This window comes from Ascaphus truei, chromosome 9 (genome assembly GCF_040206685.1).
Source record: "Ascaphus truei isolate aAscTru1 chromosome 9, aAscTru1.hap1, whole genome shotgun sequence".
NCBI lineage: Eukaryota > Metazoa > Chordata > Amphibia > Anura > Ascaphidae > Ascaphus > Ascaphus truei.
The window spans coordinates 4735054-5023411 of NC_134491.1; the positions used below are offsets into that span (position 1 = coordinate 4735054).

General features: G+C 44.4%; 1 protein-coding gene and 1 long non-coding RNA gene across 3 annotated transcripts; both read right to left on the reverse strand.

The window, feature by feature from the left end:
• Positions 1–55493: 55493 nt before the first annotated feature.
• LOC142502237 (uncharacterized) lies at positions 55494–199643 on the reverse strand. Of its 2 annotated transcripts, XR_012803687.1 has the most exons (4): positions 199587–199643; positions 133203–133306; positions 120705–120819; positions 55494–55837 (listed from the first exon to the last, which is right to left on the reverse strand). It is a non-coding gene; the product is annotated as an uncharacterized LOC142502237 (long non-coding RNA). The 2 variants fall into 2 exon arrangements; XR_012803688.1 differs by lacking the exons at positions 55494–55837; positions 120705–120819 and adding an exon at positions 82615–82752.
• LOC142502236 (uncharacterized) lies at positions 88085–92934 on the reverse strand. The gene is made up of 3 exons (XM_075613079.1): positions 92632–92934; positions 89396–89476; positions 88085–89022 (listed from the first exon to the last, which is right to left on the reverse strand). The coding sequence occupies exons 1-3, from the start codon at positions 92906–92908 to the stop codon at positions 88295–88297; spliced, it is 1086 nt and encodes a 361-aa protein (XP_075469194.1). The 5' UTR covers positions 92909–92934; the 3' UTR covers positions 88085–88294.
• Positions 199644–288358: the final 88715 nt, after the last annotated feature.

The window sequence follows — 288358 nt, forward strand, 5'->3', positions numbered from 1 at the left end:
ATGCTATTATTATTTATTATTATTAATTGACCCCCAGCTACACGATGGCGATCTTTTGATGGATAGAGCTCATAGAGCCTTGGATCCGAGATTTGATGACCCCAAAAGAAGTACAGATGTGGTCTTAAGACTCCACCAATATGCAACCAAGGAAAAGATTATAAAAGGCTGCAGAAACAGAGGCTCAATTGAATTTGAAAACAAATCCATTCAGATTTTTCAGGATCTGTCCAGGATGGCAATTGAGAGAAGAGAACTGCGACCAATGACGTTGGTACTCCAGGATAAGAATATTCGCTACCGGTGGGCTTTTCCATTCCGCCTTGTAGTCAACAATGAAGGCAGACAGATCTCGATTCCGTTACCCCAAAGTATCAACATCTTTTCTGTCGGCGTTGGCTCTGACCCCCAGGGATGGATCGGGTCAGCACCGAAGACCTCCGTACGACAACACAGATGAAGATTGATCGGCTGAGGGTGCGGTTGCTCGGAGATAAAAGGATTAAGATTGACTGTGTCTTTGAGGAATTCTTGTCAAGTCACCCTCCTGCGGTTTTCTAGAACCTTGGAAGATTTCATTGGAATCCACGACTGTTTTCTCTATTGGGCAATCCGTATACCTACGACAACCGCGAGAAGTCTCCACCGGATCTATAATTATGTTTCTAAGGGTAAAAGGGGGACGATAGACAGCACTCTGATGATGTTAAATTAATGCAATTGCAGGGTGCACGGAACCAAAGGGGACCCTTATTCCCCTGTATAATACTAACAAATCTACGTAAGTACCAGCACTCACTGTCTAATGGCTAAATGATGAAAACAGTTGTAATGCAGAATAAATATTTAATAATAAAACAAACCAAAAATAAATCAAATGTGTTTGCAGAAACCAGTATCACAAATGGGCATGTCACAAAGTGAGGGGTGGGGGGGGGAAGGAAAATGGGAAAAAACATGAAACACAAGGAATATACAAAAAAAATGGAGAACGGCAAGTATGCTAGGGGGGCAACGTTTCGAGGGACTACCTCTTCATCTGGCCCATTCCCCCTGGTCCAAAAGGTCCCAGAGGTACTTCCCTAAGCCTCCCTTCCCCTATAACTGGTCAAATCAGACACCCCTGAAAATAGATAGCAAACATACAGTGTAGGCTAAATACAGCTAAACAGCTAATAGCAGGGAAGCAAGAATCCACTACAGTCAATGTCAGTAGTCAGTAGACAGACTGTAGTGGATTCTTGCTTCCCTGCTATTAGCTGTTTAGCTGCATTTAGCCTACACTGTATGTTTGCTATCTATTTTCAGGGGTGTCTGATTTGACCAGTTATAGGGGAAGGGAGGCTTAGGGAAGTACCTCTGGGACCTTTTGGACCAGGGGGAATGGGCCAGATGAAGAGGTAGTCCCTCGAAACGTTGCCCCCTAGCATACTTGCCGTTTTCCATTTTTTGTGTATATTCCTTGTGTTTCATTTTTTTCCCCCTTTTCCTTTCCCCCCCCCCCACCCCTCACTTTGTGACATGCCCATTTGTGATACTGGTTTCTGCAAACACATTTGATTTATTTCTGGTTTGTTTTATTATTAAATGTTTATTCTGCATTACAACTGTTTTCATCATTTAGCCATTAGACAGTGAGTGCTGGTACTTACGTAGATTTGTTATAATTATGTTTCCTTCCCCTCCGCTTTCCCCCAACCCTTGTTTTCCCCTTTTTTATTCCTTATAACCTTTGTAGGGACTGTTTCATCAGCGACTTGGAATATCCTAGAAGCTGGTCTGCTGATCAGTGGATTAAAAACGACGGCCGTGCTGTTTACAGGCCCTGGCAATGGCTCGGATGCAGGTGCGATCAAGGGACTGAGAATAGAGGAAGGCGGGTGGGGTGAGTAGAAGCCTTGTATGCCCGACGTCAGGTCGCCCCCAGTACGGCCATATGCCCGCCAGACCGGGTAGGGTCTAGCCGCAAAATTGGGGTGAGTTGCTGGTTACATTCATCTTTCTTTATAGTTTAATTTTTGTTGTTGTTGGTATCCACATTTCTGGAGGGGAAAGTTCCCTTATTTTTTTTTCTACTCCCACCTGTTCACCACAACCATTAATGTTTTCTGCTCACAACTTTCACATGAGAGAGACACGACATTGGGAATGACAAGTCAAGCGCCATTGAAGTTAGTATCCATGAATGTTAAAGGCCTTAATAGCAATGGTAAGCGCAGATTGGCCCTAAAAGAATTTAGGAATTTGAAAGCAGATATCGTTTTTCTGCAAGAGACACATTTTGACACCCAGGATCCCCCAAATACTTTCAGCGGGATATACTCTATAGCATTTTACTCGTCTTTTACCAGCAAAAAAAGGGGGTTTGCGATACTGATAAAACAGGGTATTCCGTTCCAGGCACTGGAAATCAAGAGAGATAAAAGAGGGAGTTCCCTGGTGGTTCATGGGCTCCTCTCAGGCCAACGGATTACGTTAGTAAATATTTACGCACCCAACGAGCGTCAAATTGATTTTTTTAAGGGAAACATTGGAATCTATGGGAGATAGTAGAGATCTACTACTGATCATGGGAGGTGATTTTAATATGGTACAAGACCCAGATATGGACAAGTCCACTCACTCAGAACATCCACACTCTGCAATGACCTACAGTGTAGCAAAGAAATTTAGACTGTTACTTAAAGAATTTGGACTGACGTGGCACACAAAAATGACAGAGGGATTTTTTTTTTAACTCGCCCCCACACAACTCATACTCTAGAATCGATAATATATTTGTATCCCCAAGTATCTTGGAAGTATTGGTTCATTCAGATATAGGGCCTATAACGTGGTCAGACCATGCCCCCGTAGCGATTTTGTTCGATCCCCCATTTGTTAGGACTTGATCATTCTATTGGAGGATGAATGACTCACTATTGAATTACTCAGAGATTAGTACTCAAATTGGAGAGTCACTCAAAAATTATTTCCATTTTAATAACGGATCTGTAGAATCAACAGCAATACTATGGGAGGCACACAAGGCCACGATCAAAGGACAGCTCATTTCAAAAGCATCACATAGAAAGAAAATAAAAATAGAGAAACAAAATTTTTTATGGGGGAAAAATAGTACAGTTAGAACACTCACACCAAAAAAAACCCGTCAAGGAAAGTTTATAAAATGTTAAGTCAGGTAAGAGTAGAACTCAAGAGGTTGCAATTAGAAGTGGTAAAGGCCCTGAAGTTAACTAAATAGATGTATTATGATAAGGGAGACAAGGCGGACCATTTATTGGCAAATAAACTCAGAGGGATTAGGTCGAGAACTTTGGTTCCTGCTATTAGAATGAAAGGAGGAGAAGTGACATACAACCTCTCTAAGGCTGAGTCCATGCTCCCTGCTTGCTCGCTGAGGCGCGCTGAGGCTCAGGGAAAGCGGATGCTTTCCCTGGCCTTGAGGTTGCTTACCGCACGCGCCGTCAGCGGGCCTTCAGGGGGCGGTCCGGGGGCGGGCGCGTCACTGGCCGGGGGCGGGCCAGTGACGTCACGGAGCTGGTTCACCCTCATTGGGCGAACCACTCACGTGACCGGCCTGTCTCGCCGGCAAGCGGGGGAATTTTAAATTCCCCTAAGACCTGCGCTTACGCAAGCGCGCGGAAGCGCAGGTGAGCCCCTACTAAAGCCGCTCTAATTGCGGCTGTAGGGGCTCAGTGCTGAGCGGGAGCGCGCCTCAGCGCGCTCCCACCAGCAAGCACGTAACATGGCCGAGGCCTAAGATATCAGAGGAATTTGCTGCATTCTATACGGACCTCCATAATCTAGATAACTCAGCCCCAAATTCTAAAATCCCGGACCTATCCCAGATTGACGATTATTTTAGAGAGTGCAATCTTCCGAAACTGACAGAGGAAGATCGTAAAATTTTAAATGCAAAAATAACTCAAGAGCTAGTAAGGGCGGTTAGCTCATTGAAGCCATCAAAGGCACCTGGCCCAGATGGCTTTTCAAATGTGTACTATAAAAATCTTATAGGAATCCTTGGACGATGTCTATTAGATTTATTTAACATATTTTCTTAGCAGAAAATAAATCCCCTCACAGATGACGAAAGCTAATATAGTGGTGATCCCTAATGAGAGTAAGGATCCTCTTGTTGTGGTAGCTACAGAACAATTTCACTGCTTAACACAGATCTGAACATTTATAGTAAAATTCTGGCCAATACTTCCTAGATTAATCCATTATGACCAAGTAGAATCAAAAGTAAAGGCAGTGTTGTTGAGTCTGGATGCGGAGAAGGCGTTTGATAGGATAGGATGGGATTTTCTGGATAAATCGTTAGAGGCATTTGGATTTTGGGGGGTCTTTTTACAAGGGGTCCGTGCCCTTTATCAGACACTGACAGCCACTTTGAAGATTCCAGGAGAGGAGAGGAACCTAATAACAATTAAGAATTGAACTAGACAGGGTGCTCCCTTTCTCCTCTTCTTTTCGCCCTGACAATCGAGCCTCTTGCGGCTACAATCAGAACTTCCCCAAATATACAAGGGATTAAAACAAAAGTTGAGTGCTAAAAAATATCACTTTTTGTGGATACCATTCTTACCATATCTAACCCTCTGGTGTCCCTTCCGAATTTGCAATCCACCCTCCGTGGGTTCGGAGAACTATCAGGATGTAAAGTCAATGTAGGAAAGTCGGAAGCGTTAAATTTAACGTTAATGGAAAGGGGGGTTGAGGTTCTCAAAGGCCATTATGACTACAAGTGGGAAAAGACCCATTTTAAATACCTGGGGATTCACCTCACTAGATACTATAATTCACTATATAAATATAATTATCCTGAACTTTTCTCTAAGATAAGAAAAGACCTAAATCCTGGAATTCCCATTGTATCTCCTGGTTAGGGCGTATAACTGCGGTTAAGATGAATATCCTCCCCAGACTTCTGTACTATTTCCAAACATTACTAATATCTGTCCCGCATACAAATATAAAAGAAATTCTAAATCAAATTATGCAATTTTTTTGGAATTATAAACAACTAAGAGTAGCCAGATCAATTATGTTGGAGTCTACCGAAGGAGGTGTTTTGGCAGTAACAAATATTTAAAAATATTATATAGCCTTTCACTTGAGACAAATGGTGTACTGACACTCCCCGGGAGGGACTTATGCTTGATTGGATTTGGAGAGCTCACTAAAAAGCCCGGTCGGTTTGCCCTCGTTGCTATGGTCGAGCTCCAGGGTTGGTACAGTACTTGGAGACAGTCTGACCCAATGGTAATCGGCATCACCCTGAAAATCTGGCAGCTAGCAAAAAAAGAAATATAAAGTTATGTCAACTCCATCCAGACTTACGCCCCTGTTTGGTAACCCAGGGTTTCTGCCGGGATTCCACGGTCCGGGTTTTGAAACCTGGAGAGATAGCGTGATACTAAAGACAGAAGATCTATTAGAAAAAGACAAGCTGATGTCTTTTGAGGAATTGATGAGAAAATATGGTCTACCTCTAACTGAGATGTTCAAATATATATATAGGTCCGACATTCCCTAGATACACACAATTCGAAGATCTGTGCAAAACACAAAAATAGGGTCTGATTTCATCTCTCAATCAGGGTTTAATTCCTCAAAATGGTACCACGGACCATAAATATATGGAGCAGTGGGCTCTGGACTTCCAGACTGAAATAACAAGAGAGGACTGGGAAGATATTTGGGATAAAACAGGTAAAACCTCTACATGTACAGTAACGAAAGAGAATCTTTATAAAATTCTGTTACGCTGGTATTACACCCCCAAAAGGTTAAAGCAAATGTTTCCGGAGAGTACTGATAGATGCTGTAGGGGTTGTGGACAGATAGGGGATCTATAGCAGCGGTGCTTAAACAGGGGGCGCAAGATTTTTTTGGAGGGGAGCGCGGGCGGTTGCAGAGGTACCGCGCTCTCCCCCCAGGCATTTACATGAAATGCCGGTGGACCGCGCGAGGCCTCTGCAACCTCTACTTACCGGGATTATGCCTGCTTCAGCACGCGTGACCATGGCAACGTGGCATCAAATTATGCCACGGGGTCGTGAGACATCACGGTTGCTATGGTAACATGACGTGACATCACACGACCCCGCGGTGTCAAATGGTAAAAAGGGGGGTGGCCAACGGAGAAGGTAAGGCAGGGGGGGCGCTGCAAAAAAAGTTTGCGCGCCCCTGATCTAGAGTATTTTTGGTGGTTCTGTCCAGTTATGCAGATATATTGGAGGACAGTTCTGAAATTGATAGAAGAGGTGATCAAGATGCTGCTAGATCCAGTTTTAATTATTCTGGCTACGCCCATGGATGATGTGAACCACAATACAGTTAAATTGATTTTGCATATTCTAACGGCGGCTAGATGTGCTGTAGCAGCAGCGTGGAAGAAGACACTTCCGCCCTCCAGAAGAAAGAATATTAAAAGGGTTAATGATGTCCAACTAATGGAGAGACTCACCTAATTTCTGTAATGCTCGGCCTGCCCACAAGCCAGACGAGACCCCGGGACTGAGGTGGAAAGGGATCATACTACACACCTAACAGTAAACAGGGGCATGGCCGGAGTGTGGAAGTAGCGTAGATGGTCCGGGCAACAACAATAGAAAGAGTACAGTACTTGCCAACTCCAGCGGTGGTAGATATAGTCCGTAAGCCAATGGTCGTGGAATGGAGAGAGCAGAGTAGTAGCGTGTCCGTAAGCGTGGGTCGTGGAGTGGAGAGAGCAGCGAAGTAGATTGTCCGTAAGCCGTGTCCAAGAGATATAGAAGTCTGCAAGGTAAAGAGTCCAATGCCAAATCCTTGGGTACAGAGAGCAGCATAAACGAAGTCCAAAGCCAAAGGTCAATATCCAGGGAGGTCAGCAGAATATCCAGGGACAGGAACAGGGACTGAAAGACAAGAGAGGCCAGGCAACAGCAGACAGCACCAAGGTACAAAAGCTATGCAGAGCAAAGAGGAAATGGTGAGGGGAGACTAAATAGGGGGTTGGGACCTATCAGAGGAAGGGGAGGAACGGAGGAGTGGTCAGAGGAAAGACCTGATAGGAGGGAAGTGTTTGGAAAGCTGGGGCCTATCGGAGCAAGGGGATGAACGGAGGAGCGGCCCGAGGGAGGGCCAGATAGGGGAAAGGTGTCTGGGTAGCTGGGGCCTGTCACAGCAAGGGGAGGAGTGGAGGAGCGGCCCAGGGAAGAGCATGATGGGAGAGAAGGGTCTGGGGGGCGGACCTGATGGGGAAGAGGCAGGGAAGCGCGTGGAGAGTGTGCCGCGTCATCGGGGGCGGAGTCAGGCCCCCCGCGCCAGTAAATGGCAGCATGGGTCCGCGCGCGCCCGTAGGGGTGACGCGCACGACCCGGAAGTGTGGGGGCAGCGGGAAAGGGAGCCGCAAGGAGCGAGGTATGCCGCCGGGGAGCCTGGGCGGCATGTAACAGAGGTAAGGAGGCGCTGGAAGAGGGTATACCCGCAGTCCGGATCCTTACAATTTCTGAACCATACCACAAAAAAGTTTGATAAGAGTTTGGGAACCCTAGGACATGGGATAAGGATATGATTTTAATAGTAAAGAGGATCTGGGAGTAAGGAGAGTTTGATATGTTGTTTATAAAATGTCGTATACGATGTAATGCGACTGTTAATGACTGTAAGAATTTTGTTACAAAATGGTTGTTTCCCCCCCTTTCTTCTTTCTGTACCCCTCCCCTTCCCATTTATATTTGAAAAATCTTCATACAAATATAAGTAAAATAAATACAAAATAACACAGCAATCAAAAAATAGAACTTACAATAACTAAGGTGTGAGCAGATGGGGAGATGTGAGAAGGATTGCCAAAGAGTACCACCGCTGTAAACGCCCGGACCGCGATCTCCGTCAGCTGAATGGAACACCAACTCAAACTCTACTGGTCTGCGACACCAACCAATGAAAACGCGCTACGTGACCTCCACGCATTTTCACACTTGCATGCTTCACCACGGGGTGATTTACAGAGGTTGCTAACGCGTATTATATAGCCCCTTTAAACCAATCACAACGTATCACGGAAGCAAGTACTGTATAGACATTGGATTTAAAGTGATATATTGTGTGGTATATCAATTGGAAACGGATACCACTGGTGTAATACCTAATGTTAAAAAACAATGATAGATGACTTGCCCAACAAAATTATAATTAAATTCCAATAAGTGCAGTGGTAGATTACCCAAATTGGTTGAAGAACTCAATGTTAAGATGAAAAAATATGAAAATGGGATAATGTTGGTTAAAAATAAAAAGTTAGTACGGAATAAAATGGATTACACATAGAACAAACAGAAAAATTGGACCATAGGTGATAGAGATAATACAGTAGATCAAAAGAGAATAATTTTAATTCCCCCAAACCTACTTGGCTTAAAAAAGATGAATATAAAGAAAATCATGCCTTAGTAGGTCCCAGGGTGTCTTTTTCTAAATATTCTAACAATCAGAGCCCATATAGAGACAACTTTAATACTAGATTCAAATATAACCCCAGAAACACAAATACACAGTACTTTCAGAATAGTACTGTCAGGGGTAGGGTATTTGAAAATTCTAACACCAATAGAGGTCACAATGACCCCCATGACAAAAATTAGAGTACGGTCAGAAAAACTGGTTCTAGAAACAAGAAAAATATTATTAAAGAAAGAATGAATCATAATTTTAAGGGCTCTGCAAATGTATACAACAGATTCCAGGAACTTGAAGAGGTACAAAGTGATAGCGAAATTGATCATGTTGATTTTTTTCAAAGGAAGGAGAACAGGAGAAACATGAGACCAAATTGGGATCTAGACAATCCCAATCAGTAACTCTACCCAGACCTCCAACAAGAAAAAGATCCTTATCAGGAGAGGTAAGAGAGGTGGGAGAAACTCCCCATCAAAGAGGGGTATCCAGAACCAGAGGTACCGATATGAAATGGCATCTTTTTTAGCTACATTAAAGATTGATCAGTGTCTCTGTGATGTTGTAAGAAAAGGACTGTCCTACTAGTAGCCCTGGTGACTTCAACTTATACATTGACCTTCAAAAGTTCCAAAGGAAATTAACTTTACACAGACATTTTAAGGGATCACCTATGAATTTAGTAATTACTGAAACTCTGCCAGTGGCTGAACATGTTCTTTTCGATGATCCCTTAGACCAGGGCTGTCAAACATGAGGCCCTGGCCCAGGCCTCCTCTGCCGAGAGAGAGAAAGAGGGAGGGGATGAAGAGAGAGAGAAGGGATGGGGGAGAGTGAGAAGGGATGGGGGAGAGTGAGAATGAATGGAGGAGAGATGGGGAGAGAGAGAGAATGGATGGATGAGAGATAGAGAGAGAATGAATGGGGAAGAGAATGAATGAGGGAGAAAGAAAGAGTGGTGGGATGTGGAGAGACGTGGGATGGGGCAGAGGAGATAACGGTGGGATGGGGAGAGAGGAGACGGGGGGGGGGGGAGGGGTGTGAAATGGAGAGATATACCAGCGACGTTTACATATTTTTTATAAGGAAATCACAAGAAACATTGTGTACACATAGGTTATAGTGACTGTTTCTAAAAACAAATCTGGTGCAGCCCAAGTCTTGCAGTCGAACTTAAGACTCGTCCCCCAAGCTATTCTGAGTTTGATGAGCCTGCTTTAGACCAACAGGTATTTCAAGATCTCTAAGATTTACTTAAAGAGAGTGATCCAGATTTAGTTAGTAATACCAATTTTTGTACTAATAGGGTGGAAACCAAAATCTGTATTCTTCCTGTATCACATAAAGGGACAATTGTTTAATTGTTTGGAAATCTTGTAGAACAAGATTTGTAACATCTATGTACTCAGACATCAACCAATTCCAATTGCAATTTAAATTCAAAAGAAAAACAGGCTCTAAAAGGTTTATTTTCTAATACCGACAACGTTATACGGGAGTCTGACAAGGGAGATGAATTGGTATAACAAAATAGAAGGGACTATCGCCACAACGACGAAAGCATAGTGTCTCCTATTGTCAACTTAAATCAGATCCTACAGATCTGTTCAAAACACTTATCAAACAATTACTTGAAGAGGCATGAAACATTGGAATTGTAACCAGGTCTGAATATGACTTGTTTGTGTGTTTCCACTGCCACTGAACCTATCTTTAACCACATACAAAAATCCACAAATCCCTCATCGCCCTATTATTTCTGGTATTAATTCATTAACTTCTAAATTAACTCAATATTTCGTTATTACTTACAGCTTCTAATCTCAGTACTTACTTTGTATCTTAAGGATACTACAGCAGTGTCACGATAGCTTGTGCAGGGTTATAATATACACCAAAATAACTGGGTTTAATTGAATGCAACATGATATGATAAAGAAAGTTTATTCCTTCAGGGAAGGTGAACACACAATATGGTACAAATAACACACAGGATATATTGTATACACTTACTTAGGGAATGGGCAATGAAGTAATCTGGACCTGGATTAGCAATTCATCAAGGCATCAGGTATCAGTTAGAAGTAGTCACGAACAACACGAACAACATTGGGCATAGAGCTGACACTCAGTTATAAAGGATTTCGGCTCTATCCCTAACATTGGGTCTCAGATATTGGTTGACAATTATCTGCACCCAATTACTGTTTGTCAGCTAACGTGGGAAGCACTTTGGTACTTTCCCCCAGGTAGCTGGCACATGCACACATCCCTCTGGCCAGAGACCCATTTTCAGCACCCCACACTAATCTGATGGCGACTTAAAGTCTACCTTCTGGGGGTCTAGGCTGGGAAACTCTGTCCAGAGATGTGAAGTATGGCACTTAGTACAAGTACCCATGTCCTGCTCTTCTCCGCCCTTGCATACTTAATCAGGGTGGGAGAGCCTTTGATCAGGGGACTTGGTGTAGACATATGGTCGCCCCCTGATCATTAACATACCGCAGGGGCTAGTAGTTTAGCGGGCTTTTTACTAGGCACCAAATACAGTATTTTCACAATCATATATATATTAAAATAATCCGTTCGGCAGGGCCGAGCGGGCTACAAATTGCCAGATCCTCATGCCAGAGAGGATTCTACATGGTGGCCAATTTTCAGCTCGCTGGGACCCACCGAACCGGAGTTACAGAAATACATTTTAAACCAACGTGTTCGAAATTGCATTTCTCTGCCATTGAAGTCAATGGCAGAATCACATTTTAAACAGTTACCCATACTCAGTTCTGTTGATCAGAGAGGGTTGGAAATTGCCATGCAATCATGCCGGAGCAGTGACTACATGGTGGCCAAATTCCAGCCCTCTTGTCCTTACAGAACCGGAGATATGAGTTTACACTTTTTACACTTTCTTACTCAGTGTTTTAAAGCCACGCGGCTTTTCTCCGCCATTGCGGTCAATGGTGGGACCCTCATGGCCCGCGCGACCCTTTCTCACCGCCATTGACTGTCGGACACGGTTGGGGTCGAGTAAGGGGGTTCCTATGAGTTAGGAGCAAAAAGAATTTCATTGCTGGTTGCCCTAGAACAAAAGTTACACACGTTAATTGGTGGTGAACTTGGCCATAGCCTAGTTCCCACGCCAATTGAGAGATCAAGCTCTTTTCAATGAAACAGTAGCCATTTTCAGATGCTGCAGTTTGGCAGGCATCCAACTCGTTCTTGAAGAGCAGGCTTCGAGGAATCCCCATTGAAAAACATTACGCCATTCACTTTCAATGGAGAAGCTCCGCTCCTCCTCTCGGGCGCCACCTGCTGGTCTTCTCAGGTATCGGGCCCAAATCTGTGAAATCTCCATAGGGGTGCATGGAGCTCCAATGGCTACCTATGGACAGGCTGCAAATGGAGACTGAAAAGGTGGGAAGGGGGAATAAAGGGCCATAAACCTGTAAATACAATGAATCATTTCCCTCCCGACCTGATCCCAGTGTATGTGGTTGGTGCAAACACTGTAGGGGTACAAACACCGATAATTGAAACAATACATACAACCAGCAACGAGAACACATTTTGCCCTGAGGCAGGGGAATAAAAATACATGTAATCACTCTAATTGTGAGAACATGATAACCAAAGGGACATACATTTTGGTTGTGAAGCAGGGGACCATGTGTATTACAAGTACATTTCTGGTTAACCCCTCACTTCCCAGACGGTTGAAGGGGGTGCCTAATGGGGATGACCCCTTTATTACTGGCTTGGCACCCCATTACCGTCACAAGCAGTATTACAAATACTTGCCAACTTCAAATTGAAAACTGGATATAGAATAGCTACAAGTGTACACTAGCATTCCCCACAAAGAAGGCTGTCAGGCCATAGAATAATTCTTAAATTTAAATAATACATTACCTAGAACACAAATTGATTTAATTTTATATTATGTCACAACTATGTTATGTTTGCTTAATTATATTATTTAAAGATGCTTGGAACAGCAATGTGTCCTCCACATTTTTTGGAGGAGGTACATCAATGACATTCTCATTATATGGGAAGAAGACGAGAAATCATTTTTGGATTTTGTTTTGACTTTAATTGCAATGTGTACAATTTAAGATTTCGTGGAGAAAATTGTGACAAGAAGATTAATTTTCTAGACCTGGAAAGGATACCAACGTAAATTCCTTTTTACACACTTCCAGTTGCCATGATAAGAAATGGATTAGGAACATCACCTGTAATCAATTCTTCACACTCAAAAAAGGATTGTACAAGTGATGAACAATTCAATGAACAAGCATTGTTCCTTAGAAACAGATTCCTACAAAAGGATTACCAAGAAAACTTTATAAACATGTCACTGAATAGAGCTTAAAAGAGAAAACGTGTCCAATTGCTACAATATCAAAATAAACAGAAAAAAAACAGAAAACAATATAAAACAAAGTCTGTATACAGGCATACCTCGGTTTAAGGACACTCACTTTAAGTACACTCGCGAGTAAGTACATATCGCTCAATAGGAAAATGGCAGCTCACGCATGCGCTTGTCAGCACGTCCTGAACAGCAATACCAGCTTCCTACCTGTACCGAAGCTGTGCGCAAGCGGGGAGACTATAGAGCCTGTTACACATGCGTTATTTACATCAGTTATGCACGTATATGACGATTGCAGCACAGTACATGCATCAATAAGTGGGAAAAAGGTAGTGCTTCACTTTAAGTACATTTTCACTTTACATACATGCTCCGGTCCCATTGTGTACGTTAATGTGGGGTATGTCTGTATATAGTCTAACCATAAAAACAACGCCATTCATAAGAGACTATCATCTACCCCTCGTTTCCGCAGAGACCTGCGCTCTATTAACCTACTGTAAGGATTCCGCTCCTGGGTTTGGCTGGAACTCATCCTTACAGAGCTATTCAGTTTCAAGTCAAGCTCTCCCTACGTGGAGCTGACATCACGAATTTTCCTGATAAGGATTACCAGTGTTCTTCGCCATCTGCCGCAGTGTGGTAATCTGTTGTGTAATATACACTTAATGCACGCGTTCTTTCTACTCAATGTACGCTGAATACTCACCATTTTAATATATTAATATATTTTTGATATACTTCACCATGCGGTTTTGCGCTGTTTTTTGTTTCTTTTCTGTCAAGCTCTCCCTATACCTGCAATCAGGTATCACCTGCTTCTTGCTGCCTCCTGTGAAGCTCTGGCCTGATTGGCTTCCTGTGATATTTAGCTGCTGCCTTTCCTCCAGGAAGTGGCTGAGCATAAACCAAGTCTCCTTGGATGTAACGGTGTTTGCCACTAACACCTCTGTCTAAGCCTTACTGTTTTGTTCGTGCTGAAGCGCTGGAGTCCCCAGTACTAAGTTTCGTTGTTCCTGTTGCCTGTCTGCATATTCCTCGTGCAGAGGCCTGTACATTCTCCTTGCAGAGGCCGGCATCGTTGTTCCTGTTGTCTGTCTGCATTTTCCTCGTGCAGAGGCCTGTACATTCTCCTTGCAGAGGCCGGCATCGTTGTTCCTGTTGTCTGTCTGCATTTTCCTCGTACAGAGGCCTGCATCGTTGTTCCTGTTGCCTGTCTGCATATACCTCGTGCAGAGACCTGCATCGCTGTTCTTGAGGCCGGTCTGCATTTCTCCCTTGCAGAGGCCCCCGGGTGGTTCCCACGGGTGTCTGGGGCCCTCAGGTGGTCCCTGCAGATCCGCGGGCCCCCACAACCGTTGGGCCCCTGGTTATTCCCCGCAGGTGTCCCCCGTGGGTCCTCAGGTGTTACACGTGGGCATTCGGGGGTCCTCGGGTGGGTACCAATCCTGTATGTCAAAAAATAAAACATGGCCCACATTTAAATCAAACCCCACCCCCTCCACCAAACAAATACAGTACAGTAATGGGCAAAATAAGTATTATCCAGGTATGGATAATAGATAATATGCCCATTATTAATCACAACATTAGCAAGCATAGATAAAATAAATAAAACTGTTCTACTTACCCCTGGCATGTGAAGGGCGTCCTCGTCAGCTTACTGCAGGTTCCTGTCCTCCGATGCCAGCAAGAATACATACAGCCGTGGCCCCTTTTATTCTCCAACATCTCCGCATTTTTCCGGGGTTTTTTTTCCGAATGCCACGCATTTCACCGCGTTCATGCCGCATTCTGACCGCATTCATACCACATTCATGTTGCATTCACAGCCGCGGTTTATGCGCGGTTGATGTGTTTATTGATAATGGTTCGGATTTAATTAGTTGCAATTCTTCGCGTATCCGCCAGATGGCAGATATTCATGAATTGTAATGCGCATGCGCTTCAGTAATGTGTCGACTTGCAGGTGTTTCGTTTAAAAAGATACCACAGTGGTCTATTGTAAATTGGCCTTGAGACTGAAGGAAGAGGTTACAATAATGTATCAATTTAGGCTTTTCATATTAAAGAAAGACAAGCACCAGTTTCTGTTCTGGTTATTGTCCAGAGTCCCGCCATGAGTGCACAAGTGCAGTCCGTGTTCCAAAAACCCAACAGAACGTACGCTTATTTAATATGGGCCGCGATTAATGCAACAGATGATAAGATGGCAACAGTTGTTCAAATTTATCAGTATTTTATCGAAAACTATGACTTTTATAAATTTTCGCAAGATCCTCATGTGTGGAAGCGTGCAATAAGGAAAATGTTATGTAGTGATCCATGTTTTTTTTCGTATTGATCCCGATTTTATTGGAGGGTATTGGTGTGTATCACCGGCTTTTTCCTGTATCTATGATCATGCAGACGGCAAAAGGCGAAAGGTCATGTTAAAACTCACTAAGAAACGTCAGTCGCTGGCAAGCAATGCGCCAGCACCAGCACCGGCTTCCAATAACGGTCCGACCGTCACTGAGAACCCTTGCTGTCTGTCCCCGCACGGATACCTACAGCCTGAGCTGGATTTCGCGTACAGTTTTGAGCAAGCTTGCATGTACCTAAGTGATTTCCAGCCTCATCAGCTGACTACAGGTGTAGTAGTCCCGCTGTCACCTGTCAACGACGTGTATGATCAAGAATACTGGACTGGCAGTGGCTCGGCGCCAGCTGATTGGGAAATTCTATGGTGAGTAATGTTGCCGTATTTTATTCTGTTTTTTTTTATTTTGAAAATATCAATATCAGTGCGATTCAAAAGTCAAGCGATTCTCCTGTAAGCAATATCATTGGCTGAGCGGCTTCTACAGCAGATACTGCACAATTGGTGAAAAGCTAGGCGCATGCGCATTGGAACCTTCTTAAAACGCATATGCGTGTCATCACATCGACGGTAGGCGCATGCGCATGTGAACAGGAGACGCCCCCCCGAGAAAATTATTGGTGGGACTGACTGTGGGAACTTCTTTAGGTGACTGACCATTACAGTAAAACTTTTACTTTTGTTTTTCGTCAGAAAAGAAAACTTTGTCATCTCATGCGGAAAACGGCAAATGGAGGGATTTCGATGGATAATATCGCTTTGTGTAACAATGCCTGCACATTGCTAAATCGGATTTAAAAAACCACGTACCGGAGTCTACAGTTTAGTGGCCGTTGTTATTGATTAGGATATTATACCTGAAACAGTATGCTGATGTTTTCAGACCGTATACAATACTTTTTTATATATACTGTATAATAAACCCGAGAAAATAAAAAGTATGCATTTATTCTACATGTCTCCCAGTACATGTGTATTCTATACCTGTACAGCATGTATTATTTTAATTTATTCTGCATGTATTCCAGTACATATGTGTATTCTATACCTGTACAGCATGTATTTTTTTAATACTCTTGTGATGTACAGTACTGAGCATGCCTACAGTATACAGTACAGTATGCCTGGACAGTACTGTACATTCTAGAAACACTGTATTTTGTTACAGTATAAAAGGAGACAATGGAACAATTTAAAACAAATCAACATTTTCTTTTATTGGTGGAGAAAGTACAAAAACATTTATTTACAAATACTGTACAATGTAAAAACATTTTAAGTGTATACTGCAATTCAAAACATCAACAGGTGTATGGTTTACTGCTAGTGAAAACACTTATGTACAGAAAGTCAAAACATTTACAGTCAGTCAGTATGGTTTACAGTCACATGGTGATATTTTTTTTTTTTTAAATGCAACATCTCCTTTATTAAAGTACAGAAAGGCAAAACATTTACAGTAGGATGGTGTACAGAACAGTCAGTCAGGCCTGCACAACTCCAGTCCTCGAGGGCCGCAAACAGGCCCAGTTTTCAGGATATATTTGAAAACCGGGCCTGTTTGCGGCCCTCGGGGACTGAAATTGTGCAGCTTCTGTGTGTACTGTAAGTAAAAACATTTCTTTATTAATACAAGTTAAAACACGCAACATCTCCTTTATTAAAGTACAGAAAGTCAAAACATGTACAGTACAGTACAGGACATCAGTATGGTGTTATTAAAAAAAAATTCGTTATTCATAAAATTTAAAAAACTCCTTTATTAAAGTACAGAAAGTCAAAACATTTGCTAAAACATTTACAAAAAATAAACAACAGTTGAACAGTCACGCAAATGTGTAACCCACCAGATTGTCCTTCCAGGGCCGATGCCTTGTATGGCGCAAAATGCCATTAATGGAGTCTCAAACGTTTTTCATTAAAGGATCTGTAATTGAAAAATAGCACCGCAATTCCTCCACAATAGTCCTTCTTAAATTTTCAGGAAGCGCCCTTTTTCGCGATTTCCTTCATAGTTCACTTTGTAGGCCCACTCGCTGTACACCAAGTAGGGCACGTGGTGCTTAAAAATTAACATGGCATACTTGTGGGGTAAACCAGCACTCATCACCCTATACTTCTCCCTGAGTGGATTGGGCAGCCCACGCAGGATGATGTCGGGCACCGTATCGATGCAAGCGTATGTAGGTTGGGTTCTGGGAGCGGGTGTGCTTCTGGGAGCGGGTGTGCATGTGGTGGCAGGCGAGGGTAGGTTGTCTGGGAGGAAGCTTTCCTCCTGTCTTGGTCGCTGTGTTGTCTCCTGGCGTGGTCTTGACGGGCTTGTCATGTTATCCTCCTCCTCAACGGCATACATGTACACAAAATCTTCTGGTGGAGTGGGTGCGCTTGGTGTTGGAAGGTGGTCGAAGGTCCCATTCATCAAATCCATGCCACCCTCCTGCTCCGGCGTTGGGGATACAGGGGCATGAACAACGAGCAAATTATGAATCCCCGCTATGTCAGTCTCTATCTTCTTCATCCGTCGATCCATCTTCTGCATGGTCTCCAGAAGCAGATCTATCTTTGCCAGCACAGTAGAGTTCCCGGGGATATCCACACTTAACCCATTCAGCATGCGGCCTAACGAGATGGTTCTTGTGCATGGCGTGCTGTGGACATCTGGGTGTATGGGTGCTACGTTGGATGAGTTGGGGGTTCCATGGAGAGAAGCGGCAGCATCATCGAAGGATGGAGGAGGTGACCTGTGGATTTCCAGGAGAGGAGAAGCGGCAGCGTCGTCGAAGAGGGATGGAGAACGTGACCTATGGATTTCCGGGCGAGAAGCAGCAGAGTCGTCTGAGCGTAATGGAGAAAGTGACCCATGGATTTCAGGGGCACCAGCGGCAGCGTCGTCGGAGAGCAGTGGCGAAGATGGCCTGTGGGTTTCCGGGAGGGCGGCGGCAGCATCGTGGACGAGTAGTGGAGAAGATGGGCTGTAGATTTCCGGGAGAGCGGCGGCAGAGTCGTCAAAGTGTATTGGAGGAAGTGGTCTGCGGGTTCGATGGGTTGGCTGCCATTTGTTTTGCGTTGAGTGTACATCACCGTATTTCTTCTTGACATAATAAGGCGTACGTCTATGAAAACCCTTAGCCTTTGGGGTCAGCAGAAGGTTTTCTTTATTGGCCTTAGCCTGTCGCTTTGGCCTTGGCTTGGAAACGGCTCCTGCCTTTCGCTTTTTCTGCATGACAGGCACGGCAGAGGTGAGTGGGTTCCTGCGTCCGTAGAATCGGGGTTGATCCATGGAAGCAGATGGCACAATGCAGTATCTGGACATGGGCAAGTTCAGATAAAGATCATCGAGTGGTGGGCTGTGCAAAGTGTGTAACCTTTTATGCATGGCGACGAGGTAGAGGTGTTGAAAGTGGGCATACTCAAATGTGAGTCATTAACGTATAAATACACCATCCATTTTGTGGATTTACTGCACATTGAATACACATCGACTAAACATCGAATATACATTCTTGTGTTTGTATTTCTTTCTACTCGCAGCAATGCCTGTTAAAAAGATTTCAAAGGATCTCAGCATGAGAATTAAGGAGATGTACACGAGCGGACAACGAATTGCAGATATCCAACGCTGGTTAGCCGCTTCTGGCCTCGTTGTGCCATCAACCACCGTGTGCTATCATGCACACGGAAAAACCAAACAACGCACGAGGACACCAACGGTAACTAACGCGTAAGTATATTTATATAACTATATAATACAGTATAGCTATCATTGTTTATATTGCTGCATAGTACTGCTGCGGCAGCCCTTATTCTAACATTTGCCACTAATTGGCCGGGGATTTACTCCGGCTGGCGCCGTGACTAAACAGCGCGCCAGCCGCATCCCCTCCGTGCACCCCCTCCACTACGCGCGCATTTATGTTCCCCTTCCCGACCCCCTAGCTGCTCCTGCCTTTGCCCCTCTGCTTCCCCGCACCCCCGCTTACCTCACTTCAACTTCAGGGGTGTCGGGGAAGCCAGGCGCGCCACATGACTGTGACATCACAGTGACACGCCGACATGCCGCCGTCACCACGCGGCCCGCATGCATCCAGCCGTGCAACGTTAGAATAAAATGTGACGCCAGTGTAGTAGAACAATATATTGTGTAGATCTCTCAAATTTTATAGTTATTTCGGTATATTTATATAACAACAGTATATATATTGTTTATATTGCTGCATATTAATAGAACAATATATTGTGTAGATCTTTCAAATTTTATAGTTATTTCGGTATATTTATACAACTACAGGATATATATTGTTTATATTGCTGCATATTAATTGAACAATATATTGTGTAGATCTATCTAAGTTTATAGTTATTTCGGTATATTTATATAACAACAGTATATATATTTATTTATATTGCTGCATATTAATAGAACAATATATTGTGTAGATCTATCTAATTTTATAGTTATTTCGGTATATTTATATAACAACAGTATATATATTGTTTATATTGCTGCATATTAATAGAACAATATATTGTGTAGATCTATCTAATTGTATACTATTTTTACTGCAAATGATGTGCTGTGCTTGTGGCCTACTGCACTGTAATTTACCGGATTGTTGTTTTTCTGTGTATTGTAGGGAGACAACTCTTCTGGTCGACAAAATAAGCGAGGAGAATGATGAGAAGAGTACATTAAGGGTCAAATACACTCTGCAGCAAAATCACAATCTCACTGTATCCGAGACCAGCATAAAGAAGATGAGACGCAGAATTGGATGGAAATATGGACGTGTGAGGTTACTACTGGACAGTACAGGAGGTAAAAGTGTTGTCTAAGGAACTGTACTGTACCTCTAAAATTATTTATTCCTTGTCATTACAGAGCGTACCCTATGATAAGGGACGTTAACAAAATCAAGAGAGTGGTCCAGGCCCAGGCATGGATCGACAGTGGAGAAACTTTCCAGGATTGCATCTTCACTGACGAGTCTACTGTATCGCTGGAGAGATTTGCCACCTTTGCATTCCACAAAAAAGGTCGCATATCTATGAAGCCGCGTCCAAAACACCCAGTGAAGATGCATGTGTGGGGTGCCATCTCTAGGCGTGGACGACCAGGATGCATCGTCATCTTTGAAGGTACTGTAAAATGTATGTCACACGCTTTTGCCTTACGCACTGTACTATACTAGTGTGCAGTTTTTTGAGCACTTTTCTTTTCTTGTTATAGGAATCATGAATAAAGCTTTCTTCCAAGAGAAAATTGTGCCTGAGATTGTGGAATACATCACACGTGAGTTCCCGGATGGTCACCGTTTCTACCAGGACAACGATCTGAAGCACACCGCGTCAACAGCGCATATCCTTGAGCGCGGTATCAACTGGGTGTAGATGCCAGCGGAGTAAGTGCGGTAACCCTTTCTCATTTTTTCCCACTATTTTTACTGTGTACTGTATCTCTTAAACTAATTGTCCTTTTTTTCCCCCTCCAATGACAGATCGCCAGACTTCAATCCTATCGAAATGGTCTGGCATCAGCTGAAGGACCATATCCGAAAAGTCGTGAAACCCTCCAAAAAGGATGAGTTGGCGCAAGGCATACTGAGTTTTTGGAACGATGTACTAACCGTGGAACGATGCAATAAATATATTGACCATATTGCGACTGTATTGCCCATTGTGATTGCGCGTAATGGGCAAGCATCAGGAAGGTAGTATGGTATAGTACTGTACTGTAGTATTGTAAGTACAGTATGATACAGGTAAGTATGGCACAGATTTTTTCTTTCCTAGTAGTCAGAGTATACAGTAGTTCCAGTATAGACTAGTTTGACAGTACTAACTGCATACTGTAGTCCAATATGGAGTAGCTATACAGTACACAATGCCATAATACAGTATGCATCTACAGTAACTGCTCAATTTTTTTCTTTCCAGAGATAGCAGCACCAGCCATCTGGTTACAAAGTATTTAACAGTAGTCAGAGTATACAGTAGTTCCAGTATAGACTAGTTTGACAGTACTACACAGCACACAATGCCATAATACAGTATGCACATAACTGCACTAATTTTTTGTTTTCTTGTCTTTTCAGAAAAAAAGGATGGAGTGGGGGAGAGGGGGGGTATCGTGTACAGTCTGTGAACTGTTTGTACAGTTAAGTGTACAGTACCTAAACTGCAGTCATGATGTACACAAAACCTCTCCTCTCTCAATGAACTACTGTACTGTACACCGAATGAGGAAGAAGATAAAGACGGAAAAAATTATATTACTACAGTATATATATATATATATATTATATATTATATATTATTAATAAATATTATTATCAATGTGCATTATTCATGATTATCCACCGGCCCTCAATTTCCATCTGACAGAAGAACTTAATAAAGACTGCATTTTGTATTATTCATGATTATTTTTATATTTGTTTTTTTTGTTTCTGATAAAATAAAATAAATATTTATTTACATGCATGATAATCATAATCATTGACAACAACCCCCCCACACCTACACCAAAGAAAAAGAAAGAATGACAAAAAGTGGTAATTTACTGCATCAACAACATGAATCAGATAATGTTTTTTTAACTCTCAATTCTCACAGTGCTGTGCAAATCAGATTTACATATCAAATTCGAGAAGGGATTTTCAAAAGCTTTACCGTAAACAAAGCCTCAAAGGGTTAAGGGGGGGGGATCGAGTCATGCGCAGTAATCATCAGCTACCTGTAGCTCCCATCCCAAAGAGGATTACATGCAGGCGCATAGAGAGGTGATGCTCGGCTAGGAACGGATTAAAAACACAATGGCAAGCTTCAGAAACTGAATGTAGAGGTGTCTGTCGATAAGAGTTTCAAATCATTGAGCGGGCCTTGTGTGTGAACGTGGGGGTGGGGAGTACAGGGTACAGCTGCATGAAGGATTAGCTGTACTGCAGTTCAAAGAAATGGCATATTTTCAAAAGGCAGGTCATCCTAATAATTTGATCCCTACACCCCCAAATACAGTACATAAAAAGCACACAAATCAACCATGTGCAGTCAAACGCACAGGGTCGCAGTGAAAAGATACAGCACAGATTGAATATCGTAATATCAAGTTGGTCTAGGCAGGCTTGTGGAGAAAATAAAAATAAAAAATGAGGAGAAAAAAAAATATATATATTTTTTTTTTGGTCACTCACTCTTGAACTTCGCAAGTAGGCAGTGGTAAATTTACAGGCGCATGCGCAGTAATCATCAGCTAGCTCCCATCCCAAAGAGGATTACACGCAGGCGCATAGAGACGTGATGCTCGGCTAGGGACGGATTAAAAACACAATGGCAAGCGTTTTATATGTTTTTTTTGTTCCTGATAAAATAAAATAAATATTTATTTACATTCATGATAATTATAACCATTGACAACAACCCCCCCCCCCACACTTACACCAAAGAAAAAGAAAGAATGACAAAAAGTGGTAATTTACTGAATCAACAACATGAATCAGATAATGTTTTTTTTTACTCTCAATTCCCATCCCAAAGAGGATTACACACAGGCGCATAGAGAGGTGATGCTCGGCTAGGGACGGATTAAAAACACAAGGGCAAGCTTCAGAAAAAGAATGACTCTGTAGAGGTGTCTGTTGAAAAGAATTTCAAATCCTTGAGCGAGCCTTGTGTGTGTGCGTGGGGGAGGGGGGTACAGGGTACAGCTGTATGAAGGATTAGCTGTACTGCAGTTCAAAGAAATGACATATTTTCAAAAGGCAGGTCATCCTAATAATTTTATCCCTACACCCCCAAATACAGTACATAAAAAGCACACAAATCAACCACGTGAAGTCAAACGCACAGGGTCGCAGTCAGAAGCTACAGCACAGACTGAATATCGTAATATCAAGTTTGTCTAGGCAAGCAGTGGTGAACTTTCAGACGCATGCACAGTAATCATCAGCTATCAAGCAGGAATGTGATTGAAACCAGAAAGACACATTCAAAGGAATGGTGTGGGAGAAGTGTACTGTACTGTAGATAAGATAAGAAGTTGAAATACTGCAGTGCAGTAAATTATCCTGTGTGTGTGCGGGGGCGAGCGAGGGAAGAGCGTTGTACTGTATATGCCAAAATGTGACACTGTTACAGCAAACGCCTATGCGTTTCAACAATTTTCAAATGAGACATACAGCACTGCAAATGCATGTATAAATATGCAAATTTACAATTATTGCGCGCGCGCACGCAGACTGTGTACTGACGTAGGTTGAACTGCTAAAGAATTAGACTTCCAAGACAACAGCTCGCGAACGCCCCCCGAGTTTTTAGACTATTGCAGTATTGCAGACAGCGATAATAAAATGCTAATATTACGAGCGCTAAAATATCGCAATACACTCCGGCCAAAAAAAGAAATAAAACGCATCTGCCCACGGTTATCAGAGCGCCGCGGATCCGGCCGCATTAGGATAAAGGCGGCCGCCACTGTAATAAATACAATCTAATGTCCCCAAGCCCCGGTTAATAACCGCTATAGTAATTAAGGGGTTAACCCACCCTCCCCCGCTAACCACCCGGGAGACCTAACCACCCACCCCGGACCCACTATACCCACCCTTCACCCATTCATTGGTACATCATGCCAATATAATATGGGCATGATTGACCAATATACAAAGAATGGGGAAGGATTAAAAAATCAGGCCCAAATAAAACACATTACATAGCCAAAAATAAATCATAACATAACCAAATAAAAAAACATTACATTGCCAAATATAAATCATAACATAGCCAAATACAAAACATTACATAGCCACATAAAAAACATTAAACAGCAAAATCAAACACAGCACATAGCAAAAACACAGCACATAGCAAAATCAAACAGCACAAATAAAAAAAAAATACACCACGTAGCAAAATAAAACACATCACATAGCCAAGTAAATAGATAACAAATGCCAATAAAACAATTGAATGGCACAGTGGGTAAATGATGCCCTTATCATCTGTGCATCATTTAACACTATGGTAAAAACTAAAATAAATAATCACAAACAAAATCATATGCCATCCAAACAATCAGAAATTAAAAACAAATAAAGAAGTAAACAGAACTAAATTACCACCAATCAATTAATCCAATCCAAAATAAATTACACAATTCTCAATTAAAACATCAAAACAAAACCATTATGAAATAAATGAAAGCTCAAAGTAACCACCATCACACAAAATATAACTACAAAAAAGAAGCCACTATTAAAAAGCAAGCACCACCCCCAAAATAAACTATAAAAAACACAACTAAAAATGACATCTTACTAAAAAAATACAAATTAAATTGCCCAAACATTTAAACAAAAAAGCAAACTACATTTAAAATACATAAAAACAAGCATTTGCACAAACAACCATTGATTGTCCCTGTATGTATATCCATAGAGACATACATAAATACAGAGGCAATGAATGGGCATAAAAAAAAATTAAATCACAATAAAAATCAAAAACCTGTAAAAGAAAAATAACATACATTCCATATTTTTACTTATCTTTAGATGTCTTCACCCTCCGAATCCCCGGGACACCGTATGCTCTCGAACCAATCCACGAACAGGAACCACGTAAAAAAAAAAATTCAAAGTCTTTTTCTTCTTCTGTAATTTGTAATTCAATTTCGTCACTTTCTTTGGTTTTCTCGGGTCTTTGTATGTACACTGGCGACACACTTTATTCGAGCTCGGCTAGTCCCACGAATTCGGGTATACCCGGGTGTATTGAGGTTTGTGACTGTTTTCTGCCCGAGTGCATTGAGGTATTTTCCAGGCAGGGATTGAAGCATTTTATTCCCGCTGGCTGCAATACTGCACAGTATATATATATATACTGCATTACAATTCATCAATTTATGCCATCTGGTAGACACGCGAAGCATTGCAGCCTATTAAATCCTAATCATTATCATTTAACAGATCAGCCGCCCGTCAGCCAGGCATGAACCCAGGCTGGGAAGGCAAACACAACGGGGCTTGTCAGAGGTGAGGAGCGGCGCATTCCAGGTATCTGCCAGGTACATACTGGGTATTTGCTCGAATAAAGTGTGTCGGTGCAGTATCTTCTTCTAAATCTGTACCAGTGAAAACCATGTGCTTTTCCCTTTTTTAATTTTATTTGGTGACGTCATGTAAAGAAAATGAAGCCAGCCCATCAGAATGGCTGTGCTTCCTTTCCCTTTAACATGACGTCATCAAAAGCAAGATGGCCGTCGTCACATGGTACTTGAGCCAATCAGATCGTTGGAACTAAATCCCCAATCTGATTGGCTGTAGTAGACCATCTGGACAACAAGCATCATGACCCCCGAACCCCCATGGGTACCACCTGAGGACCCACGGGGGACAACTGCAGGGAAGAACCAGGGGCCCCACAGCTGTGGTGGCACAGCGGAGACCCCCAGACCTCTGTGGGAATCTCCCAAGGGCCCTCAGACCCCCATGGGAATCACCCAAGGGCCCCCAGACACCTGTGGGGACGACCCAGGGACCCCAAGAAACCCTCGGGGAGCACTTGGAGGACCACAGAGCCTAGCGGGGACCACCCGGAGGCCCCCAGACACCCGTGGGTACCCCCCGGGGTGCACTGTGGGGCCTGCGCACCCGTCGGGACATATAGACAGAGTACAGAAACAAACATGCATCAGAAGCAGCAATAATTAATCAAACTGCTTAATCATAAGGCAGATCACCTAGAGTACAGTGAATCATTTTGTGTTTGTCCTGATACAAAATCAAAATTGCACCAGATTCAGTAAATACTGCTTACCAATTATTAATTGTGTACATAGATATGCCTCTATATGAGTAGGGTAATTGTACCACTTGTTAATATGTTTCGCTGTGTAATTGTCAACGCTGGTATATCAACAAGCATGGGACTGAACCTATAGCACAATAGCATTAAAACAACTGCATAGATTATCAGTATAATACCTTGTTACAACTTGCAACACTTAGAGTAAATCCATGTGTGTCACAGGAAGCTTGAGAACTGTGTTGACTCCTTAAGTGTGTGCTAATTATGCTCGTCACAAACAATGTTGCCGGGAGAAACAAACAGGTCTAGGTGAAAACGCAATGACAGAAAAAAATCTGTCAAACTGCATATCTCAGTCGGAAAGTAACATATTGAAGCATCTGTCCATGTAAGTATCGCTAATGTTTCACTGCCAGTAATAAAAGCAGTCACTTAACTACATTGTAGCACATTATACAATCATCGCTATACTACCCGATTCCAGCAAATAGTTCAGCTGCCTCCGTATCAAATCTCAACCACCGACGTGACGTCACTAAAACCCGACGCACGTTTCACTTAATAGAATACGCTTCTTCAGGGGGGAGTAAAGACCTAACATAATGTCTCCTCTTAAATACTATTGACGGCGTGCTTAGAGTTTGTCCTAATGGCACTTCCTTCTCTATCACCATATAAACCCCATCTTTACCAGTTTCCTTAATGTAAATGGAACCTGATGAAAAAAAGGTCATGTTCGCCTAATTTAACTACACTACCGACACACTTTATTAAAGTGTGGCCGGTTCCGCAAGCCGGGAGATTTCCCGGCTTGCTAGTGGCCACCCCTCGGCCTGCCGCGCGTCACCGATGCGCGGTCACGCGTCATCGGGAGCCTGCGCCCCCTGCACGCGCGTCCAGGGCTCCCCGAGGGAGCCCTGGTGTCCCGCAATCGCGGGACGGCGGCAGGGGGTTCCGGGGGACCCGGCGGACCCGGCAGCGGTAGGGAGAGCGCCCTGATCGGAGGGCGCTCTTCCGCTGCTTCGGCGCGCGCCCGTCACCCTCCGGCGCACGCCAGGATACTGCTGGGGCCAAGAACGGGCAAATGCTCGAATAAACTTGGCCGCATCAGTATGGTTGTATTGAACAGATCATTCCTTGGAATATAGAGCAAGTCTGTACAGTTACCAACTAGCCACAGACTTGTAAAGCCAATGTATATCTGATTAAAAAATCGACAGTTCAATAACAGATAATGAACTAATCATAGACAAATAATAATTAATCACCAGAGTCTCAACTGCAAATTAGAGAACAGAAATAAAACTGATGGTAACAACACATAAACTTTGAACTTTTTACTAACCTTTTTTTTTCTTTACAGGTTTTATTATTTTAATTACAATGTATATTCTATTAGCTTTGTGTAAGTAGTGTACACACGAAGACGATAGGGTAGTAACAGGTATAGTTTGTTTAGTAATATTTCTATTATTTTTATTGTCCTGTGTATAGCATATATGCACACTATTTTGTCATATAATGGAATCCTGGTAAACAAAGACCAGGTCATGTTATTTGGGAAAAGTGGTTCCAGCGTTTAAAGGTAGAGATGAGGGTTGGGATCCATAAGGACTTGGTGGTTGGATTGTTTCGCTGGGAGCGAAGCTTGTGAATGCTCTGGTATGTGTGTTGGCAGTACTCATCGTTGATCAGTATGTATGTGTCATGCGCAGTGAAACTTTGATCCAGAAGTACGTTGCACCCCCACTCTTGCTCAGTGATGATAACGTCAGCAGTCCCCCGGAAATGAATTTTCAGCAGCAGAAGGAGAAATCAACCTAGCTAACATAATGGCCGGAAGGGACATATGATATCAAGTTATGCAGAATTGGACCCTGTGGTCATGCAAGGTTATGCAACTGCCTACGGTTATTTTTAAAAGACTGCTTTTGAGGACTGTGAGGAATGGACATAAAGGAAGTGGGAGGATCACCCAGGTGTGTGAGTCAGCCGTAAGGAAAGGATCACAAGTCAGTCATTTTTACCATGGCATCCATTTTGTCTGTTCCAATATTTTGAGTAAATGGAGTATGTAGTATGTAAGATGTATGGTATGTGTTGTGCAGTCGCTCCTAGGAGATATTAAACCCCCACCAACCCCCACTTATTCTCAGAAATAGAATTTGTCTGTTTTTCAAATAATGTCCACCCTACCTAAGGAAAGAATACGAAATCGAAGGGCATTAACCATTAAAAGTAGCGCAGCTAGGAGAGCTGCGGGAGGTCTAATACCCCTTTTAGGAAAATATGATTTATATGCAAAATTAGATCCTTTGGTGGTAGATATAGACGCCGCTTTTAACGATACTAAAGATGCTATTTTAAGGCTTAGCAGCGAACAGCAACAAATTAGAGCAACAGTATTGCAATATTGTATGGTATAATAGCAATTGTTGAATCCTACTGTTTTTTTATGCAATTTTCCAACTTGCCACATGTATAATCAGATCTATGTGTAACAGTGTATTCAAACCCGCTTCTACCTTCATATCCATGTATGTATCACCCCCCTCCTCTAACAAAAGTATGCTTGTCACTAATCAGAATAGTGCAGAAAAGAGTGAAAAAAACAGGCGCTACTTCGTGAATGAAATTAATGTGGAATGTAATAGAAAGGTGGTACAGATAGGATTAATAATCCAACCCCTTGCTCAAACCTCACTGGTGGGACCTGTGTCACGGGTTCCAAGGGTTAAGTATTGCTCAAAACATCCAGGGGGAGCATGTGGGGAGATAAGAGAACAATTTACAATTTAAGTGCAGACGTCTGGTGTTATATATAGATACTCCTGACGAAGCCGAGACACAGTTTGGTAACTGAGGCGAAACGCGTAGAGTTATACCAGTGGACCAATTTTGGTCTTGGAGACGATCCGTAGAAGCAGCTCTGAATGCAGTGACGTCACATCTTGCAGACGGGCGCGCAGAAGGAAGCTCCGGTCCAGGACGCAGAGCAGCAGAAGCCAGCAGACTGACCTGAAGGAGGCGGTGAGCTGTTTCGGGAGATCCTCCATTCACAATTTGTGATACATGCTTTTAACTTTTGTGCAAATTGTAAGTGCGCATTTTTATTGTGTTTTTCAAATATAAAATATCATATTGATCGCACTATGTAGTCTTTTCCCTCTATCTATGTATACTCTGCTGACGGAGAATCGTTAGGGGGGTACTATCCACAGACATCTTCAAGGGTGGCAACCCAATTTGCCAACTGCTCAATATATCACCTTGCTCCTGTGAGTAGATCAACCATAAGAGCCAAGACATAGCCTTTATAACCATATAACACCAGACGTCTGCACTTAAATTGTAAATTGTTCTCTTATCTCCCCACATGCTCCCCCTGGATGTTTTGAGCAGTGTCACTAATCAGAAGCCACACATTTATTCATCACTGATTAGCCATCATGATGACCAATAAGGGATTGGTCCTCATTACCCCCATGGTCCGGAGGTTTCTCTTTATGAGTTTTTCCTCTTCTGAGTGGGGTATGAGGGATAAAAGGGCCAGGCCTGAAGTGGTTGTTCTTTAGAGAACAAAAGGAGGGAATTGAAAGGGTTAAAATTACTAGTCTGTCCTCCATGTTGTCTTTCCTCCATTTTGTGAAGCTGTAAGTTCCAGTTCAATTTAGCTTTTTTTAGAAGATTGAACTCTGTACCTGTTTTGTAGTCAGCAAGAATATTTATCTTTTCTTGTAAGATGTTTGTTAAGTAAACAAGCCACAGCTGAAGGCCCCAGCTACAGTAGGTAAACATAAACAAGGTCTTCTTTAACAGATAACAAGCTAGAAGACACGTACACCTTAATTCTAGTTTTTACCAGTAATAATGCTGACAATTCTACTTTCTGTTGTGTACCAGAAACGCCTTTGTGAATGCCTATAAAAAGCTGCTTGTAAACCTTAATAAATTAGAAGTGAGGAAGCAGAACTGCCTTGTGTCTCTGATTTTTCATTTCTCTGAACGTTCGTGTGTCTATTTGCTGGGACCTCGTGAACTCAGGGCGATGGCCAAATTCTCCCCCGGGTTGAGTATATTCATGCAGTCCTGACCAAGAGAAAAATCTGTCTCCTTCAGTAATAATGAACACGAAAAACAGAAAAACATACATAAAAATAGACATGTGCAGGAATGGACTAGATCTATTTGGACCGAGTCAATACGGTCCCAGTTGGTATTTAATTCTATATACCTGGATCCCCAAAGAAATAAAAAAAACATTTGCATGTTATAATTTATAAAAATGTATATAAGCTGGAAAAGCTCAAAAATAAATGAATATGTGTGTTAAAAATCACAATACATACAATTCTGCTACAGGCGCTTCACACAAGCAAATATGAATATATAAATATCCCTGAATTGGCCCCTGAGGGGTTAAATACAACCTTTGAGTCCAATCTGTTGCCAGAAATAGTCCAAAGAATAAAAGTTCCAAGAAGGTGCCGCTTCCTCAGTTGGAAGTGCTAACCCAGCACTTCAGTAATACTAAATGGGATGAGAAGAACAGAAAGCGCACTTCCTGGGACAATAAAGTTTTTACTGAATTAAAGAGACAAACAAACAAACAATGGTAATACACTCACAAACATCCGAATATATCAAGCAATTAACTTTAGTCCACAGATCCGTGCTGGAGGTATGTTGAGCTGTCCTCACGTGGGGAAACTTCGCCTGTTACTGCAGTGCGTTCAAGATCATCCCTGCAACCGCCAGGGTTGCTGCGACGCCGTACGGAGGTCACGTGGTGACGCATTGGGAAGGCGTCACGAGAGGCAACAGGAACCTCCTATCACCAGAAGGGCGTAAGCAAGCAGCAGACGCACTGCAGTAACAGGCGGAGTATCCCCACGTGAGGACAGCTCAACATACCTCCAGCACGGATCTGTGGACTACAGTTAATGGCTTGGTATATTCGGATGTTTGTGAGTGTAGTACCATTGTTTGTTTGTTTGTCTCTTTAATTCAGTAAAAACTTTATTGCACCAGGAAGTGTGCGCTTTCTGTTCTTCTCATCCCATTTAGTGTTATAATTTATATTGGAATTATAAAATTATGTCATTAATTAAATAGATCCCTCAAAACTTCGGATGAATAGATAAACCCCTCATTGGGACCAGAAGGGGACAGTGTTTGCATTTCAAAAATCCTCTTGTATTCACATTGCAGGAGATGCCTGTCCCAATCTCCCTTTTGAGGTCCAAGAGGGACATGTTCAATGCCAGTAAAGTGCAAACCTCCTGCATCACCATTGTGTGCTTCTGTGGTGTCTCGCTACGGGTGTATCCAATGCATTTCTTACTGACCCTATGTGTTCGAGACCTCTGACTTTAAAGGCTCTATGTGTTTTACCAACATAGAGCTATCCACAGTCGCAGTTAACGACATAGATGACACCTGTTGTAAGGCAGTTTACGCACTCAGTGACGCCCCTCGCGCGAGCGCCACAGTAGTAGTCCTTCCGGCTCCGGACCTAGGCTCTGCCCCCGTGCCGTGTCCCGTGACGCAACAGAGGACACTCCTGTCTCCACTACACGTCGGCATTGCATGACTAGCAACACTCGAGGGGTTAATGCAAACAACATTAATTACTCCACAGCTGCGATACACTCTGACCCTGCCTATCAGTACACAGTCTATTAGTGATGACTCATTGCCTGCAGCCTTCCCATTGGCTCTCTGTTCTTTATATGCTCAGCCAGCCCTTAGACAAATTGGCTGAGCATAAACTACTGTTTATGTTTCTAGTGCTTGACTCAAGCATCCTGCTGCCCTGCTGTTGCTCTTGCGTTCTGCCTTCTTTTTCTTTACCTTTGACCTGAGCTTGTACACAGACCGCTGCCTTCTCTGATCCCTGACCTCGGCTTGTATTTGGACTCCAACCTTCTCTGACCCTTGGACCTCGGCTACGCACAATGACCATCCGACTTCTCCTATTCTAGACCACGGCGAGTATCACGACTATTCTAACCTCTCCTACGCTGACCCAGCTACATGACTACGACTCTGCAATCCAGACGCGGTCGCGCAGTTGTTGGTCGGTGTATTCAAACATCCCACCTCAGCCTTGCGGTCCCGTCCTGTTTGTGGTGAGCACTCGTTACAGTATGCTCAGCCCTACAAACATAGACTCTGCTGAGGTGGGTCGAGTTCTGCACATGCACTCTGTCATGTTTAACCAAAAAGAGAAACAGCTTGATCATAGTCGGCGTATGGAGCTACTCCAACAGGTAGTACAAGCTATGGCTGACCAGGCAAAACGAACCCCTATTGACCCTGTTCCCTCAGCGGTGTCTACTCTCACAACTGTTCCCATGAACGCAGCCTACGAACCCCGACTTCCTACACCCAACCGCTATGGCGGCGAACCACTTGGTTGTCGCGGGTTACTTAATCAGTGTAGTATATAGTTTGAATTGATGCCATCACGTTTTCGATCCCGCGGTCTAAGGTGGTCTATATCGTGTCCCTGCTAATCGACGATGCCCTGGCGTGGGCTTCGCCTTCTGGGAATAAAGGCTGGAACTCACGTGCGACATAGGCTGCTTCACCAAGGAGTTCCGCAAAGTATTTGACATGCCCGGACTCAAGGAAACCGCTGCCTATCTCTCTTCCATATTTCCCAAGGTAGTCGTCCCATGGCCCGGTACGCTGCGAATTTCGGACCATAGCCGCTGAAACCGACTGGAACGATGAGGCATTGGCGGCAGCATTCTGGCAAGGTCTGTCTGAGAGCCTTAAGGACGAACTTGCTGTGCAGGAACGCCCTACGGAACTGGAGCAGCTCATTAGCCTATGCATCGAAGTGGACATAAGATTACAGGAAAGAGGGGCAGAGAGAAATCAACGCAAGCAAGGTATGCAGTCCCTCTGCACAGAGGTACTTGACTCCCCTCTTCCGGATCTGGAACAACCTATGCAGCTCGGAGGCAATGAGCAATCGCTGTTGAGAAACAATGCAGACGTAATGCTGGACTCTGCCTATATTGCTGTAATTTTGGACACCAGGTAATAGCTTGCCCCCAGCAGTCGGGAAATGCCAAGTCCCCAGCGAGAGCCGGGAGGATCACACTGATAACATTATCTACTTCTCCTCCCAAGATGCCAACTAGGCTTTTGATACCTACCGGTGACACCTTCAAGACCACAACTCAGGCCTTTCTGGACTCTGGGTCAGGGGAAATTTCATGGACCAGAGGTTCGCAGGAAGAAACAAAATCCCTTTGACACGTAAAAGTCACCCGGTAGGGCTAGAGGCGATTGACGGTCGACCCTTACAACCCACCATTATTTGTCTTCAAACTACCCCTTTACAGTTGCAGACGAGAGATTCATACCGAAAGGATCCAATTTGATGTAATTCATTCTCCTACCGTCTACGTCATCCTGGGACTCCCTTGGCTTCAACTACATAACCCTCGGATCGACTGGACAGAAGAGCAGCCTTTTCAATGGAGTTCATACTGCCTACAGAACTGCTCTGTGCCATCCAAAGACCTATGTTTCAGTACCAGATCAGGTAACCTCTCATCTGCCTCAAATCTACTCCACATTTCAGGGCATATCCGGAAAGGCTCAATCAGAGGACCTTCCACCCCACCGGTCATTCGACTGCCCCATCGACCTTCTGCCCGGTTCAGTGCCTCTGCGGGGATGATCTTACCCACTGTCACATCCAGAGACCAAGGCCATGAAGGACTACATCCAAGAGAACCTGCAAAGGGGCTTCATCCGAAAGTCTTCGTCCCCTGCAGGTGTGGGGTTCTTCTTTGTAAAGAAAAGGAATGAATCTCTCAGACCATGTATTGATCATCGGGACTTTAAAAAAATCACAATCAAGAACTGCTACCCCTTACCTCTCATCACCGAACTCTTTAACAGACTACAGGGTTCCACCATTTTTACTAAACTGGACTTACAAGGAGCTTACACAGCGTTTAACACCCGGGACGGACCTAGTCATGCCTTTCGGTCTTTGTAATGCCCCTGCGGTATTCCAGGACTTTGTCAACAAGGTTTTCAGGGATCTCCTGGACGAATACGTCATTGTCTATCTAGATGACATTCTAATCCTCTCCAAAACCGCATGTGAACACCCGGGTCATGTCAAAAAGGCACTCCAACGACTACAGGAGAATCACTTATTCGCGAAATTTGAGAAGTGTCACTTTCATCAGACTACGTCGTCCTTTCTGGGTTCCATCATCGCCAATACTGGCCTTGCCATGGATCCAGCCAAAGTGAAAGCAGTTTTGGATTGGCCTCGTCCTACAACCCTGAAGGCCGTACAACGGTTCTTGGGCTTCGCAAACTACTACCAAAGGTTCATACAAAACTTTTCATCTGTTGTAGCACCCATTACGACGTTGACACAGAAAAGAGCTGACCCGGCATTTTGGTCTCCTGCAGCCCTTCAAGCATTCGAGAAGCTAAAAACAGGCTTTGTGTCAGCCCCCGTGCTAGTGCATCCTGATCCAGGATTACCCTTCACGCTTGAGGTGGACACTTCAGATGTTGGGGCCGGGGCAATCTTGTTTCAAAGGAAAACCCCACAAGCCAAGCTACACCCCTGTGCTTTCTTTTTAAAATAAATCTCGCGTGACGAACAGAATTATGACGTGGGCAATCGTGAACTGTTGGCCATCAAGATGGCCTTGATGGAATGGAAGCATTTTCTCGAGGGCACTGAAACCCCTGTAACTATACTGACGGATCATAAAAACCTCTTATACATCGAAGGCGCTCGTCGCTTGGGGTTGCGACATGCCCGATGGTCACTTTTTTTTTCTCGCTGTCACTTTTTTCTCTCACTTTAACTTTATAATGTCATACCTACCAGGTTCTAAAAACATAAAGGCAGACGCTCTCTCTTGTCAATTTCTCGTAGAAGACAGGGCTGAGGATCGACAGGAAACCATACTTCCCCCATCATGTATCCTCTCTGCTAACACTTTTGATGCTATGGAGGACATCGAGAGAGGTCAGTCTGATATTTCGAAGGGTCTCGAAGTTCCAGAGGGACGTTTCTTCAACTCACCAGCCTATCATCGAAAGGTATTGGAATGTGGTCATTCATCTAAAAGCTCCGGTCATCCAGGTACAAGGAGAACTATTGATCTTCTGGAAAGGACCTTTTGGTGGCCAGGGATGCGTAATGACAAAGGAATTCGTCTCCGCATGTACTACTTGTGCCAAGAACAAAACTCCCCGTAATAGACCTCCAGGGCTGCTACAACCCCTCCCGATTCTGGATCGTCCATGGACTCATCTTTCCATGGATTTCATCGTGGAACTACCTATATCCAAAGGTAGGAATACCATTTTGGTGGTGGTAGACTGATTCGCTAAGCAGGCCCACTTCATTCTCCTCAAGGGTCTACTCAATGCCCTCAAACTATCTGAAATCTTTATCAAGGTGTTCTGCCTTCATGGGGTCCCCCAAGTCATTGTGTCAGATCAAGGCTCACAATTTATCTCAATGTTCTCGCAGGCCTTCTGCAAACAACTAGGGATCTCCCTTCACTTTTCTTCCGGCTATCACCCTCAGACTAATGGTCAGATGGAGCGGACGAATCAATCACTGGAACAGATCATCCGCTACTTTATTTCCGATACCCAGGACAACTAGTTAGATTTCTTGGCGTGGGCTGAATTCTTTCACAACATTCTGCTTAAAAGGTCGACTCAGGACTCCCCATTCTTTTGTAACTTCGGCTTCCATCCCTCAGCTCTTCCTACTGCAGGACACTATTACCTTGGATCTTCCTACTGCAGGACCTGGATCTGAGGTACCAGCAGCGGATAATAGGATTCTGCATCTTCAAGAGTCATGGAGAAAGATTCAGGAGAATCTCAGAAAGGCAATCTCCATGCAGAAGAAGCAGGCCGCCCAGCATCGCCGTGAAGCACCTACCTACAACCAGGGCAAAAGGTATGGCTGTCCACCAAGAATATCCGGCTGAGGGTTCCTACAGCAAAATTGGCACATCGATATATATATTGGCCCATTCCCTGTCATTGAGAAGGTAAACCCGGTGGCCTACCGGCTACGGTTGCCAGCTTCCAGTAAAATTCCTTCAGTTTCCCAACTCAAGCCCTTCATCCAGGATTCCCAGTTCACTGCCTCGACGTCTCCTCCTGAGCCTCTCCAGGTTGAAGGCCATCAGGAATTAGAGGTTCAGACCATTCTTGATTCCAGGATTTCCAGAGGAAAGTAACAGTACCTGATCCATTGGAGGGGCTTCGGCCCCAAGGAGCGTTCGTGGATCTCCAGGGACAACTACATGCTCCTAGGCTCATTCGGGCAATTCAAAGGTTCCTCTCCAAACCATCCCTGGGACGCCCGGAGGTCGCCCCTGAAGGGGAATTTACTGTGAGGATTGAAACTTGGTCCCGCCCTGTGACCCAATCCGTGAAGCATTGTGTGACACCCCTCGCATGAGAACCGCAGTACTCCTGCCGGCACCAGACCTAGGCTCCGCCCCCATACCGCGTCCCATTACACAACAAAGGATGCCACTACACATCGGCGTCGCATGACCAGAAACACTCGAGGGGTTAGTGCTAACAACATTAAATACTCCACAGCTGTGATACACTCCACCCCTGCCTATCATCTATGTCTGATGACTCATTGCCTGCAGCCTTCCATTGGCTCTCTGTTCTTTTTATGCTCAGCCAGCCCTTAGGCAAATTGGCTGAGCATAAAGTACTGTTTATGTTTCTAGTGCTTGCCTCAAGCATCCTGCTGCCCTGCTTTTGCTCTTGCGTTCTGCCTTGTTTTTCAGAACATTTGATCTCACATTGTACCCTCACCGCTGCCTTCTCTGATCCCTGACCTCGGCTTGTATTTGGACTCCAACCTTCTCTGACCCTTGGACCTCGGCTATGCACAATGACCATCCGACTTCTCCTATCCTAGACCACGGCAAGCATCACGACTATTCTGACCTCTCCTACCATGACCCAGCTACACGACTACGGGCTCTATGCAGTAAGCGCTGAAAAAGTGCTCTCGCCAAGTGTTCCCTATCGGCATGATTTTGACAATTTGCCTCCACAGTATTCAGTAAGGGCCGAATCCCTGGCGAATAACTGCGAAAGCAAAACGCCGATGAGCCGGTGATAAAAGAGCCTGGCTCCCGATAACCTGGTGATACGCCGTTCCTGCCGATATGTGTTTTCAGCAGAGAGAGATCCGCCACTCTCTCTGCGCAAACATCGGCAAAATAAAAACATATCAAAACAACTTTTATTCATAGTGTACATGTGCAGGGGGTCTCCGGAGCAGAACCGCATTGGTTTCAGGTCCGGGGACCCCCTGCTTCCCGAGATACAGGCCCCTTTATGAGGTGCCGGTATCCCTCTGCATTTAAATGTCCCGATCACGTGACCGCGGAATGTAAACAAAGCAGAGGGATACCGGCACCCCTAAAGGGGCCTGTATCTCGGGAAGCAGGGGGTTCCCGGACCTAAAACCAAAGCGGTTCAGCTCCGGAGACCCTCTGCACATCTACACTATGAGTAAAACACACATATAAATAAACAATCATTCCTTACCTTAGCGGCTATCCGCTATGGTAATTAAGCAGCCTTAATGTATTTTTAATAATATTGTGCGGGAGCAGGGGGTCCTCTGATCTGAATCGCATTGATTTGTGGCTCAGGGAACCCCTGCTTCCCGAGTTACAGGCCCCGGTATGGGACATCGGGTGCCAGTGTCGCCGCCATCTTTATAGAGCCCACGTCACGTCTTGGACGCTATAAAGATGGTGGCGACATTGGCCTCCGATGCCCCATACCGGGGCCTGTAACTCGGGAAGCAGGGGGTCCCTGAGCCACAAATCAATGTGGTTCAGCTCAGGAGACCCCTGCTCCCGCACACTATTATTAAAATACATTAATGCAGCTTCATTACCATAGCGGCTATCCGCTAAGGCAATGAAGGGGTTAAGGCATAATAGCATGTTTATTGGGGACAATTGCCCCCAATAAACATTGCAATAAACAACATACACCCCCTGTGCCCCCAACAACCCCTATACCGGCGGCCTATAGTATAATTGCTGTGCATCCCAAAAATGTAATATATTTAATGGGGGATTACATATATTACATTTTTGGGATGCACAGCAATGATACTATAGGCCGGCGGTGGCCCTTGGGTGTTCCCCGCAGGCCTGCAGTACCAATTCAGTGCACCCCTAAAAAAATACAACAACACAAATACTTTACAATAAATACACCCCCCCTAACACATACAATACAGTAATGGGCAAAATTACTATTATCCACATATGGATAATTGTGAATGTGCCCATTTAAAATACATAAAGAACAATAAATACATTAAATACATATTGTACTCACCCTTGTCCGGCTGCCACGATGAAGGCCATCCTCATCTTCATCACCATTCATGCCCTCCTCCGATGCTGCAAAACAGAAACAAGAATAAAAACAGCCAATGTAATGTTCCCTAACCCCTTAATCACCAAAGCGGTTATTAACCGCAACAGTCATTAAGGGGTTAGGGGACATTATATTGGCTGTTTTTATTCTTGTTTCTGTTTTGCAGCATTGGAGGGGGCATGGACGGTGGTGAAGATGAGGATGGCCTTCATCGTGGAGGCCGGACAAGGGTGAGTGCAATATGTATTTCATGTATTTATTGTTCTTTATGTATTTTAAATGGGCACATTCACTATTATCCATTTGTGGATAATAGTAATTGTGCCCATTACTGTATTGTATGTGTTAGGGGGGGGGGGTATTTCTTTATAAGTATGTATGTGTTTTGACATTAATTGGGGGGGGGCACAGAATTGGTACTGCAGGCCTGAGGGTAACACCCGAGGGCCCCCGCTGGTCTATAGTATCATTGATGTGCATATATGTGTATGTTATGGGGGTATAGGGGTTGTTGGGGTAATATATATATATATATTTATATATATTTATTTATTTAGTGTGGGGCTATTGTGTGTGTATTTTTGTTATTGTGAGTAGCGGGGGTGGGTGAAGTGGGTATTAGCCCCAACGGTGGTTTGTTTAGGGCTTGCGGGTGGGTAGCGGGAGGGCTTAACCCCTTCATGACCATAGCGGTATTAACCGCTACGGTCGTGAAGGGGTTAAGAGCACCCGCAACCCCCCGCAAGCCCTAAACAAGCAACAAGGGCCAAATACCCCCTTCACCCACCCCCGCTACCCACAATAAACTTGGCACGACGGGTTAACCCCTTCATTGCCTTAGCGGTTAGCCGCTAAGGTAATGAAGTGGGCTTTAAATGCATTTTTCCTGCATCGGATGCATGCCGGGTATTAATGGGTATCAGCTCCGGAGACCCCCGGCATCAATCCCAGCCAGGAAAAAGGCCTGATTTTTTCTAAGTGTCGACCTTGCCGATGCTTCTCCTCCACCAACTTGCCAACTTTAGTTGACGGGACGGATTGGCATTAAATTCTCAATTCAGGAGTGCCGATCAGCAGCGAAAAGCTGATCGGGGCTACTTGGACTCAGCCGATTTCAAAAAGTGCCGATAAGTGGCTTATCGGCACCCAGCTGCCGATAAGTTTTTATCGGCAACCAAAATTGCCGATTTTTCCCACTTATCGGCGCTTACTGAATCGGGAAAGCAATTTGGCGAGAAAATGGCGATAAAAGCCTTTTCGGTGCTTACTGCATGATGCCCTACGACTAATCTGGACGCAATCTGGACGCGGTTGTTGGTCGGTGTATTCAAACATCCTCACCTCAGCCTTGCGGTCCTGTCCTGTTTGTGGTGAGCACTCGTTACAAAGTCCCAACAAATCTTATTATTTCTTGATCCTAGTTGGTTCTCTTTTTATTTGAAGTTAAAAGGCTTGATCTTGTGGCATTCAGTGCTTTTTTATATGCTTTATCAACAGAACCCTTACTGTGCCCTCGTTCATGAAACCGTTGGTTCATCTCCACTGCTTGGGTACTGGATTCTGCTACCGTCGAACATTTACGTCTAAGGTGTAGAAATTGCCCAGTTGGCATATTCATAATAAGGTTAGCAGGGTGGTGGCTATTTGCTCTTAATAAATTGTTCGTTGACGTGGGTTTCCTAAATATAGATGTCTCAAGATAACCATCACTCCTTTTCTTGATTGTTAAATCAAGAAAGTTCAACTGTTCAGATTCATTTTGAGAGGTAATTTTCAAATTATGTGAATTGACATTCAAAATGTTCACAAATTCCTGCAGTTCCCTTGTATTTCCCTTCCATAATATCATGATGTCATCAATATAACGGACCCATAGATATATCATGTCCGTATATTGACTGAGGGTATCACCGAAGACCACCGTCTCCTCCCACCGACCAGATAGAAATTAGCGTAGGTGGGAGCGCAGGTGGTCCCAATGGCGGTATCCTGAATCCAATGATAAATATTTATTATCAAAGAGGAAGCAATTCTTCATCAGGGTGAAATCCAGGCGTTTAAGAATGAAACTACTGTATTATGCACTTGAGCATGTGTATCACATGATTTGAGGAAATTAGAAATTGACTCCATACCAGTTTGATGAGGTATATTGGTATAGAGGCCTTCAACGTCCAAGCCTACCAATAGGGTATTTTTTAACAACCCTAACATCATCGAGTTTGAGTAATACATCTTTAGTATCGCGAAGATGAGAGGGTCGTGACCCAATGAAGAAGCGAAGAAACTTTTCTAAATAAATACTTGAATTTGAGGTCAAATTCTCAAAACCTGAGAGGATAGGTCTACCAGGCGGTTGGGAAACATCCTTATGTATTTTAGTCAGACAGTAAAAAGTTGCAATTCTTGGTGACTTAATGTAAATAAAGTCATGTTCAGTTTGAGTTACACTGGCGACACACTTTATTCGAGCTTGGCTAGTCCCACGAATTCGGGTATACCCGGGTGTATTGAGGTTTGTGACTGTTTTCTGCCCGAGTACATTGGGTTATTTTCTAGGCAGGGATTGAAGCATTTTATTCCCGCTGGCTGCAATACTGCACAGTATATATATATAAACTGCATTACAATTCATGAATTTATGCCATCTGGTAGACACGCGAAGCATTGCAGCCTATTAAATCCTAATCATTATCATTTAACAGATCAGCCGCCCATCAGCCAGGCATGAACCCAGGCTGGGAAGGCAAATGCAACGGGGCTTGTCAGAGGTTAGGAGTGGCGCATTCCAGGTATCTGCCAGGTACATACCGGGTATTTGCTTGAATAAAGTGTGTCGGTGCAGTATGACTTTGTGCAATAGGGCTTCTTTGACATTTTCTCTTAATTCTGTTTGGAATTTAGTTGTAGGGTCCATTTCTAAAATTCTATAGCAGTTTTTATCAGAAAGGAGGTGTCTGCATTCAGATGCCTAGGCCTCTTTATCCTGCATTACCGTGTTTCCTCCCTTATCGGAAGCTTTAATAACTATTGTTTCATCCTTTTCAAGATGGTATGCTGGTATAAACCTCAATTTATTTCTAACTTTAGTAAATGGACCCTGTCCTGGAGGTCTTTCACTCTCCTGTAGCAGGTCATTCAATAAACAGATATTAGTAATAGCCAAATGGTCAAAACCTTCAGATGCAGTATTCATATTGATAAAGTTCTGTTTCCTACTGAAAAATTTATGTAGGTTTTTGTCACGGTAGACCAGGTCTTACCAACAAATAATACCAGGATTCTGGACTGAGCAGTACAAGGCGGGTAAAATAAATTGTAATTTATTTCCTTTTAAGACAGACACACAATACTTCACAATTACAGTCAATATACTTTTACTGGGATGGGGAAACTAAATAAAATATCCACGGAACTAAACAAAGTCTCTGGGCACCCTTGCACGCATGCAAGTGGGTGCGCGATGTGAGCCGTGCGACAATCCTTGGCTAGGGGCGCAACTTGCCAGCCCTATATCTCCATCAAAAGGAAGTCCTTCGTAATGTCCTTACAGGATTCATTCGGGAATCCTTAGCTCAAACGAATTCTGGAAGAGGGGTGCAATTCTTCGTTACGGTGTAGTTAACCCCTCACACTCCAGAACCGCTGACGCTGTACTTGGATGCTTCTTGGTAAAATCTGAGATGAATCTTAGGTGAATCTGACTGGGACTAGGCTGCAGGCATTTTTATTGGGTTAAGGGTCCTATAAATATATAATCGCCGCGCTTCTCCATGTAAGGAGCATGCAGCTGGCGAAGAGATTGGCCATACAAATGTGAAAAACAGAAAGTGAATCCCTGCGCTTCTCCCTTTGGGATAGCAATAAATGGGGATATATATATATATATATATATATATATATATATAGTGTGAAAATCTATAAGATAAAGGAGACTTTGGTTTACATCCTTTGATCAAATAATGCCAAGCCTGCTAACCACGTCAAGGTAAGTCTCTATAGCAGGTGCCTATGCTAAATGCATACTAATGATATGTGAAAGGGTTAATATATCCAAGCATATGCTTATATAACATAGTGCAGTAAAAAAACGGTATATACCAGTACAGATACTCACATGTCTGCAAGTAAAGTGAATAGTGAAATACAGGGACCTTGCTAGGAGATTATATACCTAGAAGGAGGGACTGATTTTAATCATTAGCAGCACGCTCCTAGAGGGCAACACTAATATGGTGTAATTAATATATTTAGCCAATCACCTGCAACTGCTTATTGAGCAGTCTGTGGGAGGCCAGACCCTCCTTCTTCTAGGTATATAATCTCCTAGCAAGGCCCCTGTATTTCACTATTCACTTTACTTACTATATATATATCTCCATTTATTGCTATCCGAAAGGGAGAAGCGCAGGGATTCACTTTCTGTTAAGGGTCCTATACCTAACATACACACCCAATCCTCTCATGGGAATAACTTTCCTCACCTATCCCAGACTTGCCAGTTGCTCACAGAGAGGGCAGAAGTTGCTTCCCAGTTTGCACAGAGCATGTGCTAACTTGACACTTAAGCTGCTTAGCATACCGGGCCCAACCTCTTACCTGGCGACAGTAAGTCTGGGGTTTGGCTTTCAAGTGTGAAGTGCCCATACTTCGCACCGGTATCTCATACTTACAAATATCCTGGCCACCCTATCACCTAGGGTCTCTGAGGCTTTTCAACTCCGGACTTCCCTAGACACTGGGGCAAAACCTTAGTAGGGTGCCATTTGAAGTCAAGAGATGAAAAATCCCTCAGCTCATTCATCCATAACATATAGGAATGTTAATTGATTCATTGCCGGACCGGCAGGAAGGGTTTCCTGCCTTTGCATTTAAAACTCCATTGAAATACAGTATCTTTATAAATGTATGTTCTGCATATGTAACAAATATAAAACTCATATGTAGGTTCATGGTACATGTGTAACTAACTGCACGCCAAGAATTAGAGTGCTAGCTCTTTCCTAGCGCAAGTTATCCACTTAATTAAATGGGCTCTGGGATGTGGGCTGCGGTTTGACCTATAATTGGTCTGGGTTACAAGCCGGCATACAATGTATCCGTGCTGGCTTTTGATCGGTAACTGCAGACACACGCCAACAATTTATCTTAAGTGGATAACCAGACCGCTGGATACATTTTGACAAGACGGCACTTCAGCTAGACCGCAAACCACTTATCCAAATTACTTTGCGGATTAGAGGTCTACGGCTTAGGAAGTGATACCCATCTTAAAAGCAACCACTTATTCACAAGCACGCTTCTTCATTTAGCGCTTGGTTCAGGGCTAGAAACTCCCCTTGTGTCACAAATACGGTTAGCACATTTTCTTTCATTCAGTGTAACTGCAGCTAGCTTCTTAGCTGCAAAACAGGGAAAAAAAGATAGTGTAGGGGAAAACATGGTATTATGGGGACAATACATTTTAACCCCTTCACTCCCAACAGGGCTTAGGGTTAACCAGCCGGGCATATTATACAGTATACCTCATCAACTGGTATGGAGGCAATTTCTAATTTCCTCAAATCATGTGATACACATGCTCAATTGCATAATTCTTAAACTCCTGGATTTCACCCTGATGAAGAAATACTTCCTCTTTGATAATAAATATTATCATCAGATTCAAGGTACCACCATTGGGACGACCTGCACTCCCATCTACACTAATCTCTATCTGGGCTGGTGGGAGGAGATGGTGGTCTTCGGCGATGCCGAGTCAAAATACAGACATGACAGATCTATGGGTCCGTTATATTGATGACATCATGATATTATGGAAGGGAAATAAAAGGGAACTGCAGGAATTTGTGAACATTATCAATGTCAATTCACATCATTTGAAACGTATCTCTCAAATTGAATTTGAACAGTGGAACTTTCTTGATTTAACAATCAAGAAAAGGAGTGATAGTTATCTTGAGACATCTATATTTAGAAAACCCACGTCAATGAACAATTTATTAAGAGCAAATAGCCACCACCCTGCTCACCTTATTAGGAATATTCCAACTGGGAAATGTCTACGCCTTAGACGTAATTGTTAGACAGTAGCAGAATCCAATACCCAAGCAGCGGAGATGAACCAACAATTTCGTGAATGAGGACACAGAAAGGGTTCTGATGATAAAGCATATAAAAAAAACACTGAATGCCACAAGAGAACCGACCAGGATCAAGAAATAATAAGATTTGTGGGGACTTAGAATAATCAATGGAGAGACATACGAAGGATTCTCAGTAGATTTTGGCATTTACTGACTGAAGATCCAGATCTTTCACAGGTTCTATAGTCAGCATCAAGCATGACCAGTAGAAGGTAAAAAAATATTAAAGACAAGATAGTGACTCTGCACTATCAGGGTGTCCGTAAAAGAACATGGCATGGTAATAAACCAACAGGATCCTATTCGTGTGGAAGATGTAGATTGTGTACCCATATTGCCCCAACAAAATCATTCATGAACTCAAAACACACGAAAACATTACAAATGAAGGACTTCGTAAACTGCCTCACAAGAGGGGTCATCTATGTCGGTAACTGTGACTGTGGAAAGCTCTGTGTTGGTAAAACACAAAGCCTTTAAAGTCAGAGTTCTCGAACACATAGGGTCAGTAAGAAATGCATTGGATACACCCATAGCGAGACACCACAGAAGCACACAATGGTGATCCAGGAGTTTTGCACTTTACTGGCATTGAACATGTCCCTCTTGGACCTCGAAAGGGAGATTGGGACAAGCATCTCCTGCAACGCGAATGCAAGAGGATTTTTGAACTGCAAACACTGTCCCCTTCTGGTCTCAATGAGGGGTTTATCTATTCATCCGACCTTTAGAGGGATCTATTTAATTCATTACATCATTTTATAACTTCAATATAAATTATAACACGCAAATGTTTTTTTTGTTTCTTTGGGGATCCAGGAATATAGAATTAAATACCAACTGGGACCGTATTGACCCTAGAGGCGGTCCAAAAAGATCTAGTCCATTCCTACAAATGTCTATAAACAACGTTTGATTTTATTTTTATGTTTGTTTTTGTTTGTTTGTATCTCTTTCGTGCTCATTATTACCATCAGTTTTATTTCTGTTGCAGTTGAGACTCTGGTGATTAATTATTATTTGTCTATGATTAGTTCATCATCTGTTATGGAACTGTCAATTTTTTAATCAGATATACATTGGCATTACAATTCTGTGGCTAGTTGGTATCTGTACAGACATGCTCTATATTCTAAGGAATGATCTGTTCAATACAACCATAGTTAAATTAGGCGAACATGACCTTTTTTCCATCAGGTTCCATTCACATTCAGGAAACTGGTAAAGATGGGGTTAATATGGCGATAGAGAAGGAAGTCTAATTAGGACAAACTCTAAGCATGTCCCGTTAGGGCGATTTAAGTGGAGACATTATGTTAGCTCTTTACTCCCCCCTGAAGAAGAGTATTCTATTACGTGAAACGTGCATCGGATTTTAATGACGTCATGTCGGTGGTTGAGATCTTATACGGAGGCCGCTGAACTACATGCTGGAATCGGGTAGTATAGCGATGATTGTATAATGTGCTACAGTGTATCTAAGTGACTGCTTTTATTACTGGCAGTGAAACATTAGTGATACTTACATGGACGAATGCTTCAGTATGTTACTCTCTGACTGAAATATGCAGTTTGACAGATTTTTAGCTGTCATTGCGTTTTCACCTAGATCTGTTTGCTTCTCCCGGCAACATTGTTTGTGACGAGCATAATTAGCACACACTTAAGGAGTCAGCACAGTTCTCAAGGTTCCTCTGACACACATGGATTTACTCTAAGTGTTGCAAGTTGTAACAAGGCATTATACTGATAATCTATGCAGTTGTTTTAATGCTATTGTGCTATATGTTCAGTCCCATGCTTGTTGATATACCAGCGTTGACAATAACATGGGGAAACATATTAACAAGTGGTACAATTACCCTACTCATAAAGGGGCATATCTATGTACACAGTTGACCATTGGTAAGCAGTACTTACAGACCTGTTGCAATTTTGACTTTGTAGCAGGACAAACACACAACGATTCACTGTACTCTAGGTGATCTGCCTTATGATTAAGCAGTAGTGCAACACAGTCTCTATAGATGTATCTCCAAATTCAGTAGACTTCTATAAATTCAGAACTCACATTTTATCTGAAATCAACGAGCATGTAACCCAAACTCAAGTGGGTAATGAATGATGTAGAGTATTCGTGTAGATCCTCTCTCTCAGACCAGTGCACCTGGGATCCCCTTCATTCGGTGAACTTACCCGCGTCGCGATACCGGAAACGAAACGCCGGCAAACCGGAAGTGACGCGACGGGAGATTCGTGCAGAGGGGGTGAGAATTGGGAGGCAGAGTTAGCTTTTCTTATGTGCCCAGTTCATGTTTTATTGATGTAAGCATACACCTATATGGTTTTTTAGAGATTAAAATTGTCATTTTATACGGTACACACTATGTTTGGCTTTCCGTTTTCTCATATATATACGGCTGCCATCACATCATTCTGAGTGACATCCAGATATCCCTAAGAACCCTAAGATACAGAGAGTGAGAGTATCTACACGAATACACTACATCATTCATTACCCACTTGAGTTTGGGTTACATGCTTGTTGATTTCAGATAAAATGTGAGTTCTGAATTTATAGAAGTCTACTGAATTTGGAGATACATCTATAGAGACTGTGTTGCACTATTGTATTTATTTTTCATTCCACATATCCACCTCTGAATGAGTTGTGCTCCCCTTCAACTTCCACACGTTCCAGCAAGAGGGATTCCTGTTGACCATCCTTCCAAGGGTTCTGAGCAGCATTTTTTAATTTCACTTATTTGCACTTTATTTGCACAATATTGTATATATATTATTATTATTTTTCACAATCACTGTCTAAGTCACATTATACCCATCCCTGTTCTTATCTCCTTTTCAACTCAGGGTGAACTCAACTTTCGGCTGTTTGAGACATTATAGTAGTATTTAGTTAGGCATCAACTGATTGTTCTTTGTTGCTTACTGATCCTATAGCTGTAGTTCAATATCTCACCACATATGATTTTAGATTTCACTGTGTATATAGTTAACACATATCTAGTTTATTAATAAAGTTTTATTGTTTTTGCTACATTTGAGGATTTTGACCTGTCTCTTCGTATATTTATGTATTACTCTGCCCATGTGATTAATTTTACTACTCTCTGTAAGCTATTATCTCAATCTGCTGATTGAAATACACTTAATCATTTGTTAATTCAGGTAGAGTGCAAACATTGGGGACTTTTCTTTTGGTTTTTCTTTGACCAATTTCTTGCTCTATTCAATATTAATCCCCTATGCATCACCTTTTATTAGTACTATAACATTTATTTATTACAGTTGAGCGGTTAGTTATCTTGTTGTTGTATTTATACACCCAATAGCGCAAGCACACTGCCTAGGGGTCACACTCGACTCCTCTCTCACATTCTCCTCTCACATTCAAAACGTATCTAAAACCTGCTGCTTTTTCCTCCGCAATATTACAAAGATACGCCCTTTCCTCGGTTGCTCGACAGATAAAACTCTGACTCAGACCCTTATTCTCTCCTGCCTCGATTACTGTAATCTCCTCCTGTCCGGCCTTCCTGCCTCTCACCTATCCCCCCTACAATCTATCCTAAACGCTGCTGCCAGCATCACTCTACTCTTTCCTAAATCTGTCTCAGCGCCTACCCTGCTGAAATCACTCTCCTGGCTTCCTATAAATCCCGCCTCTCGCACTCAATTCTCCTCCTCACTTTTAAAGCATTAGGCTGAGGGCGCGCACGGCCCACCAGCCCCTTACCTCCTGCCTGTCTGTCCCTGCTGCCTCCTTCCGGCGAGGCTCACTACGCGCTGTGACGCATCAGCCGGCAGGGAATGCAAGAGAATTGCGATCCCGAGCGTTTACGCGTCACGTGGTGCGCTGGTGAGCCTATCAGCGCCGGGCCTGGAGTGTCATAGCTTCCCCCACCTCCAAAAGGTAGGGGAGTGAAGTGTGTGTGTGTGTGTATGTATGTGTATGTATATATTGTGTGTGGGGGGACGGGGACAGACCGGGACGGACCGACGGGAGGAGACGGACGAACGGACCGACCGGGAGGGGGGGTTACGGCATGGAGAGCGAGCAGCAGAGGGCATGTGTGGGGGCTCGCTGCACCCTCTTGCAGCCCGGTCGACCCCCGCTGCAGCTCTCCGCTCAAACCACGCTCCCTCCACCCCCCCCAGCTCCCTACAGACCGCAGGTAGTGGTCAACTGCCTCTCAACGCGCCGCCTGCATGAGGCAGCGGGACCTCGGCCTAACACTCTTCTGCCCCTCCTTACATCTCAGCCCTAATTTCTCGCTATGCACCGGCCCGACTCTTGCATTCCGCTCAAGGATGTCTTCTCTCTACCCCCTTTGTATCTAAAGCCCTCTCCCGCCTTAAACCTTTCTCACTCACTGCCCCGCACCTCTGGAATGCCCTCCCCCTCAACACCTGGCTGGCATCCTTTCTATCCACCTTTAAGACCCACCTTAAAACACCCCTGCTTAACGAAGCAGCATGAGTAGCTCCGCGGTTAATACTATACAATTGATACATAAAGCCTGGACCCTTGCAGACGCACTTACCAGAATGCCCTCCAACTGTCTCTGTACGTTCTTATTACCTACCAATTAGATTGTAAGCTCTTCGGAGCAGGGACTCCTCCTCATAAATGTTAATTTTTAAGTCTGAAGCACTTATTTCCATGATCTGTTATTTGTATTATTTGTTATTTATATGATTGTCACATGTATTACTACTGTGAAGCACTATGTACATTAATGGCGCTATATAAATAAAAACATACATACATACATCATCTAAGTCCAAAAGGCCTGAAATTGCCAAAAAGTGAAATGACACTAAATAGCACTACTGTGTATTCAGGGGTGCGCAAACTTTTCCCCGTGCGCACCCCTGCCTGCTCTCCTCAGCTCCTCGCGAACCCCTTCTCCCCTGCTCGACCCCGGCGTCAAATGACGTGCGGGGTTAAGTCACATGACCCGTGGCGTAATTTGGCGCATGGTTACCAGAACGACGTGTCACTGGAAGGGAAGGTAAGTGTATTATAGAAGCCTCGCACGTTCCCCCGGCATTTAATTTAAATGCCTGGGGGGAGAGTGCGGGACCTCTATAATTGTCGCAAAGCCTCCCTCCACCCCAGAAAATCTAGCGCACCCCCCAGTTTGTGCACCGCTGGTGTATATTACACAATACAACTCACCAGTCTCTCAAAAAGGTATTACAGAAGCATTGGAACATTCTGGGCCTTGACCCTGTTTTGGGCCCAACTTTAAAAACAAAACCTCCACTCCACTAAGATTCCAGAATAAAGAACCAAATACTCTTAGAAATCATTTGGAGCTAGCAGACAACTACAAGTGTAGCAAATGCAAAATATGTAAACACTTGTTAACAGATAAATATGTAACCTCCAATATTACTGGAAAAATGTACGAGATGCATTTTTTAAATCAATTGCATGACTACCTTTCTAGTCTATGTAATACAATGCGATTGTGGACTCTTCATACATTGGAAAAATCAAGAGGAACTTAAAACTCGGGCTACTTGAATACCTTAGAAATATTAAAAACATTCCTAAGTTTATAGAGAAAAAACCTCTTACGCCTTTATTGAGTCATTTTAGATCTGTCTATCGTGATTCCAGTAAGGTAAAATTAATGGATATTGAAACAATAGTATAATAGTAGTATTTCTAAAAGATTGAGTAATAGAGATCTGTGTCTATTTAAAAGAGAACAGTATTGGATTTACGTGTTACCCTGACGAAGCACGCAAGTGCAAAACGCGTAGGAGGTCACACGGGGTTGCTCGGCGAGTTTTCATTGGTTGGTGTCACAAACCGGTAGAGTTTGAGTTGATGTTCCATTCAGCTGACGGAGATCGTGGTCCAGACGTTTAGATCGGTGGTACTCTTTGGCATTCCTTCTCACATCTCCCCATTTGCCCACACCTTGCACTTAGTGTAAGTTCTATGTATTATTGCTGTGTAATTTTTAAAGTTGCGGTCCACCATTAGTGGACTTTTTATATAATACATTCTTTTCAAGCTGATCCTCAGTGAGCTGTCTGCTCTTTTCTTTTGTCTGTTTGTGAGACCTCCTTTAGGAGCTATCACTTAGGAGGTATTGGAGTACTCCTACTGACGGCTGCTAGGGGATTTCAGTAATTATTCGTTTATACTTGGGACAGCGTGAAAGCAGATTTCTCAAATCGAACAGACTGTTTCAGTAGAATACAAATGTTGCAAAGATTATTATTGTGTGAGGACTCGGGGCTCATGTTGGTCGCAGCGTGACCCCCCCCCCTCACCTCTATCCGCTCCCGCGGCTGTGCGGCTCCGTCCTCGCCGCTCCCACCTGGCCTCCGTGGTGGGGGCGCTTCCCCATCCTCCCCGTCAGGCTACCGCTGCCCCGCGTGGGGCTGGTGCTCGAGTGCCTGCCGTTGCTCCTGTGTGCCCATATCCTGCTGTTACGGAGCGCATACCAGCACCAGCTAATTTATTCACTGCTCTTGCAGTGAAGCCACGCCCCCCGCCCACACGCTGGTTACTAGTTAACCCTAAACCTTACCACCTGGCAGCCTATTATGGAGACCAATCCTGGACTGCTCCTAGGGCTCCTCCAGGCCTGCCTCCGTTACCCATTGGTCAACCACAGTACTTAGGGCCTGTTCTGTCTCTCTCACACCGCTAGACATAGTCTCTGCTACAGACGTCTATTCTGGCTCTCCCTTTGTCTTCGTGCATTCAGGTTGTGACCCGGCTTGGCGGACGTGCTTATCTGGCTCTGGATCCCGGCTCCCTCCTGACCCTGCAGCTTCTTCATCCCTCGACCTCAGCTTCGACCTCGACCTTCCGGATCTCTCTATCCCCGACCTTGGCTAACGGCAACAACTTCGCCTCTTCAGTACCGGTACCGGCAAGTATTGCTACACCTGTTCACACCTGGCCTGGCAACGCCAAAACACCACACTCCGGACACGCTCCTTCTGCTGCGCGTGCGTGCACATATACGTCCCCACCTCAGTATAAGGGACGAGTCTGGTCTGCGGGCAGCACCGGCGTAACATATTGTTGGCAATTCTTTTAGGGAAAGAGAACTACTTCAACCTATGGACAAATCTATGATTTGTTATTACGTACATTTATGTTTGGTAATACTCATTTTGCGGGATTCACAAAGGTGCGATCTGTGCTATCGGCTCCCAATCGGCGGAAACTGCCATTAAAGTCAATGGCAGATATTGCTGATTCAAGCGCGATACTGCAGATCATGCTGATGACTTGTGCCCATTGTCCACAGTATTTTTGTGCCACTTATTGACTATACTAACGTATGTATTACTGCACTCAAAATTCACCTTATAAAACTGGATAGCTTAATCTATTCCACTTTGGGGCCTATTCACTAAAATGTGGTTGCTATAATTGCTTTATAATGGTCATTCACTGAATGGCTATTAACAAGGGATAATGGCTCTCACAGTTCAGTGGCTAGAGCCATTTATCTTCCATCGTAACGCTTAGAGCAGCAGTACATTCAAAATCCTGTGGATTTTTTTTGTAAATAAAAAAAAGTTGTGTAGTATTAGATAATACTTACTGCATTTCTGTTATCTGGGAAGCAGGATCTTCACTGATCGATCACAGGAGAACGGATCGATCGGCAGCTTCGATAATTACATTTCCTTCAAGTTAAGCAACTGCTCAATCTACTAAAACAAAATGAAAAATACAAACAGTTTTGCCACTTTAAACATTAAAACTCTTCAGGGCATGGATTCTGTTTTCCCATTGTCCATTCCTACAGTACATCTATTGTCAAACGATTTTAGGAAAAGTCGTTAGGACAAGCACCAAGTACTACCTTGAACAAGTCACTTTATCACCCTGTGCCCCATGAATGAAAACCAAACAGTAAGCTCCAGAGAGATTACAATGTGCTTGTACTTGCATTCAGTGGGGTTCAAGTCTCCCAGCTGCCACACTGTCCAATCCAATGTAAAAGAATTGCACCAGATTTATAGAAGGAAAAATTACAACTGCAATCTACTGCATGGGATTTGTTTTCTATGGTATATCTACGGCTGTTTTTTAGGAATGGGTTTGCCCCAGTTTTTAGTAAATGCCCCTATTGTGTACACTATGCAATATTAACATCTAAAATACCAACTTGCAAACAATCTAATTTTCTGAGATACATGGCTGTAAAGGTGTTATAATAAGTATATTTCGTATAAAAACCCAAGCAATAATATTTGTGACATTATTTTTTTGCACAGTTCCTAGAAATAAATGTAAATATGATCGCACAGGACACATAGGGGTAAATTCTATACACTCCGTAGTGGCCGTTCAGGACGGTTACATCTGTAAATCTCCTCTGACATCAAAGGGGATTTTTGGTAACAAAAAAAAGCCCTAACGGCCGCTTCAAAGTATATATATAATTTACCCCATCGTACACCTTATAAAAATGTATCCCGTGTATTTATATTGGATCATGTCTAAGTGCACATACAGAATAGTTCACCTGCCAAAATATTAGTACATTGGCAAATTTTGTAGCTTAATTATTGAATTTAGAAAACTACACAATAGACACGTTTCACTCTATGATATAAAAGAGTACAATATATTGTGTTACCCTAATGTGATTTAATCACAGCAATTATAATATGTATTTTTAAAAGTGAAATAATAGCAGATTAAACGTAACATTGTGCTCTGCACAGGACAGGTTACAGGAATATTTAGCTATTTTCTTAATCTTCCTTGATTGCTGTAATTCCTAGTCATTGAGTTCCTGGAATGGGAGGATTTCAGGGGGGAAACTCCTGTTCCATGGGGTGATTAGTGAGATCCGGAGCCTTGCAGCTGTAATTGAAATGTCTTCTTTTTGCAGCATTTTCTCAGCTAACTCCTTTGTGATTCTGAATACATTGTCGAAACAGGTCAGTTGTAGAAATGCATCAATTTGCTTCTGCACAATGATGGTGGTAAATGAAGCAATATTTTCTAATGGGTCCCCTCTTAGCTCCATGAAGCAGATGCTGCAAAATTTGTCCCCCACCCCTTATTTCAGACAAATTTCTCTCTTACTCGTTAGGGTTATTAGAGCAAAACAGGGTCGTCTTTCCTTCCTGGTCAATAAATAAGGATAGGGGTATCTTCATTCAACCAGGCAATGACCTTAAAAATGTCAAATAAACCCAAGATCAGAAACAAATAATTTCTTACAGAGGAAGATCCCATGAAAGTCTACGGGGACAAATAATTGTTTTGTAGAGGGGCATCCCATTAAAGTCTGTGGGGAGAAATAATGTTCTATAGAGGAGGATCCACATATGAAGAACAGTAGCACTCCAAACACTTTCATTTAATGAAATAAAGCTGATACCGCTTGTCACCTGTTTGAACTGCTACTCCTCTTCTTATGTGGGTACTTTGGCATTTTTCCTATGCAGTTTAGCATCCGCAAGCATTCTTACTGCTTTGAGTGCAAATACATTGTCACTAACTATAGAGGAGGATCCCATAAGTCTATGGAGTTGTGTGAAACTTTCAGAGGGAGTTTCACTAAATAAAGGCATTCCCCACACACAGTTTTGGCCTATCAATATATACTATGGATTAAGCATGATGTTTGTTATCAGAGATTTATCAACTTCTATTAATCATGTTCACAACATTGTCTTTGGCTAAACAGCTTTACTACAGTATGAAGCCGTTTTTTTTGGCCAATAAATTATTACAGAAGGGAGACAAAGACATGTCACACACAGCACCATCCGCCACCAGTTACAGAACTGTGCATTCAGACCCACCAGCAGTTGGAAATCCTAGGTTTGTCTCTGTCCATCAGCATGGAAAGGGTTAAGACTAACTATTTTATAGAATGTAGTGACTATGGTCGCTGCACGATTTCAGCATTTGTCATCATGTAAACTTAACACCTAGAGAGAGCTTTGTCAGTTACAAAGGAGGGGAAATGAAGCAAGAGTAATCCTCATCTTCTTTTCCTTGTTTTATGCTCCGTTGGTGAGACACCATTTACAAGCTGAGAATAATTACTTGCAAAGCAACGCACCACCTTCCAAACCAAAATCATTTTCTGCTCCCATCTTTCTTTATTTTCTTATTTGTTTGATGGTGCACACACCATTTTCCTGTAGTTCTTAGGCTGTTCAGATCTTCTTGAACTTCTCTGTTCTTGGAAAATACATGACTCTTTTTCTAATGCAAGGTAAGTGCTCTCTCTTGAAGCTGAATACCCAAAGTGCTTCCAGGACAGGCTTGCAGGAAGACACAACAGGGAGCTAGTTGGTAAACAAATGCTGCACAAGTCAGGTGGAGAATACAGTGTTGGGAACAGTAACAGTGCTTCACGCTTACAAACATGAGTAAAATCACATGTACAGTACATGTTCCCCAAATTCCTCTGATGTAATGGGAGCTGTATCCTAGTGGTGTTGGTGCTACACTTGAAGGGAAACAACCAAATTCGAATTCCAGTGCCGGCTTCTTAAAAACTTGGAGAAATTCCTTGGATCACACTAAAATTGTAAGCTCTCAATGTCCGCTAAAAATGCAAAATAAAGCACTGCTATAAAAAAAAAATGATTTTATATGCAGCATCCCCTTTTTTCACGTTGTAATATTTTCTAATGTTATGATGTTTGAAAAAAACTTTCTATAAGGTATACTGTATGGGTCCAAACTGAATAACTAGCTCTTAATAGAGATGTAAAGAAAAATATTTCAACGGTCAAGCTACTGTATAAACTTCCACAGCAAATCAGAAGACTAAATCGAAAAGCTGCATTTCCATTTTTGGTATATTTCTTCTTTAATTAGGGTGACATAAACAGCATGAATATTTTTCTAGGCAGATTATTAAATTAAAAAGATAAATCGATAAACACCATCATACATCATAAAAAGTCAATAGAAATGATGATATTAAAAATATTCTTAAAGGGAGAAATTGTGAAAGTTCTCAAAGTCTTCAGGACACAATGCAGAAAAGAAACTCTGCACCCGTTGAGTGACGAAACGCGTCAGGGAGCGTCATCACGTCAGACGCAGGGACATTGACGTCATCACCGCGCGCTGGGACTGACTGACCCGCGCGATTGCTGCAGAGGCTTCCAAACTCGGAGCTGCTTTAGAGGACTCCAAAACAGGCAGAGAAGAGATCATCTACCCTGGACTCTGATCGGGACATCATCCTGGGACTGCAAAGACCAAGACACTGCAGTTTATGACCGGATGGTGGTGATTATATATCACAATATGCTTGTTATTATTGTACCTTTGTAAGTGCAATTCTTATCCCCCCTTTTCCCCTCCCCCTCATTAAATTGTACTATTTTACGCTATGGGCGTGCGCTCTCTCTTCCCCTTTTTCTTCTAGATTCCCTGTGGATTTGGTTTGTCCACTTTGAGAGCAGCCGGAGACCCTCTACACCAGAACTTACCATCTATTGGACTATTCTGAGGACTGGTTTTTACACTCTTTTTCCTATTTTGGACACATATATTCGCAGTATAATTGTTTATTATTTATATGGTTTACAGGTTTTATTGCTATGTTTGGTTTATTTCATATTTTTTATATTTTATTAATATTTACATTTTTATTTTTATGTTAGTTATCTCATATAATTAGCATTAACCCCTTATACATTGTTGAACTTATCCAGCTAGTTCCATTGTTTATTAACCAACCATCAGCAGACGCGCAGCTTTGTTCTCCCTTTTTTCCCCCCATATATATATATATATATATATATATATATATATATACAGCTCAACCCCCTTATAACGCTGTGGGTCCAAAGAATCACATCGCGCTATAAGCGGATCGCGTTAGAAATAATGTACAATTGTATGCGTTGTACAATAAAGTATTTAAGATACCAATAATTGTGTTGTAAAGTATTCATAAATACAAAAATTGGGAGCCACGCTGGAATCGCGTTATAAGCGGATTCGCGTTGTAACGGATCGTGTTATAACAGGGTTGAGCTGTATATATATATATATATATATATATATATATAAAAATTGAGGTACTGTATGAAAAAAGAAACCTGTGTTCTGAATAAAGGTTACTAAGCAATCCTTTGAAATCATCCGTGTCCACTTTATGCCTACTGTATAAAAACACCTAGTGTTGATTATTTACCACCCCAGTCCGATCACACCTGCTGATGACTGCTTTGCAATGACTTAAAGGTGCCTCCCGCAGGGTAATGAAAAGGTGCGCCTCTGATATGCCATAATTACAGATGGTCACTAAAATATGTAATGATAGGGGGCAATCTCACTACATTACATGTAGGGAACTTTAAGGAATACAGAAGCGCACACCTTGTAATTTCAGGATAGCCAAGCAGATACTTTGACACAGCATGGGGCCATTTGCAGCTTATAATCACTTGATGCAGCAATATAGGCAGGTGCCTTTATAATGTAATATATAAACAAAAACTTTGCCATGCAAAATAACATAACAACATATATACTGAAACATTTCCCGGCCTGGGAACATATTCTTATGAAATCTGAGAACAGCTGACATTCAGGAATCCAAAAGGCATGTAAACTGGATTTAGATATGAAGCAAAAAGCACACTGTCAACAGTGACACTTCACTCTTTTCACACTTGTAAAAGCTGCAGTTCAAACACACAATATCCTACATGTTTTAAAAAAAAAATCAGTTCTGTACTATGAGAAAATATTTGTAGCATTTAAAAAAAATGTAAGACATTTTTAATGTAACAAGCATTTTTGTTCATATAGCAACCATTTACAAAGTCACATCCACTTCCCTTTCTGAAACAGCATCACCTTTTTTGAGCCTTGCCCTCTCTAGCACTGAACCAATTGAATCTAGTGCCGGCCTGGTAACATGACCTTCCTCACAGAACTTTGCCTGTCAGTGCAGTGCAGCAGAAGGTACCCAGGATGCATTAAGTGAACCCGGAGCCAAATCTTCAGCGATCGATTGCAGGAGAACGGATTCATCAGCAACTTAGCTAATCACTTGTGAGTGTGTAGAATGTATGGATGCACATATTGAATGTTTTTTTTTTTAAATTACAGCTTGAACTTCAGCTTTAACACACATGAAATGCCCCACTGACCTCAGTGGGATCACCCTCTTTACAGTCACAAATCACCTTTAAGATAAGGACACATTTATCATGTAAAGAATACAAAAAATACACACCTAAAAAGAACAATTCAATACAAAGTGATTTATGTACTTGTATCTAGTGCTTTTTCTGGGACGATTATTGCACCAGTTTTGCAGCTGGTAGAACGTACATTCTGATTTTCATGTCACACACAGAATATGATGCGTGTTTTCTCTAAACTCAATATTCAAAAGGACAATTTGTAGCAGAATTCTGACTTTATGCAACTTAAACCAAGTGCTGGATTTGACATCCATTGAAGATACGAAAATATCTTGTAAGACTAGATAAATCTCCCAGAAATCTATCTCACAATGGAGGCAGGAATGAAACCCATAACCCTGGTACACACATTAACCACTACACCACATCATCTCCAAGGGCTATCAAAGATAGACAGTGATATTACACATAGAGAACAAAAGGACAGAGAAAGAGCATCATTGTGCAGTGAGGTGCAGGTGAAAAACTGCAGGACCACTATGTACAGTATTCCATATTCTTTGAATCAAATGAATGCACAGTTAACAATGTATTTAAATACGTGAATAGAAGTTACTCCCCCATTAACTGTGTGTTACCCAACTCCTCACTATATTGAATTGAGCGACATGAAGGAAGGGACATTTATATCTCCCATCTAATGAAGCCCACACCCCAGCTTCCGTAATACTGTACATCTCCTGTTTTAACTGACATTTCATTTCTCATGTATCTCCTTGTGTATACTGTAAACTTTCCGTAACTTTCTCATCTGAGGCTTAATTCACAGAATCACTGCTCTCCTCTTCTCTTCTGTCAGTGTTTCTGACACTTTTCAAAGTGATATTTTGCTGGTAATTGCACACCTCCGCTTCATATTATCTTTTCCCTCTCCCCCTCTCAGCTTCCCTGACAAAGGCTAGAGATGCTGTCACTCAGACTCGCCCTGATGCACATCCAGAGGCAGCCAGGGGGCCAGGTTCAGTCCTGTCACATGCTGCGGGCACCATATTAATATCATTGGAGATGCCAACCCTAAGACTTTGATGAGCATGTACTGTATGATTATAAGCAGTGGTAGAAGTGGGTGAAAATAAATAGTGGCACAGTTCTAAAACAAATGTATTAAATTACAATTTTTAACACTGGTGCAAAACTTTGGACTTTATTTTAGAAAAGTGGATACAATATTTACAATATGGAAATAGTGTCTTTGTATTTCTGAAATAAATACATTTTTCTTTAGAAAGTGGAACCGGTAGGTGTAAATAAAATAGCAGATGTACTATGGGTTTTGAAATTAAGAAGCAGCTGTACGCTAGAGCTCTTGTACTATGACGTTTCAAGCACTGAATACTAATTTACTTCTGCCTGTAAGAAAAGGCCCCCCTCCCTTCTATTTGAGTTTTGTACTGGTGTCCTCATACCTCTTTGTGTCTGCTCATGTTTGTTAGAATTATCAGAATGAATTGTGATAAAAACCTGTGTGTAAAGGTGTCTCTCCATCCCACCCCGCCTCCCCTCACATTTTATGGTGGCAGGATTCTCTGTGGGTTGCCAGATTCTGGTGATAGCACACTTTGCTGCCCTTTACAATGAATGTGAAACTTTGGTTAATATGGCCACTGCTGTGATTACCTGCCAGAGGGCCACTGACAATAGAGCCAATACACAACGTAAGTACCAAGCACTCCAATGTTATCCAGTTACCTCACTGCTTTATCTGCAAAGAAGCAACCATTTTAACATCCCAACGCTACACATGCTTTGCCGTGCACTGCAGCAACGAAGAGCTCACTACTGAGATTTTTTTTTCTCATTGATAAAGCTTTTTGGTCCAGCTGGCAGCCGATTTTGATAAATGACCCCCATAGCTAAGAAAAACCAAGCACAAACCACAACTTCTGTTATAATGCTAGGTTGGGGAGACCTATACAAATGGAGCACAATGTTGCAGTTCTCACTAGCACTAAATGAGTTAAAAAAGAGCCCCAAAGACACAGAGTGGAACTTAATTGCTTCAAGTTTAATGAACTTCATTTCAGGATCCAGACCAAAATGAAAGATGACCAAAATGGGAAGAAATGTAAAAAAAATAATCCAGCTTCCTAAAGCAGCTCATTCTTTTTTTCTTAATGACTAATCCCCTAGCCCGTTTTTCCTTAATGGCACAATAAGTAGTCTAGTTTAGGTTCCCCATTTCTTGCCATTAGTCCTCATGAGATTAACTGCTCTAATTGGACTTAAGCTTCTATAAAGAGCTAGTTAAAAAAAAAAAAAAAAAGACATTTCTTAAAATTCTTTTGGCCTTCCAGCCAGCTCCTACCGTCCAAGCTGAAACTGCCCTCATTGTCTTTGTGGGCGCATTAATTAGGCGGTAGACTAATTGTACCAAATGCTTTGCTGCCCTTTAGAAAGGCGATTTAAATGTGAAAACGTTCTAATAAAAATTATATATATAAAAAAAGGCGATTTCAAATGAAAAGTGAGGGATTTATACAAAAGCATACTGGTCTAGAGATTTCCCAGAATGCAGAATTCTTTCCAATTTATTGTCCCCTATTGTTTATACGTTTAGTACGCTGTGAAAGCCACAGCAATTATTCCTCAGTATACCACGCACACTGGCACTATTGTCAGTATGATCTCCCAAATACAAAAATAACTGGTTCCTAGACTATTTTTTGGGGCCCTGAACTGAGCCATTAAACAAAAGAAAGCTTGTATGCTTCACTTCGGGACATAAGTAATCTTAACTCTTTGCTGCCGGGGGTCTTGCAAAGCATTACTGGTAGAAATGATACGTTTGTGGCCCCTTGGGCAGTGATATGCTACAGACGTGTTACCGATGTGCTACAGACGTGTTACAGAATGCTGGCACTCATTTCTTTTTTCACTCTGTTTTCTTCTTTCTGTACACAAGTGCTGGGAATTTGGGGTCGGCAGTTACAATGATATATGTTTGTACGCTGGTTATCTTTCTTTACTCATCCCTTTGCAGAGATATTGGAAATGTCTTTGTTTTTTATAGCAAAATAGAAGAGGAAAAAAATTCTAATTGACAGCTTAATTGTACAGTTCAATTTAAGAACTTATAGCAGGACAGTGAGTTAGACCCCGAGCTCCATTTATTCAGAGAGACTAACACAGTGCAGGACTTGCATGAAAAGCCTTAATAATAAGAGACGCATTTCCTCAGGTGATGGAAAGAAATTAGAAAGTCCTTCTTCAATGAATGAGTGGTGGATGCACGGAGCAGCCTCCGAGCAGAAATAGTGAGGGCAACATAATAAAGGAATTCCATTTTGTGGGGAATAGACATAGATGATCTATATGGGCATAGTACAGAGCAAAATAAATCTGAACAATAGGATCTATGACTGATTAGGTGGTCTGAATGGCCTTTAGTGTATGTATTTCTATACTGTAGGGTGTCTGTAATGCATTTCATTGCACAGGGTGATGTTACAGGTCAGAATCATTTCATATGTGGTAAGTGGACTTTATTCTCTTCTTGATTTTCATAGGAGCCTCATTACACCCCTCCTACTCCTCATTGTGTGGATTAATTGAGTGTCAGGATGTGTCACTTTAATGGATATCTACTGTCCCCTGGAACAAGAATCGTGACAGTTATTATCATTTATCTTAGACTGTAATGGATACAAGTATTAATGAAGTTTCATGCCAAAAAAGAACATACATTTAATTAGCACTTATTAAGGAGCCACTAGGAGCTCTCTTGGGCCAGTTTTTCAACATTTGGCTGAGTGCTGACATTTTAATTATGTAGCATGGTAGAATTAGATCTTGCATTGTTCTCGGAATGAGTGGCTCTTAGACTAGGCATTCGAAGGGGCACAGAAACTTCAACCTTAAAGGTGCATTCTCTCTCTTTCATGCCAAAACATATCATTTAAAACAAATACACAAATCCCTACTCTTTTCAATAGTTATTGCATCAATGAAACCACTCAGGAGAACAAGGAAACAATACAAAATAATTTTGTCTGGGTTACATTTAATCAGAAGCACCCTTTAGCATCACTGGTCCAGATGCTGCATGCTTATATAAATTAATGATAACGTTTGAGGGGTGAAGTGAAGATGTGTAACATTTGGAATGAGAAAAGTGAAATGACTGCTTGTGCTTGTAAGAGCCATTCCATCACATGGAAAAAGCAAAACGTTCTGTACAACGTAAGCACTTAATATGTTATATTATGCAGGAGTCTGAGTCCAGGTGATGCAAACAAAGCTTGACACATTTTGAAAATAACTCAAAGAACAGTAACAATTAGCAGATCGTCTCATCCGGATGTGCATTTTAGGCTCACATACCACAAGCACATTATGACCCTGTCACTATTATGTTACAATTTAACATAGCTACCAAAGACCCTGCATTACCAGTACAGCCAAGGTTTTCTGTAGAAAAGGAAATGTTTAGTTAATGTTAAGTGCAGGCAGCACAATAAGCTTGTTAAATTCCAAAAAAAAAAGTATCACATATTACATTTTTACAGCAGTCTCCAACATATATTTTGGCTCGTGTAATAACAGAGTCCCTGTGGACATTTCCAGAGATTTGTTAAACGTACCACTACTGGGAGCGCACTCGTGAAGACACAGCGCATGCACGTCTGCTGAGACAGCTCCGTGCATACTGTTGCTTTAAATTTGCTAAAGCCGCCAATCAGCACCTCGTATTTGCCTAAAAACAGCAGCAGCAGCAGCAGCATGCGGGGGAAGCACTCGGCATGCCTGCCAAGAAGGATAGGAAGATTTCTGCTCCAGATTTATCCAGATTCGGCCACAAACAGCCAGCGATGTCGGAGATGAAGGAATAGAGCGGCGAGGCACGCAGGCGGGAGTGCACATCATCAGCATCAGAGCGGGAGGAAGAGAGAGACACAGCAATAACGAAGATAGACCTAAAGGGTATGTTTAAAGAGATGCTGGATGTATTTCAGCCAGCTTTAGACAAAGCAGTGCTGGAGTTTTTAAGTCAGAAATCTCTTCACTTGCTAAAAAGACCACAGATCTGGAAAACACAATGGATGCCACCTTACAAAATCAAGAAAATACAGACAATGAGGTCCTGCGGCTCAACAAGGAGGTAAGGACCATGAGAAACAGCATGGATGACCTGGAGAATAAGGAGCAAAGGCAGAACCTGCAAATTTGTCACATCCCAGACAGTAACCGCGGAGGCACTGCAGCCTTATCTTAAAAGACTGTTTCTTTCAATTGACCCCCAACTACAAGATTGTGAACTGTTGATGGACAGAGCTCACCGAGTGTTGGCTTCGAGATTTGATGACCCTAAGCGTAGCAGAGACGTAGTGCTGAGGCTCCATCAATACGCGTCTAAAGAAAGGATAATAAAAGGATGTAGAAACAGAAGCTCCATTGACGTCGAAAATTCCTCCATCCAGGTCTGTCTTGAATGACCATTAAAAGAAGAGGACTATGACCAGTGACAGTGATGCTCCAGAAAAAAGGGATACGTTAATGATGGTCCTTTCCATTTCACCTAATAGGTAACAATGGAGGGAAACAAGCCTCACCCCGCTACCCAGGGGAAATAGAACCCTTTCTCTCCGCGCTGGGTCTGGATTCCAAAAGCAGCAGAGATGGATTCTGGACGAAAGGCCAGAGGAAAAGAGATCATCTGATGGGGCGGCAGACAAAAAAAGGAAAAGACCAGGACCAGCCGAGTACGTGAGAGGACCCAGGGGAGATTTTTTACTGGTCAATGACCCTTGGAGAGAATCATCCGCGTCTATGGCAGAATCTTTGACCGGAGAGTCTACGCAATATGACTGTCAGAGCAGCTCATGTTGAGAGTGTTGCTTCATTCTTTTTCTTGTTTTTCTCTCTGTCCCCTATTTAAATTTCAGGTGTAGACCCGCTCTTTCCTTGAGGTCACCTACCCATTGACTGGGTGATGAAAAAAAACCCAGAGTAAGGGAGAAGCGCCATTGAAGCTTTGAAAGAGCAAAGGCCTGCATGGAGCATGGAAAAGATCAGACTGAGGGGCTGGGCGAGGGGTGAGTGAGCCTAGACCCAAAGGGTTTGAAGAGATGGGACTGATGTGGGTTAAACACCACTCCGAGACTCAGGAAATAGCCACAGAGGACCTAACGCCTTATTAAGAGGCAAGACTAGATCCTGCTCCAACGATTAGTTTTAGAATGTTTGTTGGGAAAAGATAAAGTTATATGGTTGTTTTCCCCCCAAGTTAGTTCCTTTACCCCACCTTTAAATATATGTGAATGGGATAAATGAGATGGAGGAAGAGGGGATGGAAGAGACAAATCCCAGAGAGGCATTCTTACAAAGATTGATATGTTTATATGTTTCAAAGTTCGAAAAGTTCGTTAAATGTTAGTTACTGGCATTTCAAGTGGGTCATACCAGAGATGGTGATGAGGTAGTGACGGGGTGTATGGCAGAGGAGGGAGACCAGCATGCCCGATGTTAGGGCGACCCCAGCAGGGCCATATGCACGTCAGGCAAAGCCAAGTAGGGACTGGCCACAAAACTGGGATGAGTGGCTGGGTACACTCATCTTACCCTACAACCCTATTTTTGTTTTCCCCTTACTCTCCAAACATGGGAGAGCTCCCCTTCCCAATTTTTACCCACTTTCTATCCACAACCATCAAAACCTAAAAATCACAACATTCACAAGAGAAATAGATACAAAAACTGGAATGACTAGCCAAATTCCATTAAAGGTAATGTCCCTAAATGTTAAGAGCCTGAATGCAAATAGCATGCGTAGGTTGGCCCTAAAAGAATTTAAGAAACTGAAAGCAGATATTGTTTTTTCTGCAAAAGACAAATTTTGACACACAGGACCCTCCAAACATCTTTAGGGGGACATATCCTGCAGCATTTAATTCATAATTCACTAGCAAAAAAAAGAGGGGCATCGATCCTAATAAAACATGGCATACCATTCTAGGCATTGGAGATTAAGAGACCAGTAAGGGAGATTCCTTGTGGTGCATGGCCTCATTTCAGGACTACACATCACACTAATGAATGTTTATGCCCCAAATGAGGGACAAGTATTTTTTTAAAGGCAACATTGGAGTCTGTGGGAGACAGCCGAGAACATTCAATGATTCTAGGAGGTGATTTTAATATGGTCCTGGATCCAGATGTAAACAAAACCACACATCCAGGGCAACCACACTCTGCAATTATATATAATACAGCAAAGAAATTTAGAGCTCTAATTAAAGAATTTGGCCTGTTGGACGCTGGCGCCACTCACATAAAGGACAAAGATGATTACTCTTTTTACTCACCCCCACACAATTCGTTTTCAAGAATGGATAATATATTTGTGACCCCCAATATCCTGGAAGTTTTGGTTCATTCAGATATAGGGCCTAATATATGGTCGGATCATGCTCCAGTTGCAATTATGTTTGACCCCCCATCTTCTAAGACAATCATTCCATTGGAGGATGAATGACTCGATACTAAACTACCCGATATTAGCTCACAAATTGGAGAATCACTAAAAACTATTTTCAGATCAATAATGGGTCAGTAGAGTCAACAGCAACCTTATGGGAGGCACATAAGGCCACGATTAGAGGACAGCTCATATCAATATCATACAGAAAAAGAAGGAAATTGGAAAAACAAAAAAGCTTAACAGATAAAATTATAACACTAGAAAGTAAGCATAAAGAAAATCCATCGAGGAAAATGTATAAGATTTTGAGTCAGGCGAGGGGGGACTCAGGGGGTTGCAGCTGGAGGATGTAGAGAAGGCCCTTAAATGTACTAAACAGACATACTATGATAAGGGGAGAAAAGCAGAATGTATTCTGGCAAACAAACTTAGGGAGATCAAACATCGGTCTCAGCTATTAAGACAAAAGGGGGAGAGATGAAATATAACCCTTCAAAGATAACAGAGGAATTTGCTACATTTTACACAAAGCTTAACGATCTGGATGAATCCACCCCGCCAACTAAAATCCCTGACGACTCAGATTGAGGAATATTTGAAGAAATGTAACCTCCCAAAATTGTCAGAGGTGGACCATAAGACTTTAAATGCGAAAATAACTCAGTTAGAACTAGGGGAGGCGATGAATCATTAAAGCCATCAAAGGCACCAGGTCCGGACGAATTTTCAAATTTATATAGTAAAAATGTTATAGGAATTATCGGGCCCTGCCTGCTGGAACTATTCAATGGATTTCTTAGCAGTAAACAAATCCCCCAACAAATGACAAAGGCCAATATAGTAGTGATCTTCACATAGGTGAAAGACCCTATGTACTGTGGCAGTTATAGGCCAATTTCGATTTTAAACATAGATCTGAAAATGTATAGTAAAATCCTAGCCAACAGATTGAATCCAATACTTCCCAGACTAATCCAGTATGATCAGGTGGGGTTTGTGAGTGAACGGCCGACTTCGGACAATATAAGAAAAATTATTAACATTATTGACCATGTAAACAAGGTTAAACCTAAAGCTATGGAATTGAGCCTGGATTCTTGAGAGTGTTTCTACAGGGGGTCCAGGCTCTCTATCAGACTATAACAGCCACATTGAAACTACCAGGCTGGGATAGGAACTAATTAACAATCAAGAATGGGACCAGACAGGGGTGCCCCCTTTCAACCCTACTACGCACTAACAATTGAACCTTTGTCGGCTACTATTAGAGGCTCCCTCAACATACAAGGGGTTAAAATAAAAGATGAGTCACAAAGTGTCACTATTTGCAGACATTATCCTTATTATAACTAACCCACTGACATCTCTCGGGAATTTGCAGTCTACACTTAGAAAATGTGGTGATTTATCTGGTTAACAAAGTAAATTTTACATACTTGAAAACGAGAGGTAACTCTCAATGTATTACTTCCTGGTAAAATATTTTATAAATAAATAAATAAATAATAAATAAATATGGGGAAGTCGGAAGCCTTAAATTTAACACTTTCTGACAAGGAGGTTGAGAGCCTTACATTACATTTTAACTATAAATGGAAAAAGACTAATTTGAAATATCTAGGGATACATCTTACCATAGACTATCATTTATTATACAAATATAACTACCCACAACTATTCTCTAAATTCAGAAAGACCTACAGTACAAGTCTCGAAATGCCACTATATCACTATATTTCGTGGGTTGGGTGTATAACAGCAGTCAAAATGAATATCCATCCTAGACTTTAGTATTATTTTCAGACACTACCGATATCTGTCCAGCATCAAAGTATAAAAGAAATCCAAAACCGGATTATGCAATTTATTTGGAAAAACAAACAACCTAGAATAGCCAGGTCAATCATGCTGGAGACTAGGGAGGGAGGCGGTCTGGTGGTCCCAAATATTCTAAAATGTTATATTGCTTTGCATATGAAGCAAATGATTTATTGGCACTCCCTGAGGGGGACATATGCCTGGATTGACCTGGAGAGTGCAGTCCAAAAAATGATAGGGCTACCCTCTCTGCTATGGCCGAGTACTGGACCCAGCCTGAGCCAGCGGTGATCGGGTTTACTCTGAAAATCTGGCAGCTGGCTAAAAGGAAATATAAGGTGGTGTCGGAGCCATCCAGACTCACCTCTTTGTTTGATAACCCAGGTTTCCTCCCATATGCAAGAACTGGGATATGATAGCTGCAGGCATAGGGGGATTATAGAGGTGGGAGATCTGTTGGTTAAGGATAAACTAATGTTGTTTGAGGAACTGAAGGAAGAGTACAATCTACCACAATCCGAGATATTTAAATATATGCAGGTCCGACACTTTGTAAGGCAGGGCTTCCAAGGAAAATAATTCCCCTGATCCACACTATTCGAAGATGTATGCAAAACAAGAAAATACCAAAAAGGGCTAATATCATCCATGTACCTAGATTAAATCCCAATAAAAAATACCCCTGCCCATCAATATATGAAACCGTGGGCTCTGGTCTTCCAGACAGAAATAACTTGAGAAGACTGGAAGGATATTTGGGAGAATACGGGTAAACCTTCTATTTGTACAGAAACAAAAGAAAGCATATATAAAATTATGTTAAGATGGTATTACACCCCCAAGAGGCTAAAGCAGAAGTTAGCAAAGGCATCAGATAGGTGCTGGAGGGGTTGCGGTTAGATAGGAGATCTGGACATAGCTGGTGGAAATGCAGACCTACTGGAGGAAACTATTTCTTAGGAATCGGCGTCCTCCGCGCTCCCCACACAGAGCACTCTCTCCCCTCAGGGAAGTCCCTGAACACACGAAACAATCCTGTCTTACCGGCCTCCACGGCTCCCCGCCCCTGCAGCCGTCGCGGGATCACTCCCCTCGGCGATTCCTCTGCTCAGCGCCGGGCGCGCCCACGCCCTCCCGCGCGCACACCTGCACCATCCACTGGCTCGGTCCACGCGCGTACACGCGTTACGGCGCGCGCTCATTCTGCACACTCTTCTTCCCGTCCCCCGGACCTCAGGCTCCGCCCCCGCACACCACACGAGCATACTCAGGTTACCAACAAGACTCACCTGGCCTGTTATGCCTGCACCAATCTGCAGTGTCTCCCTGTAGCTCTTCCTGTCCCGCCTCCGTACCTAATTGGACCTTCCTGCTTTATCTAGCTCCTCTCTGCTCTCAGTCTTTGCTCGACATAGTCTCTGTATGGAAGTACTTCTGGATTCTCTCAGTGTTTCACAGGTTCTGACGCGGCTAGTACGACTACCCCCTCTGGCTCTCGATCTCGGCACTCCTTGGACAACGCTCACTGTGGTATCCCCTTGAACACGGCTTGGACTACGACCTATCTCCGCTCTCCACTCCCTGACATCGGCAAGGCATTCTTCACTCTATCTCTACAACCGGTACCGGCAAGTATTGTCTACCTTACTACACCTGGCCTGGCAACACTTTATACCACACTCCGGACACGCTCCCTTTGCTGTGGGTGCGTGTATTACCACTTCCCCCTTCAGCTCAGGGGACGGGTCTGGTCTGCGGGCAGCACCGGCGTAACATTATGTCGAGCGCACAAGACGCAGACCAGACCGAACTTCAACAGTTTCTCCCCAATCTGCTTCAGCAAAACCAGGCCATGGCGGATCAAATTGTGGCACTTACACGCCAGGTCGCAGTACTTTCAGACCGAGTACTGACCGCAACCTCGCCAGATGTAAGCCCCCACTCCGCAAGCGCAGTTAGCAGCTCCAATGTAAGGATTCCTCCCCCCAAGCCTTATGCAGGTGAACCGCAAGAATGTAGGGGTTTCCTAAACCAGTGTGAGGTGCAGTTTGAAATGGCCCCCCATCTCTACAATACTGGTCGCAAGAAAGTAGCCTACATTTATAACCTCCTCACTGGCAGCGCCCTAGCTTGGGCTTCCCCGGTTTGGGAGCGACGTTCTGATCTTACCCAAGATTACCCGGCATTTAAAGCAGAGTTCCAACAAGTATTTGATTCCCCCGCTCGTCGGGAGATGGCATCTGTATCTCTTCTCCAGATCACTCAGGGACGGCGAATGGTGACACAGTATGCTGTGGAATTCCAGACGCTAGCAGCCAAGACTAACTGGGGACAAGAGGCTCTCGTCTCCGTATTCTAGCAAGGCCTGGCAGATCCCATCAAGGATGAACTCTCTCGCCAATCCAGGCCGGATTAATTGGAGGTCCTCATTGATTTGGCCGTCCGAGTGGATCAACGTATCCAGGTACGCTGCTCAGAGCGTCAGCGCACTCGCTTCCATAACTTTCAAGTTCCGTTCTCCAGTACTCCCAGCAGCACTCCTGCTCCCCCAAGTGCTACCACACCTCTTCGTCCTGCACTGGAGTTGCCAGAGCCAATGCAATTGGGGGTACAACGCATCCGCACACCGATACGGCAGTTCCGCCACGCCGGGGGATTGTGTTTCTACTGCGGATCCATTGAGCATCTGGTTCGGGAGTGTCCACTGTGTCCGGGAAACGGGAACACCCAGTGAGTACAGAGGGGCTCTCTCTGGGTGTAATGTCTCCACGTCCCCTTCATAAAGGTGAACTCCCTAAGAAACTTACATTTCCAGTCTCCCTTTCAGGCGATAAGTTCCAGACTTCTACCGCCGCTTTCATTGACTCAGGAGCTGGAGGAAACTTCGTGGACCTTGAATTCGCCAGGTTAAACCGCATACCTCTCGTGAGGAAGAAGGTTCCCATCGCACTTGTCGGTATTGATGGACGTCCTCTTACCCCGGCCCACATCTCCTTAGAGACGGCCCCCTTGCTTCTGTCCTCACATCTGCACAAGGAGATCTTAGTTCTCAATGCCATTCACGCTCCTGGGATACCCATCACCCTTGGTCTTCCTTGGCTACAGCTTAACAATCCTCTCATTGACTGGACTTCCTCCACTCCCATTTCCTGGAGGCCGAGGTCAGGCGAGACTCATCAACTGCTGGCCAATACCTCTGTTCCCGAAGTTATTCTACCTTCTGTTTATCACCAATTCCGGGATGTTTTCAATAAGGTACAGTCAGACCTTTTGCCGCCACACAGGACTTATGATTGTCCGATCGATCTGGTTCCAGGTTACTCCCTACCCAAGTCCAAGACCTACCCCTTGTCGTTACCAGAATCTCACGCTATGGATGAATATATCCAGGAGAATCTCAAGAAAGGCTTTATTCGTCACTCCAATTCCCCAGCAGGGGCTGGGTTTTTCTTCGTCAAGAAAAAGGACGGGTCGTTGAGGCCTTGCATCGATTACAGGGGTTTGAACCACATAACTATCAAAAATCGTTACCCCCTTCCCCTTATTACCAAACTGTTCGATAAATTACAGGGGGCCAAGATTTTTTCTAAGTTGGATCTACGTGGTGCCTATAACCTGGTGCGCATCAGGAAGGGGGATGAATGGAAAACGGCCTTCAACACGCGTAGTGGACACTACGAGTATCTTCTAATGCCTTTCGGCTTATGTAATGCTCCCGCTGTCTTCCAGGATTTCATCAACGACGTCTTTCGTAAGGTACTCAATATTTTTGTTATAGTATACTTGGATGATATCCTGATTTTTTCCAAAGATCTCCAGGACCATATACGCCACACCTCCTACGTCCTTTCCCGTCTCCGTGAACACCATTTGTACGCCAAACTGGAGAAGTGCACCTTTCATCAGACCTCTACTCCGTTCCTGGGGTACATCATTTCCGATGAGGGGTTTATGATGGACTCCGGTAAACTTCAAGCAGTCACTGAATGGCCAAGACCCAATTCTCTCAAGGCCATACAACGTTTTTTAATGTTCGCTAATTACTATCGTAAGTTTATACAGAGTTTTTCTACCATTGTGGCAGCCCTCACTGCGCTCACCAAAAAAAGAGCTGATACTTCTGCTTGGTCATCCGAGGCCATCTCCGCCTTCGAAACACTCAAGGAAGCTTTTATATCCGCACCTATTCTCCGTCATCCCAACATTGAACTTCCCTTCGTCCTGGAGGTCGACGCTTCTGATTGCGGCGCTGGAGCCGTTCTTTCTCAGAGACCCACGCCTCAAGATAAGTTACATCCCTGTGCATATTTTTCCAAGAAATTCTCATCCGCCGAGCGGAACTCGGAACCTAATAATCCTAGCCAAACCCATGGAAAAAGTGAACCACTGCATACTTAAATTAATTGAACATATATGAACGGCAGCTATGTGCACTGTGGCAGCGGCGTGAAAAAAAACCTGGGAGGTTGGACCGAGCGGAGGGATTTAAGAGATGGGAGGTCACCCAGAGGGGTAGGAAGGGAGATACAAGGGAAAGGCCCCATGAAGAGAGTAGGGTTCCTAAGAGTGAAATATTTTAGTGTTTCTTCCGAAGTATAAAATGTTGTACGGAAAACATTTGAACTCAGAATGATAAAACTCTTGGACACCAAAACAAGAGGACTTAATGCGGAAATGGGGTTTCTCACACACTATCACAATTGTTTGTAATTATCCTGCCTGCCTCTCTCCCAATGTCACGTGACCGCTCCTCCGCTTCCCCGAGCACCAAATATCAGTTTGGCACTCGGGGAAGAGTTTCTCCTCCTCAGCGCGCATCAGCGCGCATCAGCAGGGAGAAACTATAGCCGCGCTGATAGCAGATGCAGGGGCGTTCTGCATCTGTTCAGCGCGGCTCAGCACGCCTCAGCACGCCTCAGTGCTCTATGGCCCGGGCCTTAGGTGTACAAACGCTTCAGACAGATGAGGTCAGGGCTGCTTTCAGGAGGATGAACCACATCTGATGGATTTACCCAAGAAAAAAGAAGAAAAGAAAGTGCAAATTCCATAGCGTAAAAAAGTATAACATTTAATGGAAGGGGGGAAGGGAGGGAAACAAGTTCAATCACAAGGATAGATTTAAAAACCACATATGTGAAATATATCACCGCCAGCAGTGTTTCCGATCAGAAGTCCCAGTCCTAGTTTTTCACAGCATGAATGTTGACAATAAACAGCTGTGCATGCGAAACAAAAAGTTCCAGGTAGAGGAAACTGAGAGTCCGTCGGCAAATAGGTTTCCAGAAAACGCGGCCTTCAAGATGCTCCGAGCAGGATTCGGCCTCGTCGAGCTCTGCATGATGACGTAATGCCGTCGTCCTTGCACGTTTCATCACAAGATGGCAACTTCTTTAGAGATTATGGAAGGATCTAAAACAGTGTTTAAATGTCCAAATGTTGCCTGGCAACAAATTGCCAAACAAAATGGCATAGATTGACCCTTTATGTACTGGATTTTATCATGAATAGTGTTACATGTGTTCCAGGTTTAGAGTACTGTAATATCAATTTTTTTGCTAAGAATGACAGTAGATATAATTAATTACAAAATCCACATATACAGCAATGAAATATGTGAAACATTTTGAAAATACAAACACGTGTATATATTAAAACTTGATATATTTAGACAATCATACACTACACATATATTCAAATATTATATATTTAAAAATGCACAGGAAAGATGGACTGACAAATCAGTGTTTCCTTGCAATTTTAACCATATTGTAGAATATATATTAAAAAAAATAAAAAAAAATATATATATATATATATATACACAGCGCAACCCCGTTATAGCACGATCCGCTATAACGCGGGTCCGCTTATAACGCGGTTTGAGCGTGGATCCCGAATTTTAAAAAAAACATTTTTTTTTTGCACACACACTGCACACACACAGCACACTACATACATTCACAGTACACTGCATACACTCACAAGCACACACAGCACACTGCATACTCACAGAACAGACTCACAGCACACTGCATACACTCACAGCACACTGCACACAGCACACTCACAGCATACTCACAGCACACTGCATACACTCACAGCACACTGCACACACTCACAGCACACTGCACACACAGTCAAATACACACACACAGACACACTGTCTCTTTAAGGGAGCTTTCTCTCGCAAGACGGAAGCAGAAGCAGGAAGCAGAGACAGGGAGAAGAGCTGCCAGATGCCGGGTAAGTGCTGCGTGCTGTTGCCGCTGCCCCACCGGGTCTGGGAACATTGGGAGAGTTCTCAGCTTTCCCCCTCCAGCGGACGCGGTACCACCACAAAAAAAAAATGCTATGTCACTTGACCCTGCTGCATCATTTGACGCAGCGTTGCCATGGCGATGCATCTCCAGAAGCCATCTGAACCACGGTAAGTGAAGTTTACAGAAGCCTTGGCAGCTTCCCCTGCATTTATTTTAAGTGCCTTCAGTAAGATGTTACAAAACAATACATATGCAATCCAACCTAAGCTTCGTTTATAGTGCAGGTGCACGCAAGACGGAGCGCATTGAGTCGCGCTCGCCTGTCGCTCGAGCGATTCCTGCACTCTGATGGGAAGACGATGGGGAGGTGTGGCTGTGAGGTCACCAGGCTGCACAGCTGATGTGACACGGCCGTCGCGCAAAAAAAATTATTTGACGGCTCATAATTCTGCAGCTTGGTTGCTCTTCCTCGCTCGCGTAGTCGCGCGCATTATGGCCGGCCCAATAAAGCTACTGTATTTTGGCAAGCCAAGAGCTGAACACTTACAGCTACTAAGTGAGGAGACACCAATCTCACAAGTACAGTAAGTAACCTGGTGGTTCACAGTCAGGGGATCTCCCATCATGATCCCAATAAGATCACTCATATAATTGTTAAGGTCTGTTCCAGAAGCATGTGTATGGCTGTGGCACTAGCTCAACACAGATATCTAAAACCAGCCCTGTTTCCTGACTCTGTTGTGTAGTATGTGAATGGACTCATACGCATACATGTAACTGCTGGCATAGGCAGGTGCCATGTTTGACCCCATGGCCGTACCTGATGTCTGGAGGTAGAATTCTGACTAAAATTTTAAATTGTTTTTATGAAAAATTATATGGATCAGAAGTAGAAAAAGTCCACTGGATAGTGCTCATTTCCAGTAATGAAATCTTGAATAGCTTGCATGCCTTCATCATGCGGAAAACATGTATAAAGGCTGCATACATCCATTGTGACGAACCAGGCACCCTGGGGAACAGGACCAAAGTCATGGAGCTTATTAATAATAGCAGTAGTGTCCTGTAGATAACTAGGTAGTTGTGAGATGCTGGGTTGTAGAAAATTATCAACAAACTGTGAAATGGGTTGACACAGAGAGCCCCGGCAGAGATAATGGGTCTGTCAGGAGGGTTCTGTAATCGTTGGTGTGTTGTCAGTAAGGTATATTGAATTGGCCTAAGTGGAGGATCCTGGGTAAAAAAACAGTGTATGTGTGTTCCTCTAGCCATTTATTAGAAAACCCAAGTTGCAAAACCGCGTCTATTTCACCCCTGAATTGAATGGTGGGATCCCTCATAAGGCGTTTATACGACTTAACGTCACTGAGTTGGGCCAAAATGTAAGCTTTATACTGTAGTCTATGTAGTTACATAGTTACATTGTAGATGAGGTTGAAAAAAGGACATATATCGATCAAGTTCAACCTATGCTAAATTTAGACAACAGAAACGTCATCCAATATTTATACTTACAGTATATTGATCCAGAGGAAGGCCAACTAAAAACCCCAGTGAAATATCATCTAATGATATTTCATAAGGGGAAAAATAAATTCCTTCATGACTCCAAATATTGGTAAGCAGATTACTCCCTGGATCAACATCCTTCCCATGTTTACTTATTTGGTATATCCCTGTATAGCTGGTCCTCGCTTATCAGACGGAATGCATCCCGCAAACTGCCGGACCGTCAGATGGCGGGTCCCATGTTAATCGGTGGCAGTGCCTGTGGATAAGCGGGTCCAGCGTACAGCATTATGCGGCGTCGGATAAGGCATCCGTAGGAAACCGGAACATCGGTAAGCGAGGACCGCCTGTATAGCTTTCCTTTCTAAAAAGATGTCCAACCTTTTTTTGAAGATATCTATTGTATCTGCCATCACAGTCTCCATGGGTAATAAAATCCATTTTAACTGCCCTTACTGTAAAGAACCCTTTCCTTAGTTGCTGGTAAAATTCCCTTTCCTTCAACCTTAAGGGATGACCCTGTGTTGTTTTTTACTGCCCTTGGGATGAATAGTTCTTTTAAAAGCTCCTTGTATTGTCACGGAATATATTTGAATATAGTTCTCATATCCCCTCTTAGAGGCCCCTTTTCTAATGTAAACAAATCTAGTTTAGCTACAGTAGCCTCTCCTCATACATCAGATTATCCATCCCCTTAATTAATTTGGTGGCTCTTCTTTACACTTTCTCTAGTTCCATAATGTATTTTCTATGGAGAGGTGCCCAAAATTGTACTCCATATTCAAGGTGTGGTCTTCTTAATATAGTTGGCGTAGGTTCTCTTGGACGCAATATGATGTTCCAGAAGATATGTGGAAACAAGAAAAACAAAGATCATATAGTATAGTATGTCTGAGAAAAAACATAGCTTGCTGATACTCCTATAGAGATTCAACTCACACTTTGGTTGTCTTGAGTTTTACTAATGCTTTATAAAGGAACATAATTATGATTACTGCCCTTCCCATTCATTGCCCGTTTAATGCAAGATAAGATCTTGTTTTCCTTTGCCGCTACTGCATGACTTTGGGCACTATTGGGAAGCCTACTGTCTTCAAGCACTCCTACTGCTGCGGCCGAGTTTATTCGAGCATTTGCCCGTTCTCGGCCGCAGCAGTAACCTGGCGCGCGCCGGAGGGTGCCGGGCGCGCGCCAAAGCCTCGGAGGAGAGGCCCGCCGATCGGGGCTTCCCCCTCTCCTCACCGGGTCCGCCGGGTCCCCCGGAACGTCCCGCCGCCGTCCTCACATCCGCGCGACACTAGGGCTCCCCGAGCACGCGTACAGGCGGCACAGGCACCCGATGACGCGTGACCGCGCATCACCGCGCATCACCGCACGCTGAGGGAGTGCGGCTCGCAAGCCGGGACATATCCCGGCTTGCGGAATGAGCCGTACTCGAATAAAGTGTGCCACCTGTGTAAATTCACCTCCATCAAGGATTCTCCTAATTTATCCCCATTTAATTTGTAGGTTGCCTGTTTATTCTTGTTTCCCAAATGCATAACCTTACATTTATCTGTATAAAACCTCATCTACCATTTACCTTCCCATCCAGTCTATCCAAGTTCTTCTGGAGAGAAATTACATCCTGCTCTGATTCTACTACCTTACACAATTTAGTGTCATCAGCAAAGATGTAAACTTTGCTCTCTATGCCAACCTCATGGTCATTAATAAACAAGTTAAAAAGCAGGGGTCACAGTACCGATCCTTGAGGTACACAACTCACAACTTTAGCCCAAACTGAAAACGTTACTTTTATTACAACTCTCTGTTGTCTATCCTTCAACCAGTTTTCAATCCAGGTGCAAATATTTTTTACTGAGTCCAGTTTTATTTTGTACACTAACCTTGTGTGGAACTTTATCAAAAACCTTTGCAAAATCTGAGTAGACCACATCAACTGAATTATCCTGGTCTAAATTCCTGCTTACCTCCTCAAAGAAACTTATAAGGTCAGTTTGGCACGACCAATCCTTTATAAATCCATGCTGACTATTACTAATAATTTTGTTTTCCATTAGGTAACCCTTAATATTATCCAGTACTAAAACTTCAAGTAGCTTCCCCATTATTGATGTCAGGCTTACAGGTCTATAATTCCTCGTTTGTAATCTTCTGTAGCTACCTTTTAAATATAGGCACCACATATGCTTTACGCCAATCTTGTGGTACCGAGCCTGTGGATATGGAGTCCTTGAATAATAAATGTAATGGTTTGACCATTACTGAACTTGGGAACTCCTTAAGAACTCATTGATGTGTCCCATCGGGGCCAGGTGCCTTATTTACTTTGATTTTATAAAGCCGTCTATAAACTTCTTCTTCAGTTAACCAATTGCTCGTTAAAATAGAGCAGTGTTTCCCAACTCCAGTCCTCAGGGAACCCCAACAGGTCAGGTCTTAAGGATATCCCTGCTGCAGCAAAGGTGGGTCAGTCAGCGGCTCAGTCATTTTGACTGAGCCACCTGTGCTGGAGCAGGGATATCCTTAAGACCTGACCTGTTGGGGTTCCTTGAGGACTGGAGTTGGGAAACACTGATATAGAGTTGTGTCTTCCTCCTGCAGCACTACTATTGCAATTCATTCGTCCCTTGTAAATACAGAGGCAAAGAATTTGTTTAATACCTCTGCTTTTTCCTTATCTCCAATAATTTGCCTGTCCATATCACACTGAATGGGTCCTATATTTTGTTTTCTAATCTTTTTGTTATTAAGGCACTTAAATAACTAGTACAGTCCTTTTTTTAATTATCCAATTTTGCTAATTTGATTGCCCTTTTGCAACTTTTGTTACATTCCTTATAATTCTGATATGATGCCGCGGTCCCTTCTGAGTTCAATAATCTAAATGTCTGCTTCTTCTTTTCCATTTACTCCCCTACCTGTTTATTTAGCCACATTGGTTTAGACTTGTTTCTTTTATATATTGATTACTCAAGGGTATACACCGAAAAGTGTGCTTTTCTACCAGTGTTTTAAAGATTGCCCATTTATCTTGCACATTTTTCCTTGCAAAAATAACATACCAATATATTCCTTGTAGATTAGTCCTCAGTTTATTAAAATCTGCCTTTCTAAATTTTAAAGACTTTGTTGAACACAAGTAATATGGTTTTTGACCATTTATTTCAAATGAGACCATGTTATGATCCCTGTTACCCAAATGTTCCAGACTTGGAAATGTTATTACTTCTACATTGTTTGATATTACCAAATCCAGTATTGCCCCTCTCCTCATTGGTTCCTTAATAAATGGTGTCAAGTAATTGTCTTTAAGCACCCACAAAACCCTGTTTCCTTTTGTTGTAATGCTAATTTCATTGCCCCAGCCTATGTCTGGATAATTAAAATCACCCAATATGCAAACACGACCTAGGGCCTCATACAGTAAGCGCCGATAAGGCTTTTATCGGCATTTTCCCGCCAAAATTGGATTTGAGATTCAGTAAGCGCCGATAAGTGCTCAAAATCGGTAGTTTTTCTTGCCGATAAAAATTTATCGGGATGCGGCTGCCGATAACCTACTTATCGGCACTTTTTGAAATCGGCTGTATTCAAGTAGCCCCGATCAGCTTATCGGTGCTGATTGGCACTCAGAAATGGAGATTTCATCGGCAATTGTTCCCGCCAACTAAAGTTGGCAAGTTGGAGGGGAGAAGGACCGGCAAGGTTGCCGGGACGGCACTTAGAAAAAAAACCTCATCTCTACATCAATGGAGTCAATGGAGCGGGGACTTATAACATTATAGGACTATTTACATTCTATTGCTCATAATAAAAATGTGCTTGGCATTACGGTGTCGAGGTCATTCACTTCATCGTGTCAGCGCTTACGTTTATTATTGGCAGAACATTGTACTTTTATATGTTATGATGATTTGCGTGTCAAATTAGTCTTAATGTTATGATGTGTTAATGGAAAATCCTATACTCAACTCTTAAAGGAACAGGTCACATCATATCAAACATGTTACTTAAGTGTGCTTCAATTTATTATATGATGTAACACATTTCACACATCTAACAGATCCAGCGTATAGTAATGTTGCTATACATTATACAATGCTTGTAATGTGTAACGCATGATCAAACGTAAATGTAGCTGTTTGTTTTCATGTTTACATGTACTTTGTGACCTCCCTCTTTTGATGTCGTTCGCAATTGGACACTCAATAACATTGCATGTTTACATTGTACACGATGCATTAGAATCACTTCATGCTAACTTATACACACATCTATAATAGTTACTCATTTTTACACGACTGAAACTGAATCAATAGCAACTATCCTGATGGCATTAAATTATGCATATGCACTTTACAATTAGTTTATGTGAACAGGTGACAATAACATGCCAAATTACACATGTTGCAACGTAGTTTCTCAACGTCAATGTCATGGTTGTATCCTAATTAGATGACTGAGTGTTGCGTTCTGAAGTGGTACATGCATTACACATTCCACAAATACTTGCCAATAAATGGTTGTACAAAGCTTAACGTTACATCATTCTCAAATATCATGATTGCCTGATGAACACACATAATCCTTTTAGTTGCTACTGGATACACGTTGGGAGTGAACAACTTGGATATGTTAATGTAACACCTTGCACTTCAGCAAGTCACCTGACATCATCACATAGGTATTTAAAGGAGGGCAATTACCTGCGCATTCACAGCTACAGACCTGAAAATGATGCGAATGTTTATGAGACGGAGGAAGATTCTATTGGACGAGAGGCTTGCTGATGGAGAGGATGTCACAGGCCAAGGAAGGGACAGAGACAGGGACAGGGACGCGGAGAGGGAGAGGGCAAGGAGATGAGAGGAGGAGAGGAGAGAAGTTGTGCCTCGTCCTCGTTTGTACAGGGAGAGAACCCTGTTAGATGGGATGAGTGAGGAGGAGATTGTAAGTCGCTATCGTTTGAGTTCAGCAGCAATCTTAGCTCTTTATGAAGAGATACGGGGAGATTTAGATTTTGTGACAGCCAGAGGTCGTGCAGTCCCTGGGCTTGTTAAAATGCTGTGCTCATTACATTATCTTGCTTACGCGTCATTCCAGACAACTGTGGGCATAGTGGGCGGGGTCTCGCAATCTACATTCTCGCGGTCCTTTACCCAGTTTCTATGTGCACTGAATAGACGCGCTAGGAATTATATTCATTTTCCTACAGAGCACACAGAGTGGCTGGAAGTCAGGAATGGCTTTTATACCATAGCCGGGATACCATGTGTGATGGGTGCAATCGATTGCACCCATGTTGCTTTGATCCCGCCTAGTCAGAGTGAGCATGCTTACCGCAACCGTAAGCACTACCATTCCCTGAATGTACAGGTGGTATGCGATGCCACGATGAAGATTATGCATGTGGTAGCCAAATTCCCTGGTTCCAGTCATGATTCCTTTATCCTGAGAAACTCATCAGTCTTCCATGCTTTCGAAGAAGGCTATTTTGGACCTGGTTGGCTGGTGGGTGAGTACATATTATGATGTGTTAACAAACAACTCTTGGTTTTCTAGGAAATGTTGTATGTAATAATGTTAACCCAAATTGTTTCATATTTGTGCACGATGGATTATAGGTGACTCAGGATACGGAATTAGGCCGTGGCTGTTGACCCCGGTGCCAAACCCTCAAAGTGAAGCAGAGGAGAGATACAATGTTGCCCATATATCTACGTGATACGTTATAGAGAGGACATTTGGGCTTCTCAAGACAAGATTTAGGTGTCTCGATAGAACTGGTGGGGCACTTCAATATAAGCCTGATAAAGTGTCTGATATTATCATTGCATGTTGCATTTTGCACAATGTGGCACTCAGAAATAATGTACAAACAGACATACGTCAGGGTTTGGAGGAGGAGCATCCCGTCAATTTACCAGCTGACACTGAGCAAACAGCCAGTGGTGTTGAGACACGTCTGAATGTCATAACTACATTTTTTTCATGTAAGCAAATACATATATGTTCATAGTACTACATACATATATTCATTAATTTTTATGATAAATACATTTGTCCAAATACCATTCACTTAGGAAACAGATGTATATGGTTCGCACACCTTTCGCTTCTCTGCTGTGTGGACAATTGCATGTGGCACCGGTATGTCATTCATCAACAGGTTGTATTATACTTCTTACCACTAAAAGGTGTTGTGTGTACGTCAGGAAATAATGTGTACTAAATCTATATTTTCTGTACATGCTATTTTTGGTTAGGCATACACAATAAACCTACTATGTCGATAGCCAATAGCTAGTGCAGTATGGTTACATACAATTTTGCTTTTGGAGTGTGACATGTGAGTCACAATGATGTGTACACTATTGTGTATTTCAGATCATATTTGACGTATTATAGATGTTGTTCCATATCACATACAAAATTGTCAATTCTGTGTGTTGCTTACCTTAATGAACATGTCATGACAATGATTTATATTCATTCATGTTTTCTTTTTCAAGGTATATCACTTCAATGACTGCTCATGGTATGTATTTCAATTCACATCTGTCATAAGATGTGCAAACCTCGATACAGGTATAGTTACAGGATGTATAAACAGAACGTAATGAAAAAGATGTGACAATTGAAACATGTCGTTTCTGTATTGTGTCCGTGCGTTTATCTACACTTGGTGGTTATTGTGCAGTGTGTTTTAAAATCATTAGGGACATTACATAACATGTAATTTAGCAAACATAACAACATCCATTCATGGAATATAGGGGTGGGGGGAGAGAAGGGGATAAACCCTGCTCAGCTATTGATTATGGGAGGAGAACATCCATTGATGCACATGAGCGATGTTAACACTCAATGCATGTTTGTATGAAAAGACCCCAATGTTTTAAACTTCATTAACATTGCAATGTATGTGATTAGTTGTTGTATCACTTCATCTTCATGTTGATTACTACATTGTCACATGTGTATGTATAAGTGAAAGATGTGTGTTGATTTGACGTACATGTAACATGTGTCAAAATGTTAACACCATTCCAAAGTATAGTTCTTTGGATTCTCAACTTTTCCTAATTCATTCAACAAATGACAATGTAGTTAATATAATTTTTAATTCATTCACATTAGTTATTCATAATGATCATGATCCTTTATAACTAATGTCAACATATGAACATAAATGAAGTTGACATTTGCATTTGCACACATTTCAGCAAGTGTGTGTGTGTGTTGTAGTTTTTGTGTGATGCATGTATTTCTACCAGAAATAATATAAACCAACATAATAATGTTGCTTTTATCATCGGCCTCACTTAGCTATGTATGTGTTGAACGTTTACTAATAACACTAAGCTATAGCTAGTCGTGTGAATAAAATGTACACACAAATGTTCATGGTTTCATGATCTTTAACTAACATTCATTAGCTCATGCATGTTAGGTTACCACTACAACTTAGGTGAAAAAATATAAAATGCACACGACTAAACAGTTTCTATCACCTCACTATTGTTATTGTGTACGTTCAGATACAATGTCTACGAGTTGTTATGTAGCATTTACATTCTTTGAAAAGTCACACGTGAGATTATAATATACAGTAGATTAATGTGTTTGCTGAGTGATAATGTTGGTTGCATATATCACATGGCAATACATATAATGTTAGTAGAAAAGAACAAAAAAACAAAATAAGTTCGAACTTCAGTGCTTAGCAACATCATCATGTTAATTAAGTGCATAGTAAATTTTTGCATAATAGGATAACATTATGTAGTGATTGTTAATCTGTGCACCAATCATTGAAAGCATTGTTACATATTTATTATAATAGCTGTTCGCTAGTCGTCACAATCATCTAAAATAACGATAGGCTCATCTGAAATCGTACATTGGTCCCATGTATTCATCCGTGACATCTGTGAAATACAGCAAACACATGATGTTCAAAGATGGCACATTTATCTATGTTTCAGCATGACAACGCTTAACACATCTCTATATGATTGTGGATATTCACGCATAAGTAACGTATATGTTTAAACTGCAAGGATAAAACTACAGATACAGAACGGTCTCATTTTTCTAATGGCGTTGCTGGCATTACTACTGATATGTTTTTTCCGGTGCCTGTATACATAATAATGTGCGCGCACAACGTCTGTTGCGCGCGCATGTCACGAATGTGTGGACTAAGTCTTAGCGCATGCGCAAAACGATATGTACGCTGTGCGTTCAATACATGTCCCTCCATGGTGCTGCTAGCAGTACGCATATCATGGCTGGAAGTTATGATATGGAAGCGAAACAAATTCACTTCTACACACGTACATATGTAAACTTTGTAAACGGACGTGTGCCCACGGAAAAAACGGACGATCAGCCAATGAGTGAACAAAATACGTGCGACGTCATGTTAAGGCACCGTGAAATTCACGCAAACACCCCTCCCACTGAATGAACATTGGCCTCCAGCGCTGTGCACGCACCGCCCCACCGACGCGCGCGCATGACACACTGCACTGACCGTAACAATAAGCTACGGGCACAGCCAATACAGTTTCACACGCGCACGTCGGGTGGGGGTGGGGCTTGCATCGGTAAACCTTTTTAAGGACGCCTTGGGACATTACCACGGTCCCACAGGAACGGGCTCTACTGTGCATGTGTAGTGCTCAAGTTCTGGGTTGCCTCGCAATGACAGGCAACAGGAAGGAGGGAGGAATGAGCAGTGAAGGGAGGGGGGCGGGCCAGAGTGCTCCGTGACAGCAGCTACAGAGCACATGGAAGTAGAGGCTGCAGGCAGAAACACATGTATACAGTAAAAATGCCACAAACATCACTAAAGTGCATACATACCAGCTGGGCAAAGGGACAGCAGGGAGAAGGGGAAAGGGGGGGTGTGTGTAGGGAGGGGGGGAAGGGGTGGGGATGGCAACAGGGGGAAGGGGGGGAGAGAGGGTGGTTGGAAGCAGGGATAGGAAGACATGGTTAGAAATAAGTAACATGTCAGAGATGCATCTGGGTCCATAATGAGGACAGTGCCAAAAAGTCACTAGTCAGGGAAACTGAAATGAGCAAAAAGGCAGAAAGGAGGAGGGCTAATCATCCAGCATCATGATCATAACAGTGGGGGGAGGAGGGGGGGGGGGACACTGGAGATAGCATGTAGCAATAATGACATTATACAATACAGCCATTATTAAATAAAGCAATGAAAACATTATTAAATAAAGCATCCAAGTCTGAAGTCCTCGTTAAGACCAAACGGTGACATGGTTTTAAGGTCATGGATCGTCTTAGCCTCCAATTGCAGCAAAAGTTTATTGCGATCACCTCCTCGAGATGAAGTGTCGGCTTGTAAGATGGGCATACACCTTAATGTCGACAGACTGTGTTTTTCTTGTTTGAAATGTCTTGCGACCGGGAGCAGTTTGTAATCCTCCACTGTGCTCGAGTCCAACAGTGCTTTCCTGATAGTAGATCTATGAACAGCCATGCGTTCTTTCAACATACGGCTAGTCTTGCCTATGTAATAAAGCCCACACGGGCACCTGATGAAATACACGACGAACCTTGTCTCACAGTTCATGGGTGTTTTGATGTGTATTGTTTTACCAGTGTGTGGATGGGCATAAGATTGGCCAATCTGTAAAAAGCCACAGTTAATGCATCCATGACATTTATATACACCAGGTTTTTTATGTAGCCATGTTGTAGTAGGTGCATATTTGTTAAAAGGATCAGCCTCCACTAGATAGTCCCTCAGGTTTCTACCCCGACGATAGCACATCCTAGGTGCTCCCTGACAGAAATCGCCTATTTTGGGGTCAGTGCTCAGGATGTTCCAATTTCTTCTAATACTCCGTTTGATCACATTAGAAGCGGTGGTAAAAGTACTACTGATGTTAATGCGGCTGGTCTTAATTTCCGCAATGCATGGTGTGAGGAGAGAATTCCTATCCACGCCCCTAGCTTTAGTGAGGGCTATATCAATTTCAGATCTAGGATATCCCCTGTCAAGAAACCTATTGGCCATTTGGCATAAAGCACCCTCTACTAGATCTGGATCGCTAGTGATGCGCTTAACCCTCAGCAACTGTGAATACGGTAGTCCCCGTTTGAGAGGCTCAGGGTGATGGCTCGTAGCACAGAGCAGGGTGTTTTTATCTGTAGATTTCTGAAAGATTTTAGTTGCAGGTAATCCACCTTTTTTATAGACCACGGTATCCAGAAATGAAATACTGTCCAAACTATGGTTCACCGTGAAGCGTATGGTAGATGGGATCGTGTTCAAGTATGAAATAAATTGTGCTAGTTCATCCTCATTGCCTCCCCATATCAAAAAGATATCGTCAATGTAGCGGGTATAGTGGACAATGTTTACCGCAAACGGTGCATCATTTAGGATATGTAGTTGTTCATAACTGTCCATGAATAGGTTAGCATAAGCAGGTGCCATGTTGGAACCCATGGCTGTCCCTGTAAGTTGGAGGTAGAAGTCGCGTTCAAACCTAAAGAAGTTTTTATGAAGAATAACTTCAATCAACAGTAGGATGAATTCGGTAGGTGGACCATCATACTCCGAATAGTTGGAGAGATGTTCCCTGATTGCCTCCAGTCCCTCACCATGGGGAATATTGGTGTAAAGACTGGAGACATCCAGCGTAACCAAAAGCATGTTGGTAATATCAAAGGTGATGGTGCCCAGTTTGTTGATAAAGGCCGTTGTGTCCTTGACAAATGATGTCATATTGATGACCATTGGTTGTAACAAAAAATCAACAAATTGGGAGAGTGGGTGGCAAAGAGAACCTCTCGCAGCAATAATTGGTCTGCCTGGCGGATTAATAATGGACTTGTGCACTTTAGGTATCACATATATCACGGGAGTCAAGGGGTGGTCCTGGGTTAAAAAAGAGCCGGTCTCCTCAGAGATCCACAAGTTGTTAACACCAAGCCTGATGATGGAGTCTATTTCTGTCTTATAGCCTGGGGTGGGATCCTTCTGTAGTTTTTTGTAATAATTGGTGTCCATCAGTTGCCTCTCGATCTCTGCCCTGTAGCCACCATAATTCATGACCACAATGCCACCGCCCTTGTCGGCTGGTTTGATGATAATGTCTTTATTGGACTTCAAAGACTTGATGGCGTCTTTTTCTGCAACTGTCAGGTTAGAAAAGCTTTTCTTGTGAGTCTTGATTTGTCTCCTAGTGTCGTTACCCAAAAGCCCCATAAAGGTAGCAATGCTGTGATTAGCTACCGTTGGATCAAAGGTGCTCTTGGATTTGAATTTATTACCAGTGCACTGTGTCTGTTCAATACTCAGAACTTGAGCACTACACATGCACAGTAGAGCCCGTTCCTGTGGCTGAGGGGGGTCTCCCATAGTTTCCCTAATTACCCATGATGCTCCTTACTGCAGTGAGCACATGAGATAGACGCCAGGTGATGATGTCATCTGTTCCTCACCGGAGGAGGTTGCAGTTACACAGGTGTGTGCAATTTTGTCTTTAATTAAGGTAGTTAGTTATGGGTATATATTGGTGGTTAAGGTCTATCTGTGGTAAGCACTCCCTTGATAAAGGTCCTGTTTTTAGGACCGAAACGTTGGTGTTTTGTGCCTGCTTCACTAATACAATTCTTTTTGCTAACAAGTGTGCTGTCTCTTCCTTGCTGTGCCTGCTTTGGATTCCCTGGATTCTCTGGTCTGCCTGGTAAGGAGCCTTTGATTATATTCATTCATATGGGACTAAGCACCTGTCTTCATCTGTATTTGTGTGCCATCTGCTCTGTTACCTATATATATATATAGATATATATATATATATATATATATATATATATATATATATATAGATATATATAGATATATATATATATATCTATCTCTACATTGAAGGCCTTGTGTGCAAACAGGCCTTGCTGTAATTCTCTTAACACTTCATTACAGTTTATAACATTACTGGGTGAGTATGTTTGAGGGCCTATTTGAGTCAGCTGTGTAGAAGTTGTATTTAACAGCAAACAAGGCCTCTTTTGAGCCATGAAGTCCTGTACTGTTCATTCTGATTATATATATATGTATATATATATGTATATATATATATATATATATATATCTATATATATATATATATATATATTATATATAGAGTGCTAAACTAAAGCCATTGATGTGTGTAAGTAGGCCTTGTTGCAATCATATTGAAAGTTAAATACAGCTCATTGAATTAGGGGCTCAATCATAGTGATACCATAATTTTAGCAAGTGTCCTAACATTTATATCTCATTAACAGAAGGCCTGTTTGCTGACAACAGTGTCAGAGATATTTATATATATATATATATATATATATATATATATATATATATATATCAATTAATATATATACACACACACACACACACACACACACACTGTCTGTGTGTATACATATATCCATAGACAGTGGTTGACAAATCACCAAAAAATCTACTCGCCACACAAAAAAATCTACTCGCCACCTAGTACGAAACGTGTGCTGCTTGGGCCAATATTTACTCGCCCGGGAGTTAAATCCACTCGCCCGGGGCGAGCAAATGTATAGGTTTGTCGAACACATAGAGATACAGAGATAATTAAGATATATTCATACACACTTACAGATCTGTTATTGTAACCAAAAATCATACATGATCACATGCCAACATTATGAACTATGAAAGAAGATTAAGGTAAGTAATGTGTTAGAGTTAAGACACCAGTAAACACAACATCCAAATGTATGCTGTTATATGGGTAGTTACTTAAAGTTGTATGTCAATAATATTAGCATGAAATGACTATCTACATTACCAAACAAACCCACATACATCTCATCTTGAACAAGAGCTAAGTGAATGTCAGCTTCTATTAACATGGCAAGTGTGTAATAATGTTGTACCATTAATCAACTGATGATTAATAAATATTCATATGCTATTAAATATGCCTTAATTCAGTCAGTGAGCATTTCTAAACATTCATGTGTACAAGGACATACTTGAATGTTATCAAGCATCTGTACATGATCATACATACACTATGCATGAAATTGTCTGCAGTAAACACCACCAGGACACCAACACATTTAGTGAATGTGATTATTTATTTTTGTTTATTCTTTTGAGAGCGAGTCACAAGCCTGCTTGTTGGCTGTTGTGTTTGCTTTTTCCCTTTGCCAAGTACTTTGGCCTTAACTGTACGACTTGTACTGGCCCGTGGCAGTTCTGTGGCACTGTTTGTGGGCTGTTGCACTTCAGTGGCAGTAAGTGTGGGCTGTTGCACTTCAGGGGCACTGGGTGTGGGCTGTGACACTTCAATGGCAGTAGGTGTGGGCTGTTGCACTTCAGGGGCACTGGGTGTGGGCTGTGGCACTTCAGTTGCACTGGGTGTGGGCTATTGCACTTCAGGGGCACTGGGTGTGGGCTGTGGCACTTCAGTGGCACTGGGTGTGGGCTGATGCACTGGGTGTGGGCTGTTGCACTTCAGGGGCACTGGGTGTGGCCTGTAGCAGTTGTGAACCAGTTGCTAAACATTGCATGACTGATGGTGGAGCAGTTTCTTGTTTTGGTGTTTTAATCTTTTTCCAAAAGCTGGTTAGTAGTAATTGTTGCCCTAACTTTCTTTTTCGTGTCTCATTTGTAGGTGTCCGTTCCTGATTTTGAACAGATGTAAGCGGTTGGATGTTGAGAGGGACCTGCACAGAACTTGCACCTATTGTACCGGTATCATCCAGAACTGGGGAATGAAGAACTGATGACTCTGGAGAAAAAGTAGCAGCATGTAAAGATCCATCCTCAGATGGGGTAAAGTGGAATTGTTGTTCTCTTGCAGTAATTCGCACCTGATTTGCTTGGCTTAGATTCACAACTATTGCTTGTAATGTCCTGTTTACATTTTGGATTTCTTTAGGAACTTGGATGATGAGTCTTTCAATTTGTGACATTTGTGATATTGACCTTTCCTGCAGTGATATCATCCTTTCAAGCACTGACATCATTTCTGAATCGCGACGATTTTCTTCACCCAAGATTCTTTCTTCAGAAGTTGCAATAGCTGAGTAGGTGTCACGAGCAGGAGGACTTGAATGCTGGGTTAATCCAGGAGTGGGAACATCTTCATGGTCACTTGAATGAATTTGTCCTTGAGTGGCAACATCTGGTTCTACAAATAAAGAAAGACATTATGAACTGCCATGGAACTTTCACTTATTTTTCAATATAATGATAGTTGTTCTCATAGTGTAACACATAACATGTTTCCATAATTTTTAATTTGTGTCAAATTAAAAGTTTATGCTTGAAGTAACAATGATGTTTCGACTCAGTGTGAAAGAAGAATGAATGAAAGTTTGTTGTAACCTCACAACTCCTAGCTGATAGTTTACAACACACACAATACATGTTGTCAGGAAACACTACATCTTCTGTGACAATAACTGATGTGAAGTTAATTACATGTGAAAGGCATTTATTTAGCATGGCAAATTAACATCTACAAATGTACACATTAGATGTGCTGCACCTCATACACTCACCTTCCATGCTTGATGATGAGCTGGATGAGCCAGGGGATGAGACATGTTCAGTGTCAGGTGACACATGAGCTTCAGGAGCAACTATATAGAAGAATAACATAAGAATTTTATTGACATGTGTACATAATTAACATTAAGTTTGTGTAGTGGCAGTATTTATGGCTAAATATCAGCATCACATAACGAAATGACAATGATATGTTTCTGACAAGCTGTACATTATCCATCTTAACATCAATGTACATGTGAACCTAATTGGCACATTTATTGTAAATACCATACAACATACAATGTTCATGCAGGAATGCGTTGTAAAATTAAGTGTTCTGTTGTACATAAGCAAAGAAAAGAAAGAAAGCTCCCTAATAGCCGCACAAGAGAACACCTATACCTATATTAAAAATTACTATTTATTAATAAATGATTAAAATATATTTATTGCAGCAAAAAACTAACGTGAACCAAAGTGATTAAAATAAATTAAAAACGGAGGAGGTAACTGTATGCCTAGTTCAAACTAACAGTGTATGCTAGGAATAACTATTTTAGAATGTCCCACTGCTATATAATTATACTAACAGTGGTAGTTATACCAATACAGTTCTATATAGTTTGAGGACTACACCTAAATGGAGAGTATAGCTTAATATAGTGTGTTCACGTTAGTTTTTTGCTGCAATAAATATATTTTAATAATTTATTAATAAATAGTAATTTTTAATATAGGTATAGGTGTTCTCTTGTGCGGCTATTAGGGAGCTTTCTTTCTTTTCTTTGCTTATCATTAACCCCATCCCTGCCAGCACCACCTCCGCACTCTTATTGCAGTTTTTTGTTCCGTCACCACACATTCACAATTTATTGGTTCCCTATATCTCCATTGGTGTAGTGCAAGGTGCACAACTTGACCTTTTTAGGCCATTCTATCTTCTTCTGTTGTACATACACTGCATATGTTGTGTAGTAATCTAACAATAATAATGTACATCACTACCATGACAGCAAAGTTGACTCTGCTTATAATTCAGTACCTAATTGTGGAAATGTGAATGAATGTTTTTAGTGATCTGTCTGAACATTTAAGAGAAGCAGGTGTAGCGCTCAATGTGGCTGACACTCATCAACACATGCAGTGTGTAGCTCACAGATGGTACTGGTGTGATAATGTGGCGTATCTATAAGGTAAAAAGAAGATATGAGTGAACGAATGACTAACGTACGTTTTCATATATAGTGGCCTGGTGGGTGAAAGTCTTCAGAGAATTACCATTTCAAATGAATGTGATGAACTTCTGTTCACCTTGTCAGCTTCTAACAACTGTAGTCCCTCCCCCAAGACGTGACAGCACCCTGACCTTTTATTTGTTTCTACCACCTGTAAGCCGTCCCACAAGACTTGACCGTAACATGACCCTGTGATCTGGCTCGGTGCCCAACCCCACCCCTGTGTTCTCCTCTATGCTGTGATTACATATTAATTGCAGCTGGTTTCACACACCGGTACATGAGCAAAATAAAAATCTGAACTGAGCTACATATGAACACAATTAAATACTATATGGTACATGTTCCTATTTATGCTCTCAGTATACTACATAAAGCGAAAAAAGAGCTTTAATTAAACATAAAGAAATGGGTTTGTGCAAATTATGAATATTCGCCTTTGAATGCACAATCTTCCATGCAAGACTTGATGAGGCAGTAATGGCCTGTTTATAGGTGTAACATAGATTATCACTAATATATATATTATATGTATATATGTATATATGTATATATGTATATATGTATCGACACATACATGAAAAAGTGAATTAGGCATTTGTGTGCACAGACACAGTATAACAAAGTTATACATTACTGTGACAAACAATGAGTGCAGATGTGGTGCTTTGTGGTTATGCATGTTAACCCATTGTTTGTACAAAGATTCACACATACATTCTGCTTTCAACTATAGGGCAAACATGTTGAATGCTTTGTAAGGTAGAAGGTTGCAGTGTGTATTATTTGGAAGATCATTACGCATAATCCCTTCATGCAGGTCAAGTTGTGTATGTTTACTCATAATGATGTCATCCACGATAGCTGAGCCAATACATGTTTCCAAACACACACAGATATATATATATATATATATATATATATATATATATATATATATATATATATATATATATATATATATATATATATATATATATATATATCTGTGTGTGTTTGGAAACATGTATTGGCTCAGCTATCGTGGATGACATCATTATGAGTAAACATACACAACTTGACCTGCATGAAGGGATTATGCGTAATGATCTTCCAAATAATACACACTGCAACTGAAGAACTTTGCATGAACAACATGAACAATACAGCTATATTTGCATATATATATATATATATATATATATATATATATATATATATATGCAAATATAGCTGTATTGTTCATGTTGTTCATGCAAAGTTCTTCATGGTTCTTCATTGTTCTTCATTGTTCTTCATGCAAATGATCTTCATGCATGCATGTATCCTGCCTGTTTTGCTGTGATGTCAACTGAAATATGGGAGAAGTGGCCAGTCTGTAATTCTTGATGGCTTTCTTGCCATAATCTTTAAGTAAGTGTCTATATTTTGCCTGTTATTTGTACATATCTGTTGTGTTCACCTTTATCAAGGAATAAATTATATTTATCATATCTAAGTCTCGTCCCAGTTCAAACCCAGGTATATATATATTTATATATAGTTTTGGTGTAAATTACAACCTGTCACAAGCTACCGTGACAAGCTTGTAATTAACTTATATTTTTATATATATATATATATATATATATATATATATATATATATATATATATAAAGCAACTGTAAATATTACTGTATGCTCATTTGCATGTCTTAGACAGGTCTGCAACCCTGTCTTTCCCTATTATCGCCCAGCATACAGCGCTTCCACTGCAGCGAGGAATTCTGGGAAATGACATGCAAATGAGCACTCAGTGCCACCTTTTGCCACCATATATATTAATTTTTACTTTTTGTAGGACAACTAGATATAAATATATATAGATAGATAGATAGATAGATAGATAGATAGATAGATAGATATAGAGAGAGAGACATATATACAGATATATATGTAGGTATGCTTATATTGGGAAGAAAGTATAAGTTGCAGCGGAAATATAGATAAGAACTGTAACCTACGACACGCCTAGTACAGTAACATTTGTCACCTGGTGGAAATGGCGCAGAATATATTCCGATATCTCTGTCCCCGGCCAAACCCTCCACGACGACAGGAAGACATTTTTCCCGCATCTGCTCCTCCAATGGTGTTAAGATTAGAGATTGTGCTGGCGGCCCACCTCCAGTGCCAGAAGCATGCATCCGTTGTGCTTGTATTTTTTTCTTTAAGTTTGCCCTGATATCATCGAATCTCTTCCGACAATTCTCCCGGTCCCTGACATGATTCCCACACGCAGACACAGCCAAGGTTTTTTGATCCCACATTTCTTTTTTTGATGCTGAACTTGTCCGCCCTTGAAATACATACAAAATATATGACGTTAATTATTATTATAAAAACGAACAGTTTCCTAAACTGCTACCTGTTCCAAGAGATACCAAACATGCTGGTTTAGGTGTCATATGTGTACCACATGAGCATTTACGTGTAAACATACAAATGTAAGGAAGCTTGCATGAATATTGTATGAACTTTGTCCAAATTTTTAGACTGATTGTTATGGTCGTTCTAAAGCATGAAGGAATATGTGTGTAACAATTAAGTTTAATTGATAGATATTATAGAATAATATTTTGATATTAAGACAGCTCACATGACCTAGGATAACATGTCTTTGAAGAATCAATGCAAAGATAGACTTACCTAGTAAATGCCCATACAGACAGTCATAGTGCTCCAGAATCCCTGTGACAAGAACTCTGTTTTCCTTTTCATTGAACCGAGGATTACGTGGCCGCTCAAGACGTTTCTTCCGAATACGTGCAGGCTCAGAGCTTGGCTGCTGCCGACTGGACTCTCCTTCCAATGGAAGAGACACCAAAAGCGGGCCACCAGCAACCACCCCACCACCAGACACCCCAGCAGCACCAGCAACAGAGCCACCACCAGCACTCGCACTCACAGCAACACCAGTCACACTCCCAGAAACACCAGTCGCACTCGCAGCAACAGCACTCCCCTGAATCCTACGTTCACTCAGACGCGTACTCACACAACTACCAGTACCACTCACACCAGCATCACTCTTCCCACGCCTTGCGGCCATACCTCCAGCACTCACAAAGAACAGAAAAGAAATTTAAAGACAATCGCACTGAACACTTACAAAGTGAAAACAAGACAAAGATTTAAACAAAACAACACAGGACAAACCTCTCACAATACACAACAACTGTCTCAGTCAATATGAAATATGTAAATCGGCCAGCTCTGTGTGTCTCCCTCTCTCTCTCTCTCTCCCAACAACACAGAGAATGAATAAAAAACACGCTGCCTTTAAATGGGCCGCTCAATCCAAAACATGCTTGCTTCGGCAGATTCAGCAAAAAGTTCCATTGGGGAACCTAACACCACCTCGCCATGCACGCCGATACACCTGTGTGTGATCGGCAAATCATCGGCAGAGTGGGAGCAAATGTTTTCGGCTTGATTCGGAAGGGATTCTGCACTTATTGCATACGGAGAGGGAAAATCGGCAGAATCATGCCGATAAGGTACCCTTGGCGATTGCACTTTTTCGGCGCTTACTGCATAGAGCCCCTAGTTTGATGCCTTCTCCATTTGCAAAAGTATTTTGGCTTCCTCTATTTCACAGATATTTGGTGGTTAATAGTATATCCCTACAAACATTTTCTTTATACTATACTGCTAATTTCTATCTACATGGTGTCTACATTTTCATCATTCCCTTCATAAACATCTTCCCTTATAATAGTTTTTAGATACGGTTTAACATATAAACATACTCCATCTCCTCTTCTATTTGCTCAATCCTTCCGAAAAAGGGAAAAATCCTCTAAATTAATTGCCCAGTCATGAGTTTCATCCCACCATGTTTCAGTAATGCCTATGATATCATACTGCTCCCTTATAGCTATTAATTCAAGCTCCCCCATTTTATCTGTCAGGCTTCTTGCATTAGCAAGCATGCATTTCAGGGTTTTTTCCAGTCTGTAGTATTATCTTATCTGCTCCTGCCTTTCTACTCCAATTGGATTAAGTCTTTAGAAGTGTTCTAGTATTATCCATATTTAATATGGGTGTCTCCCTGCTTTCCAAACTCCCACTTGCCCCCATTCTTCCTCCACAACCCTTTGTTATTTCCCCATCCCTATCTGTTCTATTTAGTTCATTCTCTGTCTCTTGTCCCTCGCCCCTCCATCAATTTAAAATCTCCTCCAACATTTTTAACATTCTCCCCCTTAGCACAGATCTCTCTTCATTGAGCTGCAATCCATCCCTACTATAAAGATAGCACCTCTCAGAAAAGGAGTCCCAGTATTCTAAAAAACCCCAACACTCCTTCATACACCAGTTTCTTAGACATGCATTAACCTCCCTAATCTCCGACAGTCTCCATGGGGTAGCGCATGGCACTGGTAGTATTTCAGAAAATACTACCTTGGAGGTCCTGGCCTTAGGCTTATGACCCTCCATCTTTCTCTAACTTTGTCATTGGTGCCAACGTGTACCAAGACCGCAGGGTCAGTACCAGCTCCTTCCAACAATCTGTCTACCCGATCCGCAATGTTCCAAAGTCAAGCCCCCGAGAGACAACAAACTATTCGGTCCATGCGGTCATGGCAACAGATTGCCCTATCTACCTTCCTAAAATGGAGTCCCCTACCACAACAATCTTTCTTAGGCCGCGTCCATAGTATGGAAGGCAGGAAGCCAATGCGCATGGCCATAGAGCATGCGTGTGCACGAAAGCGACAAGGTGGCCGATGCTCGGAGAGACAAAAAATTTTTTATTTTGCCGCGCAATGGCCAGGTCACACCCAATGAGGACGAACCGCTCACGTGACGTCACACCTCCAACACGCCCTCGCCACGCCCCAATCCTACATGCCCCAGATCGCTTCTAGTACAGGCGCGTGTGACATCATGCGCACCGTCACGCACCTATACTATAATCGAGGCCTTAGTTTCTTGAGTATAATGAGTCCCCTCTGTGCCGGATGAACTATACCCCTGGCTGCTAGAGGAATCAGTCTTCCCCAGCCTTGCCATTCCTGCCCTGACACTCCCAATATCTTCACTCAATATGGCAAATCTATTTGGATGGGTTAGCTCAGAACTGGTCTGCCTTTTCCTCTTCTCCCTGCTTCCCCTTCTAAACTGTTATCCAGCTACCTGCCTCTGCCTGTTTCTCACTCACAGCTCTACCATCTGCACCACTAGTCCCAGCAAGGGCCAGCTCAATGAGCACTAAATTTCTTTCAAGATTGTCAATTTCCACCAATATTGCAAGGTTCCTCTTCAAAACAGCAATCTTGCTCACACTTCTCACAGCGGTATGCTCCCTCGAACAGCTGCTCCAAGTGCACACACATGTGGCAAGCTGTGTATTGAGTGGTATTTTCAAATCTGCTTATTGTTGCAACTATGGAGTTATAAGCGCTAACAATTTACTGTACTTAAATATACTACACCTTGTTTCATCCCTTCCTTGCTCCAACCCCTTATGGTTCTAACACTACACTTGATACAAACAGCACTTGAAATCAAACAGTAATAGTCACACAGATCAGGACACGCAAGTAGCGTTCACCTCTCTGATGAAGGGGCCCTGAGATGACTCCGAAAGTTTGGATACCTGTAGATATGCATTAAACACCCTTTTTTCCCAGCGACCTATAGTGCTGTATCTCCCTCATTGGTCATTTGATTTTGGTGAAGTATCTTTCTTATACTATGTATGACGCGTGCACTTGCCAAATGTGAGCAAATTGTTTTGTATACTGTATATGGTATGCTTTCACTTTCCTAAATATATAACCTTGAATCATGTTTTGATCAAAATATGCAACCAAATGACTCCTTTGTTACACATACTTAGGTTCAAAATGTAAACATGTCGCTAGTATATTTTAGCCCAATTAGTAGGAGCGTAGGAATTGTTCTTTGTTTTCCATAAATGTAAGGCCAATCCTTTTCCCAGCAGCATACTTCACAAAGGGAGGAGCGCATGTAATATGTACAGTGCGATGGTAGGGGAAGTCATCCTCACATAATAAAGGTGAAGCCCGGCTGACTGCCCTAAAACCTTGTGTAATGGCCACCTCTGTGAGGTTCATTTTGGCCTGTCTGTAATGTATTATGTGTAACCTCTTCCAGATGAGAGCTATATCACTGTGTGATATCTGGACGGGGGAAAAACTGTGTGACTTGGGGAGCAGGGATTGTATAATAAAAAGCACTTTTATTCCCTATGTTCCCCACACAGTTAGCAAAAACAGCAATGTCCTTTGTGTTGCTCGCATTTCTCCATGTGCAGACACAGTAATTCACTTAGCTGGGCTGCACACGTAGAAATGTTGGTTCATGACAGAGCTTGGGAGTGGCTTGAGTACCAGGACAATGGTGAGTGGGAAAGGGCTGTGATTCAGGTCAAGGAACTGGTTCGCGGTGGTGCATAGCCTTTGTTTCCCTGAGATGCTGAAGCACCTTCCCCGCAGGTGGTATGGGGCTGGCTAAGAGAACCGTTGCCGGGTCTCAGGCCCGTAGACACAATTCCCTTTGGCCAGTTCAAATTTTCCGCTCGCTAGCAGCTCACTCCCGAGGGGCGGTCTAAGATACCTAAGCTGGCCCCCTCCTCTGATTGGTGCAGCCAGACGAGCCCTCGTCCTCCGATTGGCTGCACCATCACGATCCGTGTTCTGATTGGTCGGTGGCCTCTGAACCATGAAAAATATAGGAAACCGAGGGCTATGTAAGGAGCACGGCCGATCAGAGTGCCAGAGCGAGTTGAGTGTTCGTGGATACTCTTGGAGCGTGAGATGGAGACTGTGACATCACGACAGGCGGATTATTAGAAAGTGCTATTGGAAGAATAGCACAGAGAAGAGAGAGAAGAAGCTTTTCAGGGCAAGCCTACTGAAGCAGGCCCCTGCACCTAGTTGAGGCTAGATTCTTCCCCCTCAGGCCCCTCTGGTGATAGTGATCCCGGTGGTAAAGGTGTTCAAAGTTCTGGTCTCCCGTGGCATACAGTATATATATTTTTTTATTATTTTTATTTTTTTCCCAGTAGTTGAACACCTATAATTTTAAGAAAACGCTTTGGAAGTGCTCAAAGACAAACAAGTTGAGAGTGAAAACTCCTAAAGTACAAAATATTGCATTGTGTAATTCACCCATAAGTCTACCTATTATTTTATACAACCACTACCTATAATTCTACCACTCTCATGTTTTTTTTGTTTTTTTATTATTTTTGTTTTGAAGGGGGGAGAGAAAGTAAATAGGAGTAGGGAACATCGAAAGGGAAAATAAAAAAGGAAGGGAGAATGGGGTGAGAGGGGTGTTTCTTTGAAATCGAGCACATGTTCTCAATCAGTTTTGAAAGAAACATATAAACCGGGTCCAATGAGATTCTAATTTCTAAAATTTCTAAAATTTCCTCTATCAAGTTTTGGATCATAGCCCAACATTTTTTTCATTTTAGAGCAAAACAACATTATACAGTATATGCCAAATCACCTGTCTGTCCACACTGTTACCAACAAATTGACATTATTGGATCGTTAATAAATTAGTGACCTTGGTTTCATTCAACCCAGTGACTATAATTTTATCAAAACAAATAGAAAATATTAGGCTCTCACTTCGCAAATTGATCTCCCATATTGTAACGCCTGTATGACCGCAGACCTGGCCAGTCCCCAGTACTGAGGTGGGTAGGGTTAACACACGCAGCCACAGCAGTGAGGACGTGCCCGGAGTGTGGTAGTGCGTTGCCGGGCCTGTAGAAAGATGGTTAGAGTATACTTGCAAAGCCTTGGGATATAGAGTTCGGTTAGGGATGTCCGTGTGCCAGAGTCTAGGGCAATAGAGAGCAGGATAGTGATGTCCGTAAGCCAGAGTCCAGGGATAACAGAAGTCAGCAAAGTCGTGTCCGTAAGCAGGGTTCAAGGGCAGGAGAGAGCAGGGTAATTCAGTACAAGCAGAGGTCAAGCCAGGGAGATCCAGGGGTAAGCAGAAGCAGGAACAGAAGCTGGAAAAAACAGGAGAGCCAAGCATAGGACTGCACACACAGAGGTTACAAAGAACTATGCAGAGCAATGAGTTAGAGGACAGACAGGGGTTATAAAGGAGGGAACACCAATGGGAGAGAGAGGAGGAGCAGAAGGTGAAGTGAGAGGCAGCAGGGATAGGTGAGGAGAGGAGGAGACGGGTGAGTTAGAGAGGGAGATAGCCTGTACAGCATGAGAGGAGGAGCCAGGGGTCTGGGAAGGCCTACAAGAGGAGCGTGTGCGCGCGCCCGCTGTAAGGTTAGAGTGCGCGCGCACAGGCTGTGTCAAGAGGCGTGCGGAGCGCCGCGCCACAGGGGCACCTGCCGAGAGCAGGAGGAGAACCGGAGGTGAGTCTGCAGGAGGTAAGGGGACCAGAGCGGGAGCAGAGGGAGACCGTGAGCGGAGAGTGCTGTAGAGGGGAACGGGAGACTGAGAAGACCCGCGTGCCCTGCGGGGAATGCGCGCAGATGCTGGGAGAGCATCAGGGGCTGCCGCAGAGGGACGGATGCGGGAGGAGGAAGGAAGAACAGAACGGGGAGGCAAAGAAGGGACATGAGAGGCAGGAGGGAGCGCAGCGCCAGGGACACATGGAGGGGAAGGAATACCCTGAACCGTCACACATATGTTAACGGCAGCACATTGCACAATTGCCGCAGCCTGGAAAAACCATACGGTTCCACCAAGGTCTATTGTTATTTCTAGAGTGAACGAGGTCATGCTGATGGACAGGTTGACAGCCTTCTTTAGACATACAGTAGAGTCCGTAACTTTCACAAGACGTGAGAACCATGGATAAATAGATAGTAAGGTTGCAATTATAGGAAAGAAGCGAAAACAGGTGGACCTGGGTGTTGAATCCTTGAGATTTAAGGTATACAATATCACGTTTGCAAGGATTACACCTGAAGTGAGTTTGTGGAGTTTACCCTTCTCCCCCCCTCCTCTTCCTTTCTTTTTCCTTCCCCCCTCCCCTCTATTTCTTATATATTTGATGTTTATAAATTGGAAATGTATATTGTTTCTACATTCTGTAATGTTGTATCATATTCTTGAAAACTTTAATATACTTCATGTTATAAAAAAAAACAATTAGCGATCTTCTGTAGATATACCACTGTGTTTCCAGGGACACCTTTTGGAAGGTGCTAAACTAATGTTTACGATCATAAATATCATAGTATGACCCTGGGAACATAGGGGTAGATCCTCAAAAAGGTCGCAATTTTTGTCACGATCCAATAATGTCAATTTAATGTATCCATATCCGTAACGCATTTTCCCAAAGGTGCTTTCAAATAAAGTAGTATTTGGGAACTCTAAGCTTGAGGAAATATTTTGGACAAAGTATCTAATTTGGAGATATTTGAATAGTTCAGATCTGGAAGTTTATATCTCTCACATAGCTCCTGAAAAGTCAGGAGTTTCCCCTTGAAGATGATATGCTTCACATCTATTATCCTTCTGGATTTCCACTGTTCAAATCCTCCAGCCCCGCAACCAGGGGGGAATAATGGATTGTCAAATAAGGGGATCAATTTAGCCAGGAAGATATTAAGTTTAAATATAAGTTTACTTTAGTTCCACATATGTGTTGTGACTTCTATGGTACGGGAGGAGACTCTTTGTAAGTTTTTTTTCTATCATTTAGCCCGAAGGGAATGTTTAGTATGTGGCTTAGATGTTTACCCAGCAATAGCTGGAAGGTTCAAAATGCTAGTGATATAGAAGTCTTCTGTTGATTCTCATTTTAACTGATTGAATTCAGCCTAGCCAATATATTTGGTTCTTATTCCAAAAGGTCCAAATAATTCTTAATTTGGGAGAATAAATTTGGCAAATTATATTTGACTAGTGTATGTACACTTCGTCAAAAAGATACCCACATATTTGATATGATTGTCCTTCCATTTATAGCTGAAATTTAACTACAGCAATTTCACTTCATGATGTGGAAATGTTAAGTTTAGTGCTTCTGATTTCTCCATGTTAATCTTATATCCCGATAGCAACACAGTCGGTAAAGAGTCAACTGTAAGTTTGGAAGTGAGGTTAATGGGTTGTCAATTGTTAAAATGATATCGTCCATGAACAGGGAGAGTTTATAAACCTCGGAGCCTATGTTAATCTGTGTATTTTGGGGTTCAAACGGATCGTACATGCCAACGGATCTATGATAAGGGCAAACAACAAAGGTGACAGTGGGCAGCCTTGTCTGGTGTCAGTTCTGATCCTAATAGTATTTTGGTTATTGCTAGGGAGCTTCAACTTTTCTGTCTGCGATTTATATAACGCCTGGACACCCTGAAGGAAGGGGCACATGAAATCTAAGGAAGTTAGTGTATGTCTTAAAAAAAAATCCAACTCATTCTGTCAAATGCTTTCTCAGCATCTAGAAAGAAACGCTTTTGATTTGGCACTATTAATATGTATGTATGTATGTATGTATGTATGTATGTATGTATGTATATATGTATGTATGTCTGTCTTATTTATATAGCGCCATTAATGTACATAGCACTTCACAGCAGTAATACACACGACAATCATATAAGTAACAAATAATACAAATAACACAAAGGCAATAAGTGCTTCAGACATAAAAGTAACATTTAGGAAAAGGAGTCCCTGCTCCGAAGAGCTTACAATCTAGTTGGTTGGTATGAAGAACGTGCAGAGATTTTAGGAGGGCCAAAGTTTATGTATGAGGTGTAAATTATCAGCCGTAGAGCTAATATAATATATTTATTATCTTTCATGTATTATCAGCCGCTTGACGACCACTAACGAAGCCAACTGGGTCCAAATGTATTAAATTAGGGAAGATTATGTTCAGTCTTTTTGCTAGATTCTTGCTACAACGTTTAAGGTCAGAATTTAGGAGCAATATTGGACTGGATCTTTCTCTTCCTTGTGGATTATATTTTAAAAAAGTAGTTAAATAGAGCTATTCAATTCGGGACGTCATATACTTCTTATAGATAAAGAAGGGTGATTGGCCGTGTTGGTCCTTTCTTCCATGTAGTAACAAAGAAGGGAGTGGGATTAGGTGGTATGATACCTTCTATTGTACCATGTGACAGGGTGAATGAACGTCACCAGCCATATACCTGGCAAACCTATGTTTAGGCTTGCAGTGCAGCAGTGATGAGGTTAAGTTTCAGTTGAGAAGGGCTGCTTAATTAGTCTGACCCCAGCTGCATAATCAAGGTGTTTTAAAACCCCCAGGCTGTACACACATGCAAGCTAGCTGGTCAGGAGACAGGACTGAAATACTGAAGAGATTACTGCGATAAGGTCTGTTTTTCAAAGTACATGTGTAATGAACTGTCTGTGTCCTGCATGCTGAAGAGAAGCTGCCTTGTTTTCTATGCTGAAGAGAAGCTATTTTGTTTTTGTCTGCTGAAGAGAAGCTATTTTGTTTTTGTATGCTGAAGAGAAGCTATTTTGTTTTGTGTGCTGTATGTTTTTAAGGCTCAATAAAGGCCCCGCTCCCTCAGTCAGCGTGCCCGCACTGCAGACAGGCGGCGCGCTGACAGGCGATTGACCGCTACCTGCGGTCTGTAGGGAGCGGCGGCCGGGGGGGGGCGTTTTTTGAGCGGAGGGACCCGCTGCTCTCCCCCTCCCTCCACATGCCCTCTGCTGCTCCCGTAAATCCCCCCCCCCCGCAGATGGCTGCAGCGGAGCTCAGATTCAGGGAGCGGGAGATACAAATGTTCTGCCTCTAGCTGGGCGCACCTCCCTCCTCCCGAGCCGGCCAAAAGTTAACCACAAAAAACCCAAGACACACACACAGCTTCCCTCCCTGCTCCCCTCCACTCACACACACAGGCAAATACACACGCAGGGGGGGGTGAATAGGAACGGGGATTGGAGCAGAGGGGTTGAAATCGGAACGGGGGGCGGGGAATCGGAGCAGAGTGGGACCAAGGCCTTACCAAGAGAACCCACGTGTGTGGTTGCATGTACTCTGCAACATATGGTGTCAGAAGTGCCGGGATTTTGAGAGGCCCCTGCAGTTGAAGGGCCACACACACACACAAAAATGAGAAAAATTGAAGAAATTTTAAAAGAGTTTTTGTGCGAGCAGACCAGATAGCAGGGACTGTTTTGCAGGAGCAGACCAAACAGCAGGGACTGTTAATGCAGGAGCAGGCCCAACTACTATTGCAGCAGCAAACCCAGCTCCTAACACAGCAGCAGGCAGCACAGGATGAGCAGATGGCCAAGCTGCTGACCCAATTCCAGGGGTCTGCCAGTCCAGAACTTGCGAACAAACCCCCGGTCCTCCTGAGGAAAATGGCTCAGAACGAGGATCCAGAGGCTTTTCTACTGACATTTGAAAGGGTTGCCGAAGCTCAGGGCTGGGCTGCAGATCGCTGGGCAACTGCTTTGGCCCCACTCCTCATAGGAGAAGCCCAGGCCTCATATCAGGGCCTCCCAGCAGATCAGGCAATGGACTACCAACAAGTAAAAGCCGCCATACTGGATCGCTTAGGTCTGACCCCAGAGACCTACCGGCAGCAGTTCCGGAACCTGAAGTACACCGCTAAGATGAGACCCCGGGTCCTCGCTCAGCGGTTATTGAACTTGTGTACTCGCTGGATACAACCCGAGGAGCGTACTAAGGAGGCAATTCTTGAGCAAGTGGTTTTGGAACAATTCCTACAGATAATACCCCCTTCCGCACGCTCGTGGGTAAAACGCCATGCTGCTGAAACCCTAGCTTTGGCGGTCCGACTCGTTGAAAACTTCCTTGGGGCTGAGGATCAGGCGAGTGCCCTGGACCCGATGGATCCATCTTCACCAGCACTTGCGGAGACCCAAAGAGGGAGATTGGAACAACAGGGAAAATACAGCCTCTCCATGCGCAATCGCCAAGTGCCACGAAAGGAGCAGTCCTTCCAACAAGGAAGAAGTCAAAACGCCGGGCACCGCCAAGACCCTCATCCCCTTCCTGATGATAGGAACTTCCGAGGACGTCGCCCACAGGACCCACCAGATGCCTGGTCTCCAGTATCCGGTCCAGCGGAGCGCTATCCACGGTCCCCTCCTGCAAGAGAACTGTAGGAGGACGTGCACAGAGGTATGCAAGGGAGACTTGTTAAGGTGAAATTAAATAAGGCTTTTATTGCACCTGTTTCCTTAACATCAGAAAATCATCCAAACAAGGGGTCAAACAAAGCTTCTATTCACTTGGGAGTATTTCTAGTGAAACCAATGCAGTCCACAACTCCCTTTAGATAAGCATGTCTCCCAGCCCCAAACATATATCTTGATATGTGCAGATATACCAAAAGTCCTATCAAGGAAAGTCTTATCTGTTTCTTGTGGTTGGAGGGAAAGTCTTCTCTGTTCCTGGGTTGCTGCCTTTTTCCTCAGGCTATGTCAGCATTCAGGTTTAGAGGTTCTTTCCCCTGTGTCTTGCAAGCAGCTCTGCTGTTTCTTCTTGCAGGCTCAAGACATCTGTCCCCATGGTCAGCCCCCCCAACTTGTGAGACTCAGGAACAATCTCCCTCCCTATCTCAAAAGACAGGCTTTTCTAAGAAGCTAATCAGGTAGGTGGTGTCGAATAATTGACTACCAGCAGTTAACCACCACACTGCTGGATTAGAGGCACATTTCCTGAACAGGGATAACTCCCCTGTTACAGGAACCCTCTCCATGTTCCGCCTGCGGAGAACAAGGCCACCGGCATGTGGACTGTCCACAGATGGATTGTTCCTTCAGCAGGACCGTCGCCTCGGCCTTCACTGGAGAAAATTACAAGCCCTGGCTACTTCCAACCCAGGTTGGGGGAAAAACAGTCCAGACCCTTGTAGATTCGGGCTCTGGGAAAACTCTGGTTTTCCAGGAACTGTTACCGCCTAACGTGTGTTCTTTTGACTCTCCATGGAGTATAGAATGTATACACAGTGATGTAAAACGGTATCTGATGGCCAAAATCCGGCTACAGGTAAAAGGTCAGGAGGCCTACCTCGAAGTAGGAGTCGCTCCTTGGCTCCCTGCCCCCGTTGTGCTCGGCCGGGACTGGCCTTTCTTTTCTGACCTAATGGCTCCAGTCTCTCACTAGAAGCCTTATTCTATGGCTCAGGAGAACCCTGGCAAACTGTTCCCCTTCTCGTCAGACCTTTTCCCCAGCCGACAGCGGGTTCCAAAGACTCGGAAGCAAAGACGCTCTGACAAATTTCCAACCAACCAATTTCTGGTTGCAGAAATCTGGGTCTCAAGGTGACCATTCTTGTAGCCAGAAGTCACAAGTGATGGCTGGGGATGGCCAGAGGGAGGGGGATATGGGCCCTGGAGATTTACCAGACCTATACTTCCATGATTTTCGCCAGAGGCAAAGGGAAGACCCAGTCCTTGCTAGACAGTATGATAAGGTGGTAAAAATTGATGAGCAAATATTGAATGAACAGGGGGTGATAGTATTCCCCATTTTGAATTATCGAATGATATCCTGTATAGGGTGAATAGGCAGACACAAACAGGGGAGGTCACCAGACATATTGGTTCCCAAGGTGTTTGTTAAATCTGTGTTCACTCTAGCCCATACTGTCCCTTGGGGTGGTCACCTTGGCAGGGATAAAACATTGGACCGTATTTCATTGCATAAGTTATGTGCGGCATGTCTGGAGTGCCAGCTAACTAGTCAGAAGGGACAAAAAACAGCCCCTTTGGTTCCTCTACCCTTGGTGTCAGTTCCCTTTGAGATGATTGGGGTAGATTTGGTAGGACCTCTAGAACCTTCTGCGAAAGGACCCAGGTTTATTCTTGTAATAGTTGACTATGCAACAAGATATCCTGAGGCGTTCCCCCTGAGAAAAGCAACGGCGAAGCAAGTAGCCAACAAGTTGTTGGAGCTGTTCTCACGGGTTGGACTTCCCCAGGTTATGTTGACAGACCAAGGTACAAATTTTATGGCTAAACTGATGCAGGATGTCTTAAAATTACTAGAGGTCAAGTCTGTTCGGACATCGGTCTACCATCCACAGACTGACGGATTGGTGGAAAGATTTAACCGAACTCTAAAAGGGATGCTGAGGAAATTTGTAGATTCAGAGAAGAGAGCCTGGGATGAACTTCTCCCTTTTCTGCTGTTTGCAGTGCGGGAAGTTCCCCAGGCCTCCACGGGACTCTCTCCATTTGAACTGCTGTATGGCCGCCAACCCCGGGGTATCCTAGACCTCCTAAAGGAGTCCTGGGAGGAACAGCGGTCCCCTTCTAAGAATACCCTGCAATATGTATGAGAGTGTTTCACCCAGGAGATCAGGTGATGTTGTTGTTACCCAGTTGTGAAAGCAAACTCCTAGCCAAATGGCAGGGCCCATTCGAAGTACTCCGCCGCACGGGTGATGTGGATTACGAGATCGCTCAACCAGGGTCCAGGAAGGGTAAACAAATTTACCATGTGAACTTGCTGAAACCATGGAAGATGCCGTGGTCTCTATTCATCCACCCGGTGGAGGAGGAAACGGACTTGGGTCCTCAGCCTCCACGGGAGAACATCGTGTGTGACAATAAAATCCCAATGGGTAGACGGTTGTCCTCTGAACAAAAAGGGGACTTGTTAGAAATAATTACACAATTCCATGATGTTTTTTCTGATTTGCCAGGGCAAACGAATTTAATTTCACATGTGATCGAGACAGCACCTGGGGTAAAAGTACGTTCCCGTCCTTATAGGTTGCCTGAAAGTCGTAGGGCCCTGGTAGAGAAGGAGGTACAAGAAATGTTACACTTAGGAGTGATTGAGGAATCATGCAGTGAGTGGTGTAGTCCACTAGTTATGGTCCCTAAACCCGATGGGAAGGTCAGATTTTGTGTGGACCTCTGAAAGGTAAATGCGGTATCCAAGTTTGACGCATATCCGATGCCAAGGGTGGACGAGTTAATTGACGCCCTTGGTAATGCGGAATATATATCCACGCTGCACTTAACAAAAGGATACTGGCAAATACCTTTAGAGGAAAAGTCCAAGTGCAAAACAGCCTTTGCCACTCCCATGGGTTTATACCAGTTTGTGACAATGCCATTTGGACTGTATGGAGCCCCAGCCACATTTCAGAGACTCATGCATAAAGTGCGGAGACCCCATAGGGCTTATGCCACAGCCTACCTAGATGACATTGTCATTTATAGTAAACACTGGCTGGCCCATCTAAATAGGCTGAAAGCGGTCCTCAAATCTCTAAGAGAGGCAGGGCTCACAGCCAACCCTAAGAAATGTGCCTTAGGTAAGGCGGAAACCAAATACTTAGGGTATGCAGTGGGAGGTGGAAAAGTAAGGCCACTAGTCGACAAGGTAGTTGCCCTGAAAGTAGTTCCGACCCCCCAAACAAAAACGCAGGTACGCTCTCTGCTGGGTTTAGCAGGGTACTATCGGTGGTTCATCCCTAACTACTCGGAAGTTGCAGCCCCATTAACGGACCTCACAAAAAAGTGTGCCCATACACAAGTGGTATGGTCAAGGGAGTGTCAGAGAGCCTTTGAGGCCATAAAAAGGTGTCTATCAGAGGGTCCCGTCCTTAGAAGCCCAGACTTCAACAGGCCTTTTGTAGTGCAAACCGATGCATCAGAGATAGGGCTACGGGCAATGTGGTCACAACTGTTTGAGGGAGTGGAACATCCGATCCTTTTTCTGAGTAGGAAATTGTTCCCGAGGGAAAAAAACTACTCAGTGATTGAGAAGGAGTGCCTCGCAGTAAAGTGGGCAATCGAGGCTTTGAGGCATTACCTGGCAGGAGTCCATTTTACTCTGGTGACAGACCATGCTCCATTGAAGTGGTTAAATAGTATGAAGGACTCCAATGTTAGATTGACCAGGTGGTATATGGCCCTCCAACCCGTCTCATTTGAGATTCAGCAAAGGCCTGGAATAGAAAATGCAAATGCTGACTTCTTTTCTAGAGAAGGGGTGGATGGTCGGGCTTCAGCCGTGCGGTGCCTCAGCAAAACACACAGGGGAGGAATGTGACAAGGTGAATGAACGTCACCAGCCACATACCTGGCAAACCTATGTTTAGGCTTGCAGTGCAGCAGTGACGAGGTTAAGTTTCAGTTGAGAAGGGCTGCTTAATTAGTCTGACCCCAGCTGCATAATCAAGGTGTTTTAAAACCCCCAGGCTGTACACACATGCAAGCTAGCTGGTCAGGAGACAGGACTGAAATACCGAAGAGATTACTGCTATAAGGTCTGTTTTTCAAAGTACATGTGTGATGAACGGTCTGTGTCCTGCATGCTGAAGAGAAGCTGCCTTGTTTTCTATGTTGAAGAGAAGCTATTTTGTTTTGTCTGCTGAAGAGAAGCTATTTTGTTTTGTGTGCTGTATGTTTTTAAGGCTCAATAAATAAGCCTTACCAAGAGAACCCACGTGTGTGGTTGCATGTACTCTGCAACATACCAACTAATAGTTTATATGTTACAAGCATTCAAACCTCTCCGGGTCCATACCTGATGAAGGACCGTGAGAGGTTCAAAAGCTTGTAACATATCAACTATTTGTTGGTTCAATAAAAGATATCAAACCACCAATCTCTCTCCCTCCTTGGTTACTACATACTTCTTATAGTAAGCATTAGAGCATACATCCACTTTTGGGGCTTTGGAAAACTTTAAAGATATCCCTACTTCCATGAGTTCCAGCTTAATCATTTTAGCGTTTAACCTTAAGAGATCATCTTGTGTGAGGCGAGGAAGCCTCCATTTGTCAAGGTATTCTTGGATTGTCTTATCAGGGCTTTCGGACAAAGAAGCTCCACCTGTTTCTTAATGTAATTACTCTGTATAATTCCTTCTATTCCTCGCCATATAACTAAACATAACCCCTCCGTATAACTCATACTGCTGATCCCTCTAACTCCTCCTTTTGCTCCATATAGCAACTTCCCATATTGCTCATGGATGAAAATGAAGCAAAATACTTTACATGAAGCCAAAAGATGGCTTTCTTGGCGTCATTTTTTACAGTGAGTTGTTAGAGTTTCAGAAAGAGTTCTCCCAATCTGTGTTCAGTGGCAACACTACTGCATTGCTTGTTCAACAGCACAATCTTGCTGGATCTCCATATACTGCAGCCATTGGTGCAGGCGTTATTATTAGTAACTGAATAACTCAATATAAACAACTTAATGTGCTGTTTCTACTATGAGTCGGCAAAGAAGTTGCAACCAGCAACAACTAGATGCTGTTAGCAACCTTCTAATAGGTCGGTTTGAAGGAACACTCACATTACTTGCACAGCAATCTGCCCCCGGTGCTAAAGACTTCCACAAACAGCGGTGTTCAGATAGATAAAACAATAGTCAGCACTCCAGAAGTCTTCTTATAAAGGTGAAAATGGAATGTAGAATCCTGCATTACATTTTCACCTTTATAAGAAGACCTCTGGAGTGCTGACTATTGTTTTATCTATCTGAGCAACCTTGTAATAGACAATGCACCACACAGAGCACTATTCCTATCATGGTGATGACAATGCACATTTTCAAATATAATGGGTCTTCCTGTTGGTCATATGCAAAATAACTGCCTCTGTGATGTTTTCTCTCTCCCCAACCGTTCCAACAGTTGTACATTTGTTGCAAGTTGTGGTACATGTGAATTGTTCGTCCAGGGACCTGTGAGTTTTGAAGAGCTCTGTACATTATGGTTCACTAAAACTATTATGTTGGAGCCCTAAAAGGTATCACCATAATAAACACCTAGGCCCAGATTCATCAAAGGGTGCTATGCCTAAGCATGTCTTAAAATACATTTGCCATTAAAATAAATGCTTAGCATTCCTTAGTGAATCTGGGCCCTACAGTTTACTTTCACTAGTTGGCTTAAACACTCAAAACACATGAACGTGGTGGAAAGAAGAATTTGATATTACTCAAGAAGTCCCAGTAGTGCTCTGTCTGACTGTGCTTTCATGAATAACAGGGAGCGTCTGTAGTATTCACAATTTCAGCTGGGTGTGCTCAGTTTTAAAATGCTAAATATAGTTGGAAAATAAGCCAACTATGAAATGATAAAGGTGGAAGTCCTTCTAAAGGTAACATATCTTTGCGTACATAGATAAGTTAAAAAAACAACTTTTTGGAGCCTTCCGTTCACTTGTTTTGTTGTCTGTGTTTTGATTCAAGCTGTGTATGGGACATTATAAAAGTAATAATAAGAACCATTATTATACACTGTGTGAAGTGCATTTTGAGCGGTAACCCCCAAACATGAACTGTTGTGTAAAGTCATTAGTGGAGGTTCTGTTTACAACTAGTTTCATTGTAAAAGTAATTGAATCAGTGCTTTACTTCTGACTGAAAGTGTCACTGGGTGCCTGCAGTTATGCTGTCACTCATTTCTTTTAAGGTACTATCACGTGTGTCAATTATCCCCTAACCACAGAAACCTCTGCAGGCTTCCTTGAGTTATCTCATTGTGCTGCTTTGCATTGTTAGCTACAGTAGGAGATGACAATCGGAAGCATGCATTTTGTACGCAATGTGTAATTAGAGGTGAATATGTTTGCTTTGCCTTATCTTTGTAAAGCAGCTTATCAGTGCTGTCATGCATCAAGACACTGCCATCGGAAGGATGGTAACAAAAGCTCACCATGTCACAAATCTACGTCAGTGTGGTCATTTACCTACTTGCCATCATTTAGAAACATACCTTATATAGGAGGCACAGGAAATTGATAGCACTCAGCCAGGTAACTTCAGCTTGAGCTCAAAGGGTTAGGGGTTAGGCCATTTAAGCACTAAGAGGGTCAATAGCAAGTGATATATTTTTATTTGGAATAAAAGAACATATTTTAAGGCAAGATTTACATATTTATTTTTGTTATGTGCAGTCCCTACAAGACCAAAGTTAACTAATGGTAGTGGCATGTCTAAAGGTTAAATGTAGGTAATCGGCACTTCAGATCAGTATTTCTAAATACTTTTTTTAACTTTTCATGTTTCTATAATAAACAAAAGCTTTGGAGATTGTTTTACAATCTTCATTTAATTAATTTTGTCAATGCTCATGTACAGTAAGTGTTTGTAATCGTCTGCTACTGTCTGTCAATGCTGCAGCTACATATTTTTTATTTAGTTCTTTGTGAAGTAATAATGGTGTTATCATTAGTCAGAGAAACATAAATAGAAAAAAAAGAGCAAAACAGTGCACTGCCAGGGAGCCAGGTGGTGTAAAAATATAAAGTCTATTTATTCAGCAACACTCACAAAAACATACCCCAAAGGGTGAAACAGTAGCTCCTACGCGTTTCGGACCGTGGGGGTGCTTTATCAAGGAGTATGGGGGATTAGAGGAAGGGGGCCCCATTATGTATACCCTATAATAAACAAATAACCAATCCAAAATTTTAAAATTGGCACCAAAACCGGGTGCGCGCCGGTGTGACGTCATGCATGTGAGCCCCGCGTGTTGCGTCCCAAAAAAAACTGGATCGCGCACCCTCAGGCCACACCTCCTCATGAGCGTCAGATCGGCATGGATACCATAGTAACGGCTAGAAGGTAGAAGGTAGAAGGAGGGAGTCTCCACCCCTAGGGGAGGGCCCGTGCAAGCTGACAGGGCCACGTCACACACACACCAGCAGCCTGTAGAAACCAGGCTGCTGTGCCCATACCCCATCTTTTAATCTTGCTGGATTACTATCTACAGATTTGCACGCCATTCGGATGGACCATGCAGGACTATGACAGACAGATGGAGTGGGTAAGATTCTTTATTAATTATTTGTGATTGTTATAGATGAGTATCATTAATAGCACTGTGTTGTCTCCAATGAGGTGTCACTAGAGTGCCTTATGGCAGGGGGGCGCAAACTTTTTTCCCTGCGCCCCCCTGCCGGCTGTCCCCTCACTCCCGCGCCCCCCTCCCAACCCCAACTTACCCGCGCTCCGGCGTAATGACGTCACGTTGCCATAGCAACGTGACGTCACATGACCTCGCAGCGTCATTTTGACGCCGCGTTGCCATGGCGACACAGCGAGGAAGCCGCCGGAGCCACGGTAAGTTAGGTTTACAGAGGCCCTGCAGCTCCCCCGGCACTTAATTTAAGTGCCTTCGGGAAGCGCGCGGGGCCTCTGTAAACCCCGCGCCCCCCGTCGGCAGTGTCGCACCCCCCCTGGGGGTCGCGCCCCACAGTTTGCGCACCGCTGCCTTATGGCACAATAGTTGGTCTCCTTCAGGAGACGTATGTGTTAAAAAGGTGACTCACATATCACATTTTTCTAGTATACCCACTCCGTTATTTACTCTGTCCACCAGTCCTGGTTTATTATTACGGACATATATGCTGGAAGTTCCACTGACTTTGGAGCACCCATTTCACCCTATACCCCAATACAGAGAAACATAAATAGCCAATAAGAATGGATTCAGCAAACACAAAATAAACTTGAATTTTTCACACGATACAAATGAGTAAAAGGTTTAAAAGAGCTTTCCCTTTGACCCCTGCTCTCCGAGATACTTTGATTGTATTTATAGTTACGGCTACAGTGATGCGTTCGCGTGACATAAGCCGTCGCCGTTGTAATAGCGATTCCTGGTTATAGTGCAGGAGTCTGTACAGAGGGCGACAGGGGGTGTACAACCGACGTCTCATTGCCATTGCTGAAGTCAAAATCCTTTGACTTCCAGCGATCACGACCGCGTGACAGCAGCCGTCGTGGTCGCGCCCACTATGGGTACCGTGACGTACTGCATGTACTTGCTACGGCACTGCGCAACGTCGCAGTCGCCGTAGTCAGTACTATAAACACAGCCTTAGGCCTCGTCCATCCTGATCGCAAGCTCGCGCACTGCGCCATCAAATCAATGTAAATTCATTGGAGCGTCCATACTTCGCACACACTTGCACATGAGCGTGGGTAGGCGCGTTGCGTGCAGAGACTACATTTTTTGTCTTTGTCGCCCTATGGGCCGGTCACATGTGCGGTTCAGCCAATGAGGATGAACCGCGCACGTGATGTCACGGGTACGCCCTGGCCCACCCTCACCCCACCCATCTCGCAACCCTGTAGTCGAGGAATCGCCCCTGCTGCAAGCTAGTGCAACATTACGGCGCTGTCTCGCGCAGGCAGCATGGACGCAGGCTTACATGTGACGATGATGCCGGGATCTGAATTCTGTGTAAAGGTCATGTGACGGGGTCTTTCTCCTGTCTGAAGGCTTTAAAAGGAAAGTTGAGTCCAGCAGGGAGCTGGTTAATCTGCAGCATGAGGCAATTAACCAGTTTCCACCTGGCTCGTTAAGAGTGTTTAAAAGCCTGCTTGACAGCAGTCTTGGAATCTCTATCCATGGAAACACCTTAGACTACTGGAGAGATCACACAGGGACAATGCATCTGATTCAGATACACACGGGACCGCTATAGAGAGCAGGCAGTCGTCAAGGAAAACGCTGCACAAGGACTTTCAAACCTCCACCTCAGCCGAAGGTAACTGACCTCTGCCCTCATTTTGTAGTTTGTTGTTGGTAAGGGGTCTAGCCACCAACCCCTAGACAAGGGGGTATGCCCTCCATGTAGGAGTTAGGTCTGATTGATTTCCTTTATCCCTGTTTTGCCGATTCCAAGCTATTCATGTTTTGAAAGTTCCGGCTAATAAAAGCCTATTTTGATTTGCCCTTAAAATGCCTCCTGCTCACATCTCCTACATACTGTATGGTGGCTGAAGATGTATGAGAAGTGGCCCTTGAATTTCAAAGGAGCCCCAGAAACCGCCAGTGATTTTTTTTTTGGTGCTTTTGTTTACAACAGTTCACGCAACAGCTTGAGCAACAGGAGTAAAAGCGGAAGAACCACTTGCAGAGGTGACCAGAATAAAGGGTTACAGAACCACCCAGAAAAAGCTGCGCTGGATAAAGCCACAACTGCCACAGTCTGGCTGAGGGGACTGCTACAGAAGGTGACCCACACAAGGTACTGATTCTGTGACCAACATCTACCCCATTACATGTGCGGAAAAAAATAAAAACATGTTTTTTTTTAATGGCTGCTCATAAAAAAATTAAAAGTCTAAAGATACCTGCGAGATCTACGAACTCTGCAAGTGAAGTCTGCCCCACCTGTATGAATAGCAACTGTGGTTCTAGCATACAGAGAATATTGATGCAATAGCGCCTCACGAGGTCAGTGTGAAGAATACACCTGACAGTGCCAGAATGGGGGGCAGGGAATTTGTTTTTTCTGTAATTAACTCGGACCCACGAAAACGAGTATCTCTTCAGGCATTATGATGATGATGATGATTATGTCATTTATATGGCCCAAGAAACAAGATGAACCAGCAGAACACCCCTAGGATGTTGGGGGTGCCTGAACCCTGAATGCACCGAAGAGTCATATGCCTACATCCGTGCCAGCAGCAAGACCAGGACCAGCTGAATTTCCGCCTACTACTGCAACTGAAAAAATGGTGGGGGCAGTGAAACTACAGAAGCTTCAAGAAAACAAGAGGTTCTCAGCTTACCGTGGATGTTGCAGACACGTCCGCAAATGGAACTGAAACAGCAGAAGGGGGCCGAGATGTCCTGCAGCCTGCAGTGAATTAAAGATTCGTCCCGGGAATGGCGGAATCTCCAGAGGGCCCAATGCAGAAGTCCTGCACCCTGAAGAAGTGTCTGTCAGTGAGGAAGACTCAACAAACAATACTAGGGAAGCGGAGCCAGAACAAGTAAGTAATGACACCGTTACAAACCGTGAAGATACACGGCAAACTGCCAGATATGACTGATCTCCTTCGTAAACGATTGAAACAGGAGATAGAAGGTAACGCAGAGCTACAGAGGGCTCTACTCGCAGTTTACTCTGAGTCCGGGACCGAGTTTGAGGACTTGAGGTCTGATCTAGAGACGGCGAACGCTACTATTGCAGCCATGATCAAGAAACAGAGCCACACTGACGAAGTTATTGCTGACTGGTAGCAGAGGTATGAGGAGGCTCAGGAAGAGCTGAAAGTCTCACGGAAGAAGGCACTCTAAGTTTAAGTATAAAGCTTGAACTCTCCCAGAAGGGGTCTCTCAAAAATAGTTTTTCCATCTCATTGCTGACCAAGGAGTCTCTCAGAAAGTTTTGCAGTCTCAGTACAAAGCTGGAAATCTGAGAGAGGTTCACACTCTGGATATCTGTCTCTCGCAAAGTGGTCAGCGGTCTCATTGCAGAACTGGAAATTTCTCAAAAGGAATTTCAGTCTTGGTGGAGAACTGGGAATCTCTCAGAAAGATTTGCAGTCTCAGTACTGATCTTGAAGTTTCTCAGAAAGAGCTTCACAATCTCAACACAGAGCTAGAAGTCTCGCACCAGGAGAGCCGAAGTCTCAAAACAGAGCTGGGTAAATGGAAGGATGACTAAGAAAAAGGTCCTGACTGTTATAGAGACTATAAAAAGAGAGAACAGAAACCTGACAGAGGAGGTTTCATATCTGACTGATCAAGTCAGTGAAGAAAATGAGAAACTTTATGAATTAAGAAAGGTGAAGAAACAAGTGGCGCAAGAAAAGTTGCAGTTAGCACTGAAAGAAGCAGAGGGCGCCTTGGAGCAGGAAAGATGCCAATCGCTTTGTTTCCAGATAGAACTCTCCGATCAGAACAAACTATGAAAGAAAGAAGAGAAGCATTCTTACAAAAATAAAACAGAGTTCTTATCCAAGGAAGATAGGAGAAAGGTATCTGCGCATACACGCTGCAGCGGTCGTCATACAGGCTGCCTATAGAGGAACGAAAGCTTGTCAGCTTTATCGCCAGAATAAAGAGCCTGCCTTCTCCAGTAAATATGGAGAATGTAATGACAAAGAAAGAAATATGAACATTTGAAGCAATGTGTAATTCTGGTCCAGTCAAATGCAAGGAAGAAATGCTTCAGGGAAATAAAGGAAGCTGCTTGTATGATTCAGTACACATATAGGTCCTACGTCACAACCAAGCAAGCTGTGCGTTGCTATAAGTGCACCCACAATGCCGTCTCAGTGCTACAATCGACAATCCACAACATTCAGGAAAGAAAAAACGAATTACGACTGAAAAGTGCGATACAAATCCAGTCATACTACCGTGCCCACATGGTCCGAACCAGATTCCTCACGATCAAAGCAGCCGCTATAAAGATTCAGTCTTTGGCTAGAATGAGAGAACGGTATCTGTTATCACGCCCCTAAAGATGCAACACTGGATCTACACTCGTCTTTGAAAAGGATAAAGGCACAAGACTACAGGTTTGCCAATTGTTAAAAAGCGAGGCCACGGGTAACGGTTATATGTGAGGAGAACTGCAGCAAGATCGTTGTATTGGAATTTAAGGATCCTGAACCAGACGCAAATGACCGCTCTACTGATAAGGGTGTCTTGCTTTTTACAGATAAGCCCATGATGGATGAGGAAGCTGTAGGCCGGTGTCCCCTGGATCTGAATAAGCTTCAAGACCTGTAGTAGAGATTTCCCACCATACATCACTTGGGACGTCCCCACATACAGTATGGAAGAACTGGACAGGCTGGATAAATGAATGCATCGAGAAAGAAAGTCCCATGACTATAAGTCTGCCGACTACAAAAGAAACATAACATGCCCTGGGAGTCAATCAATCAGAGTTGATGAAACTCTGACAGGGTTGAGCTGCCCGAGATCAATGATGCTGAGCCAGACGCGGATGTTCAACCTAGTGACAGAGAAGAAAAGATCATGACGTGAGAAAAAACTCAATGCCAAAGGAGTAAAACAAGAGTTGGCAAGATGGGAAAAGGAGCTTAAGTAAGAAGTCCTCCGCAGGGTTAAGGAAGCTAAGCACATTGTGGAGAAACTGTGCTTTCGAAAAGTTCCCCGCGAACAACTAAAGCATGCTGAATTAAAGCATATGCTGGAGGAGACACTGGTTATGTATACCGGCTACAAGTACTTTGTCATCGGTGTCCTCTTCAACCACGGCCACATATCTTGGTCACGAATTGATAGAGGTAGAAAACCTCGCTGCCTCATCTCCCTACTACCAGATAACTGGCCCATAGGCAAAAAGTAAGGTTGCTTGTAGGAGCAAGGATCGCCTTAAAAGAAGATTTGCTCTGAGGAAAACCTGAGACTAAATATGGGGTTTCTCTCCCTCCAGCCATTCTCCCTCGACCTTGGGCTCAAGAGAGTGGAGGGATGGGGCTATCGCTATGGCTAGCCGTACCTACCAACAAACAGGGGAGTTATGTGAAACGGTCTTTCCCCTGTCTGAAGGCTTTATAAGGAAAGCCTGCCTCTAGCTGTTGAGTCCAGCAGGCAGCTGGTATGTCTGCAGCATGAGGCAATTAACCAGCTTCTACCTGGCTCGTTAAGAGAGTTTAAAATCCTGCTTGACAACAGTCTTGGCATCTCTAATGCATGAAAACACCCAAGACTGCTGGAGAGATCACACAGGCACTATTTCTCTCTGATTCAGATACACACTGAACCGCTATAGATTGCAGGCTGCTGTGAAGGGAAACCCTGCACAAGGACTTTTAGCCGAAGGTAACTGACCTCCGCACTACTTTTGTAGTTTGTTGTTGACTGCGCTGACACACCTAGCAATATGGGTCCCATTCAAGCACTGACATCATTTTGACTTTGTCAAATGCATGTTTATTGTGTTTTAATGTTAGTATGTGTTGTGATTACTGTGTTTTGTCCTAACAGAATAGCATCCACTCGTTTTGTTTATTGGTTCAATTATTGATTTATTAGTCATTGTTTTATTGATAGTTTGCATGAGTATATATATGTGTATACTCCAATTACCCATCATGCCCCTGACGAAGTGACTAGCGTCACAAAACGTGTAGGGTGTTTTTTTGCAACTATAGAGAACACTAGTGTGGATTTTCTGCAGCTTTATCCCTTTATCGAACAGTTGTGGAGCTTGGAGAGGCTTCCGGCTAAGTGCCGTGCACTACTGGGACTTTCGGCGACGGCTCATGCTCCAGCCACGTCATCTGAATGCGACGAGACCAGCGGGTCTGAGATCAAAGCAGCAGTGAACGTGACGGCGGCATCCGGGGCTTGGAAGTACCTTGTGGAGTCCCCTCTTTGGGATCTTGCACCAAGGGAGAGACTGAGCTGCTGATCACGCCAGTTTATAATAATAATTATTGTATAGCGCTGCTAGTTTTACGCAGCGCTTTACAGAGATATTTTGCAGCCACTCCTTCTCTCATTATTTATTACATTGTCGTGAGTAGGATTCCAATTTTATTTCCTCCGGACAGATCTTCTCAGCTTGTGTTCTTTTTTAGACATTGGTTTTGTCTGTGTATCATTTTATTAAATAGCACCAGTTAATTTCTTAGCTATTCTGTGGTTCATGTTGGTTCATGTGTTGTCTGTGGTCAGTGTTTCTGTCTATCTGTTTTGTGTCAGTGTTGCACTATGAATTTTCTTTTTGTTTATCCCCATATGTCATGAGACTTCAATCAAGATCCATTTGGATATTGTTTGGAAACTAAGGACTTTATCACCATTTGGTCAGTGATCACTCTAGGACTGTATGGGTTGTATTCATCTAGGCGCCGGTATATTGCGTTGTTCTGGTAAAGGGCTTAGCCACCCCCAAACCTCAAGACAAGGAGGTATGCTGTGTTAGTTAGCGCTCCATGCTGAAGTTAGGTCTGATTGTTATCCTTTATCCCTGTTTTGCTGATCCCACGATGTTTATGTTTTGAAAGTTCCGGCTAAATAAAAGCTTATTTTGATTTTCCCTTAAAGCCTCCTGTTTTAAACACCTCTGCACGCATCTCCTAAAGGTCCAATATGACGCTGCAAGGGATTACATTGCAGCTTTCTATTGGCCTCCAGTACTGATAATGGCAGCCCCTTTAGAGTCAAGTATCTCAGGAAGCAGTGCGTCTCCGGAGCGGAAATTAACGCTGTTGAGCTACTGTACAGAGACCACCTGCTTCAAAGCTAGTCCAACCCCACCCCCCCCCCCCCCTCCAGAGATAACCCCTCTTTAATTGAGTATGTCTAAGAAAAACCAATGTGATCAACCCTAAAATGTATCGGATGCTAGTACAATGATTTTCTTTTTGCTTTACATTTCAGCATGCCCATTTTTCAGGAAGCAGTGCTTTTTAAAATCCATATTTCCAAAACGCAAAAGCTTCAAAATCCTGTCCTGTATAGGAGAATATATGCAAGAAGGAAACCATGTAGCAAAGAGAGAACTGCACAGCACCTCTAAGGAACCATATAAGGAATCCAGTGTCAGCACATCACTGTGCGCCATTAGCTTGAGTAAAGAGTGGCCATGAGGAGAAGAGAGGGCTCTGAAAGGCACTTGGAAAGTCGCCCTAATGACCTTAATGAATCGCTTGCAGTACTGGGGGAAGCAGCACTGGGGCCTGCTCACGCTACATTCCTCTGTCATCCAGCTTCTCCTCAACGCCAAGCTGATAATTAATGAAGCACAGACTCCTGATGCCTGATGGCATGAACACTTAATTACTCTTCTAAATGAAGATTTGATTCAGAATGACTGGATCTAGTGTGCAGCCTCACAAAAAGATGCTTACGGACAATAACTGATCCGCCAGTTTCCACACTCAGTCATTAAATGGAAATGTGCTGCCTGTATGGCCTTCTCAGTTTAGCTACTGTACTGTACCTAACAAGCCTTCAAGCAACAGGGTTTGCAAAATACCTACACTAACATATAGGAGAAATCAGCCACATTTTACAGGAGAAGTTATATAAGGTGGAAGTAGTTTGTTTGCAGTTAGATGAGTGACGATGCACACAGTGCTTGGCATGGTATTAGTGCTTGACTGAAGTTAGTGACGGTGTACACAGTGCTTGTGAGGCCCGTATGAATAGCAGTGTGTGTTGGATTGGGGATCTGGATTTAACAGCCAATCCTATGGAAATAATAAAGATAATTTGCCGTCTAGTGGTCACAACACTGGCTGTGAAATGAGTGAATCTAATTTAAATCCCAATAACACAGCCACTTATGACCTTCAGCAAGTGCCTTAGAAAAAAATAATACCAATGTATGTGCTCAATGTAATTTTTTTTGTAATTTTACTCAATTGTTTCTTTGAGTGATTGGGTCCTATTACGGTGTGTTTTCATTCTATTGTAATCCCAGTTTATGGTACTTCACTTTCACTTCAAGCAGCAATGCATCTTGTACCTGACTTTGGATCAGACTTAGATGGTTAGAATTGTTATAAGTGTGTCTAACAACACAAGCACTATGGTTTTTCTTAAGGTTTCTGACCTTTTGCTTATTTACATCCACTTTGTACTGTTGTGGCTGTTAAGTACATTCCATTAACTGAACGTGCACACGTGTAATATTTCGCCTGTAATCATTTTAAAGCTGCAGTCCAAGCTGCCATTTTTAAATTTGCCCTTTAATGTGTGTATCAATACAATCCACACAATGATAAGTAATTAGCTATGTTGCCGATCGATCTGTGAAGATTCGGCTCGGGGGTTCACTAAATGGCTGTCAGTGCAGCAAAAGAGGACCAAAAATGCAAAGTTCTGTGGGGAAGAATGTGACCAGGCAGTCACTAGATACAACTGGTGCACTGCTAGAGAGAGGGCATGGCTCAAAATGGGGCATGCCGGAGTCTGTTTAAGAAGAGGAAGGGATGTGACTTTGTAAATGGTTGCTATAGAAACAAAAAATATGTGTTACATTATAATACATTAAAAATGTCATTCAAAGTGGTTTAAAAAAATGCTACAAGTATTTTCTCATAGTACAGAACTGATTTATTTTTTTTAAAAAAGCACATGTAGGATATTGCTTGGTCTGCAGCTTTAACACCATGTATATCTCATTTCAATGTTCAATTCCCACTTTTATGTAACCAGTGCATACGAGTTACAGTAAGTTACTTTTTCATGCTAATATACTTTAGTATTTAATTGCACTGCATATTTTCTTTTGTGGAACAAACTCTATATTAAAGTTTTTATTTTTAATTTGAAACACCAAAAAGTTCTAATGCAAGAACCCAAGATGAAATCTCTGTTTTTTGCAGATACCAAATATTGATCTAGAAATCGTTTCCGTTTCTTACATACTTTTGCCAGGCTTTTCAATGGAAACGCCAAGTAATATTTTTTCTTGATTGTTATAATTCTTCTAACCGATTGATAGATATAAGAAGCAGCTTTAGCATGAGTTTGCTTTTGAGATCTACAAAATAAAATCAAAAACACATTTCAGGGGTCAAAAAAGCCAAACAAAGCCTTGATGATAGTTTATACATTCCCATTAGCTTCTGTAAATATCTGCAGAGGCAATTAATTCAAAGAAGTGGCAGCCTTGCTGTCAGCAGCCAGTGTTACTGCTGTAAGAAGATAAGACTGCACTCTGATTATGTTTTGGAGTGTGGATATACCCAGCTAAAGAAAATCAGAGACACCACTTAGCCAACTGTATGATGTGAGATTCAACCTCTGCAGACATATAATCCCAGAGCCTCAGCGGGGAGGCAACAGACAAAAGCAGATGTATTACAGGAGAGGAACTTGTCAAACAAAACAAACCATTAGATCCTATCTGCCAGGATATTTTTTAGATGTTGCACTGGGTTTCTGTGGCGGCCCTTTAATATAGTAGGTGCCAGGAGGTTCTGGAGAGCATTGCAGAACAGACAAGACACTAGAAATTCACTGTCCATAGTAACTCCCTTTGGATCACACAGAGGTAGTGGCTCATTGTTAGCAAACATGTTTCCTGCCATGATCACTCTGCAACCAATGTACAGAGAGCTGACAGAACAGCCATGCTTCCTTTGTCTATTCCTTCTTACCTTTCCCTCTGCAGCTACAGTTCCCACCAGCCGGCTACTAAACGGTTGTCGGTTAGAAGCATAAAAAGTGAACCTGTTTTCAGACTTAGGACATTTTGCTCTCCCTAAAAGGTTTGGCTTGGACATTTCCTCCAAACCTTTATGTAAATCATTGTGGATTTATACAGCAAGGGTCAGAGTTCTTTGTCACAGCTCTATGTCTTGGTGATATGATATGATTTTTCATCCAAAATCAAATGCAGCATTTTGTGCGTGAGGTTAAATATTTTGATATATGTTGCACTTTATGTAACCCCCTTTTGGGATTACCATATAGATGTAAGGGGTTAAATGGTTTGAAGGAGTTAGATATTGAACACCTGCCCCCTTAGATAATATGTTGCAAGTGACCAGGCAGGGGCCTGGCCACATCCAGCTTTTGGAATATGCTGGATGGGTCACCTGGTCTAGGGTGACAGTGGAGGCTAAGCTCCTCACCTTTTCTGCCTAGGGACAGGGAGTGGGAGACAGATCATAAATAGGACGGGAAAAGAACTCCATCCTCAGACCCCAGAAGGAGAGACCGTGGTGGAATTTCACCTGTATATAGAAAGGTAAATAAGTAGTATAGGGAAGACATCCCCATCTTTGTTTGACAGATGGGAAAGTGCCCTCTGAAGTTAGGCTCCTTAGGCCGGGGCCATGGTAAAAAATACAGCACTGACGCTCATGCTCTCCTGCTCAAGCAGGAGCTTTTTTGTGTCCTGGCATGAGTGTCAGTGAGCGCGCTTGTGAAGCGGGTGGGGGGCGAGGCGCGGCTAGCGCGCCACGTCACGGACGTCACGGAGTGCCATTTGCTTTTGCCGGTCACGTGACCGGCCCTTCGCTTCCTTCAGCGCGAAAAATTAAATGAATCTGTCGGCTGCAATTCCACACGCCTGCGGAAGCATCTACCAAAGCCCCACACATGCCGGATGCAGGAGGTAAGTTTCCTGGCTCAGCGCTGTATTTTTTACCATGGCCCCGGCCTTAGAATAAGAGAAGCAGAGCAGTACAGGCTCCAAGAAGGGAGGCCTGTGTCCCCTAGGGGTTACCCAAATATGTAGCCCATAGGCTTGCATACAGAAGCAGTAATATGGAATTCTTTTGACTCATTCCCAAGGTGAGCATCCCAGGGAATAATGGGTGGAACACCCTTTTAAAGGATTTTCCCCTGCCACACCACCACTGAAGCATGCATAGGAGATGGGCAGAGAGCAGAGATTCAGACCTCTCTAGTAAGGAGAGGAAAGGAATAGTGACTTGTGTCCGTAGACACCTCCTGCAGTGAGCATCCCAGGGGAGTATATGGTGGGGCCCAAGAGAAAGTGACCCCCTCTTCCATCCTAGCACTAAAGCGCTACTACAAGGATGGTCAGAGAAAGTTATAGAACTATGGTCTTGTTAACCAAAGAGATAAAGGGGTAGCCAAATCAGGGACCCAGAAGGTATCATGAGGATAAGTAGCAAGTGGAAGAAGCTATCTTGTATGTCTAAGGCTTGTTTTATAGTTGGCGTGCGCGCGTGTGAGAACACACGTGCACGTGAAGCTCACTTTTTGTGTGTACGGGTCCGTGCTGTGAGCTATGACGCGCACGGGTGTGTGTATATGTGAGTATATATGTTTGTATATGTGTATATGTATATGTGTGTGTGCATAGATTGTTTGAAAGTTAATAATTTAGTATATAATATTTAACAAATTAAAAAAAACAGACATGTTGTGAGAATAAATAATTTATTAACATACCATGTGCAACTTTGATAAATATACACACACACACACACACACACACACACATAAAAAACTCTAGATGCTAGCCCCATAGAAGATAAAGGCAAATATTACCAGATGGTGGTCCAGTAAGGAGAGACAGCACACACAGGATATATTTTAAAGTGATATATTGAAAACGAAAAAACAACGTTTCGGTTCCTGCAAACGGAACCTTCCTCAGGGTTGTATTACCCTGAGGAAGGTTCCGTTTCCAGGAACCGAAACATTGGTTTTTCGTGTTCAATACATCACTTTGAAATATATCCCGTGTGTGCTGTCTCTCCTTACTGGACCACCATCTGGTAATATTTGCCTATACACACACACATACACACGCTCTGAGTGGCGCGAATAGATTCTTTTCTGAGTCTTCCCTCCCCCCCCGATCAGCCGGCTCCACGCTCACTGCCGCACGCGCTCACGGCGGAACAAGCACGTGCTCACAGCGGAGCAAGCGCGCCCACTATATTACGGGCCTAAGTCAATACTTAAACTGTTCAAAGAATGTGCCTCTCCAGGAATGCAGTAATGCACCTGGGGAAGAAATTGTAATACTATGCAATGTAAATAAAGACCATCTTGTTCGTAACTATAAAGGTTCTTGGCACCCATCTTTTCTCCATCCCCACCCAGCTGCATGGACCCAGCACCCTGAAGGTTACACTGAGGAAGCCACACATATACTGTAGTCTATCCGATGTAAACTCCCTATGGAGACGGCCAGGGAGGGCTACATGTATAATAATAAAAAATATCCCTATAAACATCTGGCTTTTCTCTGAAAATCCTTCTCCTTCTGGGGAATGCAGTTAAAGTGCTGATTTTCAGTGGTATCTGCTCCAACTTCTCATTCCCCACAGCAGAGTCTGCACTTTAGGCCTCGGCATGGTCAGCGCTTATGCGCTGACCCGTGCTGAGGGGCGCTGCTGCTCGGCAGTGAGCCCCTGCAGCCGCAATGGGAGCGGCTTTAGCAGGGGCTCGCTTACGCCTCCGCAAGCGTGCAAAAGCGTAAGTCTTATGAACATTTTTCATTTTCGCACTCATGGGAGCGCAGGGCCGGTCACGTGAGCGGTTCGCCCAATGAGGGCGAACCAGCTCCGTGACGTCACTGGCCCGCTCCCCCGACACGCCCCCGGACGGCTGAGTCACCATGGACTTAGGTGCATGGAGGGGGTTAAGTGCATTGGGGATGAGCAGCAGAATTTATTGTGGACCTGCCAGGCTAGTAATGCTTCGGTCTCTCTTTTCTAAGCAGAAGGAGCTTAATAGAGATTAAAGTTTATAGCTATACTTTTTACTGCTTTAGGCTTCAGCATTTCATTTTTTGCTTAAAGCAGTTTACTTTTTTTTAAATAAGTGAGAAGCAGGGGTCTGTGGAGCTGAGCCAAGTTAGTTTCAGCTCTGGGGACACCCTGCTTCCCGAGATCCTTGCCTTAAGGGGCTGCTAGTATCAGCACTGGCAGGGCATGGAAAATGTCTTTTTAAAAGGTCCTGCATGTCGCAGGGTGTGCAGGTAGTAGTTCCGAAGGTTTAAAGCTGCCGGTCACTCAGGCCAATAGGAAGCCGCAAGGGATGATGTCGCAGGGAGCAGGAGCTTTAAATCCGCCATTTCCATAGCCCCAAACAGCCCAGACAGATGTATCTCGGGAAGCAGGGGGTTACCGGACCTGACATTAACAGAGTTCAGCTCCGGAGACCCCCTGCTTCAACCCCATAATGCTAAAAAATAAAGTTCTGATGACATAGTGGCTTTCTATCGGTGACCTTGGTGACCTTGTTTGTAGTTTTTTTTTGTGTCAAAATTTGCAGGAAATACTGTATATCTCTATAACTGGAGGGTTCCTGGACACTGGGGGGTACTAATGAGCGTTAAAGCTTTAAGCCAAGTCTGGGTGAGTGCCCATTATCCTATTTATTTTTTGTTCTTGTATAGTGCTGCTAGTTTTATGTAGCGCTTTACATGTTTTTGGTGCCTGAGGCACAGGGAGATAAAGTGACTTGCCCAAGGTCACCAGGACCTGATACTAGGAATTGATCCAGGTTCCCCTGCTGCAAACTCGGTGTTAGACTCAGTCTTTACTCACTGAGCCACCCTTTCTCTACTATTGAGTAGAGACTTGCAAGGAATCATTTCAGAACCTCATCAGAGCATATTGTATTTGTAATGTCTGTGTGTATCTAATAGGATATTTGGGAAATAGATGTAGGGATTTAAAACAACCTCACAAAGAGAAATTAGCCCAGATATAGAGAAAATTAACAAATATCCCTAAAACAGGAGCTTCCAAAGTGAGACACTGTTACTGGGCACCAGCTAAATGGAAGCAAGTGTCTGTTTCTGTAACAAACTTGCCTCTAATTTTGGGAACTGGCGCTAAAAAGTGTCTCCCTTGTGTCACTTTTGTACAGAATTGTATGAAAATTTCTGTGCACACGTGTCACTGTTCTGCAGTTTTTAGTTGCATGAACCTGAACATTGACATGACAGCTACATTCATCTACACAAACACAGCGGATGCAAATCTGCGCCTATAGGACAAGAATATTCATCATGTCTGGCTGTATCTGTGGATCTAAGAGGGATGTATATCAAGAAAGCTCAGACTCAGATATTCTAAACAAGATAACAATCTATGAGTGGACAGTGCGGGTTAGTGCAAGGAAACTGGATCAGAACAAAATCTCAGCATTGTTCTTTCATAAACAATAAATAAATCAACTCATTTGTAATAATTATTTATTCTTATGTAGTACCATCAATAGATGATCATTTAAACATACAGTAGTGTAACAATGGGTGTAATGAGTCTCTGTTGCAAAAAACTTACTGCCTACAGTATGTCTGAGGGAGATATTGTTACAGAATATACCACATGAAACCTGGGTTACAATATAAAGTACAAATCAATTTGCAGGTTTTCAAAAGAAGCATCTCCAAAACATGCCCTTATCAGACACAGAAAATATTCAGAACTATGTTGGTATTATTTCAACTATTTCGTGTTTGCTTGTTAATTCTAATTAAGAATCAATATAATCATAAAAGGCTGAAAATTAATTTGTTGAACTATAGCAGCTTGCATTTTCATTTCTGACAGAAGTTTATCAAATAAAAAATATTGTATGTATAAAATCTTGATTGCTATTGGGTAAAATCTTAGGAATTATGATAACAAAAACATAAATAGGTTCCTACAACATCAACATATAAAATCATGCATTTTAAAATCAAAGAGGCCTGTGTAAAGTGTGTGTTCCCTTCCATTTGTACAGTATACCACAATACTACACATCCCAGGACTCAATCCGTAGACTGTAGGGAGTTTAGACATAGGGTTTCTATGTTTGAAAAAGAACCTTAAAGCCAGGAGTGCATCTTGGCCATTAAAGGAAATCAACAGTCGCTTCGCTTGGAAGTACTATTATTATCATTATCATAAAAGGTGAGAGTGGCAAATTGTTTCTATTTAAGAAGCAAAAAAATTACCCCCCTTGCCTTCTTCCCAGGTCAGAAAAGGTGGTTATTCTGTCACCAGTCACAGCTTCTGAAGAGGGTGACAGGTATTTAGTTGTCACATCGCATAAGCAGCATTCAGCATTGCATCAGCAGCAAAGCACACTATTTTCTGCTCTCTTTAAAGATAATTAGACTTCCCTTTTGTTGCAAATAAGATGTAAAACAGCTTTAACTGACGATGAAAGTGATTAAAGTAACCTGTGTATAGAACCCCATTACTTAAGGCATATTTACTTTAGATACATAATTTCCCCTTTTTAAGAAAAACATAATGCATGCATAAAAAATTCCAATTGTTGAGAAGCTTCAAACAAAAAATTAGAACTCGATTAAAAGCGTTCTCGGTAGCTGGTTAACATAGAGAAGTCTTTAAGTGTATTTTTATCATAATCATGGGATAATGGTGTGTGTCAGCAAAGGTAAACAATTTCTAGGAAGAAGTTTTTCAAAGACACCATCTGTATGGAAAACTTTGTTTTCAAAGCACTTCTCACTACACACACGGCAGGGCAAAAGCAAAGGATAGACTGTCAAAATTACCATATATTTGTTCATCTAGGGCAGGGGTGACCAACTCCGGTACGCAAGAGCCACCAACATGTCAGTTTTTCAAGTTATTCAAGCTTCAGCACAGGTGGCTCAATCTGTCCCTGCTTTAGCACAGGTGGATCAATCAGCCCCTGCTTCAACACATGTGGCTTGATCAATGGCTCAGTCTTTGACTGAGCCACTGATTGAGCCACCTGTGCTGAAGCAGCGATATTCTGAAAACCTGACATGTTAGTGGCCCTTCAGTATTGGAGTTGGCCACCCCTGCTCTAGGGCAAGTAATGAACAAGATGTGGCCCCTGAGATATACATACTGTATATATATATATATATAGGTACTTTACTGTGTATCTGTGTCATTGGAAGTAGCATTGGGCTCTGTCTGTGTTCTATGTTCTGTCCTTGATTTTAACTATATATTGCCATGCCCAGTAGCACTCCGTTTTGACACTCATATGCAAATATATATATTGTGGTTACTTTGGGGGTATATAAATTAGGAGCTTACTGGTTTTCTCTGTTGTGGAACAATATACAAAAAAGAGAAAGTGGGCACAGCAGTGTGGCGTGCAAGTGCAAGGAGGGGGAGACGGGGTGAACATATAGCAAATGTGGGAGAGTTAAGGAGGGTGAAGCGCAAGCATAAATTAGAGGGTCATTTGTATTGCACTGTATTGTTTATATTTAAAAAGCTACAACAGTGTCTGCAGTGCTTTACAGAGATATTATACAAGGCATCATACAGGGAAGAATACTGCATAGTACATGGAAGTGACATTGGGGAAAGGAGACAGTGCCGCATAGAGCACAGAGGGAAGGGGGATGGAGGAGGGGGCAGGAAGGGGGGTGGTGGGGGTGGGAAGGGGGGGAGGATTTAAAACTATGTTCATAATATTTACAGATTCAAATACAAAATCTAGAGATCAATACCATGTGTTGGCCATCTAATGTGGTAACCCTGACTTGCTATAGCTTACATAGGACAATAAGAAGCTCAGCAGTTAATGACATGCACTCCTCTACGATACATTAGGTTTCACCACAGATAATGGTGTCCGGTGCAAATTAACAAACCCAGTGGTAAACGTGCTTGCATTTCAGCAGGAGCCACTGTGTAAATTAGCATTTGTTTCTAATCAGATCAGTATCCTCCTTTCTACAGTTGTATGGTGCTCCTAACTAATGCAGTTTGCTTTCAGGTGAAAATCTATTCTCCTGGGGACACTTGTACAATTCCTGCCCCTGACAGTGACGAATCCTTCGCTTAATCAGTTCCTCAGCCTAAAACTTTCCCTGTTTCTTGCACTTTCCCGCTGTGAGTGCTGTTGTGAGTTGTTGGAAATGATTACTCATTTGTAAGCTTCCTTTATAGCATTTCCTCACATGTAGAGGTACCCACAGAGCTGACCGGCTTTGAATTTATAATTACACCTGTCAGAGGAAAGGATGTCCATACTGGGAGTGTGAGGTATGGCTCACTGCCACTTAACCCCTTCAAACACAACGATTTACAAAATTACATGAACATTTTCAGCAGAGGAATATTATTGCTATCGTCCAGTTACTTCCGACTTGACTGTAAACTTTCAGAAGCCTAAAATCACTAATGGGTTATTCCATATTATTTATTTATTGTAGTGCAGAGTAAACGAATACTTCAGTATTATTTCGTGTATAATGTTAAGTGTATAATACCTTAAGGTTTCTTTTTCACAAGCTTGGTTCCTGCACAGTAAAAGTGAACTGCAAAGCTTTTGTGTGCTACAAATCTTCCTAATCCCTTTAAAATCTTTTGGTTGCCAGAAATCATTTTGCATCCGCGAATAAACCTTTGGTTCTGTCGGTTCTGTGATGAGTTGAGAAGTGTGAAGTTTTCATGGATCACTTTGCAAATGTTTGCGCATTTTCTTTCTCTCTAACGTTAGCTACCAACTTTCACAGCATTTTGTTACTTCGTAAATTGCAGTTGTGAAAATTGGCAAACTACACAAAAGTGAAAGTCAAAGCATTGTGAGAAAGTCGACAACAGCCCCCTGCAGATTAGTGCGACTTTATGGAAAGATTTAGCTAATTTCTCTGAAATATGAAACTAATCGCCCAGTGGAAGACAATATCACAAAGTTGCAGTCAATGAAAAAATGAAATTGAAAAATGTGAAGAAAAATGGACAAAGAAACAGGTTCCAATGTTAGAAAAATCTCCTATAAAGTAAACAAATTGGTTTACCGGCAGGTATCATTAGTACACGCGTGTGACCTCATGGTACACCCTCATGGAAAGAACGCTATACCTGTGCAGGAAGTGCTGACAGGATGTTTAATTAGGACAAATTCCAGATATTCTGTTTTCTTCGGGGGAAAAGGTGGAGGGAGCAGGGATGGGAAACATAAGCATTTTTTTGGTAAGAGGAAACCCATAAACATTAGATTTCCGGGATTCTCTTTTAGCTGCCCTCATTTCCCCATGCGGCTTGTTTTGGGTAACCTCGGAGCACATAATTGCTCAGGAAGAAATGAATAGGCGGTGTGGGCATCAGGCATGTCACCTGGGATCTGCACAGAACAAGAACACAGCAGACTTTCATTAAATACGAAAAAAATTGATTTAACATAGGATATCATTAATTAATTAATGCATTATGGTGCTAAGCAGTCCATGTCTATGGCATGGGGTCACCTTGCAGCTAAGAGCTTCTTAATGCTGCCACTGTGTAGCACTCTTCAGCTGGACCCCAATGTAGATTCTGCCTCCTTGTCACCAGCAACTACACAATGCATTTCTGTATATATAGATTTATATACACATATAGCTGTGTGTGTATACAGATTTATATAAACTAAAAATAAAGAGTAGGGAACATGTGGGAGTTGGAGGTATGTGTCCCTGATGTTTGTGTACGAGGATGGAGTGAGAGGTATATGTCCAGACATTACATCGGGGTGAGTGGTATGTGTCCTGATATTAAATTAGGGGGTGAGTGGTATGTGTCCAGATATTAAATCAGGGTGAGTAGTAGGAGTCCTGATATTAAATAAGGGACGAGAGGTATATGTATACAACAAAAGACAGGGGTGCCCAATGCTACATCCAATTGACAAAACATATATGGTAATAAGTATAAAGTACAAATACTTCAATAATAATATTTTCTTGGTTATTTAGTTAAACCCTTTGGCCAAAGCATCATAAGCCTGCGTACCAACGCCAAGGTATAACCACATGTGCAGGTCCTAACACTACACTGTGAACCTTTCCTTTTAACTCTGTATGAGGGGGAACATCCTCAGTGGGTATTGTCCATACAGCAAAATGAGAGAACCTCCCAAGTTAAAAAGGTGGGAGGGGTGAGCTCTGGGAGGAGGGGCCACCTACCTCCAAACAACTGTTGCCAGTTAGAAATTAAATTAACACACTTTATACTTATTACTATATGTTTTGTCAATTGGATGTAGCATTGGGTACCCGTCTTTTGTTGTATACATTTGCCACGCTCAGTAGCACTCCTTTTTACATAAATATATATATATATATATACGCAGTGTTCGACAAACCTATACATTTGCTCGCCCCGGGCGAGTGGATTTAACCCCCGGGCGAGTAAATATTGGCCCAAGCAGCACACGTTTGGTACTAGGTGGCGAGTAGATTTTTTTGTGTGGCGAGTAGATTTTTTGGTGATTTGTCAACCACTGTATATACGTATATATATATATATATATATATATATATATATATATATATATACATATAATGTGGTGTTTTTTTTGGAGTTTGAGCTTACTGGGAATGTGTGAGAGGTATATGTCCCTGATATATTATCAGGGCGTGAGAGGCATATGTCTCTGATATTTTATCAGGGGGTAAGAAGTATGTATCCCTAATATCGTATCAGGGTCTGAGAGGTATGTTCCCCTGATATCGTATCGGGGTGAGAGGTATGGGTTTCAGCTTAGGGCAAAATGATCCCTTTGGTGCCCTCCAGTTGTTGCTAGGGAAAGCGGAGGAATGCTATTTAGAAGTGGGGACACCTTTGTCAGAGCCAATTCTTTTAATTGTTAGATTGTTGCTGGCACTGCATAAAAAGCATAGCTGGTGCTGACAGGGATCAATCACTTTCCTGATGGATTCAGGCAGCTGCTGCAGACCTCATGCTCTGAAGCTCAGCAGATGTACAAATGTTAGGAGCAGCTCTGATGACAGACAGGTAGGCACTGCTCTTTGCATTGACCAAGTCTCAAATGTATACAGGTGCGGAAAGGAATCTATGAGCCCCGCTGCAAGCGACCTCAATCCTGTCCTCCTCACCCAAACAAAAACCATCTCTCGTCAGTTTATATTAACCACAAGCAACTGTATCGAGTGCTCCTGCAGCCGGCCCCCTGTGCCCATTCAGTTCCCTGTTTACCTTACTAAGTTTATGTCTGTTCATGTGTTGTGGAGGATGAGAAGAGACAATAGGCCAGCGGCAACTGATCAAACAGAGCACTGGTATGGTCACAGCCTGCTGCTCTATACGTGTCATCCTGTGCTATTCAAAGGCTCCTCGTTTAGTGCAATATGAATGAACTTGGAGGATGTTTTAACAAAGGGAAAGATGACAGATAAATAGCAGTGAGGCGTCTCCCTTCCCTTCTCTCTCCCGGGTATCACATATGCATGTATGTACACATATATAATTATTACTGTGTAATACAGCTCAAAAATAACTATATTCGGATGAGGTTTAATGCCTTTTTGTCCCAGATTGCGGATTAATATCACAATAGTGAGGGCCTATCCAAGGCAAAGAGAAGGAATGGAAGGGGAGAATGTAGGTAGTTATGATGGGCAAAAGTCCTGTTCACAAACCTAAAAATAAATTATATCAATTAATAATAAATAACATAGAAAATATATTTTTGTGGGGGAAAAGCAGAAGAGCATCTAAATGCATTGATAACAAACCTTGTGATATCTCCGTTCCAAAGCACTGTACACGACCACTTTCCATACTATTCCGTCAAACAATCAATGCCAAAATCGAAAAAACCCTTATGCACTCCGACTAAATATTATAAAGTCCAATACACTTAATTGTCCGGTGCTCTCATCCCACGGGGCCCAATGCCATAACGTTGAATAAAAGGAAAAGGATGGGCACAATGGACTTCTGTGCAACAAATACTGCCTTGAGAAAGGATATCGAAACAGCGGATCATCATGGTACAATAAATGAGTATTTTTTGCAAAGAAGTCCGTTGTTCCCGTTCTGTTCCTTTTATTCAACAATCAGTGCCAGTCATTGCTGCAATTCTAATACTGTGTGTACATAATATCAGATGAACCACATGTATGTAGGGATCAGAAGCAGCCTGTGTCTGTGCAGACATAGCCTGGAATTCTTTAACAAGTCCAGCAAGATAAATTGGTGCCAAAGTAGTGGAATTTTCAAAGTGATCTTGGTTTTAATGAAGGGTTTCTCACGCTGGGTCCAGCAACTGGGAATAACTTTGTCAATCAGCACACGGAGGAAGCAGAATCTGGAAACCATATACTGCCCTGGACAACCTTGGTGGGTTTGTGAAGCATTAGGGGATTGTCGCCCCTTGTTTTTCAAAAGGCTGCAAGTTAAACTGACTCTGACAAGAGCTGTCGTTAATAACGCTCAGTTCTTGGGCAGTACAGGCCAATTAACGCTGATTTCTGGTCTCTGCATGGCAGCTGTGCATTGTTCTGCACGGCCAATTCATTGCTTCCGCCTTCCAATCAACTTTTAATTGGTGGTATGACAAAGTTTGGTTTTTATTAGGTGCCACCAACACACGTCATGGAATTCAAGGATGACGAAGATGTTAACACTATCATTATGTGATCAGTTAATGCAGTACTGTGGGAAAAGACAGGTAAAACACACTTTTACTCACCTTAATTATATCTTCAGCCATGATATTTTGGTTCGCTATCCTTGCCAAGTGAATGGTGACTGCATTCTTTTGGGTGGTGAAAAATCGATTTGTAAATAAATGTGCTAAAAATAAAGAAATAGTTGTAAGCAAACAAAAAAAACAGTTGAGGGCAATTTATAGTAATTACAATTATTATTAGCAGTTATTCGCAAGGTATACACATGCTCCCCAATACAATAGAGGGTGGATATGTTACCAAGGCATGCAGAATATGCAGCATTGCCAGAGATAAAGAAACGAGACCATGCAAGAGAGTTCAGGGAAAGTTTACAATTGCCACTGCCATTAAGTAACTGGACTTAGAACTGAAGAGGTTAATATAATCCACTCTGTACCAAAATACGCTCTGGCAATAAATAGGCTTCATATATTTGAAAGCACCATTAGGCAATTGTTGTCCTTGTGGAGGGCCTTGCCCACGTAAACACGGAAGTAGTGCCACCTGGATGCCATTTTTAAAAGTCTGTCACACTTTTCCCCACGGAAGGTCTAACTGGGCTGCTCACTGCACATGTTTCCATGACAGCAACAGCTTTTTCATTTCCTTCTAAAATTGTCTCTTCATTAAAAATATACCTATCTTCAGCTGTGTTGTCAAGTCACTCATTTGCTTCTGCATATCTTAAACTCGTGGCTGGACATCTAGTCTCAGTGTTCAGTAGGTAGCGGGTTCAGAAATATCAGATTATGGACCAGGTTGTGGAAGCTGGCATGTTTATGCTTTCAGAACACAAAGGGAGATGTGTAATGTGAACCAATTTTTATTTATCCGCCCTCATTGCTTACGTTTCCAGTACAGAATTCACTAAACGCAAAGAGTCTAAGGGGAAGATCCACCAAAGTCCGACAGTTTTGCTCTAATAATGCTCGTTACCGAAATTGGGAACAGACGTTATTTTTCTTCATTTTAACGTGTATCCTCAAAGTGGATGAAATGCAAAAATAATGTCTGGTCGTAAAAGTACCAGCGCTATTAACGGTGATTTTCATGTCTGAGCCACGTTTTCAAACACACTGCACATACGCATTGCTCAAATTTTAACGCGTGTTATTACGCATGCGATAAAAGACAAATTACTCATGTGCGTTACCAAAAGCTAGTGCAAATCTTATTATAATGTTGAAAACAATTACATTTTTACACCTAACTTTGTCCATTATTTATAGTATCCTTTCTTCATTCTTCATTTATTTTACAAAGTCACATCCCCTTCCTCTTCTGAAACAGGATCTAGCACGTCCCTTTTTGAGCCCAGCCCTCTCTCTAGCAGTGCACAACTTGTATCTAGTGACTGCCTGGTTACATGATCTTCCCCACAGAACGTTGCATCTTTGGTCCTCTTCTGCTGCACTGACAGCCATTTAGTGAACCCCCGAGCCGAATCTTCGCCAATCGATCATAGGAGAAAGGATCGATCAGCAACCTAAGTAATTACTAATCATTGTGTGGATTTTATTGATGCACATATTAAAGGGAGGATTTTTTTTTTTTTTTAAATGGCAGATTGGACTGCTGCTTTAAGTCCTATACTCAGTACATTGCTTTTAGGCTGTTCCCAGAAAGAACTCAATAACAATTAGGGTCTGGATGTTATCAATGCCAGCTTTTGGAAGGTCTTAAATATCGCAGAGTTATTCCCAGGTGCTCACATGAATGGAGGTCTGAGGATCTCCATTGTTACGTAAACTGCTCATTACCATATGATTTCCATATGAGTAAGCAAGACGTCCGTTAACAGTTAGCGATCCGCTATTTTTCAGGTAAATGCAAGGACATCGTAACGCTAAGTACCTTTAGGGATACGCGTTACGTATACCGATACGTAAAATAGTAATAATGCAATGCAAAAAATGTAACGCACTTCTGTGGATCTACCCCTTAATTTGAAGCAAAGGTTAAGAATTCTAAATGATACAAGTATTGGCAAAACCACCTCTGTGTACACACCCAAAAAGCATTTTTTAACGCATGTGTTATATACTTTTTTTGTTTTTCAGGTTCTCAAGTGTAATGTACCTTACATCTTTTCTCTCCCACTACAAATGCCTCTTTTCTGCCCTACATAATTCTGCAGTTTGCATATGTGAAGAAGTCTCCCCGGAGTGACTGCTCAGAAATTGGCAACGCGGACTACTTTCCTATATTACTGCAGTTTTTAAAAGCTTCACTGGCACAACACAGACCGAAGTGGCTAAAGAAAACATGTTTAATGATATAGATCCATTCTGTTATTGCAATAAAGCTCAGCAGGGGGCAAATTGTCATAGTACAAAAACACATCTTGCACCTGAAGCATTAAATTGTACAGCCACAATACACAGCCTGCAGTGGGTTATTGCTATAATCACGTCTTCTTTTAACCTTCGAATACAGCATGTGATGAGTTAAATATGACTGAACAATAAAGGTTAGTGCCTGCACTTCAAGAAGCTTCAAAACAAGCGCAGTGTGAGAAAATTAAAGCCAATAATCTCATCCAAGAAAATACGCAAAGTTCATAATACAAAGCGGTTTGGTGAAGACTTTTTTCACACATATAAAGTCAGCTCAGCTGGAAGTTGTTGGTTAAAATAATCTATTAACTCCTTTTATGCAGGAAAATATATCTAAGCAGCGCCTGAAGAGTTAACAAATTGAAAAGCACATACAAAAAAAACCCTGAGTGCAATGAGGGCTTGTAACACAATATATTAAAATAAAGTAATCAAGTATTACAGGCATACCCCGCATTAACATACGCAACGGGTCCAGAGCATGTATGTAAAGTGAAAATGTACTTAGATTGAAGCACTACCTTTTTTCCACTTATCGATGCTTCGGTACAGGTAGGGAGCCGGTATTGCTGTTCAGGACGTGCTGACAGGCGCATGCGCGAGCTGCCATTTGACTATTGGGCGAGGGGAATCAGCGCGTCACTACTACGGCGTTCTGTAGGGCAGAATAAGTGTCCATACTCCATGCCTGTATACAGTAGGGCCCAGCTTCTCTGCAATCCACCAATACAGCGGTACAGAGAAGAAGGCTGCCATGTCTGCGCATGCGCAGAAGGGGGATGGGCGAGTTCGTGCATGCACAGAACGGGGGAGCGGCCAAGTTTGTTCTTGCGCATAAGGGGGACTGCCGAGTCTGCGCATGCGCAGAAGTGATAGGAGACACGTGACATCGCCAGTGGACATAGCAAATGCTACGTTCCACTTTTTGGCGATTTTTGTTTTCCGGCGGCACCGTGGAACGGAACCCGCCGTATGAGCGGAGCCCTACTGTATATCAAATTTGTGTAAATCAGCTTCTGAGAAAGGAAAAGAACTGAACTGAGAATGACCCATCCACCTTCATAATGAGTACGACACCCACACACCAAATAAAGCACTTGTGAGCTCCTGGTACACGAAATGTCCCCCCGCCCCGGAATCAATAAACGCGGCCGTGGAGGTACGGAAAGTGGGGCCCGAGAGAGTGATGGGGATGGTCAGCTTATTGGGGAGCTCGTTTTTGGTAAGTGGACAAGGAAAGATGGCACCCAGGGAGAACCACTTCTTACTCACTGGGTGTGGTCGTTTCCCGGACACAGAGGGCAGTTGCCATTGTCAAGAGAGAGGGGATTTGGCCCGGGATTAAATGGGTTACACCCCATTTGGCCACCTTCTACTCTCACCTGGGAAGCAAGGAGTTAACTGGACTGGGGTCCAGTAATGTGGTTTTGCCTTGCTTCAGCCATCCAACTGTTTATTCCCCTGTAAAAATGTATTGTTCCAGTGACTGCACCACACAAACACTGGGATCCATCCGGGAGGGCAAGGGTTAATAGTTGAATAGTGATTCTAGCCCTTTGTTTAAGTTACCCTCAAAGATGCCTGCCTACTAAGGAATGTGACCAAATGTTTAGGAAGCTGGAGTGGTTTGTGAGTGTTAAAACTCACACTTACAAACCATAGTATCCTGCCAGACACTCCATTTGGTAGACTGGCCAAATGCCCCTGATTTAGGAGTGGGGCTACAGAATGAGCGACCTTATTAAATATAAGAATATTATGAGATGTCCCCGGCTGAACGTGCTAAAAGCTACATATGTGTATTCGTGGGACTGATTCGCACATAAGGATTACAGACACCTGATGTCTCGCCGGTACTAAGAGACAGATATTAATATCTCTCTTAATTTTAGTATTACACGGTAGTATTTAGTCTCATTAGGAGCGTCATGCGTGACGGAATGTATTAATAATATCTCGCGTGCCAGTAAGTACTACTGAACTGAAGTTATGAAGTTATTTACAGTGTATATGGGAATTTTGGATCTGCTCTGAAAAATGCAGACTCCATCTGCTATGTTAAATAAGGCAGGAAGGGCATCCTGAAGAATTAACTTAGCCCGGTGATCAAAAGGTAACTGCCCTAATTGTTTATACTGGGGGCAGGAACCAAGGAACTGAGTGTTTTTAAGTGTGATACTTCACACTTACAATGGAAGCCAAAATCTGCTTCAAAGATATTTTTTCTAGCCAACTCGGCATCTATGGTTACAAGATGGGTTTGAAATGGTATTTAACCCAGTGTCAGCCCTTACTCAAATGTCTTCATGTGTCTTCATGATCTTCATGTATTGCTGTGATGTTTTCATCTGAAACTGAATTATGGAAGAAATGGCCCATCCTGTATCCTGATGGCTTTTCTTGTCCTAACCTTTAAGTAAGTGTCCATATTTTGTCTGTTATTTGTATATCTCGTGTGTTCACCTTTTTCAAGGAATAAATTATATTTTATCATATCTAAGCCTCGTCCGGTTCAACCCAGTTATATCTTTGGTGGTGTATTATTCATAGCCTGTCACAAAGCTACCGTCACAGCCATGTTAAGTTTAAGTCGGCGGAGGGCCATCCAGGATATCGCAGAGAGACATTCAGAAACATTGATCTGTACAGCAGGAGTAAGGTCAGGGGTTGAAAAGTAAATTTGTATTTGTCGTCAGCATAGAGGTGATATTTAAACTCAAGAGATGTGATTAGGTCACCTAGAGAAAGTGTGTACAGAGAAAAGAGAAGCAGTCCCAGGACAGAGCCCTGGGGTACCCCCACAGAGAGATCGATAGAGGAGGAGGAGGTGTTAGCAGAAGAGACACTGAAAGTACGATGGGAGAGGTAAGAGGAGATCCAGGATAGAGCGTTGTTACAAATACCAAGAGTATGGGGAATGTGAAGGAGAAGACGGTGTCAAATGCTGCAGAGAGCAGATATATTATGATATCAGCTAAACAGCTCAACTATTGAGATGGTTGTTACGGCAGTGCTGCCCGCAGACCAGACCCATCCCTACCAATGAGGTGGAACGTACGTATACACGCACCCGCAGCAGAAGGAGTGTGTCCGGAGTGTGGTATTTGCGTTGCCAGGCCAGGAGACTATAGCTATAGTACTTGCCAGTTCCGGAGGATAGAAGAGTCGTAGTGGTTGCCGTTGCCGAGGTCAGGGAGTAGAGTGATCCGGGAGGTCGAGGTACAAGACGAGTTCGAGGGACGAGAGAAGTAGCATAGTCAGGAGGAAGCCGGGGTCAGAACCTGAGTAGCACTGTAATAAAGAGACAAACAAAGTACACATCCACTAGCAAAGACTATGCAGAGCGATGTGCAACAGGGAGAACAGGGACTATAAAGATGGGCTGACCAATAGGGAGCGGGGGCAGGCCTGGAGGAGAGCGTGGAGCAGCCCTGGGTTGGTTGTGCTGATGAAGGTGTTTGCAGAACAGCTGAGAGGCAAGGGGATGCGGCCGTGAGCCGCGCGAGTGCCTGGGGGGTGGTCTAAACCCCAGAGGGGTGAATAAATTATAATTGCCTGACGCGCGCTCTGTAAGGCTGGAGAGTGCGCGTGCAGGTTTAATGGCGGCCGCATGTTTACACGCTGCGTGTGGAGCAGCGGCGGCCCGACGGGGGTACCGGCGAAGGGGACACACAGTGGGAGCAGCGGGACCCGCAGGTGGTAAGGGGGAGTCACGCTGTGACCGCCGTGACCCCCGATTCCTTACAATGGTTGAGCCACCTCTGCTGTTGTAACCAGTGCGCCTGCTTTAGATGCTATGAGGATTCGCAGCCTGAAATTTACTGAGGAAGAGTTGGTTATTTTAAACAATATAGGGGACAATCACTCTAAAACTATTAGGGGTTTTGTGATCCTGCACCAGAACCGTCGGGAAAGAGCGGGTTTGGGGCTGAATCTTCACCCACATTAATGCCCTGGGGAACAGTCTGTGGCATCGATATGCTGAAGAAGCACTGGGTAGACAGCAAGCTGCAGCACAAGCTGGCTGACCACACTGCCCACGCCAGAAAGACAGGAGGGGACTACTGTCATGAGAGAGAGGATTTGGCCCGAGATTAAAGGGGTTACACCCCATTTGGCCACCCTCTACTCTCACCTGGGAAGCAAGGGGTTAACTGGACTGAGGTCCAGTAATGTGTTTTTGCCTTGCTTCAGTATCCAAATGTTTATTCCCCTGTATAAATGTATTGTGTTATCCTGGTGTTTGCACTCACACATACACTAGGGTTGATGTGGGAGGGAAGGGGTTAATGTTAGTTTAGTGATTATAGCCCTTTGTTCCCTTTTCCCGCCTTTTCAGGCTCCATTTTGCAGCCGTCCATAGGTCGCCATTGAGACTCCATGCGTTCTAATGGCAGAAGTAGCGGTTTTGGACCTATTTTCCAGCGACGACCAGCAGGTGGCGTCCGAGAGGAGGAGCGGCGGTTTCCCATTGTAAGTCAATGGGCTCATTGACTTCAATGGAGATTCCTCAACGCCGGCCTCGAGGAATAGGTTGGAAGCCATCCAAACCGCAGACCGCAAAAGCGGATACAATGTCTTTGAAAAGAGTTTAATCACTTCAGTCAAGTTCAAAGACAATTGGCGTGGGAATCTTAAGTTCTAGGGCCCCTGGGAATAAAGTTCTTTTTGTCCCTAGCTCCTAGGAACCCCCACACACAATCCACACCGGGTCCAGGATGAGAGACCCCCGTAAGGGGTCGAGCAGAGGAGGGTCGCGCCATTGACTTCAATGGCGTAGCGGAGGCCCCATTGAATCTAATGGCGACGTGCGCCATGCATTGTCTATGGCGGCGCCGGCCATTGATTCCAATGAGGAAAAGCCGCGTGGCGTAAAAACGACTAAGTGTAAAATTATGAAAAATGTAAGTCCATATCTCCGGTTCTGGAATGACCAGGGGGATGGGATTTGGGTGGCATGTAGCCCAGGTTCCGGCTTTAATGCATGACCCTTCCCAGCCCCCTCTGACCAACCATACGGAGTGTGGATGAATGTAAAGATTTGTGTTTTTTCCATAAGCTTCAATGGTGGCGTTTCCCCATTGAAAGCATATGGCGGGAACCCCATTGACGGCAACGGCGGAGCCCGCCATTCAAAGCTATGGCGGCGGACCCCGTTGATTTCAATGGTGAAAGAGTGAAAAGCAGAGATTCATTTTTAAAGGGACGAATCCTGTATTTTAAAAAATGTATTAAAGTGCATTTCTGTATCTCCGGTTCTGGATGTCCCAGAGAGTTGAAATTTGGCCAATATGTTGGGTTACTGTAGGCTTTAATAACTGGCAGATTTCGACCCACTGGATCCACCAGAACGGAACTTATTAATAAGTGAAAATATTAAAATATTAAAGTTTATATGGGATTTTGGATCTGCTCTGAAAATGCAGACCCCATCTGCTATGCTAATAGGGCAGGAAGGATATCCTGAAAGACTTAGCATATCCCTGTGATCAAAAGTGAATAAAAGTTAACTGCCCTGATTGTTTATACTAGGGGCAGGAACAAAGGAGCTGAGTGTTTTTAAGTGTGGTACTTCACACTTACAGGGGAAGCCAAAATCAACTTCAAAGAGATTTTTCTAGCCAACTCGGCGCCTAGGGTTAAGAGTAAAGGGTTGAAATGGTATATAAGTCAGAGTACCCCCTTACTCAATTGTCTTCATGTTCTTCATGCATTGTCGTGATGTCCACATCTGAACCTGAATTATGGAAGAAATGGTCCATCCTGAATCCTGATGGCTTTCTTGTCCTAACCTTTAAGTAAGTGCTATATTTTGTCTGTTATTTGTATAATCTCGTGTGTTCACCTTCTTCAAGGAATAAATTATATTTTATCATATCTAAGCCTCGTTCAGTTCAACCCAGGTATTTTGGTGTAAATTATATCTTGTCATAAGTTACCGTGACAACCACCTGCTCCCCTGAATCTGAGTCCTCTGGAAAAGCACCTGAAAGAGATGATTGCCACCTCCCAGGTATTGGGTCTTCCTGGACTGGTGGATAAGGAGGATCTGGAGAGACCAGGTAAGTGACAATTCAGTACATATATTATACACCATTGCACAGGGGCACAGCTGAACCCTGGGGGCCCGCTCTCCCCCCTGTCGGTGGCCCTGATGACCATCTCTCTCTCTTGTCCCCCAGATAAAGGCAGGCAGGGGGAGATGATAGAATGTGGCGGCGGCGGCCCCCCAGAGTGAAGCAGAGAGCAGCCGGCAAAGGAGTTAGAAGTTGCACGGAGACAGAGCAGGACAGTCGAGGGGAGGAGCGCGCCCCAGCGGTCCAACACAGAAGTATTTTTTACTTCCTGTGTCTATGCTTCTACAGCGCGCCCTGGTATGCATGGAGGAGGGGGAGAGAGCTGGAGGAGGGGGAGAGAGTTGAAGGACTTGGAGAGAGATGATGAGAGATATCCTCCAATTTAAAAATCGAGGCAAATTTTTCTCCTGAATCTACGGAATACGTTCACTTATAATGGGGCCCGCACATGTCTAGCTACACCACTGACTATATATCAATCTATTCTATACATATCACTTTATAAACAAACCGTAAACATTAGAATGTAGAAAACTGTCTTATTTGCAGTGCACTCACATACAGGTGAAGAGTGCTTAGTTAAATAACGTATGTGACATGCATTTGTGTGCCTCATAAGATTAGAAAACACTATAGACCATGCCCAGCACATTGCAGTAGGGTAGCAATCAGTATAAAGTTATCCATTGCCTATTTGAGGACCATATAACTGCTCCCTAATCACATTAACACTAGTTTAATCAACACTTTAAAAGTCTCAGTATCTCAAATAATTCCTGTAAAACCTGATTAATCATCTTATGAAAGGTATCTCTCTCACTTTATCCAGCACTATCTCCTAAGAATCACCTTCGGCAACCTGCTTATAGTCTTAAGGTTCACTGATGAATCTTGTTGCTTTTCCTTCTGCTAACGATCACACCACTGCTTCAGCTATTTACCTGTGTCCCTCAAATAGTCTACCTGTCTAAATGCATTCCAGACTTCTAATGTTTGCCATTGCGTACCTGTTAGAAATAATCACTTTCAATAATTAACATAACTTAGTGCTTGCATACTTGAAAATGAGAGGTCACTCTAAATCTCATTGCTCTACAAAAGGGTGATAAACTATAGCATGCTTCAGCTCACATTCATGTGAATGGGAGTAAAGGCCTAAAGTTTAGCAACAGTTTGGGGATCAGGGCCTCTATATATTAGTTTATTAGATTAGTTTCCTCTAGGCATATGTTCCTCCTCACTGCATATTAAGGATTATGCAAGTTATACATCACTTAAGGTATTCCGGACTTAACGACATTAATATTGTCTTTTGTCCATGCGTCACTTATTCTCTGAGCAGCATTTCATTTTGGACCTGTAAGAGATGTGTGCAGAGGTACATATAATGGAGACCGATTTGGGTGAAATTATATCTTGGCTTTATGGTGCCTGTTCCTTTACAAAAACAATAAAAAAACAAACCCATATCCCTGTGTAAGGGCTAATTTACTTCCCCAGACCCTATCTGCAGGACTGGAGGGATATTCCCATTACCAGCCAATCACCGCAAAGTCTCAGGAGGTACCTTAAGCAGGTGGCCTGCCATGTCAGTCTCTGGCAGGTTACTGGGTCCTCTGTGTCCAGGAAATATAGGTCTCTAGGTGTCTGCATGTCTTGATCTCAGCACACCTTTGTGCTCAAAACAGTGTCTGTGTGAAGGCTTCTCTGCTCTCCTTCTGTCAGCCCAAATGTGAGCTAAGGATATCTCTCTCCTGTGACTCACATGAGGCTTTTTACAGAGCTCTCATTAGTCCAGATGGAGACTAGTTAGAGTGGCTGCAATCAACTATCTCTCTGCTGGACTCTCAGAGCTCTTAGGCTGCATTATTTAAACAGGAATAAGTCCCTGTTACAGGACCTCTATATATTGTACTGATAAAATGCTACATAAAGAGATATGTTAAAAAATGGCTGTTTTGGAAAACAAATCTATCCAAATGTGCTTATACAATTGTGTGAAAAAGAAAGTATCGGATCGGGTGACTCGCGCTTCCCAGCGTGTCCCCGTCACCCCAGTTCCCACGACACCTCTCTACCCCTCTTCCATACACTTATGCCCCTTCCCTGCCTCCGCACTTGGCCGTTCCTCTGCGACGCAGTCTGTGCGCTCTGACGCGCGTTCGGGTCACATGCGCATCTCCCGCACTATGCGCACACATTCCCGCTCACTCCTTACCACCTGTGGTGCGCGCATTGCTCGGCGTGCCTCTATCACCCCAGCCCCTGTCTTACCTGGCTCCTCCGCCTCTCCTTGCCTTCCGCCTCCACTGCCAAGCGTCTCCCCGGCGGTACACCCCTCACGCCCTGTGACACGTGCGGTGCGCGCGCATAGCAGCCTTACAGGAGGCGCACGCACCCGCTCCAGTTGTAGGCCTCCCCCGAATGTTAGCCCCACCCCCCGTGGCTTACAGGCCATCTCTTTTGATTATTTCCCTGTCTCCTTCCCTGCTCTTTCTGACCTATCCCTGCAAACTCTCACTCAACCCTCTGCTCCTCCCCTCAACCCTATTGGTCCTCCTTCCTTTATAACCCCACTCTGTCCCTTCAGTCATTGCTCTGCATAGCTTTCCTGTAGCTCCTGTGTGTGCAGTCTCTATGCTTAGCTCCATTGTCTGTTGCAGCGTTTGTTCCTGTCCCTGCTCCAGTTTGGATTCCCCTGGTTTGAACTTGAACTCTGCTTTGGACTTGACTACTCTACCTTCTCCTGCCCTTGAACCCTGGCTTACGGACATCACTACGCTGCTATCTCCAACCCTTGAACTCTGGCTTACGGACATCACTACGCTGCTAACTCCAACCCTTGAACTCTGGCTTACAGACATCACTACGCTGCTCTCTCCAATCCTTGAACTCAGGCACTTGAACATTACACTCCGACCTCTGGCACCCCGGACTCAGCAAGTATACGTTTACATTTTCTTACCAGGCCCGGCAAAGCATTACCACACTCCGGGCACGCCCTCACTGCTGTGGGTGCGTGTTATACTCTTACCCACCTCAGTACTGGGGACTGGCCTTGTCTGCGGGCATACAGGCGTTACATACACCCTCTTTGAATTCTATGGTTTTACATATCAGGACATAATAACAATCATCTGTTCCTTAGCAGGTGAAAATTAGGTAAATACAACCTAAGATGAACAACAACACGACATATTACACCGTGTAATTATTTATTTAACGAAAATAAAGCCAAAATGGAGAAGCTATGTGTGAAAAACTAAGTACACCCTTACTGCTTCCATAGGAATTGATGTTAAGTAGCAGACAGGTGCTGCTAATCAAATGCCCTTGATTAATTGATCATCAGCAAGTGTGACCACCTCTTTAAAAGCCGAAGTTTTAGCTGTTTGCTGGTCTGGAGTATTCAGGTGTGTGTTAACACAATGCCAAGGAGGAAACACATCAGCAATGATCTTAGAGAGCAATTGTTGCTGCTCATCAATCTGGGAAGGGTTATAAGGCAATTTCCAAACAATTTAAAGTCCATCATTCTACAGTGAGAAAGATTCAAAAGTGGAAAACATTCAAGACAGTTGCCAATCTTCCCAGGAGTGGACGTCCCAGCAAATTCACCACAAGGTCAGACCGTGCAATGCTCAGAGAAATTGCAAAAAAAAACAAGAGTTACATCACAGACTCTACAGGCCTCAGTTACCATGTTAAATGTTAAAGTTCATGAGAGTACAATTAGAAAAAGACTGAACAAGTATGGTTTGTTTGGAAGGGTTGGCAGGAGAAAGCCTCTTCTCTCTAAAAAGAACATGGCAGCACGGCTTAGGTTTGCAAAGTTGCATATGAAAAAACCACAAGACTTCTGGTACAATGTCCTTTGGACAGACGAGACCAAAGTGGAGATGTTTGGCCAAAATGCACAGCGGCACGTTTGGCGAAAACCAAACACAGCATATCAGCACAAACACCTCATACCAACTGTCAAGCACGGTGGTGGAGGGGTGATGATTTGGGCTTGTTTTGCAGCCACAGGACCTGGGAACCTTTCAGTCACTGAGTCGACCATGAACTCCTCTGTATAACAAAGTATTCTAGAGTCAAATGTGAGGCCATCTGTCCGACAGCTAAAGCTTGGCCAAAATTGGGTCATGCAACAGGACAATGATCCCAAGCACACCAGCAAATCTACAACAGAATGGCTGAAAAAGAAAAGTATCAAGGTGTCACAATGGCCCAGTCAAAGTCCAGACCTCACCCGATTGAAATGCTGTGGCTGGACCTTAAGAGAGCTGTGCATAAACAAATGCCCACAAACCTCAATGAACTGAAGCAACGTTGTAAATAAGTGGGCCAAAAATCCTCCACAACGATGTGAGAGACTGACAAAGTCATACAGAAAACGATTACTTCAAGTTATTGCTGCTAAAGGTGGTTCTACAAGCTAATGAATCATAAGGTGTACTTAGTTTTTCACACATGGCTTCTCCATTTTGGCTTTATTTTTGTTAAATAAATCATGACACGGTATAATATGTCGTGTTGTTGTTCATCTGAGGTTGTATTTACTTAATTTTAAGACCTGCTAAGGAACAGATGATTGTTATTATGCCCTGATATGTAAAAACATAGAATTCAAAGAGGATGTACTTTCTTTTTCACACCACTGTATGTATCCAAGTTCTGTACAGAATGGGACAGTTGGTTACGGCTGTTTAGACGCGACTAAATTACAGCCGGCGGGCGGCCACCGCTGGAATCCACGCCGCCGGCAGCTTCTAAGGTAAGTTTTATTACTGTTTAGGGTAGGGGGTTAATTTAAGGGGTTTTAGCGGTTAGGGAAGGGGGTTCATTTAAGGGGGTTTAGCAGTTAGGGTAGGGGGTTTTAGGGTAAAGGCTTAGGGTAGGAGGTTTTAGGGGAAAGGCTTAGGGTAAGGGGTTTTAGGCACTTACCTTAGCGGCAAAGTGGCCGGTGGCGGAAGGTTCCGGCGGCGGGGTCTTAGACCACATTCTATATGCATGCATTTGATGATATGATGTATTTCTTTTTCAGGACCATCACACAGACAGCCAGTGACTGAGGCTGCACAGACTACCTGAGGCAGCAGAGCCTTTGCCTGAGGATTTAGAAACTTAAATGCCTGCTTGCTAATGCAAGAAGCCTAACAGATAAAATGGGGGAGCTTGAATTAATAGCTATAAGGGAACAGTATGATATCATAGGCATTACTGAAACATGGTGGGATGAAACTCATGACTGGGCAGTTAATTTAAAGAGTTATTCCCTTTTTCGGAAGGATCAAGCAAATAGAAGAGGAGGTGGAGTATGCTTATATGTTAAACCGGGTCTAAAATCTATAATAAGGGATGATGTTTATTAAAGGAATGATGAAAATGTAGAGACTTTGTGGATAGAAATTAGCAGTGGAGGTAAAAGTATAAAGAAAATGTTTGTAGGGATATGCTATAAACCACCAAATATCTGTGAGATTGAGGAAGCGAAAATACTTTTGCAAATGGAGAAGGCATCAAAACTGGGTCATGTTTGCATAATGGGTGATTTTAATTATCTAGACTGGGGCAATGAGATTAGTATTATAACAAAAGGAAACAGGTTTTGGGGGGTGCTTAAAGACAATTATATGACTTAAATTATTGAAGAACCAACCAGGAGAGGGGTAATACTGGATTTGGTAATATCACACAATGTAGAAGTAATAACAAATATTCAAGTCCTGGGACATTTGGGTAGCAGGGATCATAACATGGTCTCATTTGAAATAAATTATCAAAAAACATTACTTGGGCTCAACAAAGACCTTAAACTTTAGACAGGCAGATTTTAATAAACTGAGGACTAATCTACAAAATATAAATTGGGATGATGTTTTTGTAGGGACAAATGTAGAATATAAATGGGCAGTCTTTAAAACATTGTTAGAAAAGCACACTTATCCGTGTATACCCTTGGGTAATAAGTATAAAAGAAATACGTCTAAACCAATGTGGCTAAATAAACAGGTAGGAGAGGAAATGGAAAAGAAGAAGGAGTTTAGATTCTTTAAGTCAGAAGGGACGAAGGCATCAATCATATCAGCATTATAAGGAATGTAACAAAACTTTCAAAAGGGCAATCAAATGAACAAAAGTGGATAATGAAAAAACAATTGCAATAGAAAGTAAGGTCAACCCTAAAAGTTCTGTAAGTACCTTAATAAAATTATAAAAAATAGAAAAGAAAATATTGGACCCTTTCAGTGTGAGATGGGCAGGCAGATTATTGGAGATAAGGAAAAAGCAGAGGTATTAAACAAATTATTTGCCTCTGTGTTTACAAGGGAAGAATCAATTGCAATAGTAGTGCCGCAGGAGGAAGCCACAACCTCTATATAAATGAACAATTGGTTAAATGAGGAAGAAGTTCATAGGCGTCGATAAAATCAAAGTAAATAAGGCACCTGGTCCTGATGTCATACATCCAAGCATTCTTAAGGAGTTAAGTTCAGTAATAGCCAAACCATTATATTTAATATTCAAGGACTCCATTTCGACAGGCTCAGTACCACAAGATTGGCGTAAAGCAATGTGGTGCCTATATTTAAAAAGGGAGCTAGATCACAACCGGGGAAATAGACCTGTAAGCCTGACTTCAATAGTGGGGAAACTACTTGAAGGTTTGTAGACGGACGTTCACAGAGGTACACAATTGGAGACTTTATAAGGTGAAATTATAACGAGGCTTTATTGTGCCTTTTCCTTAACATCAGGAAACCATCCAAACAAAGGGGGAAACAAAGCTTCTATTCACTTGGGAGTGGTTCTAGTGAAATACTATTCAATTCACAACTCCCTTAGTTAAACATGTCTCCCAGCCCCAAACACATAGCATGAAATGAACAGATATAAAAAGTCTTGTAATAAAAGTCTTATCTGTTCCTTGTAGTTTGGAGGGAAAATCTTCTCTGTCCCTGGTTGCTACCTTTTCTTCAGGGTTTGTCAGCATTCAGGTTTAGAAGTTTACCCTGTGTCTTGGAAGCAGCTCTGCTGTGTCTTCTGGCAGAGCTCAAGACATGGTCAGCTCCAGAGATCTGTTTTCTCTTGGTCAGTCTCCTTGGGAGACTCAAGTACCTCTGCTCTGTCTCCAAAGTTCAGCTCACACGTGAGCTAAGGAGTCACTTCCTGTCTCAAAGGCAGGCTTTTTCTACCACCTGTAATCCGGCAGGTGGTGTTAGTTAATTTGCTACCAGCAGTTAACCACCACACTGCTGGATTAGAGGCACATTTGTGAACAGGGATAAGTCCCCTGTTACAAGGTTTAATACGGGATAATATTCAGGAATACCTAATGGAAAACAAAATTATTAATAATAGTCAGCATGGATTTATAAAGGATAGGTCATGCCAAACTAACTGTATTAGTTTCTTTGAGGATGTAAGAAGGAATTTAGACCAGGGTAATGCAGTGGATGTGGTCTACTTAGATTTTGCAAAGGCTTTTGATACGGTTCCACACAAGAGGTTAGTATGAAATAAAGCAAATTGGACTCAGTAAAAATATTTGCACCTGGATTGAAAACTGGTTGAAGGATAGACAACAGAGGGTTGTAATAAATTGAACTTTTTCAGGTTGGGCTAAAGTTGTGAGTGGAATACCTCAAGTATCGGTACTGGGACCCCTGCTTTTTAACATGTTTATTAATGAACTTGAGGTTGGCATAGAGAGCAAAGTCTCCATCTTTGCTGATGACGCTAAATTGTTGTAACGTTGCTGACTGCAAACAGGATACGGACCTGCAGGGCAGAGGTAGGGAGTAATACACCGACCTTGGGCTGGGATCAAAGCTTGGGATGCAGGGGTAGTCAGGTTCCGGTTCCTGGGTCGAGGCAGGTGGCAGACAGGGGTAGTCAGGTCCAAGCAGGAGTTGAAACACAGGCAGGCAATCACAGGAACAAAGGTAGAGCTCAAGCAGGAACAGGGAGCCGAGTTCTTTGTACGAGAAAAGACAGAGAGCAATTGCCTGCTGTTTAAAGACCAGAAGCATCTGCAGGCAATAAAGGACCAGAGAGAGGCTGATTTCCTATCAGCAGCCATCTTAGGTGGGGCAATATCCAGACAGATTCGTTATAGTACCCACCCCCCCCCCTTTATCGGGGTAGAACTCGGGGGAAACCAGGTCCTGGTTTATCTGGATGTCGACGATGGAACACCTTGACCAGGTTTGGGGCAGGAAGATCCTGAGTCTTCACATAACTCCTCTCCTCAGGACCATACCCCTTCCAGTTCACAAGATACTGTAGTGAGCCTCTGGAGTTATGAGAATCCAGTATCTGCCGTACCTTGTTTTCAAGTTGACCCGCAACGGTTACAGGATTAGGAAGGGGAGGAACCTCTGAAAACCGATTCCTCACCACAGGTTTAAGAGGGACACATGAAAAGTGGGCATTTAAGGAAGAAGGGAGCTCCAGTTGAAATGCGACGTCATTAATCTTTCGGACGATCCTGTAGGGACCAATGAATCGTGGTCCGAGTTTAGCTGAAGACTGGCTTAAACAGATGTGTTGCGCAGAGAGCCATACCTTATCCCCGACGGCGTATGGGTGCGATGGCCTCCAGTGTTTATCCACTGATTTTTTTTGTTTGTTTCTCTGTAGCCGAGTGAAGAGTAGCCTGAATCCCCTTCCAAGGGTCCTGTAGATTCTGGGCCCTGGTATCAGCTGCTGGAACTCCCACTGCTGGATAGTGGAGGGAAAGGGTACAAGGATGATAACCCAATGCTGTGAAGAAGAGTGAACAGCCCAGAGAGTCATGTGATAGGCAGTTGCAGGCAAACACTGCCAGTGGAAGAAGCTCTGCCCAATAATTCTGTCGTTCATTAATGAAGCACCTGAAGTATTGTTCCATGGATTGGTTGGTGTGCTCAGTTTGCTCATTAGATTGTGGATGGTATGCAGACGAGAAATGAAGATCAATCCCCAATTGCCTGCAGAACGACTTCCAACATTTTGATATGAACTGAGAACAAATGTCTGAGACAATCTGTAATGGCAGACCATGCAGACGAAATACCTCCATGGTGATGTCTGCGAGTTCAAATTAGGAAGGAAGTTTCTTTAAGGGCATTGTGACAGCACGGCCTGTAGGCGAGGTCAGACAAGAGTCCACACGTGCATTTTCAGGGTAAACCAAATGTTGCGTGGTTTTATTTCTCCACAATACAAATAAACATTTGGGCACACTGTCCCTTTAAGGCAAAACAAAACTCATAAAAAGAACGCCTACTCCCCATAGGGAGATCTTGCTAAATATTCCAGGTCATATCTATCGGGCTGCTGGCTTTGTCCAGTTCCCAACCTCTAAACATATACTACAATAGTTATGGAACAATATTAAAGTCCTTACTGTATCCTTGTTTGGGAATCTCTTTCCCTAGAGAGTTTAGGAAATCCATCTGGATAGGAGCTTGCACAGGACAGCTCTGTAATCCGAGTCAGTCACCTAGTACAAGCAGTAGCCTCCTTATCAAGCTGGTTATCAGCTGTCCCAGCTTACTTCCTGATTGCCCAAGTATTCTTACTGGGTTAACATTCTGAGTGCTGGATGAAGGACTCAGATGTATATTTCTCAGACATAATTATAAGTACCTGACTTCATCCAGGCACAGGCACGAAGTGAGCCTGTTTCGAGAAGAAGTCGATGATAACAAGAATGTGTAAGGATCCGCGCTGCGGGTACACCCGCTTCCAGCGCCTCCTTGCCTTGTCTCTGTGCCGCCAGGGTCCCCGGCGGCATGCCTCACTCCTCGCGGCTCCCCCCACGGCTGCTCCCGCACTTCCGGGTCACACGCATCACCCTTACGGGCACGCGCGGACCCAGTGTAAGGAATCCGCTCCTCGGTTTACTGTTTGCCTTACCTTGCAGACTTGTGCGGTCCTGGAGCACTTCTCCTGATGTTTGCTGCAGCCTGGATTCACTCACCAAAGTAATGCTGCCACACGCCCCTTCTGCCATTGGTTCACGGACCTTTAAGTATTGCCTTCCCACAATGCTCCCTGCCGAGCATAGTCCTTCCTGGATGTCTCTGTGTTCTGCCATAAGCCTTGTCTTGTCTGTCGCCTTGGTTCCTGAGACCGGCTGCTAGTGTCACGCAGCGGTCTGTTCCTGAGCTGAAGCGGAGTACTCTCCTTGTTGTCTTCAGCCCCCTGGTTCCTGTGACCGGCTGCTAGTCTCATGCAGCGGTCAGTTCCTGTTTCCTGTGCTGAAGCTGAGTACTCTCCTTGTTACTTCAGCTCCTTGTTTCCTGTGACCGGCTGCTATATTCACGCAGCGGTCTGTTCCTGTTTCCTGCACTGAAGCGGAGGTTTCCCTGTGTATCTTCAGCTTCCTGGTTCCTGGGGCCTACTCTTTCCCTAATCTAGAGAGGCCGTGTCCTGGTTCCTGCGCTGAAACGGAGGATTCCCCAGCCCGCTCAGGACTCTTGCGCTGAAGCACTGGTTTACCAGTGCAGCCAGGCGGTGTGCTACTCTGGTCTGTCTACCACCTCCTGAGACCAGTACCATGGGCCATGGTCGCCGCACGCGCAGAAGCCACTCCCGCGCTCCTAAGCTGAAGCGGGGCTCTACTGACTACCTGTTGCCGAACTCCTGCTTGAACAACGTTTACCCTGATATCTCCAGTCCTGACCCTGGCGTGTCCACCGACGATGCTGTCTTCTCCTATCCTGATCCTGCTACATACGACTACGAACTGCGCAATCCGGATCCGCCTGCGCGGTCTAAGGTCAGTGCTTTTACAACCCCACCTCAGCCACGCGGTCCGACCCAGGTTTGTGGTGAGCACAGCCGTGACACCCAGGCATCCATTTACTGGCGCCGAGCGCCTGACTCCACCTCCTCAGGTGCAGCGCGCGCATCACACGCTTCCCTGCCCCTGCACCATCAGGCCCGCCCCCAAGGCCATTCTCCCCTATCAGGTCCTTCCCCGGGCCGCTCCTCCCCTTGCTCCGATAGGTCCCAGCTTCCCAGGCACTTCTCCTCTATCAGGTCCTCCCTCGGGCCGCTCCTCCCCTTGCTCCAATAGTGGAGAAGTGCCTGGAAAGCTGGGACCTATCGGAGCAAGGGGAGAAGCGGAGGAGTGGCCCGAGGGAGGACCTGATAGGGGAGAAGTGCCTGGGAAGCTGGGACCTATCAGGTCCTCCCTTGGGCCGCTCCTCCGTTCCTCCCCTTCCTCTGATAGGTCCCAGCCCCCTATTTAGTCTCCCCTCACCATTACCACCTTGCTCTGCATAGCTTCTGTACCTTGGTGCTGTCTGCTGTTGCCTGGCCCCTTTGTCTTTCTGTTCCTGTTCCTGGATATTCTGCTGACCTCCCTGGATCTTGACCTTTGGCTTCGGACTTCTATTACGCTTCTCTGAAACCCCTTGGATTTGGCTTTGGACTAACTACCCTGCAGACTTCTATATCCCCTGCACATGACTTACGGACACTCTACTACGCTGCTCTGTCCACTCCACGACCCAGGCTTACGGACACTCTACTACGCTGCTCTCTCCATCCCACGACCATTGGCTTAAGGACTTTACCTTTCTACACTGGAGTTGTCAAGTACGGTACCCTTTCGATTTTTGTTACCAGGACCACCTACGTTACTTCCACACTCCGGCTGTGCCCCCGTTTACTGCTAGGTGTGTGGTATTACTCCTTTCCACCTCAGTCCCGGGGTCTCGTCTGGCTTGTGGGCAGGCCGAGCGTTACAGAATGGTTGTCTTACCGTGAGAGGGGGGAAGCTCCATAAAAAAAGTCAATGGATAGGTGCGTCCAAGGACTAGAGCAGGGGTGGGCAACCTATTTTTCAATGTAGCCACAGGTGTGGCGAATTAGAAGTGAAAATAGCCACACCATGTAAAAATTGAGGTATTATGTTGCGCATGCGAACATTTTAAACAACACACACTGTTTGAACAAGTTTATAAATTCTCCCACTGCAACCCCCCTCATCCTCTCACCCCCCTCTTCATCCTCCTCTCACGCCACCACCACTACCCACCTCATCATCACCTCACCCCCTCATCACCATCTCATTTAACCCCCCATCATCATCACCATCTCCCCCCAGCACCCTAGATCTCCCCCAGTCCCTTTCAGCAGTCCCCCTCATCATCAAGCACCCCGTCCTATGCGTAGGGCACATAGGAGGGTGCATAACGCGCGGGGCGTAGGGCAGAGGAACTGTAGCGGCGGGAGGGGGTAACTCCGCAGCAGCAGTGGGGGCAGGGTGGGTGCCGGTGTGGGCAGGCTTGGTGCAGCTGGGGAGGAGGGTGGTCTGGGCAGCATGGGAGGGGATGCTGAGGGCAGCATGGGAGGGGATGATGAGGGCTGCGCGAGAGGGGAGGATGAGGGCAGCGCGAGAGGGGAGGGTCAGTGCAGCGCGAGAGGGGAGGGTCAGGGCAGCACGAGAGGGGTGGGTCAGGCAGCGTGAGAGGGGAGGGTCAGGGCAGCGCAGCCTGAGAGGGGGTGGTCTGAGAGCATGAAGGCAGCATGAGTGGGGATCTGGGCAGCAGGAGAGGATATCAGGGGGGGATGGGGGTACCTGGGCATCAGGAGGAGGAGGTTGGTATCCTAAGCCTGGTGGTGGGTGCTTATGCCGGCTGCAGGGGTTTAAAGAGGCTGTGCTGGGGGCAGCTCCCCGGGTCTATGGCTCATGGTGGAACGGATCAGTGCAGATCTCCATTCTCCGTGCTGCTGCTGCTTCTCCTGTCCCTGTGGCTGCCGGTGCAGTAAAAAGCAGGGGGGGGGGCGGGGGAGGAGAGAGAGCTTACTCTCTGTGCTGCTGCTGCTTCTGCTCCTGTCTCTGTGGCTGCCGGTGAAAGGGGGGGGGGGAGGTTCTATTCGCCACAGTTTCACTGCCAATTCGCCACAAGTGGCGAATGGTGACAGGGTTGCCCACCCTGGGACTAGAGGGTATCGGCAGTGGCTGCAGAAGTCCACAAGGCAGCGTTTGAGGAACCTTAGTTTGGACACATACACTGCAGGCAGAGACGAAGTTTGGATTTGTGTCCCCATCGTAAAACCTCCTGCCGAAGAGAAAGGAGAACGAAGAGCTTGTACGGAGGAATGGAGATTTCAGCGGGCACCTTGGCCTGATAGAGATTTCAGCGGGCACCTTGGCCTGATAGAGATTTCAGCGGGCACCTTGGCCTGGGCTTTCTGAACGCAATGGAGCATGGTAATAGTGGAAATTATCTTAGATGGGGGAATGATGGGACCCTTACCTGTAGAGTCAGTGTCGTCCGGGGAGAACTGATTTGATAGAGCATCAGCCTTCACATTCTTGGATTCTGGGCAGTAGAAGATCACATCTTGCCTGATGAGTGTTTAGCCTTCGTGCCCCCTCGAGGTATTCTACGTTCTTATGGTCCGTAAGAATCGTGATTGGCATGGGGGTTCCCTCAAGAAGGTGTCTCCACTCTTCCAAAGCCATTTTTACGGCTAGGAGTTCACGATTACTCACATCATACAGTAGTTGTGTTCCGCAGGAGAGAATATTTTTTTTAAAAGAACGAATAAGGGTGTAATCAACCCTGAAACTCGCTAATCTGGGAAACGACTGCACCTGCTCGAACGTCAGGGGCATCAACTTCAACGATGAAAGGGTGACGAGGATTGGGGTGTTTCAAGATGGGTGAAGAGGAAACAAGCTTCTTAAGCTACTGTACAGGAAAGCCATCTGTGCCTGCAGAGACCCGTTCATGTGGTCTGCCTGTTTTTGAAGTGAAACTTCTTTGCTGGCACCTACAGGGTTTTTATGGGGAAAAAACCTTGTCCTGTACCAAAAAACCTAACACAGGTGACGTCACAGAACTAATGGGCACGTGCCCCTGTGCTCGCACATGCACAAAAAAACAGCATTCTAGCCTGCATGGAAGATACACTAAACTAATGCGCACAAGAAGAGGTTGTGGGCCACATGTGCACCACGGCCCTCTGTCCTCTGAGCAAGCGCAACATGGGCCGCGGGCATCTGTCGAAGCAGGCGGTAGACAGGGATAGTCATGTCCAGTTCCGGGGTCGAGGCAGGCATGGGAAGTCAGGTAAAAGCTGGAGTTTAAACACAGGCAACCAATCACAGGAACAAAAGGCAGAGCTCAAGAAGGAACAGGGAACTTTGCATGAGCAAAGAAAGAGAACAACTGCCTGCTATTTAAAGATCAGAAGCAGCTGCAAGCAATAGAGGACAAGAGAGAGGCTGACTTCCTGTCAACAGCCATCTTGGGTGAGGCAATATATGACCTCTACACATGTGCATCGCGGGCCTGAGCATCGCGGGCCTCTGCGCATGTGCATCGCGGGCCTCTGAGCATCGCGGGCCTCTGCGCATGCGCATCCCGTAAGTAGGACCGAGGGGGAGAAGAAGAGCCGGGGAACACCGGGCAGGGAAAAAAGGAGCAAGAAGGGAGGGACCAAGCCCCGGGGCTGTGAAAGAGCCGCGGCCCCTGAGGCTGAAACAGACACACACACACAGTGATACAAACAGAGTGACACCCAAAGAGTGACACAAACACACAGAGTGACATACACAGTAACACACACAGAGCGACACACACACACACAGAGTGACACACATACACACACACAGAGGGACACACACACAGTGACACACATACACACACACACAGTGACACAAGCACACACACACACACACACACACAGAAACAGTGACACATGCGCACACACACATTCACACATAAGGAATTCACAGTTAGTATAAATATAGAAGTGCAAATAGCTAAAACAGGGTGTATGCTGAGAACGCGCGTTCTATGTCAAACTTCTTTGCATTTTGTCACTTAAAATTGTGTTTTGATTTTTAATTAAAAACATTACCATCACAAATACAATTTCTGTGACGGACACAGACCACCCAGGAGGTGAGCGGGAGCACCCTGAATACCGCCGGCCCCACAAGGAGATACAGATTTGGTGATCGGTTGCCGGTCTAGCCCTGGGGAACTGCGCCCAATCAAGCGGAGGAAAAGTTTAATGAGAGCATACGCATACGGGAGCAAAGATGGCCGCTGAGGCCGCACAGCAGTTCTAGCTGGGAGGCCGAGCTATCTCCCGCATACCGCTCATTGACCCTGACTGCAGAGAACCCAGGAGACATTCAGATGGAGCAAGCGATCGGAGCGATAGACGCCGCAGTCCTGCGACCGGGAAAGCCCCTGAGACACCGCCGGAGGAGAGGCTGTAGCCCCCCCTGTGGAGCCATGGACGATTGGACACCTGAAGGCCCAGACACTGTAACAAGGTTGGTTGGGGTGGCAGAGGGGGAGAAAGAACCTAATTAAACGGCAGACAAGAGCAGGGGCTCCAGAGAGAGCTGCTAAAAGAGAGGAGACCCAGGTCTGGGTGAAGAGAGCCCCATGAAAAACAATAACGAGTCCTCTCTCTTTAATTAAATAAACAAAATCAGCCCCCCATAAACTAAACTAGCAATACAATTGGTAGCAGATCAAAAAGAAAACTAGCAGCTGACAGCCCTCTCTGACCCCCCCCCCCCTCCCACACGCTTCAGTCTAAACCTAAGGGAATTACCATACAATCACTGCACACCTTATAACATAAATAAAGGAAAAGCCTGATACATCTGCAGTGACACAGTTACAAGAGAATATATATATCACCACTAGATCATATGCGCAGAACAGCTAAAGACCCATCAACAGTGTAAAAAGACATAGCAGTTAACTACAGCACTGAATAACTACATATTACAGCTCAACCCTGTTATAACGCGATCCGTTACAACGCGAATCCGCTTATAATGCGATGCAAGCGTGGCTCCCAATTTTCATATTTATGAATACTTTACAACACGATTATTGGTATCTTAAATATTTTATTGTACAACGCATACAATTGTACATTATTTCTAACGCGATCCGCTTATAAACGCGATGTGATTCTTTGGACCCCAAGTACAGCGTTATAAGGGGGTTGAGCTGTATTAAGAATGTTTTAAATGTACTAATTGGGAGACTTTCGATGTTGTCAACAAACATGGACCGCGAATGAGGGAGATGTTAGGACCCTCCATGGCAAAACAATAAAAAAAAAAAATAGAGAGCAAGTTTCCGAACTGAGAAAATGGACATAAAATCTTCTAAAACAGCTGTTCACGCCAACGATGCCCATAAAGTTTAAAAACCCCACGGCACAGGAGCTCACGACGTTTTTTCAGGGAAACCAACAAATGGCTGAAAATAAAGAATCAGGCGCCCGCGCTGTTCCGGCAGAGCACACAGCCCCAGACCAAGACCTTGCGAAAGAGGGAGAAAATGGGGAGGTCACAAGGTCCTATCTTGCCAACCTGTTCAGGATAATGCAACAATCTACAGTATGCAGACATCTTTTCAGACCAAGCTGAATGAGGCAGTTAAAGAGATTAAAGACGAGATCTCAACCCTCTCCCAAAGAACCACAGATCTCGAGACCAAAATGGACGAAGCTCTGCAAATGCAGCCAGATGCAGACGACGAAATAATGCAGCTAAAACATGAAGTCCAACTCCTCACAGGTCAAGAAGACCACGAAAACTGAGAAAAAAGACAAAATGTCAGAATTAGAAACATTCCAGAGAAGGTTTCGGTGGAAGATCTTCGTCCATTCCTGACCAGACTTTTCTCTACAATTGACTTAACTTTAAAAGAACGAGATCTAGAAATGGATCGGGCCCACCGAGCCTTAGGGCCAAGATCAGAATACCCTAAAAGGGCAAGAGATGTTAATAGTGAGACTTCACCATTACACTACAAAAGAAAAGATTGTCAATTGCTCCAGAATAAACGGAGATATCACCGTCGAGGATACCACCTTTCAAATCTTTAATGATCTCTCTAGAGTTTCTGTGGCGAGTCAGAGAGGATCGAAGCCACTAACTTCACTCTTGAGAGAAAAAGGAATAAAGTATAGATGGGGCTTCCCGTTGAAACTATCAGTGACCAGGAATGGAAAACAGATGACCCTCAGATATCCCGAGGAAACAGGGAACTTTCTGCAAGCACTCGGACTACCAACTTTTCAAACCACCAGCGAACCAAAAACGCAGCCGAAGCCACAGCAAGTGAACCACCAGGGGGGCCCCCATCGTACTTCAGAAAGGTTTGCTGCCCACAGCCAGAACCAACAGAGATCAACCAAGTGATCTTCTTAAGTCAAACCTTGTACTATAAAAGATTAAGACTATGGAAATAAAATCCTACAATATGTCTTTACTCCTCTGCTGACCTAGACAAGTTCGGCTCTGACTCAGGTCACGAAAGAACTACGACCCCTGATTTACCTAGATCCCCTCCATAGATGGACAAATGTAAATTTTAGGGTCTAAGGACAGATGTCCCTGCTTAATCTGATCTACAGAATCCGGGGTGCTCAAGTCTATGGAACTGTGGACTGTTAACTATCTACCCGTAGATAAGCACGTTGGTTTACTGGCGACAGTTTTCTTCCCCTGTGACCCTATTCTCCTATACTACATTGAACCCGTAGTGGATGGTAACTATAGACTGTATGATTGGAGAGGAGGGGGGAGGTCAAAGAGAGAAAAAAAAAAGTTCACTCCAAGAAAGAATTTGGTTACGTTCTGTTTTCAGTTTTTCGCAAAAATGTTTTGATAGTTATGTTTAGAATAAGAAGACCTCGCTCTATTATGACAGCTAGATATAGAGGGTTGCATGCATTGCCCCTGTCCCTGCTTGCCCTTGCAGTTCCCCACTAAAAATAGTGAAGGAAAGGAGAATCTAATCATATACTAAGCGCTCAACCTATTTACATAACAACAAAACAACAACCATATATAACAGTCAATGTAAAAATGTGAACTTAATATACCCTAAATGAAAGGATACACCAGTGGTGCAAGGAAACCCCACAGACAACCAAGAGTGAATGGGGGAGTGGCTACCTAAGGATAAATAACAAGCCTTTCCATAAGGCTACAGTCAAATGGCAAAAAAGAGAAAGAAGTCCTTGGCGCACTACCAGGTATGGAAACCTGATTAATTGAAAGTTCCCAATTCTCTGAATGAGGGAGCAGGTCGTAGATGATCTTTCAGAATTTCTTTACTGGTAAATTTGTATCTGTAATTAAACAAAACAAAAGAACCATTGCGCAGTAATCTCTGACATTTCAATTTACACCCACACAGCTACTAACTACTTACTTAAAAGTAGATAGTCAAGGGCCTTGAAAGGTATCTTTGGCTTGTGCTCCGGTGTGTAGGACTGGATAGCAGTGGGTCTTCAGATGGTGGTAGCCCTCTACACATGGATCAGTTGCAGTCGCGGAATATGCATAAAAAATGGTAGAAATACCAATGGTATGATACCATAATACAATTTAATAAAACAATAGGGATCAACAGCAATAAACTCACATGCTACACGACCCTATGAACGGAATACAAAGTGCTGTCCGCAGGCTTGAGAAGATGTTGCACGGTGTATAGGAAGGCTAGGTCCTGCATCTGCCTCCTCCTCGCGGCCGCGACTCGGAGCGCTAGGTCCACCTCCGATGACGTCACTAATACACCGCCGCTTCTCTCCTCCGCCGGCTTGCGCACGTGGTATTACGTCCAGCTAAGCTCCACCCTACACGCGTTTCGTGACTCCTGACGTCACTTCTTCATTATCCCTGAATTTTCCCTAGAATTTTCTCTAGTTGATGTCTGAGAGCTAAACACGAAGGCCAAAGGGATTACTCATTTTATTCAACCCCCCACCAGACCTATTCCCGACTCGATTATTTTCTAATAACCAAAAATATTTTTAAAGCTACAATGCAATCGAGCATTGGATTGATTACCTGGTCAGACCACGCCCCGGTTGATCTGACCCTAACAGCCCCTTTCACCAGAAGTAATCTATTTCACTGACGGTTAAATGAGTCCCTTCTAAATGACCCAGAAGTTGTAAAAAAAATAACACTCTCCTTAACAGAATACTTTCATTTGAATAAAGGCACGGTAGACACTCCTGCAATGTTATGGGAAGCCCACAAGGCTACCATAAGAGGAGTTATAATATCTATAGCCACCCATAAGAAAAAAGACAGACACAAATTGTATAAAGAACTGACAGAAAAAATTGGCGGTCTAGAGCAAGAACACAAATCAAGACCATCAGGAACCTTATACCGTCTCTGACAAATTTAAGAACAGAACTAAAAACGGACCAATATCATTCAATGAACAGGAGATTGCGTGCGAATTCGCAATCTACTACACGAATCTCTATAATCTAAACTGTTCAGAGGGCAGTCCGCCACCATAAAATTTAGAGGCTATAGCAAAATATCTAGAAAGCTGCGATTTACCAAAACTAACGGCAGCTGAAAAAGTGAGTCTAAACGGGAAAATTACACAGCTGGAATTGGTTAATGTAGTAAAAAATCTCAAAAATGCTAAATCACCAGGCCCAGATGGGCTATCGAATATCTACTATGAGAAATTCCTCCCAACTGTCTCTCCGTTTCTACTATAGACGTTTAACTCATTTATAGAAGGGAAACCAATCCCAACAACAATGTCCACTGCTAATCTGGCTATTATTCATAAACCGGGACGTGACCCTCTTCAGTGCGGCAGTTACAGACCTATCGCACTCTTAAATTCAGACACAAAAATTTACAGCAAAATTCTAGCCGATAGACTAAACCCTATATTACCCAGGTTAATATACATAGATCAAGTAGGCTTCATCTCCGGAAGACAGGCCTCCGATAACACGAGAAAAGTAATAGCTATAATAGAGCATATCCATTCAACAAAAACTAAAGCTATTCGGCTAAGCCTTGATGCAGAAAAGGCTTTCGATAGAAATCGACTGGAGGTTTCTGGACGGAGTCATGCAGTCTTTTGGTTTTATGGGTCCTTTCCTGAAGGGAGTTAGAGCCCTTTATCACTCACCTAGAGCATTAATGAAATTACCAGGGACCAAATTAGAAACCATAGAAATTAAAAACGGAACAAGACAAGGTTGTCCCCTGTCCCCTCTACTTTTCGCTCTTTCGATCGAACCTCTGGCATCTAGGATCAGATTAAACCTAGATATACAGGGGACAGAAATTGGAACTACAAAATGTCATTGTTTGTGGACGACATTATTCTAACACTGGCCAACCCTTTACTCTCACTCCCAAATTTACAGAAGATATTATTGAATTTCGGCAAACTTTCAGGCTATAAGGTCAATAACGACAAGTCGGAGATCCTGAATATCTCCCTCTCATATGAAGAGATTAGATTTCTGCAACAAAAAAATTAAATTCATATGGAAAGCCTCACATATCAAATACCTCGGGATGAATATTTCTAAAAAACATGAAAATCTATATCAATACAACAACCGCCCCTAATCGATAAAATTAAAAAAAGATCTGCTTGAGTGGAACAAACATCAAATATCTTGGATACGGAGAATAATCTCAATAAAGATAAATGTTCTACCCAGGTTACTCTATCTTTTCCAAACACTCCCGACCCATGTCCCAAAATCAGAATTAAGAGATCTACAGAATAGGATATTCAAATTCATTTGGCAAAATAAAAGAGCTACAGTAGCTAGGTCGGTACTGCTGGCCTCTAAAGACAGAGGAGGACTGGGAGTCCCTGATCTAACACGCTATTACCAGGCTGCCCAGCTTAGACAGGTAGTGGTTTGGAATGTTGGTCCGAATCGGGTTTGCTGGGTAGATATAGAGGCCCAATACTCAAAGGAATGCCCCCTACCACTCTCACTTTGGTGCGATGAAAAAAAGGGACCCACCAAATCACAACCATTACTAGGGCCAATGAAATTAATTCTAGCTATATGGAGCAAAGCCAAAAGAAAACTTAAATTCTCAACGAGCGTATCTCAACTCACCCCGATATTTGACAACCCGGACTTCCCTCCAGGTTGTGACACAAACTGTTTCAACGTATTTAAAAATAATAACCTGATAAAGGAGATTTTCTTCACAAAGGAAAACTTCTGATTTACCAGGAACTTTCTGCTAAAGTCACCCCGTTAGCCATGTCCCCACTCAAGTACTTCCAAATCAGACATTTCCTCTGTAAACTATCAAGCAAACTTGATTTCCCTGAGATGTCCGGCTTCGGACATATGTGCAATAGAGGCACCTACCAGAAGGGCCTAATAACCAAAATATATGCGGGGATCGAAGTAGCCGGAAACACCCCAGATCATAAATATATGTCTGAATGGGCCAGCGATTTGGGAGTTGAAATTGATGGGGAAGATTGGAGAGATATCTGGGAGAACGCGTCCAAAAAATCTATATGTACTATAACCAAAGAAAATATTTATAAAATTATATATCAATGGTATTTTACACCAAAACGGCTCAAACAGATATATCCCGAATCCTCCAATCAATGCTGGAGAGGATGTGGATCAGTCGGGGATATGGTCCACATTTGGTGGAACTGCCCCATTATACAAACATTTTGGACAAATATACAGGAAATTATTGACACTATAACCGGGGTCTAGATCCCTTTAGATCCCCTAACCTATCTGTTGGCAAAACCAATAGAGGACCTAAACCACTCCATGAGATGGTTAATCTCTCAAATTATGATTGCCACCAGATGCTCGGTGGCTGCTGCCTGGAAGAGCCCTCTTCCCCCCTCCAGGTTAACGGTAGAAAGGAGGATGGATGAGATAATGCTAATGGACAGGTTAACAGCTTACCTCAAGCAATCCACTGAGAGATTCTACAAAATTTGGGAACCCTGGATTAATGTTTGATTATTGACTGCCAAATGATAGGTGATTAAGGATTAATAATCAATGTTTAGTATGTACCAACTAACGGATAAATATATGCTTCTGAGCTGGAATGGTGCTTTCCTTAGATGGAACTACCCTGGGGTGACTGCACAGGGTCTGTAGCTTAGAGGAGATTGAGTCTAGGTTTTGATCCAACGTAGCCAGGTAGGTGAGCTGGCCCAGATGGGTCACAGGGTTCATTAATTTTGCGGAGTCCATTGTGTGTAACGTGTAACGTTGCTGACTGCAAACAGGATACGGACCCGCAGGGCAGAGGTAGGGAGTAATACACCAACCATGGCCTGGGATCAGAGGCCTAGGATGCAGGGATAGTCAGGTCAGGTTCCGGGATCGAGGCAGGCAGGGATAGTCAGGTAAAAGCAGGAGTTTAAACAAAGGCAAGTAGTCACAGGAACAAAAGGCAGAGCTCAAGCAGGAACAGGGAACAGAGTACTTTGCACGAGCAAAAAAAGAGAGCAACTGCCTGCTATTTAAAGATCAGAAGCAGCTGCAGGCAATAGAGGACAAGAGAGAGGTTGACTTCCTGTGAGCAGCCATCTTGGGTGAGGCAATATATGACCTGGTCCGTTGGCAATCTTGGTATCCAGACAGATCCCTCATAATTATGTACGGTAGTAGAACCAGAGCAGGATGTAATTTCTCTCCAGAGGGACTTGGAGAGACTAGAAACTTGGGCAGGTAAATGGCAGATGAGTTTTAATACAGATAAATGTAAGGTTATCCATTTAGGAAACAAGAATAAACAGGCGACTTACAAATTAAATGGGGATAAATTGGGGGAATCCTTGATGGAGAAGGATTTAGGAGTGCTTGTAGACAGCAGGCTTAGCAATAGTGCCCAAAGTCATGCAGTAGCTGCAAAGGCAAACATGATCTTATCTTGCATCAAACGGGCAATGGCTGGAAGGGAAGTAAACATAATTATGCCTGTTGCAGGGTCAATGCATGGGTTTCTGAATTGGCTTGTTTATTTAGCCTAAAAAATATAGCATACAAAAAACCACAGCTTCTTTTCAGCAAACATAAACAAAATAGAAAGATCAGTCCTGAGCAGGGTTCTTCTCTTTTCCCAACAAGAGCTGTTCAAAGACCAGAGTATCAATATAGCAAAACAGTATAGGAAAGACAGACCTTATAGCAAGTAGTTTTCCTCCAGCATTTCAGTGTATCTCACTTGGTCAGACAGCCAGGCATGTGTATGCAGCCTGGGTTTTTAAAGCCCCTTAACGAGGCAGCTGGGACCTGACTAATTAAGCAAACCTTATCCCAGCTGAAATTTTACCTGGTCACTGCTGCACTGCAAACCTAAACATAGGTCTACCAGGCATAGGGCTGGTGTCTTATATTCACCCTGTTACAATGCCCCTTTATAAAGCATTAGTAAGATCACACCTTGAATATGGAGTACAATTTTGGGCACCACTCCTTAGAAAAGACATTATGGAACTAGAGAGAGTGCAGAGAAGATCCACCAAATTAATAAAGAGGATGGATAATCTGATTTATGAAGAAAGGCTAGCGAAATTAGATTTGTTTACATTAGAAAAGAGGTGTCTAAGAGGGAATATGAAAACTATATACAAATATATTCGGGGACAGTATAGGGAGCTTTCAAAATAACTATTCATCCCACGGGCAGTACAAAGGACTCGGGGGCATCCCTTTAGGTTGGAGGAAAGAAGATTTCACCAGCAACAAAGGAAAGGGTTCTTTACAGTAAGGGCAGTTAAAATGTGGAATTCATTACCCATGGAGACTGTGATTTTACATACAATAGATTTGTTCAAAAAAAGGTTGGACATCTTTTTAGTAAGGAAAGGTATACAGGGATATACCAAATAAGTATACATGGGAAGGATGTTGATCAAGGGAGTAATCCGATTGCCAATTTGTGGAGTCAGGAAGGAATTTATTTTTCCCCTTATGAGATATCATTGGATGATATGACACTGGGGTTTTTTGTTTGCCTTCCTCTGGATCAATAAGGAAGTATAGATATAGGATAAAGTATCTGTTGTCTAAATTTAGCGTAGGTTGAATTTGATGGACGTATATCTTTTTTCAACCTCATCTACTATGTAACTATGTAAGGTGGACATGTATTGTTTTCAATTAATGGAGTTTTAGTATACAGACCCTGCAATTGAATTATGAAATCAGAAATTCTACGCAGAGATGTGTGCTTAATCAATTGCACACGTTGATTTCCATCTTCTCAACTTCAAACCCTCTCTGAAATAACCTGATGATTTTATGCGGTAACGTAATTAAACAAATCTATTTTACTCCCTTTTATTTGGTGAAACTGTCTACATTTATTGTACTTTATGTTTTTGTAAATCTTTTTCTGCAACCTACGCACTGTACTATTTTTGTATATTAAATCTAACATTTAATAAGTAATACTTTGGGCTCTGATTGAACTATTTTCGGAAACATTTTGCTACAACAGATTTTTGTGTGTTATTGTATGTGCATATTTTCGTTAACAAACAGGGACCAAAGACTCTGCCATTGATCTCTTGATATCTCTTTGGTCGTGGAAGCGAGTAAAGATATATATTGTGACGAATTGAGGGAGAATTGTAATCATTTGTGGGACCTTGCGTTGGTGAAAAACGTATCAGCTAGATAGCTGGCACATATACGTCACATGGTCACAGGTCTGTGCTTCTTTTTAGAGGACACTTGGCAATATCAGCTGTTCCCCTATTTTTGATAATACTACAATTCAGCACAGAGGTAGCACCCATTGCCACTATAGGCAATTGGGCACAATCATATTTTATTTAATTCCATTTATTAGTTGCTGGTGAGCGGTGCGATTTATTTTTGTTGTATTACCCAAAGAGACAGAAAAATTAATGAATGGGTTTGGAGACATATTTTTTTTTTGCATATTTATGGTGTGCTTATCCCTGTATTATTTATTATATATATATATAAAAACAGAAATAGCCATGTTAGTTCAGTTGCGATATATATAATATGTATATATATATATACAGTATATCTACTATATATTTCTCAAAGTGTCCTATGTGTCGTTGCCTGTCTGTCTGTATGTGTCTCCCTGTGTCCCTCCCTGTGTCCCTAGCGGCAATCAGATTGGACCTTGGGCCAGGCCAATGAGATTGCTCCCTTGGCCCGCCCGCCCCCGCACACCTCTCATTGGCCTGAGGCGGAGTGACGACACACACACACACCGCGGGGCTCATCGGGACCCGCGCGCACCTCCTCCTCTCCCCGGGTCTCCCACTTTCCCGCACTTTTTCCTCCCCCCCCCTCATCCCCCCGGCGCCGCTACAGTCAGCGGGGGAGCGGAGCGAGCGCCCGGGACACAGCGGGGGACTCTCACCTCCCCACGGCTCTCACTACCCATAGGCCACTCCCTCAACCGGCGCTCACCCTCCCCGCTCACCACTCTCCCCGCTCACCCCCCTCCCCCGCTCCCCCCGCTCACACCCCCCCCCCCACACACACACAGAGCACGCGGCTCTCACCTCACACAGGCCGCTCCTCCGGCTGTCTCCGCCTCTCCTCCGGCTGTCTCCGCCTCTCCTCCGGCTGTCTCCGCCTCTCCCCGCGAGAGGCACAGCACCTCCTCACCGGAGCGTCTCAGCCTCTCCGCGGAGGAGCCCGAGGTGGAGGAGGAGGGCGGCTGGTACCCGTAGGAACAGGAGCGCGGCCGTGTGCAAGGTGAGGAAACGCAGGGGAATGGGTTATTTAACGCGTCCAAGACTCACCCTGCCCTTTGCCCCCCTCTACCCTCCCTGCCCCCACCTGCCCCCCTGCCCTTTGCCCCCCCTGCCCTTTGCCCCCCCTGCCCTTTGCCCCCCCTGCTCTCCCTCCCCCTGCCTCCCTCCCAATGCCCTTTGCCCCCCCTGCCCTCCCTCCCAATGCCCTTTGCCCCCCCTGCTCTCCCTCCCAATGCCCTTTGCCCCCCCTGCCCTCCCTCCCAATGCCCTTTGCCCCCCCTGCCCTCCCTCCCAATGCCCTTTGCCCCCTGCCTCCCTCCCAATGCCCTTTGCCCCCTGCCCTCCCTCCCCCTGCCCTTTGCCCCCTGCCATTTGATCCCTGCCCTTTGACCCATGCCCTTTGACCCCTGCCCTCCGTCCCCTGCCCTCCCTCCCCCTGCCCTTTGCCCCCTGCCCTCCCTCCCCCTGACCTTTGCCCCCTGCCCTCCCTCCCCCTGCCCTTGCCCCCTGCCCTCCCTCCCCCTGCCCTGGGAAGAGGGGCTGGGGTGCCAAAGTGCAGGGAGGGGCGGGGGTGCCAAAGGGCAGAGAGGGGCGGGGGTGCCAAAGGGCAGGGAGGGGCGGGGAGGCCAAAGGGCAGGGAGGGGCGGGGGGCCAGAGGGCAGGGAGGGGTGGGGGGGCCAAAGGGCAGGGAGGGGCGGGGGGGCCAAAGGGCAGGGAGGGGCGGGGGGGCCAAAGGGCAGGGAGGGGCGGGGGGGCCAAAGGGCAGGGATGGGCGGGTGGGCTAAGGGCAGGGAGGGGCAAGAGGGCAGGGGGGGCAAGAGGGCAGGGAGGGAGGGAGGGGGGGAGGGGGGCAAAGGGCAGGGGGGGCAAGAGGGCAGGGGAGGCAAGAGGGCAGGGAGGGAGGGGGGCAAAGGGCAGGGGGGGCAAGAGGGCAGGGAGGGAGGGGGCAAGAGGGCAGGGAGGGAGGGGGGCAAGAGGCCAAAGGGCAGGGGGGCAAAGGGCAGGGGGGCAAAGGCAAGAGGGGCAAAGGGGAAAAGGGCAGGGGGGCAAAGGGCAGGGGGGGGAGGGCAGGGGGCAAGAGGGCAGGGAGGGAGGGGGGCAAAGGGCAGGGGGGGCAAGAGGGCAGGGAGGGAGGGGGCAAGAGGGCAGGGAGGGAGGGGGGCAAGAGGCCAAAGGGCAGGGGGGCAAAGGGCAGGGGGGCAAAGGCCAGAGGGGCAAAGGGGAAAAGGGCAGGGGGGCAAAGGGCAGGGGGAGGGAGGGCAGGGGGCAAAGGGCCCTCCCTCCCCCTGCCCTTTGCCCCCCCTCCCCCTGCCCTTTGCCCCCTGCCCTCCCCCCCCCTGCCCTTTGCCCCCCTGCCCTTTTCCCCTTTGCCCCTCTGGCCTTTGCCCCCCTGCCCTTTGCCCCCCTGCCCTTTGGCCTCTTGCCCCCCTCCCTCCCTGCCCTTTTGCCCCCTCCCTCCCTGCCCTCTTGCCCCCCCTGCCCTTTGCCCCCCTCCCTCCCTGCCCTCTTGCCTCCCCTGCCCTCTTGCCCCCCCTGCCCTTTGCTCCCCTCCCTCCCTCCCTCCCTGCCCCCCTCCCTCCCTCCCTGCCCTCTTGCCCTCCCTGCCCTCTTGCCCCTCCCTGCCCTTAGCCCCCCCGCCCCTCCCTGCCCTTTGGCCCCCCCGCCCCTCCCTGCCCTTTGGCCCCCCCGCCCCTCCCTGCCCTTTGGCCCCCCTGCCCTTTGGCCCCCCGCCCCTCCCTGCCCTCTGGCCCCCCCGCCCCTCCCTGCCCTTTGGCCTCCCCGCCCCTCCCTGCCCTTTGGCACCCCCGCCCCTCCCTGCCCTTTGGCACCCCCGCCCCTCCCTGCCCTTTGGCACCCCAGCCCCTCTTCCCTTTTGCCCCTCCCTGCCCTCTTGCCCCCCCCGCCCCACCCTGCCCTTTGCCCCCCCGCCCTTCCCTGCCCTTTGCCCCCCCGCCCCTCTCTGCCCTTTGCCCCCCCCCGCCCCTCCGTGCCCTTTGCCCTCCCCGCCCTTCCACGCCCCTTGGCCCCCCCCGCCCTTCCACTCCATGCCCCCTGCCCTTCCACGCCCGGGCAACGCCGGGTATATCAGCTAGTATATATATATATATATATATATATATATATAAGCAAAAGGAGAGAAAGAAGCCCAAAAATATAGCACTCTAGTTTACCATATGAGATTTCAAAAATACACAATTTATTAATTTACTGTCACAGAACATAATAAAAGAAAGCATAGAATTTTAAAATAAGGCATAGATCCCCTGTACGTAAGCCATAGCAAATGCTCACTAGCATGTGAGTCAAATAGGACACAAAATCTCAATGAGAAATAACAGACAATCAAGATCTGAAGCAAAGGAGGAGATTGCAATACAAATAACTCACAACGAGGCGCATGCGCGACGGGAACGGAGATGGCAGCCTAATCTGAGCGCTCCGAGACCCGCCGGCAATAAATATATAAAGAATACCGCAAAACTCAACAAAAATACGTAAAAACCGTAGGAACTGCCAGAATTAAACACTAAGCATTAAAACACATGGCGGCTACAAGGAAAAAGACCAAACAGAAAGTGGATGTTCGCACGTACTTTGTGGGAGCGAAAAAGACACAGGAGACGGACAGCATGGCGGCATCTGACTCCGACTCCGCTCCGGAGATGGAATTGGCAGCGGAGGATCCGACAGGTGCCCTGAAAAAAGAAATAGCTAAACTCCTATCCGACCTAAAAATCTTCTTTCGCGGGGAAGTGGACCACCTAAGAAAGGACTTACTCAGTATCGGGGCCCGCACACACGACCTGGAAGAGAAAATGGACGAGTCCACCCGATGCCAGACGGCAACAGATTCCAGAGTTACCATCCTGGAGAGAAAAGTGGCGGAGCTAGAGGAACGCCACGAGGACAGTGAAAACAGAGATAGACAGAACAACCTGAGGGTGCGGGGGATACCAGAGGAGATCCTGGACCCCGAACTCTTACTGAACCGGTGGATGACGTCCATAATGCCAGGAAAAACTGAAGCAGAGCTGGTTATGGATAGATGCCACCGCGCATTGAGGGCCCGTCCACTTCCTAATAATCCACCCAGAGACGTAATCCTGCGACTACACCACTTTACTACAAAAGCGGAAATATGTAAAATCACCAGGGCTACCCCAACAGTGCAATTCGAGGGAATAGAGATGGCCATATACCAAGACATTTCCCCGATCACGTTGGCAAGACGCCAGGCCCTCCAACCGGTCACCAGACTACTAAGAGACAAAAATGTCCGGTATCGTTGGGCTTTCCCCTTCGCCCTGATTGTGGTGCAAAATGGCAGGTCACACGCACTTAAACATCTTGCAGATGGCCCTGATTTCCTGAATAAATTGGGCTTCCCCAATGCCTTACCGCAAATAGAGGCCCTGGTTGGCCGCACACCTCGGCGGACTGAATGGGAGAAAGTGGGACCACCAAACGGACAACATCAAACAAAATCGAGACCCTCAAGACCGGGGTGAAAGCCAAACACCAAGTTCCGCAGTTCTACCAAGATCACCAAGTTGCTGTTATTCCCTTGTTTAAAGTGAACTGACTACCCTCACGAAGTAAGGTCTGAAGCAGGAGGGGCTCCACTCCGCCTCCCCCCCCGGTTGGGTCGTGTCTGGTCGGTCTAGCCTCGGTGGCTGATGGGGAAAAGCTAAATAAAGAAAGGAAGTTGAAAAAGGTTTTTTTACTCACCAAAATGGCCCCCTGAGATGATCCGCGGGAGAATCCGGAGAAGCGCAGGATCAGAATGGCGGATGATGTTTTGGCGCGAAAGCGAGGTGATCCAGACGACTCAGCCCTCGAGACACGCCAGCTTCCTCTGCCGTTCACAGCCAGATCTGCACACGACCCTCAGATGACGTCGGCAGGCGAGCTCTCGCGAGAGCAAGTCGCCCAGGAACTGACGTCAGCATAAGCGCCTACGGTACAGGACGCAGACAGCCCAAGCCTGGGAGATGGAAGCAGTAACCGGAGGATCCGATAGGAGGGTTGGGGCTCCTCAGGGGGGTACGCGCATTCCCCTACTGGGGAGAAGGGCTAAGGTTAGTCCATAAAAGCAGGGTAGCCAGTTAAAGATGTTAAAGATGTTATAGGTTAAGGGTTCAAACTAACCAAAGTTTCTATTCACACAGGATAATGTATAGTTGAGTTCCAGAATATTGCTCATATGCTAATTATTAAAATATAATGTTTTTGCTGCCGGCGGGGGGGCGGATGTCTGCCTTCTCCATTGCCTGTTGGCATGAGCCTCTGGGGTTGGAATGTGGCCTTATGCCACAGCCCAATCAAAGACCTGGGCTTCCGCGGCCTGGAAGGTTTCCCACAATCCTACATGGAAAACTGGGAACGTTCGGAGTCTGCGCGGTATTCCCGGGCAGCAAACCACAGGTCTACTAGGACCAAAATGGTTTCCCTTGTATGTATAACAAGGTTTCATGTTCCCTGTCACTCCCCTATGTGTTTTCCTCCCTTCCCCTCAGGTATCCCAAAAAGAGACAACATGGCGGCACGAGACCTGCAACACCACTACCGACATCCTCTGAGAAATCAAGACACGGGTAGGCAGAGAATGCTGTACACTCACAAAGACTCACTACACACACAAAGATGGCATTGACGTTCATATCACAGAATGTTAGGGGATTCAACTCCCCCCAAAAGCGTAGAATCGCTTTTGCAGAATTTAAGCGCAGAAATTCAGATGTTCTTTTCCTACAAGAGACACACTACTGTTCCAACAAAAACCCAGGGTTTATAGACAAACAATATAGGAGGTTTTATCTTGCCTCAGCCAAAGAAAAGAAAAAAGGGGTTGCTATCCTGATCCACAATAGAGTCCCATTCGTGATGGAAAAAATAAAGCGTGACCCAGAAGGTAGATATATTATCCTGGTGGGCACATTACAGCAATGTAGAATAACCTTGGCGTGCGTCTACGCCCCATGCGAAAAAAACCCTCAGTTCTTCACAGAGTTCTTCCTCAAGCTACAAAACTGGGCAACTGGTAATATAATATTAGAGGGAGACTTTAACAAGGTCTTAGACCCTCGAATAGATAGATCTCCGAGATAGGAGAAAGGGAGACAAGCAGGAAATAAAGAGCTACTAGAGGGGCTATGAAGGGGATGTTTGGTGGACATATGGCGAGAACAACACCCGGGTGAGCGCACTTACACATTTTACTCACACCCACACGACAGCTATAGCAGACTTGACCACTTCTTTGTATCGAGTAGAATGGTCCCACAAATCACCAACACCCTAATCCATGACATTACATGGTCGGATCATGCATCAATCGAGCTAAGATGCACACAAATTAGACCGGTTAACCCGGGAGCAAACTGGAAACTAAACGAGTCCCTAATTAAAATACCTGAACTGGCACAGATAGTCAAGGATGAGATTAGACAATTTTTTGTCACAAACACAGGCACTGTGGAATCCCACACTACGTTGTGGGAGGCTCACAAAGCCACAATGAGAGGGACGCTGATTAGTCTCGCAGCAAGGCGTAAAAGACAGAGGGAGTCGAAATTGACACAACTATATAAGAGGTTACACGAGCTCTCTGCACTACATAGCCGATCAGACGGAGAGGACATTCTTAAGGAGTTGAAAGATGTAAGGATTGAACTTAACTTTCTCTTCACATCCCAGGCCGAGAGAGATATAAGTTGGACAAAGAGGAAATTTTTTGAGAAAGCCAACAAGCCGGACACTATGCTAGCTAACAGGATTCGTAATAGGCAACCAAGTTATAATATACAAACCATACAAACCAAATCGGGGGAGATGACCTCCAATCCCAAACGTATAGTGGAAGAGTTTAAGCTTTATTATGAACAGCTATATAATGGGGAGAAGGTGACACACAGCCCAAAAACAGACAAATTACTACAGTCCTTCTTAGAGGAGGCAGCCTTACCGGGGCTGAGCAGTCTGGAGAGCGAGGCAGTTCAGTCTGATTTCACGCTGGAGGAATTAACAGCGGTAATCAAACATCTCAAACCCTCTAAGGCCCCAGGCCCAGATGGGTTTTCTAACCTATATTACAAGAAATTTATAGGGGTTTTAGCACCGTACATGCTCAAGTTATTTAACGGAGTTTTGGCGGGGGAACCCTTTTCGGACCAGATGCTTCAGGCGTCGATATCTATAATTCATAAGACGGACAAGGATCCTACAAATTGTCAAAGCTACAGGCCAATATCCTTAATTAATTCGGACGTTAAAATATATTCCAAATTACTGGCCAATAGATTGAGCACAATCATGCCAAGGCTTATCCACCCGGACCGGGTTGGCTTTATTAGAGAAAGACAAGCGGCCGACAATACTAGAAGGATAATAGATATTATTAACTTCATCAATGCCAACGGGATCCGAGGAGTAGTTTTAAGTTTAGACGCGGAGAAGGCCTTCGACAGGATCGACTGGCCATACATGGAGTCCACGCTTGAAGCATTCGGGTTTGGAAATAAAACTATAGGGGCAATAAAAGCATTGTACACAACTCCGACCGCCAGGGTGATACACCAGGGCTTCCCATCGGAATTGTTTAAAATTAAAAGCGGGACCAGACAGGGCTGCCCACTCTCGCCCCTGTTGTTCGCCTTATGCGTGGAACCGTTAGCGGCGCACATACGTCGCAACTCCGACATTGCCGGAGTACAAGTACTCTCCCATGAACATAAAATCGCTCTATACGCAGATGACATTATTTTGTCTCTGACAAAACCACTTACCTCGCTGCCCAATCTGTTTGCTCTACTGGAAAAATTTAGCAGAATCTCCGGATTTAAGATAAATCAATCAAAATCGGAGGCGCTGAATCTAAATATCCCAAAGGAGACAGAGAAACTAATTGAGATCAATTTTCAGTTTAAATGGCAGACCAGAGCTATAAAATACTTAGGAATCTATCTAACTAAATATAGCCACAATCTTTATCAGGAGAATTATCCGAGACTCTTAAGAGCCCTCACAAAAGAACTTAAAGAATGGTCTGCATATGGGATATCCTGGATTGGTAGAATATTCTGTGTGAAAATGAACCTCCTCCCTAGGATACTATACCTCTTCCAGACCCTTCCGATACCCGTAGTAAGATCAGACATTAATGAATTGCAGAAAGCAGTTACAAAATTCATTTGGAAAATAAAAAACCGCGGGTAAAAATGTCAATTATGCAAAGGCCTAAGGAAACTGGGGGTCTGGCAGTACCGAGCTTGATGGCTTATTATAAAGCGGCCCAACTATGCCAAATTACACAGTGGCATGGCAATCCGGAGCTGAGGCGGTGGGTAGCATTAAAGAGAGAGGCTTGCGCCCCGCTAGAGTTTAAGGATTTAATCTGGTATCCTAAACCTAGACTAAAAGATTTGGAGAACCCGCTACCCTCAGTGTTGAACTCTCTCTCGGTCTGGGAGACGACTAAAAGTAAGCACTCATTAACCTCAAAAGATTCATTAATGGCCCCCCTATATGGAAATCCAGACTTTGCTCCAGGGCTAACGGGTAGGAACTTTACACTCTGGCAAAAAGGGGGACTAAGAAGGCTTAAGGACCTGGAGGGCCGAGACACAATCAAAACATTTGATATTTTACAGTCAGAAACGGACTTACCTAACACAGAGTTTCTTAGATACCTCCAGGTTCGGGCATTTTATACCAAACACCTAAATAGACCTCCACTAACCAATTTTGAAAAGCTCTGTGATCGGGGAACTGATACACGTGGACTTATCTCTGCTCTTTACAGAGAGGTGGCTAGGGCGGACATTAGTGACTCACATCGACCCAGGTTCATGACACAATGGGAGACAGACCTGACAGGACCGTTAGACGACGAAGACTGGACAGCGATCTTTAAAGCTGCGGCCAGCAGCTCGATTTGTACGACATTGAAGGAGAACTCATATAAAGTATTATTGAGGTGGTATCTCACCCCAGTTAGATTGGCAAAATTCATCACGGGCGCTTCCCCGCTCTGTCCCAGACAGTGTGGGGAACAGGGTGATCTGGTGCATATGCTGTGGTCTTGTCCACGAATCATACCCGTCTGGACACAAATCAGAGATTGGCTACAGAGGATTTTTTTAGGCCTCAAAATTCAACTAGACCCATGGGTTTTCCTATTAGGTAAGCCCACAGATGAGGTATCTAGATCAGGAAACAAACTAATAGCACACTTTGCTACGGCGATGAGGTGCGAGACCGCAGCACTGTGGAATCAGAATGCAATTCCATCAATAGACAAAATTCGGAATAGAATTTGGTTTCGCTTGCCAGATGGAAAAGTTGACAAGTCTAGTCAACGACACTGGCTCAAATTTCCAAAAAGTCTGGTCAATGTGGCTGGCCCAGACCGATATCCCAGGGATGAGCAATGCCTCCGTCTGGCTTTGATAGAAGCAGATGGGTTCTCCTTTAATGACGGAACAAACGCACGGGAGGTACGATAATAAGCTCTAAGTGTAGGACAGAGTGGGGAGATTCGCACCCTATCCCGGTCGTTAGATTTGGTGCGGTGGTGGCTTAGATAGATCGGAGCCTGCAGAAGCGAGCCAGGTCCGGTGGAGTACACAGAGGAGACTACCTTCTTTCCCTATCCTCTCCATACCCTTCCCTTCCCCTCCCCCCCTTACCATACCCTCTCACGTCTACCCCTTCCCATGTTCGTTTCGATGTTGTATGTCATAAAGTCGACCAAATGGTACCAATGTGATATTGGATTGTATTATCTTTGAAAAACCCAATAAAAGAAAGTTACAAATAACTCACAACAACAGTATGAAGGAAATAACTGTTACCAAAAGTTCTAGTCAACCACTACACAGATCACGGGATAAGTATGGTATATAAAATAGTCCCTAGCATGCTCAACTCAGCTATGCACAAAATCAATGCTGTAGAATAAACATCGTAAATGAATATGGGTCCAAGTATGTGAATAGCACAATCCTAAAGCTGTGAAGTGTGAAGCACAATCCTCCTAAGCATGAAAAACAATGTCACTAAATATGCATGGAGCAACAGCTCAAGGGTATAGTTACGCGTCCCAGAGAGGGGACAAACCAGGGGATCCTGCCTACAGCACCCACTCCTACGCGTTTCGGCCAGATGCCTTCAACTGGGACCGCTCCAACACAGGAGGATTGAGGATAAGCACACAATCCTATTGACATAAAAAATAAAATGTAATAAAAATCAGACATTGAGTGACCATGAACATATATGGAAAACTCGATTGAAATATAATAAAAGGAAGTTGATGGATGCTGTATCCAGATGGAAATGAGGTAATACACCTTGAGGGTTAATAAAGTCTATTAGTTAGGGGTGTGTGTCCTGAAGTGTCCTCCTAAGATACTGGTGGTAAGTGGTAGGTAACCAGTAGGTAACTCAACTTTTAGCACACATACAGGGTTAATTCAGATAGAGATGGAATACTGAGCTCCTGACAGAACAAGCCTCACATATGCTGACTCGGGGAAAAACGCAAGACTGCGCACCTGTCAGCTAGGGCTAAATGTCCCAGAGAAGGAAAGACAGTCTGTAGTGGGCAATCAAAAAATGAAGTACCTGGTGAAAAACAGGTCGGATCTGTCGCGGTCGGCGTAGCCGGCCTTCCATAATAAAGGTGGAGCCCGGCTCGATGCCCCTGAAACCATATGGTATGGGCTGAGAGTGTCAGCTCTTGGGTCTAATATTGTACCTTACTGTTTTGCCTTGTGACTGATCCCTTAAATATAAATGTGTATTTGGCCTGTGGTCCCGTCACAGGCTTATTTACTGGTGGCAGCTGGTGGGATCATAGGGCTTTGCACTATAACTTCCTGCGGGGAATTATAGGACAAAGTGAGCTTGTGGATTGCAAGCTCTCAAAACAAGTAGTTTCGGAAAACACGCTATACAAAGCAGGGAATCACACTGTTCAGTGTCACTTAGATTATTAGTACCTGAAACGAGAAGATGTGGTCCCCAACAGGAAGGTATGTGTCCTGGGATCGTGCATCTGTGATTGGCCGGTGTGAGAAGTATGGGTTGCCTACCCACGGCAGACCCATGGCAGTCCTATGCCAGGACGTGGACTGGCATGAAGCCCGCGGGGCTGACTGCACTCCTGGGGTAGTAGCTGCGGCCACTACCCGGGCGCTTCGGTCTGGACGGTACCGGTCCTGGAGTCGGGCAGCCGTGACTGCCCGATGTAAAAGCTATATGCTGCCAGTGCATAGGCAGTCTAGGGCATCCCTAGAAAAGGAACTGGAGTGGCATGAAGCTCGCGGAGCTGTATGCACTCCTGAGGTAGTGGTCCTAGCCACTACCGGCGGGACAGTGAGCCCGGAGAGCGAGCCCCTCAAGAGTGTCTTGGAGGGGGACGTAAACCCTCCTGTGGCTCCCCCTGAAGCCGTTCTTACCACGGTATGCGAACTGCTAACACTCTATTCCCGGTTGCGTCCGAACGCGACGGTAAAGCAGAGGATGCAGTTCTGCCCACTAGTAGAGCGCGTTGCGGGATGCATTGCCCTCCTCCCCCCTGGGGAGAGGGCTGGGGCAAACTGGGCCGTGATACTGAGCGCCCAGGCGGCAGATGGTGTGTCCACGGGGGCACCGTCCCAGAAGCGGGTTGTAACCCCAGCAGGAGTGCCAGTGAATCAGGCACTCCCCAGAGCTGACACTCTCCTCCGGGAGAGTCAGCTGAAGGCCAAGGTGGCAGAGGGAGTGATCAGCCATGCTGATGCTGGGGATCTCGTCTCCTTGAAAGCCACCGTGCTGGCTGAGTTTGGTGCCACCAGGAACCATGCCTCGTGGTCCCCGGAAGGGCGACTGGTGCTGCATCCACTCAGAGGGTGGAGGGCTGTGTGTCCCACAAGACACAGCCCGAGCAGCAGGTCCAGAACCCCGCAGGTGTGCCGGTGGAGCTAGTGCCATCGGTAGTTGCACCCCCTCTAGTCTCAGAGCAGGGGAGGGAGCAGCTTAGCGTTGCTGGAGAGGGCAGCTGCACTGAGTCCAGTGATGCTGCCCGCAGGGAAGCCTCTGTGCAGGCTGAGGGTACCACTCTGGTGCCCTCCCTTGGGTCCACCCCAGTGGTGGAGGACAGTGTGCCGGCATGGGCACAGTCAGAGAAGCGGGTCTTAACCCCCGCAGGAGTGCCAGTGAATCGGGCACTCCCAAGAGCTGACACACTAGTATCAGAGTCAGCTGAGAACAAAAGGGGCCGAGGGAGAAATCAGCCACGCTGATGCCGGAGAGTGTATCCCCATGAAAGCCACCGTGCTGGCTGAGGAGGGCCCCACCCTGGGGCCCTGCCTTATGTCCACCCCAGTGGTGGAGGGCTGTGTGCCGGCATGGGCACAGTCCGAGAAGTGGGTCTTAACCCCCATGGGTACGCCTGTGAGCCGGGTAGTCCCAGGAGCTGACACTCTAGTCCCAGAGTGTCCGTTGAATGCCAATGTGGCTGAGGGAGAGATCAGCCAAGCTGATACTGGGGATCATGCCTCCCTGCAAGCCACCATGATGGCGGAGGATGGTGCCACACGGGTGCCATGCCTCATGGCCGCCAAAATGGCGACCAGGTGTGTGCCAGCATGGCCACAGGAAAAGGAGCGTGTCCCAACCCCCGCCGGAGTGCCAGTGACTCAGGCACTCCCCAGAGCTGACACTCTATTCCCAGAGTGTCAAGTGAACACCGATGTGGCTGAGGGAAAGATCAGCCAAGCTGATGCTGGGGATCGTGCCTCCCAGCCAGCCAACATGATGGCGGAGGATGGTGCCACACGGGTGCCATGCCTCATGGCCTCCAAAATGGGTAGTGACCCCCTCTGCAATTCCTGGTGCCCCCCGATTCAGTAACCCTAGTCTGGGGCAACGTTCCCTAGCTACAGAGAAGACGACCAGCAAGATGCTGTCCCCTGAACTCAAGCAGCCAGCAGCCGTGCAGCAGCTACAGGAAAAGACACAGTCAGCGATCCCTGCAGCCCCTGCCAGCGACACAGCTATGGAGCTTCCAGATGAGCAGCAGTCTACAGCCATCAGGCAGGAGGACCAACCGGTCCACAAAGATTTGTTTTTGCATCCAGGGGTCCCAGGCAATCGGCAGGCGATCGGCCTGGGGGTCACCTGCAACAAGGTACTTCCTGGGCAGCCTGATAGGGTCTTGCCCAGGCACCGGTTCTCAGGGACAGGGAGACCGGTGATGGTACATAAAGAGGATGCTCTTGTGACCGCAGTCACAGAGAGCCACAGTTGGGCAGTTGCCCAGGCAGAGGTGCAGTCGTCACCAATGCCCACCAAATTTGTTTATGCTCCCCAGCTTTTGGAGTCCAACCCCCAGATGATCGCTCCCCAACATTTGGAGCCCACACACATGGAGGACCTCGAACGGACCAGGCAGGTAAGTCAGACCATGCCCGACCAGTGTCCCCATGTGTATAATGTTCCCCACTGTGACCTTTTTTCTGACTGTGTGACAGACAGGGAACTACCGGAGCTCAGTGAGTGGTACCAAGAGATGGTGCAGGCAGATGCTGATTTGCCTGCGGACCATAGTAGGCGTTTTGCCTGGGTACCAGTCCCTGGGTCTCCTGCTAGTTCAGCAACAGCAAGGGGCCAGTTAGTGGTTCCTTGAAGGTTTAGGGCAGGCTCTGTGGAGCAAGGGGAGACAGCTCCCAGCTCCCCTCTGGGAGTGGAAGCGAGAGGCGTTAGGGAGACCGAGGGTCCCTGCTATGGGTGAGCCAAGCAGGACCCAGTGTACTGATCGCCCGGTAGACCCCGGGGGTCAGCAGCCCCACCCTCGGACTGAGTATAGTGTCTTGATGGAGAGGGAACGGATAGAGAGGGAGGCCAGGGACATACAAGGGTACTATAGGGATTTAGTGACCCACTACAGTGTTCTAACTGACCCCCGGACTAAGGTGACTGACCAGAGGGCAGTGGTGCTGGCAGCCTGGTTCCCAGATAGTGGACCAACATTTCGATGTCTGCAACGGATCCTTGCCCTGTTGAACTTGGACTATGGAGGCAAGGGGTCCAACCATGCTGGAGGACTTAACCAGCCAGATGGACTCCGTTTCTTCCCGGCAACCTCAATTTTTTCAGGCTCAGCAAGCCACCTGATGATGGTGACTGTCCTGGCGCCTTCATAATTGAGGGGGGAGGTGTTGCGGTCGGCGTAGCCGGCCTTCCTTAATAAAGGTGGAGCCCGGCTGGCTGCCCCTGAAACTATATGGTATGGGCTGAGAGTGTCAGCTCTTGGGTCTAATATTGTACCTTACTGTTTTGCCTTGTGACTGATCCCTTAAATATAAATGTGTATTTGGCCTGCGCTCCCGTCACAGGCTTACTTACTGCAGTAAATAAGCCTGTGACGGGAGGGCAGGCCAAATACACATTTATATTTAAGGGATCAGTCACAGGATCCAGCGTCCCTCTGCCGGGTTAATCCCTCACGGCTCTGTGGACAAGATCAGTAGCAGTGCACCGACCACTAGTGTGTCACGTCTAGACCTCCAGAGCAGAAAGTGTGGAATCCACAGATGAAGGCAAATCCGGCTACCGCACTCAGGATGGGGGACACTACGCCACAGCTTTTTTACACGCAAATAAACTGCACGCAGCCTCTCTGTGTACCAGCACTACACCGGTGCTGCACCTCAGGGAATCCTCACAGCTGCAACACCAACAACCGTGATGACGAACCCAACGTCGTTTCATTGGCTAATACGCCAGCTTCATCAGCCCATATACACTAGATTTATTTTTTGTAATTGTGCACTCACTAATATATTGTATATTCAATTGTGCACTGATTTTATTTGTTTTTTTGTATATATATATATATAATACATGTGGCAGCCGGCACTCCACTGGCATGTCTATGTAGGTAGGTGCACGCCCCATAAGCAATAGATAAACATATTATACCGTTCACACGGAATCAAAAGACAGCACGCAGGTAAGTCAGGTAAATTGGTTTGTAATGTAAACAAACAAGGCACAGGTAACCGACGTTTCGGTCCACAAACGGGACCTTTCTCAAGGTGGTGCAGTGAGGGAATGATAATGTGACACATAAATACCCCTAAAACCCAGTGGATCTAATGCCTCTGATCACAATCAATTAAACAATTAATTAAAAGTGGCAAAAGCCCACCAAACATGTGATCCATCGATCTCTAATGTGCTTTCTCGGCCATTTTGAACCAAATGATCGGCAATCTTCTACCGCGGAGTCCTCACGCATGCACAACGCACATTACTCAATGTGTTTATGGCCGCGCTTGCGCGGCATGAATTAGCCGTTACTAGGCGCCCAAGACGACGTGGCGGCCAGCTTGGATATGCGCACATGCGCCGACGGCATCGTAACATGCCCCAGAAGGGTGCTGGGATGTATACGATATCGGAGGAGCCTGGAATGAATTCATTAAAGCACAGACGCCCGCGCGAAACGCATAAAGAGGTTTTTTCACCCTTGCTGCCTTTTTTATGTGCCAATAAAATATATTTTTTGCACTAGTACATAGTAGTCCGGTCTCAATTTCCCTTTGAAGCAGTTGCACCGCCTCACAACTTCATCTCCATATTGATTCATCTTCAGCAGGAGCACGCTGACAGTCCACGAGGATCCACGGAAAGGAGTGAGTAAAAACAGTTATCAAACATTACTCACTACACCACGGATGCTTACCACAATGCTTTGATACTGTAGAGTTAACATTGTTTGCCTTATGGATTGGGCTAGTTAACCTGCTTGCAACGTGGGAGTCTATTATGAACATAATAATTATTTAACAGTGATTTCAATGTTTATTACTGACACCGTGGGACATTTTCATCCAAATTCAATCAGACTGTTTGGGACTTTTTCATATATAGAGACTGAGTTCTAAATACAGTATATACTATATGGACTTTCCTCAGGGAAGCATCGCTATGGTTTTTTTACTCCCCCCATCTCTAATGGAATGAATGAAAGGCTGCTGAAACAAGCACAAGATGCGGGGCACGGTCTTTGCAATAAGAGTGAGCACAACCAAAACTGCCAGTAGTATGATGGAGAAACATGAACAGACACATAATGACAATGTAGCTTGCTCCATAGACAAAAGCAAACAAAACCACATAATAAGCATGGAAAATCATCACAAAAAATAATGTAGAGCCATCCAGGGAGAGCAAAAGCATAATAGGGGGGCAAGAGGTCTAAGCCAATCATCAGTGTCTCTATTGATCCTAAAGCACCACAGCTAATGCGCACCTGCAAGGCAAACACTCAGATTAAGACCAATACATACTAATGGTGCCCCAAACACGCTGGGACAAACACTATCATAGGGGCTTGTCATAAGCAAATAAATACAGTAATGATTAAAAAATATGAATGGTACCACTATTGTGGTGTATACATATGAACACCAAATTCTGCAGTAGAAAAGAATGAGTCCGGTGCTTAGTCTAGCAAACCATAAATGACCATAAATGGTAGGGTATCAATGCATGGTCCCTCTGTGAGGCATCACCATAGTAGCAGTGTAGTCCCATATTCCGGGCATATCACATTATGGATATGATAACTACTGTACTGTCCATGGCTCAGGGTCTCTGGGTGCCCCGTGTCTCCTGGGATAAACAGGATTTGTATTCCTTGATAGTAAACACTCAGTGTGTGATTCCTCGGATGGGGATCATCCTTGCATCAGTGTTCCCAGGTGGTACAATGTTCGGGACATCTCCAGCGTTGCGTCATTGCTGTGATAGCTATTGTTCGTCGCTGTTGTGGAAAGTCAGCAGTCTCCGTGGACCAGTGTCTCAAAATTATCTGTTGCTACAGGAAACAGCTTAATTAGAAATCTTCATTGAGTCCACGACGGCTCAGAGTATCCAGGCTGTAGATCATCCGTGCTTCTAATTGAAGAAGTGCTTTGTTCCTGTCACCCCCTCTTCCCGATGAGTGAGCTTGGACAATGGACATACACCAGAGGGTAGATAATCCGTGTCTATGCTCCTTGAAATGTCTGGCAATGGGTTGATGGATGAGATCCTCCTTGTTCTCTGTATCCGCCAGGGCTCTGCGGATTGCTGACCGGTGGAGATTCAGACGTTCCTTCACCATCCTCATGGTCTTTCCCACATAGTATAGTCCGCAGGGGCAACGTGGAAAATAAACCACGTACCTTGACTCACAATTCATATAGTCTGTAATTTTAATCGATTGCCATTATGGGGATGTGCAAAAGATTTCCCTATGATCAGATATTGACAATTCACGCAGCCGTAACATTTGTGGACACCTGCCGGTCTTGCCAATCATGTGTAAGGAAGCAGGGTTCTCACACCCACTCCTTACCTGTGTCTGGGACTGCCCCTGCTCTCCTTCCTCCTCCCAGCGGTATCCCCTCCGCTGCTAGGCTCCGTGTCAGTCGAAGCTCACACACGAAGTCGCCATCTTGGCCGGGACGCGCGCGGGACGGTCTTACACAGGGTGCGCTCCCGGCCATAATTTATTCACTGCACAGGCAGTTCAGTCCCGCTCCCAGCACTCGCTCCAGCCATACTCACGCCCCCCTGCTTCCCAGCTGATGCTGCTTCAAGATCACAGTGCGCACCTATCAGCTTATGCTCCACGGCACACCTTTGCTCCACCTACCTCTCTGATTGGCTCTCCCACCTTTATTACCCCAGTCCTTCCCTGGAGTCATTGCTCTGCATAACCTCAGCTTACCTGGTGTGGATTCCCTCTTGCTTGTGTTTGTGCTTCTTAGGTTTTGACCCGGCTTGGCTTACGACTCTTCTACTGGCTCTCGACCCCGGCATCCTCATCACTACGCTGCTTCTCTCATGCCTCGATCTCAGCTTGGCCTTCTACTATCCGGACCTCTCCTCGACCCTCGACTTCGGCACCCACTACGAGTACTCTCTCCGGATACGACAGGTACCTTATTAACATACTAAGTCTCCTGGCATGTCTACGCAAACTACCACACTCCGGACACGCTTCCTCTGCTGCGGGTGCGTGTTACTATGTCCCACCTCAGTACAGGGATGGGTCTGGTCTGCGGGCAGCACTACAGTGACATTATGCAGAGCCCAACCGACGCAGACCAGGCCGACACAAATCAGCCCACGCTAGATCAAATCCTTTCAGCCCTGATTCTACAGAATTAAACCATGTCTACTCAAATCACAGAATTGACCAGACAGATAACCGGGAACCTCCTCCAAGTGCTGCTCCTCCGTTCCAGCCTGAACCTGCGGGTGCTGCCGCTCCGGGGCCCAAGATTCCCGCGCCTAAGCCCTACGATGGAGACCCTCAGGCCTGCCGTGGTTTCCTCAACCACTGTGAGATCCAGTTTGAGATGGCCTCCCTTCAGTTCTTTTTGGGTCGTAAGAAGGTAGCTTATGTATACTCTCTTTTGCCTGGTAATGCTTTGGCATGGGCTTCCCCAATCTGGGAGTTACGTCATGAAATAACCCAAGATTATTCCCGCTTTAGACAAGAGTTCCAAAAGGTGTTCGACACTCCCGCACGCCAGGACAAGGCTTCCTCCTCTCTTCTTCATTTATCACAGGGACGCCGCTCTGTAGCCAGATAAGCCCTGGAATTTCGGACCCTAGCAACGGAGACACGTTGGAACGACGAGGCACTCATCGCCGTCTTCTGGCAAGGTTTAACAGATTCCGTGAAAGATTAACTTGCCGCTCAACCCAGGCCAGGACTGTTGGAAGAATTAATTTCTCAAGCCACTCGAGTGGATCAACGCCTCAAGGAACAACGCTTAAAACGTCAACGACCTCGCTTTGTATCTTTTTTCGCCCCCTTTCCTAGGACCCCTTCAGCTCCCAGACCGTCTTCATCTGTGTTACCAGCGTTGGAACCCCCAGAACCTATGCAACTAGGAGTCAACAGACGCGTTCCCCGATACAGCAACACCGTAGGAACCAAGGCTCTGTTACTACTGCGGATCTCCGAAACACCTAATCAGGAGTTGCCCTCTCTGTCCGGGAAACGACCACATTCAGTGAGTAGAAAGGGGATCTCCCGGGGTGCTATCTCTCCTCGTCCCCTTCCCAAAGAAGGCCTTTCCAAGAAGCTCAGGATTCCAGTTTCACTCTCGGGGCCCACTTTCCGCACTTCTACTTCCGCCTTCATTGACTCCGGAGCAGGAGGGAACTTTGTGGACCAAGACTTCTCTGAACTTAACAACATTCAACTCACCAGGAAGAAAGTTCCCATCGGATTGGAGGGAATCAATTGGCAACCCTTGAACCCTGCCTTCATCTTCCTAAAGACGGTTCCTCTCACCATGTCTTCGATCGACAGTCACACTGAGACCCTTACCTTGGACGTCATTTATGCTCCCGGGACTCCAGTTACCCTAGGTTTACCTTGGTTGCAACAGCACAACCCCTGTATTGACTGCAGGTCACACTCGCCTATCCAATGGAGATCAAGGTCGAAGGAGCCAAATACGTTGGTCATTAACTCTCCTACACTACATGCAGGAATCTCGGTGTCACCTCTCTCGAGATCAGGCCTCCTGGAGCCTTACTCTGATTTCTTGGACGTCTTCAACAAGATACAATCCGAAGTACTGCCACCCCACAGGTCTTACGACTGTCCTATCAACTTAATTCCAGGTGCTGTACTCCAAGTCCAAATCGTATCCCCTCTCTCTTCCCGAGACTAAAGCGATGGACGAGTACATACATGAGAACCTCAAGAATGGATTTATACGAAACTCCTCCTCACCCACTGGGGCCGGGTTCTTTTTCGTTAAAAAAAAGGACAATACACTTAGACCCTGCCTAGACTACTGGGGCCTCAATCGGATCACAATCAAGAATCGGTACCCCCTTTCCCTCATCTCTGAACTGTTCGACCGACTTCAGGGAGCCAAGCTTATCACGAAACTTGACCTTCGGGGTGCATACAACATGATCTATATTCGGGAGGGTGACGAATGGAAGACCGCTTTCAAAATGCGCAGCGGTCACTATGAGTACCTTGTGATGCCCTTCGTCTCTGTAACGACCCGGCTGTTTGTCAAGATTTTATCCTTCTTGGTGAACGGAATGGGAGCGGGTTCACCCAACTGCCCGGTCTGTCTTTGACGAGCTCCTTGACCGTTAACATCAGGAATCCTCTCTCCCATCGATGGTGTTTGCTTGTCGTCGTCCCTTGTGGTCTGGAACGCTGTGCACCCTAAGTCATCGGGGCATTGCTCTTGCACGAGAACGTCTCCACGTATTTTGGTGATACGCCTTTGTGTCTCTTTGTTGACTGCTGCCAGGAGGTTGTTTTCTCCTTGGACAGGACGAAGAACAGTCTCTTTTGTCCTTGTAAATCCCTTTGTGAAATGTCTCTGCGACTGTCTCTTTTTTGACATGCGAGAGGACAGTCTTTTTGCCACTGTGGCTTCACCTTCAGGGTGCAATCTTTTGTGGCTATGCCAGCTGTGACAGCTGGCTGCCTTGTCGCTTGATACTCTGTGGAGAGGAATGGCTGTACGTCTCAGCTGTGTCAATGCTCTCAAAGGAACTGTCTGATTGTTTCTTTTCTTTTGGGAGATCCTTTTGTCTGTCACCTTCAGGAGGTTACTTTCTTCCTTCGGTGGAGTCGACTCGTTATCCTTGGTTGTCTTAACCACTAAGCATCCTAGGCCATTGTCACATCCCCCTGATGTGAGGATGTTCCTGTCGATCTCAGGGGTATGACCTTGTCTCTTCTCTTCACTTGGCCCTCCTGTCACTTGGAGATGGCCAAGACATGGTTCAGAGAGGGATGTGTGTCCACATTCTGTTATCACCGTTCTGCGGGCGTCAACATAGTCTTGTCCGTGCCCTTTGTCAGTGCACGCGTTGCCCACTGTCACCCATCCTAGGTCAACTCTTTGGGTGTATGGTGCATTGTGGGGTCCGTTACGCTGTTTACGGACTTTATGTACCCTCAAGATGTCCCTACCGAGCAGCAGCAAGATCTTGGCGCCTTGTTCTACCGGCGGGATGTAGTTGGCTATTCCTCTGAGGTGAGGGTGATGGCGTGCCACGTCTGGTGTGGGAATCTCGTCCCTGTTTGTGGCCATGTGGTTGCACTCGATGAGTGTGGGGAGAGCTATCTTCACTCTGTTATCCACTGAACGTATGACGTAACCGCTTGCTCTTCTCCCTGTTGTCTCAGTTGACCCTGCACAGGTTCTGAGGGTGTAGGGTGAGGCATTGTCTTGTGAGTTGAATAAGTTGAAGAACTCCGTCTTCGCCAATGATCTGTTGCTTTGATCGTCGAGGATTGCATACATCCGAATAGCCTTCTCAGGTTGTCCCTGGGGGTGCACTGCGACAAGGCATATTTTGGAGCAGGACATTTTGTCACTTTCTTTTCCGCAAACCTCTGTGCGCTGAGACGTGACAGATGTTGGCTCTCCTTCTCCTTCCTCCCGCCATGCTCTGCTACGGAGGATGGGTTGTTGAGTTGGTGGAATGTCAGCGCCTCTGGATGTAAAGATGTTACGTGCTTGTCACTTTTGCACACTGCACATTTGATTTCTTCTTTACAGTCTTTACAGCTAGGTGAGTCGTGGAACCGCAGCACCTGAAGCGAACTCTGAATTCTCCGAGTAACCTCTTGCGTTCCTCTAGGGACTTCATCCTGAACCCAAAGCACCTGTTAAGTGGGTGTGGCTTCTTGTGTATGGGACATTCTCTGTTTGGGTCCCTTGGTTCCTCGTCTCCGGCGACCGACTGATCGGGAGTAGTTTGGATCGTGGGAGACACGTCCGTCCTGTGGACCGAGATGGGTGTTTGAGTGTTACCGTATCTCGCCACTGGTCTCTCATTCCTCAGGCTGCTTGCACTGTGTGTGGTTTGCGCACCCAAGATGAAACTGGGATCGTTCCTTGTCCTTGCCGCTTCGCGGATGAAGCTCAAGAAGAATGAGAATGGGGGGAAGGCGACTTGCTTCTCCCTTTTGTATTTGGAGCCTTGTGAAATCCATCTTTCTTGGAGGTTGTAGGGTAGCTTTTCCAAGATGGGTCTCACTCCGCGAGCTGAGTCTAGGACGTTGAGACCTGTTAAGGAATTGGTCTTTTCTTGAAAACTCCAGCTCTTGCAGCAGGTCCCCGAGCTCTCGTAACTTCGAGTAGTCTTTAGTTGTGATCCTGGGAAAGCTGTCGACTCTTTTCAAGAGCGAATCTTCGACTGCTTCGGGGCTACCGTAGCACTCTTCTAGCCTTTCCCATACTAGGTCAAGTATGGCGGTAGCAGTGGCGGCGGTGTTAGCAGCATTGGCGGCGGCGTTGGCGGCGGCGTTCTGCTCCTCCTCTTCTACGCGCGCTCGTTCTGCCCTTACGGCTGCCTCTCTCCGACCATATTCGGCCCTGGCACGTGCGGCCTCTGCGGTGGCTCGCGCCTTGGTAGCGCTGGTGCTTGCGCTGGACACATTAGATTGCGCTGATCTTGCTGACCTTGATGAATGCCTGGATGTGCTTGAGCACTGTGATGCGGTTTCCAGCAAAAGGTCTTTCCTCTTACTCTCGGCTTCTGTGATAGAGGTTCGCACGCGGCTGTCACGTGTCAAGTCAATGTTATGCTGTAAGTCCCTTTCTTGCAGGCTTTCGCCGGTGTTAGCTCTGGCCAAGTAAGTGACGTATGCCTCTGACAGCTCTTGGTAGCATGCGTGATCTATCTTTAATTGAGTTATTGCCTGCTAGAGCTGTTGTACATAATTGCCAGCGCCGGCGACATTGCGTATCCCAAATGTGGTTGTTTTCCAGGCCAACTCTAATTTAGCGCGATGCGCTTCAATGTCAGTCTCATATTTTTCGCAGGCCTTTTGTGTCAGTGTGATTGTCCGTTTAGGCCTTGCATCTGCCTGCGCCTGTTGCAGTTGCGCAGCGATCTCTCTGTCTGAGTGGTCACTCTCCTGCGTGATGTCTGGTGAGGCTCTGAGTTCTGCCATGCTGTAGGTGTGTGTAGGCCTTTAGCCAGTGCGTGTAGCGTGCGGTCTTTTACCTGCATCAGCGATGGGCAACTGTCTCAGATGATGCCGAGCGGTGTCCTGCAGCGTTCAGCGTAGGGGTAGCTGTACTCACAGGTGTCCGGTGGCTCTGACCCGTGTCCTGGTGGGTGTCCTCTGGCGTGGCCCTTGATGGCGCTGGCCGTTGGGACCTGCGCAGGGTAAGGTGAGATGGTAATCCCTCACTATGGAGCTGTGCAGAGGGTGAACTCAGACAGAGAAAGGCAATCAAGTTCTGTGTAAGATGCACTGTCTGTCTGCAAAGCTGCTGCCTTGTGTGCAAGGTTGTTTGCTGGCTGTGTGCAGTGTAAGCTGATAGCTGTACTGCCGCAGGCTGTGTGCAGTGCAAGCTGATTGTTGTTAGTAAGGCTGCTGCTTGTCAGTCTGCAGAGACTGCTCTGTGTTAGCATAAAGTCTTTGAGTAGCAGCTCCTGTGTATCTCCAAGACACACGGTCTCCTTTTCACTATTCTGAGGCCAGAGTCATGTGTGGTATGAATAGCCCAGATAGGTTCAACTCGTTCCTTTTACAAGCACAACAAGTTCTTTGTCTTTCTTCACTTTATTGAGAAAAGCATGGATTTACATAGGCACTTGTGGATGATGGTGTTGTGGGAGAATGTCTCTATGGTGAGTGCGCTTGATAGTGGGGAAAGGTGAAAAGGACGAGGCCTTGCCAATAGAGAGTAAACAGAATTTTTTTACATTGACATCCATTGATATATGTTTGTCATATTATTATATTATCATTATGTTTTGTTTAATTGTTTTATTAAATTGCTCCATTTAATTTATCCATTTTTGTCCCTGGGTAATGCACTATTGCAGTGTTTGTTTGTATGTTGTCTTTTTTCTTGAGGTACCTGTCTAAGAACAGAACTTTAATCACGACCACATCCATATCCTTACCTCAGCGCCACAGGAGGTTCTTTCCATCCATATATCCACTTCTGGTTGGGAGAGACCAGAACAACCTTTGGGCAGCTCCAGGACAATCTTTTGGACTTTTGTATCACAGGTTTTTAATTGTCACATGTATTAATTTGATTTCTTTTGTCACACGAGCGCTATATTGCACCCAATATATCACCACACTATATGAACAACTTTAAAATAATAAATTTTCCCGTAATTTAAAGAAAAGTAAAGTAAATTCAGCATACAAATAGAAATTACAACTCCTCTCTGTTTCAGCCTTCCCCCTTGCTCTTGTCTCCGCCCCACTGCCTTCCCCCTTGCCTGACGTCACTCCCCCTGTAGCCAGAGACGTCTTCCAAACTCAAATTACAACTTTCGCAAGGGCTACGGAGACGGGGGACGTCATCCGTAGCTGTAGCCGGCACTATAAGCGCAGCCTAAGGCTGGCTGGCGGTGGCGATGGCCCGGCAGCTGGCGGGACAGCGGGGGCCCGGCGGCCAGCGGGACTGCGGGGGGCCGGTGGGTGGCGGGACTGCAGCTGGGCGGTGGCCCGGCAGCAGGTCATACTAGTTGCTGCCGGCCCTGCCCCGCTGCAGGCACCTGTCAGTCCCACAATGGCTGCTCGTGAGCGCCGGGCCTCCCTCTCACGCCGGCGCGCCGGAAGCTTAGCCCAGCCGTAGCTGTAGCTGGCACTATAAGTGCAGCCTAAGATTCACCAGTCAAGGAACAAAAAGTCACAGTTAGGCCGCGCTTATAGTGCGTGCGATGGCGACGCGACGGATGACGTCACCCGGCGACGCGACGGATGACGTCACCCGTCGCCGCTAGCAAAAGTTGTAATTCGCCTTCCGGCGACGTCGCGGGTGACCAGGTCATTGATTGGTTCAGAGGCTGTCACATGTGGCGACGGCCTCTGAAAAATCTAATTTGACCGGCTTCAGAAATTCATGCCGCCAGCCTCACTCCCGTTACGTTGCGCTTACTATAAGCGCACGCAACGGCGCGGCAATACATTTGTTTTACCGCGACGTCGCGTCGCCGGCACTATAAGCGCAGCCTTTTACATGAATTACTAGCATACACTTAAGTAAAAGACCTGCCACCTCATATAATACCTCCACCAATACCACCTCATACAAACCACACAGAGCCACCCCCCTCATATAACCCACACGAAGAACTCCACTTCGCACCAAATAATAAAAATCCTGGTCCTCACCTCTGTCAAAGAAGGCAGAGTGCAAAATGTAGCTGCCTTTTGATCTGGAAGGAGCTTGGAGACAGTGGAAGGCTGCGGTCCCAGTCACTGCTACAGCGCACACCTCGGCGTGCGCTGTGCGTGTAAGCACTGCCCCTCAATGGGGCTGGGCCCAGTACTCACCTTCCCGCTGAAGGTGCAGCTGCGCTGTACTCGCAGTTTTTTTTAACTCAATGGAATTGAGTTCAGAACTGGTGACGGAGGCGTAGACACGCCCCTGCCGGTGGTTCACCCAATGAAGGCGAACCAGCCACATGAGGTCATGACCACGCCCCCGCAAAACTCCGACCACGCCCCCTCCCGTCGCGATCTCCCTCTCTCCCTAAAGACCGCAGATCGCGGGTAGCGCTGCGCACGCGCCGCCCCCCCCCCCCCCCGCCGGGCGCGCGTCACAGTGATTACTGGGACCGCAGCCTAAAGGTGCCAACCTGCAGAGCATACAGGCAGTGTGGCTGTCACTCACCGCCAGAGCTTCTAAACTATAATCCCACAATGCCAGCCTCACGTCTACTGATGCCTTTCGGCACGCAATCCAACAACGCACGGCATTGGAGGCTCCAGCAGTGAGTGACAGCCACGTGGTCTGCACGCACACTGCTGAGTTTGGTGCTTTTAAGCCAGTGGTCTAATCATAACCAAATAAATTGGTCATTTAAACCTAAAAGGCAATTACATTTTTTACTCTTGTGCCCAAATAAGGGGACGAGTGGATTTTTCCAGCCGTTCATATAACTATTCCCCATAACTGCTCCTATCCTACAGAAAACTCCTCTTCCCATACTGATCCACGACACCAGGACAACAAAACTGCACAGGTAAGCTTGACAAAAGTCACTCATTTGTTATGATCTTCCCTAACTTTGGCAGTTTCACTCATCATCAGTGTACTGCTTGAGATTAGGATCATCGAAATAAAATGTTTTGGTCTTTAAAATTTCCAAAAATGGCATGACTGAACCTTAACATTCCTCAGATATCCAATGAGTTTGTACCCTGATTTCCTTTTAGTCTGGGATAAAACCCATTATCAGCATCCCTGCACAGATAAAATACTGAAGTCTCAATATTTAATAAACATAATAAACACTGCAACACAACAAATTGTTCATAAACTACCTATTTAATTTTTCAGGGCTCCCGCATCACATATTTCCTTATTAGTTGTGTGATACTGCTGGGCGGGAGGATGGCACCTGTCAGGCACAGAATATAATGCAGCAGTTTTATGAATTATTTCTGTGAGGAAAAGCCTATTACGTCTGACAAGAGCATGATGATATTAGGCCATCATCATTCAAACGGTACCCACCCGTTCCCCCCTTTCATCCATCAACCCCCCTTTAATGCCGGCGTGTCTACACAGCCAACCCCAAGACAAATACTCCTGCCTTTCTCCGAGTCCATGAAACATTTAGCATTTCATTATGAATCACGGCAGATGACAGTAACAAATGGCCTAATGAATCTGCTTCGTTGTCAGCTGTAAAGTGAAAGAGGAGCAGCAAAGCAAAATGTCTTCGTGGACCTGACGTGATCCACGCAAAAAAAAATGATCTGTCTGCTTTCTGCTCTCACAGCAAAAACTCTGTCACCAAGGACCGAACCCAAAAGGGGAATTCTCACAAGCATTTAATGTATCAGATTATCAAACCCTTTCACTGCCAGAGAGGCCTGCACCACATCACTTTGCATTTAGCTACAGACCAGTGATTCCAGTCTGTAATACACCAATACCCCACATGTATGGTAATATGGCACAAGTACATGGCTTGTGTAAGTGAGTCTTACTGGACGCAGGGTTATCTGATGTGCGTTCTACTGCTTCTCACCATATTATATAGGGAGGGGTAATTCCCATGTACTATAGGTAAGGGGAAAAGACAGCAAAAGAGGCACGCACAATGTATAGGTACAGATATAATGTAAGGGAGAGATCTGATACATATGCAGATATGATATTGACAGATATATTATATATACACACACGTATGCTAGAGGTACAGATATAATATATACACATATGTATAATATATACACACATATGATATAAGTCCATATATGATGTGGTATATATGAAATAAACAGACATGTCATATATATATATATATATATATATATATATATATATATATATATATAACATGTGAATGTATGTATATCTTTATTTATATAGTGCCAATAATGTACATAGCGCTTCACAGTAGTGATACATGTGACAATCATATAAATAACAAATAATACAAATAACAGATCATGGGAATAAGAGCTTCAGACATAAAAGTAACATTTGGGAAGGAGTCCCTGCTCCGAAGAGCTTACAATCTAATTGGTAGGAATAACGTACAGACAGTAGGAAGGTGTTATGGTAAGTGCATCTGCAGGGGGCCAAGCTTAATGAATCACAAGTGATATTCTTTATTGGCTATATGCTAACGGTGGAGGTTTTTTGTTGCCTTTTTCACCCACCATAACTTAAAATGTATATGGTAAACCTAACCAGCCCTGAAAATTGCAAAGCCAGTACAACCAACCTCACACTGATGAGACCCACATGGTTGAAACAGCTGTCTGTGAGTGGTTTGACTGTCTTTGCATCTAATCCCATGCTGTGCTTAAAAACTGTGTGAACAGCAAAGTATTTTCTTATAAGGGTTCCATGTAAAAATGGATTTCAGACAAAATGTGACACATTGTGTGCTCATTTGCGTGTCATTTCCCAGAATCCCTTGCTTCAGTGGAAGCACTGTATGCTGGATGATAATGGTGAAAGGCATGGCTGCAGAACTGTCTAAGGGCTCGCTCAGACAAGCTGCTGCGGCAGCTTGCTAGCGTTCGCGCCCCTGCCTCGTGGTCCTGCAGCACAGCGATCTGTGCTCAAACAGCAGGAGCCAGATCGCGGCATTTGGTAGCAAGGCGGGGGCGTGTAACGAATGTGTCACGGAGCTGGTTCGCCTCTATTGGCTGAACCAGCTCGCGTCACGCAACTGTAGCCCCAAATTACAATTTGGGTTGTGCCGGCAAAATGTCGCAGCGACAACGCTACACTTTGCCTCCGGTGGAGTTTTCAGTTTGAAATATATATACACACACGCACAGTCATGTGAAAAAGAAAGTACACCCTCTTTGAATTCCATGGTTTTACATATCAGGACATAATAACAATCATCTGTTCCTTAGCAGGTCTTAAAATTAGGTAAATACAACCTCAGATGAACAACAACACATGACATATTACACCGTCATGATGTATTTAACAAAACTAAAGCCAAAATGGAGAAGCCATGTGTGAAAAACTAAGTACACTTTATGATTCAACAGCTTGTAGAACCACCTTTAGCAGCAATAACTTGAAGTAATCGTTTTCTGTATGACTTTATCAGTCACTCACATCGTTGCTGAAGAATTTTGGCCCACTCTTCTTTACAACGTTGCTTCAGTTCATTGAGGTTTGCGGGCATTTGTTTATGCACATGTAAAGGGGTCACTCCCGGTTCCCTTGATCTTCCCTTGCCCCCTGCCTTACTCCTGTGGCAGTGGGGGAAGGGAACGGCGACTTCTCCCGGTTGGCGCCGCCATCTTGGCCGGCACCGTCGGGGTCCTGGTGCTCGCACATGCGCGAAGGGTCGCGCATGCGCATATAGCCGCGGTGGCCATTACAGAGAGGGAAGCAGGTCGCAGATGGTGCTCTGTAGTGCAGGGACCCCTAGAAGTCGCGCATGAGCAGTTAGGGCAATGCGGCGGCCATTACAGAGTTGCGCAGGCTCAGTGGAGAGTAGCGGCGGCCATTACACATAGAGCATGCAGCCCCAATGCAAAAGAGGTCCTGAGTGGACTACAATTCCCAGCAGCCTCTGGGGACTGCACTTTCACCCAGATGACATGCAGCCAGACAGCCACTGATGCTTACAGATTTTCATGCTGCATGTGGATACATTGTTGTGTGCAGTCAAGAAGCTGAGAGTGAAGCACATGAGTTAGTTGGAGCTGGGATAAGGGAGCAAGTGGCTTCTTATACTAGGCCAGGTTACCCCCAGGCCCCAGCTAGGCCCAACTCACCAGTAGATGTGTAGCTGCTGTGTAGGGAAGGCCCTAAGGTAGGGACTTTACCCTTTTAGCAGTAGCTTAGTCAGTGAGAAAGACTCTGCTGTGTGCTCTGACAAGGAGGGAGCAGTGCGACAAGTGTGTCTGGGATCAGACCTGCATCACTCAAGATAGAGACTGTGTAGTGAGATTATCTGGATTGGGAGGGGACGCCCTTGCTGCAAATTCAGCGTTGGACACAGACGGGTTCTTTCCTGTTGTTGCTGTACCCGGGCGCAGGAGCCCGGGCAGGTATTTCTACAAGTGCACCAACTTTAACCTACATACCGGTTTTCTTACAGGCGCTGATCACGCCTAGTGGGTGGGTTGCTGGACTATTGGAACACTTGGGTATAGTGGTGGGGTTTGTGGCCCAGTGAGGCCAGGTTAAGGGTGACACGGCTGTGTTGCTATTAGTAATGTGATGTGATGTTATTGTTTTGCCTACATAGTAAACAGTTACATATATATACTCCATTCTATGTGTTTCCTATTTGTGGGTCCTGTGTCAGGGGTCATTCTATACACCTGGAATCTCTGCACAGTTGGAGGCGCTGTAAGTATACGTTCCAGGATACACCCAAGGCTCCCAGTGGCGGAGGTTCAGGCCTCCTGTGAGCCTAACAGGCATTGTACCACACCTGGTAACATATGTAGATTTCCCCACATGGTCCCTATCTGCGATTGGGGGGGGGGGGGATACCTGTTACACACAGCTCTCTTAAGGTCCCGCCACAGCATTTCAATCGGGTTTAGGTCTGAACTTTGACTGGGCCATTGCAACACCTTGATTCTTTTCTTTTTCAGCCATTCTGTTGTAGATTTGCTGATGTGCTTGGGATCATTGTCCTGTTGCATGACCCAATTTCGGACAAGCTTTAGCTGTCGGACAGATGGCCTCACCTTTGACTCTAGAATATATTGGTAAACAGAGGAGTTCATGGTCGACTCAATGACTGCAAGGTTCCCAGGTCCTGTGGCTGCAAATCAAGCCCAAATCATCACCCCTCCACCACCGTGCTTGACAGTTGGTATGAGGTGTTTATGCTGATATGCTGTGTTTGGTATTTGCCAAACGTGGCGCTTTGCATTATGGCCAAACATCTCCACTTTGGTCTCATCTGTCCAAAGGACATTGTTCCAGAAGTCTTGTAGTTTGTTCAGGTGCAACTTTGCAAACCTTAGCTGTGCTGCCATGTTCTTTTTAGAGAGAAGAGGCTTTCTCCTGACAATCCTTCCAAACAAACCATACTTGTTCAGTCTTTTTCTAATTGTACTGTCATGAACTTTAACATTTAACATGCTAACTGAGGCCTGTAGAGTCTGAGATGTAACTCTTGGGTTTTTTGCAATTTCTCTGAGCATTGCACGGTCTGACCTTGGGGTGAATTTGCTGGGACGTCCACTCCTGGGAAGATTGGCAACTGTCTTGAATGTTTTCCACTTTTGAATCTTTCTCACTGTAGAATGATGGACTTTAAATTGTTTGGAAATGGCCTTATAACCCTACCCAGATTGATGGGCAGCAACAATTGCTTCACTAAGATCATTGCTGATGTCTTTCCTCCTTGGCATTGTGTTAACAGACACCTGAAAGCTCCAGACCAGTAAACTGCTAAAACTTCGGCTTTTATAGAGGTGGTCACACTTGCTGATGATCAATAAATCCAGGGCATTTGATTAGCAGCACCTGTCTTAGCATCTTAATTCCTATGGAAGCAGTAAGGGTGTACTTAGTTTTTCGCACATAGATTCTCCATTTTGGCTTTATTTTTGTTAAATAAATCATGACACAGTGTAATATGCAATAACAGGAAAAGGGAGACCAAAAAGCGCACCAGCAAAAATGGAGCAGGAAGGACCCAAAACGGAAAAATTATTAAAAGGGCACTTTAATGTGACAAGAGACCCATCCAACGCGTTTCGAACGTTACAGCGTTCTTTTTCAAGGATAAAACACAATGTAATAACATTCATTAAATACCCTCTTACCTGTGGGCCGTTTCGCACCAAAAAATGGAACCTGATGACGTCATGACGCTACGCGCGTCATCGCGCATGCGCAGAGCGACCCAGTGCCGTTCTAAGGGCAAAATAAGTCCCACAGGCAGTGTGGCCATATTGGTTAAGGGCAAGCAATAGAGTATCACAGACCCACTGAATGCAATAAACATCCCCATGACGTATACACGCAGTGCTAATCACTGCGCATGCGCATCACGGCGATGCAAGTACGCTAATTTACATAAATCAATTTTGCTTAACGATAAATGGATTGATCAAATTAGCCCTGAAAAGTTTCATATAGTATACAATACACTTGTTTTTTTATGTTTTGTGTTCATTTTAGCTTTACTATACAATGTTTTACATGTACTATATTTGGACACATTTCCCTGGTTCCTAGGTTCTAGATTATACATTATATGTTATATATTATTCATGTTTTTCCATGTTTCTTCATGTTATTTAGATGCTTCTAATTAAACTATTTTTTTGTAAATTCGTGGCTATATGTTTTATACCCCTATTTCTCCCTTTATGTATTAGCTTAAGATGTCAGCTATTTCATTATTGTTTTTATATTTTCCCTTATGAATAGGATGCTTTTCCCCTCCCTTTTTTCTATTTTTTCTTAATTTTCTGATTTTAGTCCTTTTGATACTTGCATCGCCGTGATGCGCATGCACAGTGATTAGCACTGCATGTATACGTCATGGGGATGTTTATTGCATTCAGTGGGTCTTTGATACTCTATTGCTTGCCCTTAACCAATATGGCCACACTGCCTGTGGGACTTCTTTTGCCCTTAGAACGGCACTGGGTCGCTCTGCGCATGCGCGATGACGCGCGTAGCGTCATGACGTCATCAGGTTTCGTTTTTTGGCGCGAAACGGCCCACAGGTAAGAGGGTATTTAATGGATGTTATTACATTGTGTTTTATCCTTGAAAAAGAATGCTGTGACGTTCGAAACGCGTTGGATGGGTCTCTTGTCACATTAAAGTGCCCTTTTAATCATTTTTTCGTTTTGGGTCCTTCCTGCTCCGTTTTTGCTGGTGCGCTTTTTGGTCTCCCTTTTCCTGTTATTGCATAATTGTAGCTGCACAGCTTGCCTACCTACTACCAGGATGTGAGTATTGCTGATTGTCAGGGGAACCTGCCGATGAGACTGAGGGTGAGTGGGCTTGTACCATCTACCACCTGTCTTCAGGAGGATAGTACCGATACTATTGCACATTAAGTACTATATTATTCTCATTTGTACCCTGGTTTAGTGGTTTGGCTTATTTTATTCATTGCACCTGCATTTGAGCGCTTTAGCCTACTTTCCATATCACAGTGTAATATGTCATGTGTTGTTGTTCATCTGAGGTTGTATTTACCTAATTTTTAGACCTGATAGGGAACATATGATTGTTATTATGTCCTGATATGGAAATTCAAAGAGGGTGTACTTTCTTTTTCGCGCGCGTGTGTGTGTGTGTGTGTGTGTGTGTGTGTGTGTGTGTGTGTGTGTGTGTGTGTGTGTGTGTGTGGTGCCGGCGCTGCACTGACTGTCTTTCATTTCCTGAGGCTTGGAAACCTGAAGAGGCTATGTGGATATAACTACTATTTTATTTACATATTAGTTACTAATAATTAGTATATACAAATAAAGCCACAAATACACGTTTTTTTATTGGTAAAATCATCTTTGCATATATCTTTACACATGTTATGGAGCCTTTGTAGTAAGCTCCTGTATCCTGTAATGACAGATGAACTAAAGTGCAACTATTTTCATTTGCCCAATGTTGGAGACTCTGCACCTGTTATGAAATTCCTCTGGATATCCCTGGCAGCCATTTTAACCCACCATACCCCCTGTGTCTTATGTCATGAAATCTTGTGAATGGAAAGTAACACAAAGATATCAAGTAAAATCTAGATATAATAAAGATAAAATATTGTGATATACAGCATGAACGTGTGAGACGCCTATTAGAATATATAATACTGTATGCTAAAGTATATAATATACCTCCAGCTGCTAAGGTTGCCTGCAATGAAGTGAACGGGTTAAATGCATAGCACTGAGAGCAGATCATTAGAAAATACACTGCAAATTAACCAAATAACAAAACACAAGAAAACTGTACCTCAGACAGACACATCGCAGCAATTTCCCGCGCGGCAAACAAGGAGGTGCCCTCACCTTACAGAGAAGTGCATTGGCTGCCGGGGATGTCAATCACCCCAGTGGCCATGACTGCAACAGGAAACAGCTGAACGCTGATTGGTCTCATTGACTATTCACTGTCTACACCGCGGTCTACAGGGAGTCAAGGTCTTGGGAAGCTGCTGATCAATGATTGGCTGTTAAGTCACCTCAGTTAGCCAATCAGGCGTCGTGTTTTGGGACACGCACCACTCTTGAGCTGATGAGATGAGGTCAGTGATCCCAGCATGACCCCAGAGGTAAACGTGTCATGTTTGTGGTATTTCTTTCAATGTGAGTTATTTGCTACAAGTTCAGGAGCTGCAATACAGCACGGGTGTTCAGCCATGTAACACCCATTCTGGGAAACATGTTTCATACAGTATACCTAAAGAGTACAAGCGTGTAGAGAGGAGTGATTCATTAGAAAAAAACAGGGAAAAGGTAAAATCACAATAACCCCTGCTGAGGAGAGGAGGATCTCACAGGTGCAGTGACCAGGGCTGAGTCATAGGGTCACAGCACATTGTGACATTTTTGTAAGATGCAACAAACAAGATCATTCACATTAGCATTTGCACTCCATAGAGAAGAGCTGGATGTCTTCCCAGTAAAGGGTGTGACTTGGATGAAGGGTAAACGCCCATCTTACTAAATAAACAAATATTACATTTTATTATTTGAATAAAATAAATAAACAATATACTGTGAGAAAAAATGTCAAAATTCAGCTGCATCATATATATATATATATATATATATATATATATATATTTTTTTTTTCTAAAGGTAACTTCAGATTTTGTCATTAAGCATCATAAATATTTGTGAAGTTTATACCAGATTCTTCCACTATATCAAATGGGGGGGCGGGGGAGGGGGTGTCAGACAGTGAATCATTAATACAGTTTTCTCCTGAATGTCTAATTGCTCTAGGCACAGCAAGTCAGATTATTTTGACACCTGACATGCAATTAGAACATGGTCACACGGCTAAAGAAAGATTTTACACCTTTTTTCCCCATTCTACATAGAGAATGAATAATTAGCATATTTCTTCTGCTTAGAATAATAATAAGGGCCTCAAATCAGGATTTGCTTAATGAGGGAAAATTCAAGTTGTTGACATTAATACATGTGACATATTATTTTGGTTGTAAAAATAAGCCCTGGGAGGCTTTCGTCTTTTACGCGAGTTTCTTATGCCTCAGTAACGGAAAACTGCTCAGAGACAAAAGAGACCTACGCTGCATGTGCTATAACACAACAGAACAAAGGCAGAAGGGACCGCTTAATGCAGTGACAAACGGGGACAGAAGAGACCTATTGCTCACTGAGTTTGCCCCTCCCTTAGCATGGTGACAGTGACACACTGATCAAAGGGACATTTAGCCCATCAAGTCTATCTTATCTACTGAAGATTGACGCAGCGATAGAAGAGACCACTATAGGCTGTCTCTCTCACTTCAGGGTGACAGTGACACACAGGTACAGAAATGACCGGCACCCCATAGAGTCACACATGATAGAGACAGTCTTTAAAATCTATGGGCTACTGAGTCACTTCCTCCGCAGGGTGACAAGTGGCAGACACAGAGGGATTGCAAGTTAGAAAGAAACACGAAGGTACTTAACGAATAAGGTCCTGCCGTTGTCATTTGTCTGTCAGAATATTATCTATATAGTACATCCCGAAAAGGATTTCACATACTGAACTCCCCACTGCTGCCAAAGGAGCTTGTAACTGCAGAGAAATAGGGGATACAGACAAGCTTCTGTGGAACAGCAAAGCTATTTGGGGTATTCAAGTCTCTTTTGGTTAGTGATATTTCAAGGGGTCTAACCACAGCTGACCTGTAGAAATGGCTAGAAGAAATATTTTCAGTTGTCTTATCGAATAAGGTAAACAGCAATCACAATACGGTTTAGTGTCCTGGGTGTGTGGCTTTATATAAATACTTACTGATAGAATGGGTACAAACGGAAATATTCAGCTGTTGGTATGTTATGGAGTGTGACGAGGGATACTTAGATTAAAGGAGGAGGGGTCCAAAGGGGCCTTTTATGTGACTCACTTGCTTGTAGTAAATACAAATTGGTATGGAGGGTCCTGGTAGCTTGGAAGTGAGTGATCCCGGTTTAAAACTCAAAGTCATGTGACCTTTGGTATATTACTTTTTCTCTTTGTGTCTCAAGTAGCAAAATTAAACTAAGCTCTTTGCAGAGGTTTTTATTTCCCCCCCCCCCCCCTGTTAAAATCTACAGTGTGTATGGCACAATCACATGTACACATATATTATTCTTACATATAATGAAAAACTTCAAATAATAACTATAGGTATAACATAATAGCAAATTAGAAATGCTAGTCAAACAATTGCATTTGTCAATCATTGTTAATAGATTGTCAGTTCTTTGGGACAGCTACATCTGCTGCTTACCAGTTCTGGAGAAGAGTTTATCTTTATTCAAATGAATGGGAAGACAGCCTCATAGTATATCAAATAGGGGCCTAGCTGTCTATTTGAACTATCAACATTCGCATTTGTTGATCTGCTTAATCTTTGACCCAAAAGAAAAAGGTTCAGTGTAAAGCTCATGTATAAGTGTCAACACTTTTAATTTTATTTAACCCCTTCCCTACCAGTAGAGGCTGCACCACCATGCAGAGCACTGAACAAGTGTCTTTCTTTTGACACATGGTAGCAAGTACAATAGTAAATTATACTTATGTACGCTGTATGGCTTAAATACATTGAGACAAGGGCTGCCACTGGGTTTCCAGGGGCATCAGACTACAGCCTTGCCTCTTGTCCCTGCGATCCCAACCTAGATGGCAACTGTGGTTGAGAATGGTGCACACCTCCACAAAATGACTATTTATCTGTAGATCTGTGTTTTTGGAATATTGTGTTGGTGCTTTTTTTTTCTTTAAATTGTACAAGGCTCACAGTAGCAGTACATTTAGGCCGGATCATGGTGGCGCCGTTGCTACGTGCGCGAGCTTGCGTCCGCGCACTTCCGTGACTCTTACCTGATTGTCTACGGTGGTTCGTCAAGTGCCCGCGGCGCTGCGCGCATCGACGCTGCTACATTTTGCCGAGACACCTCAATTTGAAATGTCGCACTGCAGTCGCGTGACGTCAGCGTCACGTGAGCTGGTTCAGCCAATAAGGACGAACCAGCTCCGTGATGCGTTTGCCACGCCCCCACCCCAATCTCCTGCAGCTAGCGCACATATCGCTGGGGCTGCAGGATAGCGCGCTCCCACACCACAACCATGAGCTCGGCCTTAGGCTTCAGAAAGTAGGGCTGTATTATTCAAGTGGCTAGAACCATAACAGCAACTGAATAAAATCCAATATTTACTTTAGAGTGTAACAGCAGAGATAAAATGCCTACTCCGATAACATCCATAATGCACTTCTCCAGGAGTATCTTCATGTCAGAGTGAATGCAAAGATGGAGAGATGAATGGAAACAAAAGGCACAGAATATTTCCGCCATAAACCACGAGGATAAAACCCACTGTCACCAAAACAGAGGAAAGGAATAGCTATGTAAAATGGCAACACTTTTCATACTTGCCATATTTTATGGTGCCTAAAAGGGCCACGTCTTTAGCTTCAACTGTTAATAGAAATTACTTGAGTGCCATTGAAATGGAGCAGCTAAAACCCACTGGGCATGAAATGTTAAACGTTTTTAATACGACCAGTTATTTTTGCGCCATATTTTACAATTTCATGGCTATACAGTGGGAGGGATTGTGCCACTTTTCACTAGTGTAAATTATTGGGTTTATTTTTCAAAGTCTCAGGGCTGCAAAATTGGAGCCTAAACCAAAACGATTTAGGGAAACAAGGGAAAAGAAATTCAGTTGAACTGAAATCTGGTGCAGTTTCATTTTTTTGGCATTGTCATGGTTTGCACCTGCAAGACTTTGCTAAATGCAGAGTGCAAGATGATGGCATTTTGTGAGCGCAGGAAAGGTGTAAGGGGGGGGGGGGCAGTGCCTTGACAGTCTATATATAAAAAGCTGCATTATATCAGGAACATTACTGCACAAAATACATCAACCTCATCCTCTATCGGGAAGGCCAGCAATGCATTAAAGGGTCTGACACTGACTTGGTTAATCGATATAGAATGAGTTCAGGAACATCCTTGAAACTGAATGAGGTTTTTCCTGCTCTTCGATTGAATAACTATAGTGGGAAATCCTCAAGAACTTCTGCTTTTCCTCTGTATCTAAACAGATATGAATCAAGAATTACTTACACAGAGCTGAACGCGTTCAATCCTCTACAGAAATCTTCATTTATTAAAAAAGACAATTTGAAGTGAAAATGTTTCTCAGAGAGAAATGAACACCTGTTGCCGAAATAACCCCTTAAAAGAAGAATACAAGTTTAGTGCCGTGAAAGGTAAATGACAATGACAAATTGGCCTATTAAAAGAATAACATTTTCACACATCAAAACAAAAGATTGATAATATTGTAAGAGGCTAATTTTAAAAATAATTTCCCTGTCAAGAAGCAAACTAGAATAAAAGGCTCCTTCTGTGATTCCGTGCAAGAGAAGCAGAATTGCCAGTTTAGACAATGTATGCAAAGTTACATGCATATTAAAGCACATAGGAAAAAGGAACTGATGGAGATAAAGAGCATTTGGACAATCACGTCAGATCGTTTTTTAGAAGCGGTAAAAAAATTCAATTGTTTGATTTCCACCTTTTATTCCCTTTTCTTAACCCTTTATGTGCTTCCCGCTTATTTCTAATTACTTAACTTGTCATATCCATGTAACTTTTGCAATGATATTAAGAGCTAAAGCCTGCATATGTATCTGCAGGTTCGTTGCAATTCAGTGCAAAATGTGTCATGCTCCAGGAGCAGAGAAACACTACATTTTAGGAGGTGCCAGCCCCAGACCATATGACCTGTCAGAAGTTTTATAGGCAGAACGTTGGGTGATAATCTATTGATGTCTTACATTTTACACAAAGCCTGCTGCCTTCAGGGGTTAGACACCGTGTTCAGCACTGACTAACAGGGTAATAAAAAAAAACACACAACAGAAAACAGTTTTACGGCATCTATTGACTTGTGTTTTTCATTATATTATCTCACCTCAGACATCGGCAGCTCTCCATGAATTTCAGGCATACTCTTGAACTTCAGCCGAGAAGAGGCAGACACACCACCATGGGGTTATTCGCTCCATAAGGGCTGTGATGGCCTGGTAGATGTGAGTTGGGGGGTAGGCTGACAACCCTCCCCCCATGATGGGAAAGGCTGCCTGGGAAGGGGCAGGTAACGGGACTGGGTTCCCTCCCAGGCAGCAAAATGGCAGGTTCGAGGGTATAAGAGAGGGTCTCCAGAGGTGGAAGGCAGAAGCGATCAAAGAGGTATGCGCAAATAGAGTAGAAAGGGAACTGTTTAAAGTAGCATTTGCAGCGGCTTCCTTTGTCACTTTCAGGGTCGGCGAGCTAGTGGCTGCATCAAAAACCAGCAGGGGCTCAGGTTTGCTGCTCGCAAACATGATAATTTATAGGAGGACAGTGATATGCAGAATTCACATGTCAAAAACTGACCAGGGGGAAAAAGGGGCATTGGTTCACCTCACGATGAATAGCAACAAAAAGTTATACCCAGTCATGTTGATAAAACAGTACGCAAGGCAAAGGCCCAAAGCAAGGGGCAATTTTCACATACACCAGGACGCAACACTACTCAAAAGCATGTTTAAGTGGTGCCTGGCAGCTGCGGGGATGGACCCTAAATAGTTTGGAACCCATTCATTTAGAATCGGCGCCGCAATGGTGGCAGCCAAGAACATCTGGACGCCAGAGCAAATAAGGGAACTGGGGAGGTGGAAGTCCAGTGCCTACAGGGGTTACGTATAGACAAAACAAAGTAGGGGGAGCGAGGGATAAGTAGATGCACAGATAAAACAAATACAGACAATTTATCTGTGCATCTACTTATCCCTTGCTCCCCCTACTTTGTTTTGTCTATACGTTTCAATAAGGGCTTTGGATCATCCCTTTATTAGGGGTAGAAGCAGAAGGGATCGCAAGAACAACTCCGCATCATTAGCAAATAACCACAATAATTGGTTTCATCGCTCTTCTGAAATTCTGTCACTTAAGGTAAGCGCCTGGTTCTTCCATATTGTCCCTACAGGGGTTACATCAGAGCTGAAGGGCACGGCAACGTGCAAATGCATGTGTATTAACATTCTGATCTATTCCCCCAGTAGGCGACTGCAGTAGAACCCTGAAAGTGTGGATTATGGATCACTTGTTCAATCATTGGGCACGCAAAAAGGGCAAAGCAGCAACGGTTCAGCCAACAGCTGGGTTTGGCTAAAGAGAAGATGAATTTGCCTTGGCTTGGGAAACAAGGGATGTGCTTGGTTGGTCTGCAACCAGCACTGGAAAAAGCGCTTGCGGAGTTTAAGGTGAAACCCAATGTTATTTTGCTGCACCTTGGGGGAAATGACCTGGCCAACACCAAAACACTGGAGGCAATCTATGGGATACGGCAAGAGTACGTCCATTTAAAGACGCTGTGGAGCAACGTCTTAGTCATATGGTCAAAAATTATTCCAAGGCTGGTATGGATGGTGTCAGGAAAGTGGATCGGGAAGGGGAAAGCTAGGAAGAAGGTTAACAGGGCCATGGGCAAATTCATACTTTCTAGCGGGGGTAAAATACTGAAACACAGAGAGCTCGATGCGAAGGACAGCAGCTAGCACAGAAAGGACTGTGTACACCTGTCGCTGAAAGGGCTGGATGTGATCTTAAGGAACATCAAGGGGATATTGCAGGAGTAAACAAGGTCTGAGGTGCAGGGTCACAGCTTGGGGTCGGCGTGTCGGCCCCAAGATAGGCGTTTTTCCTGTTGTGGGCCTCTGGGTGGCGAAGCTGTCACGCCAGCCAAACTCAGGATACAGAGAACGGGTGAGGACTTTAGGGTCCGTCCTTTAGGTGGAGCCCCAAGAACAGATTGGCAGGCTTTGTGTGCCGACATTAGAGCCGGGCCGGCTGTGGAAGGCTGGGAGCCAGCTTTAGGACTATGGGCCGACGGGGGAGGGAGTGGAGCCCATCCATGGCTGATAAGGATCTCCCCTCCCAACACACACACTTTTAGTAGATAGGGCGAGGGGAGGGAGCACGGCCAATTGCCGGATGAGCAAAGATCTCATCGTCTCACATCCCCCCCCCCCCATTGGTAAAATTGTGTAATGCTGACGGCCGGTCTGGTGGGTTTTAACAAATGCTTTTAAAATAAAGCTTTGTCCTTTTTTCTTCAACCGTTATGTGGGGTCTCAAGTTATTCATGGTGGTAGCGTTACGAGAAGGGTGGAGTTTTAACCCTTTATTGTCGTGGCCTTCACAAATTCCTTTCTGAATTCTCATGCGTATTGCAAAGGAATAGATTGGGGCTGAGATGTCTGAAGAGAATACAGAAAATTACAGTGATAAGGAGCATACGATGCAGACGGAGGACATGGACAGAGATAATGGACAGTCAATAGTCTGCCTCCTCCTTGCTCAGGTAGATTCTAGTCCCATTCAAATGAGTAGAGCTTAAATCTTCCAGAGCATGGGGCACAAACATTCAGAGTATTCTGGGGCTTTCTCTTGTGTGCATTGGTTCTGATTTTGACTGGTGTCATCAGACATTTTACTACATGATTTGTAAAGGAAAATGTAAAAACGCTGGGTGGTTTTCTTTTTAAGAATGCTCTGATTTCCTGTGACTTTGTCACACACTTTAATGTACATGGTAATGATTTTACACCTGTTTATTGACGTCCCTGATAATGTATTATAATAATGATAAGAAAGTTTTCCCAGACAGAAAAGAACATCAAATTACATATGTATCAAGAAGATTATGTAATTTACTCCATGAAACAATGCAATAATTTTAGGTTGTGTTAGTTTGCTCTTGTGTCAAAACTGTGAAACATATGTTTTAGTTTCTTCCATTTGATGCTGAGGTTAACTCCACCTCATACCTGATGCAAAAAGAGAGAAAAACAAAAAGAGTTACAAATTTTGATCTGTCCCATAATAATTTTGAGCTAAGCATCTCCTTCACTATCTGTTCCAACAATCAATCCTGAAAATACTGCTGCTCAGTGATGCAAACAGAGCCATTGTGATGCAAAACATCTTCATATAATCACACAAAATGACACAACATATAATTGACTCTCTTAGTGTCAATTTAACAATACAATAAGAATTTGCACCTCTTCATAAATATCCCCAGAAGTCTGCAGCGCTCTACTGCTGGATGTGGAGTATTTACTATATACAACCACAACCACTTGAACAAGGATGAGGCAGCTGTTTGTTTCACTGCTGGTCAAACAATCTTCTTATGTCACAATCAAATAATAGATACAAGATTGACATGATGGAGAAAGAAAAAAAAGCTTTATAGTCAACAAACACTCTGAAATCCATTTCTGCTTTGTGTGCTCGGTGTCCTGCCCTGTAAACACATCTTTATTGATTCCGCAGAATGATAGAAATATACCTCCCCTTGTTGGACATCTCAATCGACTCCTTTTCACCAAGACAAAGTGCAAACAATATTGAAAAAGCTATGCACAATGATGGGCATTACCATTGATGGTAAATAACAGAGCAGCGGTCCAAGCTGAGGCTGCGTCCATAGGACTGCAGCCATGCTGAGGCGCGCAGAGGCTGAGGTAAAGCGGGTGCTTTCCCTGGCCTTGGTCCGCGCGCCATCCGGGGACGTGTCGGGGGGGTCTGTGATGTCACGGAGCTGGTTCGCTCTCATTGGGCGAGCCGCTCATGTGACCGGCCCTGCGCTCCCTTGAGCGCTTGAATTTAAAATTTTGCTAAGACTTACGCTTCCGCACGCTTGTGTAAGCGAGCCCCTGCTAAAGCCGCACTCATTGCGGCTGCAGGGGCTCACTGGCGAGCAGCAGCGCACTTCAGCACGGGTCAGCGCATAAGCCCTGACCATGCCCGAGGCCTGAGGTTAACATGTCAAAGCTCTGTCAGTGTTGGTGAAACATGTGAACTGTTTTTAGTGGCGTTAAGGGCTTGTCTCAATTTGCAGTACCAAGGGATCAAAAATGTTGTTTTAAAAAAAATAAGAATTAAATTCAGATCACACAGATACTTTTTTTAAATGTATAATAATCTCCGGTAATTTAAATCCTCTGGACTGTGTTCAGGAATCAATTTGGGCTAGGATGGACCAAACCAAGAAGTGCTAAAAACACCATGTACAGTAGTTAAGATCATACTAATGCCTTTATATCAGGCTATTGTAGGATTATCTAGAGTCTATAAGTAACTTGCCTTCATTGTGATCTGGCACACCTATTGGGCCTTTGTGCAACATTATTGGACCCATGCACTATATTGGGGTCTCTTCCATTGAAGTCAGAATGTCTTTTTTTATATTGCCCACCAGACAATTCCTACCTATTTTAGGGGCCCTGACTTGATAGGTAAGTGTCAGGGTTCCAGGTATGAAAATGCAGGTTCTCTGGATTCATAAACTAGCTTTAACCATCTGGATGTAGAAGACATTATGCAAACAATCATGGGGCAACATCCCACTACCTGTCATTTGGACCCAGTCCCAACACACTTTTTCTTTGGCTGTATTGATGTACTTGGCCTAGTGTTTGCAAAAATAGTCTTACTCTCTGCAGACAGGAATCTTTCACGAACTGCTGAAGGTAGCCGTCATGAGACCTCTTCTAAAAAAAGCATTCATTAGACCCGGATTGCATGGCTAATTGGAGGCCTGTATCAAACCTTCGTTTCCTATAGAGGGTTGTTGAGAAAGTGGTGGCTTCTCAACTGGAAACCTGTCTATCAACCCATCATATTTATGACCAATTCTAGTCAAAATTCAGAAGACGACATGGTACTGAAACAGCTCTGGTTTGTGTGCTAAATGATCCCCTGGTGGCGATAGACAGAGGTAACTGTTCGATCTTAGTACTCTTTGTGTCACAGGAGACTCCTGTGGCGGGTAGGATCTCGGTGGCCGGAACAGCATGAGCGTAGTAGGGGTCACAAGCAGGGGTCCGAGGCAGGCGGCAGGTAGCGAAGTCAGGTAACAAGCAGAGGTCGGCAACGAGGAGACTGGAACAGGACAGGCGGGGCAGGACAGGGACTGAGAACAGGGAGCAGGGACTGAGACCGGGGAGCAGGAACAAACAGGGACAAGCCAGATTACTAGCAAGGGCTTTTACTGTTAACAGACTCAAATACAGGTACAGGTACAGGAACAGATCAGGAATCAAAGACAGAGGCATGTGCATACTGTAGGAGTCTGACTTGAAGCAAAGGCAAAAACAACAGACAGGAAGCAAGCTATAAAGGACAGATACAGGAGCAACAAGAAGACAGACAGACAGAGGAACCCAGAGCCAACAGAAGGCAGCAGCACACCCAGTGGATAAGGAAGCTATGGCTAGGCAGGAGGTCTAGGCGACCCTGACACTTTGATATCTCCGCAGCATTTGATATCGTGGACCATGAGATCTTAATAGAACGCCTGCATGATTTCTGTGGACTGGGTGGCACAGTTCTCAGCTGGTTCAGATCTTTTCTCACTGGCAGGTCACAGAGAGTATCTTCAAGAGTGTACTTCTCTGCACCAATGTCTTGTCATATGGAGTGCCACAGGGTTATATCCTATCTCCTATGTTGTGTACACAGTGTACATGTTGCTACTAGGTGACATATTCAGACGGCATGGCCACGGTTATCACTGCTATGTAGATGACACTCAACTCTACTTGTCCTTTGCACCAGGTACTAAGGACCTATTATCAGTCTACAATAGATGTTTATCTGAGCTCCTAGAGTGAGTGAGTGCCAGTTGGTTGAGGTTGAATCCTGATAAGACAGACATGCTTGGTATGGATGCTCATCATCGGAAGACAACAAGACTGCAGCTAGATGAACCAACTGGCCTTAAGCTTGGGGGTTCCCAGTTACTAAACTCTGTCCGTGTGCGGAATCTTGGTGTTCTCCTTGACTGTGACTTGACCCTTAAACATCAGGTGTCAGCCGTGATCAAATCTCATTCTTCCATCTAAAGTACATAGCCAGGATTAAGCACTTGAACACCCCCAGAGGATCTTATTAAGCTTGTCTATGCCTTTGTGTCCTCACACCTGGACAACTGCAATACACTCTACCTGGGTCTTCCAGAAAAAGAGTTGTGCTGCCTGCAGCTGGTGCAGAATGCTGCAACCAGGTTGTTGAGTAACTGCACCCGTTCTTGACACTTGTTCTGCACTGCCTGCCTGTAAAATGGCAATTGGCTTGTTGACAGTTCGAGAGGCCGCCTCTCTGAAAATCTATTAAAACAGGCACAAGACCTACCTGTTTACCTAGGCTTTTAATTAATTAACTACAACATGTCCGGCTTTTAATAGCTACAGTACCATCCCATCCAGTATTGTATCTTTCCTTGTGTTTGGTCTCTTTTATAACCTTAAATGTTTTCTTCTTTTTCCCTTTTTTTAACTGTGAAGTGCCTTGAGTCCCATTGAAAGAATAGCATTATATAAATAAAGTTATTATTATATTACTAGCTTATATACCCGGCGTTGCCCGGGATGTAAATCACTAATAGGTAGTATTACTTATAAATAGGTTAACAGTAGGTTGAGTATTTGGTGTAAAGGTTCTATAAGATTGTGAAAAATAAATATGATATAAAATGTCTGAGAGCTGCGGATGAGGGGGGTGATGGGGTGGGGGAGCCGCGGATGTGGCCGTTGCCTAAGAGGGGGGGGGGTGATGGGGGGGAGCTGGTGGTTGCCTGTCAGCTGCGGGTGAGGGGGGTGATGGAGGGGGGAGCCGGTGGGGAGGTGAGCTGCGGGTGAGGGGGGGTGATGGGAGGGGAGCCGGCGGGGAGGTGAGCTGTGGGTGAGTGGGGGTAATGGGGGGGAGCCGGCAGTTGCCTGTCAGCTGAGACTGAGGGGGGGTGATGGGGAGGAGCCGGCCGGGAGGTGAGCTGCGGGTGAGGGGGGTGATGGGGGGGGGAGCCGGTGGGGAGGTGAGCTGCGGGTGAGGGGGGGTGATGGGGGGGAGCCGGCAGGGAGGTGAGCTGCGGGTGAGGGGGGGTGATGGGAGGGGAGCCGAGCTGCGGGTGAGTGGGGGTAATGGGGGAGAGCCGGCAGTTGCCTGTCAGCTGAGAATGAGGGGGGTGATGGGGGGGAGCTGGCGGGGAGGTGAGCTGCGGGTGAGGGGGGGTGATGGGAGGGGAGCCGGCGGGGAGGTGAGCTGTGGGTGAGGGGGGGTGATGGGAGGGGAGCCGGCGGGGAGGTGAGCTGCGGGTGAGGGGGGGTGATGGGAGGGGAGCCGGCGGGGAGGTGAGCTGCGGGTGAGGGGGGGTGATGGGAGGGGAGCCGGCAGTTGCCTGTCAGCCGAGACTGAGGGGGGTGATGGGGGGGAGCCGGCGGGAGGTGAGCTACGGGTGGGGGTGGGTGATGCCGGCGAGTGAGCTGCGATTACTGATTTTGGTGCGCAGGGGTGTGAGGCAGCTGTTGCCTGGCAGTGAGGAGGCGATATGAGGGCTTGCGCTGGTTGCTGTCTACTGTGTTGCCTGGGTGTGCGGCGGGTGGCTGGTGACGGTGGTTGCTCAGTGATGTCACCCCACCTGCCAACCAATCAGAAAACGCACAACGCCACAGACAAACATTTCACTTTTATAGATATAGATAGATAGTACAGGAGGAAGATGGTGTCTGAAATATGTGAAATTAGTAATGCAAGGGTTAAAGTAGCAGGTAATTAGCAGTCCATGGTGAAGTAGCCAGTCAGTATATGGTAATAGGGTATGGCTTAGTTGGGGTAGAATAAACAGCTCAACATTTGAAGTCTATTTAATCACCCGGTCTGAAAGCCAAGTTGACAGCTTGCACTTGGCGACCTAGAAATTAGTTAACATAACCTTTTTCTCCCGGCACCTCTCTCGCTTGGGTGAAACATAAGGCCGGTTGCCTTCCTCTTTGTTATGGTGTATATGTGGACAATTGTACAGTAGTGTGTAAAAAAACAGTCTCTTTATTTTGGACTTGTTTGTTTCTCCAGTTCACTTTGTAATAGATTTCACGTATTATAAGTATGTTACTTTTGTAAGTTTATTTTATTATGATTTTGTATTTAATATAGTTTTACATATATTGTTATTATTAGTTTTTATTTATATGGCATCAGCATATTCCGTAGCATAGTACAATGTGGGAGGGAGGACAATAACTTTGTATTATAGAGTAAATATATATTAAGACAAACTGAGAAATAGGAAGGAGGTCCCAGCCCCTGGGTTACAAAAAACTGTATTGAAGAACAGCACACAGATCGACGTTCTGATCCCACAGAGGGATATTCTTCAGGGGGGGGGAGGGGTGTACAGTGCTACCATACCCATGGGAGACTTTATACCCTCTCCCCAGTTGTACTAGCAATTACATTTACCCAGAAACCCATGCGGTTATTCAGTCCCAGGTATCCTCAATCCCAATCGGACAGCCATCTTGGAAATGCATATATCCTTTAAAGTCTCCCATGAGTATGGTAGCACTGTATACAATATCCCTGAAGAAGATCCCTCTGTGGCATCGAAACGTCTATCTGTGTGCTGTTCTTTAATACAGTTTTTTGAAAATTGACTACTGTGTGTTGTCTCTGCTGTGCCGTTCTTCCGGATGGTAAAGTATCTTCAATATTATTATATGGGACTAGCACCATCCAACTACCGGAGTGCTGGGTTTCTTGTTTACTATATATATATATATATATATATATATATACCATCACATTTTAAGTTTGAGAGCTTTTTATTTGATTGAGATATATATATATATCAGAGAGAGAGCGAGAAGTATGAGGAGTTATGGAAGGAATTATAAGTAGCAGTTAGCAGTTACATGGAGCAGTGGAGGAATGAATTGACTTACGAAAGATAATAGTATCTTTTTAAAATATTTTTCTGCATTAATTAAACTTCCAACTCGTAGCCCGTTTTCAACATAAATTATGGGGGCAAAAGCAGTACTTCTATTGCTCACCTGTGCACTTTTTGTGAATAAATAATTTTACCTTTTAAAGACTGCGTTGGTATTTATTTATAAAATGTTTTACCAGGAAGTAATACATTGAGAGTTACCTCTCGTTTTCAAGTATGTCCTGGTCATAGAGTTACGATGACAAATAATACATGGATACAAATACAGTTACATAAGTGAACAGGGTATACATTATATACAAGACATAGCATGCACAGTTAGAGATAATATATATTATAGTGGTGTCAGAACAGACAGATAAAATGGTCCTTGAATTACAGTGAGGCTTTTCTCATAAAGCTTCTGCTTTCACAATAGGTAATGAGCATCTTTCAAAGTAAACAGGCCAGACCCATTCAGAGCCAGAGGAATCTGCATCAACATTCAAGTGGGATTCTTAGCCGGCCTTCTGGCACTCATGGGGTTATATTTCCATTTCGAGAACATGCGACTTAAATCTGACTTATCGCCTTTTTTCTACCTTCTTAAGTATGCAAATTACAAGAGGTTATTGTTCTAAAGTGAAATTAAATAGCTATGAAAACCCCAGACCATTAATAAAATTTCCATAATATCCCCAGGATATGCCAGCAATTTCTGCAGTTGTGGATAGGGGGGAGGAGTTGGAAAGGAGAGTGCTATATTTACATGGCATTGATGTAATTAATTGTGTAAAACATGGGAGTAGATGTGTGTGAGGGGGTTGGGAAAACCACAATTCCCTGTCAGTTTTTGAATGTGAGGGTAGGGAGCATAAGAGACATTGTAGCTTTTTGCATTCAAGTTTAAGAAATACATATTTAGTGTCCCAAGACTGGTATATAATCTATAGTTAGAGTTAATTTGTAACACCAATTTATCAGCAGATGATGCAGTCATCTCTAGTCAAACACTGGTAGCCGTTCTTGTTTGATTATAAAAATGTCTTATATGAATAAAAGGAAGAAGTACACCAAAAGCCGTATTTAAAGTAACAAAATACAAATATAAAAACGTACAATTGGGTAAGTACTAGAGCGCGCCAGTCGCGATGTCCACAAATCTACGTACTTGTTGACATAATCCTAACACCTGGTTGGTGGTGTTTCCCACTGTGTTCCTATGGTGTTTCTTTTGTGAGTCTCAGAAGCAGAGCGTTCTTATCTCATTGCAAACCTTGTGGACATTGTCAACGGTACATTCTATTTACTTGTTTGTACATTTTTATGTTGTTATTTTGTTACTTTAAATGCAGCTTTTTAACTTACTGTTTGGTACTCGTTCCTTTTTTGCGATTGTGGGAAGCTAGATTCACCCTACCTTGGAACTGCTGCACTGGCAGGAGGAGGCTGTTGCTGATTAAATTGCAAGAACCTTTTTAATATTAAAGATCATTTATTAAAATTTGAATTCTACATACTTCATTGTGAAACTGTTCCATTGTAATGTATTTTGCAAATAATTTCATGTAAAATAATGTGTGTCAAGATGAATGTTGCACATCTGCTTATATCTGTACCTGCATTGTCCTCCAGGTATCTCTTATAAAACACTGTACCATTTGGATGTACATCTGGTATGTGCAATCGCACCATGCAGATTATGGATATCAGATTTGTTTACATGTTTAACATTTATTGGAAGACATGCTTTAAAAAGTTACAGACTGCAATATTTACTAAGCAGTGCATAGCCATAAAACATGTTACGGACCATTTAAGTGGTTAAGGTGTCTTATGGCTTAAGACTACTTAGTAAATATGGCCTTTAATGTGTTACTTGGAGAAACACTAACACTAGAAAACATAATTGTACACCCATTACATTGCATTGACTATCTTTGAAAATCTCTTTCAATCCCTCAAATGCAGAGTTCTACACATTGCATCAGCTGAAAGCTATGTAACTACCCATTATGTTATGTACAGACCATGCAGTAAACCTGCATTTTTATATAGTGCAATACAGTATATCCATCTAAAATCCCTATTGCTTGCAGTGTTGAATTGTTGAGTACCTACATTACTGAAATCAAAACCCATTGTTCTTTGATATCTGCCCAGAAGACAATAAGAATGAGTATTTATATGCTGACTGCACTAATATTGGCTTCCTCCCTTGCTGTAGAGTGCATGTTAATTCATGTCTTGGCTGTATCACATTCTCTCCCAATCCCTGCACAAGAGTCAAAATTGGAATTTCCCTTACACTGTGTGACTGACAGTACTACACAGACCTACTAATATTTATTAGTGGTTATTACAATGAATACAAATAACAAGAATAAGATCAACATACTGTAAAGATATTAAAAATCCCAGGTATCCTTATGTTTCAGAGAAATAATACATTAATTTATAAGGCAACAGACAAGCAATACCTCTTTATTTCCAATGGGCAGATACAAAGTCACATATACACATCACATCTTACAGGTAGAAACCAGACCAATTTTGTGAAGTAGTAATTGGGTAAACATCTAAAATCTTCTTCAACTGGAGAAGGCAGAAATATCTATTTTCACAACTGCGACTTTGCAATTACAATATTATCAAGCAACTAATTTCTTTCTTTGGAAGTGCCTACTTAAAAGAAACTTTGGACAGCTCTAATCGTGAGCTTTAATTGAGAGCCTGGATTCATCTCATTTTCTTCCTCGTCCAGGTGGTAAAAACAGACACAGCAGGTAATTCACACCACCTCAAAAACTGTCGGTTTAAGGAGACAACTAATCATGGAAAGCTTCCAGTTGCAAATTATCAGCTACAAATTAAATCCACAGCTCTTTCCTTTATAAAGGAACCTATCTCCTCTCTGTTGGGGGATGTTGGATTTTAGAGAAACAGTTTACGGATTTTTTTTCCTTTGGAATTTATCACCAAAATTGTATGGGGGGATTTGTATTTCTAAACAATCAGTGTGACAACTGTCATTGTTACAATGTAGCTCTTTAGACCTGAATACATTGCTGTGCATGCAGAGGCCTCTCCACATTGAGTCTCACTCGGTGGATGGATCCCAGAGCTACTTATTTCAGTGAGTTTCACTTACTCATTGGCAGGCAATCGTGCCCATTGAAAGTTAGTCTCACTTATTAAAATACACTTATTTAATTGAAGTCAGTTTCAATCATTGGCAGGCAACATTGCTTAATAGGAGGCAGCCACACTCAGTCTCACTCACTAGAGGGCATTCTCACTCAGTGGAAAGCAGCCTTCCTTGTGAAAGACTGGGAGTGAGTGTTTTGCATTGGACTGCAGTATCACTCAAAAGCCCATATTCAATCAGTACCCTTTGCAGTTATATTCCCCGTGCAGGAGAAGAGTTCAGCTCCATTTAAATCAATAGGACTATAATCTTCTCCAGTGCAAGGAAGCATCTTCAAAGCATAGTGAATAAGGGTCAGTGGCTTCATAAACATTAATGAAACCTCACTAATTGAAGTCAGTATTATTTAATTATGAGTGGTTATGTTTGGACCAGTACTTTCACATCTTACAAAAGTGACCTTGATAGTTTTCACGTGAAAATTATCTTAAAATTAATCAAAATCTGAAGTGGTTGCATACCAAAATTCGAGACATAATGTGGGAAGACCTGGCACTCGTATGAAAAGTCACAGCTTCTTTAAATATAAGCAATAATTAGTGCCTCCAGCAAACATGTTGAGAGCCTCTCAACATCCGACAAATGTAAGGCAGATGAACTGGACTGAAGCTGGACACTATCAAAAAGTTCTTTATTATAAAGTATTAAAGGTAGCCAAACAGGGCCGATGTCTGACCACTGATTTCTTTATGCCAGTATATAAAGTGTTGTGAGTCTGTCCTATGTCATTTTGCCCTGATAAAGGTCTTTCTATAGACCGAAGCATCCAGCCCTGTTTGGTTACCGTTGTGTCTTAATAAAGAACTCTTTGATACAGTGCCCAGCTACACTCCAGTTCATACCAAAATTCTAAATGTCAATTTATAAAATAGTACGTACAGAGAAACTTTAATATTTCAATACAAAATAACCATTAAAATTCATATTAAAATATTGAATGTATCAGGTGGTGCTATTAATGGCCCCTATGGCATATTAATCTGATTAAGTCCAAGAAGAACTTGGCATTGTACAGGTAGGTGATAAAGGTGCAGTCCCTCCTAGAATCAAAGTGGACTATTGCCAATGGCTGGTTCTCTGTCCAATGCAATTCATTGATACCATTTTTAAATCAAGTATTTTTAAATCATTTTTTAAAACTTTTATTGTCTCCATACAAACCCAATGATTTGTAGGAGGCAGAAGAGATTGTTAATTCATAGTCTTTCCTTTCAAATGTTGTTTGGGTAATGATGGTCGCATAATTAGTTTGAAGTAATAACAGGCAAGAACAATAATTCCAGAAAACATTTGAATTGAATAGACCTGAAGAAAACATTTTTAACAGAAGCACCAAAAAAAGTGAACAAATTTCCTTTACAGTAGGTTGAATCTTTATAACGATCTGTTATGTTGAACTGCTCCTTTAACAGATGTTGCAGGTTTGAGGGGCTGCAAATTGGCCCCTGCATGGGGTATGTTTGACCTCGCTGACTGTTACATTCAAGAGTTAAAGGAGGTTTCCATAGATGTGTGGTGTAAATGGGACTAAAAGAGGACTGTATAAAGGGAAATGGATATAAAGTCAAAAACAAACATTTGCTTTAATGTAGATATGACGGATTTATATTAAAAAATAATAATATTTTTTTTGTCTAAAGTGTAAGTGTTCTTTTTTTTCTGAATGTGTCTTTTGAAATTATTCACAAAAATAGGCAAAGAAGGGTGTGCACTGCAACCCGGTAATGATAGCTGGACAAATTAGCCGTTAAAACGATTTATTGTAGTGTTATAAAAAATCACATTGCTCCAGATAACTGACGCGTTTCGTTCTGCAATGGCACTTTATCAAGAGTGCATACGGGTATACAGGGAGGATCCTTTTTTAGCGGATTCCGTGAACTAATTTTCATACAATCCAGGGGGAGCATATGAGGAGAAAAGACAACAACACGAACAATTTAAGTGCAGATGTATTGCAAAGGTGGATAGAAATGCTGTTAACTTGGCTCTATACACAACCTACTCACAGGATACTAGATATAAAAAGGCAGTTTGGAATGTAGCTGCAGCCGGCAGTTCTCTGAGGATACTGTATATAGTGGTCAGAAATCCCATCAAATGACTCAGGGGAGGTTATTCCATTAAGGAGAGATAAAGAGAGACTACACAGCACAGATCAGTCGTATAAGGAAAATGTTTTATGTATAAAATATAAAAGACGCACTTACAATAGTGCGATTAAAACAGGGCATGTGACACTCAATTGTGTAAACAGGATAGCCGCACCGCAGCGTCTCTCACCGCCTCCTTTCAGTTGGATGCCTCCCATTTTCAGTGGGAACTCGGCGGGAACTTTGTCCCTGCTCCGTCGTGTCCGTCGGAGCTGTGACGTAACACCCGCTCCAGCTCCCACTATGTGAGAACAGATTGGTGCGGGTCTCCTGTGTAGCCTGGTGTGGCAAAGGTCCTCCCACTCTATGCGTTTCGCCTGGATACGAGTTGCGGCTTCGTCAGGAGTGAACGGTAGCTTTGGGAGGGCGGTTAGGCCGGTGGCAGCTACTGGGGGGGGGGGGGGCGGTGGCGGTGGCGGTGGCTACTACTGGGTACGGGGGGGGGGGTGCCAGTGGCTGCTACTGGGGGGGGCGTTGCTGTGGGAGGGCCAGTGGCTGCGAAGGGGGTGCCGTTGCTACGGGGAGGGGGGCGTTAGGCCGGTGGCTGCAGGATGGCTGTGCGGGGGGGGGGGCGGGGATGCGACGGATGGCGGCTAGGGTTGCCAGTTGGCATGTCCAAAAATACTGGACACTGCTAAAATATGTGACCCTCCCAATACATATAAAAATATAGCCCCTCCCCAATACATATAAAAATACCCCCAAGTCCTCCCAAAACATATAAAAATACCCCCCAATACATATAGAAAAATATACCCCAACCCCCCCAATACATATAAAAATATACCCCAAACTCCACCAAATACATATAAAAATATAGCCCCACCACACAATACATATAAAAATATACCCCAGCCCCCCGAATACATATAAAAATACCTCCCAATACATATATAAAAAATATACCCCAACCCCCACAATACATATTAAAATCAGACTTACCTTGGGGATGGTCTCAGATCAGGCCCGGTGGCTGCAGAGGGCCGGTTGTTGCCGGGGGGCGGCTGCGGGAGTGCCGTTGCGGCGGGGGGTGGCGGTGCTGCGGGGGAGGCCGGTGGCTGGCGGTGCTGCGGGGGGGCTAGTGGCTGCCGGTACTCCTGGTGGCTGGTGGTGTTGCGCGGGGGCGACGGTGGTTGCAGGGGGTGGCGATGCTGCGGGGGGAGGGGGGCGGGGGGTGGCGGTACTACAGGGGGGAAGCCGGTGGCTGTGGGGGGTGGCAGTGCTGCAGGGGGGGGTCCTGTGATTGCGGAGGGTGGCGGTGCTGTGGGGGGTGGCGGTGCTGAGGGAGGGGGCGGTGACTGGCGGTGCTGCGGGGGGGTCGGTGACTGGCGTGGCTGCGGTGGGCCCGACGGCAGGTCACAGAATTTGCCGCCGGCCCCACCCTGCTGCAGGCAACAGTCTGTACCATGCTGCTGCTAACGCGCGTGCCGGGCCTCCCTCTTACGCCGGCGCGCCGGAAGCTTAGCCCAGCTGACTTCCGGCGCTGCCATCAGAGAGACCCGCCACCGGGTGAAGCCACACTGTTTTGTTTTTAAAAATTATTATTACTAATGGGCACGCAGGCTGACTCATGGGGCCAGGGACACCAACCTCGGCAGACCCCCCCCCCCCTCTGTTGGTGGGCCTGATTAGTCAAATAATGTGGAAGTGAAGCCGTTACTCCCATGATTCCCCCTAATTCCTAATGTTTACATATATAAATGAACATATAATAGTGACACTTTAAAACAGGAGTGTACATGTAGCAAAGAAGTAGGTGACCTAATAACATCTTTTGGGTTTAAATATCACCTCTATGCCGACGACACACAAATATACTTTTCAACACCTGTCCTTACACCTGCTGTACAAACCAAAGTTTCTGAATGTCTCTCTGCTATATCATCCTGGATGGCCCTCCGCCGCCTTAAACTCAACATGGCTAAAACAGAGCTCCTCATACTTCCTCCCAAACCTGGCCCTACTACCTCCTTCCACATTACTGTTGGAACTACAATCATTCACCCAGTAGCCCAAGCACGCTGCCTAGGGGTCACACTCGACTCCTCTCTCACATTCGCCCCTCACATTCAAAACATTTCTAAAACTTGTCGCTTTTTCCTCCGCAATATAACAAAGATACGCCCTTTCCTCTGTTGCTCGACTGCTAAAACTCTGACTCAGGCCCTCATTCTCTCCCGTCTTGATTACTGTAACCTCCTGCTGTCCGGCCTTCCTGCCTCTCACCTGTCTCCCCTACAATCTATCCTAAACGCTGCTGCCAGAATCACTCTACTCTTTCCTAGATCTGTCTCAGCATCTCCCCTCATGAAAACCCTCTCCTGGCTTCCGATCAAATCCCGCATCTCACATTCCATTCTTCTCCTCACTTTTAAAGCTTTACACTCTTCTGCCCCTCCTTACATCTCATCCCTAATTTCTCGTTATGCACCATCCAGACTCTTGCGTTCTTCTCAAGGATGTCTTCTTTCTACCCCCTTTGTATCTAAAGCCCTCTCCCGCCTTAAACCTTTCTCACTTTCTGCCCCACACCTCTGGAATGCCCTTCCCCTCAGTACCCGACTAGCACCCTCTCTATCCACCTTTAAGACCCACCTTAAGACACACTTGCTTAAAGAAGAATATGAATAGCACTGTGGATATTCTGAACACGATACATAAAGCTTGGCCCCCTGCAGACGCACATACCAGAACTCCCTCCTACTATCTCTGTACGTTCTACCTACCAATTAGACTGTAAGCTACTCGGGGCAGGGACTCCTCTTCCGAAATGTTACTTTTATGTCTAAAGCACTTATTCCCATGATCTGTTATTTATATTATCTGTTATTTATTTGATTACCCCATGTATTACTACTGTGAAGCGCTATGTACATTAATGGCGCTATATAAATAAAGACATACAATACAATACAATACAAGTAGCTAACTTGACACTGATCCACTGTGAAAAAGAACAATGAAGTAACAATGTAACATTTAAAAATAGAGGGAAAAAATATCTACTGGAAATCAGTGAAACTATAAAAGCTAGAAGCAGAGAATTATACATGACAAATAGAATATGATAATAGATACAATTTATCCCTATAATGAATAATCAATCTGAACATGGATCTATGGAGATGTAAATAGCACCCCCTCCTCTACACCCAAAAAACACACTGCCGCCCTCCTCCACCCTCTACACTCACAAAACTCACACACACACACTGCAGCCCCCCTCTACACCCACAAAACACATTTCAGATACACACACCAACAAAACAGACTGGTGTACCCTCTACACCCACTAAACACCAACAGAAGACACACACCAATAAAACACTCTGCTGGCCTCCTTTACACCCACAAAACACACAAACCTTTCCCATCACTCTTGTGCGGAGCTTACTGCAGGCAGGGTGGGGGAAGAGTCAGTGCCTTGCTGATGCCTCCTGTCCAATCACCTCCTCTGTATGAGAGCTGATCTCACTCTTTGTGAGTGAGAACTGAAAGCTGATTGGCTGAAAAACTTGACAGGTGCAAAAAAATCCGGGCCATTACTGATTTGTTAAATTTCCGGGCATTATCCAATCAGAGAGCAGGAATTTCAATAATGCCTGGAATTTAACAGCTTTGGCCTATAATATATGTTCATTTTTAAATGTAAACATTAGGAACCGGAGAATCATGGAGTAACGGCTTCACTTCCACATTATTTGATTCATCATTATGCTTCAGGTGTGCTTTTCTATCCACCTGCTACAGTAACATTTCGATGTAATTAGTTCACAGAAGCCGCTACAAAAGGATCCTCCCTGTACTGTATACCCTTATTCCAGTTTCCTAACTCCAGTCCTCCAGCACAGGTGGGTCAGTCAAAATGACTGAGCCGCTGATTGACCCACCTGTGCTGGAGCAGGGATATCCTTAAGACCTGACCTGTTCGGGTTCCCTGAGGACTGGAGTTGGGAAACACTGCCTTATTCACTCTTTGATAAAGTGCCATTGCGCCATGAGACATGTCAGAGTTATCTGGAGCAATGTGAATTTTTATTTCACTACAATAAATCGTTTTAATGGCTAATTTGTCGAGCTATCATTACCGGGTTGCAGTGCACGCCTTTACCTATTTTTGTGAGTTCATTCATCATCTGGAGCCTGTGCCTAACAGGACTGGCTTTTGCTGTACTATGCACAGACAAGGACATCTCTAACTGTGAGTAAGTTTGCCTACATTTTGCTGGACTATTGTGTGACAGCACAAGGGGGGTTGAGCCATTTTGGTGCTGTGTGGCTCTCTTTGCAGCAGTTCCTCCGATGCTGGTCGTCCCTCTCCTCCCCCTCTGTCTCTCCCCCTACCTGTGTATTATGTCCACATTACCTCAGGGCCCTGCATTTCAAACCTTCTGTGTACAGCATTGATGCAGCTCCTGGACTGTTTATAGGATATTGTACTACAAGCGATGATATATAGCATATGTTGCCTTTCTACTCCTGAAAACTTGAGCACCAGCTTAGAGATCATCTGCCACACTCTACTTTTGAAATTATTGACCACAATTGTTTGTAAAAATGGTTGACTTTTATTTGTATTTTTTCATTTTTGTGAAATAGTATTGTTTTGTGTTTTGAAAACCAAAATAAATTTGTTCAACGATAAAGGAGGTTTCATGCCCCTGAACATAAACTTCTGAAAAATGTTTGATTGTTTTGAGCTTTTTCTCTAGCATTAAAGCATAATAGAGTGGATCACAAACCCTTATTAAAGCTTCCTTGATATGCGTTTGATGTCTCCTTAGTAAATGAAACATTAAGCCCTTCTTTAAAAATCTGTTCCGTTGCTTAGGGGAACATATTCATACATCAGCCCAGTCTTTCAAGTCCTAAAGTGCAATTTATAAGGCACACCTAAACCAAATGTCATACCTTTAATTTAGCAAAAAGTTATGTACAAGTCTATTATTCAAATAATCACACGAGCGGGAAGATTTCATAGGGGTGCTGCGTTCTGCTCTGCAGGATGCCGTTTTATAGATTTTAAAATTCTCTCTCTCTCTGCACAGCCTTCATTCTAAATAATACAGTGCTAAATATGTCACATTTTAAAGTGCTTTTGGCATGCAAATGATCCTTTCTCTTACAGAAATGCTTTTAAATAAGATGTGTGCTCACTTTTTGGAAACTCTTTAAGTGCATGAAATTGCATTGTCCTGCAGAGCCATGCAGAGCAAGCACTGTACGTATCATTTCGTCTGACTGATGTTGAACTGTATATGTGTGTGTGTATATATATATATATATATATATTTATATATATATATATATATATTGTGGCAAACGGCACCCCTTTAGCAGGCGTGCGGAAGCGTAGGTCTTACCAAATTTTTCGTGGTGAGCGCAGGGCCGGTCACGTGAGCGGTTCGCCCAATGAGGGTGAACCAGCTCCATGACGTCACAGGCCCCCCCCCGCCCGACACGCCCCCAGACGGCGCTCGGTCTAAGGCCCGCCCGGCTGGATTCACCCTGGACGCAGCCTTAGTGACACTAAACATTTTAAACACAGTCACTTTTAAGAACAAAAGAAATCATAAAAGGAAACATCTACTCCTGTCAGGAGTCTAACTCACATGCATATCCCTATCTGCAATATTGGCTGGCTAAGCCAGTTACCAACTTTAAATAACACACAGGTATAATAACATTGAGTCCTTAACTGTGAGATGGGGACAGCGTCCCATTAGATCCCCAGATGCTGTAACACGTGGGGGTGGCGTCTACCCCGAACTGGATACTGGGGAGCAGCAGTTTTCCTCCCAGCCTCCAGGCTCTAAGAGAGAGACTGGAGCAGCAAACCTCACTGTAATATATTCCTGTTCCTTAATTAGGAGAGCAGGCAAAGGAAACCAGAACCATTGTAAAGTCTGGTATAGATTTCCTAGCCACCAGCTTTAGTAACTGAATCTGTGGAGCGGATCACTTCCATACTAAGTCTGCACTTTCTTCTATAAATCAGACAGAAAGCTGTCCACTATCCTGGATACACTGATCTCTTCTTCCGGCGATGTTACATTGAATAAAGCAAGCAAGGGTTTTACTTAAAAACAGTGCATCTTGGAATGTTATCTGTGACTGAAACCTATCCCTCCCCCCGTGTATAGTATACGATTTATGACTTGAGGTGTTACATAGTCCCTGAATTTTAGTGATGTAAGTGTGTGTGTGTGTGTGTGTGTGTGTGTGTGTGTGTGTGTGTATATGTACAGTTGTGTGAAAAAGAAAGTCCACCCTCTTTGAATTCTATGGTTTTACATATCAGGACATAATAACAATCATCTGTTCCTTGGCAGGTCTTAAAATTAGTTAAATACAATCTCAGATGAACAACAACACATGACATATTACACCGTGTCATGATTTATTTAACAAAAATAAAGCCAAAATGGAGAAGCCATGTGTGAAAAACTAAGTATACCTTATGATTCAATACCTTGTAGAACCACCTTTAGCAGCAATAACTTGAAGTAATCGTTTTCTCTATGCCTTTATCAGTCTCTCACATAGTTGTGGAGGAATTTTGGCCCACTCTTCTTTACAACGTTGCTTCAGTTCATTGAGGTTTGTGATATTTGTTTATACACAGCTCTCTTAAGGTCCAGCCACAGCATTTCAATCGGGTTGAGATATGGACTTTGACTGGGCCATTGCAACACCTTGATTCTTTTCTTTTTCAGCCATTCTGTTGTAGATTTGCTGGTGTGCTGGGGATTATTGTCCTATTGCATGACCCAATTTCAGCCAAGCTTTAGCTGTCGGACAGATGGCCTCACATTTGACTCTAGAATACTTTGGTATACAGAGGAGTTCATGGTCGACTCAATGACTGCAAGTTTCCCAGGTCCTGTGACTGCAAAACAAGCCCAAATCATCACCCCTCCACCACCGTGCTTGACAGTTGGTATGAGGTATTTGTGCTGATATGCTGTGTTTGGTTTTCGCCAAACGTGGCGCTGTACATTATGGCCAAACATCTCCACTTTGGTCTCGTCTGTCCAAAGGACATTGTTCCTGAAGTCTTGTGGTTTGTTCAGATGCAACTTTGCAAACCTAAGCCGTGCTGCCATGTTCTTTTTAGAGAGAAGAGGCTTTCTGCTGGCAACCCTTCCAAACAAACCATACTTGTTCAGTCTTTTTCTAATTGTACTGTCATGAACGTTAACATTTAACATGCTAACTGAGGCCTGTAGAGTCTGAGATGTAAATCTTGTTTTTTTTTTTGCAATTTCTCTGAGCATTGCACGGTCTTACCTTGGGGTGAATTTGCTGGGACGTTGTCACGGTTGTGCTCGCCACAAACCAGGACCGGACCGCGGGGCTGAGGTGGGGTTGTATAATCACCGACCTTAGACCGCGCAGACTGATCTGGAATGCGTAGTTCATAGTCGTACATATCAGGGTCGGGACTGGAGAGAGCAGCGTAGTCAATGGACGAGCCAGGGTCAGGATAGGAGACATCAGGGTGAACGTTATCAAAGCGGAGTTTCGGTAACAGGAAGTCAACTAGGTCCCGCTTCAGCGAAGCAGGTGCAGGGCGGGAGCGGGTTCTGCACGAGCGGCGACCATGGCCCATGGTACCGGTCTCCGGGAAGGGTAGGCAGGCCGGAGTGGGCACACCGCCGGGCAGCACTGGTAAACCAATGCTTCAGCGCAGGAGTCCAGAACGAGCCTGTGCAAGGAGAGAGAGCTACAGACCTCAGGACTAGTAGAGCGGCCTCTGCTATGGGAAGGGCAGCAGGCCTCAGAAAACAGGGAATACAAAAAGGATGGGGTAGCACAATAGTTGGAAACAGGCAGTGTTGTAGAACTAGTAATTGCTCTTAAGATGAAGCAGTTATATCCTGAGCGAGTGTGGTAGCTCAGGTGTCTAATGTCTAATTGGAAGGATAGACACACATGGGTTTGTATGTGTTGGTGAGAAGGTAAAATAAAAGTATATGTAACTTACACGGCCTTGTGTAAGCCCAGTCGCATCAAAGTTTCTTTGGGAATCCCGTGTGCTTCTAATGAGGCTTTTCTTCTTGCGATGTGGGTTCTTCTTCTTGATATGTAGGCCGTTTGCTTCGTTGGTTCAGAGTGCCGCTCCAGGGGGATTTCCTCTCGTGTAAACAGAAAGGAGGATAGGGTTAACACATATACATATATACGTCAAAGAGGGAGGGGATGGTGTGTTTATGGACCACCAAAAAAAATATATATTATAATCTGGCACTCACACGGGCTAGTGTGAGTGTACTCTTATCTTGGTATCTTATTCATTTATGGGTGTTACCCAATCAGTATCAGGTGATGAAAGGGTGGGGTACAAGGGTATAAGTGGTAAATATAACACATTACTCACACGGGCCAGTGTGAGTACACGTCTGTCCAAAGGACATTGTTCCAGAAGTCTTGTGGTTTGTTCAGATGCAACTTTGCAAACCTAAGCCGTGCTGCCATGTTCTTTTTAGAGAGAAGAGGCTTTCTGCTGGCAACCCTTCCAAACAAACCATACTTGTTCAGTCTTTTTCTAATTGTACTGTCATGAACGTTAACATTTAACATGCTAACTGAGGCCTGTAGAGTCTGAGATGTAAATCTTGTTTTTTTTTTTGCAATTTCTCTGAGCATTGCACGGTCTTACCTTGGGGTGAATTTGCTGGGACGTTGTCACGGTTGTGCTCGCCACAAACCAGGACCGGACCGCGGGGCTGAGGTGGGGTTGTATAATCACCGACCTTAGACCGCGCAGACTAATCTGGAATGCGTAGTTCATAGTCGTACATATCAGGGTCGGGACTGGAGAGAGCAGCGTAGTCAATGGACGAGCCAGGGTCAGGATAGGAGACATCAGGGTGAACGTTATCAAAGCGGAGTTTCGGTAACAGGAAGTCAACTAGGTCCCGCTTCAGCGAAGCAGGTGCAGGGCGGGAGCGGGTTCTGCACGAGCGGCGACCATGGCCCATGGTACCGGTCTCCGGGAAGGGTAGGCAGGCCGGAGTGGGCACACCGCCGGGCAGCACTGGTAAACCAATGCTTCAGCGCAGGAGTCCAGAACGAGCCTGTGCAAGGAGAGAGAGCTACAGACCTCAGGACTAGTAGAGCGGCCTCTGCTATGGGAAGGGCAGCAGGCCTCAGAAAACAGGGAATACAAAAAGGATGGGGTAGCACAATAGTTGGAAACAGGCAGTGTTGTAGAACTAGTAATTGCTCTTAAGATGAAGCAGTTATATCCTGAGCGAGTGTGGTAGCTCAGGTGTCTAATGTCTAATTGGAAGGATAGACACACATGGGTTTGTATGTGTTGGTGAGAAGGTAAAATAAAAGTATATGTAACTTACACGGCCTTGTGTAAGCCCAGTCGCATCAAAGTTTCTTTGGGAATCCCGTGTGCTTCTAATGAGGCTTTTCTTCTTGCGATGTGGGTTCTTCTTCTTGATATGTAGGCCGTTTGCTTCGTTGGTTCAGAGTGCCGCTCCAGGGGGATTTCCTCTCGTGTAAACAGAAAGGAGGATAGGGTTAACACATATACATATATACGTCAAAGAGGGAGGGGATGGTGTGTTTATGGACCACCAAAAAAAATATATATTATAATCTGGCACTCACACGGGCTAGTGTGAGTGTACTCTTATCTTGGTATCTTATTCATTTATGGGTGTTACCCAATCAGTATCAGGTGATGAAAGGGTGGGGTACAAGGGTATAAGTGGTAAATATAACACATTACTCACACGGGCCAGTGTGAGTACACGTCTGTCCAAAGGACATTGTTCCAGAAGTCTTGTGGTTTGTTCAGATGCAACTTTGCAAACCTAAGCCGTGCTGCCATGTTCTTTTTAGAGAGAAGAGGCTTCCTGCTGGCAACCCTTCCAAACAAACCATACTTGTTCAGTCTTTTTCTAATTGTACTGTCATGAACGTTAACATTTAACATGCTAACTGAGGCCTGTAGAGTCTGAGATGTAAATCTTGTTTTTTTTTTTGCAATTTCTCTGAGCATTGCACGGTCTTACCTTGGGCTGAATTTGCTGGGACGTTGTCACGGTTGTGCTCGCCACAAACCAGGACCGGACCGCGGGGCTGAGGTGGGGTTGTATAATCACCGACCTTAGACCGCGCAGACTGATCTGGAATGCGTAGTTCATAGTCGTACATATCAGGGTCGGGACTGGAGAGAGCAGCGTAGTCAATGGACGAGCCAGGGTCAGGATAGGAGACATCAGGGTGAACGTTATCAAAGCGGAGTTTCGGTAACAGGAAGTCAACTAGGTCCCGCTTCAGCGAAGCAGGTGCAGGGCGGGAGCGGGTTCTGCACGAGCGGCGACCATGGCCCATGGTACCGGTCTCCGGGAAGGGTAGGCAGGCCGGAGTGGGCACACCGCCGGGCAGCACTGGTAAACCAATGCTTCAGCGCAGGAGTCCAGAACGAGCCTGTGCAAGGAGAGAGAGCTACAGACCTCAGGACTAGTAGAGCGGCCTCTGCTATGGGAAGGGCAGCCGGCCTCAGAAAACAGGGAGCTGAAGTTACGCTGGAGATCCACCGCTTCAGCACAGGAACCAGGACACGGCCTCTGCAATGGAGAGAGCAGCAGGCCCCAGGAACCAAAGACAGGCATCTGCTATGGGAAGGCAGCAGGCCTCAGGAAACAGGAAGCTGAAGTTACGCTGGAGATCCACCGCTTCAACACAGGAACCAGAAACTAGGAACATGGACTTGGAACAAGGAACATGAACATGGACATGACAACAGCAACGAGGTGGCAAAGACAGGTGGTAGTGGCAAACACAGTGAACATCCAAGAAGGATTATGCTCGGCAGAGAAGCATTGTGGGAAAGCTGTATTTAATGGTCAGCGAACCTATAGCAAAAGGGGCGTGTGATAGCATTGCTCTAATGACTGAACCCAAGCTGGGGCTGCAGTAATAGCTTGCACAGCTGCAGAATATATCATGGGGAGTGTTCCAGGACTGCACAGGTCTGTAACGCAAGGTAAGCAGTAAACCGAGATGTGGATTCCTTACAGACGTCCACTCCTGGGAAGATTGGCAACTGTCTTGAATGTTTTCCACTTTTGAATAATCTTTCTGTAAAATGATGGACTTTAAATTGTTTGGAAATGGTCTTATAACCTTCCCAGATTGACGGGCAGCAACAATTGCTTCTCTAAGATCATTGCTGATGTCTTTCCTCCTTGGCATTGTGTTAACACACACCTGAATGCTCCAGACCAGCAAACTGCTAAAACTTCAGCTTTTATAGAGCTGGTCAAACTTGATGATGATCAATTAATCAAGGGCATTTGATTAGCAGCACCTGTCTGCTACTTAGCATCTTATTTCCTATGGAAGCAGCAAGGATGTACTTAGTTTTTCACACACAGCTTCTCCATTTTGGCTTTATTTTTGTTAAATAAATCATGACACGGTGTAATATGTCATGTGTTGTTGTTCATCTGAGGTTGTATTTATCTAATTTTTAGACCTGCTAAGGAACAGATGATTGTTATTATGTCCTGATATGTAAAACCATAGAATTCAAATAGGGTATACTTTATTTTTCACACAACTGTATGTACTGCACCGACACACTTTATTCGAGCAAATACCCGGTATGTACCTGGCAGATACCTGGAATGCGCCGCTCCTCACCTCTGACAAGCCCCGTTGCATTTGCCTTCCCAGCCTGGGTTCATGCCTGGCTGATGGGCGGCTGATCTGTTAAATGATAATGATTAGGATATAATAGGCTGCAATGCTTCGCGTGTCTACCAGATGGCATAAATTCGTGAATTGTAATGCAGTATATATATATGTAGTGTGCAGTATTGCAGCCAACGGGAATAAAATGCTTCAATCCCTGCCGGAAAATAACTCAATGCACTTGGGCAGAAAACAGTCACAAACCTCAATACACCCGGGTATACCCGAATTCGTGGGACTAGCCGAGCTCGAATAAAGTGTGTCGCCAGTGTATGTAAATATAAATTTATAAAGAGCCCACAGTGTATACAGCGCTTTACAAAAGGTGTGTGTGTAGTGGGAGTGTATATCAATGGTGTGTGTATGTGTGGAAATGTAAGAGGGTGTTGCATTGCTAAAAGTGTGTGTAGATACTATGTGGTCCCTATTGGTATATAGAGATGGAATTACATGGAGTATTTGTATGTGTAAGAGACAGCTGTGTATGCATGCATGTAGCGCAGTATGTATAGACATGGCCTATAGCACTCATGGGAAGAGAGTTCTCTCGTGTCAGTAGTGACTCATGAAACTGCTGTCTCGGTTTAGGCCACCGCTAAGTGTCCCAAACAGTTGCATAAATTTGTATTCATGCAACCGTCTCTCTTTCGGTGTTCTAAGATTACCTTTGAGTATGAACACACAGATACCCAACAAGCTCTGAGAAACCCCTACCATTACCACATAATATATATATGTATATAAGTGTCAAAACAGACAAATATGCCAAAAGCTACTGCCAATGTGACAAAAATACACAGTGCAATACCTATATATTTGTCATGCTTGTGCTCTCCTCACAAGCGCAGGGAAGAAAGGGAAGGACCCGCTAGCGAGGTGGGGAGGCCGCAGGGGATACGAAGGGAGTAAGTTGCCGTGCAGCTGGGAATCGGCGCACGAAGTTACGTGACTGCGCCGCGCGCATGAGAATGCGCGACGCGTCCGGAGGTGCGGTGCCTGCTTAGAGACACAAGTGATCCAGCTGCACGCGCGCGCACGCTCTGACAGCAGAGCGGGAGTGCGCGCGCTCTCAGGCACCAACGCGGGGGTTGCGGGAAGCCAACGCTTCAGCACAGGAGACTGGAAACAGAAACCAGGAAACATGGAACATGGAGTCCAGAGCACAAGGTAACATCCAGAGAAGGACTGCTTCTTGGAGAACGTCCAGACTTCTTAAAGGCATAGTGACAGAAACAGCAAGGTGCAGCGAAACTAAACATAACATAAGGGTTCTTAGTCTAATCCATTGGCCAAGGAATTATAAGACTGCTACCACGTCAAGGTGAACCCTACTAAGCAGGTACCTACACTACCCGACGATAAACTAACCTCAGTAGTATAAGAGTGACTGTCCCAGTCTTCCGGAATCCACAGGAGATACGTAAAGGTCCCAAGGAGGTCCAGACAGGAACAGTATGCGATGAGTACTAGCAGGCACCAGGGCTGGTAGCAAAAGACTAAATGCAAAGAGAAAGTCAAAGAGAGGCTTACTTCCTGTCAGGAGGAAGAGGGCAGGGTTTGCCAGAAAGCAAGATGGCGTTGCTTGCTTCAGAATCCTTAAAGACACAGGATCTTGACTCGCAGCTAGAGGGCGGCGATCAGAAGTAAACAGGTAAGGAAGGAACACGCCGCAGGGGGCGTGTTCCGCGCATCGTTACAATATTCTCTTGATAAAGGGTTATTTAGTTTAACCCTTTGGCCAAAGCGTCTTAAGCCTGCTGCCACTTTCAAGGCATGGCAGGCTTAAAATGCTTTGGCCAAAGGGTTAAACTAAATGACCCTTTTTTTCAAGAGAATATATAGGTGTTGCACTGTGTATTTTGTCACATTGGAAGTAGCTTTGGGCATCTTTGTCTGTTTTTTGTTGTATACCTTTGAGTATGGCCACCTTCAGATCGTTCATCTTATGGCCAGAGTCAAAGAAATGTTTGCCGACAGGACTCTTGTTCCGCGTGTGATTGTAAGGGACTGGGGGGCTCGGGCCGCGCAATGGGTCTCCTCACCCTCCGCAGCCTCTCTTCTCCGCCCTGCTCTGGCACGGTCGGGCCCCTCTCTTCCCCCCGGTCTGCTAGGTCTCATCCAGGCCGTGCCCGCCCGCCGGTCGGCATTAGAGGGCGCGCGCGGACCCACGCCTCTTGTGCCTTTGTGGCCGTGGGTAGCCCAGCCCCCGGCCATCGTGGGATGCCGCGCTACGCATCCAAGCGATGCAATAGGCCCTGACATCCTCCGGCCTCCCCTCCAATCCTACTCCCCGCTGGGGACACACCTCCTCCCTCATTGGCCGCTGCCAGGTATATACTTCCTGTCTTCCCCCTCAATCAGTGCTCAGCATAATCTTCTGTAGCTCTGTGCTGTCTGGTTTTGTGTCTGGCTCTCTCTTGTGTTTTTCCAGTCTCCTCGTTCCTGACCTAGCCTGTCTACGTACCCTCTCTGGATCTCGACCTTTGGCTTACGGACTCGACTACGCTTACCTCTCTTCTCCTCGGACTCGGCAAATGGACACTCAACTACGCTTACCTCTCTTCTCCTCGGACCCGGCAAATGGACACCCACTACACGGCTCTCTCTACTCCCAGACCATTTGCTTACGGACTAGACTATGCTTCCCTTTATAACCCAGGATCCGGCAAGTACCCGACTAACCTTTCTCTACAGCCCAAGACCCGGGTACGCTCAATACCACACTCCAGGCACGCCGTGGGTGTATGGGTTCTCCCTTCTCCACCTCAGTACCGGGATCTGTCAGGTTTGCGGGCAGCAGGAGCATTATAGTGATGCTGTGGCGATGCAGATTCATTCTCTTGTTTAGCCCCTGTCCCGTTTCACCAGTGTAGTAGCAGCTCCCTGGGCATTTCATGCACATGATGAGGTACACGACATTGCTGGAAGAACAGGTGAACCTTCCTCTGATTTTGTACTCCAGATGGTTTGTAGTTCCCTGGCGATCTTGCGTTGGGCTTCTACACTACCGGCACACTTTATTTGAGTGCGGCTAGCTCCGCAAGCCTGGGGATGCCCCGGCATGCTAGCCGCACTCCCTGCGTGGTCACGCGTCATCGGGTGCCTGCGCCCCCTGCACGCACGTCCAGGGCTCCCCGAGGGAGCCCTGGTGTCCCGCGATGTGGGGGACGGCGGCAGGGGGTTCCGGGGGACCCGGCGGACCCGGCAGCGGGAGAGAGAAAGCCCCGATCGGAGGGCGCTCCTCCGTGTCTTCGGCGCGCGCCCGGCACCCTCTGGCGCGCGCCAGGTTACTGCTGCGGCCGAGAACGGGCAAATGCTCAAATAAACTCGGCCGCAGCAGTAGGTGTGGGTTATATGTGACCACCAAAGGTACACTGTCGCTTGTATATACAGCTAAACCCTGTTATAACGTGGTAAAAAAAAATTGGGGGGGGTGGCAAACTTTAATAACAAATCACGAGGCTCTGTCAGGCAGTGAGCATGCTGGGAGATGTAGTCTTTGGGTGTCAAAAGCCATAGGGGAAAGGACAGGCAACAAGAGCCCTATTAAAAAAAATACAGACTTAACCTTGACCTTCCAAAGTTCTTCAGCATGCTCATCTTCTGTCTTGTGCAAAAAACGAATTTCTAGCTTGGTGTATATGACATAAAATGATACCATATCAAATTTATAGGCTTAACTTAACTGAAATGTCATTAGTAAACTCCACAGCAGTGCCCTTAAGTGGGTTAGTGATACACAAAGTGGGTCATGTATCAATGTTTCTTTGGTACAATTTTTGGACAAATAAACTTGAATATGATAATTTTTCCTTTTCCATCTAGAATAGTTTTTTTGGGCCCAGAATTGTACCGTTTTGACTTGATACACAGACCCAAAAGAGGTCTGAGATCCACAGCTTTGCTTTGTCAAACGTTTTTCTTACGATTAACTCATCAGGTTAGTGAAAAAAGACTAAGTGACAGGAATAAGCTTTTTAATTTTGCGATGATTAATACCTGCATGCTCCTGCTCTAAAAACACTTTTTAGCCTATGTACTAAACATCACAATTTATTTTCGCACTGTGCGCCTTAAGTGTCATAAATGTTCTTTAGTAAAATATATTGGCGCAAAGAAATCTGATGTGCGTGACGCATAGATGTGAAAGGTATATACATACAGTAATTGTATCTCTGCTCCAAGAAAATAGTTGAACCTACATCAAAATCGTCCACCTACTTGAAACTGTTATAAATTCTAGAGCATCTGTTTATATTTTTAGCTACTTACAGCACTTCTAATTTTGTGCTATGTATCAATGATTGATGTTTCATTATATACATTTACAAAATGTTATATTTTCCCAGTATGGCTGTGATATTTACTAATAGTAGTAAAAAAATAAGACACATGTAATTCTATTTTAATTTAAATTGCATCAATCAGGTCTGCAACACGACGCACGGTATGAAAACCAATTCCAGAAAACAAATTATGGGGCAAATGCTTTCAGCGCCGTGTCAGCTCCCATTCAGATCAATAGGAATTAACACCGGAATGGGTGCAATAACCCGTACCAGCACTTGATGCATGTTCTCTTATGCGTCATATGTATACCACACAACTTTTATTAAGGTGTGTACTTCTTTGACAACAGACATGGAGTTCTACCTAGTACTTTCCACAAACCTCCATTAAGTCAGGGCTTATAGCATGATGTTATACCTAAAACAGTAACATACATTATTTTCCCCGAGGTTAATACATATCCACAAAGCTCATTATGTGCAAAAGCAACGGCTGTTGTCTAAGTCATTAGCATTGTCTTAGCTTCCAATAATGTGGTGTTACAGTAAGTATGTCTTACCTAAAGGTGGCATTACTCCCACCGAGACCCTGAAATATGAGCTTTGCGAGAGAGAGTACCCAGTGACATATTCCTCCCCAAATACTCCTTTATAGAAGACATGGAAAGATGCCTTTGAACAAATCTAAGCATACCTGACATGCCTGATAAATATACTAATTTGTATATACTTTGCATTCTAAATTAGCATATTTCCCAGGTATCTCAAGTATATCTTAGATTTGACAAATCTAAGATTTACTTGAGATACCTGGGAAATATGCTAATTTACCTAGCATTTAAATATGCTAATAAATACCTAGCAGGTATCTTTCCACGTATTTGAATGTCATTATCACTAACGTCATTATAGTTAAAGCAATGCTCTTTCTGTCTGAAAACATGACTTAAAGTTATATTATTGGCCTTTAAAGATGCACGTTAATGCATAATGTTACATTAATACAAAATGTAAGTCACTTAACGGAGCTATGTGGTACTGGCTCTTAGTTTCTTAACTATTAGCTAGAGGTACAGGGCTCAATAGGGACAGTTTTTTTTATATAACTTGAATTTTATTGAAAACATAATTTTACAAACATGGAAATACAATTACACTTAACAAGTAAAGCACATATTTACATCAAGAAGACAATGAAAAGATAAAGGGGAGGGAACACACTGTGGGGAGGGTTGAGCGGGAGGGGAAGCTTTCTTGTTCGTGTGGTGTCCTCTCATTCGGTAGCATTTTCACTACTGGGTGTTCGTGTGTAGGCTATGTCTCCAGGGGGTTCTCATCTAGAGCAGATCGTAACCTGTTTCCTACCAGGATTGAGTTTTTATGTCAGTGGATAGTTCCCTTATGTCATAATTGATAAAGAGTTTATACCTTGGATGTCCAATTGGGCTAGCCAGGGTTGCCAAGTTTTTTGCAATTTTCTGTCTGAATCATTTAATAAACACACAAGCCCAGCAAGCTCCAACGCCCACACCCACCTAATCTTGACTATATGTAATGTCACAAAGAGTGCCAGAGGGCTGTGGCAAGTGAATATAGCAAACGACAGGGGGTGCCCAGTGCTACATCCAAATGACAGAACATACATGGTAATAATTACAAGAAATAATGCTTCAGTACTAATAATAATGCTAATACTAATAATAATAAAATATGTTTTTTTAGTTAGATATTTTGGCCAAAGCCTTACAAGCCTGCACACCAAACGTCAAGGTAAACCATAATAAGTGCAAGTCCTACACTACACTGCATCTGTTCCCTATACCTCTGTATGAGGGGGAAGAACCATAATAGATTCATTACCTGCAGCAAAATGAGATCCACCATTAAAAAGGGGGAGGTGACGTGAGCTCTGGGGGAGGTGACACAACCTCCATACAACTGATTCCAGTCAGAAATTAATTAACACACAAGCCCAGCAAGCTCAAACGCCCACACCCACCTAATCTTGACTATATGTAATGTCAAAGAGTGCCAGAGGGCTGTGGCAAATGAATATAGCAAACGACAGGGGGTGCCCAGTGCTACATCCAAATGACAGAACATACATGGTAATAATTACAAGAAATAATGCTTCAGTACTAATAATAATGCTAATAATGCAGTGTAGTGTAGGACTTGCACTTATTATGGTTTACCTTGACGTTTGGTGTGCAGGCTTGTGATGCTTTGGCCAAAATATCTAACTAATAAAACATATTTTATTATTATTAGTATTAGCATTATTATTAGTACCGAAGCATTATTTCTTGTAATTATTACCATGTATGTTCTGTCATTTGGATGTAGCACTGGGCACCCCCTGTCATTTGCTATATTCACTTGCCACAGCCCTCTGGCACTCTTTGACATTACATATAGTCAAGATTAGGTGGGTGTGGGCGTTTGAGCTTGCTGGGCTTGTGTGTTAATTAATTTCTGACTGGAATCAGTTGTATGGAGGTTGTGGCACCTCCCCCAGAGCTCACGTCACCTCCCCCTTTTTAATGGTGGATCTCATTTTGCTGCAGGTAAGGAATCTATTATAGTTCTTCCCCCTCATACAGAGTGTAACAGAGGATTTATCCCTGTTCAGGAAATGTGCCTCTAATCCAGCAGTGTGGTGGTTAACTGCTGGTAGTCAATTAACCAACACCACCTGGCTGATTAGGTTTGTTAGAAAAGCCTGCCTTTGAGACAGGAAGTGAGATTTTTCCTGAGTCTCACAAATTGTGGGACTGACCATAGGAACAGGTGTCTTGAGCTGCAGAGGGACTTGACTGCACGCTGCCAGCAAGACACAGGGGAACGTACTTCTAAACCTGGATCCTGACATTGCCTTATCGCCCAAAGGTGTGGCCACCAGAAGAACAAGGAAGCCTTCCCCTACAAGAAACAGATAAGACTTTCCTTTCTAAGACTTTTTGTATATCTGCACATATCAAGTTATATGTTTGGGGCTGGGAGACATGCTAATCTAAAGGGAGTTGTTGACTGCATAGGTTTAACTAGAAATACTCCCAAGTGGAACAGAAGCTTTGTTTGCCCCTTATTTGCATACGTTTGGATGTTTTCTTGTGTTAAAGAAACAGGCACAATAAAAGCCGTATTTAATTTCACCTTTAAACAGTCTCCATTGCATACCTCTGCACATGTCCTCTTACATATGGTGTCAGAAGTGGGATTGAGGTGGCCCTTGAATTTAAAAGGGGCCCCGGAGATTGCCTGTGAATTTTTTTTGTTGTGTTTTTTGCCTACAAACAGCCTGAGCAACATAAACAAAGAATCACATGCAGCAGAGACCAGAATTAAAGGGATACACATCCAGGCAGGAAATCTACACTGCACTGAAAAAAGCCGCAAAACCACAGATGGACTCTTTTCCCTGATTCCAAGAGGAGAGAGAGAGACTGTGCTGAAGCAGGTAAACCTTACTTGCCTATCACAATAAAGTGTAATATGGTCATTGAAATAGGGGTTTTGCCTTCCAGCCGTAGTCAGGGTTCAAGAAATAAGGTAGCCCTTAAAAGGGATAGGCGTTTGTTGTTTTCAAATTTTTCGCTGAAGCAGTGAATACAGATGGTGACCCACGAGCGGTACTGATTCTGCAACTAAAGGCTGCCACACCGCATAGGACTACCAGCTGTGAATGGAGTATATGCAGAAAAGTGTGAAAATTGATGCAAGACTGTGCTGAAGCAGGGGAATTTTCAGCAAATAAGGGCTGTGTGTAAAATTGCCCGCCGGGTAAAAAGGGATTGCGGATCTGTGTAATGGGTAACCCAAAGCCAATTGCTGAGTGTTAAGTCGCCCTGCCCAGAGTGAAAGAAAGTGAAAAAAAAAAAGATATTTTTTTCTGCAAGTAAAGTCTGTATGTATCTTGGGAGTACAACATGCACCCAAAGTAGGAAGAGTGAATGCCATATTACCCAAAGATGAGCCTGAAAATTACTGAACTCAAGCAGAAAAACAAATGCCTTTGCTGAAGCCAGAAAATGGACAGCTAGCAAGCATTGTGTTTAAACAAATAGAACCCTGGGAATTTAAAATGGCCACCCAGCTGAAGTCAAATACAGACTCTGCAAAAATAGGGAAGAAAATTTCTTCCTGGTGTAAAGAACCCCACCACATGGAGCAGTGTCCCTTCAGGCCTTATTCAGACTATGAGAGTGAATGCATGCACAGCAATGCTAATATTGTAAAACTTACCCAAAGGAAGAAAAAGTCTACAGAGAGGCCTGTGAGAGCTACGACCTCTACAAGCAAAATATGCCCATCTGTAGGACTACCACCATTTGGGGTTCTAGCAAATACAGTGGCAACAGATGCAATAGCGCCTCCTGAGGTCAGGAAGAAAAATACACCTGATAGCCCCAAAATGGAGGACAAGATGCAGCATTCCTGTAATGAACCCTACCCCATGGAAGAGTGGCCCTTCCAGTCCGATGAGGAGGAAGACATCTCTTACGGGGAACCCAAACCGAGTCACACCCACAAAACACCCCAAGAATGGTGGGGGTGCCTGAACTCGGTACGAACCGAAAAGACCGCTCCCTATGATGATGAATATGATCGGCAGAATAAAGAGCGGGAGCAGCGGATCACCAAATATTTCCGTCAGCTATTGCAGTTGCAAGAAAAGCATGGTGGATCCAGTGACGTTGCCAAAATTTCAAATGAAGATGGAGACCCCAGTATCCCTGAGGGGACGGTGTCATCCAAAACAAAAAGGCGAAAAAAGAAAAAGAAAAGCGGTTCTTCACGTACCGTGGAAGGAACAGACACGTCCGCAGATCTTGCGGAGAAAAAGGGAGACAGAGATGCCCTGCAGCCTAGAGAAAATGGAGGATTCGTCATGCAGATGACCGAATATCCAGAGGGCCCAAGGCAGAAGTCGGGTAACCCAAAGAAGTGTCTGTCCGGTGCCAACAGTGACGAACCCTCAATCAACCATCCCAGGGAAGCGGAGCCGGAACCAGTGAGTGACGATCCCTTGACCAGCCCTGAAGATGCCCTGAAAATTGCCAGGCGTGATTGTGATCTGCTCCGGGAACAATTGAAACTTGAGGGGGAAGATAATGCTGAACTACAGAAGACGGTGCTCCCAATGTACTCTGAATCTGGAACAGAATTGGACGATCTCAAGTCCGAGCTAAATGCTACAAACACTAATAATGCCACCAAGGCGGAAAAGCTTAGCCAATCCGATAAAATGATGGCTAAGCTGAAGCGAAAATATGAGGAGGCACTGAAGGAGATTACAGTCTTTCAGCTAGAGGTTCACGGTCTTCACCTAGAACTGAATACCTCACAACAAGAGGTCAACAGTGTCCGGACAGAGGTGGACGTATCCAAGAAGGAGGTTCATACACTCCGTGCAGCACTGGATGCCTCACAGCATGAGATCAACAGCGGCCACACAAAACTGGAAGTCTCCAGAAAGGAACTACACAGTCTCGCTGAGGAGCAGGACAATTCTAAATCAACTATTGTCAATCTTAATACAGATCTCAAAGTCTCTCAGAAGGAGCTTCAGACCCTCAACCTAGAGAAGGAAATCTCACGCCAGGAGATTGTCATTCTCAAAGCAGATGTGCGTAAATGGACTACATGGAGGCCCTGATAATTACAGAGACTGCAAAAAGAGAAAATTTAAGACTGAAAGAAGAGAATTCTCAGTTGACAGACCACGTCAATGGAAAGAATGAAAAGCTGCACGAGCTTGAAAAAATAAAGAAACTTTTGGAAGATGAGAAGTTTGAAGCAGAGCACTGACTGCAGAACCAACTGCAAGGTCTGCGTACGCACCTCCAGAAGGCAGAGGAGAAGCAGCAAACTCTGCAGGAAGACAATCTGCAGGCTGCTAAAGAAGTACAAGTGCTGCAGGAATGTCTGATTACCCAGTATGTCCCCGCAAAGCAGCATGAGAAACTGAAGGCTACCCTGAGCATCACCAAAGCATCGCTAGAGGCCAAGCTTAGAGCCCAGGTGACTCATCACAAGAGTGAGCACAAGAAGGTCCAGAAACTGAGACAAGTAACTGTGGCCCGAGCAAAGAAATTCACAGTGCTTCACAATACAATGAAAATGTGGAAGCAAGCTCAGAGAAAGCAAAGTGTGCAGATAAATTCCCTGAGAAGAGACTTGCAAGACGCACTCAAAAAACAGGGATCTCTTGCGGATGAGATTACAGTTCTACAAGGACAAGTATTGACCCTGACCAAGCATCAGTATCCCACAGCCACAAAAACCCATGAAGACAAGGGTACAGTGAGAGCTGGGAATACCGCTCGTCTGAAAAACAAGGTTGCAAAATTTGAACCACCTAAACAAGCACTAGTAAAACCTTCAGCCACCCAAAAGGCAACAAAAAAAGGTACTCATGCTGAATCAAAACCAGAAGAATCCTTAGCTGATGAAGCTGAAAAGATGGGACATTCTCTGGAAGTGGATGTGGAATTGCAACTCAATCCCAAAGAAGCTGAACTAGCAACTCCATTGAGTGGAAAAAGTGCAGAGAGACAGCTTCAAGAGCGGAAAACTCAAAGGGCTGTTTTTAAACACTCTGCAACTGTTGCCATACAGTCTGCCTACAATAAGAGGAGCACCCGACGCAAGGGAAATCTCATGACCGCGCACGCAGTAAAAGACTATACTTGGAAAAAGTCCTCCTCGAGTGACTGAGGAGTGCTGATCTTAAGCACCTTCGGGAGGAGACACGAATAAACTGGAGAAAGGGCTCCAATCCCAGCGGGACTGAGGGTTCTCTTCCTCCATCCACTCTCATTCAAGTCACAGAGATATCGCGAATGAGAGTGGAAGGATGGGCTTTGGCCGTGGCAAGCCCGAGCTTCCCACAAACAGGGGAGGTATGTAACGGGATTTATCCCTGTTCAGGAAATGTGCCTCTAATCCAGCAGTGTGGTGGTTAACTGCTGGTAGTCAATTAACCAACACCACCTGGCTGATTAGGTTTGTTAGAAAAGCCTGCCTTTGAGACAGGAAGTGAGATTTTTCCTGAGTCTCACAAATTGTGGGACTGACCATAGGAACAGGTGTCTTGAGCTGCAGAGGGACTTGACTGCACGCTGCCAGCAAGACACAGGGGAAAATACTACTAAACCTGGATCCTGACATTGCCTTATCGCCCAAAGGTGTGGACACCAGAAGAACAAAGAAGCCTTCCCCTACAAGAAACAGATAAGACTTTCCTTTCTAAGACTTTTTGTATATCTGCACATATTAAGATATATGTTTGGGGCTGGGAGACATGCTAATCTAAAGGGAGTTGTTGATTGCATAGGTTTAACTAGAAATACTCCCAAGTGGAACAAAAGCTTTGTTTGACCCCTTATTTGCATACGTTTGGATGTTTTCTTGTGTTAAAGAAAAAGGCGCAATAAAAGCCGTATTTAATGTCACCTTTAAACAGTCTCCATTGTATACCTCTGCACATGTCCTCTTACACAGAGGTATAGGGAACAGATGCAGTGTAGTGTAGGACTTGCACTTATTATGTTTTACCTTGACATTTGGTGTGCAGGCTTGTGATGCTTTGGCCAAAATATCTAACTAAAAAAACATATTTTATTATTATTAGTATTAGTATTATTATTAGTACTGAAGCATTATTTCTTGTAATTATTACCATGTATGTTCTGTCATTTGGATGTAGCACTGGGCACCCCCTGTCGTTTGCTATATTCACTTGCCACAGCCCTCTGGCACTCTTTTTGACATTACATATGGTCAAGATTAGGTGGGTGTGGGCGTTTGAGCTTGCTGGGCTTGTGTTTTAATTAATTTCTGACTGGAATCAGTTGTATGGAGGTTGTGGAACCTCCCCCAGAGCTCACATCACCTCCCCCTTTTTAATGGTGGATCTCATTTTGCTGCAGGTAAGGAATCTATTATGGTTCTTCCCCCTCATACAGAGGTATAGGGAACAGATGCAGTGTAGTGTAGGACTTGCAATTATTATGGTTTACCTTGACGTTTGGTGTGCAGGCTTGTAATGCTTTGGCCAAAATATCTAACTAAAAAAACATATTTTATTATTATTAGTACAGCTCAACTCCGTTATAGCGCGATCCGCTATAACGCGGATCCGCTTATAACGCGGTTTGAGCGTGGACCCCGAATTTAAAATAAAGTTTTGGGGTTTTTTGCACACACACTGCACACACTCACTGCACACTGCATACATTGACAGCACACTGCACACACTCGCAGCACACTACACACACTCACAGCACACTGCACACACTCACAGCACACTGCACACACTCACAGCACACTGCACACACTCACAGCACACTGCACACACTCACAGCACACTGCACACACTCACAGCACACTGCACACACACTTACAGCACACTGCACTCACACACTCTGACACACACACAGCACACTGCATACACTCATAGCACACTCACAGCACACTGCATACACTCACAGCACACTGCACACACTCACAGCACACTACATACACTCACAGCACACTGCACACACTCAGCACACACTCACAGCACACTGCATGCACTCACAGCACACTGCACACACACAGCACACTGCACACACACACACTGACACACAGACACACACACACACAGTCTCACACAGTCAAATACACACACACACACAGAGAGACACACTGTCTCTTTAAGGGAGCTTGCTCTCGCAAGACGGAAGTAGAAGCAGGAAGCAGAGACAGGGAGAAGAGCTGCCAGATGCCGGGTAAGTGCTGTGTGCTGTTGCCGCTGCCCCACCGGGTCTGGGAACGCTGGGAGAGTTCTCAGCTTTCCCCCTCCGGCGGACACAGTACCACCACACAAAAAAAAAAAAACATTTCAGCAGCCATTTTTTTTCCGCGACCCCGTTTATAACGCGGTGGTCGCGGGTGGCCCCCGGGGATCGCGCTATAACGGGGTTAAGCTGTATTAGCATTATTGTTAGTACTGAAGCATTATTTCTTGTAATTATTACCATGTATGTTCTGACATTTGGATGTAGCACTGTGCACCCCCTGTCGTTTGCTGAATCATTTAATAAACTTGTCAGTTTTTCCATTTGGCATGCATACCAGATCCTATTTCTTATTTTAGAAATTTTAGGTACTTCTTGTTGTTTCCATACCGTGGCTATTTCGCATCTAGTGGCGGTTGTAAAGTGGCTAATGAAAGCAAGATCAGTTCCGGGGATTCCCTGGATCGGTCTATTGAGCAGGAATAACCATGGATCGAATGGTACGTCTAGACCCAGTAGCCTTCTCAACCAGTTTTTTATTTTCCCCCACAGGGTGGCTACTTGTGGGCAAGACCACCACATATGTAGCATTGTGGCTTGGGCTCGACACCCTTTAGGGCACAGTGGGGAGTATCCTGGTATAATTTGGATAACTTCTGGGGTGTGAGATACCATATAGTGAGTACTTAGTAAGCGTTTTCCTTCAGAGTGGTGCATATTGAGCCCCTGGCGATCAACCAGAATATTTGGTTCCACGTTTCCTTTTAAACACCACCTAAGTCCTCCTCCCATTGAGACATACATTTTTGTTTTCTCACTGTTTCGTCATTTGTGAATGTTAGTTCTTTATATAGTTGGGATATCAGCCCCTGCATGTTTGTATCTGTCAGGCAGAGTTTCTCAAAGTTGGTTAGGGGATCTGATCGGTGTATCTTATCATAAAATGCTCTTAATTGAAGATATCTAAAAAATTCAGAGTTGGGGATATCCCTCTCTGCTTTGATTTGTTCAAATAATGTAATATTTCCTTCTGCGCCTAAGTCTCTTAATCTTGAGATTCCTGCTTGGGTCCAAGTTGAGAAATTATTATTTCTTAGCCCTGGGATAAATTCTGGGTTGTCAAAAATAGGCGTCATCAGGGAATTTTTGGATGTTAGTGCAAATTTAAATTGTGTGGCATCCCAGATCTTTAGTGAGTTACACATGGTAGGTAGTATATAACCCAGTTTTTCTCTTGCTTTGCCAGGGAGCCAGAGTAGAAGATTTAGTTCCCCTGGATGACAGACTGAGTTTTCTATTTCTATCCATCTTATAAGACCCGGTTCTGAGTGCCATTGAATTAATTGGCTAAATTGGTCCGCTTTGTAATATGAAAGCAAACATGCCAATGCTAGACCTCCAGCCATACTTGGTCTTATCAAAATCTTTTTGCTTATCCTTGTTTTTTTATAGTTCCAAATAAACCTGGTAATTTAGTGATTGGAAAGAGGATATGTATTTCTTTATTATTGTTATTGGCATTGTTTGGAAAAGGTATAGGATACATGGGAGCAAATTAATCTTAATATGGTGTACTTTCCCAATCCAGGAGATATTATATCCTGACCATGTCCTAATGTCCTCTTTTTTTTTTTTTTTTTTTTTTCAAATATTTTTATTAGGCATTTAAACATAAATACAGGTATAACAAACGATATTGCCTATCATTTTAACACCTTTTTTGTGGGGGAAACAGAATGACAACCTGAGTTGTCGAAAAAGGGGGAGTGCCTTCAGGGAGGGAAGGCAGGCGGGGGGGTTGAGGGAGGGGAGGTGGGGGGGGGGGGGGATTGAGAGGGGGATAAGGGGTGGGTGTCCCACCTGGCTGTTGGGGGTTCTGTCCGCGGGGTAGCTTTTATTCCTCTATGGGGAGGGGGTGGTTCTCCGTTTAGTCGGAGCTGGCTGTCGCTCTCTATTAAGGAGAATCCACGGTTCCCAAACATCCTCGAAGGCGGGGAGTTTTTGTCTCACAATGGCAGTAAGCCTTTCCATGATCATCACATCACCGACTCTTTTTTTGATTGTACTCATAGCTGGCGTGGTTGTTTTTCTCCATGAGGCCGCAATACAGCATCTCGCCGCGGTAAGAATGAAGGATATTAATTTCCTAGTTGGTCGGACAATGTCGGACACTGGTGCGGCCAATAGGAAGGTCAGTGGTTCAATAGGTATTTCTAGGTCGGTGACCTCTTTTATCAAAATTTGGACCTTGGCCCAGTACTTTACAATTTCTGGACAGGTGTGGACCATGTCCCCTCTATGACCACAGTCTCTCCAGCATAGGTCTGATGCCAAAGGGTAGATCTGGTTTAATCGTGCTGGGGTAAGATATCAGCCAAACATGATCTTATAAACGTTTTCCTTTATTGTAGTGCATAGGGAAGTTTCTGAGGCTGCCTGCCAGATTTCTTCCCAAGTCTCTCTTTCTATATTTATACTCGGGTCTGTCGCCCATCTGAGCATGTAGTCGTGCTGTTTGAAGGTCGTTGAGTGCTCTAGTGCACTATAGATCTCCGAGATTAGACCTTTCTGATGGGTCTTGACCTTGCAGAGGTGTTCAAATTTAGTGAGAGTGGGGTATTCTGGGAGTGGGCATGTTGTCTGAATAAAGTTTCTGATTTGGAGGTATTTGAATGTGTCCAGTTCTCTAAATTTGTATTTGGCCCTCAGTTCTTGATAGCTCAGGAGCTTCCCAAGGCTTAGTAGGTCGGCAATCGCCCCTATACCCCGTGTGCTGAAATGGTCGAACAGTTTAGATCCATATCCCGGGGGGAATTTCGGGTTATTAAAGATGGGGGTCAATTGGGAACTTGTTGAGGAGAGGCCATATTTGTGTTTACATCTTATCCAGACTTCCCACGTGTGTCGTGAGGCATGTAGTTTTAGGTTGTGTGTGTGCCCATCTCCTCTGTCCAGGCTCCAGAGGCAGGCTAGCAGAGAAGGCATCCTGGCATACTGAGTCTCTATTTTTACCCAGCAACAATGGGCCGGGTCTAAGTTCCACATTACTGCCTGCTTGAGTTGAGCAGCTAGGTAGTATTTATATAGGTCTGGTACTCCCAGACCCCCTCTAGATCTTGATGCCAACAGGACCGATCTGGCGACTCTGGGTCTCTTACCCTGCCAAATAAAGTGGAACAATCTGTTTTGTATGTTTTTCAGATCAGTGCCCGGAACGTGGATTGGGAGTGTTTGGAAAAAGTATAACATTCTTGGGAGTATATTCATCTTAGCGGATATCATCCTCCCGATCCACGAAATCTGGTAACCTTCCCACTGATCTAGATCCTTTTTGATCTTGTCCCATAACTTCGGGTAGTTATCCCGGTATAAATCCCGATAGTGCCTTGACACATTAATTCCCAGATATTTAATGTATGAAGGGCACCATCTATAGCTGAAATTTAGTTTGAGTAGTTTAACTTCGGGATCTGGGAGACTAAGATTTAGGGCCTCTGATTTGTCGCTGTTTATTTTATATCCTGATACCTTTCCGAACTCCGTCAGTTCCTTCTGAAGGTTAGGGAGGGAAGTTAAGGGTTTAGTCAAAGTTAGAATGAAATCATCAGCGAATAGGGAGATTTTGTATTGTTCTTTATCGATGGGGATACCCTGGATGTTCGGGTTATGTCTTATTTTGGTCGCCAGTGGTTCAATCGTGAGGGCAAAAAGGAGGGGGGATAGGGGGCATCCTTGCCGGGTTCCATTTCTAATTTGGAATCGTTCGGGGCCTCCACCTGATAGTCGTACTGAGGCAGACAGATTTTGATAAAGCGCTCGAACACCCTTCAGGAACGAGTCCCTGAACCCAAATTTTATCAGCGTTTGGTCTAAAAATAGCCAGTCAATTCTGTCAAACGCCTTCTCTGCGTCAAGGCTTAGTAACATCGCCTTTGAGCCTATCTGGTGGGCATGATCAACTAAGTTAATTATCTTACGGGTGTTGTCTGAGGCCTGACGGCCCAGGACAAACCCGACCTGGTCCATGTGTATCAGCCTCGAGAGGATAGGATTAAGTCTGTTCGCCAAAATTTTGCTATATAATTTAAGGTCGTTGTTCAACAGTGAGATTGGTCTGTAACTTCCACACTGAGTGGGGTCCTTCCCTTCTTTGAGTAATATGGCCAGATTAGTGGACGACATTGAAGATGGGATAGGACTACCTTCTAGGAATGAGTTGAACAAATTCAATAGGTGAGTGGACAAGATGAGGAGAAATTTCTTATAGTAGGCATTCGTGAAACCATCAGGGCCCGGCATCTTGGAGATTTTTGACGCCTTGACGGCCGCTTCCAATTCTTCTACCGTTATTTTTGCGTTGAAACTATTATTTTCTTCCTCTGTTAGCGAGGGGAGTTCGCAATCGTCTAGATAATCTATAGCTGACGATAAGTCAGTTGTGCTAGGGTTAGCAGAGCGAGCCCTCAGGTTATATAATTTGGTATACAATTTGGTGAATTCCTCTGCTATTTTTTTTTCATTGTATAGTATCTCACCAGAGTTATTCTTGATCGCCGTTATTTGTGATCTTTTTTGTATTCCTCTTAGCTTACTAGCAAGAAGTCTATCGGCCTTGTTCCCTTTATCATAGTACCTCTGACCCGTCCATTTAAGAGCTTTTTCTATATTTTCCAATTGGATTGCTTTCAAATCGTTTCTAGCAGTTGTCAGCTGTTTATAAATTCTCAGAGAGGGGTTATTTTTATGCTGCTGCTCTAAGTTGACTATTTTATCTGTAAGCTCTTTGGTTAATTTGAGTTTAGTTTTTTTCCGGTGAGAGGCAATCGAGATAAGGTTTCCTCGGATTGTCGCCTTATGGGCTTCCCACAGGCTTGCTGGAGACGAGACGGAGCCCGCATTTATTCTAAAGTATTCCCTAAGGGATTTTTTGAGCTCCAGCACTGTCCCGGAGTGGTTTAGTAAGGAGTCGTTCAGTTTCCAGCTATACGAGATCGATTTCACGAATGGAATGGATAGGGTCATGGTGATGGGAGTGTGATCTGACCACATGATAGGGCCGATGTCTGAGTCAGTGGTGGCCTCTAGAATGTTCTTGGTAGTAAGAAAATAGTCAATATGGGAATAGGTCTGGTGAGGTGCCGAGTAAAAGGTATAATCCCTTTGCCCCTGATGTTGTGTTCTCCAAATGTCCACCAGAGAAAAGTCACCCAAAATATCTTTACATTTTTCAGTCTTTGTGACTGAGTGGAGTGTTGTCGTCCTGGGTGGCTCGATTTGTCTTCTTTTGGGTTGAGAGCCATGTTCAGGTCACCCGCTATGAGTAGCGAGGATAAGTACTGTGGGTCAATTTCTTCCAGAACCTTTTTCAGAAATTCTGTCTGGTTCTCGTTTGGGGCATATAGGTTAATAAGGGCAATTGCCGAGCCTGAAAGTGAGCCGTAGACTACAATAAATCTTCCCTCTGGATCTGCCTGGATTTTTGTTAGATAAATGGGGTGCCCTGACGAATCAGAATGGCAACCCCTCTGCGTTTGCTACTGAATGATGAGAAATAGCTCAACGGGTACGCATGTTGAAATGTTTTGGGCGGATCTTGAGACGTGAAGTGCGTCTCCTGGAGGAAAACAACATCGCCACCCGACTTTTTTATTTCCTGGAGGGCTAGGCGTCTCCTCCTATTATTATGTAGGCCCTTGACATTTAAGGAAACAATTTTTAATGCTTTTTGGTGGGCCATACTGGGTTTGCTATTGGCTTGTGAGGGCTTTCCCTTCTTGGTGGGAGAAGGAGGATTTGGGGTTGAGTCTCAGTAAAGAGGGGTTCTTACCTTTACGAAGGTCGGTGTGTGCTTTTGTTGGTCTAGTGATAGCGGCAGACAGCCAGAGTGGGCAGGAGGGGGAAGGTGGGACGGGGGACCGCTGGGACAGTGACAGCGGGGAAAAGAAGAAGAAAAGAAAGTCGACCCTAATGGGGTCTAAAAGATTTAGAACCGGTCTGGGCTAAAGACCGGCTGGTGGGGTATAAGACCCTTGGGGGCGGGTCCGGTGACGGTCTCCGGCAGGTTCGGGCAGGGTGGAGACCCTTGGGTATCTTCGTTTTCGTCCGGGCCTAGTTTCTCTGAGAAACCTTGGTTATTGGGGTATCAAAGTACCTTATCTCCGGCGGGGCAGGGTAGGCCTGTCAGATTCAAGGCCTGTGTCCCCTCGTGTGGGGGGGTTTGAGGTGAGGGTACGTTCTTGGTTTATCCAACTGGGGAAGGTGGACGTAGTTGGAAGTCTAGGGGGGGTTGGATGGCTATGGGGGGTTGCGGGGGGGTGAGCGACCAGTGCAGGGGTGGACTCAGAGGAGAAGAGGGAGAGGAAGCGGAAGAAAGGAGGGGGGAGGGGAGGGTAGTGAAGGGGGGGGGGTCACATTGCAATGATTGTAACAGTACATCACTGACATAGTATACAGTACCCGACATTATTTGGGTATAATTTCTGTGTGAGAAGGGGGGGGTTGGGGGGGTGATGGGGGAGGGGGGGTCAGGGTGCTCTAGGTTAGGAAAGTGCGTTTCAGTCGATGTTTGCTCTGTATCACCTTGTTTACCTATAATTCCCTTGTAGGAGAGGAACGGGGGGGAGAGGGGGGGTGTGGTGAGGGGGGGGTCAAGTTGCATTGGTTAATATTATACATTTCTATCCTTGTGTACGTTGCACGACCTTATTTGCATATGAGTCCCTTGTGTTAAATGGGGGGAGGGTGGGGGGGAGGAGGGGGAGGGGAGGGGGGAGGGGTTGCATGGGAGGGAGAGTGGGGGCGGGGGTATTTTGTCCTGAGTGCGGGTAGACGTGTCAAACATCAGAGAAAATGCATCAGATTGGGTACATAGATTATACATTCAGTTTTTGGAGGGCACTCTGGCCTCCTGTAGCCGCTATATCCCTATACCTCTCCACAATGTGGCTTCATCATTGAGTCGATATCGGGGGGGGGAGGGGGGGGGAAGGGGGAAGGGAGGAGGGGGGGAGGAGGACAGCGGGGGGGAAGGGGGAGGGGGGAGTGGGGGGGGAGAGGGCGGGGGTGGAAGGGAAGGAGGAGGGACGGGAGGGGGGGGGATGGGGGGGAGGGAGGGGGGGGCTGTGGGGAGGGAAGGCATTCTGCCTTATGTGTGTGAAGGCGTATCACGCATCAGAGTACATATATCAGATAGGTTGCACATGTTACACATTCAGTTTAAACCTCTACATCTCTCCCTAATGTGACATCATCATTGACTTAAGAGTTTGCGAGTCACTTTATAGGGGGGGGAGGGGGGGAGTGGGGGGGGAAGGGGAGGGAGGGGCTGGGGGGGAAGAAGGGAGGGGGGGGAAGAGGGGAGGAGGGGGGGGCGAGGGAAGTTGCGTCGATGAAAGGGGGTACATTTTTAGGCATTGTTGTTCCAACACTTGGTTGGTAGCGTAATTTTCACATTCATTTTGGTCGCATATTCAATATATCTCGTGTACTTACACTTCTTTTTTTTTTTTTTTTTTTTTTTTTTTTATAATCTGGGGTTTTGAGCATCTGCAAGGGTGTGGTAGGTGGGGGTTAAATCTAGGGAAGGGAGAAGGGGGTCGCGTGGCGGGGGGGACTGGGTAGTGGAGTGGGAGGGGTGCGGGTGGTGGGGGGGTATGGGGGACCTAAGCGAAGTGGAACCTTTGTTTTAAAACTTCTAGCGCACTATGGCAACGCTCTATTTAACGCTTAGTTAATGGGGTTCGCATAACTTGGGATAACTGGGGTAATAACTAACTGAGTCTACGCGTGTCTCTGCGTTACAGACCCTGTCCCAACGGAGTCCTCGGCAGGGATTGCCGGGATGCGGCGGACTGGGTCGTTAGTGTCCTGGGATGTTGCTGCCTTGCGGAGCGGGTCCCAAGAAGCGCAGCAGTCGCCTCTTCGTGAGTCGGGGGATGGTGCGCCGAGCCCCCCTCAGCCGAGGGGAGAGGGACGACGAGGGTCTGCCATGTGGTGCATCTCGGCCGCAACTCGCGGGTTCCTCTTGCCTGCACACCTCTAGGACGCTCTTGTGATGGGGAGCTGATAGCCTGAAGCGGGCGATCCTCGAGGGCGCTGTGAGTGATGAGCTGGACGGTGAGCGCCCGGGCCTCCTCAAGGTAAGTGAGGTGCCCTCCGACGCCATCTTGTCCTTGCGGTGGAGTTTTTCCGGCTCTCGGGGGCGTCGGGGCAGGTGAGTAGCGTGGCAGCCTCCTCATCTATCCCGCGTTTGCCTTTGTTCTGCCAGTCGCTCCGATGCTCTCACTGGCGGGTCTTCCATATCCCGTGAGCGGGACCCAGATGTTTCAGAGGCTCGGGAGGGCAACATGGTAAGGCCCAGGGCTTTCGCCATTTGGTCCATATGTTCGGGGTATTTGATAGTAAGGAATTTCCCCTTGTTGTTTATGACCAATTTAAAAGGGAAACCCCACTTGTAGTTGATACCCTTCTCCCTTAGCAGCAGTGTGAGGGGACGTAGTTCCTTGCGGCGGTTGATCGTTAGCTTCGACAGGTCGTTATAGACCTGGAGCGATTCTCCGCGGAACTGGACCGAGTCTCTCTCCCTGCATGCTCCAATCAATTTATCTTTGGTTGAATAGCTGTGAAGCCGCACGATGACATCGCGTTTGCGGTTCACATCCTCTGACCGAGGCCCCAACGCTCTGTGAGCTCTGTCTATTTCCATGTCCCGGGGGTCCAGATCAGCACATAGTAGGGAAAACAGGTCCCTCAGATACTCCCTTAAGTGGCTGGGTAGGACCGCTTCCGGGACGCCGTGGATCCTCAGGTTCTGGCGGCGGTCCCGGTTTTCTTGGTCCTCCAGACCGTCACGTAGGGAGTGGATTTCTCGGCCCAGGCGGAGGATCTCTTCATCAGCGTCAGCTTGGTGCTTTTGGGCCTCCTCGAGCCGGCTCTCTAGCGTCGTGGTACGTTCTTGGAGGCCTTGGATATCTTGTTTGATCGCCGTAACCGCTTCTTTGAGGTCGGCTTGCAGGGATCTATGCAGCTTCGCGTGTAATTCTTCCAAAAACGCCTTGGTGATTCCCCCGTCCGGGGGAGTGGTATCAGCGGGGCTTCCAGGGTCGCGTAGGCCTTGTTTGCCTCGTGCGCCTGGCGGGGAACCGCCATCTTGTTTTTTCCCCCCTGCATCAGCGCCTTGCTTCGCGGGAGGAAAGTACCTGCCAACCCCCTGGGGCGGCTGGGTTTTCCCCTTATTTGACATGCCGCTGGGTTTAGGAGGTAAGGGGGGACGTTTAGGGGAGTTTTTGACGGACGAAAATGCCTTTATTCAGCGTTTATGTAAGCGGGTCTCCGGAGCTCTCCCTTCACCCATCTGCTCTGGATGACGTCATCGGCACGCCCCTCTGTCCTAATGTCCTCTTTAAGGATTTTGAGTAGGTTAGGTTAGTTCGCGTGATAATGTGATTTGGAGTTATTAGTGATATTTATTCCCAAATATTATAACATTTGGGATGCCATTTAAAATTATTCGCTATCAAATTTACCACTCCTTTTGAAAGATTAATGTTTATTGCTTCGAATTTGGAGTTATCAATTTTGAAGCCTGATATTTTGTTAAAGGTTGAAAGCATGGAGAACAAATTTGGGAGAGTTGTCAGAGGTTTGGACACTGTGTGAATTACATCATCTGCAAACAGCGCTAATTTATGGGTTTGTTTGTCCACCTCTATCCCAGACATATCTTGGTTATTGTGTGGATTTTCAAATTGGAGCGGAGCGCTGGATGACTCAGGATTATGAAAAAGAAAAATAAATACAATAGTGCAGATGGTATAGAAATGATAATATAATTAAAATGTTCTCTGTAGTAGTGGTACTCACAGATTGCACTATCAAATATAAGCGTATCAGAGACCCTTCTCTCTCTGATGGGAGCCCTTTAATGGAAATCCCTCAGAGTGGTATGTTGATACTGGAAGCTTGTGATATAGTGGTTCAATAATTCTCCCAGGGGTATGTAAAAGTGAAAGAGAGAACACACAATAGAGTAGTATAGTCTAAAATTGTATTGACAGCAGACGATAGTTATATGTATAATACACTCACATTTTGTAATAAAATATTGTTCGTGGGAGAGGACAGCTGTGGATGGAGAACGCCGGTTGTTCTTGGAGCAGAGGAGCCTTTCCGCATACGTCACTGGTGCCTCCGTCACGTCCTGTGTTGTCGTAGGTCAGGGCGGAAGAGGCTGCCTGGTGAATCCGTCTCCTACTAGTTTGCCAGCAGTTGTCTCCCGGTCTCCTCAGCACAATCACCTCCCACAGCGGATCGATTCTACGCGTTTCGCTGTGGCTTCTTCAGGAATCGAATATCTTGGTTATGCCTTATGTTAGCTGCTAGTGGCTCTATGCAAAGGGAAAATAGTAGGGGTAGAGAGGGCAACCTTGTCTCGTGCCGCTTTTGATACGAAACCTATCAAATGGGAAGCCCTGGCAGATCATGTTTGCCTCGGGATTTAAATAAAGGGCTGAAATTGCCGTCATAATTTTTTCAGATGAGTGCATCTCAATTCAATAGGGGCATGGTCCGACCAAGTAATATCGTGTATTTTGAAGTGTGAGATTTTGGGAATTAGTCTACTTGACACAAAGAAATTGTCTATTCTAGTGTAAGATTGATGATCGTGAGAGAAAAAAGTATAATCTTTTTCTTGAGGGTGCATCTCCCTCCAAATATCTACTAATTGGGCTGTCTTAGGCTACACTTATAGTGATGGCGACGGTCAGGCGACGGTCGCTGGAAAATCAAATAGAGATGACTTCCAGCGATCGCGACCAATCCGTTGCGCCATCGCGTCACACTTACTATAAGCACACGCGACGGCGGCAATGCATTTGTTTTGCCGCGGCATCGCTGTCGCTGTCGCCGGCACTATAAGCGCAGTTAAGTCCCTGACATTAGGTCCCTAGTATCTTCGCTTCTGCGCTGTTGGGATGTTCCCGACCGGTCTAGGTGTGAGTTTAGAGCTAAGTTGAAATCTCCTGCTATTATTATATACCCTTTAGCCACATCACTGAGAGTTTTAAAGAAATCTGAGAAGAACTTTGAGCTAGTTTCGTTAGCGGCGTATATGTTTGCGATGGTCAAGGCCTGTCCGTATAGAGATCCTGCCAAAATTAGAAATCTTATGTCAGTCAGTTAGACATAGCTATTTTTCTTTTACATGGGCTGTCAAATCCCTTAACATTATGGTAAATTAGTGACAATGACATTGGAGAAGTTGTGGGCTAAATTGTACTTTAGAATATTGCTTAGCACTCCCGACTGAGACTTGCCACCCTTGATCAGAGTTAATTCTCCATCTCCTGTTTTTTTTTTGGGGGGGGGGGTTTATGAGGCGATGTAGGGTTGGGGAAAGGGAGAACAACAAAGACAAAATATAATACGAAAAACAAAAAAGAGCTTGTTGGGATCCTATTGATCCCTAGCTCTTATGCGCTTGGGTCGTTGATGGGCCCTCCACCAAAAAAAGAAGCACACGTAGAATGACCACAGGAAAACCCCAAGGGACTTTGTAGACTGCACAATAGAAACTACGCTGGTCTAATTGAGGCAGCATGAACTCGCCCGAGGTTGCTCACCAGCTCGCGAGCTCCGACCTCCGGACTAAAACATATTTACATATTTACGTAACATCTAATTTATAATTTATAACATTTCCAACCATTTTCCCCCTTCTCTCTCTCTCTCTCTCTCTCTCTCTCTCTCTCTCTCTCTCTCTCTCTCTCTCTCTCTCTCTCTCTCTCTCTCTCTCTCTCTCTCTCTCTTCCCTTCCCTCCCTTCCCCCCCCCCCTTCATAGCCTTAGGTAACAACATGAACTGTGGTGGTCTGTGCATGGGGTTATACATACATTTTCCTTGGGGTGAGGGTGAGGGGGTGTGGGGGGTGAGGCGAGGGGGAGATGTATGAGGGAGGGGGGGTAGGTGTGAAGGGGGTTGGGAAGGTGATGGGGAGATGGGAAAGTGAGGGGTGGTTGGGGGGTGAGGAGGGGGGGTTGGGAAGGTGAGGGGTTGGGAGGGTGAGGGGGGGTTGGAAGGGTGAGGGGGGTGGGGTGAGGAGGGGGATGGGAGGTGGGGTGAGGGGGGGTGAGAAGGGGTGGGGGTGAGGGTTATACATACATTTGCCTTGTGAGGGTGAGGTGGGGGGGGTTGGGGAGGTAGGGGGGAGTTGGGGGGTTGGGAAGGTGAGGTGGTGAGGAGGGGGTTGGGGGGTGAGGTGTGGGTTGGTTGTGGGAAGGTGAGGACGTGGGTTGGGAAGGATGAGGATGGGGGCTGGGAAGGTGATGGGGGATGGGGGGGCAGGGGTGGTAATTCAAAACATTTCCAACCATTTTCCCCCCCTTTCTCTCCATTCACCCACACCCGCACCCCACACATCCCCAGGCAATAACAGTAGCTGGTGTGGCCTGTGCATGGGGTTATGCATACATTTAGTTGTGATGTCAGGGGGGAGGTGAGGGGGGGAGGGTAACTTGTATATTACCCCTGTTATGTACCCATTCCGGCGGCCCAATTTATCTTCCACTTTTTTAGGGTGAGGGGGGGTTTGCAACAACCTGCATAGCCATCACCCCCTGATACCTTAGAATGAGTCTTCCTTTGAGAGTACTCTTTGCGGCTGTTTTGGTCCCAGTTTTTGGGTCCGGCTGAATCCATATCCGCAGCGAGCTCCCCCTGGGTCCTCCACCTGGCTGCCTCCGGTGCTTGTGGGAGCTTGTGGTCTTCACTTTGTGGCAGTGGCACGGCCCGGGCTACGTGCGGCTCAGGGGCTGCAGTGACGCACCCCTCGGACCTGTTCCAGACTTGGCCGGGGGCCCCCATTCCTCCCAGTTCCCCCTGTCCCCTCCCAGAGCCCCACGGCACCCGGAATGGATGGGAGGCCACCAGGGAGATGCCGGCCGGCATCCAGGGACAAGCTCCCGGGGTACAGCAAACGAAATGGATGGGAGGCCACCAGGGAAGGGTTGCTTGGGCATCCAGGGGCCCCACAGGAAAGGCCGCGGGTGAAGATGGCCTCCCCTCGGTTTGGTCCGCACTTGGCCGGGACCTACACGGCTCAGGGGCTGTAGTAGCGTGCCCCCCAGCCCCACTCCAGCTTTGGTCAGGACCCCCCTCCCTCTCGGTTTCCCCCCTGTCCCAGAACCCCACAGGACCCGGATCAGATGGGAGGCCAACGGGAAGGGGCTTATTGGGCATCCAGGGACAACAAAGGCAAGGCGTGATTGGCGTCCCCTCGATTTAGGCCTAATATGGCCCGGGCCCAACGTGGCTCAGGGGCCGATGTGGGGCGCCGTCCTGTCCCAGACCCGTCTGACCCACCTGGCCCACCTCCTGGTTCCCCTTCCCGAATCCCCTTGGCACCCGGATCGGGTGGGTGGCCGCCAGGGAGAAGACGGTCGGGCATCCAGGGACAAGCTCCCAGGGGACATTCAGACGAAAGAGAGAAAGAAAGAGGTCTTTTCATCCGTTGATGCTACTCCTGCTCGGCTGGCCCGATCTCTGCTTTTCTTGTAAAGGATCCTTGCATCCTTTGATTGGGTGTTTTTCTGTTTCTTCTCCTCCCACTTGGGTCTTGGGCTCACTTTGTCCTGCGTCGGCATCCGGACGGATGGAGCCGGGCCCAGGCCCAGCTTGTGCAGGAATGTCTCACCATCGGAGATCGCCTTTAAGGTAAGGGACTGGCCATTTTTTATTATTAGGAGATCGAAGGGGGACGTCCACCTATTGAATTCCCTTATCCCTCAAAATTAAGGTGATGGGCTGCAAACTCCTTCTTGCCAGAGTAAACGGGGATAGGTCCTGGTATATTTGCAGTTGAATGCCTTCAAAGGAGATGTTTGGAGTGTTTCTGGTGAATTCGTACAGGGGTTCTTTTTTTCTGTAGTTTTGGAATCTCGCAATTATATCTATATCCATATCTACTATATATATAGGGTCCCCTGGTGCTGGTCTCTCCCGCAGATCCCTGTGGCATCGGTCCAGTTCGAGGGACGCCTCCATCTTGTCTGGCAGCATGTTAGCTATTTTGCCACGAATTCTTCTGGTTCTGTGAAAGATTCCGGGACACCTCTTATGCGCACATTGTTTCTCCTGTTCCTGTTTTCTGCAACTTCAGTCCGGTCCGATATCTCGATCATTTGGCTCTTTAGTTGATCAGTTTTCTTTTCTATTTAAGGCCATGATGGTATCATCTAGCCTCCTTTTCTAGGGCATCTGTCCTGCTGCCTAGAGAGGTGATCTCCTTCTTTATTTCCTTCACTTCACTGTTGAGCCAGGCCTTGAGATCGCTGAGCTGGTTTTTTACATCCTTTTTCGTGACTTGTTGGTTCATTTCTTCCTGGTCTGATTCCTGCTCTAATTTGGAGCTCTCGCTTGAGATTTGCTCTGCAGCCCATGGTATCTTCGTGGCCGATTTGTGTTTAAAGTATGTGGAGACTTCTGTTTTGTTCATTTTCTTTGCTGATACCTTCGGAGGCATCTTGGATCAGTTGTATGGCTGTTCCTTGCAGTTTGGGAGGTTGGAAGTTGTTTTTTCATTGTTTTTTGCTTACTTTAAATCCTGAGTCTTGAGAAGCTCATGTGCTAGGCAGCCATCTCCTCGAGCTTCCCAGCATGCACCTCCCAGGGACAGGTTTTGAAATGATCCATCAATATATTGGGGGTGTAGTATTAGGCTGCTATAAAAATTTAATCTGTGATATTTTATGTAAAACAAAACATAGATTTTGTGAGTTTAATCGGCCTATTCACTGCCTAGAGTTATTCTTGATATATCTGCATTTATGGGTGGAAGGAGTAGCTAAACAAATCCTTTGAAGTAGGTGGACCCAGTATAAACCCGTGTCAACTTCTTTCATCCTTATGTAAATTACATTATCTCCCTGCCCTTGAGGCACCAAAACTAGATTTTAAAGTTTTCAAAGCAGGGTCACATTGTGCCACCAAAAGTCTATGTACAGCGTTGCATACACTGTCAGCTATATAAGAACAATATTATTATATTCTACTGACAGCTGAAAACCAAAATAGACTGTCCTGAATAAATCAAGGACACAGCTTTACTATAAGCATCCAAAACACAGAGTCACTGCTGCTTTAAAATGATGATTGAAGAGAAGACACTAAAATTAACTGCTGCAGACAAAAAGAACAATTTCCGGAAAGTCATGTTTGTTCGTACAGTATTTGATACAGTCTGAAAAAGTCTGGCCCACGTTACTCCTGCGATGTATGATGTATCAGGCACAGAATCCTGAGTCCTAGCTTAAAAGTTCATTGTTTCAGCCTTGATCTAAAGAATTGTTTGGATACTTCCAATGCAGATTCTGAACCTGAGCGTGCAAACCACAGATTGGTCCAGGAAGCTTTGGACACGCAGAGAGGTTGGGGTGTGTGGCCCTTCGCTCTGCAGATGGTTTAAAAGGAAATGAATCAGTGTTTTATCTGTTAGCAGGACACACATGTTACAAGGCTAACAGATCAACCTCCCTTTGCATCTGTTGGCAAAATAGTTCCCTGAACTAAGTCTTGGCTCCCACTCCCGACGGATCAACATAAAAATATTTCAGGCCACTAAAATAGTGTGTGTGAAATTCCCACTCTGCTGTAGCTAAATTTAGAAGAGGGAAGAGTGACAGTTTAGCTCCATCTTTCATCAGTTCTAGCGATACCTCTAACCAAAACAGCTTATCATATCCACATACCCACGCCAATAACAATATTTTCTTATATAAACCGTGTAACAAATACTACTGGTTGGTCTACAGTGGAGTTCATAAACCTACCGAGAGAAGTCTGCGCATTGAAATTAAACTGAACTACAACAATTTTGGTTGTTTGAGAGCTGCGAAAGTTGAAATAAAAGCTACAGAAGACTGACTGCCCTTTTAACAGCCACACTCATAGGCAAAGCAGAAATATCAGCTCTACGATATGTCTTCTCTCATTCCTCCAACTTGATCTTTTATTCATACAGTATATAAAATACACAGACCTGAATAAAACAGATTAAAATATTTGTTTATTACCGACAAATTGAGAGCATCATAATAACTGTCATCTTGAACCCTAAGGTTTGCTGTTTCAAATATTTCAATATATGTTTGAACTTCTTTTTTTAGCCACAATTAAGGCTAAATGTTCATTTGGCTCTCAAGTGGTTAATGATGTCCATTCAAAACATCAATGATCCTTCAGAATTAATTTGAACATAAACCCCTTTTATCGTCCTATAGCGCAATTACCTCGTTGGGAATTTTACACACATAAAAAAATCATTTTCTTAATAATGTATGAAGAAAATCACAGGCCCCGGTCAGGTATTATTACCGCTTTTAAAATTAAATAATCCACAAAACAGCCATTCCATCTCCTCTCTAGAAAAAATGCTAATAATGCTTTTAAAATGGTCTTTAAAAAATCTAATTATATCATTTAAAAAGTGAAGGGACCAAAGGCCAAGCGAAATTCTGCCAACATAAATCACATAACCCTCCCCAACCCCCCCCTTATAACTTTATTCCAATGGTTTTAAACGCCTCAAATGCAGTCATTTTAATAGCAGTAGAGGAATGAGTCGTAACTTTTCCTGATCACATAACTGTCTATAAGTGTTATTAAATGCTCCAAAATAAAGGAACCCATTATGTGTCTCACACTGCGTTTAGACAGCATTGGATTATAGTCATTTAATCATGCAGGGACAATACAAGAGAGTTTAAGGTGCATTGGTAAGGTCATTGCAATGTCAGATCCACCATTTGAAAACGGCCTATGGTCTTTAAACCTGTTTTGCTGCCAGAATGCATTAAAGGCCCATGTGGCAGCAAAAGGGTTTTAATGATCCTCTGATCTGTGTTGATATATTGCATTATACTGTATGAGCATGCACTGACACAGTGTCCAGCAGCAAATGCTCCAATCGATATGCTGAGGTATATGTAATATATATTGTCTAGTATAATATGGAAAATGTATTTGTAAATATATGTATTCCCTTTCTTCCAAGCAACAGTAACCTCCCCCAGGAGGAACAGTCTTGGCATTTTTTACATATAAAGATGAGAACGAAGAGAGTCAAGCTGTCTGCCATTTTTATTTACAAATATTTTCCTTGATACTGCATGAGACACACTTCCCACCCTGTGTTAAGGTAATCTTAAAATAACTAAAATATTTAGAAAGGGTATTGTTGCTTTTATGTCCTTCGGTTTATGTATTTCAAGATTTTCCAAAAGATGAATTGATATACTTTACAGTAAAACACAACACACACCAACATAACCTACAATGTTCACAGGCCAAAGAACACATGGCCACTCTCTGGCAGGAAACACTGCTGTAAACCCCCTTATCGCTGGAGGGTCGTGCAATGCGGTGCACTGCACTTCAGTGCTGAAGAGGTTTATTTTTTAATTATCACCCAACTAATTTTCTTAGACCCTGGATTTACTTTGCTGCGAATCTCTGTGTCTTCTTATGTGATAAGCAACCTTTCCCCATACTGCAGAAGGGACCTGTCCTGGGCATTTATTAACTACACTATCACCCTGCATTCAGATCCCCGCACAGCCCATGCTGTATGCGCAACACATTACCACATTATAAAACCTTTTGCATACAAAGTCACAATGTTCATCTAAAATGAATCTCTCCTGGATAAATGGGTAATATCGAAACACAAATATTTTCATGTCGATCTCTGGGTCTCTGGAGAGAGGAAGGCACAAGATAGGAGCTCAGTGAGAATGACTGACAGTTCCTTAAAGGTTAATATCTTCTTTAATCTATTTCCATAACACAAGACAGGGAGAGAGAACTAATACAGTATTAAGTATAAGGTATGCGTTTGGGATTAGAGAAACAATTTCAACCATTACAGTATGAATAACTAAAGCCACTGGGAGATATGAGTCTAAACAAACAGTATTTAATTTCCCCGAAATGTAGCTGCGCCTTAAATATTGTCCTTCATTATTAAAAGCATGGGGGTTTCTTTTGCTTTATTTAAAATAAAGAAAATTAACCTCTTCCTTCCTTGAGTTTTCTCTGTCTGTGGTCATTACAGGAGTCTGGTCCTAATTACACTTAAAATGCTTAATATTCAATGGTAACTAAACTCCAGGTGAGCCATGATACCGGCCTAGGCAGGTAGCATGTTTTCATGTATTTTTATGCTTGTTCTATGTAGCCAGGTCCCCTCTGGCTCCCCAGACATTCAGTTCTCTCTCTCTTACCTGCGACAGCGTGAAGGCAGTTGCAGGGGTGATCGCGTCACCGGGGGCTCCCGGCGACATCAGCTACGGGGCGCCGCCATCTTGTGTGCGTTTGCGCATACGCGGAAGTTCGCGCGCGTGCAGTATAGCCTCAGATGCGATATGGCAGCCATTACAGGGAGTGAGAAGAGACGCTCCATAGTCAGGGACATCCCCCAGTTCGCACATGCGCAGTTAGCAGCGGCGGCGGCCATTACACAGCGCGCACGAGGCCCCAATGTTACAGAGAGCCACCAAGGACTACAATTCCCAGCAGCCTCTGGGGACTGCACTTTCACCCTGGTCACAGGCAGCCAGACAGCCAATAAAGCTGACAGATTCTCATGCTGCAAAGTTGCAACAATGTTGTGTGAAGACAGGGATTGTCAGTTAGGAGCTGGGACACAGAGAGGGGAGGGTGTGTTTGTGCAGGAAGGAAAGTAGCCTCCTGCACTAGGCCAGAAGTCTCCCCTTAGCCCCCAGCTAGGCCCTACTCACCTCAGATTGTGGTTACTACAGGGACTCCCCTTAGACTAGGGGCAGGGTCCTGTAGAACCTAGACAAGTGAGGGTCCAGTCAGAAAACGTAACTATCCTGGCAATTGCTGTGAAGGTATAACATCCTCTGCGTTAGCAAGGATAAGAGACATTATAAAGGTGGATCACTCCATGCGGGAGCCACCCACCGTTGAGGCGGAGGCATCTTGGATCATCTCCTGGAGCAAGGGATTCCAAGCAAAGGTCATCCGGTAGCAGGAGCACCGGGCAGGTATTATCCAAGTCACCAAGTGCACCACCTATACACTTCATCTTAGTGGGCAGCGCTGTTCCACACGTGGGTGGGGTTGTGGGACTCTTGGGACTTTGGGTACAAGGACTTTGGGGATATTGTGTAAGAAGGTTATAGCCCAGTTAGGGGCAAGGTTATAGCTGCCAGCTAGTGGCAGAGGGTGGCATATATATCGTTGTGCTCGTTGTGCTGATGATGTTGCACTGTGAAAGTATGATACTCTGTGTTGCTATACAATATGATGTGATGTGATGTTATTGTGTTATTTGCTCGTTCAGTAAACCTTGTAGCCATAACCCTGGTGTATGTGGTTTCTGGGTGGGTTCCTATGCTAGGCCCATTCTACATTCCTATAGAATCCTACATAGGTGGAGGCGCTGACCGACGAGAACGTTCCAGAGATTCACCCCAGGCTCTCACTAGCATAGGCTCAGGCCTCCTGTGAGCCTGAGAGGTATAACGCACCACACCAGGTAACATTAGCTTCCCCGCACACACACCCTATATGCGATTGGGTGGGGGGGGGAATACCCGTTACATCTATATGTTTATTTATGTTCTGTACAATGTACACACACACAGGTTTGCTGAACTCATACCACATGAGCTTACACTTAAACTACTTGGTAAGAGTTATCTAAAGCTACACTTAGCTGATACTAATCTCAAACCAGATTCTTCCACACCAGAGATTTAACGGAAACATTGCTGAAATAAATAATTGTTGAATATTTAAAGTGCAGCAAGTTACAAGATCCCAGGCAGTATGAGTTTACTGTGGGGGATCATGTCAAACAATCTTAATTCATTTGGATTAGGTGATTAAGGTAATACATCAGGGTGGTGCAGTAGTGATGTAGTTTATCTAGATTTTAGCAAGGCCTTTGGCACTGTCCCACATAAAAAACAAATACTGTACATGAAGTGCAATACTTGGGACTGGAGTTGAAGGTGGTTGGATGGATAAAGCATTAGTGGAAGAATAGATGACAAAATTGTGGTAAATGATGTACATTCAGAGGCGGGGAAGGTGCCAGTGCTCTTTAATACAATTATTAGTGACATTACAAATGGTCTTGAAGGGAATGTATGCTTCTTTACAGATGAGACAAAGATCTGCAACAGGGCTGACACTCCACGGGGGTAAACACATTGATTAATGATTTAGATAGTTTAGAGGAATGGTCAAGAGTGTGGCAACTAAGACAAAAATGGCAAAATAATGCAGTTGTGTCACAAAAGTCCAAAGACAAAATACAGGATTAATGGCACTACTATAGCCAGTGGTCCTGGCCTAGGCGGCAACATTTTGGGGCAGCAAAAATGTCCACCCCAATATACATTTGCCACACTCTCTGGCCTTTCGGGCAAGATGGGAAGTCACCTACATGTGGCGGCCGCCTCCTTTCGAATCGCAGCGTCAAATGATGCCATGGACGTCACCAACGTGATGTCACACGGTGTCTCGTCGCCATGGCGTCAAATGACGTGACGTCGCATTAACATGGTAACGCGACGCCATGCAACGTCATATTGGTGATGTCTGCGGTGTCATTTGATGCTGCGATTCAGAAGGAAAAGGAGGGCGATAGCAAGGAGGCGACCGCCACGTGTAAGTGCCTAGGGGCCCGCTGACTATAGAGGAGAATAACCTGGGAGTAATTTTTTCAGCTGAATGAAAAGTAGGTAAGCAATGTGACAAAGCAATGGGTGAAGTCAGCAGGATGCTAGGTAATATTGGGGAGAGGTGGTGATGATACTTTATAGATCACTAGCTGAAAGTACGGGAATTCTACAAAACCAACCTCATCCCTCCTCTCACCCCTGCCCCCCTACCCTACTCTCTCTCCTTTCCCTTATCCCTCTCTCCCTCTCAACACTTTATTTTAATACCTTATGATGTCCCCAATTCTTTCTGCCCCTCTTCTACACCATTCCTGCTTTCTCCTCACGTGTCAACTGACTTCCTTTCTTTCTTTCTTTCTTTCTTTCTTTCTTTCTTTCTTTGTCTGCTTTCTGTCTAAACTTTATAGTTATCCGATTCTCCCTATCTGCCACCAGGCTATGTGCATTATTATGGCATGGGCCAGATAAATAGCACCTGCTGGCTTTTATATATAGAAAATTGTAATAACTCCTAGAATTAATAGAATTCATGTATTTTATCCAAACATAGACACAAACCACCTCCTTGATCTCAGGAACCATAATGCAACATTTGATTACGATATTTTAAGAGATGTCGAAATGCACAGCAAACAGACAAACAACTTTCCAAATTATGTACTGTAGATTGATGAGATCGCCACTAGAGTATTGTGTTCAGTTCTGGAGACCAGATCTCCAGAAGGACATAAATAAATTAGAGATTGTTCAAAGAATGGCTACTAAAATGGGGCATAATCTACATCATAAAACTTACCAGGAAAAGCTGAAGGACCTTGATACAGTATGTACAGCTTACAGGCGAGAAATGAGAGGAGCGGCATGATATAAATGTTTTAGAACCCAATGAGTTTCAACAGTTCCGGAAAAAAGTATATTTCAGAGAAGGAGAAATGCTAGAATAAGAAGTCATATAAACAACAAAACAGGTAGCGCTAACCGCAATGGATGTAGTGTAGTATCTAGTACCTTATACAAATTATTAAACCATATATAAGGGGCTGCCTGGGACACAAAACCTGACCCCCTGGTCAGGATAACAGTATGGACAAGGGATAGTTCCGTGGGCGCCTATATAATCAACTACTATCAAAGGATATATGAAAGCCAAGCCTGTTGGCTGTGAAGAAATGTGGATCCTCACGATGGGCTTGAAAAAAAAGAAAAAGCACAACACATAGCGTAATACTGTTAAAATGTTAGACAAACAACATTTAGGACAACATGTAATAGCTGAAAACTGAATGGGTGATTTAGGACAATAAAAACATTTAATAACAATTAATACTTAATATAATGCACAATACACATGGACATATATTAATGAACAAATAAAATTAATGAATTAATGAATAGATGATTCCAACACTCCGTAGCACCAATGATGATGATAGCAATGCCTACTCACCAGATGGAATAGGTTTGCAGGCAGTGGATAATTTAGAGAGTATCCCCTCTCGTTTGTATGCTGCTCTCTGCTAGCTGGCGTCTCCGTCTGCTCGTGGATGTAGCTCATCAAGCAGGAACTCCTGCAGCGCGCCGGGAAGATGGGAAACAGCAACAGCTGATTCGGCACGCTGTCAGCTGCGGGCCGCCGTCGGCTCCTTTGTAAGCTGCTCTCTGCTAGCTGGCGTCTCCGTCTGCTCGTGGATGTGACTCATCAGCAGGAACTCCTGCAGCAAGCCGGGAAGGGCGCCCGAATAGATGGTAAACCGCAACTGCTGATTCGGCACGCCGTCGGCTACGGGAATTAGTTAGTTGGCAGCACACACAGATTCACCAATGTGTAGGGGATACTGACACCAATGTGCTGGGTGTTGGATCGCCACCCTACGCGTTTCGAGAGCGCTCTGCTCTCTTCCTCGGGTATATAAAATGAAAGTCCAGTAATGTCCTTTAAATACAAAGTCCGCAATTTGGGTAAATAGTTTCACCTGTAGCTGATTGCACATGCGCAGTGAATGCAATGAAGTTGTTCTTGAAAGTGCTTATACAATCAAACACATGCGCAATGGAAGGGTCATGAATGATATAGCAAAAAGCTACTACTGTTTGTATACAGCTGTTACACGTTACAGACAACATTAAACATGACAAATCTAATCTATTACTAACAAATGACATATATAACTAACAACATATATCTGTATATTTAAAGAAAAACAAACTATATAATCTTAATATAGTAAAATAAAAATAAAATATATAATAATATAGTAAAAATAAATAATTAACCTCAAAAATTGTGATCTAATATAATGTATTAGACTAGTGATAGTGTGCTGATTGTATGTAAGAGAAGCCTACTGTTATAAGCGAATTAGACACTATTATATATGATATGTCTGTTTAGATGAATGATTGTGATTTTAACCCACCAGAAAGGACTTCAAATCAAATTCCACATTTAAGCCCATTGGGGACAGAGTACGTAATTCATAGATCCAATAGGATTCTCTTCTTCCCAATAGGCTCAATGTATTTCCTCCTCTCCAGTGTGGTGTAATACACTCTATCCCTACACATCTCAAACCTTTTGGATCTCTATTGTGCACCTGAAGAAAATGATTAGACACATTGTGTGTAACTAAACCGGTTTAATATTGTATATATGTTCATACAAACGTCTTTTTATAGCTCTCGTTGTCATACCCACATACTGCAGACCGCATGGACATTCAAGTAAATATATAACAAAAGAACTACTACATATAATAAGTTGCTTGATTTTATACTGTTGTTGTGTTTTATTTGATATGAAATTTATTTTTTTGAGACTATATTTGCATGCTGTACATTTATTGCAGAGGAAGTATCCCCCACAGAGTGTTGTATTGCGATGAACCGGTTGCAGTGATGGACAGCTGGGTGCCAGTCTCTGTCCTATATTAGGAGCTTTTGTGAATATAATATGTGGATATTCGGGTAAAATGCCCTCGAGTTCTTTATCCTTTTTTAATATTGGCCAATATTTTTTGAAAGTTTTGCGTATGTTTGGTGCCATTTGGTTAAATTGAGTGACAAATGCCAAATTGCCTGATGAATTAATATTTTTATTTTTATTTTTATATTGTAAGAGACTGGTTCTGTCTTTACAGTAAGGGCAGTTAAAATGTGGACATCTTTTTATAAAGGAAAAGTATACATATACCAAATAAGTAAACATGGGAAGGATGTTGATCCAAGGAGAAATCTGATTGCCATTTTTGGAGTCAGGAAATTTGAGCCACACCCAAAAATGTCTCATCCCCTGATTTATTTGGTTCAGCAATCTTTAGTTTTTTCCATACATTTTATTATTGTATTTCCATTTCAAAACCAAAATCAATCAAGTTTTCTCAAAACCGAAGACCAAAACTAGGACATGAAAACTCTTCAGTGCCCAAGTGTCCACCCTTACCTAAAAACATAATTCTCCAGTAATGATTGCAGATTCCAGCATACAATAATGACATATAATGTACTTATTTCCTCTTTTTACTCCTGGTTATTACTGTGGGTCAGAGGGCTGAAGTAGCGAGTACAGTATCACTCTGAGCATTCCACACATGGCACTCACTTGTAGAGTACGTCTGGATTTAATAACCCCTTTGACTGCCAGAGAGGCCTACAACAGCCCCAGTGAAAGGGTTAAGGTACCATGTATCAGCAGGAGTAGGAACCTTTCGGGAGACAAAGATATACTCAGGATCATTACATAGTGCAGTACGTTAATTTCTAGGAGGTAAAAGTGTAGAGATACCCGGAACCGTTATACAGGGCAGCATATTCATTTCATGGAATGGGGTTTCAGCCGCACATCCTCTCCTCCTCCCTGCAAGGCACATGTAGAAGAAGCAGAAATCATGATCTGGGGGATTTGATTGTTGGGCAAAGTAATGAAACCATTAAATGTAAGGTATTAAGACCAGACAAGATGCAATTAGCTAAGAAATTACTCTGATCTCAGTGACATTTTCAAAAAATCATAATACAATGTACATCAGAGCTACTGACTGACAGGCTAATCCAGTTTTGATAGGACTGCAGTCTGCACACTGCGAGCAGAGAGAAGCGCCTGCAGATAATACCCACAGCTGCACGGCCCTGATATGTCCTCAACATCTTGTCACCCAGGAATTTCCGCAGGTTTAAGGAACGATAAAAATATTGAGCGGTAATGACAGGATCATCTTCTGCCCCTGAAATAAAATGTACTAATCCCTTTTTGCCAGGTCTATGAATTTGTAATATAAATTATATAAACTCTGGTAATTCATCTCTGTTAGCTTAGTAGTGTGAGAATCGTACAGCGGACTTTTCCCCGATTTGAAACACCAGATGAAAGCAGGACATGCTCATTTATACCTCGCTGCAAAGTGATTTACTGGGCAGAGGGGCCTGGCATTAGTAGGGACCAGCCATGCAAAAGAAGCTGCTACATTCAGTTCATTGACTAGTAGCATTTCTAGAAGCGGAAGTTCTCAGAATGCCAATGCTGTATTTCACGTATCCCTTTGTATCTACGTGTATCCCCTGAAAATGAGCATTCTGTAGTAGTACATACTGATGCTGACTATCTCTAGGCACTTTCAGTTCCATTTAAATGTACATGGCTGCATTGTTTAACAACAATCTTTTATCCACATACTTTTATCCCAATAAAATTAATATGGTATCAGTATCTACACACGCACCTTTTGAAAATTATTATGCTGCATTATTTTGTTTACAAACTTTTTTTTGCCTTGATCACACATTGAATTGTGAAAACCTTCAACCCTTTAATAGTTGTTTTTTTTTTTTCTTTAAATGATGGAAAATACATTTATGCAGTGTATTTTGCATTTGTGTGTATGGTTTGCAGTTAATATTTGCAGCTGAAACTTTAAAGCTTTTTAACATTCTGTGAAACTGTGAAATACATTACAAATAGAAGAGGCCGTGGTTTCATATAATTCAACGCTAATCTATGCTGCTTATTACAATGATGTGGTCTGTACAAATGTCACGAGTATTAAAACTATACTTTTACATATTGAAAAATGTGTTTAATCTCCCCACAGGAAAAAATCGCCTTTCTCAGACTTTAATGTCAGTCATAATCACCTAGCAAATGATCTATTACACAATAAATGTGGCAACACTGGTGATTTTTTCCACAGTTTGGTAAAAATGTCAGCTGCTGAATTGCCAGGTTTACCAACTAATGACTCTCTAACTGGGACACTCATTGGGGGGATTCATGAGGCTCCAAAATTGGATATTGTAGCTCAATCGCCGTTTGACTTGAATGGCAGGTAACGGCGATCGAGCTGCGATATCCCTTATCGGAGCTTCATGAATTTCCCCCATTGTGTCTCTTTCTTTGTTACACATTTCAGAACTGAAAAGACACAATTGGCAACAGGAATTAAATGCAAATACAATGTTAGCTTCTTGCGCTGGTTTTATCCCTGTGTTTCTTTCTGTGATAAATTGTCTGTGTTTCCTCAATGTGATAAATCAGTTACAGCTTCCTTATGTTTTTGACTGAAGCTTTTTCTCCCTGCACAAAAATAAAATGTGATAATGCAAAATGAGAAATCTCAATATATGTTCCAAAAATAGAAAAGGATTTCTGATTTTATGCAGCCTGTCAGGTTTTGGGAAGAAATGTATTTTGACATTTGAGGAAAATGAGCGAATTACATGATACCTTGAGCAATTTTATTGACGGGTATGTAGAGTTAGAAAATTAGCTATTGTAGAATTGAGGCATATGTACTTACTCCGCTTTTAAGTCTTCTGTTTGTTATTCTTATGCATATACAGTTTGTGTGTGTGTACGTGTGTACATGGGATGTATCCAAGGTCAGTAGGGATTTCAATGGTTTAGTTATATATTTTGTGGTGCAGATATGCCTATTTATACATATGTTTTGGATTGATGGCTCATTACGCAGGCCAGTATTCTGTGGAGGATGATTTTAAGACAAGGATACTGTGAATTTCTTATTTTCCTTCAGTGTTTTAAAGTGAATTAATAATCATCCTGTCATCCTGAATTTGTTACAAACTTGTTTTATAAGATACTCCTGTTATCAGGTATGACACGGAGGAGCCACTAGTTCTAACGACTTCCAGCACAGCTGAAATATTTGTTTAATTAATTTATAACTTGGGGGTAAGGATTTAGATGTAAAGAGCGGGGGAAATGGAACCAGGATATTTAATCATCATAAAAGTTAAACTGCGCAATCATGGAATGAACAATTTAAATCCGAGTTTTGGAACACGTGTCTTACTGAACACGATGCCATCTGGTCACGTTCCTTTGGCCTCCAGCTTCCAACTGTCTATTGCAAAATGAAAGCCAGAGCTGGTGTCACCTGATGTAGAGAACTTTCGGCAGCAGAACAAGGGACGTATGGCTCTTTCATGTCTGTTTAGCTTGACTCCAGCTAGTTCTGCTCAAATCTATTTGCAAGAGAGATCAAACGCTTACTCAGAACACAGGTCCCCTAACTTCTAAGATTAAAGATCTCCCACCGGCATAGGAATATATCCCTAATTTCAACTCTTTAAACTTCATTTCATTGCAACACAGCTTGATACCCACAAGTCATGCCACAGCTGATTTCATATCATCCCATAGACGCCTCAAACACCAGACAGAAGGAGAAAAGGGGGAGTATTTTATGTCAAGCCTTACAACGTACAAAAAACCTGAAAACAGTTTGGCTTTTTTTATTTTTATTTTAAAGTATCACCCCCCATTGCACAAGTACATTAAAGATGCAAAAGGGTGAAAGTGCTCGCTAGTATAGCACCTTCTCTACCATTCAGAATATTTCTTTAATGTATGTTCAATAGCTGTTCAAAACTCAATAAAGAAAGTGCTGAAGTTCAAAGGGCTAAAAAGGTGGATATGACTTGCACCCTATCTGAGGGATGGATTAAGCCTGGTTAACAGAATGCCTATTTCTTATGAGATAGATGCAGATATTTAATTTGCAAAGATGTCTTACTTCCAAACACCTGATTTCTACACAGTTTGCCCTCTCTGAGCTTCTTTTAAGCGAGGAGTGCCTGGAGTGCACACAGGCAACATGATCTTGTCCTATCCTGTAAACAGCTGCAAAAATCAAGAAAACCCGAAAGTGCTTATTCTCACCCTCCAACCACAAGCAATTCCAGATGTGAGATGGTGGTGAGGTGGTGTTGTGGTGTAGTGGCTAAGGCATTGGCCTTCAATGTACATGTGTCTGGATTTGATTCCAAACTCTGCCAACTGTGCTCACTCTGTATAATTTTGGGTAAACCACTTTATCATCCTAACGCACTAAAGAACTAGACAGGAAGCTCTTCGGAGCAGGGACGTGTTGCTTCTGTACTAGTTGATATGCTGAGCAGCTGCAAAGAGGAAGAATCTATCTTTATTAATAGTGAGCAAAATAACTAGAAAATATCAAAAAGTGAAAAGAAAAAAAGCCAAGCGATCAACTACATAAGAACATATCATTTAAAAATGTTATCTATTTTTCATTCTAGATTCTCCTCCTGTTTGAACCGTCATAAATTACTCTCAGAATATATTTCTGGTCCCTTCAGAGGGTTCCTCAAACATAATCTCTTTTATTGGACAGAGTATTCATGGATGTTGTACACAAGATTTCAAGACCTCATAGACTTCTTCAACCAAACAATCTATCTTCATACATAACAGAATGTTAAGTAAGAATAAACTTCAAATTGGTGGTTTCTTCCTTTCCCTGACCCTACTACACCCCCACATCAAAATCCCGCCGCCTTTTTTTCTTGTTGTAAGAGTGTTTTGTTATAGTTAATGAATTACTTTTCATATCCGCTAATAGAATAGAATATGATAGAGAGGCGGCAGCACACAGAGGGACCTTTGGCAGTGTAACACTGCCTGTTGCCTCATTACAGAACTAACAGTCTGCAGGAGGCCTGACATTAAAAGGTACATCACGTCCCCAAACGGCCTTCTCTAACCGAGATGATTGTAGCTTACTTCTAAAAGTGATGGTTAGGGAGCAGGAAAAGCAAAACTGAATGTGGGCTGAATATTTCATGTAAATGCAAGCATCCACTTACTGGTTGTGCATCTCTGATTGATGCTGGAGAGCCTCTAACGCCTTAACATTGAAGGGCTTTCACTGCACTTCTCTCCAGTCAATGATTGTATGAAGAGATGTGGCTATTAGAAGAATATAGCTGTGTTTAGCTGGAGAGCTCTTGATTACCACTGATGTTAAACTAGGCCATGAGTAGAGGCACAAAGGTTTTATTCTGAGAGGGGGATTTGACTGAAGGTTGCATTTCAGCAGCAAAAAGAGAGATTATTGTTTTGTTCATACAGATGGTGAATAGTCAGGAGTAGAAATCTGCAAATTTCTTCAAATTTGCTTCAAAGCATTTTTTTAATTCATATTTTTGCAAAATATTTGCAAAAGTTCACATTACTCAGAATTTCACCAATTTAATGTGGTTCAAACCTATTCCAGCTTCACATTACAACGCCAGTATAGCCATCCTCACCCAAAAAGTCGAAATAGCTGTCTGTCAGTAGGTATTACAGTACTAGCTCTGCACTTCTTTAACCCAGGCTATGCTGAAAAGCTGTGTAATACAGCAGGCATATGCTTATAGGGGACCATGTTTAAATGGACATGACGCAAACGGTAACACTGTGTGCTCCTTTGCATGTTATTACCCAGAATCCCTGGCTGCAGTGGAAGCACTTTATGCTAAGAGATAATGATGAAATACATTTTATTTACAGTTATAGGCAAGATTTAAAATGCGAGACAGCTGAAGTCTTGAAAGAACTTAAACAGGTGGCGTCTTTGGGAGTCTCAGGTAGGTTGTTCCAGTTGTGAGGTGCACAGTATGAGAAGAAGCGGCCGGATACTTTGTTGAATCTTGGAACCGTGAACGGTCTTTTGCAGATCTCAGGAGATAGGTGCTGCATGTGGTAGGGGTGAGCAGTTTGCTCAGGTAGGCGGGTAGCTTGCCCAGAAAGTATTTGAAGGCAAGACAGGAAAGGTGAACTTTGCGCCTGGATTCAAGTGATAGCCAATCTAGTTCTTGTAGCATTTCGCAGTGATGTGTGTTGTAGTTACATTGTAGAACAAAGAGGCATATTAAGTTGTGGAGCAGGGCTTTCAAACACATTGCCATGGGGCCGCATGCGGCCCACAAGGGGTTGCCATGCAGCCCGCGGCCACTCTGCAGGCAGACCCTGCGCTGAAACCAGTGGGGAGAGCTGGGACACCTCCCCTACTACCCGCTGGTCCTTCTGTGCCCCCCACTGGTCCCCCTCTCCCCTCTCCAGAAGTAGTGCTCGTGCGGCACCAGAGTCTCCCCCCAAGGTAAGAGGTGGGAGGGGGTATTCTGTGGTTATTGCTGGAAAGGGGGGGTTGTGTGGGAGAAGAGTTTTGTGGGGGTATTGTGGTGATGGGGGTTTGTGGGGGTGTTTTGTGGAGGTGTTGTGGGGGTGGTTGTTTTGTGGGGGTGGGTGTTTCGTTGGGGTTTTATGGGGAGGTTTTTTTGTGTGGGGGTACTGTGGAGGAGGGGGTATTGTGGGGGTGAGGGTTTTGTGCAGGTTTTGTGGGGGAGTAAGGAGTATTGTGGCAGAGAGTTAGAGAAGAAGAGAGTGGCAGAGAGAGAGTGTTTCAGAGAGCAGTACCGCCAACAAGTGGGGGGGGGGTGAGGGACCGGGACAAGTGTCCTAGGTCCGGTGGCTGGGGGGGCGGCTGGTACTGGAAATTGGCGCTGTCCCCGCCGAGCTTCTGATGCTGGCGCGTGCCGGGCCTCTCTGACATCAGCGCGCACCGGAAGCAAGCTGGGCCCAGCTTCTGGCACACACCGGCATGGACGTCAGAAGCTCAGCGTGGGACAGTCTGTGAGAAGGAGTCCCACAGCTGGGGGAGAGCCGGGCAACTAGAGGAACGGCAACCGGGCCAGGCCAGAGGTCGGGCCCAACTTGCAGCGCCGGCTGGGCCCCCCGCAGTCACCGGGCACGGCCAGAGACCTGAGACCATCCATAAGGTAAGTCTGTTTTTTATATGTATTTGGGGGATGGGATTTTTGTTTATATGTATTTGGGGGAAGGGGGTGCTTTATATATATTTTTGTTTATATGTATTTGGGGGAAGGGGGTGCTTTATATTTTTTTTGTATGTATGTATTTGTATATATTTGAGGGTGGGAATTTTTTTGTATGTATTTGAGGGTGGGAAGGTTTTTTTGGTATGTACTTTTGGGGGGATTGTGTGAGGGGGGAGGTAATGAATGAGAGTGGGGTAATTGACGGAGGGGGAAAGGAGAGTGAGAAGAGAGAGGGGATGAGGGAGGAAGTACTGTATGTGAGGAAAAGAGGGAGTGAGAGTGAGACGCAGGGGAGATAATACATAGGAGGCGGGAGGGATTGAGTGAAACTGGGGTAATTCAGGGGAGCGCAAACTTTTGGACCTGCCCCCCCTGCCTGCTCCCCCAGATGTTCGTGCCCCCCTTACTTTTTTACCGGCGTCAAATGACGCTGCAGGTGATGTCACATGACCCAGTTGCCGACGGGTGTCAAATGTTGCAGCGGGTTCATGTGACGTCACATGGCCCCGCTGAGTTATTTGACGCCGCAATGCCATGGCGATGTGGCACAACAAGGCTTCTGGATCCAGGTAAGTAGGTTAAAGAGGTCTCGCGCGATCCCTCGGCATTTAATTTAAAGGGAATTAAGGGAAGAGCGCGGGGCCTCTGCAAACGCCCGCGCCCTTCAAAAAAATCTTGCGCCCCCCATTTTGCACACCCCTGGGTTAATTGATGGAGGGGGGAGAGAGGGGAGAAGGGTTGAAGGAGGAGAGGGAGTGAGACGGATGGAAGAGAAATACATGAGAAGAGGGGGGGGGAAATAGAGGGGGCTCGCAAAATGGACGGGGGGCCGGTTGTAACTCTAGTCCTGGGCTCCGGGAAATCTGTCTGCAGTTCTGTCAGAGAGAGTGTGTGTCTGACTCTCTCTGTCTCCCACCCCCCTCTCAGGCCACATACCGGGATTCTGTTTCCTCTTCTTTAGATTGGGAGAGAGAGGGATGGAGAGAGAGGGGGGATTACGGTGAGAGAGGGGGGATTACGATGAGAGAGAGGGGGGATTACGGTGAGAGAGGGGATGGGGAACAGAAATAACAGCGACAATTACATATTTTTGATAAGAAAAGCTCAAGAAAAAAGTGTACGTGTAGGCTAGTGACTATGTATTTTATTTTTAGTCTAAAGAACTGGCCCCCATACTAATCTGAGTTAAACGGGTCTGCGGTGCATAGTTTGCAAAGGGGAGTGTGGGGCGCTGTACCATATACTATAGTGCAGGGGGGCGCAAACTTTTTTCCCTGCGTCCCGCTGCCGATGGTCTCCTCACTCCCGCGCCCCCCCTCACCCCCACTTACCTCCGCTCCGGCGTAATGACGTCATGTTGCCATAGCAACATGACGTCACATGACCTCACGTCGCGTTGCCATGGCGACGCGGGAAGGAAGCCGCCGGAACCAGGTAAGTAAAGGCTTACAGAGGCGCTGCAGCTCCCCTGGCACTTAATTTAAGTGCCTTCGGTAAGTGCGCGGGGCCTCTGTAAACCCCGCGCCCCCCCCGCAGGCAGTCTCGCGCCCCCCCCTTGGGGTCACGCCCCCCCCAGTTTGCGCACCACTGCTATAGTGTATAATTGGCATTAGCATCTGCTGTGCGATGCACTTTCTGACCAGCAGGCTTAGGGAGGATCCTTTCCTATAGAGTGCACCCAGTCTGGCATAGGTTTTGAAAGTCAAAGTATCAATATGCAGCGCAAATGTTAAATGGGAGTCAAGCCATATGCCCAGATATTTAAAGCAAGTGACAGGGGCTAGAATTGTGTTGGAGTTGGTTCTGTTCTTAGCTCTGTCATTGGTAGCTTTGGAAAATTAGCCTTTGTCCCAAATACCATTGTTACAGTCTTGTCAATGTTTAAAAACAGTTTGTTTGGGGAAATCCAGTGTTCAAGTCTTAAAATCAGATTGAAGTACATGTTCAAGGTCAGAGAGGCTAGGGCTGTGTGTATATAAGATTGTGTCATCCGCATAGATGTGCATTGAAGCTCCCTTACAAGCTGTAGGTAAATCATTAATGAAGACTGAAAAGAGTAGGGGCCCCAGAACAGAAAAAGAAAAAACAGCGCAAAACCTCATGGTGTAGTATTAAAAAAATATATTAATTATGTGACAGCAGGTGAGTATCTCACGTACATCAAATTAGAGAATTAAAGCATGGCATGTTATGGACATGTTACCACATCAGCACAGCACACAGCAGTCAGGCAGATCGAAGACGCAGGTCTCTCTCTCTCACATGGAGCCGTCTCTGGAACATCAGCTGGTGTATAGGTCGTCAGGTAAGGAAGAGATGTTCACTTCAATCCTTAACAGCTCGATTCCTCGCTGGATGCGTGTATCCGACTCACGGCAGACCTCCGATGACGTCACCAAAGTTCTGTCGCGTCTTTCACCGGAAGAGACTGGTTTGAAGTGTCCGCAAGGGTTTTCACTCGTAGTGAACCAATGTCCATAAAACAATCAATTGGCACTGGAACGCGCCTTCCTACGCGTTTCGTAATAGAGTTACTTCGTCAGGGAATCCCTTTCTCAGAAGCCTTTTATTTACTATACACCAAATAAGCTAAACTTTTGTTCGAATGTTATTAATTTTGCTAAAATGTGGCCACTTTTTGCAACAATTTATTGAAAATGGCAGTGTACAAAGCAGGGCTCTTCCACCAGTTCTCCAAAGGGGTCAGATCACAACTTTTATGAGTAGAAGGGCCACAAGCTTATTTTAATGTAATGTTAGATACATTTAAAAACTTGACCATTATAATATTTAAATATTCTGCAAGCATGTATAACATCTGTACTATATATATATTTACATTATTTTAACTTACAAGTGGGTTTTAGTGTGAAAAATTGCACTTTGTTCCTGCTAATTTCATACTAGTGAGGTGGGCTATATCATGGCCCTTGCAACCATTAGTTAAAGAGCCCTGATATAATGGGTTTAATTGGTTGGGTCACCTTGCACGTTGACTTTTAATGCTTGCCAAAAAAATTTTGCACAGGTTAGAAATGTTTTGCTAAATTTTGTGTGGACCAAAAAACATTCCCATTTAGCCTGGTTCAGAGACAATGTCTGCACATCTATTGTCAAGAGCCGTATTCTTTTCTCACCCATTAACAGCTTTAACTTATATGGCTTAAATTATCTGTGTGACAGAGCAAAGTATCTTTTTGGTATGGCTTGCCCCTTATGCCAGGGGTGCTCACCTCCAGTCCTCAAGCCCCCACGCCTAAGGTCAGGTTTTCAGGATATCCAAGCTCCAGCACAGGTTGCTCAATCAGTCCCTGCTTCTGCACAGGTTGCGCAATCAGTCCCTGCTTCTGCACAGGTTGCGCAATCAGTCCCTGCTTCTGCACAGGTTGCGCAATCAGTCCCTGCTTCAGCACAGGTGACTCAATCAGACCCTGCTTCAGCACAGGTGGCTCAATCAGACCCTGCTTCAGCACAGGTGACTCAATCAGACCCTGCTTCAGCACAGGTGGCTCAATCAGAGGTTCAGTCTTCGACTGAGCCTCCGATTGAACCACTTGTGCTGAACCTGAGATATCTTGAAAACTTGACCTGTTGGTGGGGCGTAATGGCTACAGTTGAGCACCCCTGCCTTATGCCTATAGAAGCCCCCAGTGAAAGCTAGCCTCAGGCTTGGTCCCCGCTGGTTGCTGCAGCGCCCGCTCAATGGTGCTGGGCACGCTGCGAGGGGTGGCCGCCAGTGCGGCAGCCAGTTTCTCAGGCAGACATGAAAATTGTGAGTAGAACTAGCGATGGAGCTAGGTCACACCCCCCAGCGGTTCAGCCAATGAGGGCAAACCTGCCGGGTGACATCATGGCTGCGCACCCGTCACGCCCCCACTGTCTTTTCCCTTGCAGCCCACTGCAGACCGGGGAACTCGGCTGCACGCGCCACCAACCTGGCAGGCGCGCGTGCAGCGCAGACAGCGGGGCCGTAGCCTTAGGCCCGTAATATACTGTGTGCGGCCGTGTGCGGGTGCCTGTATGAACGCACGTGCACGTGACGCACACTTTTTGTGTGTATGGTGGTCAGTGCTGCCGGGAGCAACAGGTTGTATGTGTGTGTGTGTGTGTGTGTGTGTGTGTATATGTGTAATTTATTATTTATTATTATTAAAAAAAAGTCATGTTGGTGAATAAAATATTTATTAACATTGTGCACACACACATACATATACATACATACATACACACACACACACACACATATACATACATACATACACACACACATATACATACATTTCAGCGGCGGTAGCGGCGCAAATTCTTTCTATTCCTCATCTTCCCCCGTGTCGGCTGGCTCCACGCTCACTGCTGTGCACGCGCGCGGCACCATTATAGAAAGGCTGACTAACCTCAGCCAACTATAACTGCCGCGCGCGTGCACTATAGAATAGCCCTAACACTTTGAAATGCAGTTTCATGCATTGGAGGATTGTCTTACTTATCTTGATTCAATCTAAGTAGTTGGAAGGCAGTCTCACCTGTTAGATAGCTTCCTTACTCATTTTCAAATGAGCAAAAGCAAAAAACGACTACAAGCTCCAGGAAACCAGGAAACCAACAAAAAGCAACACGTGTCTAATCCATTCAAATGAAACAATTGAAGAGCCGAGCATAAGTGGAGATTAACATGCCAAATATAGGAGGTATTTATGGGGATAAGACCGGGTGCAGACCCGCAATACCTGACAGCAGAGCCGATGACCGGAAGTAAGTGATCCATGGCAAGTCAGCTGTGGCTGCAATAAGCGCCCGTATCCAATGTAAATGTCCGGTATAGAGTACACCATGTACTCACGATTGTTTACCGTTCCCCTCTCCTCCTGGCTATGTGATGCACCTGGGATTGGTGATCAGCGTCCCTCCACGGCGTCTCTCCGATCGGCAGGACAGAAGCAAAGTGGATGATCCGAAGAACAGCCGACCCATGTTGAAACTGAACTCACCAGAAAAAAAGTGGATTAAAAAAACTCTTTATTAAACTACATAAAACGGATACTACATCCACGAACAAAGAAGAACCTGAAGGAGACTCTTCTTTGTTCGTGGATGTTGTATCTGTTTTATGTAGTTTAATAAAGAGGTTTTTTTACCCTATTTTTTGCTGGTGAGTTGAGTTTCAACATAGGGCGGCTGTTCTTCTGATCATCCACTTTGCTTAATTTTCAAATGAGTCTAATATTTTCAAAAGCAATTTCACTCATTTGAAGGCAGTCTGAGTAAATAAAAACAGCCTTATACATTGAAGAATAGTCTCACTTATTGGAAGGAACCTTGCCTCACAGACTCATTCATTAGAAAAACAACAAACATAACAAAATTAAAATCACTCCCAAGATAAAAAAGACGTTTTATTAAAAGATACAAAATTACATGTGTTGTTGGTTCTTTGGTGAGTATAAGATAAATGGAAAGTAAATAAATACGGATAGAAGTTGTGAAAAAGTGCTAAATAGTGCAAACAAAAACTATACACGTTTTTTATTAAAACACTACAGTACTGGGGTCTTGTGTCTATCACCTTCAAGTTATTAATTTATTGGAAAGCAGTATCATTTAATTGGAAGACAGTATCATTTAATTGGAAGACAGTCACTCATTGGAAGGCGATCTCTCATTGGAAAGCAGTGTCACTATTCGGAAAGCAATTTCTCTCATTGGAAGATAGTCGCTCTTTAGAAAGCAGTGTCATTTAATGGAAGGCGGTCTCACTCATTAGAAGGCGGCCCACTTATTGGAAGGCAGTGTCACGTATTAGACGGCTGTGTAACTCATTGGCAATGATTTTTACAGACATTGAGAAGGCAGTCTCAGTGATAACAAATTGGCAATTACTGTACACGTAAAGTGAGATGATCTCACTTGTCATTAAGAGAAATTCTACAGTGATTGTCCCACACTAAGTAAGGATATCTCACTTATACCCAGCATCAAAGACCTTAATTGACTTGTATTGTTGAAGGTCCCTATCTATTTGCTTAGTTTTCTCATTGGTAAAGCCACTTCTGAACTAGTCTGCCACAGGGGTGGACTGGCCAGGGTGGCAATTGCATCCCTGACCGGTCACATTTAAAAAAAATATACTGGTGCAGCCGTGGAAAAAAGCTGTGCAAGCACATTCAGGCCAGCAGGTGGCGCAGCAGAGCCCAGCTGCTCCTCTCCCGGCCTGGCTGAGGCTCCTCTCTGCATCCTGCTGGTTATGGTACGTGTGTGTATATGATGCAAGTAGGGTTGCTAGGTGTCCAGTATTAAGCCGGACTATCCTATATTTGTACACTCTGTCCAGTGAAAAATAAGAGGTAATACTGGAAATATATGTGTCTAGTATTACCTCTCTGGACATAGTGGCCTGACCGGCTTGGGGGGACCGCGAGATTTCCCAGAGCAGGGAGAGAGCAGGGCTGTTGCTAGGGGGCTGGTCAGCTTCCTCCATCCTGATTGGCTGCTGTTTGGTAATGCAGTGATTCAGGAGGTGTCAGGAGCCTGGGGTTGGGCTCGAGGAGAGGAGGAAATAGCATGGAGCGGTGAGAGATATGTGTGTGTCCAGTATTTTTGGAGAAGCCACCTGGTAACCCTATTGAGTGTGTATATATGATGCCAGATTGTGCGTATATATGATGGAAGATTGTGTGTGTGTGTGTGTGTGTGTGTGTGTGTGTGTGTGTGTGTGTGTGTGTGTGTGTGTGTGTGTGTGTGTGTGTGTGTGTGTGTGTGTGTGTGTGTATATGTGTATATATATGAAGCAAGATTGTGTGTGTGTGTTTGTGTATTTATGTGTTGCAAGATTATGATGTGTATTTATATGATGCAAGATTGTGTGTGTGTGTGTGTGTGTGTGTGTATAATGCAAGATTGTGTGTGTGTGTGTGTGTGTGTGTGTGTATGATGCAAGATTGTGTGTGTCTGTGTGTGTGTATGATGCAAGATTGTGTGTGTGTATATATGATGCCAGATTGTGCGTATATATGATGGAAGATTGTGTGTGTGTGTGTGTGTGTATATGTGTATATATATGAAGCAAGATTGTGTGTGTGTGTTTGTGTATTTATGTGATGCAAGATTATGAAGTGTATTTATATGATGCAAGATTGTGTGAGTGTGTGTGTGTGTATGTATTTATATGATGCAAGATTTTGTGTGTGTGTGTGTATGATGCAAGATTGTGTGTGTGTATATATGATGCAAGATTGTGTGTGTGTGTGTGTGTGTGTGTGTGTGTGTGTATATATATATACAGCTCAACCCCCTTATAACGCGGTGCTTGGGGTCCAAAGAATCACATCATGTTATAAGCGGATTGCGTTAGAAATAATGTACAATTGTATGCATTGTACAATAAAGTATTTAATATACCAATAATCGTGTTGTAAAGTATTCATAAATACAAAAATTGGGAGCCACGCTTGCATCGCGTTATAAGCGGATTCGCGTTGTAACGGATAGCGCTATAACGGGGTTGAGCTGTATTATGCATGTATGGATAGTGTGTGTGTGTGTGTGTATATATATATTTTATAGTGCAGGGGTGCGCAAACTTCTTGAGCTGCGCCCCCTTTCCCGGGAGCCGCAGTGTTCGCGCCCCCCCACCCTCTCCATAGACTGCGTCAAAGTACGTCGCGAGTCATGTGATGTCGCGTAACGTAACCCCGCCGCGTCATTTGACGTGCATTGCCATGGCGACGCATGGCATCACATGACCCTGCGGCGTTGGCATGTCGACACGTCGCCAAAGACCCGGCAGAGAATAGGTAAGTGAGTTACAGAGGCCTCACGCCTTCCCTGGCATTTAATTTAAATGCAGTGGTGAAGAGCGCGGGGCCTCTGTAACCGCTGCGCCCCCCCTAGAAAGTCTCACCCCCCCAAGTTTGCGCACCGCTGATATAGTGTATGGCATACATGTGTGTATGGGCCGTGTATCTAGTGTGCGCCTGGGTACGGTGCATGTAACTGGTATATGTGCATCTGTGTATGGTGCGAGTTGGGTACATGTAGTGTGCGTCTGCATATGGGGTGTAGGCTGCCCGATTCTTGGGCCGGTTGGTTGGGCTTGCCACCGGGCTAAAACTTGCCAGCCAGCCCCTGCGATGCAGATCACGAACTGTTTCCCCAACCTCCTCTACAAGGACACACTAGGCACTCATGTATCAGGCCTAACGTTGTCTTGCTGCACCGAGACAGATAGGAGATATTCACTGAGGTTTTTATCTCCACCGTATAGATCAATTTTCAAAATGCTGTATTCACCGTCTGAGTACAAAACCAATTTTATCTGCTGCATTGATGTGTGAACTGTATCAAAGGGAAGAACATTTCTTCTCTCTGCTGCCTGGTCTTCTGCGGTGATCATTTAGGCGTGATCCTGTAAATATACATATTTAGAGCTCTTTAAACTATGCTTTACAGGCGACCTTGAAGTGGCAGCAGTTGATTCTTCCAGGATATTTAACAGCAAAGTGTGCCTTGGTAATGATTGGTGGGTGGGAGATGCCAATCACAGAAGAAGAAATGATCGGCCCAATGCGCCATTTAATAGCACAGATCTTTAATGGAGCAGCACCTAGCATTCCATTCCCCATCTGCAACATAGACACGTTAACCCGTCTGCTGCTGGGTGTGCTTCCAATTCACAGCATCGTGAAATAGTTTCCTAGCCCCGCATGTTGCCGATGGGTTAAAAGAGAAGAAAATAAGGGGGAAAACACATACAAATTGTGATTTCCTCTTTCTTGTTACAACCCCTTCTTTTCAATAATCTCAGGCTGCTGTTGCTCAGTTACTGAGAGAGAAGTGATGGGGATACATGTACATACTGTATAGATAATAGAGTTTGTATTTTCCAGTGAGGGAGGGACTCACATCTGAATGATAACTGGCCACAAGCAGCAGGTAACTTGAGCTGGAGTGAATTTTGGGGATCCCTGACATATGATGGGACGTCCAGAAACAATGGCACTTATTACAATTTGTGAAACCATATCATCCATTCAGTTTAAGCCCCATTTAAATGGAGAGGATTTCAATATTTTGCAGCAATTATGTTTTAGGAAACCTGTAGTGCCTTAAGCCTACATAAAATGTATCTGAATAGGTCGTAAGGAGCTTTACACTTTAGCACTGCTTAGTCAATATGACCATCTGGAGTACAAACCTTAATAAAATTAGCGAGGTATCCATGAAGGTCGTTATATGACTTGTTACATATGATGCAGAGTTCTGAAATTATGTTTAACACACTGGGTTGCGTAACTGCTATATACAATGTACATGAAAACATAATTGTGTATTTTAATTTGTTTAAACTAGTATTAGTTAATATTAATTATTACTTTAATATATGTTACAGTAGCCATACTCTGAAAATATTAGTGTAATATTACTATGCGCTCTTTTCAGTTCCGGTCATGTCCTAGTTCTCAAGATACATTCTGGTCACGTTACCAATATTACTTCCTGGCTATTAAAGGGGATTTAAATGCCCGGCCAAAAGGAAGCTGCAATTGATGATCTTGCTGCTTTCTATCGGCCCAGGATTTGGTCTCTGGTTTGTGTCCTTTGGAGAGGTGATTTAAACATGGTAACTACAGTGGTGTCTTAGGAACCCAGAGATTCAGCTCTGGGATACCCCCAGGTTCCCATCCTGTACAAAAAGGAGCATAAAGTTCAGAAAAAGAGCAGGGGGGGGAGGTTACTGCTTTAATGTATGTAATGAAACATCCATGCTGTGCCACAAAATATCGTTGATATAGGGTACATAGCAACTTGAGCACTTCTGTGCTAACAATATAAACAGACTTTGTAGGATTCACAGCAGTTTATAAGTGGAATGGAATTATAACACAGTTTCAACAAATTTTGTGATGCTCAAATTATACAAATTATTTTATTACATTCTATATGCATTTGTGTGTATTGGGCATCACTACTGCTCTGCTTTTAATACCTGTTTTCACCTATGTAACTAACATTTTTTTTTTAATGTTTGCTGCACACAAAGGTTAGTACGAAGATGCACATACGCAATATACTTTTGTATTTTTTTGCATCAGTTTAACACCATAGTTACATATAGTTACATAGTGGATGAGGTTGAAAAAAGACATAGGTCCATCAAGTTCAACCTATGCTAAATTTAGACAACAGATACTTTATCCTATATCTATACTTACTTATTGATCCAGAGGAAGGCAAACAAAAAACCCCATTAAAAAAATTAATTCCTTCCTGACTCCAAGAATTGGCAATCGGATTAATCCCTGGATCAACATCCTTCCCATGTATACTTATTTGGTATATCCCTGTATACCTTTCCCATCTAAAAAGATGTCCAACCTTTTTTTGAACAAATCTATTGTATCTGCCATCACAGTCTCCATGGGTAATGAATTCCACATTTTAACTGCCCTTACTGTAAAGAACCCTTTCCTTTGTTGCTGGTGAAATTTCCTTTCCCCCAACCTTAAGGGATGGCCCCGAGTCCTTTGTACTGTCCGTGGGATGAATAGTTCTTTTGAAAGCTCCTTGTATTGTCCCCGAATATATTTGTATATAGTTATCATATCCCCTCTTAGACGCCTCTTTTCTAATGTAAATAAATCTAATTTAGCTAGCCTCTCCTCATAAGTTAGATTGTGTATCCCCTTTATTAATTTTTTGGCTCTTCTCTGCACTCTCTCTAGTTCCATAATGTCTTTTCTTAGGATTGGTGCCCAAAATTGTACTCCATATTCAAGGTGTGGTCTTACTAGTGCTTTGTAAAGGGGCATAATTATGTTTACTTCCCTTCCATCCATTGCCCGTTTGATGCAAGATAAGATCTTGTTTGCCTTTGCAGCTACTGCATGACATTGGGCACTATTGCTAAGCCTGCAGTCTACAAGCACTCCTAAATCCTTCTCCATCAAGGATTCCCCCAATATATCTCCATTTAATATGTAAGTCGCCTTTTTATTCTTGCATCCCAAATGCATAACCTTATATTTATCTGTATTAAACCTCATTTACCTGCCCACGTTTCCAGTCTCTCCAAGTCCTTCTAAAGAGAAATTACATCCTGCTCTGATTCTATTACCTTACACAATTTAGTATCATCAACAAAGATTTAGACTTTGCTCTCGATCCCAACCTCATGGTCATTAATAAACAAGTTATAAAGCAGGCGTCCCAGTACTGATCCCTGAAGTACTCCACTCACAACCTGAAAAAGTTCCATTTATGACAACCCTCTGTTGTCTGTCCCTTAACCAGTTTGCAATCCAGGTGCATATATTATACTGAGTCCAATTTTCTTTATTTTGTACACCAACCTCTTGTGTGAAACCGTATCAAAAGCCTTTGCAAAATCTAAGTAGACCACATCAACTGCATTACCCTGGTCTAAATTCCTACTTACCTTCTCAAAGAAACAAATAAGGTTAGTTTGGCAAGATCTATCCTTCATAAATCCATATATTCAATTTGCTACTCTTAGTACATATATCTAAGGGTGGACACTGTCACTCAAGTTTCGGTTTTGGTTCTGGTTTTGGTAAAACTTCATTTGTTTACTTTAGTTTTTTTTCTCCATATTATGGAACAAATCTAATTAAGCGGGAGAATGCTAAAATGTCATAATAAAGCACAAACCAACTGCTCAAATAAGTAAAAAATCAGAAAACTAAATATAACTGAAAAACGTAAAAATATATATTTCAAAATATGTTGAGAAACACTCTAAGCTTTCAATTCCCTTGCAGAGATTGGCACATGGCCTTGTGCCCTCGCTTTAGTTCTAAATAATGAAGGGTTTAGTTATTTTATTTGTTTTTTAAATGTAAAGATCTGATAGCTTCTAATCTCTCATACCCAGTTTTGCCCATCTATACATACAGTATGTGGGTCACGTGTTTTGTAATCCAGTAAATACAGTTATAATTAGGAGGTGACTACATATTATAGTTGCATGGACCTCTTTAAAATAACCCTTTGTACCTGTTTAGCTTGCAGCCCACTGCCACCTGTTTAAAATGATATGTTACAGAATGACATCTTCAAAGAATAACATATGTAAACAAAGCGATTCTCTGTAAAACTGTCAGTGGAACTTTATATTTATCACGGTTGCAACCTTAAACTTCTTGTGTTTTATCATATAATCCCACTTTATCTCACTATTAGTAGTAAATTGAGATTATCCGATATTACATGGAAATGATAAGATTAACATTTTTAAATGTTCAAAGGATTTAGGAAGCCTACTTTTGAAGATGTCATAATGAAGGAGCACAACATTAAAGGTTGATTTTCTATATAACACCCTTAGTGTGAGCAGTTCTAGAACAATGTAGTTGTAATAATTAAATCCTGTTTTAAAGAGCTTGCAATCTAATTTGCACCAGAAACACTTTGTACTTGCTCTCAAATCCCAGCTGGGCTGGATGAGTCTCTCCATCTCATTGTATTCCAGGCGGAGGTTTAGCTCTATATTAACAGCAAATTTTTTTTTTAATGTATAATTCATCAATTACATGTCAGCCATCAAGCACAGCATCTACTCTGTCGTGTAATACAAAAAAATGCATCAAATTTACCTCTCGCGAATATGATACAGGATATTGTCTTACATAATAAATAGAATTAAGTGAAATAGTGGGAACCGATACAGAATGCAAAGCGAAATGTGATGCTCAAATGCAAAGACATAAATCTCTATTACACAGATTGCATATATTACATATAATGAAAAACATGCGCGAGTACAAATAGACAGGCATATATATATATATATGTAGGGATGTCTCAGTTTGCTTCTACCTTCACTGCAGTGGCCCGGCATCACAGGGCGCCGCCATGTTGTTGCGCAATAGTCAGGAGTGACTGTCAGAGCAGAGAGAGTTCGCGCATGCGCAGTGCAAAGCGCGCGAACAGGCAGCCAATCAAGAGAGGCTCAGCAAGTAAACTACAATCCCCAGGAGCCTCAGCGAATTAGAATGCAGGAATTGCGGGAGCCAGGAAAGGGAAGCGTGGGGGAGAGACCACGCTAGTCAGAGGGCACCGGAGGAGCAAGGGGAGAGGTAGTGTGTGTGCAGGGGGTCAGTGACCCACCTGCGTAGGCAGATTCCCCCTCAGGCCCCAGTGTATTCCCTGAGTCACCATAGCTTGTGGTGCTGCAGGGACGCCTGTCACGATGACACCAACTTTTATCAACACATTTATATTTCTGGGTACTTGTATACTAAGAGGTTGATTGAACAAGTTGCAAAATAAATTGTGATTTATTTCCTTAATAGACAAACACACGACATCTGCAGAATACACTTAAAACCACACTCACTGGGATCAGGAAACGAAATAAATTGTCCTTGGAACGAAAGAAATTGTCCTTTGCTTGCCAGTGCAAGAAATGCAGCCTTGGTTTTAAAAGTCCTGTGGTTATGTGGTTATTAACCCCTTCACTCCTGGACTGGTTGCTGCTGTACTGGAACAAAGTCTTGCATCTTTACATCATGGATTAAAATTCAAGAATCACACTGGGAAATACCTGGGAAGCCACAGTTATAGACTGTCCAAAGCTATCTTTAACATGTGGATCCAATCCCCTCGTGGGAACAAAAAAAACCACGAATAGCCAAGTGACCCACAGTTCATAAGACCGGTCAAAAGGGCTGTCCGGTGGGCAGGGCGCATGGGTCAGGTTGACGCCCATGCCACTTAGCATACCT

Excerpts from the sequence above, each read along its gene's own strand:
- LOC142502236 (XM_075613079.1), bottom strand. The coding sequence starts at position 92,908 with ATGTGGGATCAAAAAACCTTGGCTGTGTCTGCGTGTGGGAATCATGTC. Across the intron at positions 89,477-92,631 it reads TTCTGCGCCATTTCCACCAG|TTGCTCCTGAAGCTCATGTG; the intron begins GTGACAAATGTT and ends TCTTCTATATAG. Across the intron at positions 89,023-89,395 it reads CTCATCATCAAGCATGGAAG|AACCAGATGTTGCCACTCAA; the intron begins GTGAGTGTATGA and ends CTTTATTTGTAG.